The sequence below is a fragment of the Dermacentor albipictus genome, unplaced genomic scaffold, assembly GCF_038994185.2.
Source record: "Dermacentor albipictus isolate Rhodes 1998 colony unplaced genomic scaffold, USDA_Dalb.pri_finalv2 scaffold_12, whole genome shotgun sequence".
NCBI classification, from domain to species: Eukaryota; Metazoa; Arthropoda; class Arachnida; order Ixodida; family Ixodidae; genus Dermacentor; species Dermacentor albipictus.
The window spans coordinates 6,496,782-6,785,139 of NW_027225566.1; the positions used below are offsets into that span (position 1 = coordinate 6,496,782).

The 288,358-nt window shown below is 47.2% G+C and overlaps 1 protein-coding gene, 2 long non-coding RNA genes and 1 other non-coding gene across 4 annotated transcripts; 1 reads left to right on the forward strand and 3 right to left on the reverse strand.

The window, feature by feature from the left end:
- Positions 1 to 6,556: 6,556 nt before the first annotated feature.
- On the reverse strand, positions 6,557 to 6,631 carry TRNAS-GGA (transfer RNA serine (anticodon GGA)). Its single transcript has one exon. It is a non-coding gene; the product is annotated as a tRNA-Ser (tRNA).
- Positions 6,632 to 49,007: 42,376 nt separating this feature from the next.
- Positions 49,008 to 199,462, reverse strand: LOC139051563 (uncharacterized). Its single transcript, XR_011509427.1, has 3 exons — positions 198,667 to 199,462; positions 57,858 to 57,936; positions 49,008 to 49,121 (listed from the first exon to the last, which is right to left on the reverse strand). It is a non-coding gene; the product is annotated as an uncharacterized lncRNA (long non-coding RNA).
- Positions 81,859 to 89,756, forward strand: LOC135914171 (uncharacterized). Its single transcript, XM_065446908.2, has 4 exons — positions 81,859 to 82,798; positions 85,673 to 86,970; positions 88,070 to 88,167; positions 88,944 to 89,756. Exons 1-4 carry the CDS (start codon positions 81,859 to 81,861, stop codon positions 89,470 to 89,472), a joined length of 2,865 nt encoding a protein of 954 aa, XP_065302980.2. The 3' UTR covers positions 89,473 to 89,756.
- A 37,172-nt stretch (positions 199,463 to 236,634) lies between the features above and the next one.
- On the reverse strand, positions 236,635 to 246,935 carry LOC135914170 (uncharacterized). The gene is made up of 3 exons (XR_010568231.2): positions 246,844 to 246,935; positions 245,326 to 245,434; positions 236,635 to 236,675 (listed from the first exon to the last, which is right to left on the reverse strand). It is a non-coding gene; the product is annotated as an uncharacterized lncRNA (long non-coding RNA).
- Positions 246,936 to 288,358: the final 41,423 nt, after the last annotated feature.

Here is a 288,358-nt window from a genome sequence, read left to right on the forward strand (position 1 = left end):
AGTTATTTCATAAGCACCGACTACGTTGGGGTTCCGAGGCCCGAGCCCCCTCCAGAGTTTTCCGGGAGGGAGGGGCTGACCCTCCTCGGCGATGCCGAAGCCTCCGCCCTTTAGGTGTCATTGCCAGACTTTTTGTCACCGACATAATTGGAGTTTTTGTTTTTTTACTTCTCTCGACCTTTTCATTTAAACTTTTGATGTCGCTGCATCGTTGTTGGAGCGGACGTGCACCGATTTTCATTCATGCTTTGTTATATTTCTGCAAATCCTGACAATAGGAGAACAAGCGCATGAGAAGCACCAGCGACGGCTGCGCCATCCGTATTTTCTCACTTCAACATTGTTTTACATTTCCAGTGTATACACCATCCACATACATATTATATATAAAAATATACACTGGACAAAGTTTATTATATCTTTGAAGAGAAGGAGGTAGCCAATTAGCAATTATTTCTAAAAGTCTGGATGCACTCTTAATCTGGTTCCATATAAGTTCCGGTTAAAAGTGTGATCCAAATATTTTTATCTGGATCCGAAGTTATAATAAGTAGAACGAGACATTTAAGTGGATCTTACGTGGAATGTTCGTTCTGTTTTCTTTATGTTTATCGTTCTTATATGGAACTCCGTAAAAAGGGAGATGCGATGTTGTATGGTCAAGTTATCGTTCCACTTAGGTTTCAGTAAAATTTTTAGACAGTGCGTCTGTATATTTTTTCTTGTGTCTTGTTTCACGCAACTGGTGCACTGCAGTGAAGTGTGCATTGTGCCACATAAATTTGGCACTCTTTGAGCGAAGATGCCCTTGACACATACACACATGGCATATAAAATTGCAGAAACTTCGGTTGTATCTGTGAAGCTATCTTACAGCAGTTGGCATTTATAAACTGCTAAAGAGGATATTTAGTGTCGTCAATTTACATAAAACAAAATCCCTGTTCAACAACGCCGTAAGATTAAACGACGCAAGCAAAGAATATATCTTAGCGAATAGTAGAACTTGCAGGAACCTCTTGTCAGGTTGTCTGCGGCGCTCAAACGGCCTTTGTGTACCTGGTCTTGCTGTCACTAATTTCAGACGCGCAGTACACCAAAGCGTTGGTGTCTTTGCCCTCTCTTGTGCGTGTCTCAGTTTGCGCTTATTTTCAATGACGAAGTTTCGACAACTAGCTCGTCTCTACATTTTACTTCAGTGCATCTAAAATGATCAATTACTTGAATTCTGGAAGGCCTGGTGCCTTTCGGTGCCCACTCTGCTGTTTGAACGAAGCCCATAACTGCCTGGGCTCAAGAATGTCTGGTGGACAGCGCGCTTTTCTGGACACCTCGGTTACGAAATAATTGTTGAGGCTATTACGTGTTGTGCATTTGACTAACAAGTAGCACCATAGAAACAAGGGCTTTGGTTCAACGTTCAGCCATTTGCTCGCTGTGGTCTACTAAGTACAGAGTTTTCAACGCCTAAGCAATATGTCAATGACCACAGCCTTCAATTATAATGGGCCCTTGGGTCACGTTGCGGCATATCACGCACGCTTATACGCATTAAAACTTCTTTCTGGGTGAGTTGGTGCATACTTGACATAAAAATTTTAACAGCGCAAGCACATGCAACCACAAAGTACCAAGGACGAGACACAAGTGCTCACTGTCAACGCATGCAAGTGTGGTTGCATTTTCCTGAGCGCGTCGCTCTCTTATTTCCACAAGCAAACAAAAATATCAGTTTGCAGAGAATGGTCGACTCTATACGATTCAGAAGTGGGGAACGAAATTAAACTTTGCGAACTTAAAATACTTCAGAGTATCTGCAGTAAAATATGTGGCCCGTATTCACAAACGGAACTTACCCTTAACTTATGACTTAAGTAGCCGGTCGATGCTTAACGCCTTTCATAGACAAATCTTGTACATAAAGTAAACATTAATCGACACTTGAGTGCCGGAAAGTAAAGTACGGTCATTGGCAACCTTAAGTGTGACTTTCGCTACTCTCGCCAGCGAGCAAGAAGGCCGCCTACTATGGCAGCCTCGACGACTCTGCTGATTTCGCCGGACGTGTGCGCAATATTACGAAGGATGAGGCATACCGATACGTGTCGCCATTACGGCCACGGCTTAAGGATCGACAGAATCTCATGGAAGCATACAACGACGCGGGAGTCTCGTGGCGGTACCATTTTCCAAGCAAGCGGTGCTACGGCTTTTGGAAATGCTGCCACTGGTCCACAAAGACAATGAACGCGGTCACCGCGTACCACCGCTGTTGCAGCTTCTAATCGTGCTGCGATTCTACGGCGCCGGAACACTTGAGGTTGTCACCGGGAACCGCGTTCATGTTTCGCAAGCAACTGTGTCTCGAATCATTGCACGAATGTCAAGAATGATTGCCGATACTTTGTTCCCGCAGCTCGTGAAGTTGCGAAATGGTAATGATTTGGCATCAGTAATGGAGGAGTTCTACGCCATTGCACGGTTTCCTGGTGTGAGCGGGTGCATTGACCGCACTCATGTACCCATCAGTAGTCCCGGAGGAGATGACGCGTAGGTTTTTCACTGTCGAAAGGCTGCGATGGCGCGAAACGAACTCAAGGAGCATGGCGCGTTCTTCCTCGGAAAAGACTGTTTTCCTTTTTTCCTCCGTCCGCGCGGGTTGAAAACACGCAACGCACACAAACTCTCTGCACAAGAACACCGCAAGTTTTCAGCAGCAAAAAAAAAAAAAAAAGTCGGGACGGCGACACGCAGAACAGCAGTGGCTGCGAGAGCCAACGTGAACTTGTGGCCAGACGAGTTTGAGTAAAGCGCTAAAACCAAACCGTTCTCTGTATTTTACTCAGAAGAATGCGCGAGCAAGCATGCAACAGTTATATCCACATTACTCGGCTGCAAAAATTACTTTTTTTGCAATTGAACCTATCGTACACGTCAAATATTTACGTATCCTTGACACCAGACGACATCATCATCATCATCATCAGCCTGGTTACGCCCACTGCAGGGCAAAGGCCTCTCCCGTACTTCTCCAACAACCCCGGTCATGTACTAATTGTGGCCATGCCGTCCCTGCAAACTTCTTAATCTCATCCGCCCACCTAACTTTCTGCCTCCCGCTGCTACGCTTCCCTTCCCTTGGAATCCAGTCCGTAACCCTTAATGACCATCGGTGATCTTCCCTCCTCATTACATGTCCTGCCCATGCCCATTTCTTTTTCTTGATTTCAACTAAGATGTCATTAACTCGCGTTTGTTCCCTCACCCAATCTGCTCTTTTCTTATCCCTTAACGTTACACCTATCATTCTTCTTTCCATAGCTCGTTGTGGCTTCCTCAATTTGAGTAGAACCCTTTTCGTAAGCCTCCAGGTTTCTGCCCCATATGTGAGTACTGGTAAGACGCAGCTATTATACACTTTTCTCTTGAGGGATAATGGCAACCTGTTGTTCATGATCTGAGAATGCCTGCCAAACGCACCCCAGCCCATTCTTATTCTTCCGATTATTTCCGTCTCATGATCCGGATCCGCAGTCACTACCTGCCCTAAGTAGATGTATTCCCTTACGACTTCCAGTGCCTAGCTGCCTATTGTAAATTGCTGCTCTCTTCCGAGACTGTTAAACATTACTTTAGTTTTCTGCAGAATAATTTTAGACCCACTCTTCTGCTTTGCCTCTCCAGGTCAGTGAGCATGCATTGCAGTTGGTCCCCGGGTTACTAAGCAAGGCAATATCATCAGCGAATCGCAAGTTACTAAGGTATTCTCCATTAACTTTTATCCCCATTTTTCCCAATCCAGGTCTCTGAATACCTCCTGTAAACACGCTGTGAATAGCATTGGAGAGATCGTATCTCCCTGCCTGACGCCTTTCTTTATTGGGATTTTGTTGCTTTCTTTATGGAGGACTACGGTGGCTGTGGAGCCGCTATAGATATTTTTCAGTATTTTTACATATGGCTCGTCTACACCCTGATTCCGTAACGCCTCCATGACTGCTGAGGTTTCGACAGAATCAAATGCTTTCTCGTAATCAATGACAGCTATATATAAGGGTTGGTTATATTCCGCACATTTTTCTATCACCTGATTGATAGTGTGAATATGATCTATTGTTGAGTAGCCTTGACGGAATCCTGCCTAGTCCTTTGCTTGACAGAAGTCTAAGGTGTTCCTGATTCTATTTGCAATTACCTTAGTAAATACTTTGTAGGCAGCAGACAGCAAGCTGATCGGTCTATTATTTTTCAAGTCTTTGGCATCCCCTTTCTTATGACAGACGACATACTTGACTCGAAAAGTGTTACTTTCGAAAGTGATACTTAAGTGTCGTTTCTGAAGAACTCGCCTAAAACTTTCCTAACACTTGTACTTTTCCCGCACTTATTGACGCCCAACTTAAGTTCTGTTTCTGAATACGGGCCTGTGTGTTATGACTGATGTCACATAATTTTCCTAAATTATGCACTTCAACAAAGGCAAAATTCGTAGCGTAAACATCGATTTCTTCAGGGTAACTCTAGCTCACTCAATGACCCTTCCGTCTCCTGCTGCTCCCTTGTTTATTATTTTCCTGCAGCGCTGGCGCTTAGGAGGAAAGGAACTGTTACGAAACAGGCCACTGCACTACTTTCTAATAAATTGTGCCACACTTTCAACTGGTTTACGCGAGTAATTTGTCATGTGTATATGAAAGAGCGTCGGAGTATATTTTTCTGGTAATGACCAGTCTTCCTGCACTGTAAACGCAAATGAGCCGAAAAGGGCATATTAAGGGATGTCACCTCCCTTGAGACAACGTGCCTGAAAACCGTGCTCCCTTACAGTGGTGCAGAAATGTTCAGCGTCCTCCATTTCGCTCCCTCGCAAAATGGGGGTGAAAGAAGGAGAAAGAACCTCAATTCTACATCCTTATTAAGAGGGAGTTTCGAAGATAGAGACCTCCCTTTAGCGTAAACGGAGTTCTCTGTTTCTTATTTTATGCGTTATTTTATTTTAGTATACACATGTGTGAGAAGGAGACGAGAAAGGAGAGATATATTGTCCAAGTGGTTGCTTTTCTTTCTCTTAATTCTGCAAATTTATACATTTCCAGAGTGCAAGCCAGCTTATTTAGGGCGATATAAAAGACGATTTGTTCGTCTCGTTGATCACAATGTCCTGTCGCGCTGCCAGAACCACCGGTCGACCTTACGACCTGACTTCGGAAGCGCGACCATGCAAGACTTCGACGGCTTCGGCCGTAGAATGTCGTCGCTTCTGTTTGTTTTCCCATCAACTAAAAGTGATACTGAAGGCAAAGCCCTCGAAGCGCCACTGTCGTCGGCGCCGGTGACGGCACCTGTTTTGCTCTAGCTTCGTAGTTCTGCGCGTGTGTCTATATGCGTTCTTACGAGAGAATTACGGCGGCCGTCGGAGAGTGTTGCGTGTAATATGTGGAACCTCACAAGAATACCTGCCCCCTGCGCAGCACGGCGGTGATCGGCCACCGCGTAGCCATCGCCTTGTGATCTGTGTACTACAATACACTTTTGTGGTTCGCGCGGCCGTGCTCGGGCATTCCCTACTGCGCCACGATATGAAAGCGGCTAGTGAAACCTCGCCCACAGTCCTCACAAAATCGGAGCGCGTACGGTGTGGACTGCTTTGGAAACGGCGCGTTTCGGATTACCGCTTGCCCAGTTGCCTCATGTTTCACGCGGCCTTATATATTCAGCTGCGGTGGTGAGTACGGCGCGGACCCATTGCGTAATGCACATAATGCTCACACCTTTTATGTTGCGGTGTTGAGACCCGTCGGTCCGCTGAAGAAAACTCAAGGAGCTAGTGCCGCACGAAAAAGAGACATTGTTTTGTTTCTTTCAATTTCTCCCGTTTTACGTGCCGGAACCACGATCTGATTACGAGGCACGCCGCATGCAGTTGGGATCGACTTCGGATTAATATTGATCTCCTGGGGTTCTTTACCGTGCACAGCCACGGCACGCGGGCGTTCTTGCACGCCACCGCATCGAAATGCGGCCGCCGTGGCCAGGATTTGATCCTGCGACCTCGTGCTTAATACTAAGCACAACGCCAAGGACACATAGCAACCTCGGCGGGTCAAAGAGTGTTGTATTTTCGTCATGAGGTGTGTTTGATAACCATTCCCTAAGTGTCGATATAGGTTGTGACAGCGATTTGTGCCACAGCAACATTATTTCTAAGGCGGCAAATTACTGTTATGCAGCATGAACAATGCAAACAGCCAGCCTGTTTCTGTGTTAAATGGAGGCATGCAGTGTGTGCACACAATTATGTTCATTTTATCAGTTTTGTGAAATAAGCTTAAAACTGCATGCATGCATTTTCACTGGGAAATCTGTACCAGCACTTTCTTGTACCAAATTGTCTATGCACAGAAGTTTGTGCATTAGAAATAAATTTCAGGCAGTTACAGCATACAATTTCTTTTTCTTAATTAATAAAGGGAAAATTAGACATCCACCCGTTCATAGCAATTGCTACAAAGGAAGCCCATACGGGTTCCTGAAAAGCCTCAGAGTTGAAGAAAATCGTCCTGGTCCGGGACTCGAACCCGGGACCACCGCCTTTCCGGGGCAGCCGCTCTACCATCTGAGCTAACCAGGCGGCTAGCAGATGGCAGGGCGAAGTCGAATTTGTCGACAACACACGAAGCAAAGACAAGTGTTTGACGTAGTAGTTCAGCAGAACTAAAGTCTGCAGAACATGTCTAAAGTGAGCTCCATCATCAGGGCAGCTAGGGCTCCCAAAAACACAAGTGCCAAAAATCTGGAGGCTCTTGGTATTCACAACACATATGAAGAACATGCCACAGCAGTGGTCACGCCTCAGACAGAACGTCTGAATTCGACAAAACAAGGAAAGGCCCTATTGCAAAAGGTGGCCCTGAGAGCGCAGTATGGCTGGGAAAAAACAGTTTCGCTACCCAGACAAACAAGAGAGAAAATTCTAGTTTCACCAATCCCAAAGAATATGAGCACGGAACACCACCAAAGCAGGAAAGCGCAATCAAAGGCTTTACTAAAGAAGTATGAAAGAAATCCAGACATATACTACACAAATGCGTGTAAAGTGGCAGCAGACAAATTCACAATAGTGGCCTTCAATCGGTTCACAGTGATAACAACCTCCATTCGTAACCCTTCAGCCTGTACCATGGATGCAGCAGCCATAGCACTGGCCTTTCGAGGTGCAGACAGACAGACAGACAAAGAACTTTAATGACAAGGTCCTGAGAAGCTTTGCCCTAGGGCAGAGCTGCGGGCTGCTCTCACGTGGGGACTGTTAGGCCGAGCCTAACGGCCGCATCGTGGGCTCTCTGGACAGCCTAAGTTTGACGTGCATATTCTGAACGTTAAGAGACGGGAAGATAGCGGTATGGATTAGAGAGAAAACGAGGACAGCCGATATTCTAATTGTCATTAAGTAAAATAAGTGGAGCTGGGCAGGCCATGTAGTGGGTAGCCTAAGTTTGATGTGCATATTCTGAGCTCTGGATGGCAGAGCTCCCAAAAGAAACCATCTGCATTGGCTATGGTGTACCTCTAAGGCAGCATGCTGTTCGTTAATGACGGGTACCGTCCCACGCAAAACTCACAGAATTGCACCAGGTGGTAATTTGGTGCCCGGCGCATTCTGGACTCGAGGGAAATGAGAGGGCAGACCGACTGCTCGGGCAATAAGCATCCAAGCACTAGTCGGTCCTTTCAAGGAACCCCCCATTGACCCACGTGACACCTTCGAAAACCAGGCAAAAGAGAGACAAAAATACAGGCGTCCGCACCCCAACCTTATGGGAGAACAGGCCAGGGATTAGTGCTGTGTACAGACTAACACATATCTACGCCTACAAATACTCAGTAAGATACACTCTGCATTCTATGAAAGTATGTGTTCTTGGTGCGGGGAGCTGCCAACTCTTGCCCACGTAACATGAATGTATAAACTACAGTCTCCAAATTCCAATTCGCCCCTTACGACGCAAGTGCCAAGTAACAGACAATGGAATGTTTGGCTTGCTAGTGAAGATGCAGAGAGCCAGAGAGCTCTTCTTGATCAAGCCCAGCAAACCACAGAGACCAGTGGAGCCCTGGACTGAGGGACGCACCGACCGCCCAAACGACTAAAAGAAATAAAGTTTATACTACTACTATTTGCCCTTAGTGCTATCAGCCATCAAGTTTACGTGCAATTACATATGAGCCACATGTCACTTGATTCACTCAGTTTCCATCCAGAAAATGCACTCTTTGTTGGAGGGCATGCATGATTGATTGTGCATTATGCTAATAGTCATTGATTGTAATATCATGCTGGCACATTTGATTCTGGAACTGTAATAAATTTCCAGACATTTTATTGCTTTGTCATAATTTTTGCACCTCGTTAGACACAATCTACTAAACACACAAAAAACTCCCTTCAACCTCGTAAAATTCCCAAAAGGTGCATAATAAACTCCCGACCTACCTGTAAAAGCTCTAATAAAGAGCTAAAATGCACTCCCAAAACATCTGTTTAAAACTCCCTTAATAAAACAGCTCCCTAAAGCTGTAAAAATTAACTCCCAAACATTCTCTTATATATTCCCATAAAAAGCAAAAATTCAACTCTCAAAATTAACCATAATTGCTCCCTTAAGCAAAGCTCCCAAAATATGGGAACAGTTGCTCCCATGTTTACACCTAAGCACTCCTACAAGGAGGCAAAATAATTTCCCAAAGGTCTCCTTCAACACTCCCTTAAGAAGCCAAACGTTTCCGAAAATGTACGTAAGGACTCCCATCGTTTCTCCTATAAATTCCCATAAGCAGCAAAATAAAATACCCATGTCAACTTGTAAAAGCTCCCAAAGCTCCTCATAAAAAGTTCCATAGTGCTGGTGTCCAAAAGAGGAATGAAAAACTCCCAACGTTCCCCATAAAGACTCCTGCAACCGCTCAGGGGTTGGTGTTTAAAGGAGAATTCAAAAACTCCCATAATTCCCCATAAAACCACCAAACACAAGGAGGTGAAAAAAAACTCCGTTCGAAGGGAGGATCTTGTCCTCCCTTAAGGGCTTGAGTTATGCAACGAGGCCAAAACTCCCTAAAAGGGTCAAACCTGTTTACAGTGTGTGGCCAAGGAAACGCCGCAAATGAAGCAGCGTACGTTTTGCGCTTACTGTAGAGAGCAACGCTGAAAAGCTTTCTTCAAAAATGACTTACAGATATGTCGCGCGCTCACGGCCAGCAGCGCGAAAGAAATTTAGTAGAAATTAACGTGCTAAGAGGTCATATATATATATATATATATATATATATATATATATATATAACCGCAATTGTACGCATGAACATGTTCATATCCAAACACTGCGCCCTGAGGGCGCAAGGCGCGTTGCCATTGCCGGACACACACACACAAAAAAAAGCGCCGACAGCCGCGGAGTTTTCGCGAGCTGTTCCGTGGGCTGGCCAAGGGCCATATGGCCCATGGAATCGGCCTGTATACCTCCAGGTGCGCATACGCGACGTCTGACGAGCTTTTCTCGCCGGCTTGCCGGAGCCAGCTCATCGCCGGCGCGGTTTGCGTTGTGACACGCAGTACAATGGGGCTGCAACTGCTACAACGCCAAAGTGCGAAAACGAGAATGCGCAAAGACTTGTAACGATCGCAGCGCCCCCATCTCTCAGCATTTCCTTCGCTTGCTGTAAACGTTCTACTTCACCAACGCCACCAGTGGCAGGCACAGTACAGTGGCGCCTGCTGCGGCTGATGCGAACCACTAGAAATCAAGATGGTGTGGTGTCGGCCAGTTTGGCGGCAACCGTTACCTTGTGTGGGCGTACGACTGCGACATTCTTCCAATCCTATGGCTGTATCGCTGTATTCGCTGCTGGACGAAGCGGAGTGGTGAAGTTGCCAGGAGGCGCAAAGAAAGGTCAGTGCTGCATAGTTATGTGCTCGTTAGGGTTGTTGCTCAGTTAAACCAAGAATACCACTGAGTCGTGTAATGTACCGCTACGCTGCCGTATGTATTCAGCTGAATTCAGGCACGCGTGCTAAACTCTCTCTACGATGACATTACTGCTTATATAGTCGGATAGCTTAATTTGAGTGCCATCCCGGTGAATTTGTTTCCAGTGCACGTAATAGAGCAATCTAGATGACGCAATGATGGCAGTTTTTCCACCATATTTCAGATTGCTAGACAAAGTTCGATAAGGCACATCGAATTAATATGCTTCTTCGTCATTTGCGCTGTCTTAAATTCTGCGCGGAATTTTTTATTCGTAGCATGCAACTTTAGTTTAGAGTGTTTTAGTTGAGCGTGTTTACGCTCCGCTAAGCAGCTAAGCGGAGCGAAACGCGAATGCGCATGCGCCGTCCGCTTAGCCGTAAGCGGCATAACGGAGCGAGGAACACGGTCCGCTCAGAAGCTGCTTAAGTCGAGCGCGGAGCGTCGTTCCGCTATCACAGCTAGGGCGCCGCTGTGAAGCCACATCGACATCAACAGCGCCATAGTGACCGCGATTTCAAATGCAAGATGGCTCCCTGCAGTTTGAACGTGGTTTCTGCTCCGCCCAGTTCGGCTTCTTGTGCAGTGCAGCGCAAGCCGCGCAAGCGGTTCCGCATCGACGAAGACTTGTGTTTGCTGCGCGAAGAAGCAGCTGCCGACCCCTACCAAAACCCCGCAGCCTGAGAGGAAGTGCTTCGAAATTTAATGCTCGCCGTGATGAGAGATTTCACTATTGGCGCTATCAAGGAGCGCGTGGATCTCCTCGTGGAGTATTTTCGCCAGCAAGATAACGTCAACCTAAGGAGGTGAGTGCCCTACTTTTCACAGTCATGTTTGCGCACTTTGTTCAGTATATGTGAAACGCACAGTCGCAACGTCACCTGATCTTGTTCTCCGTAGATCTGTCACCAAGGAGCAGTATGGAGAGAGGAAGCAATTATTGCAAGAAATCTCCGATTTGATGATGAACGCCGGCTATGTGCCGAGAACGTTGCCGAGAACGGGCAATGGCACAGGGCCGCGGCGGCATACTACATCGGCGCGGTCGACAACAGTCCGACAGCGCCTGGCACGGCAAATCAGAGACGCGGCCACGGTATTGACGAACGTGTCAGACGGTGGCGAGACACATGGCAAGTGAAATACAGTTTGCATTTGAGCCCTTGTTTCGCCCACTTTGCGCGCCCGGTGTACGAGAGCGTAACGGGTCCCAGTACGCGTTCCTTAAATGTAGACGCGCGCCCGCGCCGTCTGTGATCATAGTGCCAATACTGAGACGTCTACTATTTGTCCATGGCTCCAGCCTCGTTTACTGAGCTAAGTTACGCAACACTTCTTAGACCCTTTCAAATACTGAGCCCGCCTATTGTTCTGTACCATGCAGCCAAAGTGCTGCACCCATCAGTTATTTCCTGTCAACAGAGAGAGCAAGGATACAATTAGATTATCACGAGACACTCATTTTTAGCTGCTACTGTTCCTGCCCTTTTGTCCGGGACCAATTTCAGCATATATGTTAACTTCACTCATGTTTGCAAACACAAGACTGAAAAGCCAAGGTAACTGGCAAGGCCGAGAAGATGAAATTCTACTCCTTCTGAATGTGCATTTGCAATATTAAAACCAATAAAAACGTTTGGTGTCATCCGTGTGCTTTGTTTTTTTCCCCTTGTATGCAGGTGAGGGTTGTGCATCAGACTTGTTGCTGTCAATGTACACCAGCCATGACCAAAATAAAGAAGAGCCTTCATTGGATCGGGTGTGCTATACTCAAGAAGGCATTGGGGATGAAGGCAGCACGACCAGGCCAAGTCAGCAAGTGTCGGCAGCTGACCCGTCACGTAGGTGCAAAGAAAGTGATAGTAAATAGTTTATTCAGTAATTCAGAATTTGTACTGCAGACTCTTTAAAGCACGGCGTTTTTCTTTGTCTGAGCGGGGGTCAAACACACACGGCAGAAGTGCAATCTGAATTCCCTGTTTAATTACACTCATGTAGAAGGGGCGTATTAGTAGAGACATGGCATTAACATATCACTGTTTTTTCATGCGCACAAATAATTACCACAATGTACCACAAATTAAACCATGTCATCATTCCCGTACAATGCCAAGCACTCTGCAACAAGTTCAAATACCAAATAAAAGGAATCAAACAAAATGTAAAATGAAGCACTAACTAATGAAAGTGATACGAAAGTATGCTACAAATTTGATTCCCTTGTAGCACTGGACACCACCCAAGCAGAGCAGGCCACTGAAGAGAGTGAAGTGGATGAACAAGCACAAGGGCCCATTTACACTCACAAAAGACGGCGACTAGCGCGCGCTCCTCAAACAGGTACGGCAAAGCACACTACATTGTTCTAAAACAGATGACAGGTGGCACTGCAGCTGCACAAGACTAATATTGTGTTCATCAAGCCGAAGTACCTGCGGTTAACATTTTCTGAGCCATTAAATTGTTTCTAGTAATAACAGCGGCGTGATTTCGTGGTTCGATTGTTATGCAACTATAACAATTCAAGTCTTATCTAGCCAAAGTCAGTGGCACCTTATGCCAGCAGTGTTATTATTGTTGTAGATTCAGTTAATTCAACTATGTTTCTTAGCACCTTCTGCACTTGTGTATGGCGCACAGCACCTCGGCCTTGATTGTCCTAGGCACCACAGCGCACCCTACATGCCCTGTCGTCGACTGCACGAGGTGCAAGGCAAGCTACTGCCACGGTGCTGACACCCTTTAAAGGGACACTAAAGCGAAACAATAAATCAGTTTAAACTAATGAAGCATTGTTTGAGAATCCTGCAGGCAGTCATTTAAAAAAATTGTTTGATTAATAGATGAGAAAATGAAGGTCAAAGTATCATTATTTGAATTTCGCGCCGAAACCCCAGCGCCGGTACATCAGCGTAACGTAAGGGATTCCAAATTATGTTTTCGCATTTGGGCCACGTTGGCTGAATAAAGGTTCCCGAAACTTGCCATGTTTATGTTCCTTTAGAACACAATATAGTCAATCTGTACCGCTATATATAATTAGTAGGCCCTAGAAGATGCCATCAAAATCCAAGACGTCACAGCCCCCAGGTGCGGGAACATAAGGGGCGTCGCCACCCGTATTTCGTTCTTGCGCTTTTTCTGGTTGACCAAACGTCTTGTCGTTGTAAGTGTTGTGTTTTTGGTGTTCTATAACGGTAATTTACTGATGCAGAAATAAAATTTTTCACGTTAGTGTCCCTTTAACATTCCATAGAATGGGAGCAGCAGAAGTCATGCCATTGCGGAAATGCTATAGAACATTAATAACACTCAAGGGGTACAAGTGTGATTAACAAGAAGGCATTTGCAAGGTAATGTGGACAGACAACCCACAAACCAGTTAAGTCGATGGTGAACACTTCAAATAAATAAAAAGCAATGAAGCACAGAAAAAAGATTTCGCGACATGCGTCTTAAGATGTGAGGCCAGTGGGTACCTGATGGCTAAAAAATAGGCCATGTCAAAAAGAAAGTACAAAATAGGCAGTTCAAGCAAATAACAGTTTAGCAGATAGAGCACAATGTTTTAGCCCATACAGTAATGTAAAAACAAAATAAATGTAAAGAAGTCAACTTAACGACTGCATTTGCATTTGTGATTGATGCGAGTAAAAACAATGGGGATGTCTTGAGATGCACGTACTTTGATATTTCTTCGCTACTTTTCAGGAATTAGAGGCCTGCAAGCTATGGGGCTGGAGGTCCTGACAATGAGAGAGGAGAATAATTTCATCCTTCGTCAAAAGGAAATTGAACTCCAGCATCGGAGGTTGGAGCATCGGAGGTTGGAGCTCCAGCATCGGAGGTTGGAGCATCGGCCTTGGAAGAAAAAAAGGTCGCTCTGTTTGAGGAGAGACTCGTAAAATTGGAAACCCAGTGTAAGAACAATAATCAATGTATGCTTGAAAACATAAAAAATATGCTCGAGCAGCATGAAAACAAAATGCTGAGCCTCCTCCAACAGCACAGCTCATAAGGTTGGCTAGTAGGTTTGCACTCATCTTTCAATAAGGCTCCACAGAGAGACACGCACGAGTGTCTGTGTCATACCATGCCTGTCTTTCTGTGGCACTGCTTTGAAAAATGTATGAAATAAAGTGCTTCTGCTGTGTTGAAGAAACCTGAGTCAGTGTTGTGGCCTCAAATATTCCTCCAGCAGCGGGGGTTCCACTCCAAAATATTCTGCGACCTGCGAACCGTACATGCAGGTGTGACAGTTCGCAAGCATAGCACCAACTTTATACATACGCGAGACATTTTGCTGGCGCAACTTCAGATTTTTTCCAAAATCTAGAAAAGCAAACAACCCTGCTATTTTTCCGAAGCCCCACTCAACTGCCTGCCTCACAGTGCTCATCCTTCTGTTAAAGGCAAGCTCCTGCACGGAAAGGCTAGACCCGCGCCATAAGGTTTTAGTAGAAAAGGTCATAAGGGGTAGGCCGGATCACCGTACAGGCAAAAACTTCGTCCTTTCACAAGCTTCTCAAGTTTCTGGTACGTCTTGCTCCTTCGGAGGATACCTGTAATGATAGCACACAGAAACATTTTACTAGTTGGAATCACATCTGATAGCTTTTAGTAAACTCTTGCAAAGTGTGTGTGTGTGTAGCTTGGTTACCATTAAGTGGACACACATGCTCAGGAATCTGCTTTCTGCATAGTTTTTTAATGAACATTTATTTATGCAACAAGACCAGATTTCAGATATTCCATCTAAATTATTTAACAGAGTTCTACCACAGTATCCGACAATCAGACTTGGATATTTCCACTGTTCCTTAGTGAATGAATGCTTTCATGGGTATTATTACTCATGTAAATGTGCGATTATATGTAAACATGTGCGTTTACAAAGAAAACCAGTTTATGGCACAAGTGTTAATCGTGACACGCCATTATTTTAACATGTTCGCCTTACTAGGATTGAGATAACCACTTTCTTCCAGCCACAATAATTATTTTATTACCATGTGGTTCAATACCTATTTATCTCACTGACCACCTGTACATACAACTCCAAACCATTACCATACTTGCATTCAATTATAATATTATAACAGCAGAAAAGCCTCTACGGTGGGTCATATCATTAGTGTACCATCAATTCCTCACGTGTTGAAATATTACTTTGGAACTATGTTGTTCATATCATTGAATCAGCTTTACACCGCGATGCATATTTTTCATTGTTCTTGACATCACTCCGACTACATTGTCAGAAAATTTTGAATGCTCTACCATCTCAACATAAACAATGGTCATAAGATAGTACACTTGAAAACATTGTTTAAAATTTCCTTTATGATAGGGTTGTTATTGCAATTTTTGCTTATATTGCCCCTGTGATACAAGTTCAGAGCTATTTCACAATTACTCTAAAATTTGACAACAGTTCCCAGACAGCCTTGTGCTCTCAGACCTGTTTTATTATATATATTATACTGTTGTTTCCTGCTTCGAATCTAAAAAAAGGTGCGTTAGGTCTGCACTTAGATGTTACACACAAGCGGATCGCTTGCTGTTTCCTCCAACAACATGGATAGCTTGCACCTTGTCTGGTATACGTGTGACTGTATGCGTGTTAGTCTGAGTCACTTTATGCAGCAATTAGCTGTATATACTGACAATCGTCAGTACCGTGAACTTGCCTGCATCATGACGACTGCCCACCTATGGGCCGTTCAACTGGCCGATGATATCATTGGGGCACATGACGGTCTGATATTTCAAAGCATGAAATCGTTTGTGCCCAGAGAAAAAGAGCTTTTGGTCCGTTGATGGTCGGCAAATGGCCCGTGCAGTACCATCGATGAAGCCCCAACAGTTCTGTAGTGGCGTCCCTTTGGAATACACGGCCGGCAAATAAACTTTGGGTGAATAGACCGCACGCTGACACAGTACCGAGAGCGTACCTGGGAAAAGTCTTCCAATTTGGCGAGATCCAACCAGAAGTGGTTATTTGCATCTTCAAGAAGGTATCCAGAAGTGCTCTCAATGTGGGCCAGCACCGCCTTTGTCGCCGACGAAATCCCAGCGTAATGTCGTCCGAAGAGCGACTCCAATTCGCGCAGACTGTTTGGATATGCCAGATCCCGCAGAGTTAAGCAGAAACTCTCGTCTCCTAGAATTTCGACGCACTGCGGTGTAGACACAACTTCTGGCAGTCGTAGTGCACTCTGCAGCCAGCGCAAATCATGTTGCTCGAAACGAAAATATGTACGGAATTGTCCGCTGTCCATCCTGTCAATGTTCAGGTAGTCGTGGGCTGACAGTCGTTCTCGCCCCGTGTATTGAAGCACTTCGACGCACAGCTAATCTTCTATTTCGGACCACTTCAACGTGGACATGAGGAACATCATGAGGAACATGAGGTACACTCTTCAATGACATTGCTTGTCGTGCGAACGGGAACCACTTAACGAGGCAGCCAGGATTCCACAAAAACTTTGCCACCGCATGTGCACCTGTCAACAAGGCTGTGAACAAGGCTTGGACTGGATTCGGAAAACACTCGATGACCATCACGAAGTCGACGCATTATTTTTCACCCTGAAAACTGCACCAGTAACGCCTTAAAAGCGCATGCACACATGTTTTATAAACAAATAAGTTATATTCATATGTTTTGATTTGTAAAATTCACATAAAGTGATTGCATACTTTTTTCACTTCGCCGTATTTGGTTGGAGGGCGCTGCAAGCGCGAAGGACCCACTCCGCTATGCTAAACGCATCGCTCAAACGTGAAAACCGCCCGCCGCTCCGCTGCGGCTTATCGGGGCAACTTGTAGTGGAGTGGACCGTAAACACGCTCAACTAAAACACTATTTTGCGTTTGCGAAACGTGATCGGTACACGGGAATTCGCGTCAATTTGCATGCTCGTGCGTCGGAATCCACTCGACGTTTGACTTCGACCATGCTGCTGGTTCGCGTATTAGTTTCCCGGTAATCTGTATGCCCCCTTACAGTATGTTGCTTAGTAGGATATTGACGATCGCTTTAGCTGACAGCGGCTGTGAATCTTCGCACCATGCGGCCGCGTGTTTGCCGCTCGCGATCTCCTCGTGCTCACACGCTTAGCAACTTCCAAGCAAGTTTGTAGGAGCTTGCGTCCTTGGAGTTATCGGTATTTTTTTAACGTGTGGGTTATTCCCGCTGTGGTTTTATTCTGCTAGGTAGCATGGATCTACAGTGCTTGCGAAACGTGGATCTTCGTCCCGGGAACCTTCGTCCTTGCACCTTGCGCGCACGTAATGCAGCAAGGAGAGCGCGCGAGTAAAACGCCATTCTGTATAACTGTTAATGAAGGCTCAAGGCATTGGCGGCTGCACTGTCTAGGTTTGGCTGTGTACGTTAGGTAGCTGTTTGTTGTTTCTTCCAATGCCGCCGGCCTTTGCAGATGTTAGGATCACGCTACCCTTAGCTTGCTCTCTGACGTAGTGAAATGGAAGGGACAGTGGTTGTCTTAGCAGTAGCCTGAGCTCACGCTGCTGTCGCTTTATAATATGGCCATTTTGCGGCAGCTTATATTAACAAAAACATTTCATTCATCGAGGGAAGAAAGGGAGGAACACATGCCTGGCCTGGTATGCAGATATTGTGCTGCCATTTCTATGCCGTGGACGTCAGTTCTGGTAGCACGACAGAACATTTGCCTACAACACGTACTTGCTGATTAAGTTCTTACATCGTGATGTGGCCACAAAATTATGCCATTTCTGCGCATCCAAAACTTAATATACTGCAAATATAGCTATCTTCTGTGTTCGACAATAACCTGTGCAGAAACCTAATAAGGCTGTATCCACTTGGGCAGTGTGTGACAAGTATTCTTGTTTTTGTATGCAAAATAAAAATAAATACATTATTTCCAGTCTCTACACGAACCCTTCACGTCATTGCTGTGGCATCCACTGTGGCCGAAGACATCTCGGGCGTACCGAGGGGTCGTTGTGACGAGTGCGACTGCGACAAGTTCCGGCTCACTGTGCAGCTTATAAGCCACGAACGAGTGCCGCTTGGGTGGTGCATATTATGCGGACATTCACCAGTGTGCATGGAGCATTGACAGGTGAGCCTAAAGTATGTTCAAATACTTTTATGTCTCTAAGTGTTTAGCAATGAAACCTTACCAAGGCTTCCGCAGCGGTTGTTTTTTTTTGTTTCTTAAAAACGGTCCTCTCTATTTTTGTTAGTTGGTTTGAACCGCCTGTCCTGAATGATGAGCAAGCCTTCTAAGTAATTTTGGTCTATGGGGTTGTAACAGGGTCAGTTGAGCATTGCAAACGAAAAAGAAAAGCCTTGAAACCACCAGCCATGGAAAGGAGCAACATATCTAGAACTTGTGGGTTATCATTCCTTCGCATTCAGTCTTGTTCTTTTTTTCGAGTTTTTCCTGCGTGCTGAAGTACAATAGAAACAGTACATGTTTCTAAACTAAAACAGATTATATAATTGTAACTACAATCATATTTCTTTTTATTGGTGCACCATCAGTTGCAGCGTCATGTGTTGCGTCGAGGAACACACGAATGTATGCTGTTTCTTATTAGCATGACTCTTTTGGGTCGTTTGTAGAATGCTTGATGGTTATGTGTTTAGCATATTCTTCTACAAGATAGGCTCAGTGCGGCCATACTAAAAACGTTTGTAGCATGCATTGAAGCTGATGCTGTGAAAAAGATGGAGTCGTGCACACGTCATATTTGATCCTCTGATTTACACCCGCTAACGGCATTACCTAAAAAAAATTAAAACCCCTATTAGCGTTTCGAGCGATTGTCTTAGCGACTCGTTGCTGATGATAGAGCGCCTGACGTTGAAGAGCACACTACTATAATTGTGGGAAAATTCAATGCCTTGTCGAGCGAATATTCTTATTTGGCCTGTTATCGAAAGGAAAAATGCGGTAAACGTTTCTCTGTACTCCTAAGCCATTTCTATGATGGAAAAGTCGCAAAAAGTTGATGTGGGCAAGTTCTTCCATGAGTTAACAATGTCGAAAAAAAAATGGGAATGAAAAGGGTCCACGTACAACAACATGGTGCTGAACTTCCAACTATATTTTGGTAGTACGGCAGTTGGAAGTTCTAAGTGCCACGTTTTGTAAGTGTTCCCTTTTCATCCCCATTTTCTTGCGCTGTTCTTCACTACAAAATGAAAAAAATAGCACTTTCGCACCCTTAAACAAGCACCCCCACCTCATTCTTTAGGTTTTCTACAGTGTTATAATTGGTGATGCTTATTAGTGCTTTGTGCGCAGTCTTGCCTTGTGAGGTATGGGTTAGTGAGGTTTCCAAGGTATATCATTTACTGCATTCTCAGCAGCGAACGTACAAATCGTCCAGCCCTCTTACGAAGCAAACTCAAAACTGTAATCTGCTTTGAAATTTTCGTAGAAAGTGAAAATATAAGTACTTGGAATTAAGTAAAATGATTTCCATTTTACTTAATTTTTACTGTAAAGTTTTTGAATGAAAAATGTAAATTTGGTACTTAATTTTATTGTGTATTACCCAAAACCACAATGCACGCATCAGTCCACTGAGAGATGAGTGAGTCACTACAACGATGACCTTTCTTTCACAGCAGGACCTAAAGACCTCACGCTCTTGGAAGCCAGTAAGTTCAGAGCGCTCGCACTTATTTTTATCTCCAAAGATTGCCTGAAAAACGTTTGGGTGGGCAGTTGTACCAATGTATTTCTGTATGTAAAAGAATGTGCTGACAGTCTGAAAAACATTACCGGATAAATTTTATATTTTATCAGTTGAAGCATAAGTGAAAGGCTCTGTGTTTAGTATTTTGCTTTGTTACAAGCACATGTACTGTTTAACGTTGAAAATTGCTGTTGTTTAAATGTGCGTTTCAATTTATACGAAAACGTAATATAGGCCTATAAATCTGGCAGTAACATGCAGTGGTACAATAATTTTTTTTGCCACTTTCCGTAAGTGTAAGGACGTAAAGTGCAAATTTTAAAGGGACACTAAAGTAAATCGTAAACATTGTCGAAAACATTACTGGAGCCCAGAATGCCTAGGCCGTGTTCTTAGTCTCTCATAACGTAACATGCATATTCCAAGTAAAACAGTGCTTAAATGTACCACTTTCCTTGCACCTTCCTTCCCTCCGCTTTTAGGACATTGGCTATGATGACACTCTGAAAAGTCCGCCAGAATACATTTGGCAGATCTATATTATTCTAAAACGACACAACCAATGCGTGAGCGAATGAAAGGTTGATATTACCTGTAATGTGGGTAGATATTTAAATTTTGTTCATTGAGATAGCATGAAACCACACTGCAAACCAGTGGAACGTCGCTACAGTACTTGGTGCAGTGGCTGCTAACTGCGCGTGGTGTTTGCTCTGCATGCATTGCAGCCAGCTAATGCTGCAGACATTCGCTAAATATTCATTCTACTGTGAAATGCAGCCAGCCACAAATCAACCTTCAACAAATTCATTTCAGGGCCCTTATATGCAGCACATAGTTTTTATTATGCATTTTCTAGCTTCCCCTGCAAAGTGGATTATTGTTCAGAGAGATTTGTAATCGTAAAACATTGCCAGTGCACAGGAAACGTTGATGAATATTGTAAATCACGAAACAAAGCTCGCAGCATTGCCTATTAGAATTTTAAATAAACATGTTGATTGCGTTAAGGAGAACTCACTTATTCTGTGTAAATGTGGACAAATGCCACTTTTTGTGGGTACTTTGAATTATAAAGGAAGAAGTTTATGGCTTATGAACACAAAATGGATCATACTTTTTAGAATAAACTTTTAATCGACATGGGAAAAGAAGCATTAACAGAAGTACAATATGAAGTTATTGGCAAAAAAATGTCCTAGTGCCACAGCGCAGCAGGCTTGCTAAAGACTGTTTTAAGTGCGTGCAGAAAATGCTTGAAATCTTTCAAGTTATCATGATCGTCGCTAATTGTTTAGAACATAAAATAGCGCATCTGGGATGTCTTGCAGTTGCTCCTCCCCTGGCGAGAGGAGAAATGTTCCCTGCGGCAGCACAGCCAATGGAAGTGACCGAGCTTGAGCCCCAGACTTCAGCTAACGACTTAGCACCAACACTATCCCCTTCAACGTCGTCCAATCTGCAGCGCACCACGTTGGTGAAAGGCTCTTATTCAACCCCACCCGCTGTAGTAAGTGACCTCTCGCCTTCTGCTTTGGTGCCAGCACCTCCAATGCCCCAACCTCCACTTCATGTGTCAGCTCCAGCCCCTGCAAACCTGCCAGTACAGTTTACTCATATATGCCAGCACTGTAGATTTTCAACTAAGTACTTTATCCGGTTTTCCAACCATATGATTAAAACTTCCCTGGAATTAAGCGGTACACCTGTCTCACCTGCATTGTAACATTGGGTGCTCTTGCACGATACAAGAAGCACTGCAATGGGAACAACGCAGTCTCTTTAAGAATTGCTAGGATGCCTGTGGTGAAGGCCGGTTGTGTGCCATTCAGCTCAGAGCATCTTAGTGGTGACCTTGAGTATGAGTGCCAGATCCCTTCATTGAGTGACAAAGCGCGACTTTCAGACTTGTGTCAGATGCTACAAGGGAAGCACAGGTGTACAAAAACAGTTGTTCACGTTGTTCGTTAAGGCATGTCAGAGATGATTTGCAGGAAATAGTTTGATCTAGATATTTCACAGCTAAAAGATCACAAGGGGAAAAGCTTTTGTATGAGCATAACAACATTTATGTGAGGCCTTGTGAGAAAATACTCCCCAATGGCTCTAAAGCTTATTAGATACCACTGAGGCAACTTTTGGCAAACCTGAGGCAGCCCAGCACCTCTTGCATTCAATCACATCTGGTGATGGATGCCTCAGAGATTTTAAAGATGGCATGAGAATTCGCAGTCATGTACTGTTGAAAGAGAAAAGGAATGCACTCGGGCCACTCGTCTATTGCAATGATGTGGACATGGCTAACCCATTCGGAATGAAGCGAGGGACCTGTGCAAAACTGACAACCTTCTATATCATGTTTGGAAATTTCTCACCTTCGAAGCGTTCACAAACGAACTCAATTTTCTTTTTTGGAGTAGGACAGCCAAACGATCCCGAACCATTGAGTCAAACTGAATTTCTGCAGGACTTTCTTCTAACAGTAAATGAACTTGCAGCTGGAGGTATCGTCTTCAGAGTACAAGCAACAGAAAGAACATTATGGACAGGTTCTGGCCTTTCTTGGTATTTTAAGCATCCTAACAGCACTAGAAGGCACATAATGGAGTAAAGAGGATATTTATCTGTAGTGGAAAGGTGCATGAAGTATGGAGTGCGCAAAGATTAATATATTGTTTGGTTTGTAACTAAAAATCCCTCGAGGTTAGAAAAGCCAATTGATCTTCAGGTCATTCTACTGGAAAATCATAACGCTTTTTTTTTAAATGAAGCAGCAATTCCATTCACACTAAGCAATTGTCACTGCTGCATGCTCATATAATTTTTGTTCCCACTGGCACCTTCTGCAGGGTTGAAAGGAAACCGAGAAATCATAGTGAAATAACTTATTAGTTTCATAAACAGGGTATTATTACGAACACCACAATTTAGAGCCATTGTGTAGGTAAAATTTACTGCTTCTCTTTTCTTTAAAGGCACAAGAACTTGGCAACAGGACTCCACCAGGCCCATGTATATTGAAAGAGAATGTTAACTTCAATATTGCCTGCAAGGAAAACATCGTGGCTTTACCACCTGCATCATCACCTGAGAAGTAGTCATCCTCCTGTTGATTGTACATTTTATATTAAAACTGTTGTACCGATACGCTTTTGGACAGTTTTGGGGACTTGTGCAGACAGTTGTGAAGGGTGCTACATTTGACAGTGGTTTGATGTCGTTTAAGGTAGTCTCTGTTGAAAAACCTGAAGCGGTCAGGCCTAATATTCACGTACGAAATGTTTGGTGGGTAGAAGCGGCATGTCATTGCAAAACTGAAGTCGTGCCTTCTTTTACGATTTTTTTATCGCCAGGGCAAAGCGCCAGCTGCATTTTTTAAGGCTGGCTTGTTTTTTTTTCTTGTTTTTTCTGGGAGATACATCACTTGTATTTTACAAGGTTGAGTTCTTTGTATATTTAAAAATTTCGCACTTGTTTTACAGAATTTCTTACCTTTATATTTCGCTGTTGTTGAATCTTTTAAATGTGTAACATTCTTCCAACTATTTGGTGCAAAACAGTTTGTAAACATTTACACTAGCTTTCATGGTAATGTTTTGGTTGAGTTATCCCAAACTACATAATGCTTGGTTAAGTAATTTGTCTCGAGTGGGAGGCTTTTTCAGGGTGCTTATAAAGTATTTTGGTCACGATTAGCTTTTTATTATACATACATCCGTGATCTGCCAAATGTGCTATTTATAGTGTTCTTGTTTTTGTTGTGATATTTGCCACGTGCTTCTGCCAAGTTTTCGTGTGCAAATGTTCCGTTGTTTATTTTGGCTTGCACTGTCTTTTCCCTTTAATAAATCATACACTACTTTCTTCATTGGTCTTGTGATAATTCAACTGTGCAAGTCCATTGTTTTATGCCTTTTTCGTATAATTTCAGAGTACTGAATTCTTTTGGACAGGGGATGCGTAAACTCGGAAAAATGCCAGGCAGGTACTTGCGCATTTGAGTTACGTTATTTCATGTGATAAGGCAGCATATTTTGCAGTCCCGGCTTAATGTTCATTTTTTTTCCACAGCCGGTGTGCAAAGTTATTTGCATGTGGTGCACTTATGTCTCGGGCCATATTTATTACCCATTTTTTTATTATAGGGGCATACGTGTGAGTGCCACTTAGAGCCTAGTCTCTCCTCTGTTTTGATATTTGTTCCTTGTTTCTATGAAATTTGAGACGAACATGCCTTAAGTGTATGCAGTACTGCCACTCAATAAAGTTTACTCATTTTGAAAAGCAGTGTATTAATTTTTTCATAGGTGTTTTAATTTAGGTACCTTGTCTCTTTTACATGCAGCTAAAGGCCAGAAGAGGATCCGGCAGGCTAAGCCAAAGTTTTCACTGTGCTATTCCAGGTACCTTAAACCTACTTTTATATAGAACTGTGCTCTAATAGACAACTGTTGGGAGCTGTCAGGGACCACACTGCTGCTAAAATTTCTACTTTCCAATTGTTTGTATCACTTCAGGCAACATGCCAAGGCTGTGCTGTCAAAATAATGTTGGCGCTTTCCTTCTGACACAAATGCATCAGCCAGCTTGGCATATGACCTCAGTTTGTACTGACAGGGGAAAGCAGAAATATTGCAGAAGTGGGAACCAATAGGCAGTTTCCTGTCTATTAGAACACCGTTTATACAAAAATCAGGTCTGAGGATACCTGGAACGGCGCACCGGATATAGCCATGACTATGTTATGTGGATCAAGCTTCCAGTAACGGAAAAAACCCTTTTATTTGGAACAGGGTTCTATATACCCTTATGTGGAACGATGATTGGCATAATCGATAAGTAAAAAGTAGTGCACCGTTTTTAAAGTGTGGGGAACGTGGTTCAAAATATATAACTGAAACTTTTTTGCAGAAAAGTTCCAGCTACTAAGTGGATCTTATGGGGATGCCGATTAAGAGTGTATCTTACGCCTAGAGAATGAATATGTTGCTGTATGTGGTGGTGGCGTGGAATTGTAGCAACAGGCGGGTTTAGCCTGGCGATCAAGGCCGGCAATTGCTCCGCCCGAGTGTCTCTTATCTTTCACCATATGTCCATCAAACCAGTCTCTCTTAAGAATTCGATGAGGAGACGTGAAGTTTTATTGCGGGCTGTAACTGATCCCTCGGGAAATATATGGTGGTCCAGGCACGCATGCGGAAGGTCATTTTTTGCATATTCTTCAGGAGGGTGTCCCTTTCATCTTGGAATTTCTGGCAGTACCACGAAAGGTGCTCAATGTCTACAGTCTCGTTGCATGCCGCACAGTTCGGAGAAATCATTCGCCCCATCCTAAATAACCAGGCCGGCGTACTAGCAGATCCTGTCCTTATTCGATATAGACGTAAGGCTTCCTCTCTGAAATTTCTTGGTTACGCAGGGCATATGCGGTGGAAGCGAAAGCGACCCAAAGTGATTTCGAATGTCAGATTATATTGGCACGTGTACTTATCTTTATCGGGCGACCACGTTTCGCCGCCTAAAAATTGTTATCGCTCAGCGCGGGACGCGCCTGCATGTGTCCGAAGTTTCTGAAAAGTTATCGATGCTTCAATCCGCTTTCTGTTGTCGCCGAACCTTATGCTATCTGATTTCATCACCTGACACGAACGGTGTAGAACTTTGTGGAAGGCACGCGGGCCCCAACGATTGGTCTGGAACATTTGACGATTGATGAATAAAAGCCGACGCGCTTGACTCGTTGATCAGATTTTCGACGATCGCCGACCGTGTTCGCCACTATCGTTGTGCTATAAGTGTGGCCTGTTCGTGTTGGCACAGGTTCGCCCAATAAAAGTTAGATTTGTCTTTCACAGTATTGCTGCTGTGTTCTTAACGTCACCACCACGTGACATCTGGTGGAGGTGCTTTTCGTTCATGTACCGGACGCCAACGACAAGCCGTGATCCAAGCCCGGACCGCAAAGACAACACCAACGTAGTCCCGGACCATCGAGCAAGCCGCCGTCTTCAACAACTGCACCCAGAGCACGGACGTTTGCTTGAGATGACCAGGAAGATCGCCACCAAGTCCACCTCAACGGCAGCCCCAGCATCTTCCATCGGCTGCAGCTGCCCAGGGAGCCTCCGACGTTCCGTGGTTCAACGTTCTAGGACCCGGAAAGCTGGCTTGAGATATAGGAGAAAGACGCTGCTTTTAACAACTGGAACAGCGACGACAAACTGCGACATGTCTTTTCCGCATAGGAAGACACTGCCAGGACGTGGCTCAAGAACCGAGAAACCACCTTAATGACTTGGCAGCTGTTCCGAAGCGGCTATCTGCAGACATTCGCAAGCGTCGTGCGCCGAGAATGAGCCCAAGCGCTATTAGAAACCCGGGTGCATCTACCAAACGATACCACCACGATTTTTACGGAAGAAATGAGCCGCCGATTCCGCCACGCCGACCCGGGAATGTCCGAGGAACAGAAAGTCCGCCTACTGATGCGTGATGTAAAGGAATAAATTTTCGCCGGAATGGTATGGAGCCCACTGCAGACCGTCGAGGAGTTTCTTCGCGAGGACACCAGCATCGAGAAGACACTGGAAATGTGGAACCGGCAATTCAACCGCCGCACTTATTCGACAAACTACGCGGGAGTTCAGTCACTGGCCACTGACCACTTGCGCGAGACTATCCGAGCGGTCGTGCGGGAGGAGCTACAAAAGCTGTTCCCGTCTTCACAGCCTCAAGTGGTGTCGATTGACAACGCCGTACGTGATTAGCTCCAACAACAACTCGGAGCGCCCCCTGAAAAGCCGCAACCTCAGCCGCAAGCGATGACATACGCCGCTGTAGCCAGCCGTCACGTTATCCCTCCGTGCCCTCGGCAGGGTCTAGCGACGACACAGTTCCGTCTTCCCCCCCACCACCCCCGCCGCCAGCACGCCAAGCCGTCCCATCCCGCAAAGTTTCAAGGAAGAATGACGTTTGGCGCGCCCCCGACCACCATCTGCTTTCCTACCACTGCGGAGAAGCCGGGCACATCTACCGCTGATGCCCACACCAGGAGATTGGTGAACGACCTCGCCATATCACCGACTACCTAGCCGCCACTCAGTGGAACCCTCGAGGACCATCCCGTTCGCCATCACCAGGCCGCTACCTGTTGCCGCAGCGACGACCATACACCAGCCCAGTACGGCGCCACTCTGCGAGCCCATATCCGGAAAACTAAAAAAACAGCAACCGATGGAGGTGCGGTTCATCATCATCAGCAGCAGCCTGGTTACGCCCACTGCAGGGCAAAGGCCTCTCCCATACTTCTCCAACAACCCCGTTCATGTATTAATTGTGGCCATGCCGCCCCTGCAAACTTCTCTCATACGCCCACCTAACTCTCTGCCGCCCCCTGCTAGGCTTCCCTTCCCTTGGGATCCAGTGCGTAACCCTTAATGACCATCGGTTATCTTCCCTCCTCATTACATGTCCTGCCCATGCCCATTTCTTTTTCTTGATTTCAATTAAGATATCATTAACTCGCGTTTGTTCCTTCACCCAATCTGCTCTTTTCTTATCCCTTAACGTTACACCTACCATTTTTCTTTCCATAGCTCGTTGCGTCGTCCCCAATTTGAGTAGAACGTTTTTCGTAAGCCTCCAGGTTTCTGCCCCGTAGGTGAGTACTGGTAAGACACAGCTATTATATACTTTTCTCTTGAGGAATAATGGCAACCTGCTGTTCATGATCTGAGAATGCCTGCCAAACGCAACCCAGCCCATTCTTAGTCTTCTGATTATTTCCGTCTCAGGATCCGGAGCCGCCGTCACTACCTGCCCTAAGTAGATGTATTCCCTTACGACTTCCAGTGCCTCGCTGCCTATTGTGAATTGCTGTTCTCTTCCGAGGCTGTTAAACATTACTTTAGTTTTCTGTAGACTAATTTTTAGACCAACTCTTCTGCTTTGCCTCTCCAGGTCAGTGAGCATGCATTGCAATTGGTCCCCTGAGTTACTAAGCAAGGCAATATCATCAGCGAATCGCAAGTTACTAAGGTGTTCCCCATTAACTTTTATCCCCACTTCTTTCCAATCCAGGGCTCTGAATACCTCCTGTAAACACGCCGTGAATAGCATTGGAGAAATCGTAACTCCCTGCCTGACGCCTTTCTTTATTGGGATTTTGTTGCTTGCTTTATGGAGGACTACGGTGGCTGTGGAGCCGCTGTAGATATCTTTCAGTATTTTGACATACGCCTTGTCTACACCCTGATTCCGTAATGTCTCCATGCCTGCTGAGGTTTCGACAGAATCAAACGCTTTCTTGTAGTCAATGAAAGCTTTATATAAGGGTTGGTTATATTCCGCACATTTGTCTATCACTTGATTGATAGTGTGAATATGATCTAGTGTTGAGTAGCCGTTACGGAATCCTGCCTGGTCCTTTGCTTGACAGAAGTCTAAGGTGTTCCTGATTCTATTAGCGACTACCTTAGTAAATAGTTTGTAGGCAACGGCAGTAAGCTGATCGGCCTGTAATTTTTCAAGTCTTTGGCGTCCCCTTTCTTATGGATTAGGAATAGTTAGCGTTCTTCCAAGATTCGTGCACGCTCGACGTCATGAGGCATTGCGTATACAGGGTGGCCAGTTTCTCTAGAACAACCTGTCCACCACCCTTCAACAAATCTGCTGTTACCTGATTCTCCCCAGCTGCCTTCCCCCTTTGCCTATCTCCCAAGGCTTTCTTTACTTCTTCCGGCGTTACCTTTGGGATTTCGAATTCCTCTAGACTATTTTCTCTTCCATTATCGTTGTTGGTGCCACTGGTGCTGTATAAGTCTCTATAGAACTCCTCAGCCACTTGAACTATCTCATCCATATTAGTAATGATATTGCCGGCTTTGTCTCTTAGCGCATACATCCGATTCTTGCCAATTCCTAGTTTCTTCTTCGCTGTTTTTAGGCTTCCTCCGTTCCTGAGCGCATGTTCAATTCTATACATTTTGTACTTCATTATGTCAGCTGTCTTACGCTTGTTGATTAACTTCGAAAGTTCTGCCAGTTCTATTCTAGCTGTAGGGTTAGAGGCTTTCATAGACTGGCGTTTTTTGATCAGATTTTTTCGTCTCCTGCGATAGTTTGCTGGTATCCTGCCTAACGGAGTTACCACCGACTTCCATTGCACACTACTTAATGATGCCCACAAGATTGTCGTTCGTTGCTTCAACACTAAGGTCTTCTTCCTGAGTTAAGGCCGAATACCTGTTCTGTAGCTTGATCTGGAATTCCTCTATTTTCCCTCTTACCGCTAACTCATTGATCGGTTTCTTATGTACCAGTTTCTTCCGTTCCCTCCTCAGGTCTAGGCTAATTCGAGTTCTTACCATCCTGTGGTCAATGCAGCGCACCTTGCCTAGCACGTCCACATCTTGTAAGATGCCAGGGTTAGCGCAGAGTATGAAGGCTATTTCATTTCTAGTCTCGCCGTTCGGTCTCCTCCACGTCCAGTTTCGGCTATCCCGCTTGCGGAAGAAGGTATTCATTATCCTCATATTATTCTGCTCCGCAAACTCTACTAATAATTCTCCCCTGATGTTCCTAGTGCCTATGCCATATTCGCCCACTGCCTTGTCTCCAGCCTGCTTCTTGCCTACCTTGGCATTAAAGTCGCCCATTAGTATAGTGTATTTAGTTTTCACTTTAGCCATCACCGATTCCACGTCTTCATAGAAGCTTTCGACTTCCTGGTCATCATGACTGGATGTAGGGGCGTAGACCTGTACAATCTTCATTTTGTACCTCTTATTATGTTTCACAACAAGACCTGCCACCCTCTCGTTAATGTTATAGAATTCCTGTGTGTTACCAGCTATATTCTTATTAATCAGGAATCCGACCCCTAGTTCTCTTCTCTCCGCCAAGCCCCGGTAGCAGAGGACGTGCCCGCTTTTTAGCACTGTATATGTTTCTTTTGGTCTCCTAACTTCACTGCGCCCTATTATATCCCACTTACTGCCCTCTAATTCCTCGAATAGCACTGCAAGACTGGCCTCACTAGATAACGTTCTAGCGTTAAACGTTGCCAGGTTCACATTCCAATGGCGGCTTGTCCGGTGCGGTTGCGGTTCGTTACACCGACGAAGATCTTACGCCGCCGACGAAGACGCCGAAGAGACCATCTCGACGGCATATTAACGACACGCCGCCGTCCCGACGAAGTCAGGAAGCCAACACTACACCGACGAAAGACGACTTGACCACGTGACGTTTCAACTTCAGTTCAACACGACGCAGCCGTGATCCGACACCAAGCCCTAACTGCAACGCCAGACAAAGAACCACCGACCTCGATGTGCTTCTCGACGGCCACGCAGTTACCGCCTTAGTGGACACAGGGGCTGATTACTCCGTAATGAGTGGAAACATCGCCACCCAGTTCAAGAAAGCTAGGACCGCATGGGAAGGCCCTCAAATTCGGACCGCTGGAGGACACCTCATGATGCCGACTGGAATCTTCACGGCAAGAATTATCAATCATATCCGGACTTACCCTGCCGCCTTCGTTGTCCTCCAACAGTGCTCACGAGACGTCATTCTTGGTATGAACTTCCTGAACCAGCACTGCGCAATCATTGACCTGAAGTTGAAGTCAATAACGCTGCCGGAAGATAAAGCGATACCGCCGGAGAGCCCTCATAGTCACCACGCCTTGAGTGAGCTCGAAGATCATGTGAGCATCCCGCCTCACTCCAGTATTGTTATTTCGGTCGGCAGTGAAACACCCGCTGACGTAGAAGGCGTCATCGAAGGCGACCAAAGTCTACTGCTAGACAGTGAAATTTGCGTCGGAAAAGGGGTCGCTCGACTGCATGGAGGGAAAACCGAAGTGTTGCTGACAAACGTCAGCCAGGAGTACAAGCACATCAACAAGGGCACGACGATCGCGTACATCGAGGAAATTCTGGAAACGATTATTGCGTTTGTCCTCTCGGATTCCGCCTTATCTACCCCGACGACCATAGTTCCCGAACCAGACTACGACATTAATCCAAGCCTCCCTGTAAGTAAGCAACAGCAGCTCAGAAGTCTGCTCCAACGATACAAAGGCTGCTTTTCGACGTCATCGAGGATTCTACAAACACCAGTCGCCAAGCATCGCATAATCACCGAGGAGTGCGCTCGACCACTCCGCGAGAGCCCTTACCGTGTTTCGCCGCGAGAACGTGAAGCTATAAGGGAACAAGTCGACGAAATGCTGCGCGACGACATCATCCAGCCGTCGATAAGCCCGTGGGCATCCCCTGTTGTCCTGGTGAAGAAAAAGGACGGAACCCTACGTTTCCGCGTCGATTATCGTCATCTGAACAAGATCACCAAGAAGGACGTATACCCCCTCCCACGGATAGACGACGCATTGGATCGGCTCTGGAACGCTAAATGCTTCTCGTCGATGGACCTCAAGTCTGGCTATTGGCAAATAGAAGTAGATGAAAGAGATCGCGAAAAGACTGCCTTCATCACCCCAGACGGCCTCTACGAGTTCAAGGTTATGCCATTTGCACTGTTCTCGGCGCCTGCAACGTTCCAGCGCGTAATGAACACGGTTTTAGCAGGATTGAAGTGGCAGACCTGTCTCATTTACTTGGATGACGTCGTTGTCTTCGCCGCAAATTTCGACGATCACCTTAGGCGGCTAGCAACAGTACTAGAGGCAATCAAGTCATAAAGGCTCCCTCTGAAGCCAGAAACTGCTGCTTCGCTTACGATGAGCATCTGTTCCTAGGCCACGTCATCAGCAAGTCTGAAGTCCGCCCCAACCCGCAGAAGACAGCTTCCATTGCAAAGTTCCCGCAGCCCATCTACAAGAAGGCAGTGCGTAGATTTCTTGGCATGTGTGCCTACTACAGGCGATTTGTCAAGGACTTTTCACGCATCGCTGAGCCACTAACACAGCTAACTAATTGTGACGTCGAATACAAGTGGGAAACGTCGCAGGCCGACGCATTTCAAGAACTCAAACGACGCATGCAGTCGCCGCCCGTACTTGCGCACTTTGACACGCACGCCGATACCGAAATACACACTGATGCCAGTGGCCTTGGCCTCGGTGGCGTCGTTGTCCAGAAATATATGGACATGAAAACGTGATAGCTTACGCTAGCCGGTCGTTGTCAAAAGAGGAAGGCAATTATTCTACGACTGAAAAGGAATGCCTGGCCATCGTTAGGGCTACTGCGAAATTTCGCCCTTCCCTATATGGCAGGCCATTCAAAGTGATCAGCGATCATTACGCATTGTGTTGGCTAGCTAACTTAAAAGACCCTTCAGGACGGCTGGCACGGTGGAGCCTCAGACTACAAGAATACGACATCACTGTAACATACAAGTCCGGACGAAAACGCTCAGATGCCGATTGCCTATCACGCGCCCCATTGACCCGCCGCCGCAAGATGACAAAGATGACGGCGCCTTCCTTGGAATAATAAGCGCGGAAGACTTCACCGAACAGCAACGAGGAGACCTGCAGCTAGAAGCCCTAGCCGAATATAATAGAACGTTGTCCCTAGGGCATATAAGCGTGGATTGTCTTCGTTCACGTTTCAAAACAACCTACTCGTGATGAAGAACTTCTCACCAGTCCGCGCCAACTACGTTCTTGTTGTTCCGTCGGCGCTGCGTCCAGAAGTACTGCACGCCCTACATGACGATCCCACCGCTGGGCACCTTGGTTTCTCCCGGGTGCTATCGAGGATACAAGGAAGGTATTACTGGCCGCACCTAACCGCGGATGTGGCCCGTTACGTCAAGACATGCGGAGACTGTCGGCGACGCAAGACACCACCAGCGGGATTACTACAGCCGATCAAGCCTCCTTACCGACCTTTTCAGCAGATCGGGATGGACTTGTTGGGACCGTTTCCGAAATCAACTTCTGGAAATATGTGGATCGTCGTGGCGTCGGACTATCTCACCCGCTTCGCTGAAACTAAAGCCCTACCGAAAGGCAGCGAAGCCGAAGTGGCGAAATTTTTTGTCGAGAACAACCTTCTGCGACATGGTGCCCCAGAAGTCCTCATCACCGACAGAGGAACGGCTTTTACAGCAGAGCTCACGCAAGCCATTCTGCAATACAGCCAGACAAGTCACAGGAGGACAACTGCCTACCATCCGCAGACCAATGGTCTCACGGAGCGCCTGAACAAGACCTTCACCGACATGCTAGCAATGTACGTCGACGTCGAGCACAAGACGTGGGATGCGGTCCTGCCGTACGTATCATTCGCTTACAACACGGCGGTGCAAGAAACAACACAGATCACGCCATTTAGGCTGGTTTACGGCAGGAACCCGACGACGACGCTCGATGCCATGCTACCGCACGTCAGTGACGAGGAAAATTTTGACGTCGCTACCTATCTCCAGCGCGCAGAAGAAGCCGGACAGCTCGCCCGCCTGCGGATCAAGAACCAGCAGAGGACCGACAGCCGACACAACCTCCGACGACGCTTCGTCGAGTAGCAGCCCGGCAACCGTGTTTGGGTATGGACCCCTGTACGCCGACGAGTACTTAGTGAGAAGCTACTGCGATGCTGTTTCGGACCCTACAAGGGAATTCGGCGTATTGGCGCTCTGGACTATGAGGTCGCGCCAGACGGCATTTCGCATTCACAGCGGTGCCGCGCACGATTTCAAGTGGTCCACGTGGTGCGCCTTAAACGATTTTACGGACGCTGTCGAAATTCCTTATTTTGTTGTTTTCTCTGGTACGAGTGCTTTTCTTTATTACTTTCGTTTGTTTGTGGCATCGGGTCGATGCTTTTTAAGAGGGGGATAATGACACGTGCACTTATCTTTATTGGGCGACCACGTTTGGCAGCCTAAAAGATGTTATCGCACAGCGCGGGACGCGCCTGCATGTATCCGAAGTTTCTGGAAAGTTATCGATGCTTCTATCCGCTTTCTGTTGTCGCCGAACCTTATGTTGTCTAATTTCATCACCTGACGCGAATGGTGTAGAACTTTGTGGAAGGCACGCGGTTCCCAACGATTAGTCTGGAACATTCGACGATTGATGTATAAAAGCCAACGCGCTTGACCCGTTAATGAGATTTTCAACGATCGCTGACTGTGTTCGCCGCTATCGTTGTGCTATAAGTGTAGCCTGTTCTTGTGGGCACAGGTTCGCCGAATAAAAGTTAGTTTTGTCTTTCACAGTATTACCAAGGTCGATCCAAATCGGTCGTGAAGCTTCGGGCGAAAAGCGGTTCAGTACAGATTGTCACCGACATCAGCAAGGCGGGTTGTGAGAGCAGCGATTGGAGCGCGACTATGTCGCGACTATGTTTGGAGGGAACAAACATTGGAACAATGGGAGGGAACAAAAGCGTTTTTTTTTTAATTCAAGCGTGACTCAGTTAGATTCATGCAACGAAAATAAAATTCATGGTCAATTTTATATATTCGTGACGAGTTAAGAAAATACAAGTTTATTCCATTTTATTATTATTAATAAATGCATTTATTTTCAGCGCCCATCGTTAGATGGGCGTTGACGCCACTATCACTCGCAATGCAATGCACGTCTTGAAATGGGCAGAAAGGCGCACTCGTAAAGTTCACCTGTTGAAATACGCCCCTATCACAGTTTGTGCTTTCTTGCTTGTCGAAGTTTGTCTGAATTTGGTGACGCGGGTAGCTTCGTCGCTTCTTAATCTGTTCAGTCAAAAGTAGTCAGTTACGACCACCAGATAATTGTGTAGTTGTTATCGTGCGACTGCGCCGGCCGACGGGCTTGGCGTCCGACGATAGGATCAGCACTCTACACCTAAAGCTTTCGTCGGCATCCAAAGAAAGTATGTTCTGTGCAGGGGTGCTAGTTCGACAACCGTACGGCTGGCTTTTCCTGCATCGCATTCTGTGCTGAAAGCTCGAAACGCCCATCAAGTCGAATGGCGGGGCATTTGAATATATAGCTCCAAAAGCAGGCCAACAAAACAAATTTCGCGCCTTCAACAACAAAATGACGTCACTTCTGCTTTTAACAGACATGGCGTCACATTATTTTTTGTTCCACCGGAAGTGTTCCCACCACATACAGATCGCGCTAAGCCCCATGAACCGCCGATGGACCGCCATGTTTTGAACGTATGGGCTCCTATGGAAGCTTCGATACCAGGTATATTTACGTTGGTTTTACTACTGCGTTCTTAACGTCACCACCACGTGACAATATCACCTCTTTACACTTTGGAGCCTTGACTTTGGGAGGATGATAGAGCGCTGCGTATGCAAGCGCATCAGCTTTTTTATTGCCAGAAATACCAATGTGGGAGGGAATCCACTGAAACTTTACTGTAAAGCGTTTGTTGTATGTTCACCTCGCTTGAAAGTGCTTTGCGTGCTTTTTTGACACTGAAAAAAACCGGCAGACTTTAGTGAACCCTTCGGCACAGTTTTTTATCAAGAACTTATGAAATGCACGGCGCTTATACTGTTGCGCCAACAAAAGGCGTTACTTTGAAACCGGGTAGAGTTAGATGCGATGGCCTTGATCAGCTGAGTGCTTGTCGAGATTCAGCTAGCCAGCCACACGTCGTCTTCTTCGTTCACCACTCTTCGGTGCCCCCGCATACTCTTTGTTGAGGCGTGAACCAACTATGCACGTAAGAGCGTCACATTTCCCTTCGCGCAGACGAAGCCCGCTGGGCCAGCGAAACAGGCTGTCGAGAAATAAAGGGCTTTAAACGGGCGACATGCGAATGTTCAGTCTTTGCTGACTGTCGGCCATTTGATGTGAGACGTGCTATGCGGTAGATTAATTTGCTGATACGCTCAGTAATAACATAGGGTCCTACATAGTGGGCCAGCAGTCTTTCACATAATGCACGTTTCCTGGTTGGTTTCAAGAGGAACATTAAATCACCAGGGTTATATATCACGTGTCGGCGTCGGCGGTCGCAGCGTGCCTTCGAGCGGTCTTGTGAAACAAGAGTGCGTAAAGAAGCAAGTCGTCGGGCTTCAGCAAGACAGGCGGTCTCTGATATACAAAGATTATCGTGGCTGGAAAACGGGAAGATAGTGTCTAGTGTATAACGAGGCGGAGGAGCGTAAAGAAGCAAGAAGGGTCTGTCGCCCGTAACTTCATGCTTTGAGGTGTTAAATGCGCACGTAATGAAAGGTAGCACGCTGTCCCAGTTCTTAAGATCTGACGCGACATACATGAACAGCATGTTAGTAAGAGTTCTGTTCGTGCGTTCCGTAAGGCGATTTGTTTGGCGATGATACGGGGTGGAATGTCGAAACCTTGAAGTACATAGACGAAGGATCTCTTCGACCACCTCTGCAGTGAACTGCCGCCCACGATCGCTGATGATGACTCTGGGAGGTCCATGTCGGAGAATGACAAAGCGCAGCAGAAAAATGCACACTTCCGTTGCAGTATAGCCGATGGTATTGCAGCTGTCTCACAGTAGTGTGTCAAGTGATCGGCGCACACGATAATCCAGCGATTCCCATCAGATGAACGCGGGAAAGGACATAGAAGGTCGATGACAACTTGCTCAAAGGGAGTGCTGGGGGGTGGCACTGGATGGAGTTGACCAGGAGGAGCACTCGTAGGATGCTTGTGACGCTGACAGTCGCTGCAGCTGGACACATACTGGGCGGTTGTCTGGCGCATTTTAGGCCAGTAGAACCTTTTTGAAGGCGGTAGAGAGTTCGCGCAGAACCCAAATGACCAGATGTTGGATCGCAAGACGGAGCGCGCAAGACGGAGACACGGAGACTCTCCGGGATAACCAGAAGGTATCGTGGGTCTGTAGTAGAATAGTTCTTTTTGTAAAGAACCCCATCACGAACGCAGAAACGAGTCGATAGTGCTGATTGCCTTGCAGTAATGAGCAGTGGTTCTAAAGTTCTGTCTTTTTGTTGCTCGACCTTGAAGGTATTTATATCAGGAAATCCCGGCTCCAGTGACGCGATACAGCAGTCGAAGTTGTCCGCGTCGCACTCCGTCGTTGGAAGCGGCATGCGTGAGAGGCAGTCAGCGTCGGCGTGTCGGCGGCCGCTTTTATAAGAAACGGTAAAGTTATATTCCTGTAAACGAACTGTCCAATGCGCAAGCCGGCCCGACGGATCACGAACATTAACCAGCCAGCAGACAGAATGATGGTCTGTCACCACAGTGAAGGGGCGCCCGTACAGGTACGACCGGAAGCGCTGTACTGCGAAAATAACTGCAAGACATTCTTGCTCTGTAACGGTGTATTTACGCTCGGACTTACTTAAAGAACGACTCGCATAGGCGACGATGTGTTCTTTGGTGTCGACGCGTTGAATAAAGACAGCGCCGATGCCAATACCGCTAGTGTCCGTGTGAACTTCTGTGGGAGCCGCATGGTCGAAGTGTCGGAGAATGCGACGAGACGCCAGACGAGACTTCAGCTCATGAAAACTAGCTTCACACTCCCGAGTCCATTCAAAGGGAACGCCCATCTGGAGGAGGCATGTCAGCAGATACGCGATGTTGGCAAATCCCCGAATAAAACGGCGGAAGTACGAGCAAAGCCCTAGGACACTGCGTACCTCTTTTACATGGCGAGGTTGCTTGAAGGCTTGCATCGTAGCAGTCTTCGCTGGATCAGGTCGTATACCATCCTTATCCACTAGGTGTCCAATAACGAGTGTTTGGCGCTCTCCAAAATAGCACTTCTTCGAGTTGAGCACCAAACTCGCTCTGTCCAATCAGTCTAGCACAAGATCGAGACGTGCGTTGTGCTCACTGAACGTGCGCCCGAAAATCACTACATCATCTAGATAGCACATGCATACTTCCCACTTCAAACCACGCAGGATATTGTCCATGAAGCGCTCGAAAGTTGCAGGCGCATTACAGAGCCCGAACGGCATCACATTAAATTCAAAAAGTTTATCTGGTGTTACAAATGCCGTTTTTTTTTCTTGTCTGCTTTGTGCATAGGAATCTGCCAGTACCCCGACCTCAATTCAACAGACGAAAAGTAAGGCGCTGATGAGAGGCAGTCGATAGAATCATCAATACGCGGAAGAGGATATACGTCCTTTTTAGTGATGGTGTCGAGGCGGTGGCAGTCAACACAAAACCTCCATGTACCATCTTTCTTTCTAATCAGAATCACTGGCGTTGCCCATGGACTACATGATTCTTGGATTACATTCTTATTTAGGATTTCGTGAACTTGGTCATTGATCACCTTGCGTTCCGGTGGTGAGACTCTGTATGGTTTCTGTCGCAACGGTTGGGCAGAACCCGCATCTATGCGATGGTGTATACGAGGAGGAAACAATGATGGCCCCTTTTGCTGGAAAAAGTCAAACAGTCGGGCATGTTTTAGCAAAATATTCGCCCCTTCGTGACGCTGCTTAGTGCTGAGTGACTTGTTTACCATAGTCAGAAATGAGGAGTGCGCCGCAGGGCAGGCATTAACGAAATGGCGCTCATCCGCAGAATCAAGGGCCTCTGTAAGAATGGCGAGCGATAGCACTTGATCTTCATTGTAGGCGGCAAGTTTCAGACCCTGTGGTAGTATTGCAGGTTCACTCGAACAGTTTACGGCCCATGAGTTGGTGCGCCCCTGAATAACTGACAGCGTGCAATACGGCAACAGTACATTCCTCTTGATGCAACTGAGATAAACGGGCTCCACGGTAGCGTCAAACGTTCCGTCGGTGGGGGGGAAACAGGCGACTGAAACACACGTTGCGGATGACAGAGGCACAACTGTATACCGGGATACACAAAGCACACTTTCACAATACGGTGGGCCTTCCATAAACGCAGCAGAAAAGCTCGTACCTACACTGATTTCACCCGTTTTGCAGACGACGGTGGCACCACAGAGTTACAAAAAATCAAGGCCCAGGATTATGTCATGCGTAGAATGAGGTAGAACAGTGAATTCCGCGTTAAATATTTGACCACCCAAGGTAACGCCTACATTACACACGCCCACAGGATACAACAACTCCCCACTCACTCCGCGAAACATATCGGCACGGTCCCAGCAGAACATCACCTTTCGTCCTAGGAGGCTTTTGAACACAAGACTCATCACTGAAACGGTTGCTCCCGTGTCCACTAAGGCCATGGATGAAACGCCGTCAATTAATACAGACACTTTATTCTTAAACATACAAATGGTTGGAGGTATCTCTGTCGACATCGAAGATTGTCCAGCGACCTCACCTCGAACTGCCGCGCTGGCTAGTTTTCCGGAGGTGGCGACGGGTATCGACGCTGCGGAGAGGGCGATCGGCTTACACGAGGAGTGGGTGGTGGTGTCAAGCTGCGATCGGATGCTGGAGAACTGTTCCGCAGCGGCTCCGGGTGCTGGTGAGGCAAGCTTCCTAAATATGTGTGCGAGGGCGAATATGTTTCGCCCAGAGAAGCGTGGTACCGCCTAGACATCGTCGATCTGTCGAACCTCGGTGATTGGCGGCAATTGCAGTACCTGGCAATGTGACCCAAGTCGCCACAGCTATAACACACAGGTAAACGACGATCGATGAACTGCCCTTCGAAGCGCTCAGCCGTGGGGGGTCGTGTAGCAGAGCGAAGCGGCTGAGCCTGCTGCACAGGAGGAATGGTCGGTCTGCGTGCAAACCTGCTGGGGCGAGGGTGTTCTGCAGGTCGGTGTTCGGGCGTAAGTGTGCCATCACGTGGCCATGGAGCTCATCTGTGGTTGACGTCTGTGACACATACCGCCGCTTGCCAGAAAGCGCAGGGTGCGGCAGGCGCCATGTGTTGCAGGTAATAAGCATCAGGTTGTCGTATGACGTCGCGCGCAAGTTCCTGGTACCACAGCAGTTCCTCACGCACGATCTGCCGTATAGTAGACGAAAGATCGGCGGATGAGCTCTCATCGACACTGGCAACGGTTGTCACATTCGCCAGGCGTCCAAATTTTGGCACAATGCGACGTGTTTTCAACGTCTCAAACGTACGGCAATGACGCACGACATCCGAGACGGAATCAACGTGTTCCCGGCTTATGAGGAAATTGTATACATCTGCAATTCCTTTCAGGAGATGCCCGACTCGGTCTTCCTCAGAGATCTGCGAATTTACGATTTTGCACAGCTTGAGAATTTCCTCTATGTATATAGTGCATGTTTCTCCAGGAGCTTGAGCTCTTTGAGCTAGTGTTCTCTCGGCGCGTTTCTGTTTGGCGTAGGAGTCACCAAAACACTTCTTAATTTCCTCGACGAAGCGCTCCCACGTTGTTAGGGAGTCTTCGTCGTTTTCATACCACATCAGTGCTGTTTCACTCAGAAACAGTACGACATATTCAAGCTGAGTGACAGAATCCCAACGGTTGTAGCGGCTCACCCTTGCGTAGTGCGTCAGCCACTCGTCGACGTCTTCGCCCACTTTTTCCCGCGAACGAGCGTGGTTCCATGTAGTGCTGCAAAGGTCCAACTGGCGCTTACCTTTGAGAAGGTGAAACTAGAGCTGACATTTGTCCACCTCCATCCTGAGCCATAGGGAATGTCGTTGGCAAGAGACCGGCAAGACGACGGCTCCGGCGAAATTCTAGATGTTGCGACTCCATGGTACGTTCTGTCTTACCCCGCACCTCCACCGCTCTGTTACGCCCACAAAAGGCGTTACATTGAAGCCGGGTAGAACTAGATGTGATGGCCTTGTTCAGCTGAGCGCCTGTCGAGATTCAGCTAGCCAGCCACACGTCGTCTTCTTCGTTCACCACTCTTCGGTGCCCCCGCATACTGTTTTTTGGGGCGTGAACCCACTATGCACGTAAGAGCGTCACAATAGGTGTCTCAGTATCGCTTCTCTTTCGAGTAAGCAAAGCTAACGACTCATGAAAAAAGAGACTTCTAATAATTTGCAACATTTATTAAGGATGGAAACATCGTCACTTGCATGCAGAGATCATAAATATATAGCGGGTGTCCCAATTCATGCACCAACATTTAAAAAAAGCTATTTGTTACTCCTAGAAAACATAGTGTATATTGTTTCCAGTACAGTGGAGTAGCTGCCAGTAATTTTATTCGTTACTAAATTGTAATTACGTAATTGTAATTAATTATCTTGCTCCAGACTGCACTGCAATACTTTATTATGGTCCTGCAGGACGCGCTTAGCGCGTAGCGGGCGTCTCTCACGTAGCATTCGAGAGGGAATACCTGGCGGCCGCTTCGCGGGCATGCTGGACAGGCCACTACTGGTCGGCCACTTGCCTGAGGTAGAGTATAACTCGAGACGTACTATCATATCTATCAAAGTATCAGTGAGGCATTTGTAGGCATTGCAAAGGGACGTCTAACTTTGGTATTCTCAGTGATGTACTAATTGCGTACAAATTTTTTCGGACTGATAAATAAACCCTGCGAAATACGGTGACTAACACGTGACTGCGCTCCCACCCACATCATAAACCAGCGCCCTCAAACAAGCTCCTTCTGAGTTAGCCAGAACGAAATGAATTAAATATGAACAAAATCACCGCCCAAGCACTCCATACAGATGATTAACCAGCGAAGCTGAAATGTGTGTCCCGGTGTTTATCATTGGGTTAATCCTGACGGTTCATTAATCGACGGCTCGATAGGCTGCCGGATCCTCGGTATGCAGTTGCTGCTTGCGCTCGGCTGCACGAGCCTGTTCTTGTGCCCGGGCTGCAGCATCGTGACGGCGTGGACGAGCTCGTTCCCGGTTATGCTCGAGGCTTCGCTGATTGAAAGCTGCCTGCTCCTCAGGAGTACATATGACGCGTGGTCTAGCCATTTCCGAGCCGGAGAAATACTGCTGCGCGCCCGCTCGGCTGTGACTGAGAGCAACGACAGCACTACTCGCGCAGCCAATCGCTCGCCTCTCTTTGGCTTTTTTTTTCATGCATTCGGCTGGGATTGCGCCGGAGGAGGTTTCAGCGCACAGGCGACAGACGGACGAATGCGCTAGTTATATACAGCTTGGCTGCAAAACATGGTGATCGAGCTAGTGTCCTATCTGCCACGTCCCGGCCAAAGTAACATGTCGCGTTCGGTGTAAGTGGGAAAAAACTCTGAAAGCTGTTTTCTTTGCATAGATAAAGTGCACAGATGGATCTTTTTTCTGCCATAAAACCTCTCGCCACAAAAGTGAATTGACAACGTCTGTCCAAAAATTTTAAGGCGCGTTTTGTTTCGTCCCAGTCGCCTTCTCTCTTTCTAATGTGCACAATTAAGGCAAAAATGAACCTTGCCTTGGGAGCTGCAAGTGACAATACGATGAAAGCCGCAAATATATCTCAGTATCGGAAGCGTGACGGTAGAGCTAATGCGTCGATTATCATCAGAAATTATGAAAACTTGACACAAAGCGGCAGCTTCAAGAAACAGTGGCGCAGAACTCCATGTTTAAGTCCTAGCCTACGCACGAATGTTCTAGAAGCTATGGCCTCAAACCCTCATGCAAGCGTGTGGGACGGGGCCGCCCAGGTACCAATTGCCAAATAATCAGCTTGGAGGATCTAAACGACGTCCTTTCACCGGTACCACCTTAACCAGCACCAATGCTTGGGAGATCGGGACCTCTAGAATCGTCTAGATTTCTCGAATTCCGCCCTCACAAAAGCCTACAAATCACCGGACATGTTGAGCAACATCATTCGCACAAATGAAGCCAAGCTTCACAAAAACGCCCAGGTAACTTTGCATAATGCACACTAATAAAGTGACTACAATGCACACTGGGTAAAGCGCAATCGGTACCAGTACCAGTGGCCCTTCAATGTGGGGTGCAGGAATTTACACCGGTGCTATAATCAGTCCCATGTTCGATCACACACTGACTGGAAAAGCATATGTGGACGAAATCCTTGAAGGAGTGGTGGATGAGTTTCTTAGCGAAGTCTCGCTGTCATTTCTTCCACTTCTGTGGTATCAGCAAGATGGAGCACCAGCACGCAGCAGCAGGTGAGCACAAAACTGGCTGGATGCGACTTTTCATGAGCAACAGACTGGAAGGCACGGGCCTGTAAATTGGCCGGCTAGGTGACCTGATCACTCTCCACTCGATTTCTTTCTTTGGGGTTATGTGAAAGATCATGCTTACATGATCGAGACGGACATCAGATTAGCTCAAGGCAAGGATAACGAACCTCTGCCGTAGAATTCGAGCGTCGGTCATCAAGAAAGCCACTCAAGATGTGATAAACCGAATTCAGTAGTGCGTAGCATGTAGAAGGCCTATTCGAACACGCCCTCTAGCCAGGAGCTGGAGTTCAACGGCACTCAGAAATTCGTAGATAATAAAGGCACACTGAAATCTGATGTCCTCTTTTTATGCAGGCGTCCCAATTGCCAATTCGGCTCATTTAGAAGTCGGTATATATTTTCTTGAACGCATCGGTCTTGCCTTTTCTCAACACATGGGCCGCTTCTGTGTCTGGTTTTGTTTTTATTGTATGCCATAAACCTATTTTTGCAGCACGTATAGTCTCATGAAAAACAAAACCATCACTTTAATTTGGCTTTGGTCCGTAGCAAGTTTCGGGCACGAAATATAGCTGCGTCCACACTCTGTCGATGCGGTGCGAGCAAAGCCGGGATTTTGGAACATGCTATTCGTGTTTCATGCGTGTTCAGAGCGGCGCTTCGGCCACGTTATGAAGGGGCTTTTGTTATCAACGCTATCAGTCGGCCTTGAAAGACGGGTAATAAGTGTGACGTAGAGAGGAAGGAATTGCTGCAAAGCCGTGAAACCTGCCGTTGGTGATACTTCTTTACCATTATCAAGGTGATGCGCTCTCTTGGGGTTTACGGCAGGCAATAAAGTTGCATTCAGTCAGCTTATTTAGGGCGCTCTTTATGATGCGGGTAGGAGCGTAGTCCTTCTTTTGGTATTTTTCATATTTCGTAAGGTTTGTTTGCCAGTAGGAAAAAGATTTCACGCAATTAGTACGTCGCTGAAAACACAGCATTGAGATGTCATTTGGGGATGCCTGGGTGTGGATGGGGGTGCCTACAAATGCCTCATTGAGACTATGATAATTAGGACAGTAGAGATAGAGCATCCGCCTCGCGTGCAAAAGGACCGTGGTTCAAATCCCAGTACCGCGCAATTTTCCGCCGGATTAAAAAAAAATCCGCGTATTGATAAAATTCTATAAACAGGCCTGGAGTGCGGCCTGATGCCGGTGATCAGAAATAGTAACGCACTCCCTCACCAGAGCAGGATTCGTCACCCTGGTGCAGTACTTGGTCACAACCTCCTATATAAATACAATCAAACCCCGGCCCTCAGTCCCCAGCAGCTGCGAAGCAACTGACCACGGCGGCGGCCAGACCTATGACGCATCCGAGGGTGCTAAGGATTTCTGGAATCTCTGGCTCCAGTTTGCAGGAAGGGGCATGCTCTACCGACGAAAGAGGTGGCCTTTCGGCCTTCTTTTGATATAAATTCAACATTGGTCAAGACAAGGCAAAAGTTTTCGGAGTAGCGCTGGAAATTAAATTTCCTCTCGGGTTTTCTCATTTGCGCAAGGCTTCTTTTCCGGAAGACCAAAGATTGCGCAATGCAGCCCTCGCAAGCGTTGGTCCTTTCACATAAACGAATTGGGAAAACATTAGCAGGCTTTGGAGGCGCGGGAATAACAGCGCTTTAGATGCTTGAAGGGACGAATAATGCGGAAGTCGCAGTTTAAGATGCTGCCCCAAGACACGTCGGTATATAATATATCATGTGTCATGTGCAAGATAAGAGTGCACCCCCCAAAGCCTTCCGAATGGAAAATTTGGCACACGTATACACTGCTAAGAGGCAGCCTGCACACTTTTGCTTCGGGTATCTGAATTCAATTCTAACCTTCCTTTTATAGTCCACTTCTCTTTTCGACATAGTGGTTCTATAAATTCAACGGCGCCACAACGTGGAGTCATTACTGCTTTTCTTTTTCTACGCGATGCAAGAGTCGGCGAGAATTTCGAATATCCCTTTCTTTGTTTTCAACCTCCAAATGGAATCTTCAACCTTTATGGAACGAATTCCTTATGTGTATACTCGTTAGCTGTATTTGTTTTTGTTAATAAATAAGCGTTTTAAACAACAACAATGAACTTGGCACCGTGCCTGTAGCCCCACCCGGATGCACGTAACGGTCGTGCGAAACGCAATGTTCTGTCCGCAATCGGCTCCACGAGGTTCCGGAAGTGGCTAGAATGGGACCCCGCCCCTCTCTCAGCACCCCAGTTTTCCGCGTGTCCTTTGATTTTCTGGCACAAGAGAGGTATTAGAGGCGTGTAGGAGGACTCGTTTCGTGGGAAGGAAAGGTGTTTGTCTGTGTGTGTGTGTGGCACCTGGTGCATACATATCGAACGAAATGTCCAACGGTTTCCTCTGGCCTGCGGCTTGGTGTATTGCCGGAAATGCGTGTTCTTTTTGGAAAAAAAAGAAAGGAAAGAAAAGAACCTGCACATGCGCACACCCTCAACCACGCATCTGCGATAGACCACCGCAGCGGCAGCAGCAGCGCAGTCGTCGTGCCGCGTCCCCTCTGCACGCACGCGGGCGGCATTCCCTCCGGCGGCTCAGCAGGACCCGCTGTGGTATTCCGATGTCAACCACTGCCATTGCAGCAGCAGAGGCCTCAGCCCCCACAGCCTCGGGGTCATATTTCTTGGCGCGCACTGGTGACGTCATGTAGGCCCGCTACCACCCCCTCCACGGTGTTTTCTGCCTTGCCTTGCAAGAATACCGACGTTCTCCTATTGTTTCCAGCGACGCGAGGCGTAACACGGCTTTTGTTTCCCTCAATGCAGTTGTTATTTCTTCGACGATCAGTGTCGTATATATATATATTTATATATATATATACGTGTCGTACTTCATATATCACCTCGCGTCATGCATGTCTTTTCATTCCTTCATTGTTTTTTTTTCTTCTTTGCCGCGTGTCTTTGCGTGCTGCATTACACTCGTCTACATATATACATCTTTTGTCTCTTACGATCCCTCCCTCCTGCCGCCCAGAACACCCTCTGCTTCAGCCCACTATGTAATGTCCCACATCGGACGCCATTAGCGTATTTAACCAGAAAGCAAAATAAACGAGCCTGGAGAGCAACAGACAGCGCACGGCACACGAAGTCACGCTGCCGCACGAGGTCCATTTAATTTCCCCACGCTGTCTTTAGCGTCGCGGCGGCGAGACATAAGCTATATGCGAGTGCGGGCAAGGCCGCAAGGAGCTATCGCGTAGGGGCGCAGAAATGATATGCCGCGCTGCGCTGCTGCGCTGCTGCGCCGTCTGCTGGCTGTCTGGTTCGTGGGAAAACGACGCGTCGCATGGTTAGGATGCTGCGGCGAGATCTGCGCCACTGCGACGGCGACTCGGAGCAGTGCGGTTGACGTGGACATATATTATTGTCTCGTGCGATACCCATAGACAAAGAGAGACCCGAGAGAAGACGTCCGCAAAAGCGCGCAATAGATGGCGCGACAGCGCGTGTAGAGGCGGCAAACGCGCGGCAAACCCGACAAACGCGGCAAACCCGACTGTTCGTCGCGAAGTCATGGGAGTGTTTTGTCTCTTCAGCGTTGGACATGGGTGAAGCGAGTAAACATGCCCCGATTTTCTGCATACCACGAAGGCCTGATACGGCACTAACCGCTCCCGCAGTGCAAGGAAACGCGCAGTAATCTGAAAGAAGTTCTTTCTGTGAGCCTGTCAGTACATAGCGAAATCTACATATACAGACGACGAATAAGACAGTTTTTGGTTGAATATGGTATAAAGCTTTTAGCGCGAGATGTCTGCGCAGTACGGATTCGTCTAAGTACATGTATGCAAATAGACTGGGAAAAAATTAATAAAACCAAAAACATGCACGAACCACTGCTTGAACTGGTTCGACACAGAGGTACTACAACAGGCATACAGAACGTTGGGTCATACATGGGAAAACCACACACACACACACACACACACACACACACACACACACACATATATATATATATATATATATATATATATATATATATATATATATATATATATATATATATATATATATATATATGTTCATGTCATAAGAAGCTACCAAACACTGACACCGAGGAAATCATAGGGAAAATTATTTGCGCTTCATAAATGAAAGAAATCATAAATTAATCTAAATTAAATGGATGAAAAGAAAAACTTGCTGCAGGTGGGGAACGATCCCACAACCTTCGCTTTACGCTCGCGATGCTCTACCATTTGACCTACCGCGGCGCCGTTTACCCATCCACCTTTCTGGGGTATTTATGTTTCCTAATAAACTCTGGGAGTGTTAGCCAGCACCAAAACTCACAAACCTTGGCGGTGAATGTGGAACATCCTTTCTGCCATAGGCGTCCCGAGAACGAGGTCTTTTTTGGGTGAAGGCAACCGGTCAATAAACCCACACAGGCTACCTGAAGGCATCAATGTTGCCGCATTCCAGACCCTCGTTTTCTAATGAACGAGAAGAAAGGGCGTTAACCGAGGTGCCCAATTTTTATTAGTCATATCATAAGAAGCCAACAAACACTGACGACACCAAGGACAACATAGGGGAAATTACTTGTGCTTAATAAATGAAATAAGGAAACGATAAATATTGGAAACGAAAGTGGATGACAAAATAACTTGCCGAAGGTGGGGAACGATCGCGCAACCTTCTGATCCCACGTTTAAAGCGAAGGCTACCGTTTGCGAGTCTATTTTGTAGAAGTTTCCATGGAAGCGTTTAGCATGGCTAGTGATAGTCGCCATGCTGTTTTAGATAGAACATGGTTTGCTGTTTCTGTGTCTGGTGAACACTACGTGGATGCAAGATGTGCATTTAGACGACTATGGTCAGCGGCGCGTATATCGTCCCGCCGAGCTTGAAGCTTTGTGCAAGCGCATACACAGTTACTTGAAATATTCGCGTAAACCTATATTCTGTTGGCATATTGGCCAGTTTACTGCCCTTTAGAAATGAAGGGCGCACGGCCTAATCTTTATAAGCACTTCTGTTACGTCTGCATGACAAGTAACAACCTGTGTAATCTGTGTAAGTAACACTGTGTAACCTGAAGCTTGGTGTGACTCAATTAGGAAATTACATAACGAAATATGGGAAAACGTCATAATATTTTCTATCTTAAACACACAACTTTACACGCCTACCCGCAGGAATTTAAATCTCGAAAGCAGCGCCTCCTAACAACCAGAAAGGTGGTGTAGATAGTGTTTTTTAAGCATGAAATGCTTTTGGATCCAGTTTTTGACGACGCTCAAGTGACCTTGAGCCAAAAGCCAGAGCCGTTATCCGGGCACTCAAACGAGAACATTCGTGCAAGTTGTGAGAACACAACGACACAATCCGGGCAACTAATCAGAACTTCAGAAAATGCGGTCTCTCGCCCCGAGCACTTTATACGGGATTGCGTACATACGCTAGTTACTGCCCAATCAACTTAGAAAAAATATTGTTTTCGAGTTCTTCCTAATGTTTGTTAACAATAACACTCAAGGTGTAACTTCTGCTACACTGAAGTTTTATTTGTAATTTCCAATAGCGACGTTCATAAGGCAGACAGAGGGCTCCATACACTTCAGTGTCATCTTTTGGCGCTGAGACAGGGTTGCCTGTGCTCTTTTGAACGCCAGCGGTCTGTGAGTTCGGCGGCGCAGATATTGCGTCGCCTACTTCAGGTGCTTCCCTTAAGAAAATATGAGACGAGTTTCGCATGAAAGTCTTATGAGTTTTGACATCACAGCCATTAGACTTTCTGATGAGTTTCTTAGGAATTTTCTGATGTATTCCTAATGTCATTTTAAAACATATTCGCCACCGTCTTTCTATTGAATTCTTGATGAGTGTGTTTTTTTTGTGAGCATGAAAGGTCTTCCTAATGTGCGCTTCAAAGCAGTTTTCTGGTGACTCTCATGTCTTCCTAATGAATATCTAATGACCTTATACATTAGAGTGCTGGTGCTCATAGCACTGCTATAACGAAATTGGCCACCACGTGTGGTAACATTTTCTAATGTGTCCCAATGGCAGTCAGACCTTATTTAAAGATGTTACCTGTGCGTGGCTGTCTTTGGTGCTGGATAGATGCAGCCTGTATGCATGTATGTATGTCCAGTGTAGATGCAGACCTTTTGACAATATGTACGTGGGCCCGTACATATGCTGCATGTTAGACATTACTCAACGAAAGAAATTTAACAAAAACATTTATTGGGCATATCAATGCTTCCATAGATGCAGAAGGAGGTTAAATGAAAGGAAAACACAGTATCAGTGTGGTTACAGATGTTGTATTTTCCTTTCAATTAATCTCGCTACTTATCATTGAGGAGAGGCTGTTCTTGAGGTGGAGGATTGTCGTCTTGAAGTGAGTGCACGTGTACCCTGCATGGTAGATAGGACAGAAAATTAACAAAACTTGGCAATCAACCACAGAAATATACGCTGTATCACTTGCTGCAGAACGATCCGTAGATGCTATAGCTATGTCATGTCGGTTCACACAAAGTTGTTGAGGAACCAATGTGTGGCCTATGGTCGCAGCAGTAACTACAGTAAGCAGAAAACAATCTTGGCTGTACCAACGTGCAACGTGGATCACGTGTGGCGTGTGTACATGTTGTGAACTACTTTGGCTGTATCGGTTTCTACTTGACAACGGATACCAGTCTGCAGACTGGTAGCGTGAATTGGAAAATCTCACTATCTGATTACTTGGGACGGAAATGAGCATAGGAGTGCTCGTGTACGGGCACTCCAATGCATCCTTGAGACATCCAAGAGCTAGTTGTTATATAATATTTGCATCAGCTACTGGCATAGTTCTCGTACACTTGAAACCTACTGTCATGCCTCTGTTGGCACGCGGTATGATGGCATATACCCCAATTAAGAAATACACCACACCATGGTATGGTATGGTAAAACTTTATTAATTAAAGTCCTGCAGATCGTGAGTCTTCACGAAGCGGGCCGCTCCCACGTGGGAACCGGAAGGCCGAGCCTCTCGGCCGCATCGTGGGCCTGCTGGACAGCCCAGAGTTGGTCAGCCAGAAGAGGGCTGCGGAGAACCGCCTCCCATCTGGCCGAGCTGTTAGCGATGATAGAGCGTGACCGAGCACACCGCCAGAGCATATGGTCTAACGTGGCTATATCTCCACAATCGTGGCAGGTAGCGTTGGTGTAAGTATCCGGATAGATTTTATTTAAGAGCGATGGATTCGGATAGGTATTCGTTTGTAGTAGACGGAGCGTTAATGCTTGAGCTCTATTGAGGCGCGGATGAGGAACAAAGTAGGTTCTACGGCTGAGATAGTAGTGTTTAGTTATCTCGTTGTAGGTGGAGGGCGTGTCCCTGTTCTCTAGTGAGTCGGCTTCCGATTGGTCGAGGGTAGCGCGGTGGGCAAGTTCACGCGCAGCCCCGTGAGCCGACTCATTGAGGTTGGGAGGAGCACCCTTTATCTGACCCTGATGTGCCGGAAACCAATAAATGAAGTGGTGCGTGATTGCCTTGCCCCCAAGAAGTCTGAGGGCCTGTTTGGAAATGGTGCCTTTTTCAAATGCTCTGACTGCAGATCTTGAATCACTATAGATGGCATCCCGTGAGCTATCCAGCAGGGCTAGTGCAATAGCCATTTGTACAGCTATTTCGGAGTCCCTCGTCCGAACCGAGGCAGCATTGGTGATTCCTTGGCGACCATCAACAGTGACGATGGTGAACGCCTGACGTCCCTTACAAGAAGCGGCATCCACAAAGCTGACCTGTCGCTGATCATTGTGTATTTGCCTAAGGAGGTTGGCCGCCCTTGCCCTCCTTCTACCGCGATTATGATCGGGGTGCATGTTCCTAGGTATTGGCGCGACCGTAATGTTCTCACGAATCGACGGAGGAACGTCAGAGAACTCCTCCGCTACTCTATCGGGGTGATATCCGAGTTCCTGCAAGATAGATCTCCCTGCCTTCGTTGTTGTGAGGCGAGATAGCTGTGCGCGCTCCTGGGCCTCTGCGATCTCTTCAAGAGTGTTATGAATGCCAAGCTGCATTAATCGCTCTGTACAAGTGTATACGGGTAACCCGAGAACCCGTTTGGTAATCTTCCTAAGCTGTGCATTCAGTTTATCCCTCTCTGCCCGTTTCCATCGATGCATGGCTGCCACGTATCTAAAGTGGCACAGAACGAAGGCATGCATTAGTCGAATGAGGTTATCCTCCTTGAGTCCATGATGCCGATTTGATACTCTCCGGACTAAACGAACAGCACTTTCAGTTTTAGTAATTAGCTTGCGTATAGTCTTGCCATTTGTACCCCCTGACTCAACGATCATGCCCAAGACCTTGATTGAATCGACTTTGGGTATACGACAACCGGTTTTTGTACATAAGTTAATATCTTTGTCTTCTAACGATGTCCATCCCTTGGGCCTTGGACCGCGTTTCTTGGGACTATACAACAAAAGTTCCGACTTCAAGGGGGAGCATCTGAGACCGGTGGGTTCTAGATAGGTTTCAATAGTGTCTATTGCCTCCTGTAAGGTGCCCTCAACCTGACCGTCATTGCCTCCTGTGCACCATATAGTTATATCGTCAGCATACATAGTGTGTTTGATGCCTTCAATCTCGAGAAGCTTTCTGCTTAGGTCAACCATGGCTATATTGAATAAACAGGGGGAAATGACGGACCCCTGTGGGGTGCCCCTCTCGCCAAGTTCCAGTAATTGGGATTCGAGATCGGCCACCCGGATGGTAGCCTTCCTATCCGAGAGGAACGATCTAACATAGTTATAAAATCTCTCACCCAAATTGAGCCGAGATATCGAGGCTAGGATATGCGAATGTAGAACGCTGTCGAAGGCCTTTTCAAGATCAAGTCCCAAAATGGCTCGAGTGTCGCTAGAGTCGTTGTCTATGATTTGATTCTTAATCAGTTTCATGGTATCTTGTGTGGATAGGCCTTGTCTGAATCCTATCATACTATGGGGGTAAACGTCGTTATTCTCCAGGAACCGGGAGAGTCGATTCAGGACCGCGTGCTCCGCTACCTTGCCCACACAGGATGTAAGCGAGATGGGCCTCAAGTTGTCAACGCTAGGTGTTTTTCCAGGTTTGGGTATGAGTACTGCGAGGGCAGTCTTCCAAGGTAATGGGACGGTTCCACTCCTCCAAATTTCATTAATGTCCTCTGTGAGGTATGCGATTGATTTTTCATCCAGATTTCGCAACGCCTTGTTGGAGATGCCATCCGGCCCTGGTGCGGATCTACCATTGAGTCCATGTAGAACACTTCAAATCTCCTCAACGCCAAACTCTGCATCCAGGTAGGAATTGGCCTGGCCCTGGTAATCGAGATGTACAGGAGACCGCCCTGAGCCGACTGGGAGATATTTGTTGGCAAGCGTGCGGATTAGTTCGTCCTCAGAGGTCATTAGTGCAGCCTCATGTATGGTTCTAGCAATGACATGCCTCTGATTGGACTTAGTATTGGTCTCGTTAAGCAGATGCTTAAGCAAGTTCCAAGTTTTACCATTGCGCATTTGGCCGTCTATCGAATTGCAAACCTCGTCCCACTGCTGTTTAGAGAGGGTTGCACAATGCTCCTCAATGTGTTTGTTTAACTCAGATATCTTTTTGCCTAGCCTACGATTAAGTCGGTGACATTTCCATCTGTTGAGAATGGACTGTTTGGCCTCTAACAGATGGGCTAGCCTGCTGTCCATTTTCTCAACAGGAATGTCGGTGCAGACCTTAGAGGTTGCACGCCGAACGTCATCTTGAACCTGAACCATCCATTGCTCTATAGTAGGTCGGGAATCTGAGGGAGGCCTCTCCTCCCGAAGCTTGCGGAATTTATCCCAGTCCGTGTACGAGAATTCGCGCTGTTTTTTACCCACGATAGGAAGCTGGGCCTCACAAATATAGTGGTCACTACCAAGGTTCTCAGCCAAGTTATTCCATTTGGCCTCAGTCACGTTCTTAACGAAGATGAGATCGGGGGTAGAGTCTCTACACGTGGATGTCCCGATTCGGGTAGGAAAGTTAGGGTCAGTGATCAGCGTCAGGTCCAGATCCATGGAATTCTGCCAGAGATGCTTACCCTTATTGGTATCATAGTTATAACCCCAGGCATGAAACGGGGCATTAAAGTCCCCTGCGACAATAAGAGGGCTTGAGCCTGCCATGTCTATGGCCTTGCGGAGCAGAGTCTTAAATCTTTGCCTTTTTTCGTTGGGACTACTATATATGTTAAGAACATATATGCTGCCTCGGTTGACCCGACCAGGTATGACCTCTACCATAATATACTCAATATTACTACCAGCCAATTTGAGATCATGTGTCACATGAGTGAGTTTCTTACTAACAAGAGTACATAACCCCCTCCCTCCCGACTGCACGGCGACCGAGCAAAACCCAGCCATCGAGATGCCAGGCGAGAGGGTTTCCTGTAATAAGATAACCTGGGGCATCTTTTCACAATTGCGTAGATATTGCTGTAGGGGAGCCTTCTTCCTAGAGAAGCCCCTACTGTTCCATTGCCAAATTCGGAATGTCTCAAGGGGCGGAGCCATCTCTTACGAGCTGAACGCCGACTCTAGGTGGGGCTAGAATCGGGGCTACGTTGCTAGCTGTTGGTTCAGAAAGACGTATCGGCGGGTTCGGTGGCGTTACCGGGCCCACCACAAACTCGAGAAAGGATTCCATTTTGGCCAACCATTGGTTGGTGTTTGCTTCTAAGGTCGTCATCTTGCTTTGCATCTCAGTGATCCTATCACCTAACTGTTTCAGACTTTCGCTGAGAGCGGTTAGCATCTCGCGCACCTCTGATTTAGCTTTACGTGACACGTTCTCCTGATCACAAGCTATTGCCCTCTTCTTCGGTGGTCGTGACCCGTCGCTACCCTCGGCCATCGGGACTTCCAGAATTTCCGCGTTGATGGTAGCGGTGGGTTGCGAGTTCCTAGCGCCCTTAATCTCTGCTATCTCAGCCATTAGCCTATTAATGTTCTCTCTCATGGCCGCGTTCTCGCGCTCTAATCTCGTGATTTTTTCCAAACTTTCATCATGCTCTGGCAGCGACCTCGACATCACCTCTGATGGTCCTCCACGGACCCGATCTGCCCAAGTGGGACGGCCCTCCTTGTGGACCACCTGATGCTGATGAGCATGTCCCCGGGCTCTGGATCTCGACCTGGACCGGCTTCTGGGCTCGAAGCGAACCATGGAAGCAGATCGTCCCCTGGAGCGACCACGGGAATGGCTCCGGGATAAACTCCAGGAACGGTCACGATCCCTAGACCGCGATCTCGAGTGACGGCGACCTCCCTCGGGGGCTGTATGCTGGGACCGATGCTGGTCGAGCTCCGGGAACTGGAGCTCAGCACCGCGGTAATCCGGGGTAGGGCTTCTCATCCGGCTCCTTTCGGCTCTGGCTCGTTCTTTTCGGCGACGTCGAACGACGTATGGGATCTTAAAGCGTTGTCTGCATTCCTTTCCTGCCGTGAGATGGCCCTCACCGCACAACTTGCATTTAGGCGTGCACTGATGCTGCTCGTCTGGATTCGAGGCTCCACATCCTCTGCATACGGCTTCGCTGGGTGTCGGACAGACGTCGGCACGATGGCCAAGCCGTCCGCAAACGTAGCAGATGTCGATCTGCTTACGATATAAAGTACATCTGACCAATGCATTGTCATACCTGACGTAGTTAGGTACCCGGTATCCGTCAAAGGCAACTATGACGGTGCCGGTGTCCTTAATCCTCTTGGCTGCCAGCGCCAGGGGGTTTCTTGCATTAACAATCTTGCGCTGCAACACCTCTGGCCCGTCACAACGGGCAACGTCTCGTATTACACCTTTGCACGTAGCATGTGGTGTGGTGCGGTATGCCGCTACCTCGTGCAGGCGACCCGCCACCAAAATATTCTTGATTCTCACATATTTGGTTGCGTTCCCCTCCTCGGGAGTACTGACCACGACTATATTCTGTTGATAGTTAGGACAGATCGTGTCGGCTTCACGCTTCGAACCTTCGATGCAAGCAGCGGTGTTCATAGCATCAGCCACCACAGTCGGGCCTATCTTGGATATATTCAGGCATCCCCTCACTCTGATCACAATTTTGATGTCCTCCCTGGGAAGCGGCGGCATTCTTCCACGACGAATAATGCGGCTCTTGACACCAGCTCCGGTCCTGCCATGATTGTTGTGCCCGGGAACCGCGTTAGGCCTGGCTCCATTGCTGGGCCTGTCTATCGACGATTTCGTCAAATGGTGTCTTCGGCCAGCTAATTGCCAGCCGGAATCCTCGAGGAAATCGTCGGGTGGTAGCTCCTCCCCTTGCACTGTATATTCCATAAGAGGTCTCGCTGAGCGGCCAAAAGGCCGAGAGCGGTTTCCTGCCACGAACACTTATGGTCCACCGGCGACGCGGTCGAAGGGAAACGAGCCGTAAAATTTGAAAAAGTCCACTCACTGGCAACAGTCTGGTATCCAGTTGGAGCTCACAACTTCACAAATCCGTCGACGATGAAATTAGGCACCCACAAGCAAAAAATCCGGTCAGAAACTTCCCAAAAAACGGGAGCCGATGCGAACAAATCATTGCGTGTTCTCTTCTTCTTCGTCTTCCTACACCACACCATGTCTGGGTTTTTTTATCGTTTACACCCATGCGCTGTTTCAGAGGGAGGGAACAAGTTGAACAACAAACGCATAGAAGCATGACCAACAAACTTGCATAAAAATTAATAATTTAAAATGGCGATTGCTATTCCATGTCATTAGAGGGTATTCCGCTTTGTCATGCGCTCATAATGAGCGTTGACTGACACACGTCCCATTTTTATATGTATTCCTCTCTGATTTGTTGTATCAATCCGTTGCCATAGGTGAACAAAACAGATGAACGATCTAACTCCAGTGCACAGCTTGTCGTGTCAATGCATGGTAAAATGGGACGAGCACACTGGTCTATTGAGTGAATAATGGTGATTTCCTGGGTGCATTGTGAGGAACCGGCTAGTCTGCTTGCCCGATATACAATGGACCAAATATGCACGTGATGAAAAGAATAGACTACACTACTCCTGGCAGATACGAGAGAAACGTTGGGTATCTTTAACTAAGCAAGCCTCCAATGCCTGGGTGCCTTCGTCAATTCACTTGTGGGCTGCCATGCACATATATTTGCAGCAAAAATAAAGTAGGCAGCATATCCACAACAGTTCACAACTGAATTGAGAAAGGCAAGGAGGCAAGCGAGGCTTGCTTGGTTAATGATAGCACCAAATTTGTCCAGTACGTGTCACAGGCAGTGCACTGTATTTCTTTCACATGTGGGGAAATGTACACAGGGCAGACTCGCTGGTGCCTAAATATGTACCTATGACATCACCATATTTCACTCAAAAGACCAGTATGCTCGTCAGACTTGGCCACACATATCCGCAATGGGGCTTCAGGCCGGATTAGGATTGTTTATCTGTTTTCACCCCTGGTTGAAAATTGGCAAGAGAAATCAGTCAGGCACACCACATAAATAACAATGAGTGTGAGCCAGCCCCCATTATCAACGCATGAAGAAAGGCGTCCTTTTTTCATCCACACCGTTAATCGCGATTTTATGCCTTTCTATTACAACTTATGCCTTCCCTCTAAAATTAAATTGTGCACAAAACAAGCGCACATCCAGTGCTATTTTTGTTAATCCTTCCATCAACGTAGTCAGTTATTAGCCGAGGTCATGTTGTATGGTCTCCTTTCCCTCGCTTCGTAAATGTTGTCCTAAAGAGTTACATGAACTGACCGCCAAATTCAAATTGACACTACAAGTTTGCCCGAGTGGACATGGGTGGTTCTAAGAAATGCGCAAGAACAGTGATGGGCATCTGTTGGCACCCTGTAGTGTGTGCAAACTAGCTGCGACAATGCTGCAGGAGACACACTCACAACTGCTACAATGCCTACTAGCATGAACGGGGGAAGCTTGCAAAGAATATGAAGAAACTGAGACAAAATACAGCAAGCTTATCAGGAAACACCCCACTATTTAAGTAACTGCAGCACAATGAATACTGGCCTTCCTATTTCATTTGAAGAAATTCGAGCTGATCGAATGTGTATTATTTGCCAGTGTTAGTTATTCTGAGAACAAGACAGAAATAATTGTAAATATCAATGTTAAACAATGGTATGCACACTGCGTGCTTAGACTTGTGACACCCTATGGCACAATACACTTCCAATTTTCACATGGACAAAAAGTGCACATGTGTAGCATAATCAGAACGGAAAATATGAAAATATATGAAGTTGAAGTTGAAGTTTATTTAAATCACCAAAAAATCAACGATGTGGTTAGGCCCGGGCAAAAAGTGAACACAATCACTTGAGGGACACCCGAGCCGCCCTGTACAAGGCATACAGCGAAAACGCAAAGTGTAAAAGTCATAGCAACACTCTGGCTATTTAACAAGGGCGAAAATATCTCGTATATGCATGAGTTTGGGAACAAAGCATAAACAGAAAAAACACAGCATAATAGTAAAAAAAACACAGAAATGCATAGCATCAAGATAAAATTACACAGGATACACCGCAGCAAGATACGAAAAAAGAAAAAAAATACATGAACGCAGCTTTCAAAAAGAAGATATTAGTGAATTAATGCACTTCTCATGTCAACAAGTGAACATGTTTCAGGAATTATACGCCTTGACAATAATTTATTCATAACAGTGGGCAGGCTATGTCGGAGAATCTGTTGCCCGTGAAATGCTACAGCATAGGAAACAGTTCCAAACAAATAAAACCAAAATAAAAATAAGGTATACTGTGTAATAAGCGACAATAAAATTGAACTTGTAGCCAAGCGATTTATGCGAGAAAAATGCTAAACGTCAGGACATGTGAGGTGTGGTTTTAAAAGAAAAAGATTGTTTGGAAATGTGTGAAAATGTCTACAAACACAAATAAGCAGCGAGTGGAACAAGGTTGCAAAAATATTTAGCCTATTCAGCAAGCTGCATTGAGTAATAAGTTGATAAACTTATCCCCTAATGATACCCCTAATATCCCCTAATACCGAGATCTTAGTTTTGTGAATACGTACACTCAATGCATACCTGGCACGTCCATCCAGATTACACACCGTGCTGCTGCAGCCATGGCCACGGGTTATGTGGACACTGTAGGGGGTCACGGCTTCACCAATAAAAAGAGAATTATGTGGTAACTTATATCAGAGGCACAATAAGACTGTCTCATCGTGAACACATGCAAGGAGCATCTATAAACAGTCACGAAAACAATGCCTGCACTGGTGCAGGAGGGCAACAGAGCACAAAGCTGAAGTCACTGATGAATGTCGCGATAACAGGGACCAATTCAACAAAGCAAACTTTCGTACACACACGCAGCAGCACCAACGCATTACATGAATGTTTGTTTACATGACAATTCTAGATTTTCTTTCATGACTTTAGGCAACTTTCCCCTGCAGCGTTTAGTTACGTCAAAGTTATCGCAACACCCCTTGAAAACAAACCTGTACCAGCAGCACGCTGCGATTGCTTAGATTTTTTTCCCCTAATACTGCTCGTAAACCGAAAACCTTGTAAGCAGAGATTATTTACAACGTCGAATCATTTATAAGCGAGGAAACGTCATTGCAGTAAGAATCGGTCAAGAGGCAGATGAGCCGTTATCATCTGACTTCAGCAGAAAAGCGGGAGCTCACGCACAAGCGCGCCCGATCAACACGATTATTTCCGAATGTAATCTTTCTCATTGAAAGAAAACGCCTATCTAGGGTGCGATCTTGTACGCGTTCCAAAATAGAACGGAGGCGGTCCGTTCCATCGAGCCGCACTCGATTGGTCAATTTGAACCGCGATGAATGCCATGACGTCAATTGTCACGTGAGCCGTGACGTCTTGCTGCTCATAATCATTCCGAGTCGTCTGCTAAAGGTGGATACACACGCGAGGGCAAAATCCTGCCTGCTCCACGGACAAAATAGTGACGTCATCACTTGAATCCGGTGCAGCCGAGTTAGGTTGCATTCCCACAGCCGGAGCACCGTTTGCGGAATCCGCGTGCTTACTCTCGACGCCAACGCCACGCACGTTGCCAAATCGCTGGGTACGAGTGTGCAATCCAAGATAGACAGCTATCGGAGGCGGCGTTTGTCCGCGTTAGCTGTTCTACTCGGAGTGAAGACGGCTAGGTGTAGGCTGTAAAAAGAAAACGATTATGCTGGAAGAAACCACGGATGTCAAAGAATACGCTTTGTGCTCAGAGCTTGCTTTGTGAAGATCTGCTCGAGTGTGATTCGGACGAATACAAGCGCCTACTGCGCGTCAGCAGCACGCAGTTTTTAGAGCTTCTGGCCCGCGTTCAACATACAATCGAGTGGCAAGAAACAATCGTGAGACCATCTGTGCCAGCGAAGACACGGCTTCAAATCACTCTCTGCTTTCTCGCCGCAGGTAAGCACTAGCGTTTGCTTCAATTTGAAGTATCAAGTGCCACTTTTCATGAGGCGCACTGACTTTTAAAGCGAAGGCATCCCCCAGCTTTCTCGACTGTGACTGCTGCCGCTCTCTTGGGAAGTGCGCTCTTCACGTCGCGTGTAATGTGCGCGTGCACTTATTTCCGTTAGCCCGTAAACGGAGGAATGAAACGAAAAAAAAAGAACGAAACCACTCCTTAGTGTCCTATATCTCTGTGCAGTGTGTACAATGACAAACACATCTTCGTTGTGACATGACTGCCCTTACCTCTCGCATTGAACAGTTCGTGTATTTCGGCGTAAATATAGCGAATGATACTGCGCATCAACTTTATAGTACTAAATTGTTTTGACCGGCACGGCGCATGAACATTGTATAAACATGTTGCATAAGAATGTTGGAAATATGGTGAAATAAAGACAACTAGTGTGTATGGAGTTTAGTTTCATAGCATGAAAATAGCCGCGTTATAAGAGATTCGCTTCACACTCCAGTGTGAATATCAGATGCGCACATTTTATTCGAATGCGGAGTATTGTCTTTCTTTGTTAATTTTTAGTCTAACCAACAATTTCTTGTTTTTCGTTCTTTAATAGGAGAAATGCACTACTCCTCAAGCTGACAATTCAGGGACGACACTCAACTGTCAACCAGCTCATAAAAGAGACATGTGCGGCAATCTACCTGGAGCTGAAAGACGAATTCTTGAAGACCACAAAGACTGACGGAGAGTGGTCTAGAGCCATGTAAGACATCAAAGAAAAGTGGCACTTCCCCAATTGTATTGGTGCGATAGATGGAAAGCATGTGTGCATCATCAAGCCAAAGATTCAGGCTCTTTGTATTTCAACTACAATAAAACCTTCAGCATAGTGCTATTTGCGCTTGTTGATGCGAACTACAGGTTTCGCTATTGGGACATTGGCGCCCCTGGTTCACAAGGTGATGGCGGAATTTGGCAGTCAACACCTCTGCGAAAAGCAATTGATTAAATAAAATGCGGGACTGCCCAAAACCGCCTGAACATACAGGGGAAGACTGTGAGCCTATAGATCAAGACTTCACAGAGAGCGAAGTTCGCGCAGCCCTGTACTACCTCAACAGTGGATCTGCTGCCAGTCCAGATGGCATTTCCAATAGGCTGTTGAAAAATTTCAACGATGATTCTATAAACTATTTGACAGAGTATTTCAACGAAGTCTGGGAAAACGGTGATTATCCGAAGGAATGGAGAATTGCTAACACAATTCCTATTCCCAAACCAGGCAAGCAACTCAATCTAGATAACCTAAGACCAATATCGTTAACATCATGTCTGGGCAAAACCATAGAGCATGTCATACTCAATAGACTGACTAAGTATATAGAAAACAGAAATGTTCTTCAGCATAACCTGATCGGTTTCTGTCCTCGAATTTCGACTCAAGATGGAATGTCTTTAATCAAACATCACCTTATTCTTGCTAGCCCGCTAGATACAAGAGCTCTTCTAAGCCTTCATGTAGAAGAGGCCTTTGATCGCATCAAGCACAGGGCCATATTGGATATCCTCTCGGAGATGGGATTGGGTAAACGATTGCACAATATAGTCAAAGCCTTTCTCGGTGGCCGTTCTGCTTGTCTCAGGTTAGGCGAACTCCAATCGACAACTCTGGAACTTGGGAATCGTGGGACACCACAAGGGTCTGTCCTATCTCCCATGTTATTTAATTTGGCAATGTCAAAAGTGGCTCGAGGTCTCGCGCAGATTGAGGGTATCCACTTTGCAATATATGCAGATGATGTAACAATCTGGAGTGCCGAAGGTAATATTGGACAAACAGAGACCAAACTACAGGAAAGTATTTACCTGGTAAGCGGGGGCGCAAGCCGAACGAATATACCCCAGAGAAAGAACCCCGCATTCAGATATACGCCAAGAATGGAGAACCAATCAGGCAGGTGGAGACTATTAGAGTGCTAGGACTTCTCTTGCAAGCGAATGGATCTAATTTCAGGATGATAGAACACATCTCTAACAAGTCAGAAGTCACTAGGCTTCTGCGTAGAGTTACCAACAAGCATAAGGGGCTAGGAGAAGACAGTGCCATGAGATTGGTACATGCATTCGCCTTTTGCAACTTCTCGTACGTGGCTGGCATGCTACATGAACACAGGCTGATAAGAACAAGCTAAACGCTTTAATCACATGACTTATAAAGATTGCACTAGGACTTCCCATCAGCACGGCAGCACGAGGACTTTCTAGCCGTGCTCTTCAAGACCGAGCAACTTACACTTCACCAGGGGGGTACAGGGATCGATTATTGCTTATTGCGCCTAGGGCTGCATAATACACTGGAAGATGTAGCTGAGGCTCAACAGGTCGCCCACCAGGAGAGACTATTGGGGACACGACCTGGGAGGGCGCTACTTGAAGAAATTGGCGTAGAAATTAACAAGCACACCAACGAAGGAGAATTATTAACAGAGTTGCAAGCAGGACTACGAGAAACAATAAAGGTGACCCCGTTCCCTAGGAACATGCACCAGAGACATAGCCTCGAGAGGCCGAAGGCAAGGGCGTAGGCAAGGGCGAAGGCACTCCTTCAAGACATAGATCAACATAAGCAGCAGGCGGTGTTCATTGACGCTGTCTGGGTTAAAAATAAGGATGCGTATACCTCCGTTGTTGTGGGCACTCATGGTAACATACGGGATGCCATCACCGTCTATACCAAGGACCCAACAGTAGCAGAACAAGTAGCAATCGCCTTAGCCATCCGGGCTAATCGGTGGACACATATATACAGCGACTCTAAAACAGCCATACGCAACGTTACCAACGGATATGTGACACGGGTAGGAACAAAATTACTAGAGAAGGCCAGCAGTGAGAGGATTGAAATACGCTGGTTTCCTGCACATCTGGGTGTGGTGGACGGAGCTCGGAGAAACCTCAATGAGGTGGCAAATGAAGCAGCACGACGACTTTCTAGCCGTGCTCTTCAAGACCGAGCAACTTACACTTCACCAGGGGGGCACAGGGATCGATTATTAACAAATAACGAAATCACGAAGCATTATTATTTAAGCAGAAGTGAATACCCATTGCCACACGCTAAGCTTTGCAGAGCGCAAGCGGTCACATTACTTTCGCTACAGACAAGAACATACCCAAGTCCAGATTTTATTAACAGGATCTATCCAGAGAGGGAAACTCAAACAAACTGTAATAAGTGTAATGGCATCATAACTCTTGACCACATGCTTTGGCAGTGCCCCGCGGTCTTCACAGACTGTGACAAGGAACAAGAATGGTGGCGGCAAATGCTACACAGCGAATCACTCTCTGACCAATTACGGGTAGTCCAGAAGGGCCGCGATGTGGCTGAAGGGCTCGGCCTAACAGCCCCAACGTGGGAGCGGCCCGCGTGAACCCAGGGTTCGCCTTTAGGACCCAATAAAGTTCTTTATACCATATCATACTGCCTACAACCGTAAAAGTGGCAAGTTCACCGGATATTCAAATGCCCCCGGTTATTGTAGGAGATGATGCTTTTCCTCTGGGTGAAAATTCCTGAAGATGCGGCGTTTGTTCGCGGAAACCGCTTTTAGAAACTCTGCAGAGGTTCAATCAGATGAAAAAAAACACAATGGTTCAAACCTAGAAGAGCATTCCCAAAAATGAAGTAAATGTTTCGGCTACATGGTTCGTATTGAGCTGGTAACATGCTGCGGACCACAAAAGAAAAAAAGAGAGACAGGGCTGAGCGCAGAAATGACAGGGCGCCCTGCCCTCTCTCTTTCTTTATTTTTTGGTCATGCAGCACGTCATTATCCCAAAAATGAAGCTACAGCAAATAATGCACACCGACAGAGTAGGGCGCTGATTCTGCATGCCGCTGAGCCATTTCGAGAGCGATCTCTTGCCATAGCCTGTTGCGCAGCTGCGCGCTTGCATAATTGGCGTGCTCTATATTCAATAGCGCTTCGAATCCATCAACAAGAGCAAAAAAAGTGCTGGTAGCTTCGTCACTTAGCATTTTCTTGTGCACCTCACTCATGTTGAGGTCCCGCAGGCTGCGCGGTCTAAATAGAAATGCGCGCGCAACCACGACACGCCTTTCCCGCTGCACCACAACAAAAGCACATGCGGTCACTCCTGCACAACAAAAACACACATGGCATCAAGCCACGGATGCATCAACGCCGACAACACGTCATCGTAGCCACGCCAACCCGTCCAATGTTAGCAGATTTGACACTGACTACGTTAAGTTGAGGCCAGACGACCGCCAAAGGGACGGATGGAAATACCAGCGAGCATTTTCAATCCGGACCACGAGCGGAGGAGGGCGGACAAGGCGAGGGCGGCAAGTTTTGATGACGCGCGCGTCATCTAATGCGTCATCCGCTGCGAAAATTCCTCTTCCGTCCGGTCGTGTGAATGCACCTTTAACGGACGAATGCCAGGGAACGGATGGAGAGTCCGTCCGGAGCGATAGAACGAATTACAACGGCTACCAGACGGCTTGCATCTTTCGTATCCGGTTCAATCCAATTCCGCGCTCCCAACAGTTGGAGAACATGCCGTTTGCTTTCTCTGCCTGCCTTTTCGTGTCGCCTGCGCGGCTGCTGCTGTCGCGCAGAGACCACGACCCGAGGTACATGATGCATTTGAAGAGTTGACGGAGGAAGAGTTCCGGCAGTATTTTCGTCTGCCCATACGATCAGTGCGTAGCTTGTGCGACGAGCTTGACCCTATCATTGGATGCCAGCGAGCCAGTGGCCTTTCCACAGAAAGGAAGGTGTTGTGCGCGCTGCGATTCTTCGGCACCGGAAGCTAACAGAGGAGCGTTGGTCGCGAGGAGCACGCAGGCATGGCACAGTCGGCCGTGAGCAGCACCATTCGCGAGCTGACGGATTCCATCATTTCCCTGTCTGCCCGGAGAAAGTTGGACTTTCCATTGACACCGGCTGCCAAGGATGAGGCAAAGGTGGCGTTTGCGCGACGCGGCGCCATTCCAGGCATGTTAGCGTGCATCGATGGCACATTGATCGCCATTATGACGCCAGAGGGACTCAGCCAAAGCCACCTAGAAAAAAATGTAAGGCCACTGCATCACCTCCTCTCCCCTGTCAATACGTCACGAGAGTCGGATGGTAGCGGTGGATGGGGTAGCGCTGCGTTTCTAGAACGCGGCGCCCGTTCTGAAAACAAATTTTCTCCGTGGCTGCAACGCTAGAGCGCCAACGCGTGGAGCATTTACTTGGTGGCTTTGGTGGGGCATGCTGCACCGTAAACGCGATTGCTTTTCTTCGATTGTGCGTGGCTCGTCGCACACGGAAGCAATCGATGCCTGGCTGTTGCTGCGCACCAAACTGAAAGTCCAGTTATGACGGAGGACAAAGTGTCCGAGTGCACAAGTTCCCATCTGACCGAGCCACTCGGGAAGCATGGACGAGAGCAGTTCCTCGGAAGGACTTCTCGCCAACGAAGTATACAGTGGTAAGTATTTATTCTCTCTATTGTTATTCTGGGTTTCCGGACGAATAGGTTTCGTCAGCATAGTGCGCAATGCATTCGTGCACGCGTGCACAATAGATGGGTCTCTGCACCTGTCGACGCGCTTGTAAATTCAACGTTTTCGTCGAGCTTCATACCTGTAACGGCTTTTTTTTTTAATTCAGCTCTGCGAAAAGCATTTCTTGCCATCGGATTACTTGAAGACGACATCTTACACGGACGTCAAGACAGGAAAAGTGGTCGAAGTTGCCATGAAAAGCATCCATCTGAAGAAAACTGCAGTTCCGAGCTTGTTTCCCAATTGCCTTGCCTATTTATCGCGTCCGCAAGTGTGCGTTCGAGAAGCGCCGGCTGCCAAAAGAGCGCGCTTGGAAGCCACATATTTGCAAAAAGCAATAATGCTTTCTCAGCAAACCCAAGCAGAAGAGGACGCCAAAAATCTGGTTGGTAGCTTTGCGGACTTGCTGAAGGCCTTGCCAAGCTTTCAGTGTTCGGACGTCTGGACAGTTTTGAACAAGGGCTCCAAGGTTTTCTTTTTGGACGTGTCACTTCAATCTGCTCCTGCAGTCCGTACTTCGGTGATCGTGTCCACAGACCTGTGTGTCGAAGTATTTTTTCGTGAAACGCGTGTGAGGAAGTGTGGTGATGTGTTAGTTCTTGAAAAGCGGTGCGACTTGAGAGATTTGAAAAGTGTGTTACACATGATCGAACAGACACGTAAGGATATCAGCACTGAGCATTCTGAAAAGGCCCGTGATCTACTGACATTGGTTTCGACATTGCTAGAGGAAGTAAGTGGAAAACATTTTGCATGCGAATTGCAAGAATGGCATTTGGAAGTGCTTAAATTCTTCAAGAGTCAAGTTGATGTTGTTTTGAATGATGCTGGCCGATATCCCCCCGATTTATTGGTTTTTGCTAGCCTTTTGCTCACAATTTCACCTCATGCATATAGATTCCTGAGAAGTTCGATGAAGCTTAAGATGCCGCATCCTGATACGATCAGAAGACTGTTCATCGTACGATGTACGCCCTGAAACGGAGCAGCAAGAATGTAGCTTTCTTTCCTATGCAAAGCGTATTGTAAGCACATATAAAGAGCATGAAAACACTGTAACGTTAATGATTGATGAGATTCACCTTCAATCAATTTTTTATTAGAAGGCTGGGTTGGTTACTGGTGCTGTGGTAAATTCTTCGACTGCAGCAAAAACTGCCCACGTATTTATGATACAGAGCCTGCTTTCTTCAAACAAGGATGTTGTACACATCCTTCCTGTGGCACAAATCGATGCTAAGGTGCTGCACGACTTCCTTCGGAAGATTGTTCTTGATCTAGAGGCATCTGGTTTTAGAATAGTCGCAGTGATCTCGGACAATAACTCCATAAACAGAAAACCCATGTCCTACTTCGCTAAGCCGGCAAGTGTCAGCATTCTTTACCAGCATCCTGCTGACCCATCACGACCCATGTTTTTTGTGGTGGACCCAGTTCACATACTAAAGTGTATAAGAAATAACTGGCTGAATCAAAGAAACATTGGCAAATGCATGTACTTTCCTGAACCGAAGAGTGATGAAGTTGAACCAAAGATACTTAGAGCATCTTTCAAGGTATTATGCCAGCTGCACGAAGCTGAAAACCATGAGCTCATGAAGCTAGCGCCAACGCTCACTTTGAAGGCACTGAACCCCTCGAACATGGAACGGCAGAACGTTAAACTGGCCTTAAAGATTTTTAACTCATCTACTGTTGCTTCTCTCAGTGTTGCAACGTTCCAGCATGCAAAGGAAACCTCTCAATATGTCGACACCATTTTGACTTGGTTGAACATTGTTAACGTCAAGACGCCAAGAAAAGGACAGCGGTTGCGAGATCAATTTCAAGGTCCAATAGTTTCATCGTCATGTCCTCAACTAGAATTCTTAGAGAGAATAGTTCAATAGCTTGATCACTGGAGAAGCCTCGAACATGACAATGGCGGCTTGACACGTGAAACGCACTTAGCTTTCAGCCACACTACCCATGCGTTGCACGAACTTGCCATATACTGTCTCAAAGAGCTTCATTTCGAGAATGTTCTTTTGGGCAAATTTCAAACTGATAGCTTAGAGGATCGCTTTGGAAAGTACCGGCAATTGTCTGGTGCCAATTACCACGTGTCTATAAGGCAGATATACGAATCTGAAAACAAATTGCGTTTGCAGAAAGTTCTGGACCTGCCAGATTTGGACATTCTACTACCACCGAGCGCGAACACGTTGGAGACAAGTGTACATTCAGGAAACGGCCAGTTTCAAGTCACTGTGACCGACTCCGACATTGAGAAAAAACGTCAAGGCTACCGGCACTAACCTATGTTGCGGGCTATTGTGCACATGCAGCTCTAAAAAAGCTGACATGCGCATCTTGCAGTGAAAGCCTTGTGATGCAAGACATCGATATAGATGACCCTGAGAATGCATTAATCACGAAAATGACGAGGGGTGGCCTGAAGTTTCCACGAGCAGTTGTAGTTAATGCTGTATGAAATTATATTGGACAAGCTCAGGACACCAGAATATGCCGTACGATTTTTCTGCCTTCCTAGGCAGAAAGATACTCTTGTTGGCCTTGTGTTTGCTACGCTTCATGACTTTGAGGATGTAGATGTGTGTGATTTCGGTCATCCTGCACAGGAGGTAATGGGCATGTTGTAAGTGCTGCAGCGAAAACACTGCTGAACAACTTGTGCTGCACAGAAAATGACAAATTACGCAACGCCAAGAGCGACCAAAAATTGCAGACCTTGAAGGCCTGAGATATGTTTCTCATTATTTATTTTTTATTCATGAAGCTCTGTTTTGTTGAACATCTACGTATGTTTGTGTTGACATCTACGTTGATTGGTTAAAAAAAAAAAACCTGTGGCGTAGCTAGGACTTATTTGCCTTCATTGTCAAAATTTAAACCCTGCATTTTGGCGAATTCAAATGTTAGCGGTTGAGTGTATTGTGCTACCTGTTTATGATTCGAACTCCCAATGCTACCACAATCCATTAATTTCATGTTTTCCTTCAGGTCTGAGAATAGGCTTCTCGTTTCTGACTTAATTCTTCACCATTATCTCAGCATTCTATGAAGACCAAAAAGGCCTGCAAACAAGGCGGGTGGAAGTAAAAGAAGCACAAGAAATGGTACGACAAAGACGGAAGCTTATTCTATTTGAGAATTAGTTGTGCGTGACCCTATAATAATAAAATTTTCACAATAAAATGAACCTCGATATTCGTGTGTCCAGCGAGGACTGTTTTACGCAATGCAAGAGTGAGAATGATAATTGTATATGGAAGATTTAAAATGTTTGTTTGTGAATGCAGTTCTCATCATTTGCGAATAAAGTATATTCTGTGTGAATATACTTTATAATTCCATAACTGGAATTAGTTGCAGCGGTGGCGTAGAGGTAGAACACCCGCCTCGCGTGCAAGAGGTCCGTGGTTCGAATCCCGGTGCCGGCAATTTTCAACCGGATTAAAAAAATTAAAAAAAAATCCGCGTGTTGATAAAATTGCACAAACAGGCCTGGAGTGTGGCCTAATCCCGGTGACCAGAACCGGTAACGCACTCCCTCACCAGAGAAGGATTGGCCACCCTGGTGCAGTACTTGGCCACAACCTCCTATATGAACAACACAATCAAACCCCGGCCCTCAGTCCCCAGCAGCTGCGAAGCAACTGACCACGGCGGCGGTCAGACCTGCGACGCTGCTGAGGGTGCTAAGAATCACTGGCTCCGGACAGGCCGCCAATGGAAAATGAACCTGGCAACCTTTAACGCTAGAACGCTATCTCGTGAGGCGAGTCTAGCATTGCTATTGGAGGAATTAGAGGGCACTAAATGGGATATAATAGGGCTCAGTGAAGTTAGGAGGCCAAAAGAAGCATATACAGTGCTAAAAAGCGGGCACGTCCTGTGCTACAGGGGCTTAGCGGAGAGAAGAGAACTTGGAGTCGGATTCCTGATTAATAAGAATATAGCTGGTAACATACAGGAATTCTATAGCATTAACGAGAGGGTGGCAAGTCTTGTTGTGAAACTTAATAAGAGGTAGAAAATGAAGATTGTACAAGTCTACGCCCCTACATCCAGTCATGATGACCAGGAAGTCGAAAGCTTCTATGAAAACGTGGAATCGGCGATGGGTAGAGTGAAAACCAAATACACTATACTAATGGGCGACTTTAATGCCAAGGTAGGCAAGAAGCAGGCTGGAGACAAGGCAGTGGGGGGATTATGGAATAGGCGCTAGGAATAGCAGGGGAGAGTTTTTATTAGAGTTTGCGGAACAGGATAATGTGAGGATAATGAATACCTTCTTCCGCAAGCGGGATAGCTGAAAGTGGACGTGGAGGAGCCCGAACGGCGAGACTAGAAATGAAATAGACCTCATACTCTGCGGTAACCCTGGCATCATACAAGATGTGGACGTGCTCGGCAAAGTGCCCTGCAGTGACCACAGGATGGTAAGAACTCGAATTAGCCTAGACCTGAGGAGGGAACGGAAGAAACTAGTACACAAGAATCCGATTAATGAGTTGGCGGTAAGAGGGAAAATAGAAGAATTCCAGATCAAGCTACAGAACAGGTATTCAGCTTTAACTCAGGAAGAGGACCTTAGTCTTGAAACAATGAACGACAATCTTGTGGGCATCATTAAGGAGTGTGCAATGGAAGTCGGTGGTAACTCCATTAGGCAGGGTACCAGCAAACTATCGCAGGAGACGAAAGATCTGATCAAGAAACGCCAATGCATGAAAGCCTCTAACACTACAGCTAGAATAGAACTGGCAGAACTTTCGAAGTTATTCAACAAGCGTAAGACAGCTGACATAAGGAAGTATAATATGGATAGAATTGAACATGCTCTCAGGAACGGAGGAAGCCTAAAAAGAGTGAAGAAGAAACTAGGAATCCGCAAGAATCAGATGTATGCGATGTATAGATGTATGATGAAGCATTACTAATATGGATGAGATAGTTCCAGTGGCTGAGGAGTTCTATAGAGATTTATACAGTACCAGTGGCACCCACGACGATAATGGAAGGGAAAATAGTATAGAGGAATTCGAAGTCCCAAAGGTAACGCCGGAAGAAGTAAAGAAAGCCTTGGGAGATATGCAAAGGGGGAAGGCAGCTGGGGTGGATCAGGTAACAGCAGATTTGTTGAAGGATGGTGGACAGATTGTTCTAGAGAAACTGGCCACCCTGTATACGCAATGCCTCATGACCTCGAGCGTACCGGAATCTTGGAAAAACGCTAACATAATCCTAATTCATAAGAAAGGAGACGCCAAAGACTTGAAAAATTATAGACCGATCAGCTTACTGTCCGTTGCCTACAAACTATTTACTAAGGTAATCGCAAATAGAATAAGGAACACCTTAGACTTCTGTCAAGCAAAGGATCAGGCAGGATTCCGTAAAGGCTACTCAACAATAGATCATATTCACACTATCAATCAGGTAATAGAGAAATGTGCGGAATATAACCAACCCTTATATATAGCCTTCATTGATCACGAGAAAGCGTTTGATTCTGTCGAAACCTCAGCAGTCATGGAGGCATTACGGAATCAGGGTGTAGACGAGCCGTATGTAAAAATACTGAAAGATATCTATAGCGGCTCCACAGCCACCATAGTCCTCCATAAAGCAAGCAACAAAATCCCAATAAAGAAAGGCGTCAGGCAGGGAGATACGATCTCTCCAATGCTATTCACAGCATGTTTACAGGAGGTATTCAGAGACCTGGATTGGGAAGAATTGGGGATAAAAGTTAATGGAGAGTACCTTAGTAACTTGCGATTCGCTGATGATATTGCCTTGCTTAGTAACTCAGGGGACCAATTGCAATGCATGCTCACTGACCTGGAGAGGCAAAGCAGAAGAGTGGGTCTAAAAATTAATCTGCAGAAAACTAAAGTAATGTTTAACAGTCTCGGAAGACAACAGCAATTTACAATAGGCAGCGAGGCACTGGAATTTGTAAGGGAATACACCTACTTGGGGCAGGTAGTTACGGCGGATCCGGATCATGAGACGGAAATAATTAGGAGAATAAGAATGGACTGGGGTGCGTTTGGCAGGCATTCTCAGATCATGAACAGCAGGTTGCCATTATCCCTCAAGAGAAAAGTATATAACAGCTGTGTCTTACCAGTACAAGCCTACGGGGCAGAAACCTGGAGGCTTACGAAAAGAGTTCTACTCAAATTGAGGACGACGCAACGAGCTATGGAAAGAAGAATGATAGGTGTAACGTTAAGGGATAAGAAAAGAGCAGATTGGGTCAGGGAACAAACGCGAGTTAATGACATCTTAGTTGAAATCAAGAAAAAGAAATGGGCATGGGCAGGACATGTAATGAGGAGGGAAGATAACCGATGGTCATTAAGGGTTACGGACTGGATTCCAAGGGAAGGGAAGCGTAGCAGGGGGCGGCACAAAGTTAGGTGCGCGGATGAGATTAAGAAGTTTGCAGGGATGGCGTGGCCACAATTAGTACATGACCGGGGTTGTTGGAGAAATATGGGAGAGGCCTTTGCCCTGCAGTGGGCGTAACCAGGCTGATGATGATGATGATGATGATGTGTGAATATGCAGTTTCCCTCTTTCTTTCTTTCCGCCTAAGGTTAAAGTGACTAAGCAGCATGCGGTTTCTTGTCTTAGTCTCGACCAAACATCACAAGCACAATAAGGCAGGTCGTGTTGCGATACACGCAAAAAAAAAAAATGTCGCCAGTCAAGTAATCTAAGGAAGGCATGAAATACTGTGGCTTTCTATGGTGGTGTTGACTGCAGTGAACCAGCGGCTCCCCCTTATTTTTTGCGTCACCTACAGGCCGTTTTTTCGTAGGCGCCGCCATATTGTGAACGCAGTGGCACCGCCTATGAGCAGCGCCATACTGGCTTGGGTGAAAGCGATGTTTTGCATGGCAGGTATACGCTCCGCGGTAGTTTCTGGCGTTTGTTTTCACGGTCGCGCGGTCTGTTTAGTATGACGTGCGTCTCCTACGTGGTAAACGGTTCTGTGAGACGTGATGAAGTGGTTTAAGGCGTCATGGCCGGAATTTCTGCTGGCGTTGAGGTGGACGGAGCACGCAGCGTGATGTATGCGAGCATATTCGAGCCTACAATCAGCCTCGGAGTTCAATTGTGTATTTCTGTGACCTTATTGTGACCAATGTGACCTTATTGCAGTACTATCCTCTATTTCTAAGCTGCGGTTTAGGAGCCATGAAACATACGCGACGATCGTAACAGCGTAAGCGTGGGTACCGTTCTGCTACGATAGGAGCTGTGATGTTATACTTTGACAAGCGTTTAAACTGCTCGCTGCAGGTTACATTGCGTGACTACTTGGTTCGATGGATGAGGTTTCCGCCCCTGAATAAAATAGTTTTGGCAAGTTATAGCAGCATACCTTACAGGCTGAATTACGCTTGTCCAGCAAAAGGACTCTTTACGAACTGCGAGAGCGCCCTAAGTAGTGGTAGGTGCTGGATTACATATATCTTTGTTCTATATACCGCATGGTCCAAGCATACGGCATCAGCGTTTATATATTTATAAATGTTGTGCGGCGTGACTATGCGAGGCCCTATTGCGGCGTTAGCCCGTTTTCTCTTTCTTTTTCGAGAAAAAGGATGATCACCGAATTTTTTTTCGTTCTCTACGATGCACTCACACATATTACGGAAATTTTGTCCTCAAAAATAGGCATCGCATTCTTTTTATGCGATCTCTCATATATTATGGGTGTATGCAGGCCATAAAGGCAATGCCGAAGCGCACAGCTTATGTACCATGCTGGTTCACCAACCGCAGTGATCTCTGTGTTGTGCAGCGCCATCGCCCTCATGCAGGAAGGCTAGCGTAGACATATCGTAATTTGAAGCCTACCAAACTTGAAATGCGCGAGAACGATACCGGTGCATCACAAATAGTTGATAGCGCCTGCCGCTTAGATGTTTCGAGGTTGCCTTAGGTTGGCCGTAGACGAGCATGCGCTCTTATGCTTTGTTTTACTCCCTACGCCAAGCGATCAGATATTGAGCAGATTTACCATTTCATGCTGCTAATACAGAGACACCGGTTTTCTTTGTTGAATTAAAACCGATATAAGCAAAATAGTTCACAACACATACACACACCGCGACTGATAATGTGCGTACACCGCGGCTGATAAAACGCGTCACATTTTTGCGCCCCCAAGAAATATTTACGCCTACTGTAGTTACCGATGTACCGAAAGGCTTCCCTGACGACCTTATATGAACGGATATGGCGTACATTTCACAAAGTACCATCTAAAACATTTCTAAATCGTTCCGCGGCACGCGACAGCAATACTTTCAAGCAGCGCCGCGCCGGATCGCCCAAGCCAGAGAGGAGGAAAGGCTCTCCGCGTGCCCTATCCTCCTCGCCCGATGAAACGGTCTATACGTGTCTTGCTTTGGAATCGAAGCATATGCATTTATAGGTTGCTGTCGCTTTAAAGACAGCACTAATTTTCCCATGCCATAGTATCCGCGACGTGCAGAGACGCCCTGCAAGCGCAACGAACCTAGGTGCGGAGACGCCGACGGCGCCGACTGTCCGGCCCATCCGACTAGCGTGACGTCACACCGGCGTGCGGAGGCCTTGTTTTTTCTAGGTGGCTTTGACTCAGCCCGGCTGACACGGCGAGCTTCATGTCGAGAAAGGATTATTACGCCCTAAACGTCATTGTCGTAAGTACCGTTGGAATGTTTTACTTCAAACTGTGGTCGCCATTTTTACTCGCCCATAGTTGCAAGTGTTCAGTTTAATGCCCAAGCTGGCATGACTAGTAATGTAGCGATTAAAAGAGGACATGCGGGGCAGTGTTTGCGAGATCGTTGAAGTCTGACATGTCGGGAGTAACGATGAGTGCCATGTGTTTGTGTGCATAATTCGTCTGCCGTTCCGAAATTGTGTTTTAAAGGGGCAGGAGTCGTAGCAGAAATAAATACACTGTAGGGAAGACATGATGGAAGTATTTTGAACACGGAAGTACTTACATCCATTGCATGGGCTGGCTTTGGCTTGTATGGGTGTTCTTGCGCAATATCGGGCCTCAAGTTGTCATTTAGTTATCAATTAGTGCGAACCATAGGCGTCCACACAAGGGGGGGGGGCGCACTGCCCCCCCCCTAGTTGCAAGACCCTGTGGACGCCTATGGCTGAAACAGTCTGCTACTTGTACCAGCGTACATGTATTCTTTCCTGCGTATGAATGGCAAAACGGATTTCGAGTATATCTGCAGCGCTATATTGTATTGCTCCCCATTGCAAGTGTGCAACGCGGAACTTCGCATTCTTGTTGTGGACCCCCGGTTCCCTGCTTCGTGCCACGACTCTTGGGTGTGGCAGCAGAACCCACCGCGTGCACGCCTAGCCGCACGACTGCAGTCTGGCGAGTATCTGCTTGGTTAGTATTCGTAATGCGTACCCCTAACTAGGGCAGAGCACTCAGCTGTCACTTTCTGTAATAGGAGACTCGGGATATCCCCTCGAGCCATGGCTGCTTGTTCCAGTACCTGGCAGCCATGCCGGCACCACCTCTGAGGGCCACTACAAACGGGAGCACGCATCCATGCGCAATGTTGTGGAGAGATGTATCGGGGTGTTGAAAAGCAAGTTCCGCTGCTTCCAGTACTTTCGGACACTGCTATACAGTCCCGATAGAGCAGCGCGAAACATTTATGCATGCGTTGCTCTCCATAACATTACCTTGGACGCGGGCGACTGGACATCGGAGGATTATGGTGCGGAAGTGCCACCAGCTGAGCAGCCAGAGGAGCCAGGATACATCCAGGTGCTGGCACCGCACGACGTGTTCCTCAGAGGAAGGCAGCAGCGCAGCGCCGTTGTCAACCTTTTCAGAAGGACACAGTAATGGTGAATTTTCATAATATATAATTTATTTATACAAATTGCAGTGCCCTTAGGCTATCACAGGGCTGTGTTTGCACAGCGGAAAATACATTAAAAAATTTGTATACACAAGTGCACCTCCATACAGATGTTCAATGTTCCAAATCGACACATCCGACAGATTAGGATGGTTTAAACACTAACGAAGTACACTTATACAAAGAATCCTTTGAGTAGAATGCCACAGCCATGGACTCGGAAACAATTGTACCCTCTTCACTATGCACGAGTCTCCAAGGCTGCCACTTATTAACAGTACTACTCGTGAAGCAGTCGTGAGGCAATACTTCATGCCCTTTCATCTGTGAAGAACTGCATTTGCTGCTGCTCCCAAGCTAGCATTGTTTTGTGCAATATGCACATCGCAAAGTGCTTCTTTCCTCATGTAACATTAAAGATACGACGCTACAACAGCTTGTATGTGTTGTTTGCATCCAGTGATATGCCACTTTCTGTAGATGCAGCAGTTACTTTCTAGTCATGTCCAAACATGTGTTTGTTTTGCCATAGTTGGTGGTTGCAGTAATGGGGAATTGGCACAAAGTACTTCTTTCCTAGTTCAACATGAAACATGGTAGCAACGTGAAACTGCAGCCTTTTCTTTAAATATCACATGAAATATGAAATGGAAACATCCCTTGACCCATCATAGTCATGACAGACTCGATGGAAGCAGTACATATGATTGGCACTCTGTGCTCATGTTCACCATCAGCAAAAGGTGCGAAAACGTTTCATAAAACACACCAGAATGAACGCAACCGCCACATCCTCTGCATTCGGACGCTCAGTCTACATTGGTAGGAGTGAGGCAACATGCTTGCTAGCCATCTCTTGTGCTAGGTGTATAAACACTTCTGTGCAAGCATGAATACGCAGGCGAGGCAAGCAAGTAAAGAGTAATGAATGCGGATTCAAACACAAACAAAATGTAACGCTGAGTGTAGTGACAACATTACACTTGTCACATCATGTCCAAATGGTAGGCGTAAATTAACGTAAAAGCGCAAAAAATAGATAGGTCAACTTTATCACACTCTATGATGACAAGTACATCACAAACCTTGTAGTACAGCATGCTTCAGGCAGCCGAGCATGTGACATCTATGCAACATCAGCATCACACAATTCGTTTTCACCACGGCGCATAAAACTTGCAGTTACATTTACGTGACCTTGCAAGAAAGTATGACATTCACAGGTATGTTCGTTCCCTTGTCAGTGTTATGAGTCACTGACTAGAAGCATTCATTTCTCGGCAGCAATTGTAGTGCGATGCTAAACAACAGGTGAATCATAATTATAAAGAGGATGAGTGCACTTGCCAGCTGTGATGAAACATGTTACATAAAACATTAATAATTGGCTCTACATTCTCACAGCACCCAGAACGTGTCACACATGAAACTTATTCTTGCAATGACTCCCTTGGAACGAAGACTAGAGGAAACCAATCACTGGCGTGGTGCAATGATGATGGTCATTTTCATTTGTGAAACTATGCAACTTAAAGAGTGACTAGTTTGGTGCTCTGAAAAAAAAGAGCGCAGTGTAGTTGTTGCACCTTAGCCTCACTGTGCCGAAATGAAAATATCACAGTGCAAACACTATGCGTTAACGCTTCATACTGAGTGCAGTAAGCTACAACACAGTGAAGCAATATAAATGTCACAGTACAAAACCCATACACAGACATCGACAACTATTTGTAATGATTCCAGTGTGAATGACTAGGCGCCTTCGAAAGGCGTAAATAAAGAAAGTACGCTGGCATTGCAGCTAGATAAGCATAAATAGAAAGAAAAAAATACTACAGAACAAAAAATGAGTGCACGCATTACACCATTCAACCAAAATATCCTCCTGTATTACTTATAGAGGAAACTTAAAACACTAAAACTCAAGCAATAAATAAAACAAACGGAACTGATGAAACAAATGAACAAAATGATATTGAAAGAATGATAAATTAATGTCTGTCTTGTTGCAGGTGCGCAGCGACGTCTTGCGCTATGGCGCGCACCTGCTCCAAGATCCCTTCTTGAGCTGCTGCCGTCCGCTCTGCCGCGACAGCGAGGCGGGTGGTAGAGGTCTCGATTCTACGCAGCACCTGGAATTAATAATCATGGTGGAACTGTTCGCATGAGTCGCCGATCACTCGCAACCAGCTCACGCCTGGAAGCTGCTATTGTCAAAAACTGCAACGTGCACAACGATTCCTTCTCTGTTGAAGAGCCACTGGCCTGATGGCATCCTTTGGCAGGGTCAAGCGTCGCGTACAAGCTATGCCCTCTTTGTTTGGACAGACAAAGACCTGCTGGAACTACTCTTCCGTCATCTACTCAAATGCATCTCTCACCACCAAAAAGCCCTTTTCAGGGCTAACCAAACTTTAGCCCGGCGGCTGATCGTTGGCAAGGCACGATACCGAGCCCTCTATACAACGCATATTTCTTGTTTACATCCCAAGCTGATTTGTTTTTCAGATTCATGATTTACTTATAACAAAGCATAAAGAATAGTTATGTCCTTCATGTAAAATGACACCAAAGGACCAACCAACCTGCAGCATCTCGTTGCCCTGTTCCATGCTGCGGGCGCACTGCGACGACATCGTTGTTAAGGTATCCACCCGTCACGGTCGCTGTCAACGTGGTGGCCGAACAGGGTGCTGCAACATTGAAAGCATGTAGCATTTTCTACAGTTGCACTGCATTTTATGGTACGAATAAAAGTGGCTATGGCCATGTTATGGCTTATTGGGCTAGTTTAAAAAAATACGAGAGCTCATTTTCTTTAACAGCTTGAGGATCAATAACTTACCAGGTGCAGCGGCCACCCTTTCGGTAGGCGACGCACCGCGCGGTGGATCCTCTGCCGCTGTACAGTAAAAACATTAAAAGTTTACAAACTACGCACACATTTGGCGATAATTAAAACACTCATTCCTCTGATCCTTACGTGTCGCTGTGCTCCTTGCGCCCGCAGCCTCGTCTGTAGCTTGGACGACGACTTCGATGGCGCAGGTGGGGACGTCAGCCTGCTGGAAAGTGTCATAAGCGTGGCTATTCGTTACAATGCCTATTTTACAAGTTTTCGTACTACACATTTGCGGATATATTCTGCAATTATTGCGTGCTTAATGATCCCATGTATTAACGTCCTTGTGCACTTCCCTGAAGGCATTTTAATTCTGTGTTGATCACTTAATCCCCCTTTTCCCCAAAGCGCAGCCAACTGAGACTCTAGTTGATTAACCTACCTGCTTTTCCATTCTCCCCTACGCTATTTTCCTGCTCATCAATGGTGTCGCGTTGCGTTCCGCTAAAGGTACCACTTACATATAATGGCAAACTCTAAACCGGCGCCGTTCAGGAACCAATGATATTACGGCGGCAGTGTGCTTGCCTCCTAGTAGGGGAGGTCGGTCACGCCGTGGAGTCGGACCGTCCCGGTCAGTTGTAGGACTTGGCCTCGAAAACCGCGTAGCCGCCCCCCTCCTGTACTTCTGAAAATACACGCCAATGTCGAAGGACAAATCACCCGGACCATTGGACGGTCACTCACCTTTGTTCTTGGGCAATTGCGGCAGCGTCGCGGCGGGCCTAAAAAACCTACTTGCGCCACCACTCTTGCCACTGCTCGGTACTTTTGACAACAGGGCCTTCGCTGTTGAGCGCGTCGGCCAGCTGCTGCCACAGCCGTCGGCGGTCGCCAACAGTGAAGCGCGGCCCCAGCTCGCTGGATCTTATAGCCAACTGGGGATGCTGCTCCATGAAGGCGACCACCGTGTCTCGCTGTGCCTCCGACACACGTGGCCCCTTCGGTGCTGCCACGTTTAGCGCCATGGCCATAGAATAAAGAACTTGGCTCGACAGTGTTCGACCAGAGGAGGCGTTGGCTCGACTGAACGCCTGAACCAACCGCTTCAAAATTCGCGCCGTGCGCTTGAAACGGGGTGGTGGCTAGCGCCATCACTAAACGTTTCGTAAAACTGCGACAGCATCTAGCGCCATTTGAAGACATTACCCGCAATATTTTGTTTCAGTCGTTTTGCATTCCAAATTGAATCTTTGAAAAGCAACCCCAACACATTTTGCTACTCAGTCATAATAGCAAAATATTTCTCAACATGTTGGAAACGCTTCTCAATATATTATACGGTCCTCAAGCAAACGTCAAAAGCGTGACGCAGGCTTCCACTTCGCTCATTGGCGGTTTGCTTCCTCTCGTTCTCGCGACCACTGCAGACGGCCTATTTCGTGACGTGTACAACGGAGGTGGTCCGTTCTATTTTGGAATGCGTACAAGATCGCACCCCAAGATTTTCAATTCGGCATTATGGCAATAATTTTTCGCAACCAAACTCTGACACCCAGCAAGCACCGGCATAGGTTTCACTGTTTTGGTGGGAGTTCTCTTTCGTACGTTGGCAAGGCACTCTTTGCCCACAAAAGAAGCACGCACAACACGTGTGTTGTAGCAAGCACGGTTACTCAACTTTTTAATGGTACGACGCAGTCGAGAAGTGCCCTCCAAGTTGCCACTGCTGCAATGTTACTCCAAGCATACACGCCGGTGCATAGTAGAACGAGCAGTGGCACGCTAACAATACGCAATATTTCTTTGCGACGTTCACCCAACTTTGCACGACAACCGGAGACAAAGGGAACGCACCCCGCGATACGAACACCGCTGGTCCACATTTGGCTGGCGCGCCACTCATACGGCGAGTTTGCAGCGACATACAAGCTGTTTGTGGCACTTATGCGCACACGAACTAAGTCACATTTATTACAGCAAACACAAAACACACGATCAAACAAGCACATCGTTGCAGCTCCCACGCCCGACCTACTCGTAAACACAGCGACAGGCTGATTCGATGAGTACTATGAGCGTCCCTTTTGAAACGGGGCGGTGGGTGGCGCCACCAACAGGTCGCACGGGGCCAGCCAATGCCTCGGCCAGCGTCATCTGAGGACTCTTGCGGCTGCCTAACTGCGCATAGCTGTTGCAAGACAAGCAGAACTACAGATAAGTCAATATTGTAATCTATAGATTAGCATAGAAAGAAATTTTATGACGCATTTTCAATTTTGAGTCGCTTCCGCTATCTGCAGCCAGCAAAAGCATGGCCTTCGAGATCAGAAAATGTTATCCCTATAGAAAGACGTCGCTGTGGCGTTATTCGAACGATTACCACTTCGGTTGCCTCTCTTAAAGCCCGTGAATTACGTATTTTGCTCCTGCCCGTGCTACCTGCGCGGTCACTTCATTTTACATAACTTGCTACTGTCGTTAACATCAACTGTATAGCCTCAGACATCGTTGACGCAATCTCCGAGCGACACATGTGCAGTGCGTGATGTTTCAGTGCCCGTTGCAAAAGTGTCAGACGGAAATCATCAAATCTGCTCATGTGGCGCAGCTTACACCGCTGTCGTCCGTATCTTGTTTTCGTGTTAGTGTGTTTAATGTACTTGGGTTGGACTACTGTCGTGTCGTGCCTTCTGTAATAATCGTCCGACCCACGAAGATTCCGCGAAAAACCCACATGTCTCGGCAGCGTGCATTTGTCCTATGTGGTATGTGCCAGGAATGTGCGCTGGCGTACGATGTGCTTGCAACCAAGTACTACAGTGCGTTCCAGCAAATAGACGCAAATTTTCTTCTTGCAGCGCAGTGCGCTCTGTCTCCCTGGCGTATTTCGCTGCTTGTCGTAGCGTCTAGAGCCAGTTTTCTTCTTCTAGTTGGGTGGCGTATATATGGACCAGTACACCGTCTGACGTGATGTCGTATGGCACGGTGTCGTATGGTGGGCGTGCCGTTGCGAACATGGCCTACACGCGTTTTAAGATGGTGGTTAGTATCATCTAAGACTAATCTGCTTTGTCGGTTGCCATTTCATGCTTAAATTTACTCTCGTTTATGGGAGACCCTGTAATTTTTCCAGAGCGTAATTGTCCTAAACTGATGCAAATACTGCGTACTCCATAACTTGTTGAGGAGAGAATGTACAGACTGTTTTAGGTAACATGTGACAAATATTACAAAAAACAAAAACTAGGTGTAGGCCACGCGAATGCGATCAAATCACTATTATTGACCGTCGTCGCAAGATAACTTTTCCTTTTTGCTTTAATAACTAATTACCAAAATATGTAACCAACTTTTAGGTATTTATTTAAATGAAATACAAATCATTAGCCATTCCAATCTGTGAAGGTGGTTGACCAGTAAAGCTGTTTAGTACACGACACTGAGGAGACACATAATTTTGAACAAATGTACGAACTTGTTTATTATCTTGATGAGTGGTCATCGTGACGAAACGTACGTACACTCATTTGTTCTCTTGATCGGAGGTCATGATTTCACTCGCAACTACGATCACATTCTTCGATAATGTCAAATCGATGCACGCACGCCGCTGCGTGGGCGGTTAGGCCGGATGGATGTGGCATCGCAAGGGATATGTATGCAACACGGAACGCGTAAATCGTTCCCTTTCCAGTACCGACACATCCACATTGAAATCGCCGACAATGACAACAGCGGTAGTAGTGTCATCGCAGCTAATTCGCGCAAAGTGAGTAGCCGTGAACCTTACGGGGGACTATAAATCATTGTATTTTTTGCTTGCTTAGGAGAAGAAGAAGAAGAGCCTAGCGGCGTAGACGTGCTTCGCATGGGCTCTGTCGACTTTCATTATTCTTTTAAGAAATTCACATCGGAGGACCGAAGTCTTTGTCGGACGACCTTCGTGAAGTCATCCGGAACCCCCTTGGGAAGTTTGAAGACCGTGAGTGCATATTATTTTGCGCTTTTCGACTTTGAAGTTCTCTGGGGTGGCGCTGCCGTGTTAAGCCTGACGCCGCCGTACGTAGCAGCGCGTAGGTAGGCGAGGCGCTCCGCCGCCTTTGCCGCCGCTCGCTTGCTACGATTAGTCGACACTCACTATGGCGCACAATGCTGGATCCCAGCCGGCCGCGTCTACTTCTACCGGAGGGAGTGGAGGTGGAGTTGTTGCTACAGGCCCACCCGCCCCCGGTGCTATTGTTCGAGCTGCCGCTGGGCCTTAGTCGCTAGAAACTACAGCCATGGTCTTCCAAGACATTTCGGAAGATCGCCACGACGACCCTGCCACTATGAAAGAGCACGTTTCGCAAGGGACGCCATCGGAATGTCCTTATTCCAATTGGTCATTACACCTCAAGCGAAGAACGAAGAAGACGCTCGCCAGAGGCGAGCAAGTGTGCGTGGCAGGCAGGGTGATCTCTCCGCTATCACCCTCCTCTGCCACCGCGTTATCATCATCATCCTACGCAGCTGCAGGCGCTGGGGCATCAAAGAAGCCTTCTCTTAAGAAGAGGCGACGACTCCCCCCACTGCCACGTAGCGACTTCAAAATAATCATTCGACCCAAGAAAGGCCTTCAGGTGAAGAGTTTCAGCAACCACCAAATATCAAAAGCCGTCTCGGCCGCCTGCGGAGGGAAAGTTGACGATTCGCATTTCATCGTGCGCTTGAGACCCGGTTCCAACATAATTCTTGTTAGTACCCCAGACCAGGAGGTCGCGGATATTGCGCGCAAGATCACGCGGATTGTTCACGCGGACCTTTACGAAGTCAACTCTTACGTTGCGGCACCAGATGGAGTGGCCCGGGTCGTCATTCATGGAATCGACCCGGATACCCCGCCCGAGGAGCTTATGACTCACCTAAGGGTTAGGACCCAAGGCGTGGAAATCGTGCAGGCCCGCATGCTGGGAAAGACCAAGATGGCCTTGATCACGTTCAGCTCTCACCTAGTTCCACGATACGTCTACTACTACGGAGGGGAGACCGAGTGCCACCCCTACAAGCCCACAAAACAAATCTGCTATGTTTGCCAGCGCATGGGACACCGATCGGACGTTTGTCCTACCCCGAACATCAAGATCTGTCTCACTTGCGGGACGCACGACCCGACGGACGACCACGAGTGCTCGCTCAAGTGCGCCATCTGCGGCGAAGCCCACGCCACGGGGTCTCGCGAGTGTAAGCAAAAGCTAAAAAACAACAGTACTACCACCAAGAAGCATCCTCCACCCAGAAGGAGGAAGGAAGACGACAACAATGATGGAGGAAGGCCAAGGCGACGCCGCCTTCGGTGGTTCAGCTCGGAATCCTCGGCGAGCCGCTCAAGGTCCCGGGCCCAGTCCAGGTCAATGTGCCGGTCCCGGTCCCGATCCCGGTCCCAGTCCAGGTCCCGATTCCGCTTGGAGTGGCCAAAGCTAGGAGAGAAGCAAGGGCAGCGGCAGCCTTCTACCTCGACATCCACGTCTAAACAGAAGAACCAATCGGGCAAGAAGAACCAAGCCAACAACGACAAGGTGAGCCGGAATCAGTCTAGTACCTCCTCCGCTCAAAATACCAGGGAAAATAGTAAATGCCCCCCAGAATGTACGCGCATCAGGGATGAAAATAAAAAACTCAAGGCTCAGGTTAACGACCTAAACCAACGCATGCAACGCTTAGAAGCGTTGCTAAGCAAAACCAGCAACAACACACAGGCAGGGTCGCAAAGCGGAACGATAGGCCACGAGCCCGCTATCTCCATTCCTCCCCCCTCAAGAACTACCATGCTCTCATCGCTCCCCGGTGCGGCCTCGGCAGCGGCAGTCCAGTCAAATGTAGTCGCCCTCGAAGGTATTTATGCTACGATACAACAGATGCTTTACCAGATGGGCGAATTAAACAATGAAGCCAAGAGAACACACTAAGCCATGAAGACCTTGAAAGAAGAATACGCAAGGTTGAGTTTGGCTCGCGCAAGCGGGTCGACGACGAGATCAGCAACCCACGCATCAAAGCGTACAGGCGCATAAACAACACGGGTGACGTCAGGGACGCCGACAACTGCGACGGCGGTGGCATGAACGTCAGCAATGGCTAACACCACATGCAGCGCGCCCGAACACCTCGAAATCTGGCAGTGGAATTGTCGCTCTTTCAACAAGAAGGCAAGTTCACTCCAACTCTACATCTAAAATCACCTATACCCCCCCCCCCCCCCCCCCCCCCCGACGTCATCTGCCTTCAGGAGGTCAGGAACCAGCCGATCAGGCTACGGGGTTACTACCTAATTAAACACGCGGGATCACCGAAGGTCGCGGTTTTAGTTCACAAAACGGTGACGGCCGTGGGACAACATTATCAACATCATGAAATTAATCACGTGATAGTGGAAGTCCTCCCGCAAAAGAGGGGTAGACGTAGCACTTTCATCCTGAATTTGTACAGTCCGCCGAGAGCTCAGAAAGACGACTTCCGTAACATTATTTATGACAGCGTGAGAGCCGCTGGCTGCAACCAGCTGGTAGTTGTGGGAGACATGAACGCTAGACACACGACTTGGGGCTACCAATAAGACACGCAAAAGGGAAGGTCGCTCTTCGATGTGGTTGACCAAATGGGCCTCGAATTGATAACCAACCTCCTCCAACCAACCCGAGTAGGCCACAGTGTAAGTCGAGACACGTTTCCGGACCTGTCATTTGTCAAAAACATAAGGGAATACTCATGGACGCACCTGGGCGAAACATTGGGCAGCGATCACTATATCCTCAGCATCTCGGTATCCACGCCGAAACTAAAGAGAACAATTGGCGAAATTAGGCTTACGGAATGGGAGGCATTCAGGCAGTACCCCCCGCCCGAAAATGGTATAACGGACATAGCGGAACGGATGCAGCACCTCCGGGATGTCCATATCCAAACCACTAAAACCATCCAGCGCACGGCCGAGACGCCCGAAGTCGACCGCCGGCTCTTACACCTGTGGGAAGCCCGTAAGGGTCTCCTCAAACCGTGGAAGCGACAGCGGTTAAACCGGAAACTACGTCTACGAATCGGGAAAATAAAAGACGAAGCCAGAAATTACGCAAACGAGTTGACGCAGCAAAATTGGGTACAGTTTTGCACCTCGCTTAAGGGTACCCTGAGTACGGCGCAGGCGTGGGCCATCCTACGTTGCATGATCGAGCGCGACAAGGCGAAATTGACAACCAGTTGGACGCTACTAAAAATCGCCCACAAGTTCCCCGGAAACGACCAGGATCTGATTGATACCCTAAAAACCAGATACCTGGGTAGCGACCCCATACAACCCTGCCTCCTAAAATATGAACGAGAACCAAGACCAGAACTGGACGCTCCCCTCACGGAGGATGAGGTGTATGCCGCGGCACGAGCGTCACAGCGCAACACTGCTCCCGGAGTTGACAACATCACCAATGTCATGATTAGAAACCTGAGCCCGATGCACATCCAGGACTTGACCGAATACCTAAACAAGAAACTCTGGAGCAAGGGCCACGTACCGAACGAGTGGAAACACGCGGAAATCGTGACCATTCCTAAACCCGGCAAGAAGCCCGCGATCGACGCCCTGCATCCCATCTCGCTGACTTTGTGCCTCGGCAAGCTGTATGAGAGGGTCATCGAAACCCGCCTCCAACATTACATAGAGGATGGTGACCTCTTCCCGCACACCATGCTTGGCTTCAGGCCGGGACTTTCTGCTCAAGATGCGTTCCTAATCCTTAGGGAAGAAGTTCTCAAGGGTGTATCGTAATCTGTATCTAATCTGCTCAGCATGCAGCGCGCTCTGTGTTCATGGCACGATACGCCCCCATGTGATAAGGGCGTTACCCGCCTGTTCACAACGTGTATAAAACCAGTGCTGAATAAACGCTGGGGCTCACTTTTGCCCAGCAAGTGACACACGACGTGTCGTCGTCTGCTCCACTCGATGCATGGTGTCAGAAATGGTTAGCATGGCAATGCACTTCCTGCACGACGCGTGAAGACCAGCGATCCTGTGGCGGAAGATGGATTTCCTCAAAGCACCGGAGCCGCTCCTTACAACAGGCGACCTGCGCAAGAACTGGCAGCTCTTCAAACAAAGGTTTGAAATTTTCCTTACGGCGTCAGAGGTCGCAGAAAAGCCTCGGACTGAGTCCAAGAAGACAGCGTTGCTTTTGAGCGTCGCGGGCGCAGAGGCCATTGAAGTCTTTAACACCTTCACGTTTGCAGCAGGCGAGAAGAACGACGACTATGCCACAGTGGTGAAAAAATTTGATGAGTATTGCATTGCACAGACCAATGAGGTTCACGAGCGGTATATGTTCAGGAGAAGAATCCAAGCTGCTGGCGAACCAGTGGAGCATTTCTTACGAGACCTGAAGAATCAAGCACGTGCTTGCAACTTTGGAGCTTTGGCGGAATCGATGGTCAGGGACCAAATTGTGTTCGGGATAAATGACGACACGGTACGTGAAAAGCTCCTCAGGGACAACAACTTGACCCTGCAGAAAGCAGAACAAGCCTGTAAAGCAGCTGAAGCATCAGCAACTCACAAGGAAATGTGGAACCAGGAACACCAAGTGCATCCTATCAGCAGGACTAGCACGAGCCGCGAAAACCGAGAACAGACACGTTATGACTGCCGAAACTGCGGCGGAAAACACTCCCCAAGAAGGTGCCCTGCTTTTGGAAAAACGTGCCGGAGATGTCAGCGGAAAAACCACTTTGCCAGATGTTGTAAAGCGACGGCAGTTGTTGGCGAGTTGCAAAGCGGCCAAGACGATTTCGAGATTCTCGACGTATCCGCAAAGAATGTGTCCAGCAAGCATGACTGGACGGTGGAAGTCCAAATCAAGAACGTGGCAATTCAGTTAAAGGTTGACACGGGATCGCAGGCAAATTTGTTGCCTTATGGATTATACGCCAAAATGAACCCACAGCCGCCCCTGTACCCCAGCAGCGCGATTTTACGCTCCTACGGCGGAGATGTAATCAAACACATTGGCGTCATGCGGGCCGAAGTCTCTTTAAATGGTTGCATTGCCATGCTGAGCTTTTTCGTGGCACGAAAGGGGCGCCAAGCAATCCCAGGACTTGAGGCGAGTGAACGCCTGGGACTGATTTCACGCGTGAACAGCGTGTCGCAAAACAGCTCTGAAGAAGTGGTTGCCAGCTTTCGTCACCTTTTCACTGGCACCGGCTGCGTCAAACGAGTATACCACATGGTGCTTCGCAAGGACGCCACGCCAGTGGTTCAGAGACCTCGTCGAGTGCCACTGGCTTTAGAGGAGCCACTTCGGGAGGAGTTGTCACGTATGGAACAAGCCGGAATAATTGCAAAAGTCACTGAGCCAACAGACTGGGTGAGTCCCCTTGTTATCGTACGAAAGAAAGACGGGAAGCTGCGAGTCTGCATGGACCCCAGGAAAATAAATGAGTGCCTCAAGCGCGAGCACTACGCGATGCCGAGGCGGGAAGACATAGAGGCCGAGCTGGCCGGCGCAAGAGTATTCACTCGCCTAGATGCAAACGCAGGGTTTCACCAAATTCCCTTAGATGACGAGACGTCTAGGATATGCACTTTTGCGACACCCTTCGGCCGCTATCGATTTTTGCGACTGCCTTTCGGAATATCATCAGCGTCCGAAGTATTTCAGCAAACCCTAAGTGAAATTTTTGACGCGCTTCCTGGCGTTAGAGTGTATGTCGATGACATACTCGTGTGGGGCAATTCCCAACAAGAGCACGACCAACGTCTAAGATCAGCGCTAGAAGCGGCAGAACGTGCGGGCCTTACGTTCAATCCAGCAAAGTGCGAGTTTGGCGTTCAACAAATTGAATTCCTGGGCGACGTGATAAACGAAGAAGGAATCCGTCCAAATGCATCCCATGTTGAGTGCATGTTGCAGATGGCACCCCCTAGTGATAAACTAGCAGTTCAACGCATGCTGGGTGTCGTGAACTATTTTGGAAAGTTTTTGCCAACACTAGCAGAAAGGACAACGCTTCTCAGAAGCTTGCTAAAAAAAGACACTGTTTTCGAATGGTCGGCAAATCACGAAAAAGAGTGGAGAGCGCTGTGCGACAGCCTTAGCAAGCAGCCCTTGCTATCAGTTTTTGACCCTGAAAAAGAAACCAGGTTATCATGCGATGCGTCACAAAACGGAATCGGTGCTGCCTTGCTGCAGTATCACAACGGTGCATGGAAACCGGTTGCGTACGCCTCCAGAGTGCTTACTGATACGCAGCAACGCTATTCACAAATTGAAAAGGAAGCAATCGCCATAGTTTTCGGCTGCGAGAAATTTCACCATTTCATGTATGGGCGGAAGGTTGTCGTTGAGACTGACCATCGTCCGTTGATCTCCATATCGCAGAAGGCGATCGGTGACATGCCGCCAAGACTGCAGCGATTTTTTTTGCGTCTGCTACGCTATGACATTTTAATGCATTATGTTCCAGGAAAACAGCTTCTACTGGCGGACATGCTGTCCAGGGCTTCCGTTAAGGGCGCAGCAGATAACGCAGACAACAACAACGACGACGTCGAAGTGCACGCAGTAAGTGTGGTTGATTCTCTTGTCAGTGAAACCACGTGGAAAGAACTGGCTTCCGAGACAAGAAAGGACACGCAGCTCGCCGCTGTGCTAAAGCACCTGGAGAACGGGCAACCAATTGAAGGACCGTTCAAGCCTTTTGCCGCTGAGCTATCGGAAGTAAAAGGGGTTCTCTTGAAAGGCTGTAAGATTGTCATTCCGGCCAGTATGAGGCGCGATATGTTGGCAAGAATTCATCAAGGCCACATGGGAATTAACAAGTGCAAAGAAAGGGCACGGCGCCTGGTGTTCTGGCCAGGAATGAACACTGATATCGAGACGTTTGCACAGGCATGTTCTGTATGTAAAACGTACGCTTACAAGTTGCCGCAAGAGCCTTTGATTATGCGTCCGGTTCCAGACCAACCATGGTACCGCGTCGGCATGGACATTTTTAGCCACGCAGGTCGGTCCTACTTGTGTGTTTATGATGCCCTATCGAATTTTCCCGAAGTCCAACAGCTCGTAGACACTTCAGCAAAAACTACTGTAGATGCAGCAAGTGCCATATTTTCCAGATATGGCATACCTGTAGAGGTATGCACTGATAACGGGCCTCAGTTTTCCAGTAGAGAATTTGCCATGTTCTCAAAAGTGTACGATTTCAAACACGTGACCTCAAGCCCGTATTTTCCCCGCTCCAACGGACTCGCCGAAAAGGGGGTACAAGTAGTCAAGAGAATCTTGAAGAAAACAACTGAAGCTAAACAAGACTTTTGGCTTGGTCTTCTCGCTTACAGGTCAACTCCACTGGAATGCGGCTGGTCACCAGCCGAAATATTACAGGGACGCTCGCTGCGAACAACTCTACCAGCCGTTCAGGTCGGACAAAGCCGGCGGGTTGACAAACGCCAGCAAAAAGACTACTCAAGAGGGCCACTCGCACCGCTCAACAACGGCGAAACGGTCAGAATAAAAGACAGCTCATCATGGAGAAGAAAGGCTCGGGTTCTTCAGTCGTCTGGTCAACCAAGGTCATACGTTGACATGACTGAAGACGGGCAACTCTTGCGACGCAACCGCGAGCATCTGCTGCCAACCAGAGAATCTTTTCGCCTTAGCGGTCCTCCTCACGACGACGAAGGTGTTTTTCAAGAATACGCTGCCCCTGCCAGCACACAACACGACCCAGAGGCGGCGCAAAACCCAAACAGCACAGCGAGCATTGTGCCGACAGTTCCGCAACAAGCAGCTGCTCGAAGGACTACAAGACAACGCAGACCACCTCGGCGCTTAATGTATGACGCGAACTTTCAACAAGTGCCGTGACTGTATTCAGTGCTCTGATCTTTGCTGTAGTTTTGGATGTGCAGTGATTCTTTAACTTTCTTTTTGTTCTCCCGAGCTAAAAGCGCTCCTTGTCCTTAGTTTTTTTTTTTCGTTACGAAGGGGGATGTATCGTAATCTGTATCTAATCTGCTCAGCATGCAGCGCGCTCTGTGTTCATGGCACGATACGCCCCCATGTGATAAGGGCGTTACCCGCCTGTTCACAACGTGTATAAAACCAGTGCTGAATAAACGCTGGGGCTCACTTTTGCCCAGCAAGTGACACACGACGTGTCGTCGTCTGCCCCACTCGATGCAAAGGGCATCCCGAAGGGAGGAGAACACCTCCTGCTCGCACTCGACCTAAAAGGGGCCTTCGATAACATCTCCCACGAGGCCATTCTCAAGGGACTGAGCGACATCTGCTGCGGGGAGCGCATGACCAAAGAGCTGCGGAAGATCCCCGACCTAGGTTACGCCCTGTACGCAGACGACATCACGCTCTGGGCCACCAAGGGCTCCCTAGCGCGAAAAGAGGCGACCCTTCAAGAGGCCACAACGGCCGTGGAGAGATTTGCGGCAGCGAGCGGGATGCGTTGTGCGCCCGAAAGGTCCGAAGTGATCCGCGTGCATGGAAGAGGAATCTACAAGTCCCCCGGCCCTATCAACCTCTATCTTGAAGGCCAGAAGGTAACGGAAGGCAATAAGACCAGGATTCTGGGTTTTTGGATCCAGAGCAACCTGAAAGCCTCCCACACCATCCAAACCCTAAGGTCTGCCACCAACCAGACCTCGCGGATTATAAAACGAGTTACAATTATATTATAAAACGAGGGCATGCGAGGGAATAAAACGAGGGCATGCGAGAAGAGGACACGCTTCGCCTCGCCCAGGCTCTGGTGATCAGCAGAATAACGTATAGCAAGCCGTATCACTATCACTCGCTAAACAAGCGCGACCAAGAACAAGTCGATGCCATCATCAGAGGCGCGTACAAAACGGCCCTGGGTCTCCCTGTCACCACCTCAATCGAGAAGTTAGCGGCCCTCGGGATCCACAACACCTTCGCTGAGCTGTCGGACGTGGTTATGGCTTCGCAAACGGCCAGACTACAGAACACGTTGGTGGGCAGAGCCATCCTCCACCGGACCGGAACGGCAACGGAGCTCCGTGCCCTCGATGGGCAACGATCACTCCCGCCTGAGGTCAGAGGCAAGATCAAAGCGAACCCGATACGGAAGCACATGAGTCATGAACTCCATGAAGGACGACGCAAAGCTCGCGTCGAGAGACAGCGCCGACAATTCAAGGGTGACCCATACGTAACGTACGTGGACGTGGCCGCGTACCCTGTAGGGGGCCTCTTCGCGGTAGCCGCCGTGAACGGGAGAGACAACTCCTTGACCCTCGCGGCCTCCGCAAGGACAGAGACCCCAGCTGCTGCTGAGACCGTAGCCGCGGCGCTGGTTATAAATCTAGAAGACAGGATAGGCAGGGAAGTCCATGTCGTTACCGACTCGCAACAGGCCTGCCGTAACTTTACGAACGGAAGAACACCGCTGCTGGCGGCTGAGATTCTAGGCCCGAGGCTGCAAGAATACCATCAAATCACGTGGACGCCGGGTCACGCGGGTCTGGAGGGAAACGAAAGGGCGAACGCCCTCTCTTGAGCGCTAATCAACCGAGCGGGGCAAGACCAATCGTCTCATCAATCCCCACCCTTTACCTTCACGCCCCTGCCATCCAATTACTGCGACCGACTCGAGATCTAGCGACTCAACCGCAGGATTTATCCTCCACCTCACAAAAAGCTAAGCACTGAAGATGCCGTAGCTCTCCGACTTATACAGACCAACACATTTCCAAACCTACACAGATACAGTAAAATGTTCCCACATACATATCGCGGCATCTGCCCCTGGTGCGGCGACACACGCCCTACACCCTTTCACATCTCGTGGGGGTGCGAGGGCAAACCTCAATACTTGAAGACTCCTAGCACGTCATTTGAGCGGTGGGAGGTACAGCTGACCGGCGATACCCTGGCGGGACAAGAAGCTCTCGTCCAGCAAGTACGTCGAGCAGCCATGGCCAGTGGAGTAATGGAATGAGGACACCACTCACTCGACCTCAAGAGCAACCACCTCGATGGTCCGAATAAATGTTTTTTTCTCTCTCTTGCTTGCTTGCGGGGGGTATGAGCCATTGGCGATGACAGTTTTCGACATGTTGTTTTGTATGTTCTATGTGCGATCCGAAAGAATTTAAGCACTGTTGGCATTACTTTGCTGAGTGCGTGTAGCCTCTGCCTTACGGGGCTACGAGCCATTGCATTTTTTACTTGTTTACGGGATCATGAATGCTCACCGGGGTATGATTCATTGCTGATGATAGTTTCTGTTCACGGAGAACAAAAATGCACGGAACCCCACCCATATACAACTTCGCTGTAAAAAAACCTTCAATACATGTATTGTAGAGTTTTGTGCGATACGCAACTGATTTCTTTCTGCAAGAATAGTTGTGGTTTTATATTTTCGTCGTTCCAATGAAAGCACGTCACATCCGAAAAAGTCACATGTGACTAGGCGCTTGGGCATAGTTGCACTCGTTTCCTCCAACATGCTGAGCGAACATACAATCCGGTTGAGCACACAGACTGTGAGTGTGTATATATATATATATATATATATATATATATATATATATATATATATATATATATATTGTGGAAACACGCGGAAATCGTGGAATATATATATATATATATATATATATATATATATATATATATATATATATATATATATATATACACATATATACAGGGTGTCTTAACGAAGAAGATGAAGGGACGAGGGTGAAGAACAAGGAAGATGGCTGACACCATAGCCTAGCCCTGCTGTGTATTATTGCAAATTGGCGTAGCCACATTTTACTCGGTGTGGACTTTCAAGTCGAGATGTGGCTGGACTTCATCATTGGAGCAAATCAACGCGGTGGCATCCGAATTTCGGCTGCAACGCCTCAAGATGAAGAGGAACAAGCTCTGCCGGAAGCAGTGAGCACTGACGCATTTGTCTCCTATATAAGCGCTAGAACGAAGTTCACGATGATTTAGTTGCGAAAGAAAAAGTGAAGATGTATATGAAACTTCAAGATTATGAGAAGCTCGTGCTGACTCCAATTCGAAACTGCGCGAAGCGTGCTACCGCTGCTTCGTCTGACAGTGACGTCAGCCTGCTCACTAAGTTTCTTGAAGTGCAACAGGAACAAACAGACAGCAAAATGAATTAATGCATTTGCTTATAAACGTGACTGAAAGAGGAATGAACAGGCCGAGTCTCGAATACGTGAAGCCAGACATGTTTGATGGAGATTCCAGTAGTGTCAAGTCCTGGCTAACAAATTATGAATACGCGTGCAATAAAAACTACTGGCACAGTGACGAAGATAAAGTGAAAGACATGCGACTATTCCTATCAGGAATAGCCACGAGTTGGTACGAATTGCGTGTCAACGCTAACAGCAACAAGCAATGGACGGAGTGGAAGGAGAATTTTCTCGGCTCTTTTGGAGAGAACAAGGTATTATTATGGGATAAAGCTATCGCATTCAAGTACAGATCTGGGCCTGCACTCAGGCATTTTTATGAGAAAAGGAGGCTACTTCAGCTGGCTGACTCAGCCTTGCCGGATACGTCTGTGGTTCCGTTTTTCATTCATGGTTTGAGTCCGGACCTTTAAAAGTAAATACAAGTGAGAGGGCCCAAAACGGTTGAAGAACTGCAGGGAATGCGAAACCTCTACCTACAAGACTCGGGACCGAAGCGGCGGTGCCCAACTACCACACGAGCTGATGAAAGACGCCCGCTTGCAAGCTGGAAGTCTACGGCTTCTTTTATGTTCTTTCCGACTGACCAAGGAGGCTGAAACCAACATGAAGAGTCAGATGCTGTGAAAAAGAACTAAATAAAGAGTGCTTCGGCTTCCGCCTGAAGACACCAAGAGATGCTGTTTATTTGTCGCATGCGAACCTCTTGTATATATCTGTTTTTGTTGATGGAAAGGAAAGGAGCGCGTTAATTGACAGTGGAGCAAGCACCACAATTATAGATGCCCGTATTGTTGAGACTAAGAAAGTACATCTGGAACGCGCTGTGGAAGTACATCGATACGACGGAAGGCGAGATATTCACAGTAAACAGACAGGCTAACCATATCCTGTATTGGCAATAGTGTTGCTACGCAGGTGCTAGCACTCGACGGAGTACCCTATGAATTACTCCTATCACATCCAGCCATCAGTGCACTTCACCTTAACATCTTCTGGACTGGAGAAATAACTACGGATAAAAAGCAGCTCAATCTCAGCGTTTCTTCAACTTCTTCTTCGAGGAGCCTGCGGCAGCCATCGTCATGTGAGAATGTTAAATGCTTTACCCGGAATTGCTATGCTTGAAGGGATATCACAAGGCATCTACAAAATTTGAGGTACCATTTAAGTTAGGCGATACTACAGTGGTGAGAGAAAAGGCATATAATATGTCACGGCAGAGGAGAATGTGGCCAAAAACGAGCTTCAAAAGATGTTGGATGCACAGAGAATTCGTCCATCCACGTCTACATTCGCGTCGTCCATCACTATTGCAACTAAGGAACATGGAAGCCTCCGACTTTGCACGGAGAACAGGTAAACTAATGAGCAGAAAGAGCTTTATCCTTTTTCTATGCCACGAATAGACTCTATCATAGGCGAGACGGGTGGCTGCAGAGTGTTTTCGCGTGTTGGTTTATGTAAAGAATTTCGGCAAGTCCCACTTTCGGAAGAATACAAGAAATACCCTGCCTTCATAACGCCTTTTGACATCTACGCGTATAACGGACTCCCGTTTGGATTGAAGAACTCACCCGCTTGGTTCCAGAAGATAATGAATGACGTCTTGCGATCGTTCCTCGGGAAGTTTTGTAACGTGTACATCGACGATATAATAAATTACTCTCGAAATGAGGAGGAGCAATCAGAGCATCTGGCTAGGGTACTTCAAGCACTGAGTGATGCGGAGCTTAAGATTAATGACAAGAAAAGTGAGTTTTTCCAATGAAAAGTTGTGTTTCTAGGTAAAGTATTTGCAAACCAAGACAACAAAGCAGGAATCAGTCGAAATAATCTCAAAAATTCAGGAACTCTATGACCTACACTCTTTGCAGGTATTTCTCGGCGTTGTGGGGCATTTGCGGGCTTTCATTAGAGATTATGCCACGAAAACAAAGTGCCTCAGGGAAATGACCAAGAAGAATGTGGTATTTCGGTGGGCAGCAGAGTGTGATTCCGTTTATCAAAGCCCGGTGAGCATCATTTCGTCTGACCCAATTATGACGCTTCCAGACTTCAAGTTGCCCTTCGAGCTGAACATCGACGCTTCTCATTACGGCAGAGGCGCAGTGCTTTACCAGAGGGATTTAGAAGCTCCACGGAGCCGGCAACAAAAGGTTGTGGGATATTCTTCGTATACATTCTCCAAAGCACAACTGAATTACACGACCATTGAGATCGGATCGGATCGGAAAACATTTATTGGGCTCTACAAAAAGATATCTTCGCGGCTTCAGGCGGCCTCTTCCATCTTCTGATGCATTCTTCGGTCTGGAATCACAGGGTTGGTGCCCTAGTCCAACGCTCCACTGAGTATGGCCAACCCGCGAGCTCGCTCTACTAGCCGCTTTTGGCCGTTCAAGCTTGCGCTGGAAAGCATACTCTCCCACTGTTCCGCACTCGGGTTTTTAATTTTATAGATAGTTGGGGACTCAATATTTTGACAGGCCCATGATATGTGGTATAGATCTGGTTTCTCTGCGCACCATGGGCACTTAGCCTCATACTGTGTAGGGAAAATTTTATTGAGAAGGTTTAGATTCGGGAAAGTACCCGTCTGCAGTTGTTGCCATGCAACAGCATCCTCTCTGCTTAGATCCTTATCTTGGGGTGGGTACTTCAGTCTGACCCCTTTATAATAATTTAGGATATCTGAGTAGCCCATGGGTACTGACTCGGGTTCCTCAAGGCTGGATGTATCGGATGCCCGGTTGGTATGCCCTGGAGCTATACTATCCCCCTCTTGGTTCCCTGTTATGCCAGTGTGCCCTGGTACCCAGATTATGGTATGCTGAACTTTGTTTCCCGGGTCGCATGAGCAGAGTATGTGGCGTGCTCTGCGCCCAATTCTGCCGTTTGTAAAATTACGGCCTGCTGCTTGAAAGTCTGTTATTATTGTTAGGGACCTTCCACATCGATAGCCCTCCAGTGCTGCCAGAGCCACAGCTGCCTCTTATGCCTCGACTACCGTGCAGTCCTGTAGTGATGCGCTGGTGATCTCCTTGAGGTCCGAATTAACCACCGACGCCACTGCTCTGCTGCTTTGTCTTCCGTCTTTGACGAACGTTGCCCCGTCCGTATACCTTGTGTTGTCCTTGTTCGCCAAGGTTCTCTGCACGTACTCCGTTGTTGCTTCTCTACGCGCCTTGTGCAGGTTCCGGTCCATATTCTTGGGTATCGGTGCGACTCGCAGTTTACTGCGATACTTGTCCGGAATGGCCTCGGTACCTTCGATCTCTTGAATCATGTTGCCGCCGCCGTATCTTCGCAGGAGCACCCTTCCCGTGGGGGTCTGCATAAACCTACGTGCCTGAGAGCATAGTAGTGCTTCTCTTAGTTCACTAAAGGTATTGTGCAGTCCCAGGGCTAGCAGTTTCTCGGTCGATGTGCACTGCGGCAGGTGAAGCGCAGTTTTGTACGCCTTTCGCAGTAGGGCGTCCGCTTGTTCTTCTTCTTGCTTGATGCATTTGTGGTAGAGAAAGCTATACACCACTCTGCTAACCACGAGGCTCCTGACTAGCCTGAGTGTGTCGCTCTCCTTCATACCGTGTCTCTTGCTAGATACTCTGTTGATCATACGGGCTACCTGCAAGGTGGCAGTCTTCAGCAGTGTCAGAGTCTGATTGCACCGTTGATTGGCCATAAGCCACATCCCCAGGATCCGAATGGTGGTCTTCTCTGGAATGCTTTGTCCCACGAGGTATACGTTGAGGCTGAGCTCATCGCTTGTAGGGATCGTTCGATTTTGTTTGCCTCGCCACACCCTTAGGAGCTCGAATTTTTCCGTCGAGCAGGCGAGGCCCCTGGCCCTAACGTGAGTTTCTACGCAGGTGGCCGCTTTTTGCAGGCACTCTGCTTTTTCGCTGAGCGATCCCCGGTTCACCCATACCGTGATGTCGTCAGCGTACATGGCGTGCCGTATGCCTTCAAGTTGTTCGAGTTGTCTTGCTAGCCCGATCATTGCGACGTTGAAGAGGATGGGGGAGATGACCGACCCTTGAGGAGTTCCCTTGTTTGGGGTGCGAAACTTCTCTGATCTGACTGCCCCCAGGACGATTGTTGCTGTCCGGTTATAGCGGAACGCCTTGACGTAGCCATGGATCCTTTTGCCACAGTTCAGGCTATCCATTCCTGTGAGGATGGCTGCGTGGCTGACATTGTCAAAGGCTCCTTTAATCTCCAGTGCCATGGTGACGTGTTCGCTGTTCCGTGGGACGTTGCTGAGCACCTCCTCCTTTAGCTGGAGGAGCACGTCTTGCGTCGATAATTTAGCGCGGAATCCAAACATGCTGGGGGGGGGGGGTACAGCTCGTTGTCCTCCATCTAATTTTGCAGCCTCATTGTAACCATCCGCTCGTGCAGCTTGCCTAATCATGACGTGAGAGAGATTGGTCTAAGATTTTCTGCTTGCAGTTTTTTGCCAGGTTTTGGAATTATCACTACCTCCGAATGCTTCCACTCCTCGGGTACTCTCTCCTCCGACCAGTGCTTGTTGAGATAGTCAGTAAGTTCGACTACCAGCTCATCACTGAGGTTGCGAATCAGCGCGTTCTTTGTCTTGTCTGCGCCTGCAGCCGTATTCCTAGTGCTATTTCTTATTGCTGCGTATACTTCCTCTTTGGTTATAGGCCTGTCCAGATCAGAATTTTCTTTCCCCTTGTAGCACTCCATGTAGGCTGCTGGGTCATCGTCCCCGAAGCACTTGTGCCTTACTCTTTCTATGAGCTCATACTCTGAGCCCTCAAACTGGTGAACCAGCCTCTGTATGGCCTTGTTCTCCGACTTGGTTTTAGTCGGGTCCAGGAGTGCTTTGAGTATGCTCCATGTTCGGGCAGTACTCAGGGTTCCGCTTAAGGAATTGCGAAATTGCTGCCAATTTGCTTTCGCCAATTGTTCCGCATGCTCTTCTGTCTTTTGCGTAATTTCCGTAATCTTCAGCTTTAGCTTCCTATTAAACTTCTGCTTCCTCCACCTTTTGGTCAGGCTCTGTCTTGCCTCCCACAGCCGAAGCAGTCTAGAGTCATCCTCCGGTATTTGCTCTGTGCGGTCAATCTCCTTGGTGTACTCGCTTTGCCTTTCCTTAAGCATACTCCCCCATTCCTCTTTTGACAGTATCGCGCACAGTGGATGTCCATCACAGGCTTCTCTAAAGGCTTCCCAATGCGTTATTTTTGCTGTACCTATCCGACGCTTTACGTGAGCGATTCCGATTTGCGTCTTGATGATGTAATGATCACTACCCAGGCTTTCCAGCATATTTTCCCAGACCGCCTGTCTCGCTCTTCTTACGAAGGTGAGGTCAGGGCTGGTGTCCTTCTGGACGCTGTTTCCCATCCTGGTGGGGAGCTCTGGGTCCGCCTCCTTGACTGTCGTACCCTTGTTAGTGGTGGTCTTGTAACCCCAGCTAGGATCTTTGGCGTTGAAGTCTCCAACGATTACGAGAGTGTTGTTTTTAGCCAACCTGCTCACACCGTGGAAGAGGTGCATGAATTTACCCTTCTGCTGCTTTGGAGGACTGTATACGTTTACAATAAAAGTATTTCCTCCGTTCTTCTTTTTCGGTATAATTTCGGTAATCTCATGATCTATGTCTGTGTCAGCAATCTTGTCGTGTGCTATGGTGGCAAGGGTGTTGCTGATCAGAATGACTGTTCGACCAGTGACCTCGTTTGCTTGGCACGTATACCCCTGTTATTTTGGCGTGAAGCCCCAGGTCTCTTGCAGAGCAGTGACGTCGGGCGGAATTAGCTGCTTGTTGAGGTACTGTTGTAATTGTCCTTGTTTTCTTCGGTAGCCTCTGCAATTCCACTGCCACATTTCAAGTTTTTCGTCTTTGCCTTTTCCTTTATTGGGTCTGGCCATGATTAGTTATCTGAATACAGGCATAATGTTGGACGTCGCTGGTCAAATTTGTCTTTGACCCCTTGTGTTCTTTCTTGTTTACGCATGTTGCGTATGTCTGTGTTTTGCATCTCTATTCGTTGCTCTATTTTGTTGAATTTCTCTCTCATCTCTGCCATGAACTTGACAAAGTATTCGGGTGCTTCTGATGCCTGTTCTTGTGGATGCGATGCCCTGTGAGGGGCTCCCGATTGGAGGTCCCTAACTGCTCTCATTAGCTCTTCAATGTTTTTATCCTCCTCCTCTACCTTCTGTCTGGGGACCGTATTTTCTTTGTCTAACTGAGTCTCGTATGTACTGATGTTATTTCGACTATTGTTATCCGAGTGCGGAACAAGCGATTTGGGAGGGCCTGCATCCCAGCTCACCTCGCAGTTGTTATTGTTGTTGTTGGGCTTCTGATTCTTCTGGTGCCGCTGCTGCTGCGGCTGTTGCTTGCCTCCTTTAGTGCCTTCGGACGACTAGGGAGCGTTGGTCCGTGATCGGCTTCGCGAACTGTTCCGTGAACGGCTCCGCGAATTCCCCCTCCGCTCCTGGCTCTCGTTCCGGGATTGGCTCTGGTCGCCCTCTGAGCTGAGCCACCTCTCCCGATGCTGCTGCTGCTGCTGCCCGCTCCTGCTCTATTGACGGCTTTGCCGCGCGCCACAGGCCGGCCCGCGAAGCTCCTTGAACTGCTTCAGGCGCTCCTTGAAGTCCCTGGACCCGGTGGCATGGTCGCCTCCATATACCAGGCACTTTTGCTGGCATTGATGTCCTTCCGGCGGGTTCCGTGTTCCGCACTGCCTGCAGGCCTTGGCATCCGGCGTCGGACATACGTCAGATCTGTGGCCTCGCTGTGGTGATAAACTTTATTGAATGGGGGAAGGGTAAAGAGGGACGTGGCTGAGTGTTAGGGCTCAAGTAAGGCCCTGGGCCTGCTTGGCCTTTTCCGCCCAGTCCACCAGTTCAAGTTGTTGGTCGACGTCCCCGGAACTGAGCCAGGCTGTCCAGTCAGTCTCGCTGCTGACGGGGGGATGAGAGAACGGGAGTGAGGTGCATTCCCACATTATGTGTGTGAGTGTTCCTGTTTCTGAACAGAGCCTCCATTTGTCGCTTTCCCTGCCCCCTGTGCTTTTGTTAATGTATTTTGGGTGTGGGTAAGTATTTGTCTGAAGTCGCCGAAACGCGACCGCTTGCGTTTTGTCGAGTTGCTTGGCCGGTGGTGGGAGCGCGCGACGCCTCAAGCGATACCAATGCGCTATTTCATAAGTCTCGCAGGGTTCCTCGTGTCTCTCCTCCTCATTCACGCCGTCCGCATCCGCGGACGAGGCTCGGCGCGCGAGATCTCAAGCCAAACTGTGAGCCGACGCGTTGCCGGGCACAGCCGCGTGAGCGGGGGTCCACACGAGGGTTTTTAAGCCGCTTAGGGGGCGTCGTGTGAGGACATGGTACGCGTGTTTGCAAATTCTACCACGGACGAAATTGCCGATGGCCTGCTTGCTGTCGCTGATGACGGTATTCGCGTCCGCATGCATGGCCATGGCAATCGCGGTTTCCTCCGCTTCCACCGCTCGGCCAGCCGTGATGGTTGTATGTTCTATCAGTCCTCCGTTGTGATCAGCTACCACCGCAGTCATGAGGTCGCCACGAGGGTGTCTCGCTGCCTCTGTGTAGACCACTCCATCTTGCGAGCCATAGCGTCACCAAATGGCTTCACTACGGGCCTGCCTACGGCCCTGATGGAACTCGGGGTCCATGTTGCGGGGTAGAGGTGGGGCATAAATATGCCCCTTGACCTTTCGCGGAATCGTAACGTACTCTGTAACCTCGGGGATAGCCTCGAGACTGAGCTTCCGGAGGACTGTGTGGCCAGCTGGGGTTAGCGAGAGACGACGGACTTGGGCTGTGTGGTGAGCGTCAAAGAGCTGCTCGATCGTGTTATGCATGCCTAAGGCCTCTAGCCTTGCGGTGGCCGCGTGGTCCGGAAGGCCCAAGGCTGCCTTTGTGCTTCGTCGGATCATGGTGTTTAATTTGGCTAAGTCCGTGGCTGCGAGTATGACATATGGTGTCGAGTACATGGCTCTGCTGGTTATGTATGCCTGCACAAGTCGAAGCAGATCGCCCTCGCCCATGCCGTGGTGCGGATTAGCCACCCGGCGAATGAGCTGTAGTGTGTAGTAGGTCGCCCTCTGGAGTTTCTTTAACATGAGCCCGCAGCGCAGCGTGTTCTGGAAGTCTAGCCCCAATATTTTGATACTGGGGCGCTCCGGGATGGTAAGTTCTCCGACTTTAAGCTCAAGGAAGCGCCTTCTCCGTGGTAATCCCCTGGGACAGCTACTTCTGCCGGGCTTGATCAAGAGGTATTCGGATTTTTCCGGTGAGCACGTCAGGCCCCTTGACTCCGCATAAGCTTGTACGACGTCGATGCCGCGTTGCATGATCTCTTAAAGAGCTTGTGCATCATCCGCCACTGCCCATAACATCACGTCTTCAGCGTAGAGGCTGTGGTAAAGCCCAGGGATAGAGCACAGCAGTTCCGGGAGCCCGCGCATCGCCGCATTAAAGAGAAAAGGGGAGGTGACTGACCTCTGCGGCGCGCCTCGGCTCCCCAGCTCTATAAATTCAGTTTCATGTTCGCCGACTTTGATCCGGCACTTCCGGTCGGTGAGAAAGTTTCGGACGTATTGTTACGCTCGGTTTCCGAGACCCAGTTGGGTCAGGCCCTCGAGCAACGCTGCGTGGGTGACATTGTCGAAGGCCTTCTTCAGGTCCAGGCCCAGGAGGCACCGGAATCGGCGAGCGTCCGCCGGACTTTCGGATTGCATCACCTGCCTTTTTACCTGAAGGAGCACATCTTGGGAGGACAGGTGTGGCCGGAAACTAAACATAGAGTGGGGGAACTCGTCCCCATCTTCTACGTGTTCATTGAGGCGGTCTAGGACCACGTGCTCCATCAGTTTGCCGACGCATGATGTTAGTGAAATCGGCCTGAGGTTGTTCGCATTGAGTGGTTTGCCTGGTTTTGGTATAACGATGATCGCTGACATCTTCCACTCTTCCGGGATGGCGCCCGTCTTCCAGCATTCGTTCATGAACTCTGTGAGCTGCTCCATTGCGGCCTCGTCCAGGTTGCGTAGGATCTTGTTGGTAACGCGGTCCGAACCCGGCGCCGAGTTCGTCCGCAGCTTGTAGGCGGCTGCCGACACCTCAGCGAACGTAATGTCTTCGTCCATGTGCGCGTTCGGCCAGCCCTGGTAGCCGCAGGTAACGGTGTCTTGAGTTGCGAGCTGATGTACTTGTCTCGCATCTCTCAAGCAAGCCTCAAGTATTCATTGTCTTCAAGATGAAGAATCATATATGTAAACTATTGATCAATAAATCCCGCACCAACCCGCTCCCTTGCTGTGGTTTCGCCGACGGTGATGAACATTACTTCTTTCTATCTTCTACTCTCTTCCTTTCCCCTTTCTTTCTTTTCTTATTTTTCTTAAAACAAAAACATTTTGGATATCTTCCCTCATTTTTTATATTAAATTCGGCTTTCTCTTCATACCTGCGATACACTAGTGGTGCAGGTCGAGGCATCTCTCCTTTGTGCCTCTCTCACTTTCTGTCTCGCATCTCTGCTAGGAACGTCCCCGGGTCCTGAGCATGCCTGGGGATTAACTTGGCCATGTGTCTTCTGCCTTCGACCCTGGTGGTATCCGGGTCCATGAGGTGGCGTAGGAGGTGCCACTCCTGGGCTGCGCTGAGGCGTGCCCTAATGCGATCACATGTTTGGTACCATTGCTGCCGGGTGACCTCGGTCGCGTGATCGGAGATCTCTGCGTCGAGTCGAGTGATTCTTTCTTTTAGGGCTTGGTTATCTTTCCCCTGCTGTTGCCAACGCCGGAGCATGCTCGATCTTGCCTGCCACATGTGGAGCAGCCTGCTGTCGACGTTGGTGGTTTCCGGGGCGTCCTCCGGGTCAAGATATTCCGTATGCTCTTCCACGTCGGCCAGGAGTTGGCTCGTCCAGGATGAGATATTGGCGATGGATCCCTCATTGGCTCGCATTCTTCTGGACTCGCGGAATATGTCCCACTTTGTAACCGAGAAGCGATGCTTCCCCCGACGCTTGCCGCGTGCATAGATTTCTGTGTGAAGGGTGCAGTGGTCGCTTCCCAGAGTTTCGCCGGTGTTCGTCCAGGCGTAGTCTTGCGAGTGGACGACGAACGTCAGGTCAGGGTTTGTGTCTACGTGACCTCGGCTGCCGATTCTGGTGTGGGTGGTAGTATCGTTGATTAGCGTGAGGCCCAGCTCTTGCGCGGTTTCTGCTAGATGTCTACCCTTGCGGGTGTCGCCCAGGTATCCCCACAGAGTACGACCGGCGTTGAAGTCCCCAACGATGAGCAGGGGGCAGTCGCTGCTGACTTTAAGGGCCGAGCAAAAATTCGCATCGAGCTTCGGGTCTGCATGCGGGGCGATGTATACGTTGAGGATGAATAGGCTGGGATCTGACGTGCGCGTTGGGATGATCTCCACGAAAACGTGGGGGATGCCCGAGGGGGGAGAAGTTTCGATGTCGTGGATCGCCGTCACCTGTTCTCGCGAACGAGCGTAGTGACTTTCTTGGAGTTGTTACGGCAATGGAAAGCCCGGTAAGAGGAGAGGCCGGCTTCCATGTTAACTTCTTGTAGCGCTATGATATCAGGTTTGTAGGATTCTTGTTGTGCCGTGTTATTAACATGCTTGTGAAGGTTGGCCTTCTATTTGAATCCGCGGCAGTTCCACTGCCAAACGTGATAGGTGCTATTGGTTGTTACAGCCATGTTGATTGTTGGGGAGTGTGTGGACGGCCAGGTCCAGGCGGGAAAGGCGGAGGACCGCCGCTGCGCTGTCGGGTGCCACCTGAGTAACGACCGCGGGGTGAGGGAGAGTCTGCTCCGGCTGGACGGGCGCTAATTTTGGGATGTATTGTGTGATTTGTGCGACCTGTGCGGCTAGCGTGTTGTGGTTCTGTTCGAGCGCCGCGATGCGGTTCTCTAACTGCTGGAAGCGTTCAAAAATCGCAGGAAGGATGGCGTCCATGGCCGCCTTGACCGCGCGTTCAACATGTTGCTCTACGCGTTTCATTAGGTCTGCGTCTCCAATTGGGGCTGTAGTGGGAGTCCTGCGAATGAGGCTGGTTTTTCGTTTGTTCGGTGGACCCTGGGAGTCCATATCGGACTCTTCATTTTCGGTAGTTGTTGGTATGCTAATAGGCACCGAAGTCGGTGAGGGAACTGATAGGGCGCTAGTTGCCGTGCTAGGGTGTCGGTCCCTGTCCATTGGTTGTGGGAAGCAACACCTCTCGTAGGCGCGGATCTTTGTATCCTGTTGTGCGATCTTTGTCTGCATGTTATGGATGGTTTGCTGTAGACTCTTAACTGTGTCAATTGTAAGTATTTCTGGATGCACCTCGCTCCCCCTCCCTGCCACTATGCTGGCCCAGTTTCTTTGGGACGTCACCTGTGACTGGGCTCCTTGTTGGTTTCGTTGCTGATGCTGCTGTTGGCCCCGGCCTCCACGGTTGGCTTGTCTCCCCGGCTGCTGCCTCGGGGGGCTCCGCGATCTCGACCGGCCGCAGCGGCTCCGGCTCCGACCCCGGCTGGTTGACCGACGTCTTCCAGCCGTGGTGCCGCCATCACCGGTCGACTCCCCGTCCGCAAAGGAGACTGACGACGAGCGCCTCTCCCTAGACCGGCTGCGCTGGTCGTCGCCCCGTGGCTGCGGTGATTGAAGCTGCTCTTCCCGCTCTCGAGCCTGCGGTCGCGGCGCTGGCGTCGGTGCTGGTGGATGATGAAAGGGGTCTCAAACTTTTTCCGGCACTCCCGGCTTCCCGTGACGTGGCTCTTGCCGCACAATAGGCAATGTGGCGTGCACTCGTGCCCGTCGGTCGTGTCGGGTGCTCCGCATTCTCTACACTTCTTGGTCGTGCCTCGATTCGGACAGACGTCTTCGCGATGCCCGGTCTGGTAGCAAATCAAGCAGGCTCTTACTCTGCGCCGAAATAAATTGCATCGGTGCCATACCCCGCAGTACATGACGTAATCAGGAACTTCCAGTCTCCTGAAGACCAGCAGGACGGTTTCGGACTCGCCTAGACGGCGGAACCCCACTATGTCAGGATTCATGCCGCTCTCGGACAGATTCTCCGGAATTCGCTGTTGGGTGTGGTGCGGAGGCATTTGTCGAATAATGCCCTTCCCTTGATCTTCAGTTGGGAAGTAAGCATTAATCGGGTAGGTTTGACTTCCCACCTTTAGCGTCGATAGCTTCGCGTAACTGTCGCCTCGGTCTCCATCCTCGGTACCCACGACAACGAAGTTGCCGACGGCGTCCAAACGTACCATGTCCTTGCCGCAAGCTTGCTTTGACAGTCCCGTGGAAACACACAATGCCTCCATGACGGCTGATGGGCGTTGTCCGCAGTTGTAGCACACTTGCCTCGTCTGTCGGTATGGGTGGCATTTGTATTCGCCTCCCCACCAGTTGACCATCCTGGGAATGAAGGGTCCGTCGAAGGTAATGAGGGCTGACTTCGACTTCCCCAGCATTCTGGCCCCCAGTATGGTTACACACTGGGTGCGCAGTGTCAGGTTTTCCATCAATGCTTCTTCCGTGGTCCCGGCGTCTATCCCGTGGATCACGGCACGCTTGCAATCTTCAGATGTCGCTACGTAGGTGTTGACTTGAAAGAAGCGTCCTCCGAAACTCAAGCTGGTGACACCTCGAATTATCTTCGTGGTCTCGTCGCTTGGTGTTCTCGCTATTATGATCTTGGAGCCTAGTCGCAATCTGATGATAAAGTCCTTGCCGCCTCTAATCTTGTTTGCGCAGGCCACACCGACGGCTTTCGCTACACCGGCTCCTTGTAGTGCCTTCACCAGCAATCCATCCTTCGGTCTAATAATAATCTTCGCGTCTTTTTTCGGGAGCGGTGGCGCCCTTTGCCTAGGACGCTGCGTTGCTCTCCCTCCGATTGAGTGTGGCGCGCTCGCGCTTTCCGCGCAGGCAGCTGCGTCGCTCGTTGTGCCGGCATTCGCCGGCGCCATCTTGCCATTGTTTGCCCCTGCATGGGGTTCTGCGTTCTTCAAAATGGCAGCGTTCCGTAAACCGCGTTTTTGGGCCTAATATATGGCGCTTGGTCAGGAAGAGTGTCCAATCGTACTCACTCTTCGGATGATTTCTTGGGTCCGTTGCTTCGTGAAGCGTAAAGGCGCCTTCGCAGTCCTCGGTTTCCGCTGCCTCTAGGTCGGAGGTGGCCTCGAGGTGGTCGGCTTCCATTTCTTGAGCTTCGAGCGGATTTTCGGCGACTCCGCTCAGTGTTGATTCAAAATTCGGCAAACTCGTGTGGCGGAGACCGATTTCAGGCTGCGTCGATGCCATGGTGTCGGTCTTGCTGCCCTCAAGCGCCGTCAAACGCTGGGCCTAACGTTAGGACCAGAGCCTGCGCTCCGCTCGGCCACGTGGGAGGCCTCAAAAGTCCGATAAAAACCCAAAAAACGGGCCTACCGGCTTGAAACCAGTATCCAGGTGGTCGGAAACTTGAGCGGTATCAGACACAACCAGTGGTTTATGGATCGTTGATGAGTAGCGGTCCGAATTGGTCGAAAAATTCGGAGCCCATCGATCATGGAGAAAGAAGCTTTGGCAGTGCTAATGGCCATACGCTATTTAAGACCTTACCTAGATGGAACGAGCTTCACGCTCTTTACCTATCACCAAGCCTTAACGTATATCCTTAACCTCGCAGAGCCTTCAAGAACAATAGCGTAATGGGTGATTAAACTCCAGCAATTTGTGTTCCTGGTCGATCACAGACCTGGAGAAAACCTGAAGGATGCAGACGAATTCTCCAGACTTGCAGTAACCCCATATCAGGAGACTGTCAGCGCAACTCTGCTGTGGAAAGGAACTGAATAACTGGAGTTCCACTATGGAAAGTTCGTAGTCCCGGAAACAATGGTGCCTCGAATCTTGGAACTTTGTCATGACTTCCCGGACTCTGGCGGACACGACGGGTTCTGGCGAAATTATCGCAATATTCTTCAACGGTTCCAGTGGAAACACTTGAAAGATTACGTACAGAGGCACGTCCAGTCTTGCCATCAATGTCAAGTCCATGAAGTAAAGTACCTTCAGAGAACAGACGAGAGGGTTCTACCTCGACATTCTGACATACCGCTTGAAGTCATCCAGGTGGATTTTTCAGAGTTTCCTAGTGGCAATAGACCAGTGCACTTGAATAGTGGCCGCACGACCGGGTAGAGAAGATGCAAATAGGGTGATTGCCCTTTTCAGCCGACAGATGTTTATGAATACCAAATTAGTAATGTTAGACAATGCGGATCCACAAGGCGGATCCACTTGGAACGATATCTGAGGGTGACACCCATTTCAGTGCCAGCCTGAGTACGGGCGAAATACATGGGCATTTTAGGGACTTTTCTGCTTGAATGCATAAGACACCGTTTTCTTGCAAAGGTTAGCGGGAAAACAGTGCATGTTTTACGGCGAGTTCAATGGTGCATATCTCCAAACAGGTGTCATTTCTGAAATTCATAGCGGATACGCCTTGCAATCTCACCGGATACAATTCGTAATGTGCCACACGTGCCGCAAAGTAATGAATTAAAAAGTTACTTAATGAATTTTAATTAGTTTATAGTATGTGTCGATTTTACGTACAAGTAATGTCCGCATCTCTGACTGATCCAGCTCAAGGACTTGAATTGTGTTATCTGCAACGGGGGATTGTTTAAATTCTGGAAAGTTTACAAAGGCTCACCCCGTATAAATAATGTTAGGTGTAGTTTATAAAATTGTAATATTGCTTTTCACTTTTGAATTACAAAGATTAGAACTCAATAATTTCGTTTCATGATATATTGTAATTTTTAACAATTGTTATAAAGGAATGGATGGTATGAATAAGAAAATTCACTCCCAACAGTCACTAGGTTATCCCCCCCCCAACTTTTTATTTTGACTACAACAAACTTTCATGCTGTAGTTACTGAGTAAAATGACGTCTCCGTTCCTGTGTACTTAGATAGGAACCCGTCAACTAAAGCTTCCTCTTAGCAGTAGTCTGTAATATTTTGTCAGGGCTATAACTGGTGAGGCCCTTACTTAGTCGTCCGTGCCGTGGCCCCCTCCACTCTCTCCCCTCGCATGTGATGTGGGAGGTGTGCCACATGAAGTCAGAGCTGATATGGAGCGCGTTCGTCGCGTGTAAGGCTTCGTGGTTCGAGTTTTGTGTTCCTTTATTTTCCTTCTTTTTTGGACGTTATCTGTCTCAAAGACACAAAAACCTCTTCAAGCTCACTTGTAGCTTTGCGAACAGGCAAGACAGGCAGCAGCGAAGGAAAAAGTGGTAATGGGACCCAAGAAATATTTGCCTCGCAAGCCTTCCAGCTACATTTGCCAGCACTGTAAACAAAAAGCAGTTTTTGCCTATTTGAGACCGAAATATTGTATTAAGGGTGCAGGCACGCAATGACGCCTTAACTGATGACGGAGAAATTGCCGCATTCGCTTTCTAACTTGCTCGTACCTCACTTGTCCGCTTTGTAATGGGCAAATAGCCTTCTGAATTGTGCTCGCAGATGACGACCACAGCAGTAACGAATAGCGCGTATCGGCAACCTGCCGTGGTGGCTCTGGCGGTCTGCTACTGAGCACGAGGACGCGGGTTCGCTTCTCGGCCCGTTTAGGTGGAGAGAGAAATTCGAGAACGTTTGTGTCATCATCGTCATCAGCCAGGTTACGCCCACTGCAAGACAAAGTCCTCTCCCATACTTCTCCAACTACCCCGGTCATGTGCGAATGGTGGCCATGTCCCTGAAAACTTCCTAATCTCATCCGCCCACCTAACATTTTGCCGCCCCCTGCTATGCTTCCCTTCGCTTGAAATCCAGTCCGTAACCCTTAATGACCATCAGTTATCTTCCCTCCTCATTACATGTCCTGTCCTCCATGCCCATTTCATTTTATTGATTTAAACTAAGATGTCAATAACTGTCAGACACGCATCGTAGGGCGGTGATAAAGGGAATTCCCCGTTTATTCCGGTGATGTGCAATATATACAGAAGCGCTAGTCACATGACATTTGTGATAAGTGCGGGATGACAGCCAAAGAAGTGTGTTCGTGTTTTATCTGCAGCCTGACGTCACATCTTTCCCTTTTTGCAAGCTAAGTACATTCACAATAACTCAACAACACAGTTCATAGTTAATCATTAACTCCAAGTCGTTTCGGCGTCTTGATTATGCGACCGCAGCGGGTGGTTCTACGATGTCCGGTGGTTTCGCTGGCGTGACCATCCGACTGCTGCTGCACACCGGCATACTTCACTGGCGTTCTAGCCGGTAATTTGGTGGGCAGTTCGGGAACTTGTGGCATCGGTGTTACGTCGATCTCTTCTTGATAGAGATCCCGTTGAACCGCCGATGGAACACTGTCATCGTCTCCCGACTCTGGCAGTAGGAGGAGTTGGCATCTGTTCCGGCGAACGGCGCCTTTGTCGGTCCCCACCCAGTAGGACCGTGGCGTTTGGGACGGCCGCAGGATAGTTCCGGGAGCACCCTTGTCTTTCAGCCACACTCGATTTCCTGCAGAAAGTCTGGGCAAAGACCTGGCAGCATGACGCTTGTCAAAGTATCTTTTCTGCCTGTTTCTGTATTCCTCATCCATTTTCTGCCACGAAGAGCTAACGACAAAGGGTTTTAGCAGAGATTGAACGCAAGGTATTCTTGAGCGCAATCGACGGCTGATCAAAAGTTGTGCTGGACTGTAACCTGTGGGACCCGGCGAGTTCCGGTAGTTCAGCAAAGAAGTGTAGGGGTCCTCTGCGTTCTTCAAAAAGAGCTTTATCGTTCTTACCATGCGCTCAGCTTCGCCGCTGGCTTGCGGGAAGAGCGGGCTAGTTGTGACGTGCTTGAACCCGTACACGCTTGAAAAATGCTTAAAGCAAACGAGACAAATTGTGGTCCGTTATCGGATACCACGGTGTTTGGGATGCCATGCCTGGCGAAGATGCTCTTCAGATGGTTGATAACCGTTTCTGATGACGTATCGCCTTTCAGCAAGGCCAGCTCTGGATATCTGGAATGATAATCCACAACAACAAGATACACGGCGCGTTTTATTTCAAATAAGTCGACGCCGACTTTTTGCCATGGTAGCTCTCGTTTCCAAGGGAATCATTGGTTCCGCGAACTGAACACGTTCACTCACACACACATGGCAATCAGCTAGAGCTTTTGCTATCTTTTTGCTGAGCCCCGGCCACCAAACAGATTCCTTTGCTTTTGCTCTGCAGCGAACGATACCTTGGTGCCCTTCGTGTAGTCGTTCGATCATTTCCTTCCGCAGACTTCGCGGAACAATAATGCGAGCATCTTTCAGCAACAGGTTCTTGCAAACTGAAATGTTAGCACGGACGGGCCAAAATTGCCTCAAAACGTCTGGGAGCCTTTTTCCTGGCCACCCGTGGTGGCAGGCTTTCAGCAATGACAAGCATTCCTGGTCTTTTTGTTGCTCAGCTCGTACGAGATTAAGCATGCTTTCTGTAGCCGGTAGGCCATGAAGGATTCCATCGACGAAAGCAGATACGTCTGAGTCTGTCAAGGCGCCTAGAGTTTGGTTAGTAGCGTTCGCTCGTACTCTTGATAAGGTGTCGGCTGTCGCAATGCTTTTGCCGGGAACGTGCGTTAGTGTGAAGCAGTACCTCATCAAACGCATTTATTTATTTATTTATTTATTATTTATTTACATATACTGCCATCTTGCATAGCAAGATATTGCAGGAGTGAGTGCATACATATGTCAATCAGTTGAAGAATACATTTGAGTGGCAAAAAAGAAAACAAACAATAGAAAAAACAACTTCAGGAATAGCTAGTTGAATAATGAACATGATTAGGTAATAGGTTGGCAAATACATTACTTGGTAACTCGCGCAAGGACCCCTCAAGGCCATTACAAATCACAATTGTATGCGGAAAAAGGAAAACCTAAAACAATCAAACGTTACATTCAAAGGAACAATGTTAAGATGATCACTTCTTCTGGTGGGCCGAGAAGAAGGGTTAGTGAAAACAATAGGTGCATTGACATAAGTTTTCCCATGAGCAATTTTATGTAGCAGAACAACACGGTCACAAGTACGTCTATGGGCCAGTGGCTTTAGTAGTAGCTTGCTCGCATGTGATGTCGGTGAGAAATGGCGGTCATAACGATTATATATAAACCTTAAGGCCTCTTTCTGAATAGACTCAAGCATGTCTATGTCTTTGGAATGATGTGGCGACCACACTACCGACGCGTATTCAAGTAGAGGCCTTATTAGTGATCTGTATGCCGTTAATTTAAATTCTTTAGTTGCATCTCGTAAGGTTCTTTTAAGAAAACCCAGTTTTCTCAACGCCTTGTTGGTTATACAGTTAATGTGAGCATGCCATTTTAGATCAGGGGAGAAAGTAACACCAAGGTATTTAAACGTGAGGACGCTTGCAAGCTTGTGCGCTTCATTAAAATATGTAAATTGTAATGGTTGTTTTTTATTCGAAAAAATTCATTGATACGGTTTTCTTAAAATTAAGTGACATTTGCCATGTTCTGCTCCATTCGCAAAAACGGGTGAAGACTTTATTCAGCTCTAACTGATCATGATTACTACTTATAGTAGAATAAAGGACGCAGTCATCAGCATATAGTCTTATTTTGACAGAAGTGCCCGCAGTTACTTCAACAACATCATTTACATAGACTACAAACAGCAAATGACCCAAGACAGACCCCTGTGGTACACCGGATGTAACATTGACACGAGATGAGTGAACATTGTTAAATGCAAAAAACTGGGTTCTTGTACTTAGGTAGTCCTGTATCCAACCTAGTAATTTATAATCATGAATTATTGCCTTGAGTTTAATGAGAAGCTTTTTATGGCACACTGTGTCAAAAGCTTTACTGTAATCAATAAAAATGGCATCAAGTTGTCATCTAAGGTTAAGTGTGGATGCAATATCATGGGAGAATTCTAGAAGTTGTGTTACCGTGGAGAATCCGGAACGGAAGCCATGTTGATCATGCGAAAGAACATTATGTTCAGATAAGTACTCAATGATATATTTATGAATAATGTGTTCCAATAGTTTACAAGATGTTGATAATAAAGAAATAGGTCTGTAGTTAGATATTTCCTGCTTATTACCGTCTTTGTGAATTGGAACAACTTTATCACATTTCCAGAGTATTGGAACAGTGGATGATTCTACAGATTTCGAAAAAATTAAGGATAAGTACCGAGAGCTCCATTCAGAATATCGCCGTAAAAACATATCTGGTATATTATCTGGCCCAGTAGTTTTCATAGTATCGATCTTGAGTATAAGATTGTGTACACCAGCTGAAGTGATTGCCATACTAGGAAAAGGTGATGACGAAAGAGTAGTGCAAAACGTGGGGGTGTGTCCATCATGACAGGTGAACACTGATTTAAAGTAATTATTGAAAGCTTCAGTAATGCTAAGATTATCTGAGCATGGTTGATTAGCAATGATGAATGAAGGACAGCTCTCACTTGGTGGACTGATGGTTCGCCAGAACTTTGATGGCTTGTTTTTAATGAAGTATGACAAGGTGCTATTAAAATAGAAACTTTTCGCATTTGACATAGCAGATTTTAAGTTGTTTTTAAGTGTGGTCAATACTGAAGCTTTCATTGGATTGTTTGCATAGGGTTGTTTGCGCAGACGCCTGATGCGACGAATTAGGTGTATAATTTCACGTGTGTACCAAGGGTGCTTGGGATTGCGCTTTATACACTTGGTTGGAATGTAATCAGTTATAAATTGATTGACAATTGAGTAAAAACGGTTCACTAACACGTTAACCGAGGAATGGTTTACGCAACTCGAAAATTCATCAAAAGAGCATGCGAACAACTCAGTTATGGAGTTGTCATCAGCACGTTCAAAGTTCAATACTGTCTGATGTGAGAGGCGCTTAGGCATAGTTGTTAAATTCAAATAAACAATGACCCCCTTATGGTCCGAGAGGCCTTCAACGATAGTACTATCGTAACCATTTTGTCTAAGTTGCTCATTTATAAAAACAAGATCTAAATTTGAGCTTTCTCGGGTTGCGGAATTCACAACTTGCGTCAGATCGAAAGAAATAGACATGTTAATCAAGTAATCACAAATGGCTTTGTGACGGCCACCAGCAGATAGCGTTGGCCAATCTATGCCAGGGGTGTTGAAATCACCAGCAAGTAACATTTTACAACAGTTAAGTTCATGTTTGTTTATATAATTGGTAAGATCGGAAAAGACACCGATCTGTGTCAGGGGGTCGATAAACAGCTCCTACAGCCAAAGTGAATCCACGAAGCCTTATTTTTCACCATACTGATTCGCAGTTAGGAACGTCAGGCAATGCTGTAAACTCAATGTCTTGGTTTACGAAGAGTGCCACACCGCCACCGCGCCGGTCACTTCTATCTTTCCTGAGGACGCTGTAACCTGGTGGTAAAATTTCAGTATCTAAGATGTGTTCACGAAGCCACGTTTCAGTCACGCAAATCACAGAGGGATGATAAAATGCCACGAGGTGGTGAAAGTCTTGAATTTTGTTAAGAAGACTGCGGGCATTAACAACTTTCTGAATTTCATTCTGAACTTTCTGAAGATTCTGAATCTCTGGATGCGAGGCGGCTTAGCGTCTATAGGATCACGACCGAGCAAGGGAAGTAGAGGCTTGTGATCTGTTATGAACAAAAATTTCATACCTCTTAAAAATTCGTCGAAACGTTCAGCTGCCCACGTCAGAGCTAACGCCTCCTTTATTTGAGAATATTTTTGTTCCGTCTTTGTCAGCGATCTCGAGGCATAAGCAACCGGTCGTCGTTCCCCGGATGGTAGGATCTGAAATAATACAGCACCAAGACCATACGATGAAGCATCAGCCGAGACTATAGTCTGGTAGAGGGGGTGGTACATGGCAAGGCACCTGTCCGAGCTGATGGTTTCCTTGATTGTGCAAAACGCTTGTTCCTGTAGCGGTCCCCACGACCACTCATTGTCCTTGCACAGAAGGCTGCGTAGAGGCGCGCTCATAGACGCTGCATCTGGAAGAAACCTAGTAAGATGGTTCATCATTCCCAGAAGAGAGCGAACTTCCGTTACGTTCTGCGGCCTCGGAAATTCTGTGATGGCCCGCACTTTTTCAGGATCCGGCCGCATGCCACCAGCGCCAAAGATCATGCCAAGGAAGGATACTTCTTGCACTGAAAAACAGCATTTTTCTTTGTTCAGCTTCACTCCTTCCCGCTGTAGTCTTCCGAGCACCTTGTGTAAACGAGAGTCGTGCTCTGACTTATTTGCGTCAAACACAAGAATATCGTCGATGTAGTTCAAAACACCATCTAATCCTTCCAAGACTTGCGTGAACTTCCTCTGAAAAACTTCTGGTGCCGAGGTTATAGCAAACGGTAGTCTGCGATAGCAGTACCTGCCGTGTGGTGTCATGAAAGTGGTGAGTGTTTGGCACGACTCCGCAAGTTGGATTTGGTAAAATCCTGAGCTTGCGTCTAGTTTCAAGAACACAGAGGCTTCCTGAAAGCTTCCCATGATCTACTCTACGGTTGGCAGTTGGAGGCGCTCTCTTCTTACGAAGTTATTTAGTTGAGTGAGGTCGACGCAAATCCTGACTGAGCCGGATGGCTTCAAAACCGGCACAATTGGCGCACACCATTCCGTCGGATCCTCGACCTTCCTAATCATGCCTTCCCACTCAAGCCTGTCGAGTTCCTCCTTAACCGCTTGCTTCATCGGGATAGGCATCCTGCGCGGGGTTGAGACTGCGTAGGGGATTGCATTTTCTGCCAACCGTATCGTGTGCTCTCCTGCTATAGATGCGATTCCTTGAAATAGCCCTGGTTACTGTCTCGCGACCTCGTCGGACGTTTCTAGTTCGTCTAAAAATCGAACTACCCCAAGGGCATTTATTGCAGGTAGCCCTAGTAAAGGCACGTGCAAGTTTTTTACGACATACACTGTCTGCTCGCAGCGATTGTCCTTCCATGCGATTTCGGCTTGAAACTTTCCGCACGTGTCAATGCTTGCGTCACTTGGTCCCCTTAGATTTCCTGCTTTCTCAAGATAGCTTGGCATTCCTGGGAAATTTTCCCCCACGACCGTGACTTCTGCTCCAGTATCGACTTTCATTTTTACTTCATTGCCGTTTATCTGTACCGCCACGAAGTGCGCAGACAACTTGCTTTGTCGCGGTGTAACTGTGCCGAGGAATTGGCGCTCGTTATCTGGGCAGCCGTTATCTGGGCAGCCCGGTGCCGTTAACCCGTCAAGTTTTCTTGCTCAGTTTTTAATTTGACAAGCATTTTCGAAATGCCCTAGCTTCTGGCAGTAAAAGCATTGTTGTGCTTCGCTGGGCAACTAGTTCGCGGGTGCATCGAACCTGCGCAATAAGTGCAGCTTTTTACAGAAGCGGTCTTCTTGCGACGCGCAAGTGTAGCATTCCATTCTCTCTTCTGTTCTGTTTTCTTGTTCTTTACCGCTGCAACATATGTTTCGGCGCTCGTACCTTCCCGCTGTTTCAAGTCTACTCGCTACGGCTTTATCGTTTCGCTTGTTCGGGCCCTTGCTAGTGCGGTGGCCAATGTTAGCTTAGGGTCCATTTGAAGCTCTTCCGACAGCGCTTCGTCTAGAAGGCCAACTACAAAGCGATCCCTTATTAAACGGTCCTTCATGTTATCGAAGTCGCATCGCTCTGCTAACTTGTGGAGGTCGGTTGCAAATTCGTCTACAGTTTCCCCTGGCTGTTGACGACGTCTCTTAAAACGGGCGCTCTCATACACTGTGTTCTTCGTGTGAACGAAATGGGCTTCAAACTTTGCCTTTAAGACCTTGAAAGTCTTCAGGTCTTCGTCTTTTACCGCTAACAAGCGAAGAATCTCTCTTGCCTTCCGGCCCATTGTGTAAAGAAGGGTTCTTAATACAAAATAGAAGTGAGGCGTGCAGACAGGACACAAGAGTAGAGAAGTGGACAACACGAACACTCGGCGTTCGTGTTGTCCACTTCTCTACTCTTGTGTCCTGTCTGCACGCCTCACTTCTATTTTGCATTATGAATCCTTACCAACTAGCTCAGCTTTCTGTCGTTCAAGGGTTCTTACTTGAATTTCTTCCGTTTTCTCGCTGAGACCGGATGCGAAGCTGTAGTCTTCGAATTCCTCAATCCAAGAGGGCCAGTCTGCTGCGTTGTGGAAATCAAATGGCTGCGGAGGCTTTATCCCAGCCATTGTTGCTCGTTGCTGGACGTTCGTTGCTGGCGTGCCTTCCGTGATGACTTGCACCACTTGCAAGCTACTGCTCCGCTCTGTCGGACTGCATACGCCCCTGACGGTCTATTTCGGGAGCGGCTCATCCCACTTCTGACACCATGTCAGACACGCATCGTAGGGCGGTGATAAAGGGAATCCCCCGTTTATTCCCATGATGTGCAATATATACAGAAGCGCTAGTCACATGACTTTTGTGATAAGTGCTGGATGACAGCCAAAGAAGTGTGCTCGTGTTTTATCTGCAGGCTGACGTCACAATAACTTGCGTTTGTTCCCTCACCCAACCCGCTCTCTTGTTATCCCCCCTTAACGTTACACCCATCATTCTTCTTTCCATAGGTCGTTGCGTCGTCCTCAATTTAAGTAGAGCCCTTTTCGTAAGCCTCTAGCTTTCTGCCCCGTACGTGAGTACTGATGAGGCACAGCTGTTATACACTTTTCTCTTGAGGGATAATGACGACCTGATGTTCATGATGCGAGAATGCCTGTAAAACGAGCCCCAGCCCATTCTGATTCTTCTGATTATTTCAGTGTCATGATCCGGGTCCGCGGTCACTACCTGTCCCAAGGAGATGTATTCTCTTACCACTTCCAGTGCCTCGCTACCTATCGGAAACTGCTGTTCTCTTACGAAACCGTCAAACATTACTTTAGCTTTCTGCAGATATATTTTTAGACCCACCCTTCTGATTAGCCTCTGCAGCTCAGTGAGCATGCATTGCAATTGGTCCCCTGAGTTACTAAGCAAGACAATATCAGCAGCGAATCACAAGTTACTAAGGTATCCACCATTACCTCTTATTTGCAATCCTTCCCAATCCGGGCCTCTGAATACCTCCTGTAAACAGGCTGGGAATAGCATTGGAGAGATCATATCTCCCTGCGTGACGCCTTTCTTTATTGGTATTTTGTTCCTTTCTTCATGGAGGACTACGGTGGCTGTGGAGCGGTATAATATCCTTCAGTATTTTGGCATACGGCTCGTCTACACTTTGATTCCGTAACGCCTCCATGACTGCTGAGGTTTCGACTGAATCAAACACTTTCTCGTAATCAACGAAAGCTATATATACGGCTTGATTATATTCAGCACATTTCCATATCACCTGATTGATACTGTGAATATGGTCTATTCTTGAGTAGCCTTTACGAAATCCTGCCTGGCTGGCCCTTTGGTTGACAGAACTGTAAGGTTCTTGATTCTATTTGCTATTACCTTAGTAAATACTTTGTAGGCAACGACAGTACGCTGATCGGTCTATAGTTTTCAAGTCTTTGGCGTCCCCTCTCTTATGGATTAGGATTATGTTGGAGTTCTTCCAGTATTTCAGTACTCTCGAGTTCATGAGGCTTTGCGTATAGAGAGTGGGCAGTTTTTCTAGAACAATCTGCCCACCATCCTTCAACAAATGTGCTGTTCCCTGATCCTCCCCAGCTGCCTTTCCACTTTGCATAGGTCCGAAGGCTTTTTTAACTTCTTCCGGCGTTACTTGTGGGATGTGAAATTCCTATAGACTATTCTCTCTTGTATTATCGTCGTGGGTACCACTGGTATTGTATAAATTTCTATAGAACTGCTCAGCCATTTGAACTATCTCATCCATATTAGTAATGATATTGGCGACTTTGTCTCGTTTGTGTGCGTTTGTGTAGAGTACCTTAACGGCGTGTTGAAATCTTTATTCTCGACCCCTTCACTACTGCCTCACTCGTAATCCCTCTGCTGTTTTAAGACGTTAAACGCAATCAATCAACCAGCTGACAGTGATCGCAGGCGCGCCATCTGACTCCTCTTTCCCTCCCATTGAAATAATGACGCTCGTCTTCCTTCACACCACTCGACAGTGGGTACTGTCGAGCGGGTGCAGGTCAAGCCGCCTCGTGCTACCATTGCGAGCGCAATTCAAATAGAATGGCATGCGGGGGTTTTTCGCCATATCAATAAATGCCAACTGGACGCATCCTCGTTAGCGATCAACATTAGTCACTGCGTGATCATCTGTACGTTGCACTTGCGCCGTGCAAGAGCCTGAGAAACAACACCCGCCCGCAAAAGCGCATTGCTCAGCCCGCGTGCTTTCACAGTTTCCACGTGTATTCGCAGGTAGCAGCGCAAATATACATGATGAGCGCAAAGCCCACTTTATTCCTGTGCGCGCAGGTATAGTCTATTGCGTTCAGGCACTTTTATTAAGCGGAACATGGTGCGGACTTTTGAAAGTGGAAGCGAAAACCTTATAAACGAGTATCAACGGAAAAAAAGCAAGATCGCACGGCGTCTTTTTTGCCTTTTCCGCGCATCTATCACTGGTTCTCGGCCTATTCGTGCCCCACCGCGCCGGCTTCTTCTGGGCGCGCGCTGCTCTGGCGTTTTCACAGATGCACTGTCTCTTTACCTTTCCGAGCACGCCACGTGTCTCACACCGACTCCCGCTAAGTGGTTGATTTGTAGATTGCCTTCACACGCCCGATCGCGCAAGCAAGCGCGCACGCTCTCAACAGCGCAGCGAAAGAGGTAAGGGGTCTGCTTGGTAGCACAGGGCGAAAATGAAAGAAAGAGAGACCAGGACGACGGAGAAGGAAAGACTAAAGCCCGACAAGTTTTTTTTTTACTCACTAAATCAAATGGAAAGCGCTTCACGTAGGAGGTGGTCCCCTGGCAGGAAAGGAGCAGGGGGTGACCGACGCGGCCCGTAATCGAATACAAATAGTCTGGCTAGAAGACACCTTCTCCAGGGTCCGGTATACCCGCGCGCTTGTCCTCGAAAAAACGAAGGTGGCGGGGTGGTAGCGGTGAGGTGGGTGAGGGCTCGGGGGCACCCTACGGGCTTAGTCAGAGGACGCCAGCTGCCAAAGAGGGCATCGAGCGAAAGAGCAGCGGGGGCGCCAGGATTGAAGACTACTCCCGCATCATGTAGGCACGCATCTTCTTCTTTCTCACTGTGCTTCAGCGGGGCACCCCGCTGAGTGGCCCCGAGGCAGCAAGAGCGATAGGTTCCAAAGCGCCAATATTTGCCGAATGTCTCCGCTCGGTAGGCGTTCATCTCGCTTCGGTCGGCCGCTTAACGCGCCCCGAACGGGCCGCGCCTCCGGAAGCATTACTTCTCGCTTTCGGGTCCGCCGCACGCCAGCTCAGGCGCAGCCGTTGAATTGCGCGCCCCGGGATAGGAGGGGGGGAGGCTGCGCTCAAGCAGCTCCCGCTGGCCGGCGGACGAGACGGAGCGGATCACACCTCGCGAGGGATCGCTCTCATTCTTCCAAGGCTGGCGCCAAGTTTGCTCTCCTTCGCCTGGACGCTGCCCGCGTGTGCATGCCAACGCATGCTTCGCTTAAAATCGTCGGAGTGCGCATCACGCGTTTCATCATTGATCCAATAAGTCGTGCAGCTGAACATGTTTCGTTTCAAGTAATGTCAACTACGGGCTCCATAGGCAGCATATCTTCAAGCCATGTCTGTCGACACTTTCATACCAGCTCAACGGGTAGTGTTGGTTGCATGTGCACAAGTGGCCAACATTACGGTGGGCGGATTACATATCACGCTCAGCGGACAACTGGGCTTCAGTGCTGCGCTGGCTTACGGTTATTTCCCTTAGTGTGCCAATTTTTCAAAATTTTTCGCCCCGAATGTCGTGACACGGGGCGGCAGATGTCGAAGTCAGCCCAACTGTTAATAAGCTCTGATACGATTCATGAATATCGGGCCAGATGTGCAGAGCTACGCTCATTTTAGCTGACTGAGCTGTGACCGCGATCGGTCCAGTGCGCGGCATGTCATCCTCACCACCAAAAGCAGGCGAAAATTGGTATGATATTTTTCTGAAAGCACGCATAGTCCCACGGGCACTGTAGAAAAGTGTCGTTGATATTAGCGAAGTATAGTGTGGCCAAATTACCTGCCTTGCAGTTTTCATTGTATGAGAGCTTGTTTGCTAACAGTGGTTGCTGCGTTGTGGAGTGGATGCCGGCAACACATTGCTTTCGCATAGTATTTGCGTACTTGCTCTTTAAAGTGACTCTACATTTTTGGTTCCCTCACACTGGGGCACGCGAAAAGAGATCAGATGTTAGGGGCCATTGCAGTGGTGCTCGCATAGAATCGAATGGGAGTCAGAATCGCCCCCAGATGTGACACACAAAGCAGAACGGACGAATCGTCTGTTCGCCGTAGAATCGAGCTATAGGTGGCACCACCGACGTCGCCGTGCTAGTGTGGATATGGGGTCGACGGCGCGCATTGAAATTCACGCCGCGACATTCCACTGTGAAAAATTTGGCCCATTTTTCTGGTAATAAAGGCGCTGTCTGCAGTTATCTGGTTATATTTCCCTCAATATACAACTTTTTTTTTTTAAATACGTACGACGGTTCAATATACTTGAAAGATTCGAAGACTGTCATTCGACGGGGTTATAGCACAGTCTCTGTTTTGACACTTTCTCGGGCTTTTTGTGTATGTTTCACTTGCGTTCCGACTACTGTGTTAACATTTGTGCGCCAGTTATTATTACCTCATTTTCCGCCAACCTTCCACTGATTTAAAAGAGTCTGTATTGCTGTACAAAGAAGGTGAAGTTGCAAGCTGCTGTGCACTGTACAACACCAATTGATACGCACTTTACAACATATCTTGTTTCTCTTTTCTTTTATTCACTGTGATATGCAAACAGTAAATGAGGGCAATTAGGCAAGCTAGGCCACTGGGAGTAACAGTATATTAGTGGGATCATGAGGTTGCTACAGACAATTTTATTTTTATCGCCCTTGCATGGTTACACCCTCCGCAGCGATGTGAAAAAGGTGTAATTATTTGAGGAGCTAAAATCATTAGATACTTTCATTTCAACTAATAGTATCCCCTGTCTTGCATCAAGCTAACTACACAACAATGAAGAGGGAATGGAAATTGTAAGAGCCGCTTCTTAACTCAGTGTTATCACTTGCTCCGTCTAGAGACTGCCGTGTCACACCCGATATTCGGTTAATACCTTATTTCGGCTTTCCTTTTGTAGCAGCGAGTCAGAGTACAGAAGTGCACTATTTAATTGTGAGGCAAAATTATTTCATCATAGTGCCACCAGAAAAACACATTAAAAGAACAACTCTGGTCGCGTAACCACAATACGGGAAGCATGTAGTTAATGCATATATCAAAGCGCAGTTATCGTTTTATCAAATGCACGACGCAGTATGATATGAGTGCGTGTTTACGATTCTTTTTTTTTCTATTGTTGTGTTATGTTTACGCCGCCCTGTTCATATTTCGTGGCATTGCGTACAAAGCGGGGTTATCAACACATCGTCACAAGTCGCTAAAGCGTGGCATTCACGTAACGCTGCTGCCACTTCATTTGTTTAAAACGAAGTAAATTGCTTTTCGTGACGTGCTCGAAACACGAAGTGATAATAAAATTAATATGGTTGCGGCGAGCGGAGGGCGCCACAAGCACATATTTACTACAACGCCAAAAATGACAGCGCAAGGCTAAGTGCTTGTGCACACTGTTCTAAAATATAGACCAGCATTTATGACTACGGCCGCGAAAGAAGCGGCCTTTAAAGGTATTCACGTCGTACACGCACCCGGTATCGCGTAACAGACGAATCGTGGCGCAATCCAAACCATCTGTTGTTCAGCAAGTGCCCGCCACACGGCGACTCTATTCAAACTCGCGGCCAACAAATCGCCCCTGATTTCCTTACCACCGCAAATTAGCATGCGAACGCGCTACATATTGCACCTTTTACTCCTTCTCTGACGCACATATGTTGACGCACATATGTGCCCATATGTTGCACATATGACGCAGTGGTTGCTTGGGATGGAAATCTATTCGCTTCCACGCCGCCGTCCACCATGCTGCAATGTCACGTCTTTTGGCACTTTTTGCTATTAGATATCGGTCACCGACGATAGCGCAGTTCCTGTTGTGAGCGACTGAGGGCACTGAGGTTCTGCAGCACACAATAGAAGTCGTGCTCATTACTGCTTCATGTGGCAGCATGCGCTTTCGTGCAGCACTGAGTGTGGTGAGGAGACCTCTACACCCGTATACTGTATCTGGTTTATAGCTGGTACGCTCTTTGAATAAACGAAACGCATTCCAGTCAGTTCAGCACCGTGTTATTTTGCGAATGTATTCCATTAAATACAAAATATTTAGAAAATTAAGGATAGCGAGAACGGAAAGATTACTCCGTCGGTTGTATTATTTCTTTCCCCAGCTCCTTCATGCACAGAGAGAAAAAGAAAGAGCGAAAATAGGACAAAAAAGAAATTGCTACTCGTAGAAGAGGAAAAATAAAACTAGTTACGAACAATAGGGCGAACAGTAAATTCCAAGACGTGCACCTACATTTACAGCGCATCATGTCCACAAGCGGTGCGAAGCTAGTCAACTTCAGGAACTGCAGCACTGACCAGGTTGCTTTCAGTGACATCAACGAATGTCGCGGTGCAAGCACCTCTGTCTTTCACAGGGGTCTTGAGTATCATCATCATCAGCAGTAGCAGTAGCAGCAGCAGCAGCAGCCTGGCTACGCCCAATGCAGCGCAAAGGCCTCTCCCACACTTCTCCAACTACCCCGGTCATGTGCTAATTGTGGCCATGTTGTCCCTGCAAACTTCTTAATCTCCTCCGTCCACCTAACTTTCTGCCGCCCACTGCTACGCTTCCCTTCTCTTGGAATCCCGTCCGTAACCCTTAATGAACATCGGTTATCTTCCCTCCTCATTACATGTCCTGCCCATGCCCATTTCATTTTATTGATTTAAACTAAGATGTCATTAACTTGCGTTTGTTCCCTAACCCAACCCGCTCTCTTCTTATCCCCCTTTAACGTTACACCCATCATTCTTCTTTCCATAGCTCGTTGCGTCGTCCTCAATTTAAGCAGAACCCTTTTCATAAGGCTCCAGGTTTCTGCCCCGTAGGTGAGTACTGGTAAAACACAGCTGTTAAACACTTTTCTCTTGAGGGATAATGGCAACCTGCTGTTCATGCTCTGAGAATGCCTGCCAAACGCACAACAGCCCTTCTTATTGTTCTGATTATTTCAGTCTCATTTTCAGGATCCGCGGTTACTACGTGCCCTAAGTAGATGTGTTCCCTTACCACTTGCAGTGTCTAGCTACCTATCGTAAACTATATACCTATCGTATATAGCAAGCGAAACAAGCTCGGAAAGAGCCACTGGACGTTTTAACGATAACGGAGATGCATGAGGCGTTTGATTATCTTTTCACACCCGCAACAGTCGTAGGCGAGTAAGTCGGCAATTCCAACGAGCAATGAGTAAGAATTCGCACTAGCAGGCCGTAGCAAGAAATGGCACTACAATGCGGTGTCACAGCGGGTAGCGCGTGCTGGCCGTTGCAGTTTTAACGAAGGAGTCGCTGCCTCACGTGTCTGCACGCTTCGTGTTTCATTTAGCCCAACACAATACAAGCCTCAGAAGCGAGCCCAAAAGATCACTGTGGCATTCTAGTTAAAAGGCTTATTTCGGCCTATGGACTGTATATTCTAAGTTCACGTCACTAAAAAGGGAGAGAGAAAAAGAAGGCTCTCGAAACAGCCAACGTTGTGTCGTGCGTCGCAGGATACCTTCCGACATCATTATAAGCAAGAGTTGACGGGATCGCCTCATTCAATTGTAGCTTATTACTCGTGACCTCTATGCAGCGACAGGGCAGTTTAACAGCCAACACGCATCTCCGTTATCTTCAAATGAATGTAATCAGCGAAGTTGCGCGGACCCGCAGATGACTTCCTAGTTCCTTGCTCACGGCTACTGCTTTGCGCAGAAGGAACACTAAAATATTGACATCATTTTTTTTTACGACAACGCTGCTTACCTGACGCAGATGCAAATTCCAACTCGCAACCAAGCTATTCATGCATGGCGAAACCCATATTGCCGCGCAGTAACAATCCTCTTTAATTTGTTGCTTCATCAGTCACCACTGGCAGCTCGGTGACAAGGGCGCCGGGGGCATTTTTCAAAGCCATGTACGTCAAGCATTTGTGTGGAAGAGTGGTGTCAGGGACACGGCGATCGCTGTCGCGCACGTGAAAAACCACGTCTGCCCTGAAAAATGGCATCATTGAACGTTGGAGACGTTGTTGCTTTCGGCGCAGCCTGACGAGGCATACGGCCCGGAAATGAGCTATAACCTTGTGGCCTTGAGAATGTACGCGACAGAGTGTACTGGAATGACGAAAAGGCAAACGCGCAAAGCGCTTCGCCGTTGGGCCGAGGCTGCTGCGGTTTGCGGGCTCCTCGCATACAAATCGGCCTCAGAGCTCAGAGCCCGACGAGCTCCGTAGTGCCGTTAAGTGAGCCCTGTCGGCGTTATACAAATCAGTCCGCATCGGACGAGACCTTCCTGCAGCGTGCCCGTGAGGAAACAACTACACTCGGATTGTGTGGCGTTCCTTTAACGCGAAGCTGTCTTCGTACATTCCGCCCCGCGGTTCCGGCCTGTCTGCGTGGCTGGCACTGTCGCGGTGTATTAGTGTAACTTCCGCAGCGTAGCAACGTTCGCACTAGCTTTGGGGTCGGCCTTGATTGCAACGGAACAAGTTCTATGGTTTGTTCGACAGAACACAATTAAGCACTCGTCATGCCCTCGCCATCATTAGATCCCTGAGGTTAAATTTCGGCTTGCTGAGGATCCATTATGAGTTGTAGAAGCAGCGGGTTCCGGACATCGAAGTGTATCCTGTCATCTTGCTTTTTCTTTTCCTTAAAAAAAAAATGTATGCAATGAGGTGCTCACGCCTTACTGATGTGCTGACTACTCCGGTTTTACGACATGCAATAAAAAAAGAAACAGTCGCAAAGAACGCTTCTGTTGTCCCCGTCCACAAAACGTTATGCCTATTGCTCGTCGTGACATCATCTCATCGTCGCCTTCGTCATGAAGCCGTCGCAGTCGTCGCCTTGCGGTCACATCGCGCCGTCGCAGTGTGGGAGACATAACGCACACGCTCACACGCAATTTCTCGCCATACATGGAGACTTTGCGACATCTGGTGGCACTTTGCGAAACCACAAGTAATACTAAAACACCAGCTACATCGATTCCCACAGTGCGTGGGACCTGCACTTTTGTTTTCGCAAAAAACAAATTGCTTGCTTACTCAGCCGGGCGTTTTGTCCAACTTCCAAGTTAGGTTAAATAGTACAGACAGCCGGTCTACCTGGCCGGTGCCCACTTTGGCGCTCTTTATGTATGTGTAATACAAACAATGTTAGCCATTGAGAAGTCGTAAGCAAGCAGGAATATTTCTGCGAGGGTTCGCTATAAGCTTCGGGAACTTCGAATCGGATATGGAGCGCCACTTCATCTGTATTCCCTGCTCGCCGCTGCACAGGTGGGAGAATGGTGAGGGGCCAAGAGAAAACATCACTAATGAGCCGAAAGATGTCTTGAGATGCAGGAGAGGTTCCCTCTTCACGGGCATGCATGCGCTGTCTTGGCTACCAGCGACGCGTACCTGATTACGCGGGGACAAAAAAAAACTGTGAAAAAAAAGAAAGGAAAAAAAAAACAATAACTTTCTTCTACTGTTGTGTTCGTAGTTGTCACAGTGGCTGTACATGCATAGTCTGCAGTGGCGTAGCCAGAAATTTTCTTCGGGGGGGGGGGGGGGGGGGGCTCACGTTGCAGCTTCGCCTCCTACTCAAGAGGAAGCTTCATCTCGGGTGCTCATATCTAAATACATGGAAAAGGTGAGTTAGCTTTTCTCGGCAACCACTGCACAAAATTTGATCACGTTTGTCGCATTTAAAGGCAAACTTCAGTTCTACTGTCTTCTGGTTTCGAATTTTCTTATTTAGGTTGTCAACTTTTTATTAAATATTGGCACAAATCTCAAATTTTCAGGAAACTAAACTATCATGTTTAAAGCTCTGTAACTCAAACATAAAATATAATATCACAATTCTGTGAATCTCATCTAATAGTACATCTACAGCGGACAAAATTGATATGTTACAACTGAATCTCAAACAATTTAGCACTATCGAAATACGGCTTTTGCAGAACCCTTGCGCACCACGTAACTAATTCACGTAAGATACAAATGGACATACCGAATTTGTCCGCTTTGACTCTTATAATAGATGCCATTTGAAGAACCGCGATATCTGTTTTTGATGAAGAGCTTTTAATTTGTAAACGAAGTGCGTCTAATTTTTCGCACTTTCAAATTTTTAAAAATATTTTAAACAAAATTCAGGCCCTAAATCGAACTTCCGCTTCCAACAGATACTAGAAGTTAACTCTTTCCAATTAAGCAAAGTTCATTAAATGTGATCCAGGGGTTATCTCAGAAAAGCGTTTTTGCGTTTTACATTTATTTGAATAGACCGCATCGGAGGTGGGCCCGAGCTAAAGCTTCCTCTTCAACAATTTGTCGAGAGACCAAATACATGAATAAAAACTGCATTGCCATTGCCAAGGGTGCTGCAAACAAATTCTTGAACGCTAGGCACTTTCAAAACAAGTAATATATGTATTTTTAAAATAAAAAGATGTACTCGTATGTGCCAGAAATTGTGCTCAAAATAACTGATATCAATGCTTCCATGTTTTTTGTCTATTTAATAAGTAAAGGAAATATCACATGAACCTTAGAACTATATTAGTTTGAAACAAGCAAATCAGTTCATGCCACTGATATGAAAAATGTAAAGGCCATGAAATTAACAAGCTGAGGACAAATACGTTAATGAAACTTTGGCATTCAACAGCCTTGTTTACATTTTTGTACATATGCAACGGCCAGTGAAAGATCTCAATGACGCTGTCATTTATTCCAATGTATTACGCAGGAGCAGCATTCACCGGTCGTGTATCGTGAGTAATTGCACCAAAATTATTGTCCAAACAGAGAAGAGAGCACCTATATAAAGCTGTTCTGCAAAATATACGAGGGTGAGCCAAATGAAAGTGAGCCAATGCAAATATATGACAAACGGGGTACTTAATTTAAAACTAGTCTTCATGAGCATTTAGACATTTATCCCATTGAATAACGGGTCGGGTGATTCCCATCTCATAAAACTCCTTAGGTTGCTGCTTCTACAAATCTGCAACTGACTCTTTCACGTCATCGTCCGACGCGAATCTGTTTCCCTTAAGCTGTTTTTTGCATTTGCCCCAAAAGGTGGAAGTCGCAAAGCGACAGATCTTAGCTGTATGGCGTATGTTGCAGCGTTTCCCACTTGAACTTTGCCAGTTTTGTATTAACCACATCAGCGACGTGGGTATGGGCACTGTGGAAAAATTAAAAATTAAATTAGGGGGTTTTACGTTTCAAAACCACTTTCTGATTATGAAGCACGCCGTATTGGAGCACTCCGGAAATATCGACCACCTGCGGTTCTTTAACGTGCACCTGAATCTAAGTACACGGGTGTTTTCGCATTTCTCCCCCATCGAAATGCGGCCGCCGTGGCCGGGATTCGATTCCGCGACCTCGTGCTCAGCAGCCCAACACCATAGCCAGGTCGTGGAACAAGATGACCCCATTCGTCAATTTTCCACGTCGTTTGTTCTTGATTGCCGCACGCAGTCGATCCGGCGTTTCGCAATATCGGAATCGATTTATAGTCTCTCCGGCTTTAGAAAATTCCATCAGTAATAGCCCCTGACGATCGAAAAAAACATAGTAAACAACACCTTCCCGGCGGAAATGGCGGCCTTTGCTTTTTTTGTGGGGGGCGGTGAATTCGAATGTTTCCACTGTAAGCTTTTAAGAGGCTCAATGTGTCCTCACGAATAAAAGACAAAGTAGAAAAAATAAATAAGAACGTAGTTACCCTGGCTGGCTTTAGTGTCTTGACATGGATGCTTTGGCGCACGTGAAAAAAAAATGTCGTGGGATCGAATCCCGGCCATGGCGGCCACATTTCGATGGGGGCGAAATGCGAGAACACCGGTGTATTAATATTTAGGTGCACGTTAAAGAACCCCAGGTGGTCCAAATTTATTTCCAGAGTCCCCCACTACGGCGTGCCTCATAATCAGAAAGTAATTTTGGCACGTAAAACCACATAATCTAATTCTTATTTTCTTATGCGACATGACGGAAAAAATGAACCACCACAATGCTTCGTCTCATCGTATCTCGCTGCGTGTTTTGTCAACTCCTCTGAAAGTGTGTTGATTTGGCTTGTCTTGTTGTATGTTCCGATCTAAAACTTTAGAAAAGGCAATGCACCTTTGGCGTCAAATGTTTATAACAACATTAAGCCCACAATATTCCGGAATTGAAAATCTAAAGTACGACTTCGGAAATATCAATGCACCTTTCGCATTAAAAGTTTATTAGAACTATATACCCATAAAGTGTCAGAATTGAGATCCAAGCGCTCCCGATTCCGCGGCCTCAGCGAGATGCCGCGACAAGCCCGCCCGCCGCGCCTTTGGAACTTTCTGCTCGGATGGAGCTCTTTGCGTTACGATATGTGACTCCCGGTGCATGGGCGTTGCCGCGAAATGCAGCCCGATTTCTTAATGTTCGCGCTAAAATGTTTTTTTCGAGCGTCAAAAGGACATTCTAGAAAAAATCGAGCATGATTTCCGGCGTCGTGGGTTGTTTTGGCTGGCGGCGCATAGATAGCACGAAAAAATTTCGGGGGGGGGGGGGGCTGAAGCCCCATAAGCCCCCCTCCTGGCTACGCCCCTGATAGTCTGGAAGCTGGTGAAAGTGGCATTTTGTCGATTTCCTTGGAAATCTTACGAGGCTGATTGTAGTTGCCGGCACGCCCAAGGTAAACAAACAGGTCTTCGTACGTTTTCTTCTGCTTGCTCTCTAAGATATTAGCTCATAGTCGTAACCCTTGTTTTCGTCTGTTATAACAGCTAGGTTAATATTCGGAGTTTCGAAGAGCAATGGAATATTATACACTCAATTCGTATTTGTATTCGAAAAGTAAATATACGTTATTTTCGAACCAAAGATTTCGGAACTACACGGACTAATTGTTAAAGCCTTGTACTGTTCTCCTTCTGCTAAACAGGGGATCTCAAATTATCAGAAGTGAAGCGAGAACCAAAGTTGTCGAAGGAATGCGGAAAGAAAATTAATAATCGAAGACTTCCTTTCGATTTCTTGGTGGTAGCTTACATGACAAACTGTGAAGATTGTTTGCAGTCTGTCATTTAATGTTTTTGGGAGTCTAGTCAAGGAGCATTTCCATCTTTGAGGCTACGACAAGAGCTTTTTTTTTCTTTTTTACAACTGGCGCTTTTACATTGTTTGAAGCACACAAGTCTTCCAGCTGTTTTTTTTTGTTGTTGTTTACTACAACGTATGACCTTTTTTTTTCAGCTACCATATATTTAGCGTACTTCTGAAGCTTTATTCTATACAGCGGCCAATCATTCTTTTACACCTTGTTCGCAACAGAGCTCTAAAGATGTTGACGCGCTTTTTGTGCAGATTTTAGTGACAACTAGTAATCTTCCTTTTTATGAGATAGTCATTGTCGCTGACGACCTGCTTTTCTTGTTTTCTCTAGTCAGTACTGCCGTGGTCTCTAATGATGAACGCATGAATAAATATTCCTGCTGTAAATACAGATATGCGTGTGCGGTATGTTCGATATTCGATTCAAGATTCGATGTTTGGCCGTTCGTATACGATTATTATACAAAAAATGTGGCATTCAGCCACCTTTATTTATGGTTGTTAGTGAATGTGTAACGTATCAAAACTCAATCTACTTCATGTTGCTGCACCGAGGAAAAAGCGGAGAGCTCAGGTTATTGCATTCGCGTTTCGTTGACGGGCTTATCTGACGGTAGGCGCTCGCTTTCGAGCTGGGTCAGTATTCGCAAAAGATTCTTACGCTAGAATTGCTCGTAAGAGAAAATCACAGCCAATCCTGATGCCTGACATATTATTAGCGACGGTGGCCGGCTGATGTAGAAGAGCACTAACGAAGAAGATTTGTGAATTCGAGCCCAGCTTTTGAGGGGTGCATTCTTGGTTCATCGTTGAGCCGGACGGCCCGATTTCTGCTAGCGTAAAGCCCGGACTGGCCCTTTAAGCGAAATTCGTAGCAAGAAAACATCTTGCTCACGTATAGGCGCACGTCGTACTCAACGATTTTTTTACTTGTACCACACACTTTCCGAAGATTTCCGAGAAACTGATGGCCCTGCTGATTTGTCCGTTCACGCAATACATGATTAGTGGCGTAAAAGTCAGCGCCGCCCGCTAGACTGCCTCGTTTGAAGAACTCGTCAACAATGTCTACCTTCCGTATCCTCAAAACAGCAGGTGCGGCTCGTTCCGCGATGGCATTATCTCGCGGCTACAGCCGCACCAATTCTCAATAAATGGCCATTAGATGCGGCCGGAGTAGCAGAAGCTGAGAATAACTTGCAACGCAAATCGCTTAAGTGGAACATACTCTTACTGGTTGTTTTTCTATTGTCCACTCTTGAAAGAAGTATTTGGTACGATGCTTGGAATACTTATGTCTTTCTTAAGGTCTCTTCTCCCCTACCCATCCCCCAGCGGATAGGGTAACTTCGCCATCTTTCCCCTATCAGATATCTCTCTATCTAGTATACAGCATGTTATCTATAGCGCAGTTCATTGAAATCCATGCACAGCTATAGCTTAGTATGGAAAACTGCGTTTTCACGAAATTGACGGGAGCACTGAACTGCTCAATCTATCGGTAGTTACGCATTATTCCAAACTGTTCTAGGCGTTAGTTCAATGGAACAGAGAAAAAAAAAGAGGCGGAGAAGAACTCTGCCACCTGCGTGCGCGTGCTTTAATACCAGTTTGAACACTCTCAATGGTGATGGAAAGTCATGTTGAATGAGCTGACTAGCATTCAATGTGTGGCCAGATATCGGCAAATTATACTTGCTGGCGTCCGTAATCGCCTATAGGCAGTTTCAGAACCGAGACCTCTAAGAAATAGTGCCACGTCGAGAGCGCATCCGCTTCATGCAGACGTTGAGGCATACGTTGGGCACGCGTATAGGGTCAGCCCCAAATATTCCCCGAGGCCCTCGCGTCAACAAGCATGACAGAACCCATTAAACAGGCACTAAAGACACACAGTAAATTTATTCAGGCCGGTCAAGTATTCTTTGAGAATTTTGTTCTCGTTAATTGTTCGGTAAGATGTTTACTGCTATGAAGAAACTGTAGGCCATATGTCCAATTCTTTAGTTTCGCGCCGAGCGCCGTTACCACATTTTGCCTTCACGGATGTCGTTGTATTTTCTCGCATTTAGGCGTTTGTCGAGCTGTAAATGCAACTGAATCTTCATCAGTTCAGTCTTTGGTTACCTGTGGTACAGTGTTGTCCATCTTTAGCAATAAAAATGTTATTCAGGCTCGAGCAAATGCCGCCAAAATCTGTGACGTCTCGGTGATATGATGCGGAAATTTAAAGAGATGGCGTCGGTCCCCGTCTTTAGTTTTTTGCGTCTTTTCTGGCTCACCAGGGCTACTCTCACAATAAGAATTGATGTGAATGAGAATGACAATAACAATAATAATGAGAATGGCAATGACAATAAGAATGAGAGTTGACCTTTAGAACGGGCAACTTCTTCATTGCTCACATTATTTTCCTCTTTAGTGTCTCTTTAAAGCCACAACTCTCGCCTTAACATCGAGGCTGGCCAGACATTAACAACGGAACTGCGAGTAAGCGCAGCATTAATTTATATGTTTTATTTTCACTTCACCGAAGCACTGCTTTTTAGTGAGAGTAGCGCTTGCAGCACTGCAAGTGCAATTTCTCAGCTACTCGTAAGCAATGAATGACGATGTAGGTTATGACTTTCTCTAAATTGACGTAAATCACAAGTATTCAATAAAAAAAGTACCCCTGCTTTTTTAGTTGTGCTGTCCATTCTGGAGCTCGCACGCTTGAAAAGGAAAGTTTCGCCGAGGGGACAAAGAAGAATGCCGAATCCAAGCTAAGCACTGCGGATCAATTGATATTCCAATTTATTTGTCGTCTGTCAGAGCTGATATCAACGGAAAAACGCAGGTAAACGCATAATTTAATTTGTTGCTTCTATATCTGACTCAGTCGAGATATCGCTTTACAGACGCAGTGGCACTACATGCTAGTGCAAGACGTCACGCGTGACTTTAAAACTCAATTCCGATGGCTCTGCGTGTCCCAATTCCGGCGTGCGCAAAGCTTACTGGGTCCCCCATTCCAAACCTCTATAATGTTTCACTATAACTGTCTCCAGCTGTTGCCGCAAGCTTAGCAACCCATTCTCGAAAACTTGTCTTCGTACACATAAGGGATTTTACACTAGACCGATGCTATTGAGGGGCGGCCGCTATGCCATCTGAAGCAATTAAACCCATACGCTAGAAGACCACAACGATAAAGATTTCACCACGCAGAGACGCGGTTGAATTGCTATTCCTCTAAAAAGCAGCGGTGCCAAGAATGAGTCCAGAACGTCTAGTGCCTTATGTCCCGGTCCTAAAAGTGTGTTGACGAAAGCCTCGAGGCCGTACAGACGCCATCGCTGCGGACAGCATCGTGCACACGAGGTGTTAAACATAAATATGCGTGTTGGCACACAAATCGCAAATCAATGCACAGTCGTTGCAGATAATATAGCAGTGCAGCACCCTGCCTTTCTCTTGACGTCTTAGCAAATGGCGAGCTCAGCTCAGCAGACCCTGTGGAAATTTAAGTACGGCACCAGGCGCCACTGATGCGGAGAAGCACGTAAGGTCCTTTAGCTTGTCCATCTAGGCAACGACAGGCTTTATGCTTGCTGTTTATTATTTTTGGAACGTTGACTTCAGCAACAAGCTTCAGAAACTGATACATATACACATTAGAATTACCAAACGTCATTTTCACGTCACCTTCATTGTGAATGCAACAGACTGCAAACCATTTTACGTAAAGCCAAATACATATTTTTCACACCTTTCTCCTTTCTCCCACCGTCTCTATCTTTCTCCTAGGACTTATCAGTGCCTCAGCCTCTCCCCAATCAGAGCAGTAGTCCTTATACACGCCTACGGAAATATCTGCGTTTCATTAAAAGAGCTTTCTATAACTCCTTCTAAGCACTGCACTCTATGGTGAACCAGACACGCATACAATAATTATGAAACTAGTAAAAAAGGCGCTGCCGGTTATTTCACACGCACAGTATACGCTTCTATCGCAAAGAAAAAAAAAGAAGCTGTCTCTGCAAAAAAAGAAAGAAAAATACATAAGGAGATTCCAACTTCGTCTACCTACATGGAGAATTGCTTTAAGCATCTAACCTCGGTATTGAAACATATATTGCAAGGGGAAATCGGTCCTCCCTCAGACAGTACTATGATGTAAACTCTCGGGGATTTCTCAGAACATCAAGCATCGCAGTCGAAGTATACTTCTTCCTGGGCCAAGGGATCAAACATGAAATATGCTTGTCACGCTCTTCACGTGCCGGTAGCTAATAAGTAACGGCTTCAGAAGCAATTTTATCCCTGAGCTGTCTTTGGGCCTCGTGAGGATAATAGAGCTGCACACGTCGCACCTTCACGACTCCATTTTCCGCCATTTGGCTCCAATCCCGAATGTTGAAATAATAACGAACGAGCCGCAAACAGCACAAATGGATCGGGTGGATACGAAATTAGTGTAAATGCACTTGCTTTCACGACTGCGCTGTGAAGTTGGAGAATGCAATAGCAATACGCGCTTCAATAGTGCGAATTCAGAGACCCACGTGCTCGAACATGGAGTCACGTCTAAGATACTCCTCTTTCCGACGCAATTCCACGCATGAAGCGTGGGACAAAAAAGGTGCCACTGCAACTGTATGCATGGTTAAGGGCTCACTCGATGTCAGGACCGCGTCCACTTCCTTGTCCGAAGGCGTCGATTAACTCTACGAGAGGTGATGTCAAATTACGCGTGAGCTGTATAGATGGCGTGCGTGCACTGCAACGCAGTATCACATTCACTTTCGTTGAGAAAACTATACTGGCTGCCCACATTAGTTTAGCAAAACTTTTAAAAATATGTAAATGCCATGCAGGCGGGCAGAACCAAGGTAATGCTGTTTTGCCGTCGCTAGGATATACTCAGATCATTTTTTTTGCATTCCACCTAACTACACAATTAGTCTCAATTAGGTAATGTCTCAAATATTATAATTAGATGAAAAGTGTCAAGGGGAATATATAGAACGACATGAAAAACTCCCCATACAGCTTTGTTTTGCTCTTCACGTGCTACATAAGAAGTGCTTTTCCGAGGCGTGAAAGAAGCCCGCGAATACATTCAAAATTGGCGCGCGACTGGCCGCTCGAGGTACTTGTGAACTCTTGTGAATCAAAAACACAATAAGTGGTTACCACCCTAAGGGAATGATTAATGTACGCCTTATACTAAAGCCGTTTGTTCACCGTTGAAAATTATCTTGGCAGCTGTAGGAATGTGAGGTTTCAAGCGCAACGAGCGCGTTTACTGCGAGGTGAGATGTGACCTTGTGCAAGATTTCTCATGATATGAAGCAGTTACGTTTCTGGACAATTCGTACAGACAGATACCAATACTTCAATAGCTGACACGTGGCTCCTGTGTTAAGCACTGAATAGGGTGACTTGTTCCTCGTGAAGTTCCTGGGTTCGTGACCACTGCCGCACATCATTTCTGCAAGCTATTTAATGATGAATTGATCGTCCTTGGATTCCACTTACGTACTAATTCTAATAGACAACTCGTAAACAACGTAAAGTATAACGTGTTAAGGCTAGAGTTGACACTCATTTCCCTCCTACTTGAGGCAATCAGTCTTTCATAAGGGTGTTTATATTCGCACCCTAATAATGCTCTACGGTAAAGTGATTTAAACCATTAAGGGCACTGAAATGTTGGTGCAGGTGGTGCAGACGTGGTGATACCTTGTACGGACAGGTTTTTTGAGGAGTCAAGAAGGCGGCAGTTGCGAAGGTCGACGAGGTTTAACTTATACAGAAAACCAGCGCCGATGATCGGCCCACGGGCGTCAGCGACGGCGAATAGCCGCAGAAAAGGGCGTCGCAGACAAGAGTTACGCATTTATGACCGTACACTCTAATGTTGGAAACGTTGATGGCAGTGAGGAAAGACGTGTCACGGCGATGTCTTCTGCGGTCTTGAAAAGTAGGGCGAATGACACAAGTTTCGGCACCAGTGTCTACGAGATAGTGAACTTTCATGACACGGTCGGTAACATAGACGAGACGGCTTGATGCAGAGCCAGTAGCACTAGCCGTCATCAGTGACTCGCCCGACCGTTTCTCGGAAAGTTGCAATGAGGACGGCACTGCCGTTAGCGAGTGATATATCGGGCGTTATACCAACGAATAAATGCAGATGGAGTGTGTGACACGTTTTGACCATGCGAGCAATGCCACTACTGATGTATATTCACTCGAAAGCGCAAGTCAGCCAACTGTTTAGTTAGCTCCTCTGCTTGCGCAGCAAGGTGCTTGCCGGAGCTGTCGGGTTCGTCAATGTGCTGCTGTAACTGGGGTTGTGTGGCAATGTGCGCCTTACAGCTGTCACCAGTGGATCTCACAGGTTGGAAAGATTCCATAATCTCGTCTGCCATTGTCGCTAAGGTCTCAACAGACGTCATAGTAGGCGAGGAACATAATATCATGCGTACCTGCTTCGGTAGACGCTGTAAGAAGAGCTCCCAAAGGATTTTCGAGTCTGTTGATGATGGACCGTCTTATATCTTGCATAGTACTGAGTACGATATCAATGGAGACATTACTTAGTCCCTTGAAGAAGAAGACGGACGCAAGCGCTAGGGTTCCATCTCGGCTTCTGCTCTCTTGAATGATTTCGGCAAGATTTTCGCCTCTAATCTCCATCATGTTGTTACCAACGCAAGTCTAAGGGGAAGAGGATCACATCGATATCGTACTGTCTCCGGTGGGTGGCCTCTTTTCCATTTTATGAACGTTTAAGTGCTCAGACCACGCCGCTGCTTTTCTGGCCCTAACGACAAGCCTAGCCCGGCGTAGTGCCGATCGGCGCCACCAAGTGTGACTGGAGCACCAATTCTGAGAACTCAGTGATTATGCAGATGACGGTTGAAGGGGAGGATCTTCCACATGAAGAATGTTCAGCAGAATTTGGATGGCAGTCGGGAGTTTCGAAGCGTATGTCTGCCAAGGCGGACTCTGCCAACCGCCCTAGCGGCGGCATATGGGGGAATGGACCTAACGCGGGCGCCTCATTCAGAACTCAGGAAAATGGAGATAAGCTCGTGAGCAAGATCATCAGGGCGTCGCGGATGCCTGCCATGCCCAAGGAACATGCCAAAATTATCATACGACCCCACGGAGGGCTGAATATTGCCAAGACATCACCAACCATGATCGGTATGGCGATTGTGGACTCGGCGGGTCTTACCCCTACGCAGAGAAGCTCGAAGATCATTTGTCCTAACATACAACAAAACATTCTGGTGGCCAGCGCGCCAGAATGTTTCAAAACCCTTCACGTGTCAAAGGCTCCAAAATACACAAGAATCAGGGCAATTCATGCGGCTGGAAGGATCTTTGAAGTCAGCGCATACGAGGCCGCCCCCTGCACCACGTATAAAGGGGTATTCAGACACATTGACCTCAACGACAGTCCATCGAACCTGGAACGTAACATCGTCGAGAGAACCCGCTGGCCTTGGCGGTCAAGAGAATCTTATTAAGAACACAGGCACAATCATCATTGCTTTCGACGGACTCAAGGTTCCGAACTTCGTACGCTATGGCCCAGTACTTGTGAAATGCTTTCTTTATCGCAAACAAGTCGATATTTGCTACGCATGCGGCAAACTCGGCCATCGTGCCGACGTTTGCCCGACTCCAGAAGAGTCCACCTGCAGAGGATGTGAGGCTGTCAACCCGGACGATCAACACCAGTGCACGCCAAAGTGTGGGTTGTGCGTGGGCCAACACCCTACGGCGGCCAAAACGTGCAAGGGGAGATTCCCGATCCCGTACGTCGTCAGAAGGAGATGATGGGAGGGTGCGACGGTGGAAGCTTCGACAAATGGGGCTTCGTCAACACCACATAGCAGCGACAGCAAGAATCACTTCGAGCAACCTCCACCGCAAGAGCCTAGGGGGCGCTCCCGATCCAGGGGATGCTCTCGCTCCAGAAGGAGCCCCCGGAGTCGCTCTCGATCCAGAGGATGCTCCTGTTCCAGAACCAGGACTAGATCATGCTTCAGGGGTCGCTCCGGATCCCGGCGCCGAGGCAGTCATGTCCGGTTGAAGTCCTGCTCGACGTCCTGCTCCAGGTATCGCCGACCCGAGTGCTACCCGACCTGGGCGGACTCAGTTCGAGGAACGCCGGAAAAGATAACGCGGGGCTCACCGCCAGAGCACGATAGGGGTCACAACAGACTAGCAAAACTTGAGCGCGAAAACGACATGATGAAGAACACAATAGCTCGACTGATGACAAAAATTGCCGAGATCTAGAAAGGCAGTCAACCCGTCATGGCTGACAAGCAGCCAGCCAATCCCCAGGCAATGGAAATCCCCATGGTTGAGAAGAGAGATGCGCATAAGCAACCGGCCGCTCCCCAGCCAATGGAAGTCCCCATGGTTGATAAGATCGATACAGAGAGGCCCGCTAAAAAGAGGGCAATCGCTAAATAGCAAGAGCCCCAGGCAGGGCCAAATCGGAGATTCGCGAGTTGCTCTCCACTCTCAGTGACAGCATTAAGCAGATAAATGAAAAGTTCTCGCTCTTCCAAAGCAACATGTCTTCCATGGAGGAGCGCACTAATCAGCGGATCAGCAAAAGTGAATTCTTCTTAGAAAACGTTGTAACACCTGTGCTGGTACCTAAAGCTCCTACACCCCCAGCAACAGCATCGACTAGTAACAGCTCGGGGGCGATGGGCCCTCCGAAGGTTAGCACTGCAACTCAAGAGCAATACGATGGCCACTCAAACTAGCTCATTCAAGATGTGGCAATGGAATTGCAGGGGTTTCCTTCCCAAGAGGGCTCCCATGCAACAATATATTCGCTCGCACGCAGAGAAGCCAAATGTTATCATTTTACAAGAAACATCAACATCTAACGTCACGCTATCTGGCTACAGGCCCGTAGCAAAGCACGAAGAAGGGCGGGGGATCGCCGTGCTGGTTAGCAACAAGCTTACCCATATCACTAACGACCTTAATATGACCGCAAAACTAAAGAAAAACTAAATTATGGGGTTTTACGTGCCAAAACCCCTTTCCGATTATAAGGCACGCCATAGTGAAGGTCTCCGAAAATTTTGACCGCCTGGGTTCTTTACCGTGCACCTAAGTCTAAATACACGGATGTTTTCGCATTTCGCCCCCATCGAAATGCGGCCGCCGTGGCCGGGATTCGATCCCGCGACCTCGCGCTGAATTAATATGACCGCAGGTAAGGTCGAATACATAATGATAGAGATCATCCCTAGCCCAACAAACCGCGAAAGTATATTCATCCTGAATGAGTACAGTAGTCCCAAAACTCCAAGACAATGCTTCAAAGCCCTAATCACCAAGGCCACGCAACTACCACGTGACTCCCCTTTGATCATAGCTGGTGTCTTCAACGCGCCGTACCACACCTGGGGCTACCCATATAACACTAAGAAGGGGGAGGACCTCTGGCGTGATGCTACAAACCTAAACTTGATGCTAGTCACGGACCCAGCGTTCCCTACCAGATGTGGAACATTCTCGAACGGTGACACCACACCGGATCTCACCTTTGTCAGGAGCATTGCAACGATCAAGTGGACGAAACTCGGGGTAGACTTTGGTAGCGACCATTATATCTTGGCCACGCACCTCCAAGTTGAACAGAAGAGACAGCGCGTGTACCAGTACATAGACTGGGACAAATTTCGCAAAATTAGGGAAGAGCGAACGGAGAGTGAGGACAAGCCTAGCCTCGAACAATGGGTTGCACAGGTTAGACACAACATCAAAGCTACCACCAAAGAGGTTTGTACCGACCTCCCGGTGGAAAAGATGGACAGCCGTCTGGCTCACCTGTTGGAGGCTAAGCAGTCCCTCCTCGCCAGGTGGAAAGGACAATGGCTCAACCGCAGGCTCAGAAAAAAGATATCGGAAATCACCAGAACTATAAAGGAACACTGCATAGCCCTCTCTAAACAGCTATGGGATGAGGTGTGTAACTCGATCGACGGGCAGATGCTCAACTGGGGCACTTGGAACCTCTTAAAGCATCTCTTGGATGAGACGAACACTAAAACCATTTAACGCAGCACACTGGCGCGCACTCTACACACAGCCAAGCGAGAATATTCGAGCAAGGAAATTTTATCCAAACTCGTGAAGAAGTACCTATTGGTCGCATCGGGCCCTACACCACCTTCCCCTGACTACGAAGGCTCCAAAAACGCTGAGCTCGACGCATAATTCAGCATTGAGGAGATCAGGCAGGCGCTCCACGCCCTCAACAGCAGATCAGCTCCGGGTCCGGACAAGACCACAAACAAAGCTCTACGGAACCTGGACGAGAAGTCCATCGAATATCTAACGCACAAGATTAACCAAGCATGGATCAGTGGCGAACTCCCGGAAATGTGGAAATCGGCCTACAACATTCTCATCCCCAAGCCAGGCAAGCCGCCCAACCTCGATAACCTCCACCCAATTTCGCTCCATACTGCGTGGGGAAAGTTGCTGAGCACGCAATCCTAAACAGGCTTTCACGCTACCTGGAGGACCACGACATTTACTCATACAACATGATCGGCTTTAGCGTCGGACTCTCGACGCAGGACGCGATGGAGCTCATCAAGCATCGCATTATTGACTGTAATAGGCGGGACACGAGAGCCATACTAGGTCTAGATCTGGAAAAAAGCATTTCGTAACATTCTTCACTCGTGCGTTTTAAACACAACCTCGAGCCTTAACCCGGGGGAGCACTTTCATTTCTACACGAGATTTTTCCTGTCAGACAGAGAAGCCACCCTTAAGATCGGGGACCTGACTTCAGACATGATCAAGCTGGGGTCTAAGGGGACGCCACAACGGGCAGTCATATCCCCAACCCTCGTTAACCTCGTCATGATTGGTCTATCCAGGACAATCTCTGCTATCGACGGTATCAGTCATACCATATACGCAGACGACGTTACCATCTGCTGTACGGGAGGTAGTGATGGATAGGTAGAGACGGTCCTGCAGGAGACGATTGATGCTACCGAGAGATACCTTGAGTCCACGGGCCTTCGGTGCTCACCGCACAAGTCAGAACTTCTGCTTTATCGACCCAAGCGCACAGGTCCGAAGCTAAAGGGATGGAAGCCACTTACCGAATGCGTCATAAAACTGCGCACAAACGACGGAGGCTATATTGCGAGGGTGGATGCTATCCGGATTCTCGGCATGATTGTAGAGTCGAGTGGTTCAAATAACCAGACAGCGCTGCGACTCACTAAGCAAACGGACAATGCTATTAGACTAATCAGAAGAGTGGCCAACCGGCAGCAAGGCCTCAGAGAAGATAACCTCGTGAGATTGGTACATGCGTTCGTAATGTATCATTTCACTTACGTTACGGCCATGCACAACTGGCAAAGATTGGAACGGGATAAGCTCAATGCATTAATCAGGAAGGCAATCAAGAGAGCTCTCGGCCTCCCCATATACACTCACACGGAACGCTTACTTCAACTTGGCATGCATAACACGCTAGAGGAAATGGCGGAAACACAGGAGAGGGTCCAGTTTGTCAGGCTATCTACTACGCAAGCTGGAAGACACATCTTACAGGAGCCGGGTGTTCCCCCCACAGTCATAAAAATAAAGTTCCGCAGCAACCCTCCAGAGCAGCGGGATCGCATCACTGTCATCCCGATCCCACGAAACGTCCATCCACAACACAACGTAGGAAGACGTCGGGCGCGCGCGAAGGCTCTCCTGGGAAAGGCTCGTGAAAGGGCTTCCGAGAACAGTTTCGTAGACGCAGTGCGCTACGCCGACGGACAGGCCTTCGCTGTAGTTAGCGTAGATCATGATAGGCAAATAACGAACGCAATTTCGATTCGGAAGACGTCCTCTGAGATCGCAGAGCAGGCTGCAATAGCGTTGGCCTTATTGGACGACAAGAGGACATCAATCTACAGTGACTCGATATCAGCTGTTAGGGCATTTGCCAACGGAACCATATCCGAGCTGGCCCTAGGGATACTAGGAAGCAAGGAGATCAAGCCACACACATTGATCTGGTTTCCATCCCACATGGGACAGATCGAGGGTACCACGCTCAACCTCGATGAGTCGGCACACGGAGCTGCGCGAGAGATCATCAACCGCGTAGCTACCCGGCAGCATGACGCTGGGGGTGCTGACAATCGGGACTCTCCTTTCTCATACACTGAAACTAATAAGCACTTTTACTTGGCTCGGAGGATCTACCCCCTCCCATATTGCAGACTCAATAGACCTCAGGCTTTGACACTAAGGCTTCTGCAGACGGGGGCATACCCAAACCCCCTACTTCTTCGCAAGATGTACCCCGAAATTCAGACAATAAATGCATGTACACTATGCGATGACTTAGTGAACTTACTTCACATGCTCTGGCGATGTCCCGCATTACGCGGCGATGAAAGCAACATTTCTTCACGCTGGGATGCGGTCCTACACAGCCCCAACCTCGAAGAACAGTTATGGGCTGTCCAACGGGCCCGCGACGCGGCGGAGAGGCTCGGCCTCTCTGTCCCGACGTGGGGGCAGTCCGCTGCGAGCTAGTGCGCGCCCTAAAGGACCCTAATAAAGTTTTTCATTTATGCATCCAACCGTACATTACTTAGTCCCTATCCGTTTTATTCCATCCTCTTTTTCTTCTCTGCAGGCAGCTCCAAGCTCGAGCGTTCTAATGGCGCTGTAGTATGCAGCGACGCCTTATATAAGTTTATCCCCTCTTGGAAAAAAAAAACAACTCTCTATTACGGCCTAACGTAGTCCTGCAGCTTCATCGGTGTCCTGCATGGGCTCCGTCGACTACGGCCGCTCGAGCACAAGTTGGATTCGACGGTCTTGGTTTCTCGCTGGAATCAAGGAGAAGAGAGGTCCGAACGCGGATTCACCAAAATTAACAAGGTGGGACCGAATTCTTCAGTTTGCTGAGCTCACGAAGCCGCACCGGGCCGCGAGGGCCGCTAGGCCTAACGAGGCCTAGACGCGCTAGGGAGCAGAAATAGAGGCTAGGCCGAACGGCCGTGCCCAGACGACCTCGTGCAACATGGAGGTTGTAGAAGGTACGGAAATTGATCCCGACGAGCTGAAGATTCCGGGACAGTGGTTTAAAGCGAAGAGGAGCGGAAAAATAGCACCAGCGGAATTGGAAGAAGGCGGCCACGTCGCCGGGAACCGAGGCATACGGGAGCGTGCTGCGGAGCGACGCGAGGGAAGAAGAAAGGCAGAGAAGTCGGTGGAAAGGCAACATACGAGAATTCCACCCGACTACGAGAAGATAATTATGAGACCTCAAGGGGGATTAGAGAAATTACTCCAACTCGGCGGAGCTTTCGTGGCTGACGCAATCAGCGCGGCGGTCGAGACAAGTGACAGAGGTGTGAACGACATCATCACGTTCAACACGAAGCAGCAATCGATCCTCATTGCTACAAAGGACAAAACGACGAGAAATAAGTATGCAGCGATCAGAGAACTGACGATAGGCAAAGAAAAGGTGAACGTCAACGCATACGTGGCGGCGCCAGAGAACGGCGGAAAAGGCGTCACATACGACGTACCTCTATTCTGGACTGAAGACGAAATCAAAGAAAGAACGGAGTACTTCAGTGCGAAGAACCCCCCAATCCTAGGAGTGCGAAGGCTGGGCCAGGGAACGAAGGCCGTACTTATCCTCTTCGAAGAAAGCACAGTTCCGAGGCAAGTGTACCTGTCGCCCACGCCAACGAGATGCGTCCTGTACAAGAAAAATTACGAGGTATGCTATGCGTGCGGTCGATTGGGACACAGATCGGACGTGTGCCCAAACCCGGACAACAAAAAATGCCGAAGATGTGGGGAAGAAAACCCGCAGGAGGACCACCAATGCGAAGCCAAATGCCAGCTCTGCGGGAAAGAGCACCCACTCGGCGACAAGAGATGCAAAGAGCTGTACAGAACACCGTAGGAAATCAAGAAAAAAATCTGGGAGAAGAAGAAAGACAAGCAGGAAGAGCTGAAGACCCAACAACGGAAACCTCCTGCGGACGGAGCTGAGAAACTCCTCAAGGAGGACTTCCCCAAGCTGGAAGGAAACAACCAAGGAAACTTGCTGACCCCCGGTTGCCAGGAGACCAGGGGACGCAGGAGATCGAGATCCAGGGACCCAAAGGACCCATGGGGCAAGGGACGAAGCAGAAGCAGGGATCCAAGCAGAGAGCCCAAACAAGTAAGCTTTGTAGAAGGGTCCTCCCAGGCCAAAGATGATAAGGACAGAGAAATAGAACAGTTAAAGAAAAAAGTACAGGAGCTACAAGGGCTCATAAATAACCTTATGAAAGCGCAAAAAGAAAAAGAGAAGGCAACATCCGCCCCACCCCGCACACAACCCGCACAACCCAAGCAGGTAGCCCAACAAACCACTCCCCCAACACCCAAGCAGCGGGAAATGGAAGGAGAAAAAATGGATGAATCAGAAACAGTCAGGAGACCCCCACTTAAACGGAAGGGAGATAACGAAACAGACATGTGGGCAGAACTAAAGAAGGAATGCGAGGCGAATAGGAACGCAATGAAAACGATACAGAAAGAACAAAGAGACTTCATGGCACAGGTCATGACTGCACTCAGTCAGATACAAAAAAATATAAACCAAAGATTTGAAAGTAGAACAGCAGAACTACAGGCACAGAGAACTGAACTACAAACGCAAAGAACCGAGCTGGTTGCCCTTGCGGAGCGACAGAAAAACTTAGAGGACTCCTTTACCCAAATCCAATATGGCCAGAAACGCACGAATTAAGTCCATCATTTGGCAATGGAACTGCCGAGGGTTCCAACGCAAGCGAGCGCTACTGTAAAACTACATCGACACACTAGAAGAAAAGCCGCTAGCAATAGCGCTGCAAGAAACCGGTAAATTAGCATCCCTCCCAGGATATCAGGCGCTTCACAGTGATAAGGGGGAAAAATCGAGGGTAACAACCCTAGTGAAAAGAAACGTAGCAACAATCGAACACGAGATTCAATCCAGGGACACAGAAGGAGTCTTAGTGGAGATGCTTACGGGTAGAAAAGAAGAGCCCAGCCTATTTCTACAAAACATCTACTCAAGTCCTAGACAGAAAAAAGTCAGGTTTAGGGCGCTCTTCCGCAAAGCCCTGAAAGCAGGAGGAAAAAACCCCCTATTCATAGTAGGAGACCTAAACGCGTTGCATGATGAATGGGGATACAACAGAAGGGATGGCAAGGGAAGGCAGCTGTGGGAGGACATACAGGAACTGAACCTCTCACTACACACCGACCCAGGAAACCCAACTAGAAAAGGAAACAGCGTCACCGCAGATACCACACCCGACCTAACACTCTCCAAAAACACCAAAACAGTAACGTGGGACAATACAGGACAAGACTTAGGCAGCGATCACTATATAATTGCCACAACATTAACGAAGGGAGTAAAGGAAAAACGACTAAAACAGCCAAAATTTACAGAATGGGATAGATTTAGAAAGCGGCGAGAGGAATCTCCAACCACAATCATCACAGATCTAAGAGAATGGACAGACTCACTTAAAAAACACGTCACCGAAGCAACGGTTACTTTAGAAGGCCAAGACGCTCCACTTATAGCAGACAACAAGCTATTGCACATGTGGGAAGCAAAGGGTAGTCTAGAAAGCCGGCTCAAAAAACAGAGATGGAACCGGAATCTAAAAAGAAGAATAGCCAGACTAAATCGAGAGATTGAAAAATACGCACTGCAGCATTGCGAGCAAAACTGGTGTAGCACATGTGATGACATGGAAAAAGGTATGAGTTTAGCTAAAACATGGAACATCCTACGACACCTGCTAGACCCAACCCAATCAAAGTCGCAGACAAACATAAGGCTAGCCAAAACACGACATAAATACGACGGAACAGACGAGAGCTTCATGAAAGAGATCAAACAAACATACATAGGAAACGTGACTCGCACCAACCTACCAGAGTAAGGGGGACCCCTAAATGAGGAGCTAGATGCACCCATAACAGAGGGAGAAGTGAGAGGGGAAATAATCAGACTTAAAACGAAATCGGCCCCAGGCCCAGATGGGATAACAAACAAAATGCTGCGGAACCTAGACGGTGAGTCGATCACAGCTATAACCAAATACATTCTGCAGGTATGGGAGAAAGGCGAACTCCCGAAACAATGGAAAGAGGCTAGCATAATACTAATCCCCAAACCGGGCAAGCCCCCTAAGCTAGAGAATCTCAGGCCGATCTCCCTCACATTATGCGTAGGGAAAAAATGGAACATGTAATCCAGACAAGGTTAACCCGATTCATGGAGGGACATGAACTATGGCCGAATGAGATGGTTGGATTCCGACCGGGCTTAAGTACCCAGGACGTGATGCTGCGGCTTCAGCACGACATCATAAACTCAAGATCGAGAGATATAAAAGCAATCCTTGCTCTAGACATCAAGAAAGCCTTTGACAATGTCAAACACGAGGCAATCCGGACAGAAATGCAAGAAATAGGTGTAGGATGCAGAACCTACAACTATATAAAGAACTTCCTGACAAACAGGACGGCAAAGATTAGATACCAGGATTTGGAATCGAAAGAAATAGAACTGGGAAACAGAGGTACCCCGCAAGGATCTGTACTCTCCCCACTCCTCTTCAATCTGGCTATGAGGGACCTCCCAGCTAAGCTCAGGAAAATAGAAAATTTAAACTTCAGCATGTACGCAGACGATATAAATGTTTGGATACACAAAGGTAACGACGCGAAAATAGAAAACGAACTGCAAACAGCTGCGGACACAGTAATCGAGTATACAGCAACTAGGGGACTTACTTGCTCACCAGAAAAATCGGCACTCTTAATGTACAACCCCAAATCATTAAGGCTGAAAAGAGACAGCGATCTCAACATCACGGTTGGGGGCAAACCAGTACCCAAAGTAGATAAGATAAGAATATTAGGACTTTTCATCCAAAGCAATGGATACAACGACGAAACCATAAGGAAACTGGAAGGTTATGCAGCACAAGTCACCGGGATATTCAGAAGAATAGCTCTCAAGGGGAGAGGGCTAAGAGAAAGAAGCCTAGTTTAACTAGTAAAAGCGTACGTCATCAGCAGACTTAGCTACGCCACACCATACCTTAACATCCGGGCTTCAGAAAGAGACAAATTAGACTCGATAATCAGAAGATGCTATAAACGAGCACTCGGACTACCCATAAGCACCTCTACTGAAAGACTCCTAACAATGGGAATTCACAATACTTGGCAAGAAACAGCCGAAGCAGTTAAAACCGCCCAACAGGAAAGACTCAGCCAAACATATACAGGCAGAGCTATCCTGAACATGGTGGGGCTGCACACGGACAGAGGCATGCAAAAGAAACGTGACATCCCAAGAGAAATCAGAGAACAGCTAAGGATAGACCCACTTCCCAAAAAATGCACCCCACCTTCAACAAAGAAAGGAGAGAAAAGAGAGCTGAAGCACTGGTCAGACGCTTCAGCGAAATAGATAGGGAGATAGTGGCGTACACGGATGCGGCCAGCAGCAAACTGGGTGCGGCAGTAGCCTCAGTGGTAGATGGCCAAGGCGAAGCAGTCTCAGCAGCAACAATACGCAGCCTCAATCCGGAAGCAGCGGAAGAAGTAGCAATCGCGCTTGCCTGTGTCGGGACCAAGGCGAGCTACATAATAAGCGACAACAAAGCAGCCATCCACAATTACGGAAAAGGCAGAATCGCACCAGAAGCGATACGAATACTAACAGGAAAGAAAATTGACAGAAAAATCAGCCTCGTATGGGCACCAGCTCACACGTCGGTCCGAGGCAACGAGGCGGCACACTTCCTAGCCCGAGATCTCTACTTCCGGGCAGGAACAGAGCCGCCCGCTTGCAAGGAGCTAGACGAGAGACTACAGACCTACACAGAAATAATTGAAAACTATAAGCTTCAGCGTAGAACTGTCCCCCCTCCGGACAAGGAGCTCGGAAATAGAGAGGCGAGAGCCTGGCGCAGACTGCAAGCAGGAAACTACATAAATCCAGTATGGGCGTCACACGTACTGAAAGACGAAGATATAGACGATAAATGTAAGAGATGCGGGGAGAGGGGGACCCTCGACCATATAATCTGGCAATGCGTAGACTCCCCAGGTGTCAAGGAAGGAATAAATAGTAGAGAAGCCTGGGACACCCTTCTGCAAAGCGCGGACCCCGCCATGCAGAGGAGAGCCATCCATCTGGCGGTAGAGGCCACGAATAGTCAACTGTTTGCCTGCATCTAGTCGCGGAGACCCCCACCCCTGTCCCTAGGCCTGCGCGCCAGGGGCAGGGTGTAGGGGGTCTCCTTCTCTGATGGAAATAAAAGTTTTTGGAACGGAACGGAACATCGGTGTCCTCTTGTTACGGTCGCTTCTTCTCACGCGCGCTTGTCACGCGTGCTAGCAAATTAAATGAAGCTTGTGTGCGCCCTGCAGCAGGTGGTTCAGGGTTTAGGGGTGCATTTTCGCAGTTATCTACACTTGATGTGTCACGTTATGACGGATCACTTACAGCCGCAATAGCTGAATAATCGGATACCGGTGACCAGCTCATGACAGCAAAGGTACTAAAGTTCATTTTGGTGAGAGCTACGGATGAACGGCCGCTACTTTGAAAGCATTAAACACACGCCGACCTGCCGAGAAGTAGGAGGCGGGTCCGAGCTTTTAAATATTTTGGGGGGGGCGCAGAAGACTGTGGAGATAGCTTCGCATGAACTGCCGGTAATTTAACCCACACATAATCGCCAACGACGAAGCTGGGTTCCTTGGCACCGCGTTTTTTATCGGTGCAGTTCTTTGACTTCATTTGCTTGATCTTGATGCGCTCTCACAACTACTTAAGTGCCATTGAAGTGAAAGGTCAAACGATGTCGATAGGGACTTTTTCCCAGGCCTTCTCGGAAAGAGTGAGGGGTTGCATTGGAGCTGCAGATGTACTACGTGCTGATCTGCCCCGTGACTGGCGGGTTACACATGTGCACACAAGTTCTTCAATGAGTTTATCCATGCATGGCCACCAATACAACTCTCGAAGATGAGCTTTGGTAAGACTAATTCCTGGGTGTGGCTCATGAGCTACATCCATGAGGTGGCGGGTCAAAGTTGTAAGCACGACAATCCTGTCACTCCAAAACAGAATTTCGCTGACAAACAGTTCCGATCGCACGTTAAAGTAAGGTAGCAGCTCTTTTGACAAAGATTTCTTGTCAGGCAAAAAAGTCGCGGTAACTGTCTGACTTGAGAGAGAGCCTCATCGGCGGCACTTGCTTCTTGAAGCTGTTGCATGGTAACTGCAGGGGACAAGATACATATAAATTCTTCTTCGGGTGCGTCATGGATGAAACTCTGTACACGCAGCCGGGAGAGTGCGTCAGCCACGACGTTTTCGCTACCCTTCCTGTATTCCATGATGTAGTTGTAGCACAGCAACCGTGATGACCAGTGCACAATCCTTAACGGGCGGTGACCTGTGCCTTTCGTTGAAAGGAGCGTAGCCAAAGCACTGTGGTCTGTCCGTGAGATGGACAGCGCTCGCAGGCCAAGACGCATGCAAGGGCCTCACGTTCACCGATTGATTACTTCCGTTCATTTGGTTGCAAAGTGAGGCGAACGCGACAGTTTGCAGTGATGTTCCGTTATCCTGCTGCAGTACAGCACCTAATCCATATCCTGAGGCATAAGTTGTAACGTACACAGGTAACTGAGGATCAAAAAGGTGAAGAACTTCGCAAGGTGTTATCAACGTTTTCAACTGCTCCAAGCCGTTTTGTGCTGCCGCAGTCCAAGCGAAAGGCGCATTTCCTGGAAGCAAAGCATGCATTGGCTCTAGAACATCAGAAAAATGCGGGATGAACTTACAGCAGAAACTTGCAAGTCCCAGGAGCGATCGAAGTTCATTGATATATGTAGATGATGGTGCCTTGGTTATCGCCTCGATGTATGAAATCAGTGGGAATAAACCTTTGGCGCTGACAACATGGCCTAGGAAAGTCAACTATGTGACGTAAAAAACACATTTATGGTTGAGCCTGAAGCCAGCATCTGAGAGCCATTTCAAAACAATGCGCAAATTGACAAAGTGATCCTCTCGGGAGCGTCTATAGACGATTATGTCATCAATGTAAAATAAGACGCATCTGCATCCTTCGAGGATCATATGCATCATCTTCTGAAAGCTGACGGTGCTGGTGCCAGTCCGAAGCAAACCCTCTTGAAGCGAAATAGTCCATCGTGCGTTGTAAACCTCGGAAGATCACGCCTCTCTGGACTTAGTGGTAACTTATGAAATGCAGAAGCTAAATCTAGCTTAGAGAATTGTTGTGCAACAGCCAAGCTGTTCAAAAGTTTCTCTGTTTGTGGCAGGGGAAAAGTGTCCACCACTATGGCGTTGTTTGGCTCTCGTAGGTGTACGCACATACGAATCAAGCCATCCTTTTTTCTGGCTGCCATAATTGGTGAGACCCACTCTGAAGAACCGACGCGCTGAATGATGCCCTGAGCTTATTATTTTTGTACTTCTGCCGAGACATGTTCACGAATGACGAGTGGTAGTCGTCCCAGTTCGCTGCCACTGGTTGAATAGACACGAGAACTCTGACCTTGTGAGGGGAATCTTTGACAGTTCCTAGCTGCTTTTCAAAGAAGTGCTCGAACTCGGAACGCAATTCAGGGAATATCACAGGAGTTTCTTGCGTCGTTAGCAGACACCTGAGTGGCGGCCCGTGAACCTTCATATCCAGACCCGTGATACCATGTAAACCAAGAATGGTTGTTCCTCCAGACACAACGTACAGAAGAACAGAAGTGCATTGGCTATGAAATGAAATTGTAGCAATCAAACATCCATTTATAGGAATTTCTGACTTTTACTAATCGAAGAGCTAGATCTGACATCAACATGCGTCCAGCATGTTGATGTCAGAGGAAATATAGTAGCGAAATGACGTCGGTAACGTTCTTCAGCTGGTATCGAAACCGATGATCGCCTGTCAATCAGGAACGACACGGAAATCCCTTCAATTCCCAACGCTGCATAAATTCCCTTCTTAGGGCTCCAGAAGTGACGAACACTTATGAGATCGTCCGCGTCAGCTGCATCTGTGTCGTCTTCGGTGACACGCTGAATTTTATTTTCAGACCTTCAGAGAGACTTGCACACCTTTTCCAAATGGCCAGTCCTTTAACAGCTGCGACGCTTATGTGTGTTAGCTTTGCAGTGAGGCCAGATGTTGCAAAGAACCACAACGATAACATTCTTGCTCTTTATAAGCTCGACGACTTTCAGTTGGCGTTTTATAGCATGTGCACGAGCCACAGTGATTTTCTCTCGTATTTATCTCTCGTATTTTTCTCTCGTATTTTTCTCTCGTATAAGTGTTTGTTTTTAACGTGATGCACTTGCGCATCATGTCGTTCAAGTTCTCTTGCTTCCCTAGTAGCTTGATCATGCTGTCTGGCAATGGTAAGGGCAGAGCCTGAGAGGCTCTTCCAGTACAAGACGTTCACGCAAGTATTCGCTACTAGTTTTTTCTATGAGCTGGTCGCATATAATGTCGGCCGCCAATTCATCGAAATTGCACGCTCCTACGAGACCTCGTAGCGTGGTGACGTAATTGACCGGAGTCTCACCTGGGGCTTGTGCGCGTCGATGGAAACGGTGACGTGCTGCGGTCACATTGGCAAGGCTCTTGTAGTGACATTCAAGCGTCGTACTAGCGCAGTCGAACTCATCTGGGGTAGGAGTTGTCAAAGTCCCTCCAACGGCGCTCGAAGCCAAAAAGCACGGGCCGTCTTCCAACGTGATAGTCTTGAAGGTACATTGTCCTTCCAAGCTGAAGCAGTTGAGCAGAATAGCCTTCCGACGCATGGCAGGTAGGTCGGAGGCGCCCGACGCCACCATGTAGTTCTTGAGCGCTTGTATCCGTTGCTCCCATGGGATGACCGGTTGTCAAGGTGATGACAGGAATGGTGGGGATGGTTGTAGCCCCGAAATGCTCATTGCAGAAGATGATATGCAACAATCGAAGGCACAGATGAAGGGCAAGTCGGAAGCACATGGGTGGTTAAATCCTGGTCACCAATTATATTATATCGTGCATAGTACTCAGTACGATGTCCGTCTCAGTTTATTACATCTTCTTTTTCTTCTTTGCAGCTGGCTACAAGCACTCACTTTCCAATGGCGCTGCAGTAGGCAGCGACATATCATATAGCAGACTGGTTCCCAGGAGTTGTGTCATGCGGCGAAGCAGCTGCGTTGGTTTTTCTGTCACCATGTTCCTCCGATGAGAGAAGCTGCTGAATCAGTCGCGACTCAGAGTCGATGGTGTGCCGTAGTAACTCCCGTTTAAGGTTATCGTACTGATCATCGGGCGGAGGAGCTAGCAAAGTGTCACGGACGAAAGCTGCACTGCTCCGGGTTAAGTACACTCAAGACGTGGTCGTACTTGGCCGCCTGAGATGCGACTCGGTGACGGGGAAAGTGCGCCTCGATGTGGCCAAATCGGAGTTCACCGTCCAAGGACCAGAAATCGGGAAGTTTCAGTGCGGCGAGGAAAGATGTTGCATTTTCTTCGAGACATCGTTGTTCGGCGGCCGCTTCCATGGCCTTTAGAAGAAACTTGGTAGACGCATACCATCGCGATGTGGTACCACGTTCGGTTAACCAACTTGTAGGAACAGAAGGCCTACAACGAATTGTCGATAATTAAACAGATGACTGCGTTGATGTCGCGGCTACCATCGTCCTGCCTATATGCCTGATGGCGCTAGTCCAGTCTCTTCTTCTACTGCGGGGCTCTATGAGTACTGTCCACTAGACTAGTTTACACAGTCGCGCTCAATATGACCTGCAACACGGTGGCAGTGGCCGAAGTGGCCTCAAAACTGCAAAAACAAGACAACGTACAAAAACGTCAGCTAAGCACCGTTACAATTACTGTCATTTATTACCGCTGTTATGATCGACCTGTCAGATGTGAGAGACGTTCAGGCGTACATTCCCATGGTAAGATGATTTGCCTGGTCCCATAAAAGGCTGTTACGGTAAGCCTGGACCTCGACCTGTCAAGTTTGACAAGCATTAAAACGGGCGTCCCCATGTCAACAGAATTGCCCTCTTCTCCGAAAGGGCGTCACCTCGTTCTCCCCGAACTGACAAAAAAGGATGGACGACGAAAGCACTAATACTTCCACGGGCTCCCGAAGAAGACATCGGCAACCACAGGACCGCCAGGGGTAATTTAGGGCGGTGCTGGCCCCCGTGTTAATCAGAACCGCTCGAGACTCAGATGAAAGTCCCATCCATGTACCAGTGAAGTGAATACAAACTTTTCTACTTTTTCTCATCATCACAATGCCCGGCTTCGTCTTCTTTTACTGATTCTTGAGGTTAAGCCCAACGTCAACCGGTTCACATTCCGCCGTGCATTCTTGAAGCCCCTTCGACTACGTGTTGTAGCTCATGATGAACGGAACTGCAACTCTGTGGAACTACAAAAATGTCAGTACCGCGTCTCGTTACGAGCGCCCCGGGGCACCGGCACTTTTTCGCTTCGTGTGAGAGCAAGCCAGCGAGCGTGGTGCCGCCACATCTCTATCCACAGGGCGAAGTAAGCCGTCAAAATTGGCTCCATGCAGCCCGAGCCTTACAGCGACGACTATTGAGCCCTCAATGGGTAGGTATATTTCTTGGGGTGTCCTTCCGTTCTTTCCATTAGGCGCTGACAATGAATGTCGCAGCCACCTTCAGGTCGCCGTCGTTCTCCTATCGCCAGGCCGCAACGTCCGCTTCACTTTCTTCATACAGCGCGAAGAAACAAAAAACTCTGCCGGTCAATGCCTGTGGCTTTCCAACTCGTGTGCTTCTGCGGAAATTTGCAGTGGGAAATTCGACGCGATAAATATTGCACTATATCGCAAAGCTTTGGCGCTTGGAATTAGTGGGCAGCTTTACGGTGCACGTACACTCAATCAGTGATATCTGCGCATGTACATATATCGGAGGCCACATAATTCGGCAGTATTGCAGAGGGCGATGAATACGTTGCGTACATTGAGTAGAAGTAGTTCTTGATGGCTGCCTTAATTTGTCGTTGTGGTTGTTTATATGTAGACATATGGGAAGGCAGCCTACATTATACGCGGATATCCGAAGGCGCAGTTAAGAAATTCGCACCGTCCCTATCGCTATACAACGGACCCGCCTAAAACCACAAATAGAAAAATATAAAAACCTGCAAAATAGCCTAAATATAAAGAGAATTCCGACAGAACCTATCTTAGGATGGTTGTCGACGGTAATGTGATTGGTATTCTAGCTTTGTAGCAATACAACTTATTTCTGAAGGCTCATTTAATTACACTCTGCAATGGTCATTCTGAGAGTTCCATAGCTTCGGGTTTCTTAACAATTGCATCGATCCCACGCTTTTGTGGTAATCGATGTTAAGCGAAGTTTTCTTTAATGTTTGTGGAAATTTTAAAGTAAGTGCTAGGCAAAACGAAAGGCATATGGCAGGATATTTGTACAAAATGAAGCGAATGAAATATACAGTCGCCCACAAAAGGTCACAGACCAAGTTATTTGAAAAAAACTTAGTATCTCAGCAGTCTCACAACGGAGTCAGATGCTCACATTTCCAGCCGCTTTTAGTACATGCGAACATAGGATGTCCGGTTTTAATGGCTTCATTTACAGGCTGCTCGGAAATTCAACGTTTTATGCGAACCCGTGGTTCGCAAACTTTTGTGGTTGACGGCACTTTTGCGCACTTCCCTCTTGCTGACTTTGTGAATTTTCTGCTGCCGACTCTTCGCTTCTTTGTAGCGCAACGCTACTGGCTCAGTGCACGTCGAAGCATGACAAGAGGCAAGAAGAACCAACCTCGCTCAATGCACGCTCAAGTACCAGTGTTCTAACTTCAATTCTTTTTCCACACTCGGCAGCTTCTCCTACTGATTTATTCACTTCTTGCCTGTAGGGGATATTTAAAATGTCAAGCGCCATCTATCGACTTGCAGTAAAGGGGCATCCAATATCCAGCCGAAGGTACGGAAAACGAAACTTTTCATTCGACACCATCGCTACAGGCATAGTTACTGCTTTCACGTTTGTTCTGTAATGTCATCCATCTGCTGTTCACTCGTATTGCGAAGCAAGGAGTTCATGGCAACACCGTCAACAAGCTAGGCTTGTTCTTTTCCCCCAATATACATGATAAAATCAACGTATAAAATAAGATCCGCATGCTAAACAGTGACCAACAGCAACGACGTTTTTGTTCTCGTACCCTCGTGTATTGTTTGTTTGCTGTGACGTCTATAAATCTGCCCCCTCCCCCTTACCGCAGTTAAAACGAGGGGAAAAAATCTCTAATTATAATTCTTTTTGTTTACTTTCTCAGCTCGTCTGTTTCGTCTAAATTTGCGCTAACGGGTACAGCTCGCTTCCGAACGCCAAATTGTTTGGAATCGCAAACGCCTGCTTGGCCTATGCGAACACAACAATTTTTGTCTGATTGCTATGCGAACGTACTGCTGCTTTATACCCAATGCGCTTTATGATTTTTTTTTAGCATTGCAAGCGTTATCACGTCTGAAAAATAATTTCGCAAGCGGAATGTAAAAACATCTGACGGATTCTTGCGGCACACATTTTGTTCTTCATGCTTTCCAGACTAAGTAAAAGGTGAAAGAAAACTCTGAGAACGCACGTGATGTTCACAAAAATTTCATTTTGATTTGTACCAATGAAAATGAGAAAGATAGAAAAAGCTACACAGGCACTTCAGACTCCTTACGGGCATTTAATGCGAAAGCAATATGACTCTTCCGCGAGATACTTTTCACTTGTTCGTGTGCTCGAATTGAACAAGGTCAATTTTGGGGGCGGGCCACCCAAATATTGGGGGTGGGCCAAGTCAATTTGGAGAGTGGGCTAGGTCAGATTTCAACGTGGTTTAATTAAATTTTTAAAGTGGGCAAGGTCAATTTTTTGAGGGTGGCCCACCCTACATTTCGGCGTTGACGAAATCAATTTTGGGAGTTTACCAGGTAGATTTTTAGCGTGGGTCAACTCAATTCGAATTGGGTAAAGTCAATTTTGAGGGTGGGTCCACTCAATTTCGGAAATGGGCTAGGGCGTCTTTGAACGTGGGTCAACTCAATTCGAGTTAAACAAAATAATTTTTTTCAGGTGTGAGCCACGGCGTATACTGTTGCTGTATACCGTGGGATTTCGCAAGGCGAGCCGCAGCAGGTCCAGCGCCCGTAACGTGAGGTCATCACTTGGTCACGGGGGTTTCGGAACCATCGGATGTTAACGCCCAACGCCGGATGTACCGTTTTATGGGGCATATATAATGCTTTCGCATTAAAAGGCGCTTTGACACGTTAGCATGAGCATTCCGGTGGAGCAGTTAGGCCATGTATTAATTGAAAAGTCTTGACAGCTGAGCAAAGTCTATCACAGTAGGTTTTGCCATACAAGTAACACGTGAAAGAGCGGGTACGACATCGATGCACACCACTCTTCACATCTTCCCAAGAGCTCACCAACGGCAAAGAGATAGACATGGCCCGCACGCTTCAACATCATGCTATTGCTGTTTCCCGAAGCGGCGCAATGTTGAATCGCATTGCATGCCTTTTCCATGCTTCCATGTGGCCTCTAAGCACAGTGTTAATGCAAATAGCATTCCTTGCCTACTTGAAATGCAGCACTTTCCTCGTAGGGAAGCCGACGGTTTTCCGAAATAACGTTGCTTGCTGCTGCTACTATCTATCTAGCCTCTTACTCCGACCCACTGGCTCATGTTCTCTACCCACTTTGACCATTGACATTGGTTCTATTGACGTTATTCCATCTTCGTGATCTTACATTCTTGATGCCGTCATCGTGACGCATTCTACCCTGACCCTCTGGCCTCAGTTGGCTAATAGCGTGAACCACTAGCTATGTGCTCGTGGTCATGATGCCATCGTGGCCACGCCATCATCATCATTCATTTGTCATGCATTCTTTGTCACACCACCATATCGACGTCGTCATGGTCGTTTGATTGTCGTCATTCTAACTTCATCATCTGACTCTTGTCATGCTGTCGTCGTCACGCGTTCTACTCCGACCCAGTGGTTGAAGTTTTCTAATAAATTGGGTCAGTAGTGTGTATTCGGGGTCATGATGCCGGTGTGTTATTTGAGTTGCTGACAGTCGAGCTTTGTCATCTGGCTCTTGTCATGCCATAGCCTTCACGCCATCGTCGTCACACAGTCGTCATCATGCCGTCATCGTCACACGGTCGTATTATAATTGTCATCATTTCTGTAACGTCCTCCCGTTGTCGCCATCCCGTCGTCGTCATACCGCCTTCGTCCTTCCATGGAAGTCAATCTTCGTTATGGTGCTGTAATCATACCGTCTTCATTCAATCGTCATTACGCCGCCCTAGTCATGTCACTGTCACACCATCGTCGTAACGCCATTGTGATCCTGCCATAATTGTCGCTTCAACTTCGTTATCCGACATTCGTCATGCCATCATCGTCTTATGTACAGCTTCCTTGATACTATCGTGGTCACGCCGTTGCCATCATACACTCGTCGTCATGCCGTTGTCATGCCATCGTCGTCACACAGTCGTCGTCATGCATTAGTTGTCGTGTACTGCCGTCGGGATGCCATCACGGTCGTTCATCGTCAACACTGCAACTTCGACAACCAATCCTCGACATTCCGTTGTCGTCATACCGTCATCGTCATGCCATTTTGGTCGTCCTATCGTCGTCAGTCCCGCTTCTTTATGCAGTGGTCGTCATCTCATTGTCCTCATGCCGCCGTGGTCACGTTGTCGCCATACGATCGCCATAATTTATTAACATCACACTGTCGCCATGACATCGTTGGTGTGGCCGGGAGGTGTGGCGCTTGCTAGCACTCCCAGGTTTAGTTCTAGTAGATAAACCTAAATGCCCCAAAACGTCGATGGGAAAAATGGCGCCACTGTAGCTCAGCTTGTAGATTGAGCGCAGATTGAGTGTAGATTGAGCGCTTGCAGCGCTCTCATGTAGATTTCCACACCGGCAAACTGTCACAGGTTTTCGGTGTTGTCTATTCCTTTAGATACCTGCCGCAATCCGTTAAATTGCTGATTTACAACTCACTTTTTTTTCAGTCATCTAAATTACGGCTGCCTCGTATATGGGGGAAAACTTCAGCCACAAATATTCAGAAGCTGTTTCTAATCCAGAAGAAATTTCTTCGTGTCATTTGTAATAAGCCACGTGATTCTCATTGCGCTCCACTTTTCAGCGTGCTTCAAACCCTTAAATTGCCTCCCCTAATAAACCTGCGCTTGTTGTGAACCTACAGAAGACATGAGAAAAATATTGGCGCCCTCAGCTCTCTCGCTAATCTCACAAAACGAGAAACCCTCTACACAACTCGAGCTCCTGAGACTTGGTGTGTTCCTCAACTTCGGACTAACTATGGCCAGCAAATGTTGTGCCACTGGCTGCCCAGTTTACTCAATGATGTCACCAGATGCAATATCGGTGTGCTCACTTGTTCCGCAAAAAATCTCCGTGACATGTTCCTGCAATCTTGACTGTGTACCGTTGTACCTAGTCATTTTTTGCCCTTAGTGTTTTGCTCTTCTTTCTTTTCTTTTCTTTTTTTTCTTCTCTTTTCTTTCCCTTACCGTTTCCCGCTTGCCCTGCTGCTGCCATTCTAAACGTAACCTGGGGCCACTCAAGCTGCTTCTCCGCAGCTTTTTTCCCCTTGTTTTTTCCGCCACAACCATGTACCTCCTTGCTTGTGGAAACAAATAAATAAATAAATAAATAAATAAATAAATAAATAAAAATAAATAAAATTGTAAGAGGTGCGCACTCGTAATGCGAAGACGTGGTTTCATGCCCCACTTGCAATCAGTTGTTTTTTTATCCACGTTCATTTCAAATAATTTATCATTGATTTAATCCAAATAATAAGTGCGTGTAATTTATCCTGTGCTGTCCGTGGTGTCGTTGTTATTGGCTGAACATAGCGAGGCCTCGAATCCGGCAGCACTGATGCCATTAGGTAGCACGTGTGGGTTTTTAACCAGTTGCCGTCATCCAAAAAGATCTCGTACACGTGACGCCTGCGACAAAAAGTATGTTCCGCATCTGCTGCCAAGGCTCAGAGGTGCGGCTCTGGCAAACACTCCTAGTTTTAGTTCTAGCAGATAAACATACAAATACCCAAGAAAGTGGATGGGCAAACACCACCGCTGTAGCTCAACTTGTAAGAGTAGCGCCCGCGTGATGCGAAGACGTTTACCTGCGGCTAGTTGTTCCTTTATCCACTTTCATTTCCATTATTTTATCATTTATTTAACTCAATTAGCTAGTACAAATAATTTCCCCTATGCTGTCCTTGCTGTCGTTGTTTGTTGGCTTCTTGTGATATGACTAATAAAAATGGGGACCTTGGTTTCCTTTCTTCTCGCTCATACCGTAAGACAGCGTCTTAAGCAGCTTACGAAGAACATATAAGCGTCAAATGGGGCGTAATACAGATGGACCATCACGCTCAAATAGTGAGCCTGCAGTCTGTCAACTAGGTCATACCATTGTAACAAAGGATGTGTTGGAATTCGATGGTTGGACGACGAAGCTATGGCAAACGTCTTTGCAGCAGCACAACACAACGAGCACCTTATAAAAAATATTGAACTGTTTGGGAGAATTCAAAGCGGTTCCCCTGAAGTGGGTGACGTATTGTTCAACTAACAGTAACTTCTGCGTTCATTGCGCACCAGAACATGCAACGCAGACGTGGAACTATTCTGTGTTGCAGGGCCATGAATAAATAGAAACGTGCTATATACTATTGACACAACTACATTTGGCAGAACCGTAATTCAGTGGGTATGCTGCACAAGGGGACGACGCTGAAGTAGCGCGGGTTTTTAGGTGAAGCGGGGAAAACGAAGAAGACGTTGTTGTTGTTCCCTTGGACGACTGATAAAGTGCGTTTCTCGGCGGTGCTCCTACGCTTACTCGCGATCCCACGTCGTTACAGTGGTGGAGGTGCAGTGGTCATGTTATTTTTAGGAGGCAAACGATTTCTCGAAGTTTCTTGCAGGGGACCGGACTCGGGCGCTAAGCCTAGCATGCGACGACTGAAGCGGTGGACCGGTGTTTCGATGCGCGATGCTGATTCCGGGCTTGATCGTCGGCTCCGCGAAGGGGTGCCAAGCATGAAGAATACCCCGCACCTCCACCAGTGTAACGACGTGGGATCGACGAGCATGCGTAGCAGCACCGCCAAGAAACGCTCTTTATCAGTCGTCCAATGGAACAACAGCAACGTCTTCTTCGTTTCCCCCACTTCACCTAAAAACCCGCGCTACTTCAGAGTCATCCCCACTGGCGCATACCCGCTGAATTATGGTTCTGCCAAATGTAGTTGTGTCACTATCTTGCTACAGACTAGATTGAATAAAAGTCAGAAATTAAGCTGCTGGTGTATGCGTTTATGAACCTCTGTTATTGTTAAAGTCAGAATGCTGCTTTCAATGCCTGCTGCAGCCACAGTAAATTACTTCAGAGCCGCAAGAATTGTTGATTCTTCCGCATTTTTCTTCGTATCGGTTTCCATTGTTTTTAATGAAGTATTTATTATCTGTGCAAAATAATGATGTACGCCATGGTGCTGATTGTACCGGTGTCATGTAAAAAAGAAATGATGGAGGCGTGTAGAATTTTACATTGCCCACTTTTCAGTCTGCTATATATATATGTTCCTGATAGGCAAATTTTTTAATGCCCTCGCTAGATTTTGCCATGGTCTACTTTCGACAGCCTTGCTGTAGGGCTTTATCAAATGCTACAGGCTTCGTACAATTGCCAGCAGGGAATCGGTCGAGCCGATGGTCATTAGAAAACAAAGCAGACTGGTCATTTTAGAAGCCTTCAACTGCTTTTACTGCCAGCAGCAGCTAGAAAACGAGTCATGTTCATTCGACACGTTCTGGTTAAGGCATGGCGCGACATAAAGTAGAAAACAGATATCTGAGCAAACACACATAGGGAACCGAACAAACGATTACTTACTTTGAAGTCGGAATTGGGACCGCTATGTCATGGCTATTTTGCGCAAGACAGCCGATAACACTTGCATTGAGCATCTAAAAACGCCGACGGTTTCCTGTAGAGTTCCTCTCACCACAGCGTTAATCCAGACGCAGTGCGATATACGACGTTAGAGCACTCTCGTGCTCTAGCATTGTGCACTGCGCCGCATATCTATGTATAAAAGTGCGCTATATTTCGGTCGTTGCAACGGTGGCGTTGAAGTAGAACATCCGCCTCACGTGCAAGAGGTCCGTGGTTCGAATCCCGGTGCTGGCAATTTTCCACTGGATTAAAAAAATGTATCTGCATGTTGATACAATTCTATAAACAGGCCTGGAGTGTGGCCTGAGCCCGGTGACCAGAACCGGTAACACACTCCCTCACCAGAGCAGGATTGGCCACCCTGGTGCAGTACTTGGCCACAACCTCCTATATGAACACCACACTCAAACCGCGACCCCTCAGTCCCCAGCAGCTGCGAAGCAACTGACCACGGCGGCGGTCAGATCTGCGACGCTGCAGAGGGTGCTAAGAACCCCTGGTTCCGTACAGGCCGCCATTGGAACATGAACCTGGCAACGTTTAACGCTAGAACGTTATCTAGTGACGCGAATCTAGCAGTGCTATTGGAGAAATTAGAGGGCAGTAAATGGGATATAATAGGGTTCAGTGAAGTTAGGAGGACAAAAGATGCATATACAGCACTAAAAAGCGGGCACATCCTGTGCTACCGGGGCTTAACGGAGAGACGAGAACTAGGAGTCGGATTCTTGATTAATAAGAATATAGCAGGTAACATACAGGAATTCTATAGCAATAACGAGAGGGTGACAGGTATTGTTGTGAAACATAATGCGAGGTACAATATGAAGGTTGTACAGGACTATGCCACTACATCCAGTCATGATGACCGGAAAGTCGAAAGCTTCTATGAAGACACAATATGAAATATGAAAACACTATACTAATGGGCCACTTTAACGCCAAGGTAGGCAAGAACCAGGCCGGAGACAAGGCAGTGGGGGAATATGGCATAGGCACTAGGAATAGCAGGGGCGAGTTATTAGTAGAGTTTGCGAAACAGAATACTATGCGGATAATGAATACCTTCTTCCGCAAGCGGGATAGCCGAAAGTGGACGTGGAGGAGCGCGAACGGCGAGACTACAATTGAAATAGACTTCACACTCTGCGCTAACTCTGGCATCATACAAGATTTGGACGTGCTCGGCAAGGTGCGCTGCAGAGACCACAGGATGGTAAGAACTCGAATTAGCCTAGACAGGAGGAAGGAACGGAAGAAACTGGTACATAAGAAGCCGATCAATGAGTTAGCGGTAAGAGGGAAAATAGAGAAATTCCAGATCAAGCTACAGAAGAGGTATTCGGCTTTAACTCAGGAAGAGGACCTTAGTGTTGAAGCAATGAATTACAATCTGGAAGTCGGTGGTAGTCGGTGGTAACTCGGTGGTTAGCCGTTGGAAGTCGGTGATAACTCCTTTAGGCAGGATACCAGTAAACTATCGCAGGAGACGAAAGATCTGATCAAGCAGCGCCAATGTATGAAAGCCTCTAACCCTACAGCTAGAATAGAACTGGCAGTACTTTCGAAGTTAATGAACAAGCGTAAGACAGCTGACATTAGGAAGTATAATATGAATAGAAATGAACATGCCCTCAGGAACGGAGGAAGCCTAAAAGCAGTGAAGAAAAAACTACGAATTGGCAAGAATCAGATGTATGCGTTAAGAGACAAAGCCGGCAATATCATTACTAATATGGATGAGATAGTTCAAGTGGCTGAGGAGGTCTATAGAGATTTATTCAGTACCGGTGGCACCCTGTGATAGGAGTCTGGACTGTTTGAATGTCGCGGCCGAATGCGCGTGATTGCGGTGCGGCGGCGATGGACGAAGAGGAAGAGAAGGGCCGGTGTCTGGGCGGAGACGGCAGCCACCAACCGCAATCACGCGCATTCGGCCGCGACATTCAAACAGTCCAGACTCCTATCACATTTCCCCCCAAGTTCAAGAAGTCGAGGAGTGTAGCACTACGGAGTATCACAAGTCACACAGTTCAAATTATTGCTCTCATGACAGATTAGTCCGTGTCCGTAGCTATTCTACTTAGATAGTCTGCACCAACGTTATCACATCCACGAATATACTCAACATGAACTTCATAATCCATAAGGAGTAAACTCCAACGTAGCACGCGACGGTTCACGTGCTTCGCCGAATTGAGATATCGCAGTGGTTGGTGGTCGGACTGTAGGATGAACGGTTTACCATAAAGTGCACATGAAATTTCTGTACAGCCCACACTATGGCGAGGCACTCCCTCTCAATTGTGGAGTAGGCAGCTTCACGTTGCAAAAGCTTCCGGCTAGCGTAGGACACGGGATGCAAACGCCCGTCGTGTTCTTGCAAAAGAACTGCTCCGAGACTTCTCGAAGAGGCGTCTGTGCGTAGCACAAAGTGTCTGCTCAAGTCTGGAGCCTTTAATATAGGCTGCTGTGACAACAGCTCCTTTAATCGCATAAATGGCTCTTCGTGTGGTGTCTGCCAATTCAGCCGGTTCGGAGAGCCCTTCTTCGTAAGGTCCGTGAGTGGATGGGCAAGCTCAGCGTAGTTCGGAACAAAGTCCCGGTAATACCCCGTTAGTCCTAAAAAGGCCCTGAGCTCCATTTTCGTTCCAGGTCGTTTGGCAGTGCTGATCTTGTTGGCGGTGTCTTTCAAGGGCTGTAAAACGCCTTGCCCTACCACATGGCCTAAGAAGCATGTTGTTGGGGAGCCGATTTCACTTTTGTTGGGTTTTATGGTTAGTTTGGCTGTGCGCACTCTGTGAAACAAGCAATTTAAAGTCTTTAAATGCTCTTGCCATGTTTCTGTTGCCACAAGAACTTCGTCGAACGAATAGTAGACGTGAGGTATGTCTCCGACAACCTCCCTCATCAATCGGTTGAAGACAGCAGGTGCCGTCTTAATGCCAAAAGGCATGTACTTAAATTGGTATAGTCCAGAGTCGCATGAAAATGCAGTGGCTTCTTTGGACTCAGGGGCCATGGGTACTTGCCAGTACCCATTTGTGAAGTCAAATTTAGAAAATAATGACTTCCAGTGAGACTGGCAAACATCATCTCTGCTCTAGGAATGGGCTCACAGTCGGGAACAAGAATTTGATTAAGTTTTCGAAAGTCTATGCAGAGGCGCACTGTGCCGTCTTTCTTTTTGACCACCACAATGGGTGCCTGATATGCTGACTTTAATTTTTCTATTATACCTAACTTCAGCATGTCCTGGACTTCTTTTTCCACGGCATTTCTGACAGCAAATGGCATGGGGTACTGCCGGACTTGTACGGGTGCAGTAGTAGTCAATTCCAAATGACATTGCAGGGCATCAGTCTTTCCAGGTAGATCGGAGAATATATCGTCGTAGCTTGTAAGGACAGCTTCAACTTGGCGTCGCTGGTCCATAGTCAGTTGGTTCGAAATGACGACGTCTTTTGATGTCTGTGTTCGGATAAGTGACGGGTAAGGCAGCGTCGTCTCTTCAAGCTCTAGCCCTGTTGCGTCATCTGTACCCACCGTTGTCGCTGTTACCTGAAGCAATTCGCTGTTGGGTCGCTCTTCATATTTTTTTAGCATACTTATATGAAATACCGTTGTTCTGCTCCCAAGGTCAACAGCATAGTCCAACGGACTTTTCCTTTCTACAACGTTGAAAGGTCCCTTCCACATAAGTATCAATTTATTCCTTTCACCAGGCAGGAGAACAAGTACTTTGTCTCCAGGATTGAGCTCTCGCATCTTGGCTTTCCTGTCATAATACGTTTTCTGTTGCTGTTTCGCTTTCGTGAGCTCTTGCATGGCGATGGCGCACGTACGCTCTAGCCGTTGACGCAGTTTTATGATGTATTCGGAAGAAGATTTCGTGTCGCTATCCAAACGGGCATTTGTCCACAATTGCTTTAGCACAGCCATCGGACCACGGACATAGCGCCCATACAACAGTTCAAATGGCGAGTAACCGATGCTGCTCTGTGGCACTTCTCGGTACGCGAAGAGTAGCGGGCCGAGGTAGGGGTCCCAACATTTAGGTCGCTCTTGGCACATCCGTCCGAGCGCGCGCTTTGGCGTGCCGTTAAATGGTTCCACTAATCCGTTTGCCATGGGGTGGTACGGCGTGGTAGGCATTTGCTTAATTGACAGGAGACGACTGAACTCCTTCATCACAGCTGACATGAAATAGGATCCGTGGTCGCTGACAATCTCCCGTGGTAAGCCCACTCGGGAAAACATTTCGACGAGTCCTTCCGCAATAGTTCGCGACTCGGTAGACGGCAGTGCGACAGCGTCAGGGTATCTGGTGGCGAAGTCAACCATAGTGAGGATGTAACGGTTGCCTTTATCTGAAGTTGGGGATAAAGGACCGATAATATCGATGCCTACGCGAGCAAAGGGAGTCTCAATTACAGGCATCGTACCCAGTGGAGCGCGTCCGACTAAATGGCGCGGCACCGTTCGTTGACAGACATCGCATAACTTAACAAACCGTTTCGTCTCCGACTGGACCCCTGGCCAGTGAAATTCAGCAACAATTCGATCTACCGTTCTCGTCATACCCTGGTGACCGGCGAGGATCCCTTCATGAGCCAACTTCATCACCATCTCCCTGAGGTCCTTTGGCACCACTAGCTGATCTAGCATTTTCCCACCTGACACTGTGTGCTTTCTGTATAAAATTTCATCCTTTAAGTAATATTCGCTTACGCGGCCATCCGCGACCATCATCTTGCCGACCTTTTCGAAGCATCTCCTCAGAGACCCATCGTTCCTCTGTAAAGCTTTTAATGTGCCTTGCTCTATTCCAGTGACTACAGGTTGCGGGACAGGCAGTGTAGGCAGGGACCGTATCTTCGTTTCCTTTGTCACAGCAACGAGCTCGGTACCAGATTCGTTGTCTTCTGTATGTCTGGAGGAGGCGGCTGCGTTTTTAGCTGTGGACAACGTTTGGCCCTCTACGTCTGGTAGCTCTGCTGGTAACTTGTCTGGTAACTGGCTGGTAACTCGTCGTCTGGTAACTCGTCTTGTCGCTGTTATGTTTCAGCGGAGACCATGAATTGGCCGGGTCATCAGGTGCACGGGCACCTTCAATGTTTCCCAAAACCTCATCATACAGGGGATCTCGGATACATTTAACTCGCGTGACGCTGGTAAAGAACGGACTGTCTAAGTATACTATGGCTTCCGGTAAGTAGTGGATTGTGCGGTCCAGCAGGAACACTGGACTTTTTGTTCCTGTCATTTTGTCCTCAGGTACCAAAGAGAGTCGCATGACCACGGTATTGCAGCCAGTGTCTCGTAAGACTGACACCGGTTGTGATTCGAGAAAGCCTCTTCTCACTGGCAGATTTCAACTGTCACATCTGGGACCTTGTCGCATTAACGTCATGTTAACTATTGGGACCGTTTCGCCACCTTGAAGCACTACGTATCCGCCACTCTCTTCTGTCGGCTTTTCGGCTTGCGATGGAGCCAGAATACACGAAGCTTGTCCTTGATTTTTCCTTCTTGAGGTTTCACCTCCTTGTCCCTTTCTGCCGGACCATCCGCGACCTGTAGAGTTCTCTTTACTCCGGTACCAGCACTCCGAAGCTCGATGTCCCGCTTTATCACAAAGGAAGCACTGATTAGTTGCACGTGGCATTGCTGTTGGAGGTTCATTCTTGCGAGCAGGGTCTAACACGACCTCCTTGGATAAATTTTGTCTACCTAGATTGGTCAGGTTTTGTGCCTCTATAAAACAATCGGCATTCTTTGACAACATAGCGAGGGTCTTTTAGTTTCTTTCTTTCAGGAACACTCGCAGTGACGCAGAACATCTTCTCAAAAACTGTTCAGCAATCATGGCGTCCCTGAGGGAGTCGAAGGCCCTCTCAATATGGGACATTTCAAGCCAGTGGTCAAAGTAGCCCGATATTCTACCTGCATATTGCAGGCCAGTCTCATTGTCTTCGGGCCTTGCGTTTCGAAACTTTTCTCGGTATCCCTCAGCAGTGCACCGAAAGCGCTGAAGGAGAGTAGCCTTCAGCTGGTTGTAGTCTAAGGCTGCATTAGAATCAAGCCGTCCTATGACCGTCAACGCTTCTCCTATCAGGCAGCGGCTGAGGGAGAGCGCCCATTTTGCGCGGGGCCATTCCTGACTTGTTGCCACTCGCTCAAAACGTTGCAAGTAGGCGTCTAAATCATCCCGGGCTTCGTTAAAGGGTGGGATCAACTTATGAGGACTGAATAGCTCAGGAGCCGCCCTGGTAACCGACTGTTTCGTAGTGCTGTCACTCTGTGCGCTTTGTACGCCAGCAGTCTTTTCCTGGAGCTCGATCTTGAGCTTTAGCACTCGTTCTTCCACTTCTAATCGTAGACGCTCTTGTTCTGCCTGCGCTTTCGCGTCTTCCCGATGTTGGGCGCGTTGGTCGTGTTCCCTCACGATTTCTGTATCAACGCAACGCTTTAACTCCGCTCCTGTCATTCCTAGCTCTTTCCCTATGACGTACAACCTCTCGATCTCCATCGCCCCTCCTGTGCGTTTGAAGATCCTGGCAGGCTGCCAAAATTTGTGAAAGGAGGATGTGGGCCCAGGCCTCAAGCACACAGGGATGACACAATGAACACAGAGAGGCTTTAATGACACGGGGACGGGACTAGGATAACGTACACGATAACACACACACAGTTCCTTTCATAAATGTCTGTCGCTTAAGTATAGTCACGCTCAGCTTCAATGTAGGAAGGCGTCCGACAGCGCGTCGGTATCACACACTCACGGCACGAAGAGGCGCAGAGATGAATCTCGAGCGGCGAGTGGCGCAGGTGCTGGAGGCCGGGGCGGGTGCCCGGCATACGACGAGCCACTCGCGCGACAGCTGGGTCGGGACGTCTGCCCGCCACAGGGTAGACCGTTCGGAAGGCTTAGCTGCACCGGAACATGCCGGCATCTGATGCTCGCCCAGCAGTGGAGCAGGACGGTTCAAGACCAAGGACAGCCCGGCCTGTTGTGCCAGCACACCCAGGAACACCTTGGGTAGATGACTGCTCGGCTCGTTCGGAAGGCCAGCCCAGGCAGCTCAGGCAGATCGCATGGCTGCCGTCTCCGCTCAGACACCGGCCCACCTCTTCCTCTTCGTCCGTCACCGCCGCACCGCAATCACGCGCATTCGGCCGCGACATTCAAACAGTCCGGACTCCTATCACACACCAACGAAGATAATGGAAGAGAAAATAGTCTAGAGGTATTCGAAATCCCACAGGTAACGCCGGAAGAAGTAAAGAAAGCCTTTGGAGATATGCAAAGGGGGAAGGCTGCTGGGGAGGATCAGGTAACAGCAGATTTGTTGAACGATGGTGGACAGATTGTTCTAGAGAAACTGGCCACCCTGTATAAGCATTTTCTCATGACCTCGAGCGTACCGGAATGATGGGAGAATGCTAACATAATCCTAATCCATAAGAAAGGGGACGCCAAAGACATGAAAAATTATAGACCGATCAGCTTACTGTCAGTTGCCTACAAACTATTTACTAAGGTAGTCGCAAATAGAATCAGGAACACCTTAGACTTCTGTCAAGCAATGTACCAGGCAGGATTCTGTAAAGGCGACTGAACAACAGACCATATTCACACTATCATCAAGTGATAGAGAAATGTGCGGAATATAACCAACCATTATATATAGCTTTCATTGACTACGAGAAAGCGCTTGCTTCTGTCGAACCCTCAGCAGTCATGGAGGCATTACGGAATCAGGGTGTAGACGAGCCGTATGTAAAATACTGAAAATATCCATAGCGGCTCCACAGCCACCGTAGTCCTCCATAAAGAAAGCAATAAAATCCCAATAAGGAAGCGCGTCAGGCCGGGAAATACGATCTCTCCAATGCTATTCACAGCGTGTTTACAGGAGGTATGCAGAGACCTGGATTGTGAAGAATTGGGGATAAAAGTTAATGGAGAATACCTTAGTAACTTGCGATTCGCTGATGATATTGCCTTGCTTAGTAACTCAGGGGACCAATTGCATTGCATGCTCACTGGCCTGGAGAGGCAAAGCAGAAGAGTGGGTCTAAAAATGAATCTGCAGAAAACTAAAGTAATTTTTAACAGTCTCAGAAGAGAACAGCAAATTATATTAGGTAGAGAGGCGCTGGAAGTGGTAAGGGAATACATCTACTTAGGGCAGGTAGTGACGGCGGATCCAGATCATGAGACGGAAATAATCAGAAGAATAAGGATGGGCTGGGGTGCGTTTGGCAGGCATTTTCAGATCATGAACAGCAGGTTGCCATTATCCCTCAAGAGAAAAGTGTATAATAGCTGTGTCTTACCAGTACTCACCTACGGGGCAGAAACCTGGAGGCTTACGAAAAGGGTTCTACTGAAATTGAGGGCGCCGCAACGACCTATGGAAAGAAGAATGATAGATGTAACGTTAAGGGATAAGAAAAGAGCAGATTGGGTGAGGGAACAAACGCGAGTTAATGACATTTTAGTTGAAATCAAGAAAAAGAAATGGGCATGGGCAGGACGTGTAATGAGGAGGGAAGTTAACCGATGGTCATTAAGGGTTACGGACTCGATTCCCAGGGAAGGGAAGCATAATCAAAAATAACGTACAGCGCAAATGGACAAGGACAGTGGACAAGGTCGCTGTCCTTGTCCTTTGCACTGTACGTTATTTTTTATCATGAATTACCAACTAGCCCAAGCAACCACCCTAGTTCACTTCAAGGGAAGCATAGCAGGGGGCGGTATAAAGTTAGGTGGGCGGATGAGATTAAGAAGATTGCAGGGACGACATGGCCACAATTAGTACATGACCGGGGTTGTTGAAGTATGGGAGAGGTCTTTGCCCTGCAGTGGGCGTAACCAGGCTGATGATGATGATGCATATTTTGGTCTTCCTTGGCTAAACCGGCGTTCGCTTTGCGCTGAAACTGCTGTCCGAGAGTTTCGAGGATTCGCGAATGAAATGGATGGAAAGCGGTGCCATGAGCAAAGGGTAACTCAGTAACGCGTACCTTGCATACAGCTTGCCAACGGGCCATGCCGCGCATGTACAGTTTGGGAATGGATGACTGCGTACAGCACGCGCCTACTGGTACATCCGATCTCTACCAGAGATAGAAATGGAAAGACAGGGAGGCTAACCCGAACGTATCGCTGATTGGCCTTTGCGTCGTAAAGTACTGCCCAGGGATTAGTGTATTACGGGTGAACATAATCAACGGCGCCTTGGAGGGCAAGCTCCGAACCGGCGGATATTGTGAAGTGAGAAAGAAATCTTGTAGCTGATGCTGACCGATCGTGTTGGGATAACCACTGCGCCGGTGGAGCTTGTGTGAGTGGAAGGGCCATCTGTGTTTATGTGGACAATGGTAAAAATATAACGTATGAAAATAATCGCGAGTTGCTTGCTTCAAGGTCAAAGTAGGTTGGTCCCTTTTTCTTATTCATTCAAGCGAAGGAAAGGCGCGCTTTTGGTTGTCGTATATCCCACATGGCTGTCGGTGAACATGTCGAGGGTACGAAGCCCTAGGTAGGACGCCATGATGTGTGTTGACTACGCCGGAGAATGACGCCTGTGGTTGGGCCGTTCTGACAGGCAATCAAGATGGTTCGATTGCATCCATGAAATGTCGTGAATGGGCGCCCTCAGCGTGTCGGTTGTAATATAAGTCGTGATCAGGTGGTCACGAGTCATTAAAACTGTTCCGGCTGTACAGGCGCTAAGCGGGAGGTCGAAGGAAACGGGTGCCTTTGCTTGCACGCTCCTAAGTGCCCGGGGATTGGACTTGCAAGTTGTAGAAAGCATGACAGAGAAGTAGCGTTGAAATTCGATAAACATCTGCTCGGTACAGCTGTAGTACGGAGGCCACTGATTATCCTCATGTTTTACCGGCGACGATTTTCAACAGGTTGCAATAAACGTGAGCTTCTTCTTCAAGTGGGCAGCATGAAGGCTCTAGAGGAGGCCCCGGTCAACAATTACACTTAAAAACGGTCATTTCACTTGTAGGAGACAGGCTGACCATTGATGCATGCTAGAAAATCAGTTATTGCGTTTCGCGTAAAATCGACTTACGCATTCTTTTCTATCCAGATGCTTAGGACTAGTGCGCGAGAATAGCCGGATATCTGTGTTACTGCCTTCTGTAGCCTTTCACGAATCTGCAGGCTAGTCACTGCTGATGTCCTGACCCAGATGTTATCGGTGCATATCGAGACACTGGCTGTTTCTGCCAGGGATACGTCAAACCCACAAAGCACGATGATACAAAGAATAGGGCTCAAAACACCGCCCTGGGGGATGCCATGGCACGTGTAGTGATGGTAGGCCATCTCCATCTTAAATAAGTACAAACAAGGATCATCGTTCCATGGAAATACATGTCGCACTAGTTCAATTGTTAAAAGCGTGTTTAGGATGACTTGATGGGAAACATTGTGGTAGGTACCCTTTACGTCAAGAAAGAGCGCCACTGATAGTCGCTTCCCAGATTTTTGATGCTCTACTTGTATCACTATATCGATGACGTTTTCAATCGGCGAATGGCCTCACTAAAATCCCGCCATGGAGTCACAGTCGCTTTTGTATAGTTCAAAGTGCCATCCAAGGTGCATGAGGATCATTCGTTTTCTGAGCTTTCCGACGCAGCTGACGTGCACTATAGGTTGATATGATTCCAGCTCCAGCCCTGACTTTCGTGCTTTCAGGATCGGTACAAGGCGACTGCCTTTCCATTCCTGAGTGATGACGCCTTCTTTCCATCTCTATTAAAATGGCTTAGCAGTGCTCGTCGTGCTCCTTGACCTAGGTGCCACAAGGTAATGTAGGTTATCAAGTCGGGCCCTGGTGAAGACGAACGACTATAGAGCGTCGCTGCAGTCTCTAGCTCTGCAGTCTCGAGCGTCTGCAGTCTCTAGAACCATGTCGGTAAGTAAAACTGTCCCACTGGCGAATTTACTACAAAAATCATCTGCACCTTCTATGTTAGTGTGGTTTTGATGGAGGGCAAGGATGTTCAAAGGGTGTTGTTGCTGGGGAACATGAGCGAAGGTCTCGTATGGTTCGTCATACACACATAAGCGAAGACCTCGCAAGGTTCTCCATACACTGGACAGTGGATTGTGATGGTCCAGTGACTCATAATAGCATTTCCATCTTTGATCCTCTAGCTTATCTATTCGGCGCTGTATCTTCTTTTGCATACGCCTAGTGCATCCGAGATCGAAAATCGACTTCGTGCGCTTGTATATTGACCCAAAGATGAGAGGCCCCACACCGCAGGACGGCGCGCGCTAACGTCGGCGCCACGAAAGACGATGTAGTGCATAAGCTGCACGCTCTCATTCGGGCCCGCCAATAAAGAGAAGCGGCTATTTTGCAAGACCTCGTCTCCAATCTATGTTACATTTTTCTGGTGGAGGTGCTGGGCACATGCTACCACTCCCAGATCGAACACCATGTACAAGCCCAGTATGAAATCCGGTGGAGCTGACTCCTGTGCACGTACGGACAATCCGCCCACTTCAAGGACTGCCGCCTGAGCACGAACCTCTACACAATCAAGTCAGAAGGATGAGTACATGGGTTCTACCTTCTTCCTCTACCGCGCCGACCGAGGTCGTCCTCAACCAGCCATGTCCTTCCATGGCGACACCTTCGAGGATTTAGAGGACTGGCTCGATCACTTTGAGCGTGTCGCAGAATTCAATGGCTGGACTCCAGAGCGCAAGCTACAAAACGCCTACTTTGCCCTCGAGGACTATGCGCCGACATGGTTTGAGAACCGTGAGAAGGCCCTATCGACATGGGACGAATTCCGACGGCCGCTAATCGGCACATACGCCATACTCGATCGCAAGGAGCTAGCTGAATCTGGACTTCAGGCGAGAGTACAGAGGCCGAACGAAAGCGTCGCAACGCTTGTACAAGATGTGCAGAATTTTCTGACGCGCGGATCCGTCCTTGCCGGAAGAAAAGAAGCTCAGGAACTTGATGCGTGGTGTCAAAAAAGAGTTATTAGGTGCCCTAATACGCCACCCACCAAAGACCATTGTAGAGTTTCTCGCGGAAACCGTATTAATGGAAAAGGCACTGCAGCAGCGAACAAGGCAGTACAAGCATGATGAGTAGACCCTATCGCATGACTCTCTCGCTCTACCCCTGGACAATACCGACGCCTTGCGGGAGCCCATTAGGCTTATCGTTGGAGAATTGCTCCAAAAGCTTCAGGTGGCTCCAGCATTGGTACAGCGACCCGCTCTGGCTGAGGTCGGCCGGGCGGAAATCAGACAGGCAGTCCAAGTCCCAGAGCAAAACGAGACACCACAGCACAAGGTACGGCAGCCACAACCTCGAATGTCGTATGCGGAAGCGGCGAGAAGTTCGTTCTCCCCTATTTGTCGCGATGTGAGTGGCGTCCCGAACTTTCATGGTGTGCGCGCCGTTGAACATGCAACTGGTGACTTCAGGCCTCGCCGCACGCCATTCAAGGCTGAAACACAACCCCCCCCCCCCCCCAAGAGCGACGTATGGGGCCCCCCAGATCGGAGGCCCTTGTGTTTTCATTGCGGTGAAGCCGATCCTCTCTACAGGGTGTGTCCTTACCGCCGAGCTGGGCACCGTCGATTTTCACTGAATGCGCCGTGTTCGCGCAATGGTGAACCCCCCTGGAGATCGAAGCATACCTCGCGGAGGCCAGAACCTCGTTTGCCCCACGATTCCGTGAGCCCTGGTCACCGTCACCCACCCGCAACAAGTCTTCTTGTCCCCTAATCACGCCGAGAGCAACGAGGCGTCGCTTACCCAGCGCAGCCTCCCAGGAAAACTGAGTCCAGCGACCTGCGGAGGTGAGCTCGCTGATGTTGCGAACACTGAAGATCCTCCACTACGATGACCGCGATATGACGTAACTGAGACCCAGAGAAAGCAGTGTAGGTCCGTGTCAGTATCCTGCGATGTACCAGTTACCATAGGTGACCACGCAGTCACGGCGTTAATCGACACGGGTGTGGACACGTCTATTAGGAGCCGGAATCTCGCACGTATATTGAACAAAGATTCGACGTAATGGACCGGAACTCAGATTCGTACGGCAGGAGGGCATCTCATAACTCCAATGGGCAAGTGCACGGCGCGAGTCACCATTCGGGGCTTCACGTACATCGGCGACTCCGTCATTCTTCCTGAATGGAATGGAATGGGAAGCGATTGAGCATTAAGGGAAATACATGCTCCAAGACGACGTGATCCAGCCGTCCACCAGCCCGTGGGCCTCCCCTGTAGCGTTAGTCAGAAAGAAAGACAACACTTACACGCTTCTGTGTAGATTACAGAAAGTTGAACCGGCATGAATTTCCTTCAGGCGAGCGGTGCCATTATCGACCTGGAAGAGTCTGGAGTCAGCTTCACTACTACGCAAGCGATAGCGAACACTAATGACAACGACCGTGACATCGCGCTTCGCATAGCTGACGATCACGTCATGTCGCCACCCAAGAGCAGCGTGCTTACCCTTGTCCCATGCGACATGGAGGACGACGCCGCAGGAATTCCTGAGGCAAACATGCCCCTGTTTCTTGAGCGACACATTTGTATAGCGAGAGGGCTTCTTCAGGTGCGAAACAAATGTTCGGTCGTTTTGCTAACAAATTTTAGCAACGAGTATCGGCATGTACCGCGAGGAATGACAATATACATTTCTTCGCGAAGTCGCGGAGGTTACTGGAATTCCCACATTGGGAACCGCAGCGTCTCAGCAATCTCAGTTACTCAGCCTAAAAGAACGGATTTTCCGTAACGCTGCTCTGCAAGACCATCAGAAAGACCGTCCACTGAGTCACGGGAATGAATTTGTGGACTGTTTTTCAACGTCATCCAAAGTGCGCCGCACGTCCGTCGCAAAACACTGCATTATTACGGACGAGTCCACACGTCCTGTTCGTCATCGTCCTTGCAGAGTGTCTCCAGCGGAAAGGGAAGCGATCAAGCATCAGGTGAAACAGATGCTACAAGACGACGTGATCCAGCCGTCCACCAGCCCGTGGGCCTCCCCTGTAGCGTTAGTCAGAAAGAAAGACCACACACTACGCTTTTTTGTAGATTACAGAAAGTTGAACCATGTCACCAAGCGCGATGTTTATCCATTGCCACGCATCGACGACGCATTCGATCGTCTACAACATGCCAAGTTTTTGTTTTTGTAGGACCCTAAATCAGGTTATTGGCAAATCGAAGTTAATGAACAGGGTCGTAAAAAAACAGCGTTTGTGGCACCTGACGGGGTTTATGAGTTCAAAGTTCTCCCCTTCAGTCTCTGTTACGCACCTGCCAACTTATGGATACCGATGGATACCGTGCTTGCTGAACTCAAATGGCAAACCTGCCTCATATACTTGGACGACGTCGTCATGTTTTCGAGCACGTTTGACGAACGTCTCGCCTGACTCGAAAGTGTCCTCTCTGCGATCCATTCTGCCAGCCTCATCATTAAGCCTGAAAAATGCTACTTCGGGTTCCAAGAGCTCAAATTTCTTGGCCATGTCGTTGGTCCTCAAGGCGTCCGACCAGACCCCGACAAGTTAGCTGCCATCGCCGAGTTTTCACAACCCACAGACAAGAAGGCTGTCCAACACTCCCTTGGTTTGTGCGCATATTATGGGTGCTTCCTCGAGGGATTCTCGAGAATTGCTGAGCCTCTGACACGGCTTAGACGCGACGATGCGCCTTTTATTTGGGCGGATGAGCAGCAGCAGCCGTTCAATGAATTGTGCAAGCGTTTGCAAGAGGCCCCAATACTTGCTCATTTCGACGAAGACGCTGACACGGAAATTCCTACTAACACCAGCAATGCGGGTATAGGCGCAGTTCTTGTGCAGTGGCAAGCTAGTGTGGAACGCCCCGTTACTTATGCAAGCCGTAGCCTCACGAAGGCTGAGAAAAACTACTCAACCACGGAAAAAGAATGCTTAGCGGTTGAATGGGCAATTGGTAAATTCCGACCCTACGTGTACGGTAGACCCTTTAAGGCTGTCAGCCATCAAACCACGCCATGTGCTGGCTTGCAAACCTCAAGGAGCCTTCAGGCAGACTAGCCCGTTGGAGCCTGCGCTTACAAGAGTACGATGTTACAGTTGTCTACCGATCTGGAAAGAAGCACAGTGACGCTGACTGTTTGTCACGCGCACCACTCCCTGCGACGTCATCGGACCCTGATCATGACTTGCCATTTTTCGGCGTTATCGAAGCCATAAAGATGGCTGAGCACCAGCGCGCAGACGCTGAGCCACTGTCGCTGATCGAGCACTTCCAAGGAGCTGAAGGTGTTTTACCCCGCTGGCTCGTGCGCGGCTTATCATCATACGACTTGCACAAGAACGTCCTTTACAGGAAAAACTGCGGAAGCAGTCCCACTACGTACCTCCTTGTCGTGCCGTCGGCGCTACGTCAAGACATTTTGAAAGCCTGCCATGATGAGCCATGCGTGTGACACCTGGGATTCGCTAAGACATTAGCAAGGATACGACAGAAGTATTACTGGCCTCGGCTTTATTGTTCTGTGCAACGGTACGTGAAGACCTGTCGCGATTGTCAGCGCCGCAAGAAACTACCAGTTAAACCGGCTGGCTTTCTCCATCCTGTGAACCCTCCTGAACTACCCTTCCAAGACATAGGAATGGATCTACTTGCGCCATTCCCAGTGACGTCTTAGCGCAACAGATGGATAGTGGTCGCTACCGACTACTTGACCTGGTACGCCGAAACCGAAGCTATTCCGCATACAAATTCATATGAAATGGCCAAGTTTGTTTTTACGCTACATCGTCCTACGACATGGTGCACCGTCTGTTCTCATCACTGACCGCGGTGCAGCATTTACAGTGGAACTTATGCAGGATGTTCTCCAGCTGACGCATAGCTCTCAACGCAAGAGCACTGCGTATCAGCTTCAAAACAATGGATTAACGGAACGTCTGAACAGAACGCTGGCTGATATGCTCTCCATGTATGTCGACGTAAAACACAAGACGTGGGATGAGATCTTACCTTGTGTGACTTTCGCGTATAACACTCCTATACAGGAGACTACGCTGCTTATGCCGTTCGAACTTGTATACCGGCGCCACGTCACGTCAGCACTTGACGCCATGGTACCTCTCCCTGATAATAGCCTGACTAGCGAACATGTGGAAGAGCTCGTACAAAGAGCCGAAGAGGCACGTCAGCTTGCTCGGCATCGTATCCAGAGCCAACAGCATACCGACACCCTTCCATACAACCAGGGTCGACGCGACGTCCATTACAATACCGGCACATGCGTGTGGGTCTGGACGCCCGTCTGTTGCCGTGGACTCTCGGAAAAGTTGATCCGCCGGCATTTTGGTTCCTACAAGGTTACACGCCACCTCAGTGACGTGATCTACGAAGTCGTCCCATGCACTTCTGACCCCGGTTCAATCCGTCGTCATCCTCGCGCTGAAGTTGTTCATGTAGTGCGCATGAAACCATACTACGCTCGTACGTGAACGCCGAGATGCACCTGAGGAGCTCCATTACTTATGTCGCTGAAAGAACTTTTTGACGCGACCCAGATGGTCGCTTTTCTCATGGGGGGCAGTTGACACAAAGATGTGGGGTTCCCGTACCGCAAGAAGGCGCGCGCAAAGGTCGGCGCCACGAAAGACGATGAAGTATGTAAGCTGCACGCTCTCGCTCTGGCGCGCCATTAAAGAGAAGCGGCTACTCTGCGAGACTCCGTCTCCAATCTAAGTTACAATATCTTTTCAGCACACCGACGTACCGCAAAAAGCCTTCCTAAATCAATACCAGACTGCGTGAGCTTTGTTGAATATGTGAAGCAACCCGTACAAACAGGCTTGGCATTTTCAATTATGGTCTCTAATCTGCACGTGATATGTTTTTTGTACGTGTCGCCAACAAGATCTTCAATGACTGACAAGTCAATATTGTGGAGAGACCCCCGGCAAGGACGCCTTAAGCCTGTGGTTCCTGACATAGGTTTGCATATGATCACTTCTTTGGGTTTCAATATAAATGAAACACTACTGCATGGCCGAAATCAGGCTACGTGACACCATTGTCGAATCTAGGCCGCTGCTTAGTTTGTTCCTCGCAGAAATGTAGCGCTAGCATCATTTGTTAGGCGCAGAGTGTAGTCGGAGACAAAGTGACCTGCCTTTTGAATTTATTCTCTTGCTTCGACATATCTAGCGGTGAGCGTTGAAGTCCCCTGTTATTAAGAAAACTTCTTGCTGGGCAAATTGGTATTGATTCATTATATCTATTTTTAAGGCGCCAAAAAACAACACACAGCACAAAGTAGAGAACAACGGGACAAATTTTAAGGCGCTGCGTCCCGTTGTGCTCTCGTGTGTGCTGTGTGTTGCTATTTTTTTTTGGCGCCTTAAAAATAAGTGTGATGAATCGCCTGTTATAATCCAAGGACCCGGTGTCACAGCTATAATATATTTTAGACTTGCAGTTGACGTGCCTTTTTAGGGAACGGTAGACGGCTACAAATGTCAAATAAACCCTCTTCTTTTAGAGCGCAGCTCTTACGCGCCCGTTTCTGCGGCGAGTGTCGCCATCCTTTGTAACCGAGCGAACGAGCACAGCGAAGAATGAAGAGCGAACTCAGAGCGCAGTGGGGGATGAAATGCGGCAATAGCGAAACGAGCGCGAAGAGGAAAGCGAAGTAGAAAGGTGTGGCGTAAGCGTAAAAGAAAAGCGTAGTGCCGCACCAGACGGCTTCTGCGGTGACGATGGCTACGGGATGGCACCAGTGTAGTGTGTGTCGTCTGTTCACTGATGACTTCACTGATACCATATATGGAAACAAAGCACTGCATTAGCGGAGGTCTGTCTGCGGCGATTGCTGTGAATCGCGCCCAAGCGTCACCCACGCGCTGCTTCTTGCAATCTCCCGATCAGCGACGCAGTCGCGCCACAATTCCGTGCCAGCCAATATATAACAAAATGAAAACATACATGGAGCTACGCTCCAATATCGCATTACGGATAATCGTAATTGCCGGTGATTATTTTTTTTCAATGTAAGACACACGCTTTGGTTTCACTCGTGTAACGGTACGAGCGAGACGAAATGAATAACGTTCTTGAGAATATAAACCAGAACCTTCCAAGTCCTGCACACGTAGTTGAAGTGGAAAGTTCACACCCTGATAGTGTGAACTTTCACACCCTGGTAGGTGAGATGTTCCGTTGAGAGATGACCGGTATGATAAAGTGGATTTGAAACACGAATTGTGTGAAATCAGAAATATATGACCGCAGGCCTCTCGTATTCCACTGGAATTTGGCGGTGTTTCGGACTTATCCCGTAACGATAGGCTCTGTTGTCGACTAGCCATGTTTCAGACGTATAGGTTCTCAAGTACTGGCCTTCTGAAGGCTTGCGAGAACTGGAATAATGGCATCCAGCACTTGCAAAGTGCTTCGAGTGGTTGGTGCCTGCAGCTTGTCCAGGAGCACACGAATAGCACTCAGCAGTGAGTTGAGCATGGTAACAATTCGTTGGGGCGCTATAACGTAAATCTATTCCAAACTTTCCTATTCCAATTCTGCAATCAGCCCACCGCGATTGGTCAAAAACTATTTTCGACCACCCCCACTTCACCTGTCTGTCACGCGATGTCACGGAAACCGTCATGGCTCCCCATCTGATATGACGTGTCCACATTGATTATGCATAATTGCAAGGAACAAAAGAAAAATAGTTCTTTCTGATTCGACACCTTTTCGCCATTTTTCCTCAGCTATTGGTCAAATGTTTTTGGGCTGCAGTCATTTCACCTGCCTCTCACTTGACGTTACGAAACCGTGAAAGCTCACCGCCCTGACTGCACTGACTTACTGCACTCCCAGCACTGCAGCGGTTGGGGTATAAAGGGGACAACTGCGTGTTGGAAGGGGCCCACTTTTATATGTGATAGAAGAGATTTTCCCTTAAATATAATGTTCATGCACCGCCGAGACCAAAAGCATTTGCGATGACAATGTTTCATGTAGGCAGCTTGATTAGGATTGACACATCGATGTTTACAATGATCTTGTCAGTACTGTAAATTACACCAGGGCTGGCTTCCTTGCCCAGCAAAATATGAGGGTGGAATTTAATCCCATCAAGTTCCGTGACTCGGCGGAAGGAATCCAATGCAACAGGATGTTATAAGTCAATGGCTAGGACGTTCTTACGGGTGTTCACTGGGATATCTTTGATTTCATCTGAAACCAGTCACCCTAGATGCACAAACACGGCCTGCCCATTGAGGAGTCTGATATTGTCAGCAGCGATAACTGTCGCAAAATAAGGATGGGGAGTACCTCAGGATTCCGCGAAGATCTCATAGTGGACGTGTTCGAATTCGACAATATGCTGAGAAGCCTTCGCTGTGCGGCTCCACACCTGCTCGAAGGTGACACCACAAGGTTCTTCACTGCTGACATAGTAGTGCATGGTATCGCCGCTGTCTGTTAACCTCAGTGCGGTTGCATTTCCTGGAGGCAGCCGCCACGAGCATTGCCAAGTCCGGCGAACACGCTTAAGACTGCAACTAATCAGGGAACAGGGAAAAGCTAGTAACTAAGCAGGAAACAGCGAATAACTGCTTAAGTCAAAGAAACTTACCAAAAAAAGAGTAGCGCTGGAAGTCTAGGCGTTCTGCCAGAAACTCACTTCGTATTCTGGAGGGGCTATACAAATAGTCAAATACACACATAGTACAGTATCTGTAAACTCTCTACAAAATGTGGATTACAGAATACCCGTAAATATTTCGGCTGAGTATTGCAAATCCCCGCCACTATATTTAAATCCCATACGAGTTGAAAATATTCTATTTTTTAACGACCGGTACACACTGTAAACCAACTTGCAACCTTAAGGGTGCTTTCTGTCTACAAATCGCACCATTACTACCTTTCCTGGTGTAAGGGCGTGGGTCATAGATTAATTTGCACCCTTGGCAACCCTCAAGGCTGTAAATCGGTTTACAGTGTGCACGTGGCCTACCCAATTTGGAACCTCACTCCGTAATTTCCGACAATCATAGTGTGAGTGACCAGTCGTTGGACCTGAACAGTGCAGCGTGCGGCGTGCTTCGAGGAATGCAGCTCTCACCCGCAAAGCGAATAAAAGGACAGGCTACGGGATCCACTCCTCCCCTCTCAACTCGGGGCCTGACGAACAGAGACTCCGTAAGAGCAAGCCTGAACGCGCCTCCACAACTACAACCCTGTACGAACCACCTATAGCCGCAATTCGCTGGCTAACTACGCACTGCCTTGTCTCCAACCCTACCAGAGACGAAAGAGCTAGCACCCGAACCGTGCCTCAATGAACCATTTTCGAACTACACAGACCCCCGGTGATGTAACTTGGCCGATCATCACATCCGACGCTGTCGAGAGCGGCAACTACGGGACCGAACAGCAGCGGCGCATTCACAGGCGACGCAGGCTCATCAGGGTTAAACCACCGCGTTCCGCCATTGCCTGCAGAGAAGCGTCGATCTTATCGGTACCAAGCGCCATGCCATTGATGCCACCACAGAGACCATCCAGACGACCCACGTACTGTGTTTCGGAGAATACATGCTGCACGGCTAAAGCTTGAGCCGTCAAAATGCTAGTTTCTTAGTCCTGAAGTAAAATATATCGCACATGTAGTGTCGGCCAAACGTGTACGACGGGACCCTTCTAAAGCACAGTGCCTAAAGTCAATTTCTGAGCCCCAGGCAAAGACGGAAGTGCGGCAATTCCTGGGACTTGTGTCTTACTACACTGTTCGCAAAGAAGTACCATCCTTTAACGCCATTAACAACAAAGAAGTCATTTCACTGATGAGATGAGCAAACCGCGCGTTTAATTACCGTGAAGCGCAGGTTAACGGAGGCTCTGGTGTGGCTGTTTCCAAAATTAAGCAGACGGTTCACCCTGGCAATAGATGCCTTTAAGTTGGCTAGTTGAGCGATGTTACAAATGGAATTCGATTGCAGGGAAGATTCAGCGGCGTACGCGAGTAGGCAGCTGAATTCGGCCAAGCAGAAGTACGGAGCTACCGATCAAGAATGCCTCGCAGTAGTTTGGGCCGTTCTTTGCCTCAGGTGATACTTGTACGGACGACAGTTCCATATAGTCACAGGTTGTCAACCATTAAAATGGCTCATGAATGTGCGTGACCTGAGCTCGAGTAGGTGAAATCTTCTGCTGCAGGAGTACCACTTTCAAATCGTACACTGTGAAAAGCACTGAGAACGCAGACACGTTGAGTATGGATCCAGTTCGGCCGACGTTTTTGTGCCTTCCATCGAAGATGTTTGCCTTAGTTGACAACAGTGCGAGGAGTACCGCTTCCAGCCCGTTATCAAATTGCTAGAGTCAGGTGGCATACCGGGAAATTATTTCCTAGAAGAGGCAGGACTCCTCCAGAGTCGAGATAAGCTAGGTGAAGTACCTGGGGCCGTAAAACGTAAAACTATTCCAATATGTTTTTTTCCAATCTTCTGACGTCAAACTTGCGTAAATGCCGACGCAGGCCTCGGGCGGTCACCCGCAGGGCTGTCTGTAGAATCCAATCAAACGCTCCCCTCGTTCATAGAAGGTCACTTTTGTTTGCTTGAAAAACGAATAACATTGCCGGCACTGAGCTGCTTGTCTTATCTAATTGGCTCACAAGAGGCGAGGTGCTTGCTCAAGTGGAGAGTGATTTGATAAGGCCGAGCCACTCAACTGAATATCGATAACCGCATGAAGAGGGTGGTGCCATCGTCTGCGACTGGTCTGCTTTCTCTTACTTAGCTTGCGGTGGCTCGTCGACAAACGCGGTGGCATGCAACGGAAGCTTAGGAATGACGCTAAAGCGGATCCTCAGCAAAGATGAGTTGGCAGAACGAGGTCGTAAACATGCCGAAAGTTCTCTAAAACGTTACACGACCACACAGAAACCTTTTTTACACGCATATAAGCCCATGCTCTCCGCAAGGGGCAAGTAACCAGTGCCGGAGCGATTGGCGGCAGCCATCTTTTATTCCTTTCGGAATGGGGCAGCTTGCAGCTATTCAGAGGAAAATTCACTTTTGTTCGGCATATTAATGCATCTTTAATGCGTACACGTCACTTTGACGCGGTAAGTTATTGCGGTTGTTTGACGTCGCGTGACAGACAGGTGAAGTGGGGGTGGTCCAAAAACGTTTTCGGCCAATCGCGGTGGGCTGATTGCAGAATTGGAATAGAATAGTTTGGAATAGTTTTACGTTATAGCGCCCCTGCGCGCCTGATTGTGCCTGCATTCACGACGTGGCATTGTTACAGCTTCTGCACGGTGGGCCTTACCCTGACCATCCGTAAGGGTGCAAGACGCGACAGCCAATCTGCAAGCAATACTGCTGCCTAGGTATGCCCCTCGTGTGCGGTTCAGCAAAACCCGAAAAAATATGAAACTCACGTCAATGCAGGTGTTCCAGGATGTCAATCACACATTTCAGCGAGCACCGATTAACATAGCAGGTCTTTCACCCAGAACCACGGCAAGGAAGAAATATGTTCTGGTATTTGTCGACGACTTGACTCATTACGCTGAAGCATGTCCCTTACCTGAGGAGAAAGCAGAAACGGTGGTCGGTGCACTCGTGGAAAATGTATGTAATCTTAAGCCACGCTACACCTGAACAGCTCTGATAGACCTGGGGGCTCATTTCGTGCCTCGGGTCTTGAGGAAGGTGCAAGATTTGTTGGGGATAAAAAAGGTGCAGACCACCTCGTAGCCGCTTGCCTTACCAACCACCATGGCTCCCCTGGATTTGGCGTTCTACTGCTAAGAACGAGGTCGCGAGTTCAATTCCCCCTGCATTACGATGGGGAGGAAATGCATATTCACATTCGCGTTCTTGTAGGGTGATTGTCTGCGCGTTAAGAAAATACACCAGGGGGTCCAAACCCAGAGCCCTCCACCAAAGCTTCTGAAATAGCCCCGATGTTTTTTCAATGCGGTGAACCTCACCAGTCAATTGATCAGCCAACTACGGCGCGTAGCTCAGGTGGAGAAGGGATGATGTGCGATCATCACACTTTCGACGCTATGAACTTGCGTTGTGCTTTGACTGTTGGTGATGCATCGCGAGAGAACGAGGATTGTTTGTCGAGTGGACTATAATCATGTTCTAGCACTCTCCTCTGCGTATTGACCCTTTTGCCTTCCCAGTGACTGCATGCTGAGGCATATGTTTTGCACCGAGTGCTAGACATGGCGCATATAAAAACCGGCACCGGCGCGCGTGCCGTATGGGGTACAAACGAATAGACACCGTGAGAGTCGAACGGAAGACTTGTTTTATTCTTCAGAGTGCTGTTCTGTCGCGTCGACCTTGAAGACCATTACAGATGCTAGCATCGCGCAAGCCTCATCTCATGCTACGCCTTCTTCGTCTCCTTTTACCTGCTGATCGTGTATTACATAATCCCACAAGAGAAAAGTGTAAAACAGCTGTGTCTTACCAGTACGCACGTACGGGGCAGAAAGCTGGAGGCTTACGAAAAGGGTTCTACGTAAATGGAGGACGACGCAACAAGCTATGGAACGAAGAATGATGGGAGTAACGTTAAGGGATAAGAAAAGAGCAGATTGGGTGAAGGAACAAATGCGAGGTAATGACATCTTAGTTGAAATCAAGAAAAAGAAATGGGCATGGGCAGGACATGTAATGTGGAAAGAAGATAACCGATGGTCATTAAGGGTTACGGACTGGATTCGAAGGAAAGGGAAGCGTGGCAGGGGACGGCAGAAAGTTAGATGGGCGGAGGAGATTAGGAAGTTTGCAGGGACAACATGGCCACAATTAGAAAATGACTAGGGTAGCTGAAGTATGGGAGAGGCCTTTGCCCTGCAGTGGGCGTAACCAGGCTGATGATGATGATGAGTATTACATTTCGAGGCTCGAGGTGGAAAGTTCTAGAGGGTATAAGCGCTGTACAGATGACTTCAGAACCTTTCTGCAGCCCTATTTTACACACGCGAACAACAGCATCTTTGCCGTTAATAAGCTAGCTGAGCATCAGTTTTGCTAAACATTCCAGGAACTAATGAATAATTACTACATACTACATCGCATTGTTTGACTGAGTGGTTGTTTTGTACCGTTCATGAATGAATACACAAGGGTAGTAAATATTCACGCAGCCATCACTTCCGGAAATGTTCCATTGCGCGTAGTCAGTGGATCAATAAACGCGCTCCTGACGTACTCCTTCACGTGTGCATAACAAACGACAGCCTAACTAAAAAATAATAAGATGGCCTGAAAATGGCTCACTCATTGCGACTCCAAGACATAAAAGTTATAGGCATGGAATTTATCACAGCTTTAGTTTAAGCTAGCAAAGGTAATGGTTGCTATAAATCCAAAGATCGCATGCCCAATGGTTTCCGAAGACACGCCTTTACCATTCCAATTTGACGCTTCCAAAATCCACTCCACCAAAGAGCGTTTTCTCTCATAAAGTTCCAGGCTATGTTGCGACTCATGCACTAGTCCATCACCTCGCCTCTTCGTAACAGTTGGTGCAGGTGACTTAGTTCGTGTGATGTCTTAAATGTGACGCCGTTAGAGGAGCGCAGAAATCGCACTGTTTTCCGTCTAGCACAGAACCTCTTAAATGTCATTATGAAAGTACCCACCGTAAGACCAAGTACAGGCTCAACGTGAATCGCTAACGTAAATGGGCAAGTAAAAAGCATGATACACAATTTGGCAACACCACTGTCCATGACAAACATTGGCCCGTCAAAATCCACTCCTGTATCTTCGAATGGTCGGGAGTTCACGCGATCTCTAGGAAGTGTGGCCATTGGTGCACTCACCGTCTTGGCGCGAAACTCGGCACATGTGACACACTTTTTGAGCACGCACTTCACAGCTTCTCGACCTCTCACCGCTCGAAAGCTGGCGCGAAGTTCGAATAATGTCACCAACACCACCGTGCAGCACCGCTTGGTGAGCGCGCCTAACGACGTGGTGTCCTACCGGATCATTGTTCGGCAGCAGTACCGTTGTTTTCTCGCTGCGCCTAAGATACGCGTTCTAGAAGCGAGTTAATATGCTCGAGTCACCCAATTGGACCGTCCAAATTTTGGTCGGAACCGACGCCGGAAGCGGAACGGACCACGACGACACCATTTTCGAGCCGGTGGGTCCACTATTTTTGGATTTACACGAGCTTGAAGATTCCCTACGTGGCCGGCAGAAGCTAGGCCCATTAGGCCTAACACGGTAGCGGGGCTCCGTGGCCCTCCCAGCCTCGGCCAGCGGCAGAGGAGCCTGGAGCGATTTCCCGAGTCATCAACCCCAACCTAGCACACCTACCACCCCAAGTTTCGACAAGTTTCATGGCGGAAACACACGAAATTATGGATGAAGATTTCAGCGACGCCGCCGGGGAGACCCTCGCCCACGGAGCAGCGGTAACTACTCAAGCCCTGAAAGGCAGCACCCCAGCGACACCAATGTCACAAGTGAATCAAGGCAAGGACACAGACGCGGATTGGGAAATCGCCATATCCAAGCGGCAAAGAAAACGACAACGTAGCGGACAAGCAGAAATTTTGGTGGGAAAGAAGCTAGGGAATGAAAATCCCCTTCACTCGACGAAGCACACAGATGGCGCACCAGCTGTGACCAAGCAAGGAGAGGGAGAGAGAGCGTCGAGGAGGAGACTGCCTCCGCTCCCCAGAGATGATTTAAAGATAGTCCTCCGGCCGAAGGGACTGGCAGTGAAAAACCTGCAGACACACTAAGTGGCGCGAGCGGTGGTTGCGGCCACCGGACACGGATGCAGGGCTGAAGACCTCATCATCCGGCTCCGCACGGGCTCAAACATCATCATAATTAGTACAGACAACGAAAGTGCTGCTCAGCAAGTCAGGCGCATCACGCAACTGAAGATTGGTGAGCACAGCTACGAAGTCAACGCGCACGTGGCGGCGCCGGAGGGAACGCAGCGCGGGGTCATTCACGGGGTGGACCCGGGGACCGCCGCCGAAGAACTTCAGACAAACTTACGAACACGCACGCAAGAGGTGAAGATTTTAGCGGCGAGAATGCTAGGCCGATCTAGCACAGCTGTTATCACCTTTGATGGCCCCATCCTCCCCAAGCAAGTTTTGTACTACGGGGGGAGATGTGGTGTTATCCATACAGACCAACGCGGCAAGTTTGCTATATTTGCTGCCAGCAAGGTCACCGGTCGGACGTCTGCCCGACCCCCGGAATCAGAGCTTGCAAGCAATGTGGCCAGAAAGATCCGGAAGAGCATCATCAATGTACACCCAAGTGTCTGCTGTGTGGGGGCTCCCACGCGGTGGGCACAAAGGACTGCAAACAACGCCTAAAGTCGACAAACGAACTACGATGGGGACCCCAGGGCCAGCAGCGGCGGGGACGCAGCAGGAGCAGAAGCGGGGCAAGGCGACCGCGCTGGTTCCGGAATGAAGATCAAGAGCGATGGACCGACTACCGGAGTGAATCCAGGAGCCGCAGCCGAGGGCGCAGCCACAGTCAAGGCCAGGGCCGAAGCCGCGAGAGGGACGAGTCCTACCCAGCCCTGGGCGGCGCGGGCCAGCAGACCACGACGAAGCCAAATCAGCAGAAGAAAAGCGGCGGAGTTAAGGCGAGCTGGGGAGCCGGCCCTCCCAAAACGCTTTTTGCTCCGCACAACAACATAACCAATAACACAAGCATGCAGACAGAAAACGAGAAGAGGCTTTGTGCCGAAAACAGTAATCTTAAAAAGGAACTTGAGCTCTGCCGCGAAGAAACCCGGCAGCTCAGCAAAAGAATAGACGACCTAGTTCAGGAAATGCAAGAGATGAGAAAGGCAGGTTTCTCACCAGTTAGGGCGCCACCACCGCCGCAGCAACATATAGAGATCACGCAAACTAGCGAGGGGAACACCTCAATTGAAGACCTCAAAGCTTTCATGCAGCAAATGCAGTAGCAAATCCAGCAGCTAAGTCAAAAGATAGCCCTGCAAGACCAGAGCTTCCGCAACTACGTAAAGAATCAAACTACACAGAGAACAGTAAACGACGCCAGAGACCGCCTCTACAACGAGCGCAGGTTTGGATCAGAATCTCAGGGAACAAATAACAACACCAATACATCAACATGGCAGGACCAAACCAACTAGAGATTTGGCAGTGGAACTGCAGGAGCTATAAGCGCAAGCAAGGGCTCCTGCAACAGTTAATTAAAACTAGAGGAAATCCACCAGATTTAATACTACTACAGGAAACAAATTGCATCCCAACCCTAAAAGGATATACGTGTCAGGAAAATGGACGAACAGCGACTTTAATAAGCAACAAAATAACAACCATAACACATAAGGAACTAGAAGACACACATCTAGAACATATAGTGACCGAAGTGATTCCAAAACGGAAAAAGAAAGCGAAGAGCACTTTCGTAATAAATCTATATAGCCCACCTAAAAACAGAGGAAACTTCATTAAGCTTTTTGCGGAAGCGAAGAAGCTTGCAGGGCAAAACACCCTAATAATAGCAGGAGACTTCAATGCGAAGAGTCCGCAGTGGGGCAGTAGAATCGAAGACAAGAAAGGGCGCAGTATCTGCACAGCTGCGGAAAACATAGGCTGCAAGCTACTCACAGATGAAAGCCAACCCACCAGACAGGGCAATAGCGTGAGCGTGGACACGTGTCCCGACCTAACCTTTGTCAGGGGCGCTAAGCAAGTCGAATGGGAGAACTTGCAAGAAAACCTCGGCAGCGACCACTACATCATCAGGGTCAGCACAGAGGCAGAAATCACCAGGAGGAAGATTGGCAAGGCAAGTCTAACAGACTGGGATGCCTTTAGAGTCCACTGTAAACAGCTAAACGGGGACATAACCTCGGCAGAGGATTGGAGCCATCAACTCAGACAAATAAGAGATCTCTACACAAAAGAAGTGGAACGAACAGAACAAGCACCAGAAGTGGACAAACGACTCCTTAGGTTATGGGAGGCACGACGAGGCCTAACCAAGCGGTGGAAGCGTCAGAAGCTAAATAGAAAGCTTAAGAAGAAAATTGCCGAAATCACTCAGCAAGCAGAGGAGTATGAACGCAGCTGGCAAGGCAGGGGTGGCAGCAGTTTAGTACCTCACTGAATGGCACCCTAAGCACCGCCAGAACATGGCATATTCTCAGAACACTCATGGATCCGAGCAAGAGCAAGGCGGAAAGCAGCAAATCCATTCAGAGGTTAATCCACCAGTATGAAGGAACAGAAGAACAACTGCTCCAAGCAGTACGGGAAAAATGCTACGGAAAGATCTCGATAGAAGGCTACCGAGGCGACTACCAGGGTGACGAAAACTCAACTACGGACCGACCCATCACAAGAGAAGAGGTCGTCGAGGCTGTAAGGGCTACAACAAAGAACACAGCAGCAGGGGCGGACAAAATCCGAAACTCGCTAATTCGGAACCTCAGCGACGAAGCAATTGATCAGCTCACCCTCTACCTCAACAAACTATGGGAGGATGGCAAAGTACCAGCGGAGTGGAAACACGCCGTAGTGGTGATGATTTCCAAACCTGGCAAAAAACTCCAAATATAAAATCTCAGACCAATTTCGCTTACATCATGCCTAGGCAAGCTGTACGAAAGAATAGTGACCCGAAGAATCCAAACGCATCTTGAAGACGGAGGATGGTACCCCAACACCATGTTCGGCTTCAGGGCAAACTTGTCTACCCAAGATATCTTGCTACAGCTAAAAGAAGAGGTACTCGAGACAATGCCGAAACACGGGGAAAACGTGGTCATGGCCATCGACATCAAGGGAGCCTTTGACAACGTCTCCCACGCCGCCATTATGGAGGGGATTAACACCACTAATTGCGGGAAGAAAGTCCATGACTATATCAGAAGCTTCCTAACCGACAGAACAGCGACAGTAGGCCTAGGAGACCTACGGAGTGACGCCTTTCAAACGCCATGCAAGGGCACTCCGCAGGGCTCAGTAATCTCGCCAGTACTCTTCAACATAGCGATGGTCAACCTTACCAAGAAACGTAGCAAGATCCAAGGAATCAGTCACGCAATGTACGCGGACGACATAACGATCTGGACTACTCAGGGCTCACTAGGGGATAAACAAGAGGCACTACAAGAAGCTGCCACCTGCATCGAAGAATACACAAAGCAAAGAGGCCTCAGATGCTCCACGGAGAAATCTTAACTCCTCAGGGTGGGCAGACACCCCACTGATGCCCCGCTCGAAGTAAGCCTAGAAGGACAGAACATCCCGGAACAAAAGATGATTAGAATCCTCGGCATGTGGTTCCAAGGAAGCCGGAAATGCAGCCACACAATCTGCCTGCTAAACAAAGCAGCAGGACAGGTGGGCCGAATGATTAGCAGAGTGGCACACAAGCGATATGGCATGAAAGAGGAGGACACACTCAGGTTGGTCAACAGCCTGATAGTCAGCCGGGTCACATACTCACTGCCGTACCATGCATCACCAAAACCGAAAAAGAGCAAGTGGAGACCATCCTCCGGAAAGCGTATAAAACAGCTCTCCACCTCCCAAGGAACACATCCAACGACAAAGTCATGCAACTTGGAATCAGCAACACTTTTGAAGAACTAAGGGAATGCCAGCTCAACGTACAAGTATGAAGACTCAGCAATACAACGACAGGAAGGGCGCTCCTGACAAAGCTAGGTCGGGAAGTAGAAAAATCACAAAGTAGCAGGGCCACAATACCAGATCCACTAAGAAAAATGGCTGTGGCTTAGGTAAGGTTAAGCCCAGGATGCGAAGCATACTAGCCTTTATTTTAGTTGTTGAACCACTGTTTAGCCTGGTGAACTGCTGTTGCTTGGCTATATTTGGTTCGGCTAGACGAAGAAACAACTCATGCATTACTTCTTCGCCTTCAAGAGTGGAACGCGACAGCCTTCCCGTCGACCCGCCAAGGGGTGTAAGACAATGGGCTACAGGGCAGCGACTACGCGCCCCGCATTGGACGCGGTGAGCGTCGAGCAAAGCAGCGTTCGGCGCGGCAACGAAATGTGCGCCTGAGCAAGAGACGCACGCCTTAGAAACAGCGCGTTTCTAAGGCAACACCGCATTCACTAGAGGCGCTTTTGTACCGCTTTGAAGCGTTGTACTCGTGGCTCAGTGGTAGCGTCTCCGTCCCACACTCCGGAGACCCTGGTTCGATTCCCACCCAGCCCGTCTTGCAAGAGTTGAGCCAAAGCCACTTCTCCTCTGTCGTGACGTCACGGTGTCACGTGATTTCATGGTCACCGCCGCGCCTGAGGAGCTGGGTTGAGCCCTCGTAATATGCTTCGCATAAAAGAAACTACGCATACAACCTATCCCTCGCAACATGGACCCAAACCTCCATGCGAGTAGGAGACAGGCTAGGGCAGAGTTTTACGAAAAGACGATGGGACATCGGGGCAATACAGTCTATACCGATGCGTCCCTATACTCACACGCACACAAAAACAACGCGGCAGCGGTAATAGTAAATAATCAAGGAGAATTAATCACAGGACTCACGGCCGAGGTGGCTAACATAACCGAGGCAGAGGAAATTGCTGTCGCAGTGGCAGCGTAAGAAGGTTATAGAACAGGAATATCGCTCAATATTCTAACAGATTCACAAGAGGCGTGTCGGGGCTATATAAGAGGCAGAATAAGTAACACGGCGCTCAAGATCCTCAGCAGAGTTCCAATCGCTGAGGGACAACCCACACATAACATTATCTGGATACCGAGTCACGCAGGGATCAGGGGTAACGAAGGGGCGGACTGCCTAGCTCGAGGGATGACCAGCCGAGCAGGAACGTCAACCGCCCCAGAGGGGCCACAGATCAACTGCGGGAGCAGCTATTCAGAGCTATTAAACCTCTATAAGGGTCTAAGATATCAATATCCGCCACCCCATAAAGCATTAACAAAGGAGGAGGCCGCAGGTTGGCGGAGACTGCAAACGGGCACCTTTCCAAACTTACACATACTAAGTAGGATGTTCCCCACGCAGTATAGCGCAACCTGTCCGTGGTGTGGAGCTAAGCCAACATTATACCACATTAAATGGGAGTGTACAAGAAATCAGGCATTCCACAAACACAAAACACCAAGTGCAGATCAATGGGAGAGCTGGCTGACCAGCCGCGAGCTAGAGACTCAAAGAGCTCTAATAGCGCACGCGTGTGAGGCGGCCCGGCTCAGTGGAGCCCTGGACTAGGGGCCCATCCATGGCTGAAGAGGACTGAAGCTTCAAGAATGAAGACTTCGGCCTCGACCCGCTAAAACCTTTAAAGAGTGAATAAAGTTTTCCATTCCATTCCATTCTCCAGGTAGTCGCCTGCTGTGATTTGAGTTATCTCCTTTCCGTAAATGCCTTTTTGGGCTTGCCTGAACCAAGTACCCTCGGATTTTTGAAGTACGGATGTAAACAGTGTTCCTTGTGGATGGCAGTTAAGAAAACTAGCGTTGGTCAAGAAGCATTAGATCCGAACTCTGACCCGTATCGTCTTTAATCAGCAGAGGAGCTTCTCTAGGATGAAAGTGTTTTTCGCCATATATATCACAGGGACTCCGAAATAGCTGAACAAATGGCTATTGCACTAGCCCTGCTCACGGGATGTCATTTATAGTGATTCAAGATCTGCAGTCAGAGCATTTGAAAAAGGCACCGTTTCCAAACAGGCCCTTAGACGTATTGGGGGAAAGGCAATCACGCACCACTTCATTTATTGGTTTCCGGCACATCAGGGTCACGCTGTGCGTGAACTTGCCCACCGTGCTACCCTCGCCCAATCGGAAGCCGACTCCCCAGAGAACAGGGACACGCCCTCCACCTACAACGAGATTACTAAGCACTACTATCTCAGCCGTAGAACCTACTTTCTTCTTTATCCGCGCTTCAATAGAGCTCAAACATTACCGCTCCGTCTGCTACAAACGAATACCTATCCGAATTCGTCGCTCTTAAATAAAATCTATCCGGATACTTACACCAACGCTACCTGCCACGAGTGTGGAGATATAGCCACGTTAGACCATATGCTCTGGCAGTGTGCTCGGTCGCGCTCTATCATCGCTAACAGCTCGCCCAGATGGGAGGCAGTTCGCAGCCCTCTTCTGGCTGACCAACTCTGGGCTGTCCAGCAGGCCCACGATGCGGCCGAGAGGCTCGGCCTTCTGGTTCCCACGTGGGAGCGGCCCGCTTCGTGAAGACTTACGATCTGCAGGACTTTATTAAAGTTTTACCGTGACATACCATATATATAACAGCCGGAACACCTGCCTTCAAATCACAAGATACTTGCTCATATAGCGTTACAGGCACTGTAACGCTATTGAACGTAGGCCAGTAATACAATATGTGTGACAGCCATCTGGGTTATAACAGACGGAATGAAACGCTAGTGTGCCGCCTGCGAGTGGGAGTTCCTTTCACAAACCCCTACTCCTTCCTAATTGGAATGACGGGCATTCCCAATTGCTGCACATGCGGTGTCGAAGAAACGACCTAACATATCCTATGTGACTGCCCCACGTACGAAGATGAAAGGAATACCCTTCGGGCAGCTTTTGGGCACTTAGACGGCAGCCCCTTCACAGAGAAGATCTTGAGCCTGTGGCCTCGTGCGTCTGCTATGTGCAATGCATGAGAAGCTAACAAACAGACACCAAGGAAAACACAGTGCAAATTACTTGTACTTACTAACTGAATAAAGGAAGTAATAAATAATGGCAATAAAAGTGGATGAAAAAACAACTTTCTGCAGGTGGGGAACGATCCCATGTCCTCGCATTATGCGCACGATGCTTTAATTAACTGAGCTACTGCTCCGCCGTTTCCCCACCCACTTTCTTGGGTGTTTATGCGTTACTACTAGAACTAACCTTTGGGGTGTTAGCTAGCGCCACCACTCACAAACCTTGGCGGCAGATGTGGAGCACCCTTTCTGCCGCAGGCGTCACGAGTAACGTGATCTTTCTCAGTGTAGGCTACTGGTCAATAAACCCGCACATGCTACCTGAAAACATCAATGTTGCCGGATTCGAGAGCCTCGTTATATAACGAAGGTCTCGAATCCGGCAACCTCGATGCCTTCAGGTATACATAACGAGGGTCTCGAATCCGGCAACACCGTTGCCTTCAGGTAGCATGTGCGGGTTGATTGACTAGTTGCCTTGACCCGGAAAGATGACGTCATTCGCGACGCCTGCGGCAGAAAGGATGCTCCACATTCGCCACGAAGGTTTGTGAGTGGTGGCACTGGCTAACACTCCCAAGGTTAGGTCTTGTAGTAACGCATAAATACGCAAGAAAGTGGACGGGGAAACCACGCCGAGGTAGTTCAATTGGTTAGAGCATCTCACGCGTAATGAGAAGACGTGGGATTGTGCCCCCCTGCGGCAAGCTTTTTTCTCATGCACTTTCATTGCCAATAATTTATCACTTCTTTACACTTAGTAAGTACAATTTCCCCTGTGTTTTCCTTGGTGTATTTCTTTTGAGGCTTCTCACGATATGATTAATAAAATTCGAGCCCCTAGTTAACCTCATTTCTTCTTGCTATGTGCAAGGCCATAAAAGCACTGGGGCGCTTCTTGAAATGTCCCACCCTGTATGACCCCCTTTGAGTGGCACAGCGATGAACGCTTGTTTAAGTAACAGTGCAAACTGTGAACTTCTTTCTTCCTTCTCCTATTTCAATCCCCATTCTTCTTCCTCAGAGCAGGGTAGCCTACCGGGCTGAGCGTGGTGAACTTCCTGCCTTTCCCTTAAGGCTTGTTTCTCTCTCTGTCCCTTCCACTAAGGGCTGTATTCTGTAAAGGTTAGTTCTAGAACCGGTTCGCTCTGGCTGTAGTGACTCAGAGGGAGAGTGAAACGTGGTGGCGCGAAGGAGACCAAACAAATCAATGAACGGTGATACCCTTTGCGGCTCCAATAGGATTCTCTTTCGTCGGAGCATAGCTTCTTAGGTCGGACAATCTCTATAAGAGTTCCTTCCTCACATCCCGCAACATAGGGCATCTTGATGCGGTCAAAAAGCCTTATTTGACTGCGGCTTTCTCTTGCTTTGTGGTGGGAAATCTCACCCGTCCTTTTCCTTTACCTACAACAGTAATGGTCTTGGCGACGGCTGTAATGATGCCACTGACTGTATGCGATAGCCCAATTCATTCTTTATTCACGACGCACTGCTCAAAACTCCGAGTGGCAAAAAAAAAAAGAACCAGGGCGCACAGCAATTTCGTCACAATGTCAAAGAGATGCTGTATAGTCAGAGAGATGCTTCTAGCTCCTCGCAAAGGTATTGATTGCAGTGGGTATCTGGAGAGCCTAAAGTGCCTCCGAAATTCTTCCTCGATCATGTCGGACGCGTCGCATCATAGCTTCTCGTCACGTCGTGCTGGTCTGTCCCTGGCGCTCACCAGCAACACAAGGGAGCCGCCATTTCCACCTCTGTCACATCTCATTGTCTGGTCTCATCGTCGTTGTCTCGTCGGCCACAGCGAGGCTACCTGGCGTCCACGGTTGCCTTAGAAACCCTCGCTACCCCGCTGGCGAGTGCACGTGAACCTCGAGCGAACCACTATCCCGCGCTTCCGCTCGTTGCAGACGACGCGCTCGATTTAGGAATATTGACAACCTGTATAATGACAATAAAATGTGTGGCCGGGCTCACCAGGAATGACGACAGCCAAGCGCCGCTCAACGGCGTTCGTGAAAATGAATCGGTTATCCAAAGCGAACCGTTTCGGAATAAAATCGCTGAGTCGAATATAAAAGGCTAACTCAAGTGGAAGTTCACCAGTCAACAGATCCGCTGAGTTTTTATTTGCGTGACAGTGATTCTAGTGCGATGGGTCAGTTGTTTCTTGGAATACGGCGACTCTGTAAGAAACAAACTGTTTCCACTTCTCTGCGGAGCTACGAATACAGCGAATTGTAACTGTTGAATTTGTCTACATTTACTCCTGTGTTTTCCAGTCACTAGATGAAAAAGCCTCCCGCAAGAACTTGAGCACTCTAACAGCCAAAATTGCCGGGATCAGTTCCTATCCTGGTAGAGGCATCCGGTTAACTTGGGCAACCCTGCATTTTCAAATAAATAGCTGAGTGCCGGTATTGCTGTCTTCTTCCTCGACCCGCATGTACGCCGCTACGCCGTAAGCACATCTACTTGCGTCCGAGAAGATGTAAAGATGATGGCTCGCAGACTGCGTCGATGCCACTTTCAACTCCCACCTGGAAAGTGAAAACGTTTGCAGTCTTTTACATTGTTCACACGAATGTTTCCATATTTTGCGTGATGCTGCAGGTATGGCTTCTTCCTGCGTAGTTTCCGTGTTACCAAATTTTCTGGAAGAGGAATTTTATTAGCACAAGAAATGAAGATAGCCACCTCAAAGGATCAAAAAGCCCGGCTGTTGTATGAAGCACACATCACTTGGTGTCGTCCTTATTTTCAAACAACTTAAGCACCGACTCAATATTAATGTAACTTTTCTGAGTGTGAGTGTCCAATAATGGTCCTAGGACCTTGTTGCAGCTCTCCCGCAGTTTCCTCCAAAACTGGTAAAATTTGTCGCGGAAGTTAGTGGTAATTCATTGCCTATTTCTGAGGCTTCATTTCGGCTCTGATAAGGATAGCGTTTGCTACTTCGAATATGTGAAAGCCTTCTTGTAAAGAAGAAACTTCAGTAACAAGATCGTCGACACAGTAGCTCTCAGCTATTTCGCAGTAGATTGCAAAGTAGGGCCAACATGCTTGAAGTGATGCTGTTAAGTCGCAGTCAGAACAATTGGGCTTGATGTCGTACCAAATGGAACGCCCTTGTCCTTCTATAAGGTTTGATTTTCAGGATAGGTTCAGTTGAAGTCGGTGTGTATTGCAACCACAAATATCGCAAGGCATTGCAGTCCTTCTCGTGAATGCCGATCTGTAGGAATGCCTTGTGAACGTCAACAGTGATTCCCCTCGTGCGAAGCCTAAAGTTCTCAAGCATTTTACTGCGAAGCTGTATATGGCTAGGGTTCCATCAAAAACAACCATCCTTTAATGGCTCATACCCCCGTAAGCATTCATGCTACCGTAAGCAAGCGATAAATGCAATGGCTCATACGGGGCTCATAGCCCCATATGGCAGACGCTTCAAGCACTTAGCAAAGTAAAGCGAACAGCACCTAAATTCTTTCTAATCACGCATACAGCATACAGAATAGCTTGTCGAAAACTTTCATCATCAATGGCTCATACCCCCGTGAGGAATTACTCATACGCATCGTAAGTCAGCAAAAAAATGCAAGGACTCGTAGTCGCTCATCAGGTCTGGCATCAAAAGAATACTCGGTATCCCACAATCCGCTAGCACAGTAAAACTACTTCAACTCGGAATTCACAATACCACAGACGAATTAATTGAAGCGCAGTTTATTGCACAGATCTCCAGGCTTTCATCAACTAAGCCGGGAATCAAAATTCTCGATGAAGCTGGTCAGCTCCCATTACAGGCACCGCTCGACAGACACCCCCTGTCTAAATTAGCCCGTGAAGGTATAAAGGTTCAGCCCGTGCCGAGGAACATCCGCCCAATATATAACGAAGGTCGCAGAAGAGCGCGGGCTAGAACCATCCTTCGACGAATCGATCCTTACGGGGCAGACGCATTCTTCGTCGACGCCGCCAAATATGGCAGCGGAGACAGGTTTGCAATCACGGTCGTTGACGCGCGCGGTACATTTATCAGCGCCGCATCAATTTACGCTAAACACGCGAATGAGGCGGAGGAAACCGCGATAGCCTTGGCTCTTCAAGCCGCAAAAGGCCCAGCGACCATTTTCTGCGACTCGCGCACGGCGGTTAGGGCTTTCTCGTCCGCTATAGTCTGTAAATACGCAGCCGACATCGTCAACAGATCCTTTCGTATTACTATGCGAGAACACATTGGAGGTCATACATTAGCGTGGTTCCCGGCGCACATGAACGATGTAACTAACCAAGCGGGTTGCAACCCTAACGAGCGGGCCAACTGCCTGGCGCGTGAATTCACGAACCGCGCCCGAGATAACGATCCGGCTCTCCCGCAGGATTGCTCCTTCAAAGATAATCTTACGACCTTTCATGAAATTACATCACATTACAGACTAAGCAGAAGAAAATTCCCTCCCCCCAGCCCGAAACTCAACAGGGCTCAGGCTGTTACTTTCAGACTTTTACAGACGAGATCCTACCTCACCCCTAGAGCGCTGAGTTGGATAGACCCGAACTTCCCGCAATCGTGCTCCAAATACGGTCACGCGTGCTGCTCCTTCGACCACATGCTCTGGCTGTGCCCGTACAACGCGGGCTCCGACTTTCATAACAAGTCCAAGTGGGACGCCTTGCTGAAGAGCTCGGATTTCACAAACCAACTACAGGCCGTCCAGAGGGCCCGCGACGTCGCGGAGAGTCACCACCTCCCTGTCCCGTCGTGGGCGGAGCCACCAACTTGATCGGGGAGCCTTCGGTCCCCCCAATCGAGTTCCTCAGGACACTCTTAATAAAGTTCTTGTCACTGTCACTTGTAGTCCCGTAAGGTTCATGGCTACTCACTTTGCGTTACTTAGCTGCGATAACACTAACCATGTTGTCGTCGGTGATTTCAATGTCAATGCGTCGGTACGGAAAAGGGAGCGCTTTACGTACTCCGTGTTGCAGGCATATCCCTTGCGATGCCACACCCATCCGGCCTAACCGTCCACCCAGGGCCGTGCGTGCATCATTTGACATTATTCAAAAATGTGATTGTAGTTGCGAATCTAATAACGGCCACCGATCAAGACAATAAATGAGTGCGCGTACGTTTAGTTACAATCGCCACCCATCAAGAGAATAAATAAGTTCGTAGCTTTGTTCAAAATGTGTCACCTCCGAGTTGTGCGCTAAACAGCTTGACTGGTCAACCATTTTCCCAGAGTGGAATGGCTCATGATTCTTACCTGGTCGTAGTCTTTCTTGGGTCCTTTCTGTAGGCGATCTTTCAGCGATGGTACACTTTGCGTTTTTCATGAGGCGTCGAACACTATGCTTGTTTTCACTATGCTTCAGAGCGCTGTTCTGCAGCGTCCATCTTGAAGAACGTTGCAGATGCCAGCCCCGTGCAAGCCTCCTCGCGTGCCGTGAATTCTCCGTCTTCTTTTACTTGCGGATAATTTAATACCGTACTCCGGGGCCACGATTGAAGGCAATGCAATGATCGTCTCACTGAAAGCTGACCCCACGCTGCCCAAATGTGCCCGTCATTGTACAATGTCTCAACTGCTGTCACTTTCGTGGGAACGCAGAGCGTGAGCTGCCGCCTCACCTTCTCTCCCTTCTTGGCGCTTCGAGTGTTTAATAGCAGTACAGATGAGGCGATATGCTGTGTTCCCTAAAGGGTTGCAGAAGATAGCAAATCTTTCTCTACGTAATCTCTATCTACAGTCACACGCATTAGGGACATAAACACCACTTCCAGTTTCCTTGACGGTCCCAGACTGAACATCTGTTGAGATTCTACTTTAATTTTTTCACTGAGAACATCCGTTTATATGGAAAATAGGAAGCAGAAGAATCTCTTATTCAGTGAGAACTCCAGTTGGAGACATCTTCACTTGAGGCGGCGCATCGCGGCGGGGGAGAAATGCATAGACATGACGTTTTCTTCTGAAGCCTTCGTATCCCTCTTTTTCCTTCTTACCGTTGTCTTAGCTTATATCATTTGACTTCGGCACACGTTTCTGTAAAAATATGCAGAGTTTGTTGTAGCCACTGAAATTAGCGAGCGCTGGAGATCACAGGCACAGTATTGCCCCGTCGCAATTATTTTCTTTGCGGTCGCAGAGGTGGAAGTGACTGAAAGGTAGAATCTTCGACTGGGAATTGGTGGGGCTGTAGTTATAATGCTCGCATACGTGCACATTTGCGAATATTTCTGTCTTTCCGGAATTCTCGCAAATAAATTTTTGGTTCCTGCCGACGCCGGCCATGGGAATCAAAGCTTTTTGGGTAGTGAGCTCATAACACATATCGCTGCAAAAAAGAAATAAATAATAAAATAAGGAAACGCTCTTCTATAAAGGTATGAGACATCAAACAACTTATTGCCGGAATGAATCATGGGGAAATGGTGCATGGTGCAGCATGAAGCTTGTGGACACACGTCGTGTATTCGCTCTTTGTTCAATGTACGTGCGCTAGTAAAAGTATGTGATATTAGATTCACGGGCGTCGTAAAATATTCCCCTCATCCAAAATTCATACTTTCAATAGCAGACCACACTCATTGACGTGACTACTCCAAGGTTATTAATGAATATCAGTATATTTTGTTTATGGTGATTACTTTAGATTGGAGAAGCCTTTGATGGCTTCCCAAACCTTTTCTGCCGCAACGTTGTTGATTGGAGACATCTGAAATGCGTAAAAGTTCCCGAACTTTCTTTCCTCTATTAAGCGAATGTTTGCTACGCACCGCAGTGAGCGCTCTTGCAGTGCACGGGCCACCGCTAGGATGATGGAAGGCAATGGAAGATCTCGCGGCTGCACGCCGCGGTTGTATACTTCATGCACCGACTGACACTGCGATACTTCGAGGAGAAATTCGTATGATTTAACTATGCTCCGAATAGAGTTCCAGTTATCTCGTAACAGAACGACATGAATTCATAGCATCTGGCCGGGGCTTTCTTTTTTTTTTTCGAAATTTGTACCACCCCGAAATTCGTCGACTGTACTATTGCTGTTGCGCTAAGCGCACCTGCAAATCCCGGAATTAGAAGCCACCAAACGCGCCACATGGCCATGCCCTGCACCAACAGAAATACTTCACTGGTAAGTGCTTTTCCTCGTCAGCCGCGCCGTTTCTTTCACTCCTTCGTGGCTTGAGGTAGTTTTGCTTTATTATATATTGGAGAACGAGTGGAGCTATGCTAGTCCCTTTCTGGATAAGGCGCACACTTTTTGCTGGTGGCCTATTTAGAGGCCATAAGTATTGGTCACAAAGATATTTCAAGAGCTGCTGCCCTTTATCTGGTCCATGGGCTTCCTTCATTTGGCGTATGCCTAACGTGAGCATTCCGCACTCAGTAAAAGTAAAGAGTGCTTGGATACTACGTAGAAATGCGCAAATTGTACTGAAAGCAAAATAAGAAAATGCGTACGTTAGCCTTGGGAAGTGAATGTAAATGGCTCCAAAGTTTTTTTTCGTGGCTTCTTTGAAAAGAGCGGATATTTCATTGACGCTAATGGCGCTAGCTAAAATCAGATCGCTCCATGAAAGCATCAAACAGAGAGCCGAAATGACCAGCTTGAACACATGGTACGCGATTTGTGACGAACTCAATCAGAAACACACATCGATTTATTCCAAACAGTCGTGGAATGTCACATACTTATTACAATCTCAGTTTTCTTGTGCATATTGTCATTATAAAACATAATTGTTCAAACGACAATGGTTTACAAGTCCGAGCACTGAGCAGCTACACGCTTCTTAAAGGGCTAGTTATTCTTTAACTTTATGGAAAACCACCCAAATATAGACATATACAGGGCGCTTCAGCGAACACTTTCAAAAATCTTTAAAAGTTGCCTATGGGAGGTAGCTCAATTCTGGATGATGAGCCGATCTACTCGAAGCGGCGCACACTACTTGCACAAAAAATTGGAATGCAAAATTAACAAATTAAGAAGAATTCACTAATTCACATTTTAGCTAATTATCTTATTATCCATATTGCAATTTACAAATTCTAGCAATGGACTTCGCAAGGTGGATCCACTTGCAACGAAGTCTCAGGATGACACCAGTTTCGAGATATAAATTCTCCAACTTTCTGGAGAAATGCATTGGCGTTGCAGTTACTTGTGTGCTTCAGTCCCTCAAACGACGTTGTGAACAAATTAACTAGAACGCCAATGCATTTATCCGCAAAGTTCGAGAATCTCTACCTCGAAACTGTTGTCATCTTGAAAGTTCGTTTACGTAGATCCGCCTTGCGCACTTTCCGGCTATAATTTGTCATTTGCAATATGGGCCAAATGTAATTAGTTAAAACTTAATGAGCGAATTTTTAATAATTAGGCGATCTTGCATTTACATTTTTTGTGCAAGTATTGTCCGCCGCTTTGAATAGACCAGCTCAATTAGAATTGTGATAAGTAAGATTTTTGAGTGTTCGCTGAAACAGTGTATATTTCTATAAAGATGAGGTCACTCCCAATCATTTAAACACCGCAAGTTTTACAAATGTGTCACTTTTTTAATCATATTTTTTTTGAAACGCGAGGATAAATGCCTCAGGGCATACAAGGGTATGGGATGGGGGTGAATAAGGGTGAATAAATGAATGAAAAAAGATTTGCTGACCTAATGAAGTCCAAGAGGAATCGATAATGCGGTCCCGGCGTCCAAGCAGTGTAATGGCTCAGATTATGCGGCGAGAGTCCAGCTGCTGCGAGGTGCCGAAGCCTCGTCGGTTTCAGTGCAGGGCAAACCCACAGCAGGTGGTGGATGTCGGCTTCAACATTTCGCGACTTGCAAAGTGGACACTCAGGACGAGGATATAGCGGGCGAAAGTGTGGCCACTTCCTAGTCACGGCAGGAGTGAGGGCTACCCCAACCCGGATCCTCCGAAGCGCAACCTCCTCTGCAGGGGTAAGACAGCGGGGGAGGTTTACCGCACACGTAGGTATGAGAGCACGTGTGCGGCGCCGGAGGTGCGCCTTTCTTGTTAAAAGGAGGGTGGCATCACCTAGGTGAAAGAGTTGAGGCAGTGACGATGGAGAGGTCGCTAGACGGGTCGCAGAATCCGCACGGCTTTGGAAGCCTAGAAGGTCGCGTGGGATCCACTCGACAGATATTGGCGGCGGTATGCGTGCCGCCAGAAGATGGATCTGTTGGCATATGTCAGGGCTGCGACTGACGTGTCGCAGAAGCAGTGTCGCCTGGAGGGCATCAGTGCGCATGACGATGCGGGCCGTGGGGACCATGGGAAAGGCGGCCACAGAGCACAACGCTTCTCGGAGAGCAAGGAGCTCAGCACAAAAGGAGGAAGGAGGTTCTTGGACTTGAAACCGGGTCGTCTTATTAAGGGCAGGTGCGCGTGGACAATAAATTGCAGTGGTTGTTTCACAGCCCTTAATGCTTGCATCAACCTAAAGGACGATGAAGCCAAGCGGCAGGTGGGCGTCTTGAGCTACAATTCGGTCACGAAGCGATGCCGACGCGTGAGTTGATGTCGGGCGATGTATATCAGTTGGCTTGTTATCACTCAGCTGTACTAAACTCCAGGGAGGAAGAACTGGCGATGGTGGTGGTAGAAGCGAGTTCGAGAAAGCGTAAGCCCTCAGAGCACACGGTGCGTGTGAAAGGCTGGTCTTAAGCTTGCGAGCATCACGTCGCTGCTGCACCAGCTCATCTAGTGTGTTGAGCTGTGCATTTTCTTGGAGAGCCACGATCGGGGTGATGCGGGGAAGGCAAGTGATGACCCTCATTGCCTCGCGATTAACAGCCTCAAGGCGATCCCACTGTGTCCTCGTCAAATGCTGGAATCGGGCTTGATAAATAAGGCGTGGTTGCACTACCACCTTCACCAATTGTCACGCAACATATGAGCGGGCGCCGCCCATTTTAGGAGCAATGCGCCTAATCAGACCCAACGTCTGAATTGCCTGATTTTTAGCGCTGGAGAGCCAAGCAGTTCCGGTTCCCGACTCGTGTACCATCGGACCCAGAATTTTTATAGTTGAACATTTTTGAAGAGGGGTTCCGGATAGATGAAGACGAATGGGTGTTGCAGAGAGTTTACGCCGGCCCCAGCGATTGGCGACTGACATGTAAGCAGATTTGCTGACGGAAAGCCTAAGGCCGACCGAAGAGGCGTAAGTCGCCGTGATATCTAAAGCTCATTGCAGGGCAGCGGCTTTAGATATGAGTGTGCCATACCGTGATGATGAGTGCGCCATACCCTGATGTCATCAGCGTACAACAAGAACTTTATGTCGGGTACATCGTGCAAGCGCCATGCAAGTGGGATGAAAGCACTATTGAATAATGTGGGTGGTAATACAGATCCCTGGGGTATGCCACGAAGAGGGACAAATGAGCCGACGGCGTCACCACTGAGGTGAATTGCAAAATGTCGGTCGTCAAGGAAAGATTTGACAAAATTCCGTACTCTAGGGGGAAAATGCAGCATGTCAATTGAAGCCAAGATGGCAGCATGACTGATGTTATCACACGCCTTTTCGACGTCCATAGCGAGGACAGTACGGACACTGTGGCTACGAGTTGACGATAAAACCGTGGATGCCAAGACAGCCAGCCCATCTTCAGTACCTATGGATGGACGGAAGCCAATTTGAGCAGGGTGGGAGAAACCGTGGTGCTCTAGCCACCACGACATTCGTGTGGCTAGCATTTTCTCAGCAAGCTTGCTCAGCGTTGACGTTTGGGAAATGGGTTGGAAGTTGCCAAGGTCAGTCGGCGGCTTGCTTGGTTTCGGAATCGGGATCACAATAGCTGACTTCCACCCTGGCGGGACAACGCCATCTAGCCATACCTTGTTAATGGTGTCGAGGAGTTGAGGCAGCACAGCGCAACTCAGGTTCTTGTAGACCTCATAAGTAATAGAGTCTGGGCCTGGTGCTGTCTTGCGACTGGTACCATCTATCGCTGCAAGCAACTCAGGCATGGTGAAAGAGCTTGCAATCCCCTCGGAGTCTGCTGTAGATGGTAACCTGTCGATATGTGTCGGAATGCCTGCCTGGGGAGCACCATTGGCTGTTTGAGGCAACAAGTCGTACTGCGGGAAAAACTTCCGGGCTGCTTCTCTGGTGAAATCATCCGGCGACAAGCCAGCAGAGAAGCAGGCTGTGGCTGCCGCGTCTGGACGGCGGCCACCGTGTTCCATGGCACGGAAGGTCCGCCAGAGAGAAGCATTCGATGTCTTGGATGAAAACCGCTCACACCACGTATGTCAGTGTCTCCGCGAGAGGTCGCGTTCATATCTGCAAGCCTTAGCAGTAAGGAAATTCAGTCTTGTACGTGCTTGTGCAGAAGTGGGGTCTCGGGATGCTGCCAGCTAAGCTTGTCTGCGAGCAGCCCAAAAGTTGAGCAGGCCGATATCCGGTGCCGGTCGATCGACGTCTACCCAGCTGATGGTTGTAGTTTCATTGAGCGCGCTTTGTATGCGGTCAACAAGTAGTGGTGACGAGTCCACAGAGGTATCTTGGAGAACGGTGCGAAATTTGTCTCAGTAGACTACAGAACAGTTGCGGCGCAATCGGCGGGCCTGCGACGGATGAAGGCCGATGATGATAGGGTGGTGGTCACTACCCCAGCATTCGGGCTCCAGGTGCCAAGTGGGAGTGCCGGGACCCGACCGCCACATAAGATCCGGTGCGTATGTCGTACGTCGAGCTTCAGGCACAGCTCGCGTTGCTGAATCGGGATGGTTCAGTAGCACAAACAACGCATCCGCTAAAGCGTCCCGCACACGCCTACCTCGAGGGCTAGAAGTAGGGTACCCCCAATCTGGGGGAGGGGCGTTGAAATCACCACCAACTAAAATAGGACACGCTGGGTATTGGCGACGGACATTCACTTACCAGCCCAGATTAATTCTTGAAGTAGAGCCACCGGCTGGTCTTATGTAGTATGAAACTACCACAACAGTTGCCTTTGGCAACTTCACAGCTACTGCCACTACCTCCTGATATGAGTTACACCAGTTTTCAAGAGAAAGGCAGACCTGAGGATAGCGCGTATCAACATACACTGCCGCCTTTCCTGGAGGGGCAGCAGTGTGCACGCGACGGTCACTCATCGAAGGAGACACGTATCCACTGAAGCCCGGAATGGCAGGCAAGGTGTTGGTCCCCTGTAGTAACAGGACCCACACCTGCAGCTTGTTCCTACGTAGACTGGATTTAAGCTCCCCCACTTTCGTGGAGAGCCCTCGACAGTTCCATTGAAGCACGCCACAAACACCTGTGCCCGCCATTTTGATTACGAGTCCAGACGTTGCAAAATCACAGATGTCAGGTTGGATAACTGGCTGACCATGAACCGCATAAGGGATGTTGTAGAGTTATCCGGCAACGGAGCTGAAGATCTGGTAGACTCTGCGACCGATACAGCAGGGCGTGACAGAGACGATGATGCAGCGGAATCGATACTTGTAGTGGTGTGAGATTCCACTGCACGTCGCCGACGCGCAAGTAGTTCACGGTGCTGTCGGAGCTTGGATACCTCCGCTAAAAGGCGGGCAATTTGATTGTCAACTGCTGCCATATCGTCACGCGGATGTTCCGGCCCGCTCTGCTTCTGTATAACCAGAGGGCGACGGCGGTCTTTGCGAACTTTGTCACTGTAAGTCTGTTGGGAAAGGGTGCAGGCGGGTCGGGCTCGGAAAGCTCTGGCCAATCGTCGTCATCCCACTGGAGCGCCGCAAACCTGTTAGATGTCAGCACTGGTTGTGTTGCAGCATGCTGAGGCCATTGCTTAGGAATCCCGCGACGAACCTTCTGAGTGGCCTTTTGCTTTGTGGGACAAGTTGGAGCAGTGATCTCGTGGTCGTCGGTCTTGCAGAGTCCACATCGATAAGACACTGCGCCAGCTAATACAGCTTCATCTGGTGCTGTAAATGGACAGGATCGGCGCATGTGACCCGGTCGGAAACATTTGTAACAATAGACGCCACTGGGTTTATATGGCGGAGGTCGTAGAATGCAGCCATAGTAGTGTACAGGCGGGCTGGGGGAGTTGGTGGGCCTTGCAAGGTGACGATGCAAGAGCGCCCCTTTCCCATGTAACGCGCTTGAATGACACGGTGAGTAGGACAGTAGAGCGAACGCTGGAGAGCAGTCTGGTCCTCGCCAACGTCAACGTTGTAAACGACACAGCGCTGTAGATCCGAGCCCTCTACCAGGTACACCTGGACCAGCACGGTGACCTCGCTGGTTATCGAGAGACGTTGAAGCGTTTGTAAACGCTCCACAGCAGCCAATGTCGGGAGCCACACAGCGATGGTATTTGACTTCTTCCGGGCCATGAAGCCGCGGAAGCGTGTGGTGCCAAGACAAGCGTCTAGGTTCGCCTGAATAATCCTGTTCGGAATCTCCGTGAGGCTTGTGGGGGCCAGAGCTTTAATGGTTGCTTTATAGCAAACCGAGCCCGGTGTCGACACAACTGGGTGGTCAGTCGTTAGACAGGAACACCTGCCTTGGGAGCCGCTGTTGACTGAACATGAATCTGGTGCAGATTGCTCCGACGGACGCTTCTGAGAACCACGGGGGGCCGCGGCACAGATGGTAGCGCAGAAGACAAGTCCATAGGAGTACTCGTTTCGTCATGCACAACAACTAGAGCTCCATTCCCGATCGGTGTCTGGGAAGCCATCGCCGGGCTCCGCCCTGCGGGCAGATCACTCACGGTCTGATGTGCATTTTAGGAAGGCGATGGGTGGGCTGTAGCCGAAGGACTTGGAGCAGGAAGCAGGAGCTGGGATCTAGGCTCAAGTATCAATTGTGCGGCCGGTAACGCCGTCGTGACGAGCGGCGCCGGCGAATCTACCGCCGCCAGCGCATCGCCGGAGGCACTAGGCCTAGTCCCAGTGTACAACTCAGCTGCAGGGCCGATGGAGTGACATTCGCTGAATGTCAAAAACCGGACTGCGCATGAGCGTCCGGGGCGTCCTCAGATGTCTTGGGGTCAAATCTCTTGATGTACGGAACGTATCTACGCGGAAGGCGAGATTTTTCACAGGAGCGGTGAGCAGCCACCTTAGCAGGGAAACTTCGTCGTCGTCGTCTCATAAAAATTATAAAAAATCATAAAAATTAAAACGCATAATGCGGAACTGCGTGACAATATATGGCATGCTTAGACTTCACGAGTTTATAATAGTATGTTTTTAAAGGTTTAGCCGATATTGACTAAGTCATGCACTCGAAGCATCCGTAATCCCAAAACTGCACCGTTATAACTATGCCTAACTCTTTCATTCCCGTTAAAATGGTGCTACCTTTCGGTGCTTTTATGCTTTATCGTTTTCTTTAAATACGTATATAGAAGTCTCGGCGCATACAAAAATACATAAAATAACGGCCTGATCCCAGGTGTTTGAATGGATGTAAAGCAGGAACAATTGCTCACACAGTTTTTGAGAATCCCTATGTGAAACTCCAAGGGATCACCTCAAGGAACACAAATGAAAGCATTATTTAGTCTATTTTAGTACTGATAGCAAAAAACAACGTCTGAAATATAAAAATATGCACCTGGCTCATAAACCCTATCTTTTGTAGATTAGTGTGATTCGTCGGCGGGAAAACTAGTCACAGTGATGCATATGCTATGTGGGAAAGCAGTAGCTTTGCAAATGTGAAAATGAGTAAGTTCCTATTCTACAGAGTGCAAATATTTTTTACTCAGCCACCTGGTTCGTGTGTGTGTGTGTGTGCGTGTGTGTGTGTGGGTATGTGCGTGCGGATATGCGCGCGTGTGTGTGTGTATGTGTGCTTTTTTACTGCAAGCGTTAGGCTCTTGAAGTACTGGATGTCAGGTCAAAGAGTATGCACGATTGTTAAGTGCGGGTTCAACTCGCGGTGGAGCCTCCATGTGCTTTATTCTGTTCCTGTCAAGTGGCATACAGTAATGTGAAGTGCTTACAATATTTACAGTACTCAATAGGGGCGCTTGCACAATCGGTGTTCCCAATATAAGAAATTATTAGACTCCTAGTCATGCTTCCGTCGAAGGTGGATCAGAAATCAACGCCATGCTCTTGTTTGAGTTAAAACTGCCCAGGATGGGAAGGATTGCTCGTAATAATTAGTGCATATGTCGAAACGCTGATAGGTCAAAGCAAACCGCGTTGGCAAAAGTAAAGTTGTGCTTGATATTAGCATAATGCAAGATTTATTCTTCCTACACTCCCCAGTCGGTCAAAAACATGGTAAATATGAAAAATAGTTAAAATTCTGTCATCATTTTATTCAGTGCTAGACATTGCTGGTGGAATAATTCCAATGGAAATGTTTGGCAGCGCGTAGTAAGGCTGTCGATCAAGTTTTATAGGCGGGGTAACGAAAGAGATAACTAGCGCGCTCTATCTCGTCTCCTTCCTTGTTTCTGTGTGTGTTCGCGCCTAGTACCCAAGATGAGCTAACTTGCTAACTGGCATAACTTTTTTGTAAACGATTAGCGCAACCTTGTCAGTGTAAACCACTCTTCTAGCCGCTGGCAGCTTCAATTTGATTGCAAACATGCCACACTGCTTGCCCTCATCGAGTGACGGCCTGGTGCCTCCGACAACCCACTCTGTTTTCGCCGTTAGTGACCGCGAGGCAAGGGGTGAAGAAAGTGCAGGAACCCAGCGGGTGAAATCAGCCGGCTTCGGCGGCACGCACTGCACTCTGCAAGCGCCAGCACTCTCGCAAGAAGAGGCTGCTCGAGCAAGTAGGTAGGAATTGGGATGGGGAGGAGGGAGCCGATACGTGAAGCAGGCAGCAGAGCCAAAAGAGCGAATTGCAAATGGCGCCCCCCGGCAGATCCGGGTGCACACAGCGCCACCCCGCGGCGTGGACCCTAGCTTCCACCGTGTCCAGTCGCTGTCAATGCGAGCGCCCCACTGCGGACGCTCAATGCGAAACGGAGATATGCCCGCTCGTATTTATCTTTAGCGCACGGCTCTCGGGCCTCTGGCGAAAAGAGGGGGGGGGGGTGCGGTGAGGGCGGGGAGACCGAAAGCGTGGGCCACCGCTGCTGGGCGTGCACCCTCGCCTCCAAACCACTCCCCGGGCACGTCACAGAGCACGGATGTCGGGCTTTACATAGAAACAAATAAAAAAAAGTATACGACTTTTACACAATTCATTCTGGCGCACGCTCATTCTCTCTCACTTTCTTGCGCCGTATGTATTAGCCGCAACGACAGTGCAAGTGTGTGCTGCTGCTGGGTGCTGCGAAAAGCTCGAATCAATCGTTCCAGAACATCTTCGTCTTACACAGCTTGGCACTTGAGCCAGTAAGCGTAAAAACGAAAGAAGAAGCTATTAAACTCACACGCGCATGTATCCAGTTTTAAGCCTGTGCATAACAGCCAACTCCGGCGATCTTTCGATGCCCACCGACCGTAATCAAACCCTTGAATATACGTTCTCATATTCACTCTGATTATCGGTGCCCAACGATATGAGCGGAAGTAGTTTAGTTGTCCTGAAAATGAATTTTAAAGATTGATTGCGTCTTCCCGACTCACGCCCACGAATGTATGACTTTTTACTGGCCACCACTTGTTCGTCACGTCAGAGTCTACGCCACCACTTCAACCAGAAACGACGAAGCTGACTGCTTTTTCTAGAAGACAATGCCCGTATTATAAGTTATCGTTTTGACATACGCTTTGACCGCTGCTGCTTCTCTTTGTCTTGCCGCAGCACAATGCGTTGAGCTTGGACTCGTCAGCCGGGTTGCGTGGCGGCGGCGGCGGGTCAACAGCAAATGGCGATCCTTCAGCGCTCATAGCCTCGCTGAAATCGTCGCTGGAGTCGCCACTGAAGACGCCGCTGTCTAGTTCGAAAGAGCTGGAAGAGCGGCCAGTGACCTCAGATGACATCGTCACCTCCTATTTTTTTTTTCGGCATTAGCACCACGTGTACGCGTGTTTAGCACGCTTTCTGCATGTTTACATTACGGTGATGTAGAATATGACGTCAACGACTCATTGTAGACGTCACAAAAAGAAGCTACCAGTTTCGGTACCTCGTTTATTGGTTATTTAAAATTATTGATGAGTTTCTAAGCAAACTGAACTACTTTACCATTGAAAGGACTTTCAGTGCCATTTTAAAATGACAATATCCTAGTACGGTTAACGAAACGCCGGAGTTGCCCTTTAAAGTTGGGCCATTTGAACGCAGTCTCACAGGCCAGGCGGCGCACGTCTACACTGCAGGTGGCTATGACCACTCTTTATGCACCGAAAATGACCTGCAGAAGGAGGTGGCCCCGTCGTCGGCGTGGACGAGCTGTAGGTTCAAGCGAGACCTCGCTGACTTCAGTTGAGTGAGTCGAGCACGAGGGGTTTGAATGGGCATCGGTTTATCTACCAGATAGATTGCGTCAAGCGAACAATTAACGCAAGCCCCGACTCGAATACATATGGCCAAGCCTTGCGCCGCGGACATGGATCTCGGAATGTCAGCACGAAGAAAGGTAGTTATCAATGCGACACTGTGGCAAATAATCGAGTCCTGCAGCTACTGTTGTCTCCTTTAAATGCATTAGCGGCGAGAACAGGTACAGAAATAATGCACTCTATAGGTGATCTCCTGGCTTTGCTGCAGTAGCTTCTACCCATGTACGACAAAATGGATGTGCCATGAAGCGTGCCGGTGCGCATTGTACACTCACAGTACACTATGCAACTATCATCAACAGCTTCTCTATGCCACCCTCCTCAGTTGTCGTACCCTCTCTCTGTCGCTCCTCCAAATCATTTACCAACGCTGAGTAGCATGCCAGCGCTACGTCAGCCGGGGCAGCCTATTGACCTTGCTCCCATTGAAGTTTGTTCCTGCCTCTTTTTCCCGCTTAGTTTTCGTCACTGAAAAAAAGGAAACAAACAGGATCGCAGAATCACAGTTGTCCGTTTTGTAAATTCTCCATGCGATCTTCTATACTTTAGCCACTACGTTGTCATTCCGGTGTTCGTGATTTCATCATAAATAATAAAACGTATGTAGGTACAAAAAAAGCATAGCAACTCGACCACTGCCAGGGCCTAGTTTAAGCCGTTCGTGATTACAGCCCTCACTTCTTCGTAAATACATAACGATGCATATTTTGCACACTTTTCCAAAGCCTTAGGTAACTTAAGTGGCAGGACATTATTAGCAGAATCGGCATACCACGTTTTCCAAGAAATTTCTCCGGCCCATCTGAGGTCTTCTCTTATCCAGTGGAAGCAATGTGTTTTGATAGACACCTCTTCATTATCTATTATTGCTGTTATTCTTCAAAGCTACGTATAAGAATGACTGTTAATAAACATACCGTATTTTGCTGACTTTAAGCCGCACCTTTGTATAAGTTGCAGGCCCCACTTCTCGCGAGTTTCGAAGAAGAAAATAGAATATAAGTCGCACTGGTGTGTAAGATGCGCTTATTTTAACTCGGTTGCCATGATGACACGCGATTATGCGCGCTTGTACTCTCAACGCAAAATGCCGCGTTCATATCTAAGACCATACCCCCCCCCCCCCTTCCGTTTCATGGAACTAAATTTCTGCAAACATTTTTCATTTTTCATAGCTGCAAATTCTAGCTTAACCAAACTAAACCAACACTCGTGCGCGCTCGGGGGAAAACAACGGTGATATTGATCTGGTCAGCGTGCATGGTTTTATGTACACATAAATCGCACTGTCGTATAAGACGCACCGTGGACATTTTCGGAAAAAGAAACGACGACCTATAGTCCGGAAATTGTGGTATAGATGAGCGATATCTTGAAAAGTGCAATTAAACCAGTGTTTACTAAGTATGCAAGAAAAATAGCCTCTTTGTTCCATTTTATAACCCCATAACACTCTGTCACTGCGAACACCACGCTTCGAAGTTCCCGAAAAGAGAATAATTAGAGCTGTACTAGTAAGCTATCCTTCTACAATACCAAAAAAAAGTCACTGTTACCGCGAGAGGAGGCTTGGTACAGTGGAAAACGAGCCAAATCGAAAGACACATGATGCCGCCGCCTTCGAGTTACCGCACAAGGCAGCCGTGACGTCATAGATTTTGACGGTGTTTGCTTCGGCCTGGTTAAGTTTTACTTAGTAAGCATGGAACGCATTGTATCTTACAGGAGCCATAGATTGAACTTGGCATGTTTGGAGAACATTTAGAACGCCCCAACGGCTGCAGTACAAGATAATAATTTGAAATTCGTGACGTCACACTTACGTATTGATGTTCGGGTTACAGCGCAAAATTTAAAACATTTATTTATTTATTTATTTATTTATTTATTTATTTATTTATTTATTTATTCAATTATTTATAAACACTGAAATTCCTGGTCGGGATATTTGTAGGGTCGGAAATGAGTGATACATGATCTGACATAAGAATATTGGCGGAAAAGACAGATATAAAAAAAGAAAAAAGAAAAAGAAAAATGCATACAATGCAATTCATATACTCATACTTATACACACATATACACAGATATATACCGATATGACATATCCATAACCACATACGAACACACATACATACCGGTATACAAGCGCTCATTTCATATAAAGCAATAAATTTATAAAGCAGGTTAGCGAAACACAAAAGCAAAATATGTGTAAAGGACGAGATTTATATGCACAAGCTGGAGACAAACTCAGCCAGGGAGGGCTGTAACACTTGTCCGTTCCTTAACAAGTTCTAATAACGAATCGTTCTTGAGATAAATGAATATTTAAAACAGTAATTATGTGTTTGGTACGGTGTTAATGTTCGATCATGCCGTGTCTGGTGTTATAACCTGAGGAAAATTGAATAACTGTAGATTCATCCACCCTAACATGTCCCGCTGGTACTTGATATAGAAATATTAAACGTGAACGATGGTTTCTCGTGGCTAGAGGTTTTAGATTAGCTCTAGTTAACAGGCCTGTTACAGATGTGCGGTCATAACGATTGTATATAAAGCGAACAGCTCTTTTCTGAATCATTTCCAAATTTTCAATATTAGTTTTTGTGAGCGAATCCCGGATAACGACGGCGTAATCTAACCTAGGCAGAATGACAGATTCATACGCAAGAAGACGGACTGTAGAAGTGGACAGATTGAGAGCCCTGTGAAAGAAAAATAGTTTGCGTTGTGTGTTTGCTACACTGTAAAAAAAATTTCTTCAGTTTACGGTCAAAGTTGCAGGTAAAACGTTGCCGGACACTTTTCCGTTAAATGAAAAACGGTGTTTCGGTAAAACGGACAGGCCGTAAAAATTATTTCCGTTAAATGGAAAATGGTGTTTCCGTAAAACGGACAGGCCGTAAAAATGTTTCCGTTAAATGGAAAACGGTGTTTCCGTAGAACGGACAGGCCGTAAAAATTATTTCCGTTAAATGGAAAACGGTGAGCTCCGCAGTTGTGATCACAGAATTGACCGTATTTTGCAAATAAGAAAAACGGTGAGTTCCGTAAAACGGAAATGCTGTAAATTGAGCCCCGTACTTGTGATTATAGTACATGACCGTACTTTGGTAATGAAGAAACGGGGACTTGAAAGCTTGTGTTCTCGAGCCAAATTGTTTCGTTCATTGGAATAAGTTATTTTCGGCAATGAACCACCCAAGTCGTACATTACAACGTGGACAACTTGCAATATCATTTAAGATATAGCTGGAAATGGGGCAGAAATCATAGCACACAGGAAATACACCACACAGAATGTGCTGTGTTTGCATGTTTCCTCCTAGTGTCATTGTTTTCTACACCGCTTATTCTTCGTGTCAGTGTTGTCATGTTGCACTTGGGTTCTACACCCAACATGTACACAGCATACATACAGATTTGTGTTCGAGAAACAACAAGCCACTTGAATCTGAAAAAACCTGTGTTTATGCTGCTTTACTGAAAAAAGCAGGGTGAGACCGGGCTAGTTGGTATTCTATGCTGAAGTGACCAGCGCAAGAGTGAACGCGGGACACTAAAAAGGTGACAAGAACAGGTGCGAATTTCCAATTGGTGTTTATTACTAAAAGGCATGTATATATACTCTTGTGCACTTGATCATAATCAGTTACAAGAGCGCACTAAGGCCGCCCCACATCCTAAGGCGGCCTCCCACATACAGACCCCAGGTATGCAAATTCTTTAATGTCAACGCTAGGGATAATTTGCTAATGCAGTTGCCTTATGCGTTATCTGCCCCCTCAATGATGGGCCTAGTGCTTTCTTGTGCGTTGCTTGCTATTATTTCTGTTTTTTCCGGGTGCATGACATTTGCATTGGGAGTTGTGGATTCCAAGGAAATCCTCTCTCCCTTATGTACTTTTGTGTAATGTTCCTGTAGTCTCATATTTAGGCACCTTCCCGTTTGTCCCACGTAAAGCTGCCCACAGAAAAGAGGTGTGCTATTCACTGCTCCCCCTGAGCATTTCGACGAAACCTTTTCTGTGAGCAATGTTGCATGAAATTTAATGTCTGCTGACAAGGCTGGTTTTGGCACATAACTGAGATAACTTGTTGGGTGCGGGAAAAACGACCGAAACTCCCGCCCTTTCCCCTATTTTCTTTAGTTTATGCAGGATAACGTGAATGTATGGGATGACTGCTAGATTCCTGCGAACAGTATCACATAGGTGTAACTAAAGAAAATAGGCCAAAGGACTGCAGTCTTGGTCATTTCTTCCGCGCCCCGCAAGCTATCTAAGTTATGTGCCAAAACCAGCCCTGTCAGCAGACAATCAAAATCATGCAACATTGTGCAGAGAAAGGGTTTCATCAAATGCTCAAGAGGAATAGTGTATAGCATACCTCTTTCCTGCGGGCAGCGTTACATGGGACAAATGGGAAGTTCCCTAAACTTGAAACTACAGGAACATAATCGGAAAGTAAAAAAGGGTAAGAAGGTTTCCTTGGAATCCATTGCTCCCAATGCAAATGTCATCGACTGTTTGAAAAAACAGAAATAATAGCAAGCAGTGCGAAAGAAAACCCTAGACTCATCATTGAGGCAGCGGCTATTGCAGAATGCGACTACGTTAGCAAGCCATCCCTATAGCACTGACTGTTATAGAATTTGAATATCTGGGGTCTGTATGCAGGAAGCCGCCTTCGGCCTTGGTGCGCTCGTTTATTTGTGATGGCCATGTTCACCTGCACGATTGTAACAGATTATGATCAAGTGTGCAAGAGTACATATACATACCTTTTTGTAATGAACACCAGTTGGAAGTTTACGTCTGTCCTTGTCGCCTTTTTAGTGTCCCGTGTCCACTCTTGCGCAAGTCCTCTCCGCATAGACACTAGAAATTGGTTGACTAGAGGAAGGATTGGTTGAGACTTGGAATGACTGGCTCCTTGCAGAGGCTTTCGGCTTTGCCTGAAAAGAAAGAAACACTAATCAATTAAGGCTCTTCAATTATTTACTATCATCATCACTATTGTTTTTCAGATAAACAATGATTTCGTATTCACAACTGTCACTACAAGTGCTCTTGTCAAAAGAAATGGTTCAGACTCAGCCATGTTGGTATATATTCATTCGTAGCCTTATAGCATAAAAAGCTTCAGATAGAAAGGACCCAAGTCAATTGATGGTTTGCTTGGATGGTACGTGCACATCATGACATTCGGAGATTACATCTCCCATGTTTAGGTAGAGCTGCCATGGCCACATACTGCAGACCATAGCTTTCAACTTTCACTGCTCCATTGCTCCATTAAACAACCTTGCAGATTTTACTGTTTCCCAAAACAATGAAGTACTCTTGAAGCAAGCGCAAACCATGCATGTTGTTTACTTCCGACCCAGAACAAGCAAGCCAAAGATATTGTCCAGCTGACAGGCTGGTAGAATAGCAACAATAGCAACAATACAAAAAAACCATGCTTGCACCACAACTGTGTCACAACAGCTGTCAGCCCCTTTCGGATATGGTTTGTGTCACGGAAGAAGTATCAATGTGTAATACTCTTTTTACTCAAGCAGTGAAAATTGAAAGTTACGGTCGTGAATGCATCAACATACCCTTCCCATCTTCATAAAAAGTTATAATATTGCACTGTGTTCACCGAAAAATTTGCCTTTTTTGTAAAGAAGCCTGCAATTATGCCTTGACCCCATACATGGCTCTGGCAGGCAGTACTGTTTATTTTGTCCGTTTCTTGACTTGCAATCCCATAACGAAACAAATAATGCAACATATATTTCCAGATTGCATTGCTTCATGTGAATGTGCTTAATTTGGGAAATTTCTGAAATGAATCAAGCCTCTCCTAAAAAATTTTAAAGTAGAGTAATTCATTAACGTGCCTAAACATGAGCACTTCCCGTGGATTTTGAGAGCCAATGAGAACAGAGCTATTTGCTCAAATTTCTACGACTCATGGCAACAGGATGGCCAAATTCCGTGCTATTAGTAAATGCAAAGAAAAAAAACTTTGGTCAATTTATGCAATGTTTCTTTCCCAAATTTTTCTTCTTTATACCATAGTGGGGATACTCTGTGATAATTAGTTGGAATTAATGCTATTGGCCTGCAGTCTGGTACAAAATATTTTTAAAGCCGCAGCGACACTATTTTCTTCGGATCTATTCAAAATGCAGATTCGGTAAAATCCAGGGAAAATGCTTCTAACTAAACAGATAATTCTATATTGCTTTTTGCAGAGACACCTTTTTTTTTCTTGGAAAACTAAGGTTAATTTCATTGTCGCCAGGCTCGGGCAGCAAAATAAAGTTTTAAATCAAAATTAAAAGTGATTGCCAGGCATGTCCAGTTGAATTTATCTGAACATGCCCTACTGTATGCAGTACACATGTTGCCACTTTAAAGGCCCGCAAGAAGGCACCGGTTATATTTTCTAGGGCAAGAAGGCATTGAAGTATGTTACATAAGGCAATTAGTCACAGGAGTCCTGGATCAGTAGAAGAAAATTTAAAGACCATAAATTGTTTAGAAGACTTAAGTCACATAAAGGTACCATCATTGCATTGTGCTAAAACTAACCTAAGAGACTGAAACCTGACATGATAAAAATGGAGCTTGAGAATGAAGGCTTGCTCAACAAGCAACAGAACGACAAAAAATGATATGCATGATAAATTTAAAAAAACGCGCTGATGAGGACGGTAAAGAACTAGGCACCATGACGAAATTTGTAAATATGCAAGCATAGGATGGAGTCAGTTGGCGCAAGCCATATATATTTACAGATTACTAGGAAAGGCCTTCGTCCCGCAGTGGACATAATGTACGTGAGAGCACTGTGCCCCTTTGATCATGCAGTCCCAGACTGTCCGCAAACCACCTGCGGCTTCTGGTCTGGCTTGCATTGACAGAAGGGCACATCACAGTCATGTGATCCCGCTGCCTGGGACTGTCCAAGGTTTTGTTTGAAAGCACCGTGATTGGAACTCGCTCTCCTGGCTGCTGTTGTCTGCTATTAGCTACTTAAATTATGGGGTTTTACGTGCCAAATCCACTTTTTGATTACAAGGCAAGCCGTAGTAGAGGACTCCGGAAATTTCGACCACCTGGGGTTCGTTAACGTGCACCTAGATCTAAGTACATGGGTGTTTTCATATTTTGCCCCCATTGATATGCGGCCACCGTGGACGGGATTCAATCCCGTGACCTCGTGCTTTTAGCTACTTGTAGATAGCGCCCTACCCAGCAAATTCAGTAGCGTGGTCATCAAAATGGTGCAGTCTCAAGTCTCAGAGGCCATGCCGCCGACACAACCATAAAGCTTGCATAATGGAATCGCAGCCTGAGCACATTGAACATGTTAATTTTAACAAAGCTCAGTTTACATCGTACTCTCGCTCTTCAGGCCCCTTAACCGCTGTATTCAAGCCAGCTCATTCATTTCCTGTAAAATTTAAGCGTCACCCTATTGAAAAATTTGTATGAGAAATAGAACGAGATGTATGCATGTCGCACAGATTTGACGAGAAATAGAACGAGATGGATGCATGTCGCACAGATTTGACGAGAAAGGAACGATATGAAATGCATATTGAACGAACTCGCAGAGAAAACGGGCGAGATCTGTATGATGTGCTACGCAGACATTTACGAAGTGCACGAGATTTATGCGATGTGCGATATGAATGCATAGAGCTTGAATGGCATGTGTGCGATGAGTTGTGTAGACCTGACGAGATTATGTATGACGTGTGTGAGGTGGCATGTGATGTGTACGCACTGTAGTCGTATGAGCAACTTGATCTTTGAAGATGACTGAATTGCATAAAAAGTGTGTGCACTTAAGTTGTAGTGCATACAAAAGCTCATTAATGACAGTCAGATTTATGAGCTGTTCGTAGTAAATGCAAGAGTGTGATCAATGTGCTGTATGATCACATTGAATCATTATGACACATATATACCAGCATAAACTACAGAGCAAATAAGACGTTCAGAGCTCAACTTCTGGAATTTCATCCCCATCAAAGCTGGTGTCGGTACTTTTGATGCAATGATTTTCACTTGCGGACATATTCTCGGATGAACACTTATGGCGATACTACTGCCTTTGCATGACGCATTCCTCGACCAGCCAGTAAGCACTGGATAGCACAATGATATTGTCAAAAGCTATCAGCAGAGTTTGAATCCCTAGTACAGACAGAGTAGATCTGCCTAAGATTTTATTGCAATATAGGAGTCAGGTACCATAAAAGTTTCATAATAAAATGTTACATGTTTGTTTGTGCACGCAATAAAATAATCTGGCAATGTGATTATAGCACTTTGGAAATGCTTCAAACAAGGACGAGTTGGCAAATTTTATTGCAAGCAGTTTGATCAGTGATAAATTATGTATGCACTTTGTCACATCCTAATAATATTGCTTGCATCAGATATATCAGTCAGAGCTAGTATAAGGGCGAACTTGAACCTGCATATTTTCCAAATAGCCAAGTGCGTCAATCACAATACTGTCAAATACAAATCTGCTAAGAGCATGTTAGTGCCTGTTTATGTCCAATTGTAGAAGGCAAGCGTGCGATTGGCCATGCATGCCCACATATAAAAATAAAAAGCAGACCCACAAGACAGTATAAATAGGTTGGTGAACAGATAGCCAAAATAGCAGTCAAAATCCATCGCACTTTGTCACAAATAAATTAAAAATATTGTAATTAAATAACAATCCCTAAAAATGTCATGTGATCAATTGTGGTAATGATCACAGTTACTGCTGTGAAAAATTATTTGCACTAAGAGTTTCACAACTTGCTGAGAGGGCTTGACTTAGTAAAAAATCCTCATATGTGCACAGCAGTGGCAAAAAACGAGATGAGCGTCGCATCTTGGTGACCATTATCTCCCTACATACTACACAAAACTGAATTTGAAATTAAAGGAGAAATAACAAAGCAGTTCGTGTGCCAATGATGGTTAAGCGCACTGCAATGCCTTGCCATGGGTTGAAAGCTGACCTCCAAGCAACCAAAATGTAAGTGACCCTACATTGAATCAGCGTCTCTAAATGACGAACGTGTATCACATCCTGGCATTCGCAGACGCAGTCACCAAATGAAAAACACCTTTGCAAATCGCAATAACGACGAATGTCACACGCGTGCGCACACAGACAGAATGCGAGCAGTTTCCGAAAGCACTCGCGAAAGACTGTACGGACGTTCCTACGCGTTCCACGCATATCAGAAGCGCGCGCGCGCGCGCACACATACATACACACACACACACACACACGCACGCACAAAAGGCGAGCACTTTCCGGAAGCACTCGCCAAAGACGGCACGGATATTTTTACAAAAAAACAAATCCCACTGGCGTGGCACCATTTCCCGATGCACAAACAGCACCACTCATTAACAGTACACATCCGTAGAACGGCGCACAAGCCGGAACAAAGCGCACACCACTCGACGCCAAATCCGTCGTCGATTACGCCGCTGAGAAACGAACACCTTCTAACATTCACAAACCAAACGACGATGTGCTGCGAACTTCAAACAGATTTTACGGCCCTGTCCGGTTGATAGGGCTGCTCCACAGGCTGTCCTCACTGTTGAAAGCAATGTCAGCAAAGTTGTTGAAAAAGGTCGCCTAAAACACGCAAGAACATGGAAATAATACGCCTCTACTACCCACGCTACTCATGCGATCACAGTTACCGGAACCACAGACGGCGAAGTAAACAAACGACGTCATTTCCCTTCATTTCGGACCGAAGTGGTTTCTCAGTTGCGCGAGTCTTCCTTTCGAGCAGGGCGCGACTTGTTCCGGGGACTGTGAGGGCGCTGCGGTCGAGCTCTGCACCAAGTGAGCGGCGCTGCTCTGCTGACATGTGCACGTTACTTGCGGGTGTTTGCGCTTCTTGTGCTGTAGCCGATTTTATTTTCTCATTGCGTGTGCCTTGTAACTGTCCTCGGGCACGTGGCTGGCAGTCGAGGTCTTTTGCGTCCGGTCCAAGTTTTGCGCTCATGGAGACGCCAGTACCGGCGACATGTGGGTCAGCAAGCGTTAAAGGGGTTGGGACACCAAATTTCGAGGCTATAAAAAGCATGTTGTAGGCTGCTTGCGTATGCAAGGACACCCAGAACGAGGTATTGGACGCTGCAAACATTTCAAAATAATTTTAATTCAGCTCCAAAAAGTCATTAAAAACTCCTTCTCTTAGTCGAGACCCATCGCTAGCGCAGCAGCTACTACGTCACAGAGGAGGAACGAAAATATTGACGTCATAGCGCACCAGCACAAAAACGTGACGTATGATGAGTAGCGATGAAATGCCGATTACGGAGCCTGCTGAGCCGAGCGACCGAGCATAACCTCCACTATGACCGAGCTACAGGCATATAGAAATCCTTTCTTAATGCAAAGAAGGGGTAAGGCGTGCAGACACGGACACAGGAGGAGAGAAGTGGACAACACGAACGCCGCACGGCGGCCCGCGAATGGCAAACTGCGTGCGGCGAGTTGCCGTGCCGACGGGCCTTTGCACGTTTGAGTGCAAAACAGAAGCCGGCCGACTCCGAAAGGGACCAGGATATGCGGCGTTCGTGTTGTCCGCTTCTCTCCTCGCATAGTCGCATAGTTCGGCAGTTCGGAGCGGTCTCGCCTTCGCTTGGCCTTTCTCAATGTGAAGGCCCGTCCACGTTACCGGCACGGAAACTCGCCGCACGCCATTTGCCGATCGCGGTCCCCCGTGCAACGGCGGTTTTGTTCGCAAACGGCGAGATTTCCTAGCCGTAGAGAGCACGGGCCCGGGACCCATTTGTGCGGCAGCCGTACGGCGAAGCGGCCAATCAGCGTCCGAGGAGTGGTCACTCTGTGCACCGACGGCAGCTTCACCGCCTCTGATCGTTCGGCGCCGCCGATATCGTGGCTAGGCCTTTTCCGGTTCACTTCGAAGCTAAAGCTTACGGTGCTTCGGGATGAATCACCGACTCTCACAAGCCGCAATATTTTCTTACCGTTGCTGTCGCTCTTCGCAATAATTTTAATAATCGCGACATGCACTTCGAATCGCCAGTTGACCTCTGCTGGCAGAGTACGCGTATGCGCGAGCAGACGACGCAGCATAGTTTTACGTCACTATTTTTTGTGGCCCACGTGACCAAGCCATGTTGCGTTTCCTCCTCTGTGACGTCATAGCATCCCCCGGAGCCCAGAAACCGAAACCGAAATCGCTCGGTATAATAATGCTATTAATAAATTATTTATCGGATATATATGAATCCCGCTGTGTGTATCGTGCTCCCTGAAGCATGATGCAACGTTTGAATCAACAAACGCATGAACGAAAATTTTGATGTCTCCACCCCTTTAACATTGCGTGTGCACTTTGGTTTGTAGGCCCACCTTTTTTTCCATCTCACTTTCTTCGGACGTGCACCCTCAGGTATGGTGTCTGTAGAATATTATACTTCAGCTTAAACAACAACAGAAAGAAATAACGGCTGCTTTATTCAGCGAGCACCATGTAAATGCCGAGTGCCGCGACTAACAACCATAACTGAGCCAGGCTATAGCAGACGACGCTCGGATGCTTGGCGCGGAGGTCGATGGCAGTGCTGCGGTGGCGGGAACGGCAGCGGGCTGCATGGTGCGCATAGGCGAGGATTTGGGTTGAGGATCTGTAAGCGTTGTTGCGGCGGGCGGCCGATGTGATGCTGATCGTTTGATCATATTTACGCGGTGCTTAGAGAACATGTGCTCCTTTTTTGTGTGAATTAACGATCACTAAGCCCTGGGGCCTGTGCAACGCTATTAGCTCGCTGTATGTTTCTTGCGGTGCGCCGTTGTTGATTATCGTAGTGCGGTCAATTCGCGCTTCTTTGTCTCGCCGCTCCCGCATCGGGTCACAGTGCACGGAAGAATGTGTTGATAGTTGGGCTATCGCGTGCTGTAGTTCACCGCAATTCAACACTACGCTGGACGGACTGTTGGTGCAGTCGATGCGGCGTGAACGGACACGAAGGAGCGCTCGCCTCGGAAGGTAAGTCCGGCGCCTGGCGCATTCTTATGGTTCATGTAGTGTACAGTGCTCACGGAATGAAACGCGACAGCGAGTATTTGGTAGAACCCAGCATATGTGCAGAGAACTCGAGAGTACCATGTCATGTCGCTATGAATCTGGTCACTAAAGGTGACTGTGACTCCGCTCTAAGTGTACACACCAAAGTTACGTCGATGTGACACCAACTGCAGCCGGTACAAACGAAAGTCTGGGCATTAGTTAGCCCTAAATTGACGCGTTTCATTCCGTGAGCACTGTACCTTGTCATGCGCAGCAGAAGATGATTAGTACAGCTACAAGAACAATAACAGTGATTTCCTAATGTTCGTTCGATATCGGAGTGCACATTTAGCAAAAAGTTTCACGAAAATTACCCCGAGGTTAATGTTGCTAAGGGCTTCATCTATTGTTTATTTTCTTTTTGTTATGAAGTATGCTAGCGCCGGGTCATCGCTTGGTCTGAACGGGCAAAAAAATTCAAGCAGGAAATGTCACTGCTTCTGTACGTAATTTCTCAGCAAGAAATCGTATAGACAATTCTAGAAGTACGTTGATGTGTTGCGCAAATGTTTTCACAGCTAACGTTAACGCGCGACGGCATCCAAATGATCTGACTCGTGAGAAGATTTTAGCTTGGATGCAAACTTTGATGCTTATAGATTGTCGCCAAGGCAACCTGTATTTCTTGTGTTTAGTGTTGTTTGTTTTCGTGCCTTTGACACGTTAAATAACTGCCTGTGATGTAAGAATGAAATATTTAATTTCTCTGAGCGGATGCAGCTTCATGTAGCTGGCTGTACGAGAGCTTTCCCCAATTTGACGCGATGTTGTCAAATCACAAGTTTGCAGTTTCAGCAGTGATTACAATAAACTGAACATTTATTGTTTAGGGATGTCACAATTTCCTGAGACGGAGGCATCTCTGCACCACATAGGCTGCGGCACTATGCAGCTTGAACAGCACGACAAAGCATCTGATCTGCCCGCTTTGACAAGGTACGTACTAAACGGTCACAGCCATTTATGTGCTCTAGGGTCTGTTCGTGTATTTGGTACCTGTCAACTTTTCTGAGTCTCTCATGCAATTTATAAATTCTTGCTATTCTACAATTTTACTAATGTTCCATTAAGTAATGAGAACGAAGTTTTATTAGTGAAGATGTTCTAAAGCTGCTGAGAAATGGGGTGGCATAGGATTGCGAAAATGCACGTAAAAAATAGTCCTGGCGCTTTGCTTTCTTAATTGCTAGCAATGAAAAATCCCTAATAAAATTAGCAAAGGGACACTTGCTTTAGGTAAGTTCATTAAGATACGTTCCACAAGCAGGCTAAGTTTGCAGCAACAAAAGCACTGAGAAAAACTCACTGATCAAAAACCATGTTAGTTTCTGCTTTTCCAAGTGTGCTGCTTGTGTACAGTGTGTCAAGGTAAATAATGGTTAATAATGTATGCATAGAAAAGTGTGGATGCTGAGAGAAAGCTTTAGGAAAGTGCGTGCTGTCTTTCCAACACAGAATTTCTGTCTAGAATTTTTGTAAAATATGAAGTGCAGAGGCTGGCAAACAATGTTCAACACTTTTGCTTTAGATTTTAATGTAGCCAGTTCATTATGTGTCCCTAGTATAGCTTAGCGTCAAGCTTGAAGCTGATCTCTGATGTCACATCAGTTGCAGGATGCAATAACGTGGTATCACAAACTGCTTGTTACGCATGTCAGTCAACCTGGTGCAGTTGTCACAGGTGAGAGTATAACTGAAAGCTGCGCATTCTTTGCCCTTCTGCACATGATGTGGGATAGAGTTTGAACTATGCTATAGTGGCACCATCTCTCTCACCTTCTCTTCCTCATTATTCTGTCAACTTGCAATAATATGCACAACTTCTAGAGGCTTGATTATGGTGTTGTCTGCTGAACTTGGCTGATGTGAATTTCAGTAGTTTGGGGTACCCTCAAAGCTATGCTGTACTTTTCATGCATTTTAAAATGGTCAATTTGACATATGTGATTGGCTGTGGCATTCTGAGAGAAACAAGGCCTCTTGTGAATAATGCATATATGCATTATTAGCATTTTCTAATACTCTTTCAAGATGCAGCCTATAGGCTGCTCCCCGAAGAAGTGACCACCTTTGCTTACGCTACGTGGCAGTCTGGTCCAGTTTACTTAACCTGTCTGCCATCTATGCACGAAAAGGAGGAGAGAAGCGAAAAAAGGGACCTTCGATTTATGTTTTTGCACAGATGGCTCATACATTGCGCTTTTCTTATCTCGCATGCTTTGTTAACTCAAAGCTTTCTATGGGCGAATATCAGCATTTCATTCCTATTTATACCTAATAAGAATTACTTAGTTCACAGTGTCACTTTTTATATTATACTTTTGTGAGACTAAGCTCACTTGTTTTAATGCAAGTGTGGCTGGGCCTGCAGAAAGAGTAAGCAGACTACTGTGTGGCTGATCAGTGCTGATCTCCACGTCCGAGCTGGTCCCACAAGATCCAGGCACCACTGTGCTTTGCTTCATTGACAAGGTAATATGATATAGACACCTTGCACCTCAGTATCAGTTTTGAGAAATATGCTAAGACACAAGGGTTGGCCTTGGTGATAAATACACTCTTGTTCTTTTTTTTAAGCGTTCTTCTTGCAGTGTTCCACATGTACATGTTTTCAGAGGATGCTTAAATGCAAACTGCCATGGAACTTGTTTATGCCTTAAAGTAGCACTCTTTCACCTAGAAAAAAGCCTTATTTAATGCACAATTCATAAGAAAGGTGAGGAGGTGACAGGACATAACAGTCTAACAGCCATCCAATTTTACTGCTTGCAGAGCAATATAAAGTGAGAGGTGAAAGGGCAAGAACAGATAAATCGACAATGTCTGTTGCTCACACAACTGCGAAAAGAAGCATGGCTACTATCACACTTGTTTTACAATGATAAATAAGCAGTCTTGCTATCTGATAATCCACTGGAGGGCGAGCCGACTCGCAGATTCTCTGTCACACATATAAGGAAAGGCTCACAAATCTTGCCAGCCCTATGCTCGTAACACATTGCCACAGTTGCATAGTTTTCAAACAAAATAATGCAAGTGAGCTTTGCACTACCAAGTGACCACCAAATGACCTGAGCATTCAGTTAACATGGTTGCAGATCCAGTCATTTATACATTGGCCTGTTTTGTTGACGTGGTGTCTGCTGCAGGACAGTGGTATTTAATATCCATCAACACCCCTGTGCTCGACGTACTCTTTCTTGCACGCTTTTTTTCACAGGTAGTGGAAGATTACTTGATTCCAGAACAATTTGGTTTGTTCTGCACATGATAGTGAACTTTCCAGTCTTATATTAAACATGGAATTGGGTAGGAAGATGTGGTATTTTTTATAGTGCCCTGGTGCATTCAGATTGTGCAGAGGCTTCAAGCTTGTATTAACAAAAATTGGGATGAAGCCATAAGAGGAGAATTGTAAAAGTGTAACGAAAGCTTCCTGATAGATATGCTGAGTTGTGCTGCTGTGGATACTTATTGGTTATCCCTACTGGGTAACGCTGTTAAAGTTAAGGATGCTTTGACACTGTAGGGCCTACAAGGTGGCTAGCATTACGGAACACATTAAAACAACTGTAGGGATGCATGTCGTGCTATTGTATCATAATTGGCACACAAAGTGACCACCTTTGCTTGCACTATGTGGCAATCTGGTCCAGTTTACTTAACCTGACTGCCATCTATGCATGAGGAGGAGAAGGGACTAAAAAATGAAGCGACCTTTGAATTATGTTCTTGTACAGATGGCCCATACATTGTATTTTTCTTATCTTGCAGGCTTTGTTACCTAAAGCTTTCTACGGGCGAATATCAGCATTTCATACCTAATAAGTATTGCTTTGTTCACAGTGTCACTTTCTATATTTACCGTATTTACTCTCATAATGATCGCAGCCCTAAATTTTGTCGTCCAAATTCGATTTTTTTTATTTCCTGTGTAATGATTGCACCCCTAACTTGCTGCAGCGATATGTCATGTGCCAAGTCTAGCTATTAATGATCGCGCTTACCATCTGTCGAATGCTACGCGAACAACTCTTCAAGATAAACCAAGCGGTCTGCACGCACCAAACATTTTTAAGCAGATGCTCGTTTTCATTCCTTTCATTACTTTCCGCACTTCCATGACAAAAAAGCTACAACCAAAATTGCCTTTATTATGTGTAGGCTTTGTAATGGTTGTGGTCAACAGCAACAAAAAAGATGCCTTTCGATTCTTCTCATCTGCACTCGTGGGCACGCAACAAATCACGAGCGGCAACAATAGCAGCCACGTTTACACTGATACGTTAGAAGTGTACCCTATCTATACGCCGACACTTGTAACACAGCTAAGATATTTGCCCACCCTTAGCAGAAACGTGCTGTATTAGGATAGTAGTGAAGACAAATGCCGCAGTTTCCGCAGCATGCCCGCCGTGTCTTTCTATGTCACTGGCAGCTAAGCGTGCCCATCTGTTTCTGCCCCCTCATAGTGGACATGGCGAGGTTATTGCCACAAACTTACCGATATTAACGATATTATTCATTACTGATATGGAAGAAACTTTCAATGCAAGTAATGTACTCGAGAGAAGAAAAAAATCGCATTCGGCGCATTTGGTGTTTTCAGCTTGCTACGCTGGCCGCCACTTTTGTTTCGGTGTCCCGCACTACATACAGTGGCAGCCACCTATTTGTTGACCTGTTGCCATCCCGCAGCAAACGCGGCATGAAAAAAATTCTTTTTGCGGGAAATTTAACCGGCATAATGATCACACACCTGAATTTGTGACCATTTTTTTACAAGAAAATGCGATCATTATGCGAGTAAATACAGTACTCTTGTGGCACCAAGCTCACTTGTTTTATTGCAGGTGTGGCTGGGCCTGCAGAAAAGCTGTAAGCAGACTGCAGTGTTGCTGATCAGTGCTGATCTCCACGTCCGAGCTGGTCCCACAACATCCAGACACCACTGTGCTTTCACAAGGTAATATGTTGTGGACACCTTGCACCTCAGTACCAATTTTGAGTTTGACTTGATAAATATTTAAGAAGACACAAGGGTTGGCCTTGGTGATAAATACACTCGTGTTCTTTTTTTAAAGTGCTCTTTCTGCAGTGTTCCTCATGTACATGTTTTCAGAGGATGGTTACACTCCTTAAATGCAAACTCCCATGGAGCTTGTTTAGGCCTCAAAATAGAACTCTTTCACCAAGAAAAAATCCTCATTTAATGCACAATTCATAAGGAAGGTAAGGAGGTGACAGCCAGTGTCTAACTATCCAGTTTGACTGCTTGCCCAGCAATATCAAGCGAGAAGCGAAAGGGCAATGCTAACAGATAAATCGGCAATGCATGTTGCTTGCACAACTGCGAATGCGACACATGGCATGGCTACTATGAATGCTGATATGACGATAAAAATATTGTAGTTTTTACATTAGCCGGTAAGCTTATTAATATTTTGCACCAGCAAACAACCAGTTTGGTAGCTGTAGTTGTTGCACTGCTTCAGGAGTAAGATATTCTTTTTAATGAAAATTGAGTAGCGCTGCGGTTAGCGAAGCTATTTCTGCCTGTACAATAAATTAGGCATTTTTAAAGAGGCGGCATATAACAATTGTGTTACTGTGCCACATAATTAGTAAAGTGAGGGGAGGTTTAAGTATGCAAAAGAGGAAGATTAACCTTGTCGTACAAACAGATCCTTGTCTCAGCTGTCGTCACTGTGATGCAACGGCTCCCAGATAACTGGGGTGGGGGGGGGGGGGGGGGCTAAAATTAGCCTTAAAAAGCTGACGCAATAATACAAAAGCCATTGTAGAAAGTGTGGTTGCACCTTTGTTTGACCAGTGCAGTATCGGGAGCAGGGCCAGACAGCAGCTGAAATGTGATGTAATAGAAGCTGTTCATATTGAGTGCTCTAACATGCTAACAAAAACTGTCATTTAGTTTCTATAGTGGTGTTAAAGGTGCATTAATATTTCCTATAAACAATTCTGCACTGGCATCTATGCAGTGTTTTCCATCTGCATATTCCGCAGTGCGGTAGCAAAAAGCTGTGAAACCTGTGTATTCACTTGCATGAGCTGGTTATGCTTCATGAATACTTTGTTTAGCGCAAAACGACACACAAGACGACAGGACAAGGCGCTACTCTCAATTGACATCATTTTATTGCGTCATTCCTTTATAGACCGCTCAAACCAGAGGTACATGCGCAGTGAGCACAATGCGGTGGAGCCACCAACAACATCCGATCCAAAGAGCGCACTCATGTGACAGAATCCAAAAAACCAAATTCAGTGCTTTACTAGGTTAAGGAAGGCACACTAATGCACTGTGACTCCAGTGACTTAATGAAAAATGCTTCCGATAACTCTCGGGCGGTGGTGTCACGGCTCTTTTTCAAAATCGTGGTATCACGAAACATGGGTTTGCATTTGCATGTTTTACAATGCTGAGCCAAATGGGAACCTGTGCCTGTTGGTATGGATCGCTCATGTTCTCTAAGGCGCTCGTTAACACAGCGGCCTGGCTGCCCTACATACACTTTGCCACATGACAAGGGAATCTTATAAACGACACTGACGCTGCATTCTACAAACTTCACGTGGTTCTTTTCACAATCAGGTTTTTTACTTGTTTTAGAAATACGGCTGCACGACATTGACAGTTTCTGAGGAGCGGAAAACACTACCGGAATTTGGTATTTAGTGGCGACATTCTTTAGATTGTGAGCCACTCTGTGGCAATACGGCACAACTTCAGGCCTCTTCTTTTGTGTGATGCAGTTACTTTTGTGCCGCTTCCCTTTCAGTTTCTGAAGCAATACCTCCGAGACTGACGTCACCACCACACTTGGGTAACCAGCAGCCTGCAGCCTATTTAACTGTGCAATGAAACTCATGTTCGCAGAGTGATGACAAGATTGCATTAAGGAAGATTCTAAACACATCAAAGCAATGGCGCGTTTCACAGTCTTTGAGTGCGCAGACGCATAAGGTAAAAGTTCCTTACGTGCGCGTGGCGAGTACATCTAACAGGCGTGGCCTGTTTGTAAGGATAGCTGCAAATCTAAAAACTGGAGTTTACCGTCCCTAGATAGCTCGTGTGAAAGTTAAACCTTTGTCATTGTCATTGAAAAGTGTTAAAATATCAGCTACCGTCACGGAACATTCGTTGTTAGTCTGTTTTATCACAACAAGAAAATCGTCAACATATCTAACAATTTGAACCGAGTCATTGTTTAAGGCACTCTTAAGAGCGCGGTCGACAAAAGATAAAAAAATATTACAAAGAGCAGGCGCCACACATGAACCAATACACACACCATTTTTCTGGATAAACAGGTTATTTTCGAACAGGATAAAAGTTGCACTTAAATAAAATTCAAGAAGGGACATGAAACTTTCCGAAGATAACCCGGTGGCATTGCAAAAATCTACCTCGCCACTTTCTTCGATGCACATCATCACACTGCGAAATAGCTCATCATGCGCTATAGAATAGTAAAGATCTTCGACGTCAACAGAAAAAATGTCGGCTACTGAATGGTTGTCTTCCAGAAAGGAAACAACATCGAAAGAATCCTTTATGCCATAGGGATCGTCAATAGTTAAATGCTTCAACTGTTTTTGCAAAAAGCGGCTAACCAAAACCTGCCAACAGTTGTTTTCACTGACTATTGTACGGAAAGGCACATCCGGTTGGTGCGTTTTTGCAGTGAAAAAACCTCTAAAGCAAGTGCCTTACATTGTTTTACATCTTTCACAATCTTGGTGAGGCCTATGACACAGACACACAAATATCAGGGCCCACTGATATTTGTCTCCTGATCCTGCTGTTCTGGTCAGTCACATAGCTTTTGCTGTGTGCCGTGCAAGGATGCTTACGTTCTGCATGAAGAATGGACATGTTCCTCAAGATGTGGCGAGTCTCTTCGGGAACGTCAGGCCTTCCGTCGGTCACGTGCGGCGAATGTGTCGGATTCTTCGTTCTGAAATTTGGCGGCAGGTACGCCTTCTGTATGACTGGTTGAGAGCTGTGTGCTACTCGCGCGATGCACCTATTGTGGCCGAGAAGAAGTTTCGTTTCTACAGACTTCTATCAACTTGGACTACAGAATTCTGGTGGACACAGCTGCTGCTACTCCTCCGGTCCAGACTACCGTGCAGAAAGGAAAAAACGCAACCGATCACCGCTGGTTTCCAGGTACTCGGTGACGTCAGGCTTCCTGACGAAGTTGCTGCATTGCTAAAGAATGGGCCGAAGTACAGCACGGAACCAAGAATTCCTGCACATGAGCTACTGGCTTTGAACAGGCGCATCGCAAGGAAAGCAGAACTAGAGGACCAGGAACGGTGCCTCCTCGATAGGGTGGACTGCCTTCGTAGGACCGCCACTGGGAGCGCGCCACCTTCGACAGCTGTGATCAAAAGGACAGTATCTTTCTTTAGAGACAATGAACTGCGGCTGTTACTGAGTGACAAAGAGGGCGGGTTTGTGATAGCTCCGTCTGGTGTCTTCAACAAAAAAGCCATTGAGGTTGTCAACAAGCACTTCATTCTGGCAAATGAGAAAGCTCAGAAGGTAAAACGAAAAGCTATTTCTTTGTTGGAAAATATAGGCCTCACCAAGATTGTGAAAGATGTTAAACAATGTAAGGTACCTGCTTTAGATGTTTTTTTTTTCACTGCAACAACACACAAACCGGATGTGCCTTTCCGTACAATAGTCAGTGAAAACAACTATTGGCAGGTTTTGGTTAGCCGGATTTTTGCAAAAACAGTTGAAGCATTTAACTATTGACGATCCTTATGGCATAAAGGATTCTTTCGATGTTGTTTCCTTTCTGGAAGACAACCATTCAGTAGCCGACATTTTTTCTGTTGATGTCGAAGATCTTTACTATTCAATACCGCATGAGAAGCTATTTCGCAGTGTGATGACGTGCATCGAAGAAAGTGGCGAGGTAGATTTTTGCAATGCCACCGGGTTGTCTTCAGAAAGTTTCATGTCCCTTCTTGAATTTTATTTAAGTGCAACTTTTATCCTGTTCGAAAATAACCTTTTTATCCAGAAAAATGGTGTGTCTATTGGTTCATGTGTGGCGCCTGCTCTTTGTAATATTTTTTAATCTTTTGTCGACCGCGCTCTTAAGAGTGCCTTAAACAATGACTCGGTTCAAATTGTTAGATATGTTGACGATTTTCTTGTGATAAAACAGACCAACAACAAATGCTCCGTGACGGTAGCTGATATTTTAACACTTTTCAATGACAATGGCAAAGGTTTAACTTTCACACATGAGCTATCTAGGGACGGTAAACTCCAGTTTTTAGATTTGCAGCTATCCTTACAAACAGGCCACGCCTGTCGGATGTACTCGCGACGCGCACGTAAGGAACTTTTACCTTATGCGTCTGCGCACTCAAAGACTATGAAACGCGCCATTGCATGCTTTGATGTGTTTAGAATCTTCCTTACTGCAATCTTGTCATCAATCTGCGAATATGAGTTTCGTTGCACAGTTAAATAGGCTGCAGACTGCTGGTTACCCAAGTGTGGTGGTAACGTCAGTCTCGGAAGTATTGCTTCAGAAACTGAAAGGGAAGCGGCACAAAAGTAACTGCATCACACAAAAGAAGAGGCCTGAAGTTGTGCCGTATTGCCACAGAGTGGCTCACAATCTAAAGAATGTCGCCACTAAATACCAAATTCCGGTAGTGTTTTCCGCTCCTCAGAAACTGTCAATGTTGTGCGGCCGTATTTCTAAAATAAGTAAAAAACCTGATTGTGAAAAGAACCATGTGAAGTTTGTAGAATGCAGCGTCGGTGTCGTTTATATAAGATTCCCTTGTCATGTGGCAAAGTGTATGTAGGGCAGTCAGGCCGCTGTGTTAACGAGCGCCTTAGAGAACATAAGCCATACATGATCCATACCAACAGGCAAAGGTTCCCATTTGGCTCAGCATTGTAAAACGTCCAAATGCAAACCCATGTTTCGTGATACCACGATCTTGAAAAATAGCCGTGACACCACCGCCCGAGAGTTATCGGAAGCATTTTTCATCAAGTCATTGGAGTCGCAGTGCATTAGTGTGCCTTCCTTAACTTTGTACAGCGCTGAATTTGGTTTTTTTGGATTCTGTCGCATGAGTGCGCTCTTTGGATCGGATGTTGTTGGGGGCTCCACCGCATGGTGCTCACTGCAGATGTTCCTCTGGTTTGAGCGGTCTATAAAGGAGTGACGCAATAAAATGCTGTCAGTTGAGAGTAGCGCCTTGTCCTGTCGTCTTTCTTGTGTGTGTCGTTTTGCGCTAAACAAAGTATTCATGGATTCGCACCAACTAGCCCGCCAACGCATTGTGCTGGTTATACTTGTTCATTTCATGTAAAATACTTGTGGAAAAGTATTAGACTAGTTCAGTGGTCTTGTATTGCAATTCTGCAGCCATTTCTATTCTTTGTGAAACACAAACATTTAACAGAGACGAGAACAAGACAATGCGAGGACGAGCACTTGCTTTCAACTGCTGTGGTTAATCTTGAAATATCAATTTACGTAGGTAGAAAACTCATAAGCCTCCGCGTTCTCTTTTTCCTGTTTCTCTGTGAGATGTTCACGCTTTACACACAATATCAAGCAAGAACCAGCCAAATCAGTTATGCAGTGGAGCTACCTATTGTGCACGTCAGCACTTGCTTTCAACTGCTGTGGTTAATCTTGAAATATCAATTTACGTAGGTAGAAAACTCATAAGCCTCCGTGTTCTCTTTTTCCTGTTTCTCTGTGAGATGTTCACGCTTTACACACAATATCATGCAAGAACCAGCCAAATCAGTTATGCAGTGGAGCTACCTATTGTGCATGTCAGTTCCAATGGCTTGTTGTAATCTAACAGGGCCGGCTGCTTTGTTTACATTTTTGTGCAGATGCATACGAGCACTGTTTCAAAAACGCCGAGCACTGTGGATACGGAGGCAAGGAGGCTGAAGGACCTGAACAAGCACCTGGCCACGATGCTTCGGAATACAAAATAAAGATGGTTTGTGTTAATTGTGGGCCCTAAAAAGTGTCCTCTTTGTCTCTGAGCTGGCACATCGGCCGACTCACGTGATCGAAATTAATCGCTGCAATGTTGGCAGAAGGTGTTACTGTGTGGAACTTCACCAAAAATATTGCATGAACAAAAGAACTCATTCAACACAAATGCGAACACTTGTAGAATGCAGCTAAACAAGAATGGTGTCATTTTGCATAGCTGAATGAGAACATTTTCATGTAGCATACACAAACGAGAACGATATCGTTTCGCATCGCCGTGCGAGAACTATCTCGTCAAGCATAGCTATGCGAGAATAATCTCGTTTAATATATCCACACGAGAACGATCTCGTTCAGTGACGATGTCCACTCGTACACATGTGAGGTACGACGTCGTTGTGTCTACGGAGCAATAATAGCGTACAGAAGTTCTCGTGAAATTCTCATACATATTTTTTCAATAGCGCATTGCCACACAATTATAAGCAAAAACACGATTGTGCCACATCACTGTTCACCCACAAAGCACAGGCCGATATTCTCAAAGCTCGTGAAACCGTCTACTCAAGGCCTGACGTGTGTCTAGGACAAAGCGCGTCTACACTCTCTACTAATCCTGCACATCCAAAAGCAAAATTTCGAATTTGGGTAACGGAAGGAATCGGCACACATGTCAACGGCAATCGGTGAAGCTCTGATTATACAGGTTGTCCCACGTAACTTGAGCCAAACAATAAAAATATGCAAATGTGACGTAGCTCGACAGAACCAAGGTAACATTGTTTGCTGTCACTTGGAGATACTTAGATATTTTTTTCATTCCACCACAATAAATATTTTATCTTCATTAATTCATCAACTTTTCAAATATTATAATTAGATTACAAGTGTCCATGAGAAAATTGAACCAAGGTAACATTGTTTGCTGTCACTTGGAGATACTTAGATATTTTTTCATTCCACCACAATAAATATTTTATCTTCATTAATTCATCAACTTTTCAAATATTATAATTAGATTACAAGTGTCCATGAGAAAATTGTAGAGCAACATGAAAAGCTCCCCACACAGCTTTCTGTTGTTCGAGACATGCTGCGTAGAAGTGTTTTTTCGAGAAAGAAGCTTGCGAATACACGCAAAGTGCTGCGAATGGAAAGTCACGCAACAATTTAGTGTGTATTTGCAGGCTTCTTTCACGCTAGGAAAAACACTTTTATGTAGCATGTATTAATCATAATATTTGAGAAGTTGATTAATTACAGAATACTAATGATTTAACCTGGCAAAATGAAAAAAAAATGAGTATCTCGAAGCGAGGGCAAGCAACATTACCTTGGTTCTGTGCAGTTACGTGGCATTTGCATATTTTCAACGTTTGGCTCAAGTTACGTGAAACACCCTGTATGCGACGCCAGCTACCAGCATTAAATATGTACATGCAATATGATATGTTTCCTCGTCCACCAGTTTCACTCATCTGAACAGCGAAATCTACCTGTTTACTATGCATATAGCAATGAGTATGACAGATTTCACGAAACACATCAAGAAAAGCAAGCATTTGTACCTGATCACTGTGCTTTGCCCTAAAAAAAACACAAGGACTAAGGTTGCAGCAATTAGACCACTCATGAAAACCTCGCATTATGGCACACAAAGCATCGATTTAACGGAAGCAATAGCTGAGTGCATGATATTTTCTGTCTGGAACGTGCAAAGTACACATAAACACACAGCCTCTTTTAAAACATGGCGTCAAGCCCCATGCATCTTTTTAAGACAGCCGCCGTCTGGTAGCTACTTGCATATGTCTGAACAAATATCTGCTGACAGCTCCGAGAGTCCGCAGAGTCTGTGACTTCTGTCTTCTGTGACTTCTGGTAAAACGAATGCGATACTGGCTGCCCTCGGACTTGTGGATGGGGCTTCGGAAGCTGATTGAGATAATCGAATGCGGGACAGCAGTGCTAAGCAGTCCAGGACTGTCAAGGACTGATAATCGAAGAGGCCCACTAATGCTTTGTGTTCCTATCCTATGTAATGTCTTCATACTGATCAGCTCAAGCTGCATGGCAAAGAAGTCTCTTGTTAGTGCTCTGAAGACAAGCCTCTTGCCTAAACATTGGCTATAGAGACGACCATCGTTCGACAACTGTTGATCTGTTCACAGAAGTGAGAATTCCGCGACAAACTTTTCAATGAATTAAGCAATATGATGATGAACTTGTTTCACAAAACTTCATAAGTACACCTGACATTTGACTCACTTTTGCATGTAAGTAAATATTATGAAATTGTCTCTTTGAACAATTGTCCCCGACTGCTGTACACTTGTGATAAAAAAATTAACCGTATTTGAAAGTTTGTATAATTAGCCAGGAGAGTCGCACTTGCTGGATGGCTCATCATTTAATTTGGAAAAACATTCAGCAGTGAGCACCAATTGTATCACTAATGACCTTGAACATCTCTTATAATTATTAATTTGTAAACACCTGTTGTCGAAGAGCCAACCTACTGAAGTTTTGAACACATTGTACACAATTATAGCACATACTACACGAAATATTATCTGTAATAGACCTTACCAAATACAATATTTGTGTGGCGGCAGGTCAAATGGCTCCTTGCAATGCTTGCGTCCTTCCTGGGAGAACAAGAAACGACATTAGGCTTACACTGACAGCAGCAAACCACATAATTTAAGTTGCAAACAAGTGCCCGAGAACATAGGAAGTTCTAATTAGATATGGTCAACCTGCTTAACCATGTCACAGACATTGAATGACAGAATGTACTTTTATGGAGCCTCAACTCCATGAAATACATGCTAATACAAACATGCTAGTACACAGAATCAAATTGGATGCATGAAAATTCTCAGTAAACTTTTCTTTCCTAGCAACCACAAGTTGCTCTTTGTGAAGTGCAACAAGTGAGTGTCTAACCTACACTAAGAAGGTGGAAAATTCGGGATCCTTTCTGGTGAATAACCAACCATATCTCTACGGGTACCCAGCAATATAAAGGTGAATTGTAAGTATTATATTGATTAAAGAAACAGTTCAGTGCTACCAAGCAAGTACAATAAATAAATTATTTCAAATTAATCTTCATGTCAGGCTAATCAAGTTAATTTTCTTTAGATCACATGAGAGAATGGTTCGAAAAAAATATTGGAAGCTGTCAACAATGTTGAAGCAATTTTATGACGGCCTGCAGATAGCAGTTGTTGAAATAAGACCTGGGGCAGGGGGAGAAAAGACAAAGAAGTGTGATAAAACAAAATGGGGCCTGTGCTGTGCAGCTACTAAATGCAGTTTTATTAAGTTATGATGTGCAAAATACCAGATGTAAGAGATGCGAGACCCTCAGGTGGTATTTTGCAATGTTGTTACTGGAAATTGTTTCAAAGAGCATGACTCCTCAACCCTTCGAGGGTCAATGACGTAAATATACCGCACCGCGAAGAATAAAAATGGTCGATGCCGTATATTTACGGCGCTGTTTGTAGGTTTAAAAAGCGCGACAATTTCCTAACCTTTTCTTTTCTGTCATGTGCTGCCACTATGTGGAAATACATGGAATTTCTTTTGCACGCCTCGCTCTCTCAGTATTCGTTGCATGGTTTGTTTTAGCGCTAGTTTGCTCCTGCGCGTCTATGTACTACCGCTAGCGCATTGGCATGCGCGCGGGCGGGTGGGTGGCGGTTTGGGTTTTGTTTTCGCAGGCCGTTTCGGCTTCTTGCGCTTGCAAAACTGATGGCTATCTTGTTACTAATCGCTCAAAAGGCTACTGCTTGTTTCTCGCTCATTTAGTGCTCGCAGGGGTGCGCATAGGAAGGATGCTGCCATGCATGCGCTTCTGTTGCTCCTTTTCTTTTTTTTTAGACTCGCGAAAACTAATTGCATCTGGTTGGCGATAAGATGAAGATTAGTGGAAGTTTGTCACACGTTTTGCTTTTTTGATGGGCACACAACCGCACAGTTTTCTTGAGTGCGTGCACCTACACAGTTCGATTACGCTATGGATATACTATCATAAGCAATATGAAAGGGAACACAAGAACGCATTGCAAACAGCCTTGAAACAGACTCGGAGCGATACACAGATGGCGCTGTGAAAAACGAAGGGGGAAAGGAGGGCGCTCTTCCACTAACTGTTGGCACTCCCACCGCGCTGGCATCTCTACAAAGGAGCAGCTTACGTCATGGATCGTCCAACAGCCGATAAGACGGTGATCGTCGCCAGTGACCTACACCGTTTCGCTTTCTTTTCTTTCATTCTCTTTTTTTGTTCGTGCAACCGCTTCATAGTACCCCGAGAAGAAGTTTGCCCTGTATTTCAAACCAATTCTTTATTTGAATCGACGCACTCGGTTGTCAGTGGCACCTCGAACAATGACAACAGAGGAATAGAATAAAGAAAAATTTTAAAAAGAAGAACATTGACAAACTGTCTCTCATGCAACTGTTGCACGAAGTTCGTTCAGAAAAAATTCACGTCGCACACTGCAGTGGCCCATGCAGAGCAGTAAACTCTGAATTTGTAGCCTCAAGATGCCTCAAGTGCCTCTTAAAGAGCGGGAAGATAAAATAGAAATGTCTAAAAGAGGTTATACGCAGCGCAATATTGCCCTCGTGACAAGCCGCCCATTGAAAGCGGTCAACCGGATTATCCAGGCTTACTGAGACGAAGGACGCATAAACGATGCACCGAACCGCACACGACCTCGATCAACAACGAACGACCAAGACCTTTGCATCGTGGCTGCCATCAGCGACAAGCCATTTCAAAGTGCAAAAGACGTTCGAGGTGCTCTTGGCTTGAACAACTTGAGCGACAGCACGGTATGACAAAGGCTTAGAGAAGCAGGACTGCAAAGTCACATCGCCGCACAGAAACCTCTGCTCACCGCAGCCAACAAAGCGGCTCGCCTGAGGTTCGCTATGAACACCGCAGCTGGAGTGAGAGTAAGTAGAAGTATGTAGTTTTCTCTGATGAGTTCACATTCTCGAGCCCCTGGGACCAACGAAAGAGAGTGTGGTGGACCGCTAACACACGCTTTAGTCCGCAGAATATCCAGGAGGTGACCGCCAGTGGACACGTGTCTGTGAACGTCTGGGGGGCGATTTCCCACGCAGGCCTAGGCCCACTGGTGAGAATTGATGGGAGGTTCACCAGTGCTGCGTATTGCACTCTGCTCGAGCACCAGATGATCCCCTATGTTTCAGAAGAACTTCAGTTTGGCCTAGTTGGTATTTACTGCAAATCATATTGACCGCAAAAAAGACGGGGACATAGGAAGAAAACACGTACACAGCACAGGCGGTAACTTTCAACTGTTTTATTCATAGCAGCCAGTGGGCATATATAGGCAAAAGGAACATGCGCAGATCGCGGCAAACAAGAATGCACATCAGCTTAGCGTGGCAACCAATTATCAAAAAAAAATCTATTTCCGCTTGAAACAACCTAATGGAGGTATCGCTAACACAATCTTCGCCTTTCTTATTTATATGGTAAGCCTCCATCAGTTCACGTGCAGTCTGGTCATGGCTTCTGCCCAGAATCTTTATCTCCTCATAAAGAGGTGCACAGCGACAGGCATTGCAGTGCGCAGGTAAGTGCGCCAACTCATCTTTCTTTAACTTTTGCTCATGCTCCCTGGCTCGATAATAATATCCCCTATGTGTATCCCCTATGTCCCCTATCCCCTATATCCCCTATAATATCCCCTATGTGTTGAACAGGCCGCACCCGGATGGGTGTTATTTTTTCCAGCAGGACTTGTCTCCCGTTCACACATCGAAGGACGTGGCGCGCCTTTTGGAAGAGCGAGGGGTAATGCAACTTCAGTTGTGTGCGAAGGGTGCCGACATGAACATTATAGAGCACGTTTGGGGCCGTATGAAAGTGAACCTTTCGAAGAGCTCACTAGAACTGGCGAACTCCGACCAACTATGGGAAGCAATAGAACATGAGTGGAAGCCCGCCTTCAGCGTGATACCGCATTCATCGAGGCTGTCTACGCGTCTTTGCCTCAAAGAATGGAGGCCGTCGTTAAGTCGACGGCGGCATGACGCGTTATTAGGCCACCAACGAACAAAGCAAAGGACGAGGATAAGCTGCGATAACGCTATTGCCTTATTTCATTTGCTTCAATATCTTTTATTAATTTTTTCCCGGTTTAGAAGATTTACCACAAATCAATATCGAAGTCCGGAACAGTGCTATCTTTTGTAATGATTCGACGAAAAAGGTTACCAGTGACGCAATATCGAACAGTGTTATCACTGTCTGCTGGCAATGTGAAATTCCGCACTTTGCAGACGCATGGCGGGAGTGCGAACAATTGTTACAACAGCGTCCCCCTTTCCACTTTGTTTCTGATGGTGGCTGCTGCGTATCACCCATATAGCTGGGTCTGAGGGTGTTTTCTACGCGTTCCTGTGTTCCCTTAGATATTGCTCATAATAGTACGTATTAGTGTAAGAGCAGGAACATTTGAGTCTTGCAAAGTATTCTCGTGTGCACATTTTCAAAGCCTTGAACTATAACAATGCAACAAATTTTTTACTCTTGTAGGTTTATTTCCTTTTTGATAATTGTTATTCATGAATAAAGAGTACATATAGTATACCAACGCAAAATAATTTTTTTCTGGCGTTACGGACACCCTAGAAAAATTACGGTAAATTTTTTTCGAAATAAGTCCCTAAGAATTGGAATCTGCAATAAAAAAAATCGACCCTGGGCGGTCGAATATGGCGAAAATAATCGACCCTCAAAAGGTTAATTATATTCATGTAATCTTTAGAAACGGATGGCATAAAGGACATACTCGTTGACAGTTTCATGCGAGTCATGAACACGATGCACGCGGGAGTTAGGCATCTTAAAAAATGCTCTAGAAACTTGCAAAAAGCAAGTTTCTACAACCTCTCACAACACCGAGCTTCACCTACAAGTGTTGTAACATTTCCTTGCAACGTGCAGCACTGTTTTCACAGACATAGTTTGAATCACTGTGTCACAAGCTCTGGAAACAAAAGTGCATACATAAGTGCTAAACAAGCACATATGATGCCCTACCCCTACCCCTACTGCACAGACACATTTATCTACACCAACACATGTAGATGGATTATGTCATCCATTTGGCAGCTTCTGATCATGTTCCAAAGCATGAATCTCATAACTGCAAATTCTATAAGAATGTGACACCGACTGATTACTTGGGGACAACATGAAAAGACAGAAGGCCAAACAATACGAGCGCAGGCTAAGACTTTTGGTTAATTGCGCGCGCGCGCACACATACACACACACACACACACACACACACAAACAAACAAATATTAGGCCTATTTGTCCTGCCTAGTTGCAGCTGCAGGACAGCGGGATGTTGTAAACAACCACACAGTTGAACTGCTGCATGTGCCTCTTGCTACTTTGCGTCAAGGCCTGGTCTGATTCACCTTTTTGAACACAGATTTTGAGACTATGGCTGACCTTCTGAATGTGATCTAACAGTGGTCACACCACTGTAGGCCAATGTTAGACCTAGGTATAGAAGTTCTCGACTTGTTGAGGATGCTATTTCGTGCTTCTGTGACAGAGCTTCACAGTCGAACAGTGCGCTGATGTGAAAGGCAGAATTCCCTGTTTAAAAGACGGGGCATAGATGCAGTGCACATGACACTCACCAAAGAAAACAATGAGGTCAAGAAATGGAAGATCACTGTCTAGTGGTAGTTTTCCAGTAGAACACGTTGTGGGGCTACTTGGTGAAGGGCTTTCAGAAGATGAAGCGCCAACAGAGACAACACAGTAAGAAAGAACAAAGACAGGACAAGGTGCTACTTGCAACTGTTTATTGAGTTCAAAAGCAGCTGAATATATAGCCATGGGGAGAAGGGGAAGAAAAAAACAGAAGCATTGCTTGTGTGAAGGTGCACGCGCGAGAACACAGAAGATGAAGGGAATCATAAGATTAGCCAAAATCTAAAACTTATCTAAAAACATGCATTCATTTGTGTAAGCATTCAGACACAGGCATGCTGACACAGGCATCCCCTCTATTCTTAATCTGGTTGGCCTGCAACAGTTAACGTGCCACAGTGTATTTGCTTTTAAGCACTATCGTTGTATCCTGAAGCCTTGCTTCACATACTTGCTTATTCTCATTCCTGCAGGCCTTGCAATGAAGTGGCAAGTTTGAGCCATAACTATTTTTCAGCGAAAGCTTGTGCTCCCACAGGTGTTCGCTGATACATGAGCCAGTTTGTCCGATATACACTTTCCCACACTTCCACGGTATACGACCGCTTCTTCACACTTCACAAAAGGATTTGTATGTTTAATAGAACACTCTACTTTTAGAGTCATGAGATCCAATCAGGCGGCACGAAGTAGCAAGCTTTCGGGGCGCAGCAAAAACTACAGGAATTTTATATTTAGCGGCGACGTGTTTAAGATTACGCGCCACTTCGTGAGAATACGGTACCGCCACTGGATAAGGCAGAAATTCCTTGCGGGCATGAGGTCGGTATACCGACCCTGCAATTAATTGTTGCAGTATAAGTCTATGCACTCCAAGACTGTTAAACGTGCGATTGCCACTATGTGCATTGAATTTACCCTTAAAGAATTGTGCTGTCATAAGGCACACAAAACCTTTGACGAACAGATTTTGAAGTTGAAGAAAGCTGCCTTTCCTTGTTCTGTTTTGAGCAAAGTTTCAGAGGTGTTGTTGAAAAAGGTGCAAAAAGAAAGAAACTGAAGCAGTGAAGAAGGTCAAACATTGGTAAAGAAAGCTAAACCAGTGGTGATACCGTATTCTCACAAAGCAGCGCATAATCTTAAACATGTCATCGCGAAATACAAAATTCCTGTGGTTTCTTCCGAGCCCCAAAACCTTGCTACTTTGTGCCGTCTGATTGGATATGATGACTAAGAAAGTAGAGTGTTCTAGTAAACACACAAAACCTTTTGTGAAGTACGGAGAAGGGGTCGTATACTGCATACCGCTGAAATGTGGGAAGGAGTAAACCGGACAAACTGGCCAATGTATTAATAAACGCCTGCAGGAGCACAAGCTTTCACTCAAAAATGGTTATGGCTCAAACTTGCTGCTTCATTGCAAGGCATGTGAGAATGAGAATAAGCAAGTACGTGAAGCAAGGCTTCCTGATACAACAATCATGTTTAAAAGCAATGACACTGTGGCACGTGAACTTTTGGAGGCCAACCAGACTAAGAAAAGAGGGGACGCCTGTGTCGACACCCCGTCTCCGACTATTTACAGAAATGAGCGCATGTTTTTAGATAAATTTTTGATTTTGGTTAATCTTATGATTCCCTTCATATACATCTTCCATATTTTTGCACATGCGCATTCACATTGTCAGTGCTTATTTTTTTTTCTTCTCCCTCTCCCCATGGCTATATACTCAGTGCTTTTGACCTCAATAAACAGTTGCAAGTAGCACCTTGTCCTGTCTTTGTTCTTTCTGACTGTGCTTTCTCTGTTGGCACTTCATCTATTGAAATGTAGTTTTCCCCCTTCCATGAGCTCATCTAGCACTGTAGAGAAGACAGAAAACAAATCACTCAACCCATTTAGTAGCCTTACTTCACGTCATATAGGGTAGAAAGTTTCCAATGAAGCAGAATACCTTTACTGCGCTGGTTCTTACAGCAGCTAGTGTTTTACGACTAGCTGACAGTGTTCTCGGCAGTGAAAAGTCACAATTAAAGTGGTTGAGCAACTTTTTAACGTCTCCTACAAAGTGCCACGCATGTTCAAGCAAGCAAAACTACTACTGAAAGGCAAGCTTCACTATCTGGGCCTGATGATTTTCTGTGGTGAGCATCGAGCTGGAGCTATTCCTTGCACTCAAAGGTGTTTTTAACTTTTCTATTGGTGCACCTGAACACTGAAGCATGTTGTTGCTACAGGAACACCAGAGAGCACATTTAACCTTTGGTACCACCCCGACGTGGAGGGGAGCTTCCATAACCAAGTACAATGTTTGCTTTTAACAGTGCGTTCGCACTGCCTTTTAGCATGCATTGCCAAGAAGCATTTAATGGAGCTGAACGTAGTTGACGTCTCAGGTCAGACAACTTCGAGAAAGCCAAGGCCTATGACTGTTATGCAATCTGTACACAAAGGCAACCATCAATTCAAGCAAATTGCTCAGAGAGTTGAAACTACCTTTTTATTTTCAGTGCCAAGCAATCTGGGCATGTACAAAATGTTAACCGGACCAGGGCAACACGTGAAGTTTACATCAAAAAGTATGTGCTGGAGTTCATAGGTACTACGGTTGGTGCTGTTTACAATATGCCACTGTCCTGCAGCCGCAATTATGTAGGACAAACCGGCCGACAACTCAAGGATTATCTTACAAAACATGCACAGACCCTTGACACAACATGGGGGAGCAACATAGCTATTGATGCTGCTTTGTGCAGTTGTACACCAAATTTTCATGACACATTTTCATAGCAGACATAACTTTCAGAATAGCTCCCACTATGCTAGCGTGACATCACTTAACGTGCTTGGCAAATTGAAGTATTCAGATCAACCTGCCGAACGTTCTGAAATGGGCTGCTTGGTGCATGTTTAGAAGGGAACCGAACAGGGCTACAGACAGGACAAAGGGAATATGTTGCTGTGTACAACGCTGTCACTTCATACTGGCAGTAGCACTGTTCGTTCCCTTTTAAATATTCATATCTTTTGGTTGCCTGACCACGCAACGCAGCTGTGAGCTCAGGCTATAATTTTACATTGTTACATTGCCTTCTAATGCTGCACATAATTACATCATCGCATACTCACCTGTTATATTTAGCTCAACACTAGCTCACAGTGAGCTTATTCGTGGCTAATCTTAGTTACCATGGAGCCCATGCATGACAGTGCTAACGATCAGTGTGCAGTGTTGTTGCATACTCATTAAGCCAACACCAGACAAACAGTTATTTTATTGGTGCATGTTTTATCTGTTGCCTCAAATCTTGAACTCTGGCACTCTAAGTGTTTTTTAAACACCACTCATATGTGCAACCAAGTCAGGTACGAAACAATATCCCTTTCAAGTCGACGTGCTCATACTGAACCAATTTGTTGCCACAGGAAAACAAATCATCCATTATCCTTTGAATGCATCTGCAAAAATTACTCTACTTGCATAGGCCTCGTTATTCCACCAAAATTTGCAGTCACTGTCTATTAAGACTGCATATGCAAGACAGATATACAATAGAATGGCACAGCTTACCAGAACAAAGAGCACCACTAGACAGACTGCTGTGGCACACTTTCTCAGGCCCACTGGCTGAGAAACTGAGCACAAACCGGCACACAGACATCCTTCAGTGGTGCAATAGCTGCAATTGAAGCAAATATTATCAGGTATTTTCAGACGGTCATCCACAGTAAAGCAAAAACATTTTCATGTACAAATATTCTTGCACATAAGCTTGTCACCGAATTACCGATTGCTGTGGTATTGTTTGGTGTCTTCAATTGTATCGTTCAACTCATTTAAAAAAAGACTTCATGAAGCACCTTCTATTCGGCAAAACAGCAGACATTTTGCTCTACATAACTCACAACATGTATTTTAGAATATTTATTGTATTGATGCCTATATGCTGAAAATTAGTCTACGCAACTACAGACAGTCAGTATTAGAACCAGCCTTTAACATCAGTGTTGACACATCTTTTGATTTTCTTATACCAGTTTGGAACATTTGTAATTTTGGATGTCCATTACACACTTTTGGGCACCGCTATTCTGTGTCAAGGTTACGTTAAAAATTACTTATCACATGCACTTGCTTTACAATTATGGCCGCAGATGGGCAAAATTTACGTGGCAATCCACTCCCAGATTACGTTAAATGCTGACGTAATGCGTCAAAACGTTGGTAGTCAGCCGGGTAGCTGTCTGAAGTAAAATCAAAACAAAAACAAAAATTCGTGAGACATCTGATGCCGATTACCAGCTAGCAAAATAATCAATTTCTTCTCCAGCGACACTTAATGGGTATCCACGCGGACACTTTCAAGTGCGATCGCGCACGATTACTCAGGCTCGATCCCAAAGTGTTCCAAGGCACCGTGTTACACCAGTGTTACGTAACACTGCAGATCGCACGAGGTTACAGCAGCAAGCACGCCACACCGTCCATTCATTGTGATGTAGAAGCATCGCATGCAACATGCTCTATGAGGTCTTCATACACAAGCAGACTTTCGATTCCAGAAGCAGTCTTTCAATTACGCATATGAACACAGCGATTATGCACGCCAAGCACACTGCGTCCTAAGCTTAAGGAAAAATAGAATTCCGCTGTGATGCAATGCGTCGCCGAATACGGCTAACATAGTGTTACACCGCGCCGTGAGAGATTGCTAAGGGGAACAGTAACTGCACTTTATTTTGGAATGCCAAGAACACATCACAACACATTGCAAAATTGGAATGCCAACGTCAGTAAACCAGCTGGCACATACAGCCGATAACGAACTGCTACAGACGACATCGTCGCTGGTGTTGCCTACGCGCCTCAATGTGCTCTATATGCAATCAGCACAACAAACGCTACACCATTTATCACAGTCTCGCAATGCCGCGGGTTTATCAATCCTCATGGCCAAGCGGGAATGTCGTTACAGGCCATTGACAGGACATGCTCACACAACACAGTTGAGCCCGTCACCGGCCATCGCGGTGCATTGCGCACGCGCGACATGCACCAACAACAAAAAAGGACACTTAAATCACTTACTTGCGTAGCAGTCCATCGTCGATTCCTTCTTATTCTCTCAGTGAAATCCCAAATGCAACAGGTATACCACCACCGCACACCGCCATTTCCAGCCGCTGTCCACTCTATACTGTTGAGGCGGAGAAATGCAACCCGTCGTGTAGAAGCGATGATGGGTGGTAAGCAGCGCCACCGCTGAAACCTCTTCCGTTTGTGCGTGCGTACTACGATTCGCCTATGAATAATGTTCAAGCAGCGTTACCTATGGTGATATTATGTAACTGCTGGTAAACGTGGGCGGTGTCTTTTCTTTATATTCGTTGCGTGTTGATTTTTCGCTCTTAACATGCTCAGTTGCCCTCCACATGAAATTACGGACGGTTCTCCGTATTTCAAAAAAACAGAGCTCACGTCCGTTTTTTTTACGTAGAATTCCGCCGTTTTTCATGAAACTGAACGGTCTACGTAATTTTTACGGCAGGTTTGACCGTAAAATTACGGAAGTTTTTTACAGTGTATGACTTGATCGATGTGGTTATTCCATCTAAGATCACTTGTTATGAGGAGGCCCAAGTATTTATACTCTGTGACTTCAGTAAGAAAAGTGTTATTGATGCCGTTTAATAAGTGAGGGGTAGGTTTTTGCGAGTAATTTTTATTGGTACTGTTTTTTTCAAGATTAAGGGACATTTGCGATATTTTGCACCATGATGCAACCCTTTGAAACGCTTCATTTAACTGTTACTGGTAAGATGTGCTTTTACTCTCGGAGTATAAAACACAGTCATCTGCTTACAGTTTAATTTTAACTGGGATGTTGTCAACAATGACGTTTATAAAGATGAGAAAAAAAGAGGGGACCGGACGACACTGAAATTTTACCTGAGCAATGCTGGTCAAAACATAGAAATTGTTGGCGGGCAGTAATGTACGATAAAATCCAGGATGTTAGCTTAGAGTTTCGTAGTACCAAGTTTAATTTATAAAGCAGTTTATTGTAAGAAACCGTATCAAAAGCTTTATGGAAATGTAAAAAAATGCGTCAGTTTGATTTCCATTATTTATAGAAACCGCGAAATCATGTATAGTTTCCATTAATTGAGTTTGTGTAGACAAGCCCCTGCGAAACCCATGTTGTTCTTTGGTGAAGAAGATCTACTCCTCTAGAAATACTGAAATGTACTCATGTAGCATGTGCTCCATCAATCTGCAAGCAGTTGCGATTAACGATAGGGCACGGCAATTTTTTACACAGCATTTGCTGCAATTTTCGTGTAGGAGTATCACCTCAGCCCTTTTCCAATATCTTGCAACCTCTCCCTCCTCTAACGATTTCGAAAACAATGTGTGAAGGTACTTTGCCATCCACTCAGCATACCGCTTTAAAAATTCATTTGGAATGTCATCGGGCCTACACGATTTTTTACGTCATTATTTAGTAGCATATTAATGACCGCTGTTAATGTTCGCTAATGACCATATCAGATGTGGGCGGAAGGAAGGAACTGAAATTGGTCATGAGACCGTTGTCTCTACTGTAAACAAATTGAAAATGATCGTTAAAGGCGTTTGATATTTTTGAGCAGTCTTGGGTAATGCAGCCCTCATTATCAAAAGCGCTGCAATTGAGGGATGAAGGAGAAAGCAGGCGCCAAATTTTTTTTCATGAAAACTATGATGATTATGATCAGAGTTTCTTAAAACTATAATCAAAACATGAAACTATGATCTTCATCTTCTGTGGTGATGTTAAACCTATTACGTTTAAATTAAGTAAAACATTGTTCTTGAAAGAACCCGTCATCAGTTTCAACTGTTTCATTATTTCTATATAGTGTCCCTTTAGGAACCGTGCCAAACCAGTAATTGAAATTATCATCAGATAAATAGCTCGCAAACACTCGAAACATATTCACTAAGTATCTGTTCAAGTCACATCATTATCATCATCAACCTGGTCTTCTCGACCTACCTCGGTCATGTAATAATTGTGGCCATGTCGTCCCTGCAAACGTCTTAATCTCATATGCCCACCTGACTTCCTGCCGCCCCCTGCTACGCTTCCCTTCCCTTGGAATCCAGTCCGTAACCCCTAATGACCATCGGTTATCTTCCTTCCTCATTACATGTCTTGCCCATGCCCATTTATTTTTCTTCATTTCAACTAAGATGTAAACAACTCACGTTTGTACCCTCACCCAATCTGCTCTTTCTTATCCCTTAACGATCAACCCATCATTCTTCTTTTCATAGCTCGTTGCGTCGTCCACAATTTAGGACCCTTTTCGTAAGCCTCTAGGTTTCTGCCCCATACGTGAGCACTGGCAAGACACAGCTGCTATACACTTTTCTCTTGAGGGATAATGGCAACCTGTTCATGATCTGAGAATGCCTGCCAAATGAATCCCAGCCCATGCTTATTCTTCGGATTATTTCAGTCTCATGATCCGAATCCGCGGTCACTACCTGTCCTAGGTAGATGTATTTCCTTACGACTTCTAGTGCCTCGTTACCTATCGTAAACTGCGATTCTCTTCCGAGACTGGTAAACATTAGTTTTCTGCAGATTAATTTTTAGACCCACCCTTCTGCTTTGCCTCTCCAGGTCAGTGAGCATGCATTGCAATTAGTCTCCTGAGTTAATAAGCAAGGCAATATTATCAGCGAATGGCAAGATACTAAGGTATTCTCCATTAACTCTTATCCCCTATTCCACCCAATCCAGGTCTCGGAATACCTTCTCTAAACACGCTGTGAATAGCGTTGGAGAGATCGTATCTCCCTGCCTGACGCCTTTCTTTATTGGGGTTTTGTTCCTTTTTTTATGGAGGACTATGGTGGCTGTGGAGCTGCCATAGATATCTTTCAGTATTTTTACGTACGGCTTATCTACACCCTGATTCCGTAATGCCTCCATGACTGCTGAGGTTTCGACTGAATCAAACGCTTTCTCGTAATCAATGAAAGCTATATTTAACGATTGGTTATATTCCGCACATTTCTCTATCACCTGATTGATAGTGTGAATATGGTCTATTGTGTAGTAGCCTTTACGGGATCCTGCCTGGTGCTTTGATTGACAGAAGTCTACGGTGTCCCTGATTCTATTTGCGATTACCTTAGTAAATACTTTGTAGGCCACGGACAGTGTTGTGTGTTGAAATCACACAACATAATAATTATCTTCTGCCGAACGTGCTTAGCCTGCTCTGTAGCAAGGGTTACGGTGCCCGAACTTTACAACGAAGTGCCTTATATAACGAAAGGGTTTGCAAGACACAAGCCCTTCTTTATAAAGGCGCTTGACTGTATATATGGTGTCCCAGCTAACATGTGCCAAGATATTGCAAGAAAAAAAATATTGAAATATACAGTGCTCGCTATCACTATAAGGCCTGCGGTGTCCGGAAATCGGACTTCTAACGACCGAGTACTGTAAGTCTTATAATTGTATCTTACATTGTATATACTCATTTATTTTTTAAACACTGTGGCTAACGTTAGCTGGGACACACGGTGGGTATTGTTTGCGTACAAATTGTGTATTTCGGGAATTGTAGCATTTGCAGATATTCATGAATTATAGAAGCTAGTGTAAGAAACAATAACACTGCATGAGATACAGCATAAGGAACTCAGCCACGATGGCGGTAAACATTATTTCTAAATAGATAGAAGCTCGACAGTATACAAAATGACTTAACTATAGAAGGAATAAACAAAGAAATGATCGCAAATGCTGTTATTAAGCATCTTTTTAATACCTTGTTATTGAAGTAATAATACCGTTGGAAACTTTTGTTGAACATATCATATATGTCTCATGCATTTTAGCTTCTTGCTCCGTTCGTGATTTCATGCTTAGTGTGCACTATGGAAAGTGAGCGCACGTAACACCCTTTATATTTTTCTTAGGCGACTTTTAAAGCTGAACTTTTTTGACTACACTCCCTGGTTTGGCGCGGCTCTTTGAAGGGTCGCTGCATATCTCGGCGGATTGGTTTGTAGATATACATACGAAGCTGCTGTACCACAGACTGGCATCCCACTTATTGCAAACTGGCACCAGATGTACTGCAAACCAAAGTGGCCTGGGGCAGCAAGTTATGTACAGTCGCAATAAGAAATACGCGACCCACGGCTCTGGGCACAGGAGCAGCTGCGGGGCCACACCGCGGCGCAGCTGTCCTCATTGGGCGCCTGCTTTGAGGGTGCACCGAGTGACGCCAATCTTCGCCCTAACTCTCGTGCGGCGAAGTCGCGCGCTTGATAAATTTCAAGCGTGGCGTTCGGCTGTTTTGCAGCCGATGGTCAGTGCACAGGAGGGCGCTTCCATTTTGCTTCCTTTGCTGTGCAGCCTAGTTCTTTGCACGATGGTGGCGGACGGCTTCCGGGCACGGCTGGCAGGTTCGGACGGTTTCTGCAATGTGAGCCTTCTAACGCTTTAGTGTAAACGAGAATGGAACATTAGTCAGCACGGGCGTTGACACCAATCAGAGGGGTGACTAATTGCTTGCTACTCCTACGCACCAATGCCTTGCCATGGCTTCTTTCGTTGAAAGCCTGCATGCACGTGCGCTGTCCATTCAAATGCCAGGTACGGAAGCGCTGCACACACGGGCGCGAGGCGCACGTAAACATGAAGCATGAAACCAAATAGGACACTGCCAGGCATATATATATATATATATATATATATATATAAATATATATATATATATATATATATATATATATATATATATATATATATATGTTCCGTGCACTTAGCTTAGCAGCCGAACGCGGGCTGGCGCGCGGGGAGGAAGGCAAGCGCGCATTGACAAATCCTCTTGCAAACTGACCGAGAGCTGCGAAACAGCCGAACGCCGCACTTGAAATTTCTCAAGCGCATGACTTGGCCGCACGAGATTGCGGGCGGATATTGCCGTTACTCGGTGCACCCTCAAAGCAGACGCCCAATGGAGACAGCTGCGCCGCGGTGTGGCCCCGCAGCCGCTCCTGCGCCCGGAGCCGTGGGCCGCGTATTTTTGATTCCGACTAAACGTAAACGCGCACGTGAGCTCGTACACGAGCACGTCGTCGGCCCTTCATCATCATGCCGTGGTCGTCTTTTCGTCACCTACATTACACTTGTGATAATTCCTTCGTTGCATGCCGTCGCCATCTTTACATCGTCTTCACTGCGTTGTCATATTATCACACCGTCATCATCATTCTGCCGTCATCGCCGTTCACATAGTTATGCGACCGTTATCGTGCCATGCTCTATTATTACGTCTTCTCTATACAATTATCGTCATACATTCGCATGCGTTCTGTCGTGCTCATCCCGCCGTTGCCATTACAATCTGGGCAACCCGTTATCCTCACTGCGTCGTCGTCATGAAGGCATCGTAGTCGTTATCATCATCATCATCAGCCTGGTTGCGCCCACTGCAGGGCAAAGGCCTCTCCCATATTTCTCCAACAACCCCGGTCATGTACTAATTGTGGCCATGCCGTCCCTGCAAATTTCTTAATCTCATCCGCCCACCTAACTTTCTGCCGTCCCCTGCTACGCTTCCCTTCCCTTAGAATCCAGTCCGTAACCCTTAATGACCATCGGTTATCTTCCCTCCTCATTACATGTCCTGCCCATGCCCATTTCTTTTTCTTGATTTCAACTAAGATGTCATTAACTCGCGTTTGTTCCCTCACCCAATCTGCTCTTTTCTTATCCCTTAACGTTACACCTATCATTCTTCTTTCCATTGCTCGTTGCGTCGTCCTCAATTTGAGTAGAACCCTTTTCGTAAGCCTCCAGGTTTCTGCCCCGTAGGTGAGTACTGGTAAGACACAGCTATTATACACTTTTCTCTTGAGGGATAATGGCAACCTGTTCATGATCTGAGAATGCCTGCCAAATGAATCCCAGCCCATGCTTATTCTTCGGATTATTTCAGTCTCATGATCCGAATCCGCGGTCACTACCTGTCCTAGGTAGATGTATTCCCTTACGATTTCCAGTGCCTCGCTGCCTATTGTGAACTGCTGTTCTCTTCCGAGACTGTTAAGCATTACTTTAGTTTTCTGCAGATTAATTTTTAGACCCACTCTTCTGCTTTGCCTCTCCAGGTCAGTGAGCATGCATCGCAGTTGGTCCCCTGAGTTACTAAGCAAGGCAATATCATCAGCGAATCGCAAGTTACTAAGGTATTCTCCATTAACTTTAATCACCATTTCTTCCCAATCCAGGTCTCTGAATACCTCCTGTAAACACGCTGTGAATAGCATTGGAGAGATCGTATCTCCCTGCCTGACGCCTTTCTTTATTGGGATTTCGTTTGCTTTCTTTATAGAGGACTACGGTGGCTGTGGAGCCGCTATAGATATTTTTCAGTATTTTTACATATGGCTCGTCTACACCATGATTCCGTAATGCCTCCATGACTGCTGGGGCTTCGACAGAATCAAATGCTTTCTCGTAATCAATGAAGGCTATATATAAGGGTTGGTTGTATTCCGCACATTTCTCTATCACCTGATTGATAGTGTGAATATGATCTATTGTTGAGTAGCCTTTACGGAATCCTGCCTGGTCCTTTGCTTTACAGAAGTCTAAGGTGTTCCTGATTCTATTTGCGATTACCTTAGTACATAGTTTGTAGGCAACGGACAGTAAGCTGATCGGTCTATAATTTTTCAAGTCTTTGGCATCCCCTTTCTTATGGATTAGGATTATGTTAGCGTTTTTCCAAGATTCCGGTACGCTCGACGTTATGAGGCATTGCGTATACAGGGTGGCCAGTTTCTCTAGAACAATCTGCCCACCATCCTTCAGTAAATCTGCTGTTATCTGATCCTCCCCAGCTGCCTTCCCCCTTTGCATATCTCCCAAGGCTTTCTTTACTTCTTCCGGCGTTACCTGTGGGATTTCGAATTCCTCTAGACTATTTTCTCTTTCATTATTGTCGTGGGTGGCACTGGTACTGTATAAATCTCTATAGAACTCCTCAGCCACTTGTACTATCTCATCCATATTGGTAATGATATTGCCGGCTTTGTCTCTTAACGCATACATCTGATTCTTGCCAATTCCTAGTTTCTTCTTCACTGTTTTTAGGCTTCCTCCGTTCCTGAGAGCATGTTCAATTCTATCCATATTATACTTCCTTATGTCAGCTGTCTTACGCTTGTTGATTAACTTCGAAAGTTCTGCCAGTTCTATTCTAGCTGTAGGGTCAGAGGCTTTCATACATTGGCGTTTCTTGATGAGATCTTTCGTCTCCTGCGATAGTTTACTGATATCCTGCCTTACGGAGTTACCACCGACTTCCGTTGCACACTCCTTATTGATGTCCACAAGATTGTCGTTCATTGCTTCAACACTAAGGTCCTCTTCCTGAGTTAAAGCCGAATACCTGTTCTGAAGCTTGATCTGGTCGTTATATTGTCGTCGTAATTATACACTCGTATTCCTTCTAATGTCACCGTGCCATCGTCCTCGTGCCCAAATCCTCGTGACATCGTCTTCATTGCGACTTCATACAGTCGTCCACACACGTTCGAGGCCATACCTTCTTCGTCATACCACCATAGTGATGCCATCATGATCTTTCCATTGTCCATGCATTTGTCGTCACGCCAGCGTAGTTATCCCTTTGGCATCACGCGGTCGACGTAACACCGTCATCGTGATATGCTCGCCATTCGAAGGTCGTCATCCCAAAGTCATCATGCTGTGTCGTAGCGCCGTCGTCGTCTTTGAACTATCGTTATCTCATTGTCGCAATGCCATCGTCGTCACACCATCCTCGTCATATTGTCAGCATCACTCTAGTGTCGTCATCCTATTGTCGTCACGCCATCGCCGTTATACCATTGTTGCCATTCCCTCATAATCATGTGCTCATCATTATGTCTATGTAACCAATGACAACGTAACTACGAAGTCCTGAGGACCACGGCATGACCACGACGGAATGACGACGACATAGTAAATAACGAAGACACATCGAGATGGCGAAATGATGGGGATGGAACCAAGACGGGAGTGACGAGAACAGGGTGATGACGTCTGAGAGATCTTGATGTAAGTAAGAAGGCTTAAGGACCACGGCGCGATCGTGACGGTATGACGATAGCAGCACGACGTTGATGGCATGCTGAGGACTGCATAATTACGGCTGGGTGACGACTGAACGACAACGTGAAGTTGACAGAATGATAATGACGTGATGATGATGAAGTGACAAAGACGGCATGTGACCAGTGAAAGATGACAAATGAATGACGAGGATGGAATAAGGGCGACGACGTGACGACGAAAGTGCGTGTTCTAGAGCACATCACCAGTTGGGGACCTATATCCTCTGCCACCTCTGGCCACTTCGCTTTGCATTATATCCGATGCTGATCTGCACAATAAACTGGACGGCAGTAGTGGAAGACCGCACCTAGCCCCCAACTCATAGCCAGTGACACATAACCAGTTGCCTAAATTGTTGTATAAGATCCAACACAGCAGCAGCCAGCACCTGAAAAGTGCGGAGAAGAGTCAAAGAACACTTCGTTGTAAGATAGATAACCAAACGCGAGAGAAAGAGAGAGAGAGACGAACCGAAGATAAGAAAGGCATGGAGGTTAACCAGACGCACGTCAAGATAGCTACCCTGCACTGGAGAAATCAAACAAAACGGAATTTCTCCATTACACCGGCTCTCATTTAAGCGGGAGCTTTAACTTGGGGCCTCCTATCGATAATTTATCTCGGCAACAACTGCACCGAATTTTATTAGGTTCGTTATGATTACAGGCAAAAAGTTAAAATCTGCTGGAAGGGGTGAATTTTTCATTTGGAACGTCCATTTTTTTAAATAAACTTTGTCGTAAAGCAAAATTTTGAAAAACGAAACTGTCATATTTACAGCTCTGTAACAGAACAATGGAAAAGACATAATAATTCTGTAAACTGATTTTTTTCTAACGCATACAAAATTGATACGTAATTTACATCTGCGAAATGTATGAGCAATGTGGTAAAATCACGCTAGCAAAAGCCCTGTATACACATACCAACGTCACTTGAGCCCCAACTTAATACATTATATTGGTCCGCTTTATGTGCTTGATTGGGTGCTGTTAGCAGAACTTGTACATCTGTTTGGTACGGGGTACAGATTTTTTTCAAACTTCACGATTTGCGGCGATTAAAATAAAACCAGGTGCTTAATCTAAATTTCCATTTCTATATAATCACTGTACTTTAACTTCCTCAAATGCAAGAAATTTTATTAATAGCCGTTCCGGGGTTATCTCAGAAAAAAAACGTTTCGGCGTTTTACGTGTACTTGAATAGGCGGCATCAAAGTTGGGCCCCAGGTGAAGGTCTCTCACAAATGCATGTGTGTTTTCTCTGCAACCCGATGCGGTAGCCCTGTAGCTATAGCGTTGGGCTGCTGAGCTCGACGGTAAAATTTGCTGGGAGGATGGACTGCAATAAAAGTCGTGTACCGTGCTTTCCGGGCCCGCTAAAGAACAGGATGTGGTCGAAATTAATCCGGAACGCCCACGAGAGCGTGCCTCATATTCAGATCATGACTTCGTGGGCGTTATATCACAGGATTTTAAAAAATTTTATTACGATTACTTATTTGTGTCAAAGAACCTTGAAAAAAGAAACATCGGAAACATGTCCTGCCACTTTCTGTCCCAATATATTTGCAACTATCACAGTAAAACTGTACATAAATCAAAACTAAATTTTACGCAAACGCGACTGCCCTCTGGGTCGTTCTGTTCTGTTTTCAACTTGTGAAACATGCGTGAAAAACATATCTGCTATTGACTCATTTCAAAAGGCTGCAGCTGGAAATAGCAACCCTTCATAAACCACACCCTCAGTGTTGGAAAGCGGTATCTTGGTCACCTGGCCACGACACCGACAGGAAGCCCAGTTCAAAGAGTCGTCATTTCTGTTTCCAACTGCAAAACTATACATGCCTGGAATATTCTAAGCTACTTACTTGTTACGCTATTGCAATCTAGCATTCGGACTATGCCTGCTTTACCTCGTAAAGTTATACCTACACTTGTGACGATCCCCTTCCTATCTCGTCCTGCTTCTTTTCGTCAATACTACAATCATCTCTCGCTAATGTCAATGAGTGTGCAGTTGACAGTCTTTTCAGCGTTTAACCTCCTGCAGGAAGAGTGCCGTTTCCTAAAAATGCACATGATTCTGTCGCAGACACAGGCCTGACTTTGTTGAGAATATTTGCTCTCATAATGTAACGATGTTAGCAAAACAAGGATATTTATTAAAGGCGAACTTGTGCCCACAAATAAATGTCACTGAGGTCGTGCAGAAATCCGCGTCAGTCACGTTCTCAAGCTCGACTCGAACCGTCTTCCTCTTCTCCTCGCATGACACCTCGTGCGCGTGGCGCATGCGAGCCGGGTCCAACTGGCTGCCCTTGGCACGAAGATCACTGCCTGTTGTTGCCGAACAACGCCACTGTAAGGCGTGCACAGTGCCCAATGCAAAGGGCGCGCAACTTGAATGTCACCAAGATTGACGTGGCATTATCCCCCTCCTTACCGCATCGGCCCTATGCGTGAGAGGAAGTAGGGATTCCTGTGGGCGCTCCCTTTTTTTTTGTTGTTGTTGTTGCGGTGGTTCATGACCTCTCCTGGTAGGGTTTCATGCGGACAACATGCACTACTTCCGTGGAGTTGCGCCGTCTTGTGCTCTCGTGTCCAGCGGATTTCACTTCCTAAGTGACGTTGCTTATACGACGAAGTATTTCGTAAGGGCCGAAGTATCGGCCCAGAAGCTTTTCGGACAGTCCACGGTGTCGCACTGGGGGCCATACCCACACCTTGTCACCGGACTGGTAATGAGCTTCACGACGGCGCTGGTTGTACCGGCTGGAGTCGATGCGTTGTTGGCGGCGTATTCCGTACCTTGCCAGCTGTCGTGCCTCCTCGGCTCGTTGCAAAGAATCATCTAGGTCAGATGAGTTATGGTTTTCTTCATCTAACGGCAGCATAGCATCCAAAGTGGTGGATACTGCTCGGCCGAATACAAGTTCAAACGGGGTGACTCGTGTTGTTTCCTGAACGGCCGTATTATATGCGAAGGTGATGTATGGCAAAATTTAGTTCCACAGCCTATGTTCAACGTCGACATACATCGAAAGCATGTCGGTCAGTGTTCTGTTAAGGCGTTCAGTTAAACCGTTTGTCTGAGGGTGCTACGCCGTAGTTTTCCTATGATCAGTATGTGTCATTTGCAAAAAGCATTTCATAAGGTCCGCAGTAAAGGCCGTCCCACGATCGGTAATAACAACTGTGGGAGCGCCATGCCTGAGTACTATATTGTGGACAAAGAATTTTGCAACTTCAACAGCCGTTGCATTGTACAGGGAATCAGTTTCGGCGTAACGGGTCAGATATTACGTGGCCACAACTATCCACTTTTTGCCTAATGATGATGTTGGGGAGGGTCCAAGGAGGTCCATACCGACTTGTTGGAATGGGGCTTTTGGTGGCTCTATTGGCTGGAGGAGGCCGGCCCGTTTTACGGATGGAGTCTTGCGCCTTTGACACTCGCGACAAGTCTTGACGTAGTGCTGCACTGATGCTAATAACTTGGGCCAGTAGTATTTCAGACGAATCCTGGCGACTGTACGGCTCACGCCCATGTGTCCAGACGTCGGCTCATCGTGACAGGCATGCAAAATTTCTTCTCGCATAGATGTGGGTACGACAAGTAAAAACTTTGTCTCGCTTTTCTCGAAGTTTCTCTTCTAGAGGATACTTCCTCGCAGACAGAACGAAGATAGCCCCCTAGAGAAAATACGCGGCAGTTAAACGTCGACTCCCTCCAGGCGCTGTGTAAGTGGAAGCAATTCTGGGTCATCTCGTTGTTGTTGAGCAATTTGTGACGTGTCAACAATGCCAAGGAACGGGAAATCCTCTTCTTCTGACACAGTTGTCTCGACGGGCGCGCGTGACAAGCAGTCGTCATCGCTGGGTTTCCTCCCGGATCGGTATACGACAGTAATGTCATACTCTTGAAGCCGAAGGCTCCATCTTGCTAGTCGTCCGGATGGATCCTTGAGATTCGCCAGCAGCAAAGCGAATGGTGATGGCTGACTGCTCGGAATGGTCTATCATAGAGGTAGGGCCGAAATTTACATATTGCCCAAATGACTGCAAGGCAATCTTTCTCGGTTGCGGAGTAGTTTGCCTCTGCTTTCGAGAGCTTACGGCTGGCATAAGCAATTACTTTCTCCTGGCCGTTATTCCACTGCACTAGTATGGCACCAAGGCCGACGTTACTCACATGGGTATGAACTTCAGTGTCGGCTGTCTCATCAAAATGGGCAAGGATTGGAGAAGCTTGCAGGCGTTTCCTTAACTCGTCAAAGGCGTCTTGTTGTTCGCTTTTCCACATGAAAGGTTGATCTTCTCTTGCCAGTATTGTAAGGGGCTCAGCAATGTTTGAAAAGTTTTCCACAAATCTTCTGTAGTATGCGCATAAACCCAAGAAACCTCGCACTGACTTTTTGTCTGTGGGTGTCGGGAACCTCGCAACAGCTGCTGTCTTTTCGGGATCTGGCCGAACGCCTTCAGCACTGATGACGTGTCCGAGAAACCGAAGTTCATCGAAGCCGAATTGACATTTTTCCGGCTTATTTGTCAAGTCTGCTGCGCGAATAGCTTCTAATACTAGTCGCAGGCGCTCTAGATGTTGGTCAAATGTGGTGGAAAATACGACCACATCATCCAAATACACTAAGCATGACTGTCATTTCAATCCTGCAAGCGTAGAGTCCATCATTCGCTGGAACGTTGCTGGTGCGGAACAGAGGCCGAATGGAAGTGCTTTAAATTCGTAGAGGCCATCAGGGGTTACGAATGCTGTCTTTTCACGGTCCCGTTCATCCACCTCTATTTGCCAATATCCACTCTTGAGATCCAGGGAGGAGAAAAACTTTGCACATCGGAGCCGATCTAACGTATCGTCGATACGCGGAAGGGGGTACACATCCCGCTTGGTTACGCTGTTCAGTTTACGGTAGTCGACGCAGAATCGAAGCGTGTTATCTTTTTTCTTAACCAGCACTACCGGAGACGCCCATGGACTGCTGGAAGGCTGAATAACGTCATCTGAACGCATCTCCTCTACTTGCTTCTTGATGATCTCCCTTTCTTTTGGTGACACTCGATACGGGTGCTGGCATACCGGTCTTGTGGCGTCCTCTGTTATGATTCTGTGCTTCGAAACAGACGTGCGCCGTACCTTCGAGGACGTGGAGAAGCAGTCAGAAAAATCCTTTAGCAGGGCATATATCTGTTTCTTTTGGGCTTCAGGGTGTCTCGGGTTGACGGTAATTGATCTGTCGACACTGCAGGTTCCTGGCAGGGCAGTTGACGTAGTTAGGCTGCATAATTCGGTCGCTTCACAGAACTCGTGGAAATAGGCAATAGCTGTTCCTTGTGCGATGTGTTGGAATTCATAACCGAAATTTGTAAGTGCGACATTTGCACGGCCATCGCTTAACTGAACAAGGCCCCGAGCCACGCAAATACCTTTGTTGAAAAGGAGCTCTATGTTTCCATCCGCTATGCCTTCGCGGTCAGAAAATCTTTCATTCTCCACAAGAACCATCATACTGCAGCGTGGCTGCACAGTTACGTCATCGTCAACGACGCGCAGTGCAGCGAGACGTCGCTCCTCCAATTTTTCCACAGGTATAGCTTGTTTTGTCGAGAAAGATACACTGGACCTACGTAGGTTAATTATGGCGCCGTTAGCTTGTAGAAAATCCATTCCCAATATAAGTTCCCGTGAACATTCTGGCAGTACAATAAAGTCAGAAGCGTATGTGAAGCCTTTTATCGTAAGTCTTGCGGTGCATCGGCCAAGGGGCGTAATAAGATGGCCGCCTGTCGTGCGTATCTGCGGACCAGTCCACTTCGTCACAACTTTTTTAAGGTGCTTCGGCATCTTGAAGCTTACCACTGAATAATCAGCGCCGGTGTCGACGAAGGCATTCAGCTCGCATCCGTCTATTATCAACCGCAAATCTGACGTAATCGTTTCGTTCCTGCACCTGTAGACTGGAATTATCTCGTCACCGCACTGGAATCGCGTTGGAGGATCTTCGTAACTGTGGTTATCAGCGGCCTCACCTACACAGGTCGCTTGCTCCAGTTTTCCTGGTGTGGGCTTGGTGAACGACGCCTAGGCAATCTTGGAGACGCGCGTGGGCTAGGCGATCGGTAGCGCATGGGCGACGGTGCCCGTGGTTGATGTTGGCGAGGAGTAACGGGGCTTTGGCGCGTTGACAAGTATTCTTTGATCTCCGCTGGCCGTTCACCGTTTCGGGGGCATGGTGCGCTTAAGGGAAAACCCCTTAACCCAACTTGACGGTACGGGCAGAACCTATACAGGTGACCCGCTTCTCCGCAGTGGAAACACAGAGGCCTGCGCTCGTGGTCACGCCAGACGTCACTTTTGCGGGGCCTTTGTTCCACAAAACGAGGTGCACTACGTGCTAAAGGCTGATAGGCAGCCGGTGGTTCCAGTAGACGAGATGCACTGCGTGCTGTCGACGGGTAGGAAACGGTCGTCGCAACTGCTCCACTACTGTGTACCGCGGGTTGCCTGAGTACGTCGGCGTACGTTCGGGTGCGCCGCGTCGGCTGCGGCTCACGCTCTGGATCCCGTATGACGTTCCTGAGTTCGTCCCGGACAACGTCGACGATAGATAGCGCAGCTGGAGCCTGAGGTATCTGCAACTTGTTGAGCTCTTCCCTGATCACTGACCGGACAAGCTCCCGCAGGGCTTCCAGGTCGTTTGGCAGGCCTCGAGGGAAGACATGGACAGGTGCGCAGCTTGCCTCACGGTTGTATTGCCGAGCCCGCTGTTCCAGCGTCTTTTCGATGGTCGTTGCTTCATATCTGAACTCGGCGACCGTGCGCGGTTGGTTGCGCACGAGAACTGCGAAGAGTTCCTGCTTTACTCCACGCATGAGATGCCGCAGCTTCTTATCTTCACTCATGGTGGGATCAGCACGCTTGAACAGGCGGGACATGTCCTCGCTGTACATCGCCGCGTTCTCGTTTGTGAGCTGGTTCCTGGCTTGAAGTGCGATTTCCGCCTTTTCTTTACGATCCGTGCTCGCGTACGTTGCTAGCAGTTGTCGTCGAAATTCCTCCCAAGAGGTCAAAGAGGGTTCGTGGTTTTCATACCACGTTTTCATACGTTACGGAGCTTCTGTCTTTCATTCCATTCATTAAAGCTCGCCACTCTCTCGAACAGTTCCAACCAATCTTCCACGTCTTCGAACGAGTCACCATGGAATGTTGGCGGCTTGCGAGGTTGGCTTACGACTAGCTGCGCCGGTGTTACCTGGGTAGTCATTGTGGCGGCGTCCGTTGTGGGAGTTTCTCTTGGCAAGAAGAGAAGAGGGCCGAATTCGGGCGAGTCAACTCGAAGACGGTGGCTGGTCCACTGGTGTACAGGTGTAAGTTCCACGGGATAGACTCGCGGCTTGTCGGGGCTACGCTGACTTTCGTTCGTGGGGCTTCGACTCATACACCGCACCTCCACCAGAAATGTAACGATGTTAGTAAAACAAGGATAGTTATTAAAGGCGAACTTGTGCCCACAAGTAAAAGTCACTGAGGTCGTGCAGAAATCCGCGGCAGTCGCGTTCTCAAGCTGGGCTCGAACCGTCTTCCTCTTCTCCTCGCGTGACACCTCGTGCGCGTGGCGCATGCGAGCCGGGTCCAACTGGCTGCCCCTGCCACGAAGATCACTGCCTGCTGTTGCCGAACAACGCCACTGTAAGGCGTGCACAGTGCCCAATGCAAAGGGCGCGCAACTTGAATGTCACTAAGTTTGTCGTGGCAATATGTTGCTGTCCTCACGCAGGCAATCTCTGGCCACAAAACACAATGTACTGTCCGTTGTGTCACCCATCAATTTTTTTTTTCTGATGTACTGTTTGATCTCGCTGTCAAACTGCAGATCTTATTTTGTATCCATTGAACGAAAAAAAAATGTTCAGTAACACAAAGCGTTAGAGCAAGAAGTGCAACTAGAAAAGTCCTAATGGTGAAATAGGAAATGATATCGATTGGATACTTTCTGCCGATCGCAGCATAGTGCAGGATGTAGAAGTGTTAGGTAGGGTAAAGTGCAGTGATTATAGGATTGTGAAGGATAGGATTCACCAAAATTTGAACAGAGAAAGAGTAAAATTGGCTAAGAAGAAACAGGCCAACCTAGACGCAGTAAGGGTAAAAGGAGACCATTTCATGCGGCTACTTGCTAACAATTATGCAGCCTTAGAACAGTGAGATGAAGATGACATAGATGTAATGAATGAAACAGTAACTAGGCTGGCTTCAGAGTCAGTAGTTGAGATGGGAGGCAAGGCACCAAGGTAACTAGTAGGCAAACTCGCCCAGGTAATAATTTGAATTGAATAGAATTTATTGACAGAAAAAACAGAGAGGCCGACCTCAGCTAGTGCGCTCTAGTATGCTACTCTGCACTGCGGAAGAGAATGGGGGAGTGAAAGTACTGGGATGGATGATGACAAGAAGAGAAGTGGCGAGTGCTAATGTATCTGAGACAGTTGCTTTGCCAGAGCCGCTCTTCGAGCTTGGTGTCCTGCAGAAACTTCAACAACACTTCAGTTGCAGGCATTGAAGTTGCAGTGTCAGGCCGTGGGCCGAAGATAGCTTCCTCCGACAGTCTTTGCCTGCGAACGCTGGCTAAGAAACTTTCTAATGTCCTTCGCTCCAGCATATATGGTGGGCAATCGCACAGTATGTGTTCTAGTGTTTCAGGAATCTGGCAGTGTTCACAATCAGGCTGTTCGATTGGCCGATGAGGCGCGCGTAGCGACGCGTGAGAGCAACACCCAACCAAATTCTATGTAGCAATGACGTTTTGCTCCGCGTAACCTTCGAGGGCAAACAGGACTTACCGTTTGGGTCGACCACATGTACGCGTCTGTGAATGTTGTCATCGTGGGCTCCGTATGCCTTTGTAAGGTCCTGCGTGAGTAGCTTGATCATGGAATTGGTGCCAGGTCGCGAGTATGCCATCCATACTTCATCAGAGGAAGAGAAGGCTGATCTTCCCTCACTGTCAGTGAGTTCATTGCCAATCACACCAGAATTACTAGGCACCCATTGAAAAGTGATTACGTGGCCACTTAAGTCGGCACTGTGATGAAGTTCGGCGATTTCCAGAACGAGAAGGTAGTATGGTTCTTTCTTTAAAAAGCATTTTAGGGCGTATAGCGCTGATTGGCATCGCAGAATGCCGTCTTCTTATGAGGTGCCTGCGTTCTCATAAAACGGACAGCCTCTCGTATTCCCGCCAGTTGCGCAACCATAGAGGTCGATTTATGGTCTAATTGAAATCTCCGGGTAATTTCAAGTTTTGGGATGACAAATGCGGTCATTGTGCCAGATGGCGTGACCAAACCATCGCTATATACTTGTACAGCCCCACTATATACTGTAAATATATGGGACAGGGTGAGCTGTTTCAAGCCAATGGAGGAAACGTGGGCTTTCTTCATAATTCTGGGTATCTGAAACTTCACTAGTGGCCTTGGAAATGTCCATGGAGGTGTCTCGGGGATGTTGGTGGCCTGGAACCTTGCAGGTATAGTGTTTGCATGACATGAAATCGCTTTAGAAAAACGGCAGTCAAGGTTGGTTCTTGGAAGTGTTGACAGAGGATGGTGTGCGTGTCTGGTCAGCAGGCGAAGATAGGTTCGCACAGGTTCGCGAGACCTGTATATGTCGATTGGACAAGCCCGTGGTTCAGCTATTGTGCCCTTAGTTGACGTGCAGCATGGCAAGCCTAGGCATATCCGCAGTGCTTGTGCCTGAAGGCTCTCCAGCGTGCGTACACAAGATGATATCATGTTAGATAGCACAGGCATGCTGGTACACTTGGAGGAACCTTCGCTCAGAGGGGCCCATCTCAGTCCAGATATTCCACGAAGAACGTGTATGAAGTTGGTCAGTTTAGCCCTAAGTGCAGTAACAGGTTTGGTCCAAGAAAGATTGCGGTCGATTGTCACGCCAAGAAATCTGTGGTGGGTGACTAAAGGGAGCGCCGTTCCGTCGACAAGGATTGGATATTGTGACATTGATTTGCACGTTGTTAGATATGGCGCCATTTCCTGAGGCTACTTCGAGTTCCCCAAACCGCTTCGAGTGGCAGCACAGCTAATTGAGGAATGCAGGAGCAGGAAAGCGCATTCCAGAGAAGCGGCCGAGGCAACAAGTTTACGTGCCAACAAGTTCGCGTCCCGCCGGGATTAGAAGGGGCCCTGGGACAATGGAGCTCATTCGACCCCCTTCGTCTTTGAAGAAGGCTGTTGCCACCGCTGCGGAGCCGAGTCGCCGGGATTTGCAGGTGGGCGTCGGACAATGAAGCAGGTGCAGCCCCCCTCCTTCTCCGGCCTAGAAGTGATTGCCAGTCTGCGTGGCAAGACCGCAGAGAGCCCCGACAGGTGAGCCCCGAGACACGGGCGCCTACCATTGGTTGCAAGTGGCGTCATCGGAGTGGACTCTCCCATTGGTCAAACATGACGTGACTTGCAGTGCTCGAAGGGCTTATAAGAAGCCTTCCAGAGAGACCTGAGCATTCTGGGACATGCCCTGATTCCCTGATTCACCTCTCTCGAACTTCTTGCCGCGGGCCGCAGCGTCCGAGTTGCTGCCGGCCCGTAATGAGTGTACAAATGTTACTTGTCGCTCACCTCCCTGTCTCTAATGTAGAATAAATCACCCCCAAGTTTTGGGCTTTCATCCCGAACTCCGTACTCCAACCCCTACATCTGGTGGCAGCGGTGGGATCGCCTCCGAATGCATCAGCTGGTGGCAGCGCTACGGATCAACCTTCGTCGAGAAAGATCATAAGGAACCGGGAAGAGCGAAGAAGAGAGAGCCTTCGTCGAAAGAGGTCCGAAGAGACTGGGAGTATCGAAGAAGGAGCGAGCCTTCGACCCAGGGAGTCCGGAAGGAACCGGGAACAGCGGACAAATGAACCGGATGGCAGGGTGCTGCAACCGTAAGTGAGCGCGTGGTTTTTTTCCTTGTGATTCGCCAGACTCAAAGGTTGTGTGTTCAATTTTGATAGTTCTGGGAATCGGGAGTTTGTTGCATTGTGTGTTTGCACAAATTAATTAAGGAAAACAGTTTTAACCACCTGTCGGGGCAGCTGCCATGGATCTTAGAAGGTTGACGAGGTTGGACTTGTTGTTGGTGTGCGACGATTTGGGAGTTGAGGCGGACGAACGGATGGAGACGCCAGCTATCATAAAGGCGATTAACGATAGTGGCAATGATCACAAAAGCATTGAGCTTGCTTGGGAAGTGATACAGGAGCCACGGGAGCGAGAGCGTCGTGTACGTTTGCGAGCGCGTCGTGAACTTAGGAGTGAGCTTAAGCGTGAAGAACGCGAGAATGCACGGAAGCAGGAGCTTCAAGAACTTGCTCTTAGGTGTCAGCGTCACGAACGTGAGAATCAACGTAAGCTTGAGCTTGAGCAAAAGTATGAGAGAGAGAAGGCAGCACTGATCAAAGAGCTACAGTATTGTGATCAGTTATTGGCACAGAGACAACGGCTGTCTGAGAATTCTGTAGGTAGTACAGAGCGAAAGGATGAGGAAGCATCGAGCGGATTTTCGCCAGAAGCCGACGAAAAGAGTAGTGCCTGTGAGATTGGCTGCCGATTCATAAGTGAAGGGAAAACGCTAGCTGCTAACGATGCCTTAGTGGCAACAGAGGCCGTTAAAGGCCGCAAGGAGAGCGACGAGGTGCTGTGCCAACAGATGACTGTAGAGACAGCTAGGCCAGCTGCGAACAAATTGGCACAGATACCGAGCGTGTGCGTCGCTGGTAATGTTAGCGAGGTTGCTAGCGAAGAAAAGGGTACTGCTGACCCGTGGGACGCGAGCACCCATGTAGAGCCAGATGTGCGTGCAGAAATGAAGTGCGAGCTGAGCGATGCAGTTGAGGGTAATTCTCAGGATTGCGAGCTGTGTAGCTCAAGAGAATACAACTGCATTGTTCAGGGATCGGTGCGGCTCTCCGCCAGTCTAGATGGCCTAGATAGGGATGATTCAGTTAATCATTCGGACTGTGCGCGTGAGACAGCGATCGATACCGACGGGCTGTGTGCCGATTCACAGCGTGCGCTGGGCAATGTAGTAGAGGGCAGTTCGCAAGAGTGCGAGTTGTCTTACTCGAGTAAAGCCTGCTGCATTGTGCCAGAGTCGGTTGAGCTGTCCGCCAGTCGAGGCAGAGAGAGAGTAGATTTAAATGTAAATCACTCAGACAATGCGGGTAAGAGGCCGATCCGGGCCGACGAAATGTGTACCGGCCAGCACGAGGCACGAGAAGGCTACATGAAAACGAGTGCAAAGAGAAAGCGCCGTAAAAAGAAGCGCAGTAAAAACCGAAAGTCGGTAACTAATGAGGCGCCGCCAAAGATGGCGAGAAACCCAAATGGGCAGGGCGCGAGGAAAAAGGTGCGGTCGTCAAGGACGATGTTGACGCATCCAAAATGGTCGAGCCACCGGTCAAAGGGGGACCGCGAAGAATGTTCTGCGCGGACGCGGACAAAGGGCACGGGGCAGTTAATCTCCTCGTCGTTCCGTAGTTCTTTTCATAGCTCAGCGTGCAGTTCGAAGAAACGCAAGGTGGCAGGACGAGACCAGGTGGGGAGTAGCGACGCGGTCAATCGAGTTTGTGTTGAAAGCGGGGCGCGAGGACGCAAATTGGCAGGAGACCGTAACGTCTTGGGGGAGCTGATAGTGAATCAGCCCTTTTGTTGTCTCTCGGCAGCCAGAGTAGCTTTCAGACCACGTCCACCCCGGGTTAGACTCAAAGTATGAGTCAGACGCAAGCGTTTGGAAAGGGAGGCCAAGAGCCCTTCCGTAGTAATGAAGTGTTTGCTTTTTATTTTTGAGCATCGGAAAATTTCGCGATTTGAGACTAGAGTTTCTTTCAATATGTAAACGTATGAGCTTTGTTTGTGTTTTCGTTTGAGAAGCTCGAGATTTGAAAGATTTGAAGAGTTTGTGTAAACATGTAGTCTCGCGAGATGCTCATTAATAAGTAAATAGGCTTTCTTTTTGTGTGTGTAAGTAACCTGAGGGTCAAGGTTATCGTTCAGAGGCCTATGGTAAAGCGCGTGTGTTATTTAACCTTTTCTTTTTAAGTGTTTTTGAATTTTCTAAGGTTAAGCGCGTAGATTTTCAGTGAGTGCATGATTTGCACGGAGAGGCGTTCTTAGTTCCATTAGCGCGTGTCCTGTGTGGACGGAAGGAAGCAGACTTTATGACTGGGTTGCTAGTGTGTGTGGAGGGCAGCCGTATTCTGACTTCTTTAGTGAGTATGCGTGGAACGAGTTATTAAAAGACGCATTATTTTAAGAGTTCTGCGGAGTGTGTAAGTCCCGCAAGTTTAATTGTTCGTTTATGTCACGTGTCCTGTAGGACTTTCAGGAAAGAAACGTGAGTAAGCGTGAATGAAAAGTTTGCCTACAACGCAAGTACGCGTTCTGTTTAGTGACCACAAGGCTAGTGCGCTTGTGATTACGTACTTGTGAGGTTGACCAGATTGTTGAGTGGCACCATTACGTGCGATAAGTACGCCACTGCGATAGATTGGAAACATGCTGTTCGTGTAGTTAGGCCACTTATGTTATGTTCGGCTGTTTTCATTTGTTGTTTGCATCCTCGACGACCCTTTTGTTTTGCAACAACAATAGTGCTCTGGTCTTGTCGGCAATCGAGGAGAAATGCATGGCTGTTTGGAAAGGTGGTTACAACTGTTTTGTCAAAATTGGGGAACTAAATGATCAGGGTTGATTTTGACTCAGTAATAGCCTGGCGAGTCAGGGGTGAAGAGCCTGCGCTTACACGTGGGGCAGCGCTGTGTTGTTTGGTTTGTTTGACGTATGTTTTCCAGGGTCCAGGATCCCGAGGGTTGTCAAACGAGGCTCGACCCCAGTACCCTGCAGCTTCTTTCAGCGTTCCTCATGGCCAGCGAATTGAGTTCACCGGCCATTCAGAACTACCGGGGCGAGGACGAGCTGTTAGATATGGCGCCATTTCCTGAGGCTACTTCGAGTTCCCCAAACCGCTTCGAGTGGCAGCACAGCTAATTGAGGAATGCAGGAGCAGGAAAGCGCATTCCAGAGAAGCGGCCGAGGCAACAAGTTTACGTGCCAACAAGTTCGCGTCCCGCCGGGATTAGAAGGGGCCCTGGGACAATGGAGCTCATTCGACCCCCTTCGTCTTTGAAGAAGGCTGTTGCCACCGCTGCGGAGCCGAGTCGCCGGGATTTGCAGGTGGGCGTCGGACAATGAAGCAGGTGCAGCCCCCCTCCTTCTCCGGCCTAGAAGTGATTGCCAGTCTGCGTGGCAAGACCGCAGAGAGCCCCGACAGGTGAGCCCCGAGACACGGGCGCCTACCATTGGTTGCAAGTGGCGTCATCGGAGTGGACTCTCCCATTGGTCAAACATGACGTGACTTGCAGTGCTCGAAGGGCTTATAAGAAGCCTTCCAGAGAGACCTGAGCATTCTGGGACATGCCCTGATTCCCTGATTCACCTCTCTCGAACTTCTTGCCGCGGGCCGCAGCGTCCGAGTTGCTGCCGGCCCGTAATGAGTGTACAAATGTTACTTGTCGCTCACCTCCCTGTCTCTAATGTAGAATAAATCACCCCCAAGTTTTGGGCTTTCATCCCGAACTCCGTACTCCAACCCCTACAACGTGAATGCCAACATTGCACATTTAGTTGCTGAGAGTTGGAGGTCTCTACGGCGCAAGTACTTCGCCATGATGGTAGCCGCACGTTGAAGCCTTGCACGCACTTGTGGAAGAGTGACACCACATGCACAGATACAGATGTCATCCGCGCACGTGCTGAAAAGCATTGTTCTAGGTAGCTTGTCTGCAAGGCCTACCAGTATGAAACTGAACAATATAGGGCTAAGGACGTCAGCGCTTGTCTTCGTCGTCCTTTTTTGTCCCTCGTCTATGTATGCGCTGTAAGTGACGATTGATACTAAGGACGTCACCCAGCGGAACACCCCTGCTAACGTCATGTCTGTCAGTCTCACCATCCTTAGTAGACATGAAAATGGTGTGGCCACTGAGGTAACTGTACAGCCATGCATACATCGGGCCACCAGCTCCAATATCCTCAAGCGCCCGAAGAATCGAATGGTGGAAGATGTTGTCGTAGGTACCTTTAATATCCAGCAATATTGCACATACCAGACGCAGGCGCCTCTTTTCCTGTTGAACACAACATACTAGGGGCGCTATAACGTAAAACTATTCCAAACTTTCCTATTCCAATTTTGCAATCAGCCTTCCGCGAGTGGTCAAAAACTTTTTGGAGCACCGCCCTTTCACCTGTCTGTCACGCGACGTCACAAAACCGCGATAACTCTCCATCTGATATAACGTGTACATACGGATTATGTATGATTTGACCGAACAAAAGAAAAATAGTTATTTCTGATTCGACACCTCTTTGCCATTAGCCCTCGGCCATTCGTCAAAAGATTTCGGGCAGCGCCCACTTCACCTGCCTCTCACGCGACGTCACAAAACCGCAAAAACTCACCGCGTCAAAGTGACGTGTACGCGATAAAGATTCATTAATATGCCGACAAAACTGAATTTTCTTCTGAATAGCCGCAGGCTGCGCCGTTCCAAAAGGAATAAAAGATGGCTGCCGCCGATCGCTCAGGCACTGGCTAATCGCACCTGTCGAAGAGCATGGGTTTATTTGCGTGTAATAAAGCTTTATACGTGGCCGTATAACATTTTCGAGCACTTTCGGCCCGTTTATGACCTCGTTCTGCCAACTCTCCTTTGCTGAGGATCCGTGTCATTCTTAAGCTTCATTCGCATGCCGTTGCGATTGTCGACGAGCCACCGCAAGCAAAGTAAGGGAAAGCGGACCAATCGCAGACGCCGGCACCACCCTCTTCATCCGGTTATCGATTTTCAGTACAGTGGCTCAGCCCAATCGAATCCCTCTCCACTTGAGCGTGCTCCTCGACTCTTGTGAGCCAATTAGATAACACAACCCGCTCAGTGTAGGCAATGTTATTTGTTTTTCAAGCAAAAAAAAGTGAGCTCCAATTAACGAGTAGAGCGTTGGATTAGTCTGTTCGGAGAACCAGGCGGGTGACCGCCCGATGCTTGCGTAGGTGGTTACGCACATTTGATGTCAGGAGATTGGAATAAAACACATTGGAATAGTTTTACGTTATAGGGCCCTAGGTCGGTCCCACCGTCTATGAACGACCGGCCTTTTCTGAATCCATTGATAAAACCAGGAAGTTCACTACTTTTTTTCGAGTAGCCATTTCAGTCTCCTCAGTACCATTCGCTCCATTACTTTACCGACACAGCTTGCCAAGGCTATTCGCCGATAATTTGGGAGATCATTTGGGCATTTCCCGGGTTTTAGCAAAGCCACAAGAAGACTGCACTTCCAGTGGCCAGGCATAGTTGCTGTGTCCCACGTAGAGTTGTAGAGCGTCAAGAGAATTACTCGAGGTTCTACTCCAAGATGACAAATCGCGGAGTATGTAATTCTGTCTGGTCCTGGACAAGATGACCGGCGCGAAGTAGATATCCCAGCGTCGAGCTCGTGCATAGCATAAGGTGCATACAGACGGCGATCAATAGATGGTGCAACTGTTAGTCGTGATTGCGTTAGTATACCGTTAGAGAAACTCACAAGTAATTTTCAGAAGTCATCAGCGACCTCAACTTCACGTTGGCGTTGCCGTATGGCCACAGCGCAGAACGGGTGCAGCTGTTGTGGAGGCGATCGGAGGCTTCGCACAATTTTCCAAATTCCAGAGAGCCATGGAATGGTTCCAACGTTGTTTGTCGAGCTTGTCAAGGTGGCGCATGACATGACGCGGAGCCCTGCGTGATGCAGCGACGTTTAATGGAGATTTGACTCTTCTGTATTTCCCTTCTGCTCGACGCCGTATCGCGCGAAGTCGCGTACTGGTCACCAATAGGTGATCTAGGTGAAAGTGCGCGGAGGTACTTTGTTGTTTCGCGTAATGTTGTCGCGATGACATCTTCAATGTTGGAATAGTGATCGGATGGCTTGACATGCGGTGTTCACAGATTCTCGAAATGTTGGCAAATCGATAGAACGCAGAGTGTGCGGAGCTGGGGGATGTAACCATTTCAACTAAATATATGTTGGTAGATGGTCACTTCCATGGGTGTCGAGATCATTACACCATCGTTTAGCAGACAGCTGGCTCTTTGAAACAAATGCAATGTCACGACAAGTGCTGTAGTAAGAGCCTCGAAGGTATGTTGGCGAGCCGTCATTGATCACCATCAAGCCTTGACTACCCATGAAGTCAGCCAAGCCTCTACCGCGGGCGTTCGTCGAAACAGAGCCCCACATGGGATGATGGGCATTATAGTAGCCGATGACTATGTGGGGACCAGGACTAGTTTGCAGCATGGACAGCAAATATGAACAGTCTATGCTCGATGTTGGGGGTTCAGTTACTGAGAATGTGCGCCGCTTGTACTTCAGCGTTATGCAAATGTACTCGTTGGAAGTATGTGGAGAAATGTCTTTACGAAGCACGTTAAATTCCGACAAAAGAAAGCAAGCACTTTGCTTAAATTGCGGTTATTCCTTGACCACAGTGGCACATATCCAGATATGCGTAGTAAGGACGCCATGTTCTGTTCCGTATTACAGCCACGGGAAACTGGTATTTCAATATCCTGTCCGAAAGTCTGCGAGGTGGCCTCGTGGGCCTCTGGCATTCCACTGCAATATTGCAGATCTTCGTAATTGGTTTTTAAAAGATAGCGCCATACTAGGTCATATTGTGGGCCGGATTGTGGAGCCGCAAGGAATGGTTCCAAAGCATCTAGAACATGTAGTGCGGTCTTAGCAACCAGCGTCTGTAGTCCGCAGAGAAGTGAACGCATCGTAGTTATGAGGTTTTTCAGCATACTTCGTACATTTAAATTTTCTTTCTTATCATTATCAACCACCTTTCGAGACACACCACCCGACGCATTGAAGCCTGTTTGTTTGGATGGAAGCGACGGCCATTCAATGTCAGAGTCGGTCGGCGGAAGCGTTGTGTTATGCTACGCAGGTCTTCCACGTACTGCTGCCGAAGAAGGAATATCGGGCTCGCATCTCGATTGTAGAGGCAAACTTGGCAAGCGAGAAGTTTGTTATGCGGCCGATGGTCCATCTTTTCGGGAAATACTCGTGTCTTGCTGTCGCCGGTGTCTTCGATCGGCGCCTGCGGCAGCGTATCGATGTAGCAGCCTCTCTGTGAGTGGAGCTGTGCCGCACTCGAATAACTTTTCGAATCACTGATATTTGGTCCTTGGTTGTCTGGCAGTCTTTTGATGCCGCTTCATGTGGACCGGCGCAATATTGACTTTTGGGTCAGTAGCATCGCAGTTATCATTTTGATGGGTCCCTACACACCGTTGGCATGTTACGCCGTCCTTGCAAGCTGCCCTTACGCACCCTATTTTGAAATACTTCCGGCACTGCACCAGTTTTGGCACGTAAGTGCACCCATGGTGTCTTACGTGTCCAACTTTTACGTAGTCAGGCAACGTTTCAAAGTCAAAGATTACTTTAGTGCACCGGGATTGACGGAATCGGTGAATCTGCACTATTTGTGGGGTAGAATTCAAAAGCCTCTCGAGGTCAGTGTCTGTGATTTCTTTGTCCCCATCAGAGATAACGCCAGTCGAGGTTTCTTTTCCATACGCAAAAACGGAGCGCACTGGGATGTTTGCTAGTAGCGTGGCAGCCTTTAGCGTATCCATAATTGTCTTGTTGTTCACGTCAACCGAAAGGATGTTCCTCCGTGCGTTAATGCTGATCTCGCTGAATTGGTCTGGAGCAATTCGCTCCATATACTGTTAAACTCTGCCTATTCAAGGTATTGAGATCGTCGGTAGCTGTGGTAGCGACGTAAGCAACAGGGAATGATTGCTTACCAGTGTCCTGCCTCGGCAGCGATTCACTGTCTGTTGATGTCCTCCCGAGTTTTCTCTTCAAGCGGCGACCCGCGGCAAGTGTGAAATCGTTATCTGATTCGATTTCTTCAACCGTTGAGCTGTCGGAAGATTCAAAGGCGATAGTGGGAGCGTCAGTGCGGTCCCTTGTCTTCGATGCAGCCAGTGGTGGACGACCAGGATCAAACGCTTGGTTAAGATTCTTGTCCTCCATCCTGGAGGATGACGTTGTGCCCTTTTCACAACCTCTCATGTCGGAAAACGTCCAGGACACAGGAAAATGAAGAGACCAGAGCAATAGGCATTCTTCTTCCGGGCCACTTACCTAGGTAACAAAGGGCCTAATAAAGAAACGACAAAGAATGAAAGTGTCAAGCTCAAGAAATTAGATACAATTAGCGGAACTGTCAAAGCTGATCAACATGGAGAAAATAATAGATATTCGAAATAATAGCGCTAGAAAGACGGTTAGAAGCAGTAAAAAATGCACGAAGCATGAAATCAGTGAGAAGGAAACTTCGCATAGGATAAGCCAATACCTATCCACCGAAAGATAAGCAGGGCAAAACCATCACCAATTTCAAAGATATAGTAAAAGCAGCGGAAGAATTCTATACTGACCTGTACAGAACCCTGAGCAGCCAAGATCGCTCCATTGAGACCCCTGCATAATGAACAGGTTACAGAGGCTCCTTCTATAACTAGCGATGAAGTTAGAAGGGCTTTGCAAGACATGAAACGGGGAAAAGCGGCAGGAGACAATGCTATAATAGTCGATTTAATTAATGATGGAGGAAACATAATGCTCGAGAAACTCGCGGCCATTCATAAGAACTCTCTATCGACTTCAACGGCACAAGAGAACTGGAAGAATGCCAACATTTTACTAATCCACAAAATGGAGACGTTAAATAATTCAAAACGTTAGGCCCATTAGCTTACTTCCAATACTCTATAACATATTCACCAAGATATATAGAATAGTGTAAGGGCAACCCTGGACTTTATTCAACCAAGGGAACAGGCAGGTTTCAGGAAGGGAGACTCTACAATGGATCACATCCATCTCATCAATCAGGTAATTGAGAAATCCGCAGAATACAATCAGCCTCTCTATATGACTTTGAGAGATTACTCAAATGCATTTGATTCAGTTGAGATACTTGCAATCATAACGGCATTACGTAATCAGGGAGTACACGACGCTTACGTAAATACCAAGGAAAATATCTACAGAGGTTCAACAGCTACCTTAATTCTACACAAGAAAAGCAGGAAGATACCTGTAAAGAAAGGGATCACACAGGGAGACACAATCTCTCCAATGCTATTCACTGCGTGCTTGGAAGAAGTATTCAAGTTATTAAACTGGGAAGGCTTAGGAGTAAGGATCAACGGTGAATGTCTCAGCAACCTTTGATTCGCAGAGGACATTGTCCTGTTCATCAATACTGGGGTCGAGTTACAAAAAATGATTGAGGAACTTAACATACAGAGTATAATAATTGGGTTGAAGATTAATATGCCGAATAGAAAGATAATGACCATTAGCCGGGCAAGGGAACAAGAGTTCAGGGTCGCCAGTCAGCCTCTAGATTCTGTGAAGGAGTACGTTTACCTAGGTCACTTACTCACAGTGGCCCTGATCATAAGGAGGAAATTTAAAGAAGAATAAAAATGGGCTAGAGCGCATACGGCAGACATTGTCAGATCCTGACTGGAAGCTTATCATAATAATTGAAAAGAAAGGTGCACAATCAGTGCATTCTACCGGTGCTAACATATGGCGCAGTAAGTATGAGAGTGACAAAGAAGCTCTAAAGCAAGTTAAGGACCACGCAAAGAGCGATGGAACGAAGAATGTTAGGCATAACGTTAAGAGACAAGAAGAGAGTGGTGTGGATCAGAGAGCAAACAGGGATAGTCGATGTTCTAATTGTCATTAAGCGGAAGAAGTAGGGCTGGGCAGGTCATGTAAGGCATAGGTTAGATAATCGGTGTACCATTAGGGTTACACAATGGGTGCCAGGAGAAGGCAAGCGCAGTCGAGAGAGAGAGAGAGAGATGCAAATGAGAGAAAGACAGGGAGGTTAACCAGACCTAAAACGTCTGGTTCGCTACCCTGCACTAGGGGAAGGAAAAGGGGAAGTAAAGATGGAAAGAAAATCGTGACAAAAATAAAAGAGTGAGAAAAAAATTTGACAAGGTACGAAAAGGGGTCATTACAGTCTTTCTAATAGGCCACTCTCATGTAGAAAAGTCAAGAAAGCCTTGACCGACTTTTGCTGCGACGATAGTTGACGTCGGCATTCCAAAAACGCAGTCGAGGACGGCTGAAGACTAGGTGGGGTGATAAATTTAAGAAATTCGCAGGCGCCAGCTGGGATCGGTTGGTGCAGGACTGCGGTAATTGGAGACCGCAGGGAAAGGCCTTCGTCCTGCAGTGGACATAATATAGGCTGATGATGATGTAGATGATTGCTTTCAGTTTACATTCTTTTTTTCTCACTGTATTTGACATGTACTTTCAATTACCCTGCTTGGTTGACCGCTTACTTGAACTTTTCCTCATTTCGCCATCCACGATTCCGAGATACAGATATTTCTGGGCACTCGCTGCCCATTCCTCATCATTCGCTTCCTTTGTCTTTTCCCACGACTAATTTTAGTCTGAGCTTCCCAACTTCAATAGAGGCCCCAGCCGTATCACCCTGCACTGCTTTATTTGTGGATTTGACGTGGTCCCCTAATGCCAATGGACTCAACAACCTTTGGTTAACTTGCAGCCTCGATAAGATGTATGATTTTGAGCACAGACAGCCAATTACAAAAGTTGGCGCTAGCACGATTGCTCCCTTTCAACTTTCCTCGTGCCCCCTCACATTTGTTGCAGCTGCCATTACAAGTCACATCCAATCCTTTGATTATGTTAGGTGTAAACGTAGGCACTTCCTTCGTTTATGTATACACGCCTTCCTATTTCTATTGCTTAACTATGGGTATGACTCGTTGTTAAATTGATGCTACGTCATTAGTGGTCTCTTCATTAAAAAAATATTTCTCGATTTCTTTGCCCTAAATTAAGGCCTAGATACGCCACTTCCTTGTCACACGCAGGCCGAAAACTCTGTGAATACCTAGCAAGTCTCTGCATGTCTCCATATATCATCCCAGGGGGTCCTCTTTTGGAGTACCTGCTGTTAGGTAGGCTAAGTTACCTAATATACTGTATTACAGTCCTTTTTCTACGCCCCTAACATAAAATGCAGACAAAAATGGAAACAGACGAAATGCATGCTTCATTTCTCGGGGAATTTCTGTTAGTTGTTTATTTTTTATTAGGTCAAGAAAAGTATGAACGTTTCTCAATGCTTAAAAGACATCGGTATCTATGCTCTCCCGCTTGAGCATATCCCAAAGCAACTAACTGTCTACTTTGTCATAAGCTCCCTCAGTACGTATAAATTCCCTCCATAATGGTCTATTCCGAACCATAAAAATCTCTGTGCACTGACTTAGTCGCTCTTGCAGTAATGGATCGAACAGTCCGCCATGTTTATATTTAATTTCATTTTGCAACTGTACCCCCTGCCAATGAAAGCGAATAAAGAAAGAACATTGGCATTAACCACAAGCCGAGGCCTGACATGGATATATTCTCTTGTTCCCCTAATCAATTTTTTACGCCCGCTTCAAAGCTCCGTTTTTACGGGTTGCATTACCATTATATCACCGCTGCTTCTGTAACTACTCATTATGAATTCTTCAGATCATATTGGCCGCAAATAGAGACGGGGACAGTGGAAGAGAACACAAAAGCGACACGGGCGCTGTCCCCACCTTTGTTTGCGGTCAGTATGATATGCAGTAAACACCAACTAGGCCAAACTGAAGTTTTCCTGAAGGATTATGAATTCGTGTTACCTTTATCCGTCTTACATTTATTGATCCAGCTTGAACGCGGCCCAATTGGAGTTTTCTTCATATAATCAGTTGTTCGATAGAAACTAGTCCTCTGTAGATTGCTTTTTAGGCCAAGCGTTCGCATCAGTTGTAATGGAACGTCAGCAGGTTCTCATTCCGTACAATTGGGGATATTTTTTCCTGCCCTTTCGCAGATGAAATATACTGGATAACATTTTCTACAGTTTGGGTTCTCTGTTGCTGAATCTGTCCGCGATGGGGCTATTGCCTTCGTTGTTTGCCTAATCTATCGCTAAATGTCCCTCGTGCGTACAGTATATGAAGGGGAAGATCGTCATCCGCCAGAATGTTGCACCAAGCTACAAATGAAACACTTTCATGAATCTTTCTCCACCTTGCGGGAAAACAGATTTGCCACGCGCAGTATTAGCGGCGAGAATTAAGAGTGGCGCCCTCTCGCGAGTGACGTCACGGCCAGGACGCCGCTCGCTCCGGCTCGCTCGACTGCCGCGCGCGCTCGTTCCCTTCGTGTATGCTTGGGGTATGGGTGGCCCGAGCCGTACGTATTGAAGAATACGTCGGCTTCTTTCAGCTGCCATACCTTAACCACAGTTTCTTCTTCAAAAGCGTATGGGTCGAGAAACTTTGCGGCTTGGATATCGCAAGCTATGTAGCGTTAAAGGGGTTTACTAGGTTTTGCAATGCATATATGCGCTGTGTCTATCGCTAAATTTTGACTAAAAAAGTAATATCTGCAAATTCAACGCGCGAAGTTGTTTATGATGCTTCGCTAAACACTTAACATTCCTTTGGTATTTAGCTGTGAGAGGCATTGCATTTAACGTGGAAGAAAAATTTGGTAATTGGCGTCAACATGTTATCCGATGTTAGAAAGACACTGCCCAGCAAAGCTGTCATCATGATTCCTATTACTCTGGTGTGTTGTTCTATTCAAATATGGCCATTCGTTAATGCGTAAAAAAATAGTTAGGCGCACATTTCTTATGAAAAAGTTTGCTGCTACTTTCATCCCCCTCTGAAACAGGCCTCCAAAAAACGAATTGCTCATGGCTGCTAACACGACGGCTCGTCGTGTAGAGTATTTACATAGTTAATTCACAAACACCATAGTAGCAATCACCTGAGAGAAAAGTTTCGTTGTTAAGATCGAGAGCCACTCAATTGAAAGTGATGAAATGTTTCATAGTGGCCGTCAGTAGCCTTTATACAATATGGCACACCCCTGATCACGTAACGGTAGTAATCGACTGTCTGTATGGCGAGGCACGCTATGTTCGCGAAACCCATCAGTTCACTACAACTTCGTAATAAAACCATAAAGCATTTTTTTTTACAGCGCCAACTGGAATTGCTAAAGTATTCTCGAGCTACTACACCGCAGCTTAGATTGCCTACAAAAGGAAAATTCAAGCACCTGCTGTCTCACCATGTATCGATCCAGCGTCATTTAATTATACAAACGGATAACTATTCGCTTCGTCGGTACATAAAAGAGAACCTTGCAGGCTAAATTAAGTTTGCTCCAATCCAATCGCAAACATTCATAAAGAAAGCACCACAAGCCTTGCATATACTTTCACTTGATTTTTGACCCTCCACCGGGGAAATTTCGATATCTTAAATATGTCCCATACTACTAGTCATTGACGCTTCGACTTCTTTCTGGCTGCAGCTATGCGGTCCAGCAGGCATACTTCACTAAAAAAATTGGGCCGAGCAGCCTGTGTCAGTTCGCCAAACAGATTCGTCATGTATATTCCTCAAGCAATAAGCACCAGTAAATTTCTCAAGTGAGTTTGATTTGACCTGATGTATTAATTTCCATTTACACACACACATGTACAGAGGAGTGGTAAATGGAGGTGGATGAAGGAAAAAAGCCGCACAGACGCGGCTTGAGGTAACCGCAACCCCTTTGGTACAATATGGCTGCATGGGGTAACACATCAAGCGCCATATAAATTACATTTATATAGTGGCCATAAAACATTGCAGTTATACAATGTATGAAAGAACAGCGAAATATTTCCACAATAACAATGCAAAACACACTGCGGCATTGAAATAAATAAATAATATACACTTGGTAACATAGACAAAAAAAGAGGAATATAACATACATTAGTAATCATTAACAAACGCGCTCTAAAGAGGTGAGTTGAACGTGTAGCACGGAAAAGGGAATATATATTAGTACATTCTTTTTTGTACTCTGTAAATAGCTGTAAGCCTTCATTGACTTTACTTCCAATTTCCGCCGCTTAAAAAAAATAAACACGTGAAGAACCGCCTAATGTCGACAAGCAGTTAAAGAAGCAAGTGAGGCGTGTAGAATCTAAGCTCCAGTATTAGTTAAGTTCCCGTGCTACTGCCGCGCGTTTCTGTGAGGAAATGCAAAAATTCTATGTTATACCATGAACTACATCTTCGTGAGCAAACCTGTTTTAGCGGAATAAAATCAACGCAACTGCTGTAAAAGTCATATATAGCCAGCTTTGTGACATACTTGTTTCACCGCGGCAGGTATGGTATCATAACTGGATTCCTATAGGCTATGCTTTTGCGATTGTCTATCCGCGTATGAAAAACCCGCAATGGGCTGGTCTGCGTCGCTTCGGCTGGAAATGTAGCGTTGCCTGCGAGAGCTGCATTGTTCTCTAAGAAATTAGCTCTTTGAATAAATGTTCGCAAAGGAAGACGTCGTAAATATAATAATCGTTGTAATATTTCAGACGACCACCATAAGTATACGAGCAGAGAGAACGAGGGCGAACAAACGAAAACACCGCAGAAAGTGCCCGGACAACGCCCGAACTGTAGCAGACGACAGGCGCGAGTCCGTGCCCTGACGTCACGCGAGCGGCGCTCGCAGCGCCGCCCGCGTTCGTTCTCGGGGCTAATAATAGAACGTAGCCCCATTCTAACCTGTGACCATCTCCATCCCGTACGGAGGTTTCTACACGCTATGTTCAGTTGGGGCACCTAGGGTTCTTATATGGCTTCGAAATGTTTTCGGTGCGCCTTTATCTCTATTGTGAATATCATGCAGCCAATTTGTTTTTAATAATTTCCAACAAATTTTATTTTTTCTTGCATTAGTTGAATTCAAGTCAACTTTATTTGACAGAAGTAAAATACACAAAGTATCCAAAACTGGTTGGACCCATAGCCAGAGGCTATAGTCGCGGGTCCAATGGAATAGTAGCATTCCTGTTATATATACTGGTAATAATGTTATACATAATAGTTAACGCATAATTGCATAACCGAACTAAGTATATCACATCTACACACCTATTATTTTCACTTTCCGTCAAAGCTGGCCGAACATACGAAGAAATGCCACAAAAGGTAACTTTTCACATTTCAGAGAATTTGTAGGCACGCGTTTAACAACTAATTGATAATGTTTTATGGCATAAGGGCATCTAGGACAAAAAGCGCCAACGCGTTTAAGAACTAAAGAGAAACACAAGCACTAAATATATCAAGCATGATAATACCGTTATATAAACATTTACAAGCAGTAGTAAGAAAGTTCACACACTACCGCTTTCTTTTGACAATACTGGTTCCATTTCAGCAATACTTTATTTAGAATTATTTTAGGCACATAGATGATCTTGCATGACAAGGCTAAAGGCAGAAATCCTCTGCATAACGTAAGCCCTGGCACCCGTTCCTTGCACAACGGATAACCGGCATATATATAAAGACCAGAAACATGAATCGCATTTGCGATTGACACTACAGCGAATACGTAATAAAATCAGTTATGGAAAACGATTGCTAAAAAACAACATGATTCAGTTTTCTGAACAACATGCACAGGGACTACGAAGTAAAAAAAAAAGCGTTATACAATCTTTAGGAGAGCGGATGTAAAGGAAAACAAGAATAACTAAAACATAGTGTACATTCCGTCCGTGGCAACAGCATTTCCTCAGATATAAATATCAGTATCACATACGCGCGAAACTTTCTCCAATTTCCCATTTACACGAGGCGCTTTGACCTAAGAGCTCGAGCCTAATTAGGGACTATCAGTTGATAGGTGCTTTGATTGCGATGTCTCCTCCGTCCACTAGCGTCCGGCGCCGATCACACTGCGATGCCAAAGAAGCACGTTTCTTTCTTTTTTTTTTCAATAAAACTTTCTTTAAATTTTACCCGAAGACTTCTTTCACTCATCGCATCTCCCCAACAAAATGACGACAATCACTCACGCCCAATGCAAACCTTTGTGAAAACCCCAACCCCCTGTAGAATTATGTAGGCAGGGTTATAATTGCAACCACGCCTGTAGCTTCCTTTGCCTGCAACAAACGAGAATGAAAAAAATATGTTTGTCTAAAGACCACCGTCCACCGTAGAAGCAGTAGCAAGAAGGTATGCAGTAGTAAGGTTAGAGAAAGAGGTGGAGAGAAAACATTTATTTCTCATGAGATTCGGTGACTTCCTCGCAGTGCGGAGCCCCGAGTTCAGGGCCCCATCGGCTCGCGCCACTCCGCGTGCCCGCCGGATCAGCAGTCGCTGCTCTTGCGGGTCGGAGCTGGTCAGCGCAGTCTGCCAGGAGGAAGTTGAAGGTGAAGGAATAGGGGAGTAGCCCGGAGGGTGTGGGCACTCCGATGTGCAATGATATACTTTGGGCTTTTCTCCACAATAGGGACAGTATGAGGAATATTGTGTGCGGTTGAACAGGTGAAGATAAAAGAGGCAGGGGAATGGATCAGCTTGAAGCTGTCGCCACGCGACGGCATCTTTTTGATTAAAGGAATTATGTGGTGGAAGGAAGTGTCTCCTGGTATCTCTGTAATAGTGTAGATTTTCAGTGTAGTTCAGTGGTTCTGTCGGTGCGTCGTCGGGGTAGGACAGCTCTTCCAATAGCGCCCGGTTAGCGAACTCTCAGGCTACCGCATAAGTGCGTTCATTACCATGGAGAGAGGCGTGTCAAGGTGTCCAGGCGATACACACCCTGTTTAACACTGTGGGGTGTAATGATATATGGATCTGGTGTGTATAGGTCGTCACCCTCCCTTGTGCCAAAGCCCTGCAGGCGGTCTGTGAATCAGTGACCACTGTGATGGGTCCATCCGGTGCCGGCATGGTTGAAGCGTGTACGATGGCTAGGGTGATAGCAGGCTCTTCCGCCGTGCCACTGTCCACAGTGTTGAGCGTGGCCGAAGCCCTCATAATGTCTGCACTATCTAGTACGATTAGACATAGGGTGCGTTTCTGTGGGTTACAGGCCACGTCGATGTAGAGGACCAGTGTGTTTGATGTGTAACCTCCAAAGAGTCGAGCCAGGGCTTGTGCTCTTGCATTTCTTCGGCAATTATGACAGTCAAGATACATATTCCGGGGATTTGGGGCCAGGTGAATTTTGTTGGGAATGCTAAGCGGAAGAAGTGTGTGGTTTTCCTGTTGTGGTTTCCTTGGTGTTTGCTATCCTAGCCGGGATAGAATCTGGCAACCTTGCATTGTTGGTTGCAGGCGTTGCAATTGGCTGTTACGATGACCTTCGACTAGCTCGCGGATGGTGTTGTGCACCCCCAATCGTAGTAGGAGCTGCACAGACGCATGTTGGGGTAGTCCCAACGCTGCCTTTAGTGCCGTACGGAGGAGGGTGTCCATGTGGGGCACCTCAGTCTGAGTCAGATTACGATAGGGGAGGTTGTAGGTCAATCAACTAATTGTGAGGGCTTGCACAATTCGGAGTATGTCTTTTTCTCGGAGTCCTTGTCGGCGGTTTCTAATGCGCTTTATCATGTGCGTTAGTTGGGTAAGTTGTTGGAGGAGCACGTGTATGGTATGTGTGGCCTTCCCGTTGTGTTGTATCTGAAGGCCTAGTACACGTAGTCTGTCTACCCTTGGAATAATGTTGCCATTGAGATGAAATGTGATAGCTGGTGGAATATCGGCCTTATTGCGTTTTTTCAATACAAACAGGAGCTCCGACTTCTCAGCGGTGCATGTGAGTCCTCCGGCTGCCGCATACTCTTGTACTGTATTTACGGCTTCCTGCAGTGCGTCTTGAATGACGCCGTCTGAGACTGTGGTCACCCAGATTGTAACATCATCGGCGTACAGGGCGTGCTGCACGTTCGGAAGTTTGTCGAAGAGCGGTGGCAGCTTTGCCATCGCCACGTTGAACAGAATGGGTGAGAGAACCGAACCCTGCGGAGTCCCTCTGCCGGAAAGTTTTATGATTTGCGACCGAATATCACCTAGGTCGATGGTGGCTGTGCGGTCAGATAAAAAGATTGGGACATAGTCATAGATGTGTTTTTTGCATCGGGAGAATGCTAGATTGTTTAGAATGAGGTCACGAGAGACGTTATTGAAGGCCCCTTTGAGGTGCAACGCCAGAATGGCTCTTGTTTGAGCTTTACTTGGACTATCCGCAACATCCTCCTTAAATTGTAGGTGAGGCTGGAGCCGATTTAGAACTGCCTGCTCGAAAAGTTTGCCAATACACGAAGTCAGAGAAATGGGTCTGAGATTTTGGAGGGACAGCGGTTCCCCGGGTTTCGAAATTAAGGTGATATCGGCGTGTTGCCATTGCTGTGGAAGCGTTCCGTTTTTCCAATTGTTGTTGTAGTATGCAGTGACTTCCTATATGGCTTTGTCGTCGAGGTTGCGTAGCAATGCATAGTGAATGCCGTCTGCCCCGGCGCCGCGTTGCGTCTTATGCCGTGTAGGGCGGCACTCACATCTGTCTCTGTAATATCGCCGTCCAATTATGTTTCTTCCTCGTGTGGATAGCCTTTGTACTCCGGTCGGTGACTGTAGCAATGTATCTCTGTTGCAGTGTTTGGAGGAGCGCGTCATCATCCATTTGTTCTTTGTGAATGATAGTGCGGACGGTGTTCGTTGTGTGCATTTTCGTGTGCGTTGGGTTGAGTAGTGCTCTAAGGAGGGATCACGTTTTGGTACTACTTAGTGGCCATAAAGGCGGTCGCAGAGGTTGTGCCAATTGGTATAAGTGAGGCTGGTAGCGTATTTTTCAGCTTCTGCTGTGTACCTGGCGATTCTTTGTTTCAGCCTAAGGTTGTGCCACTGCCTCTTCTATCATTTGGTCAGGCCTCTTCCAGCATCCCAGAGATGAAGCAGATGTCTGTCAACATCCGGTGTCTCCATTGTTGCAGAAAGTTGCTTAGTGGCTGCTTTAAAAAAAATCTTGTTGTAGCTGTTGTGTCCACTCGTGTAGAGATGGCGTGTCGTGTTGTTGAGATTTTGTTCTGTTGCACTGGAAAGCGTCCCAGTTCGTTATTTTAATTGGACGTTCTGGGGTGCGTATGGCCACCAGTTGGACTTCTGTGGCTAGAATGCTGTGGTAACTGCCCAGATTCTCCATTAGGTTGTTCCAGGAGCATTGAGTCAACCCCTTGACCATTGTTAGGTCAGGGCAGGTATCCCTGCTTACGCTGTTGCCCGTTCTCATTGGTGCGTCAGGTTCTGTCAGCAGAGTGAATTGATGAAGGTTCATGGCATGGGCTAGACGGCGGCCTTTCGGAGTTTCTGTTTGGTAACCCCTGGCTGGGTGCGACGCATTGAAATCTCCCAGAATAATCAATTTTTTGGCTTGTTCACTGGTGGCCGAAAAAGTTGTCCGAAGTCGTCTCGTAGCGACTTGGGTGCACTGTAGATATTAAATAAAAACAAGCTGGTTTCATATCGATTCCTAGGTACAATTCCTAAGAGCACATGCGGAATATGGGAGCTGTCGAGTGTGTGCTCGATCACTGGGATTTATTTGGACACAAGGGTGGCAGCTAGAGGTGGTTTGGTGGGGTCATGCTTGTCAGTGTATGCATTATATCCAGTCAGTGTGGGAGGGCAATGTACTTCTTGAAGTGCTGTAACGTGTGGTAGGTGAGGCCGCGTGGATAGGAACTGTGTGAGGGAACCCCTCTTCCTTCGGTACGCCCTACAATTCCATTGCAACACCCTGAAGGTGGTGGTAGTGCGCCTTTTAGGTTTGCTGCCCATGATTGGTTGATACCGTCTCGCTGATAAGATCAGGTGTTGTACGAGTCGAACGGGTATAAGGGTGTGACGTTCTTGGTTCTCGAGTAGCGTTAGTGTCATGTGGAAGTGAGTCATTTTGATGGCTGGAAGTTGAGCTAAAATTTGCACTGATGAATTATTTCATGTCAGTGATGGCTTGTTGTATGACTTGTTGTGGCAATGTGCTTGACATCAGCCATGATCTCTTCCTTCACTTTTTGCATCTCCACTCTCAAAACGTCAATGAGAATAAGGCAGCAACAGGCAACGGGTATTCTTCCTTCAGAGATACCCACGCAGCTCTATCACTACAACACTCTTGGTACTTGCAGAGTTAAAATCGGGAACGCTTCAACCGGATGGTCAGTATCTATCGCGTTCTGTTCAAGGAACGCGTCAACCGAAGTTCAAGCTCATCTAAATCATTCAGGGCCACGGTAGGTCGCCATCCATACGTCGGCGCGGTATTTCTATCCGGCGCCACTGCCGGGACTGGTTCTAGTTGGATAGGAGAATAAATCAGTTATTAAGGTAGGCTCTGCCGAGATGAAACTCTCGGTTCAGTTTCATTTGGAAGCACGGCGTCTTTAGGCGGCGACTCCCCTTGAGCGCCTACCCGTATTGCTCACTCGGAGAGAATTAAAGCCGTCCAAAAAGGCGTAGTCGCTTCCCTGGCGTATCGAGAGTGGACATACGAAGGCGAGGGTGGCCCGGGGAGCGGCGTAATTAAATCTTTGTTCATCAAACAGCACGAAGGATTTGGCCAATGCCGCAGCGTACTGTGGTTTCCACGTGCAGCGCAAATCCAGGCTAAATGCGACGGCTTTTGTCTACCCCGCTTGACGCATTACAACAACCCGCGCCGGGCCGCTCAGAGCACTCGAGCGTGGCCGTGACGCCGTGAGCGTGTAAGTAACCGTTCCGCGTAGGTGGAATTGATCCGGTCGCATAAGTGATGCGAAAACAAGGTGACCCACGAGGAATCTGGACGATAACGTAAAAGTCCGTGTCTGACTATGTTGTATAGGGATTTCATGACCAGGTCTTACGTAGGTATATGCATGCGAGGACTTGTAGAAACTCATGTGGGTGGACGGCGGTGCTGGATCCTCGATGCACGTAAGGTTGCAATACTTCAAATTTATCGATGGATGTGCTGTTGAAGAACATCACCAGGTTTATTTGCAAGACGGTCAGGGTGGTGGCTTGACGTAGAAATTACACGCAGCTGTACAGAAGATTATAAGAATGACGTCGCGTATGCTGGTGGCGTGCGAATAAGTTTCTGCCTCCTGGGCATCATTGGCGTGCACAAAAATTTCCGTACGTGGACGCCTTTTCTTACCTTCTAGCTTTTCTTTTCATATCGATTGCAGCCCGATCAGCGTGATATCCGGTTGACAGCTATATACTATGTTGGAGCACGATCCCTTAGCAACTGATCCATGAAGATCTCACTGTACGTAAAACACGTTGAGTCGAAAGACTAATAACTATCCTGAAATAGCAGTCGGCATGAAGAGAAAGACCAAAATGAGCTACGTAATGCTCGCCTTAGCGCACGACGCCAATGCGTCGCCTCCTTGGTGACAGTTTTATTTTGCATAAAGTTGTCTATCTTCCCCTCTGACGTGAATGCAGTGTTACTCTACAAGCAGTTAAACTGTAGGTGTTACACTAAGAACTGTAGATAATTTATTAGAAAATACCATCTATACATTGTATGTTCTAACAAAAGCAGCAAACAAAAGAAGCAGGAAGAAAACCAATGTAAGGATAAGCAAGAGTCATGATTACCTTGGGCAGGGCCTGGTTGGAGCAAATTGGAGAGAGTTCATGCGGAAACAAATTCGAATGTTAAGCGTTTCCTTACATGCGTGCGGTCACTCAGGCCACTTAGTAAAAAAAAAAGATTCGTAGCAGGGCTCTTGTGGCTTCTTGGAGCTGATATGTCCCTAGATCTTACTCAAAGACAAAGATTGTCCATGTAGCTGGCTAAGTGCAGTGCGGAGGGCAGACATTTATTTCCTGAAAGGAAGCGAGGCTGCATAGCAGGTGATGTATAATATCTTCACAACCACATACGCTCCCGTCAACGCTTTCGACGGTCTACATCAAGCATAAGTAGGCGTTCCACAGTGAACGCAATGTGTAGACGCAAGCGAAAGAGCATAGGCAACTTGATATCGAGAGAGAGAAAGAGATAAACGAGATGCGAAAGGCAGGGAGGTTGACAGGAAGATAGATCCAGTGTGCTACCATGAAATGTGTGTGAATTTTTTTCAGATCGAGGAAGATCAGTTAAGAGTCGCGGTTGCATGAGGGACCGAGGCAATGCGAGCGATGAGGAATCAAATCAGGCTCATGCAGTTGCGCCATTTCGGAAACAAACCTGCTAGAGTGCAATGGTGTGTCAGTTCTGAACTGCGAAACCAAAACATAATGGGATCCTCCACGTGCTGAGCAAGCAGAATTGT

Bases quoted from the DNA above. Each gene is read 5' to 3' on its own strand.
- LOC135914171 (XM_065446908.2), top strand. From the start codon at position 81,859: ATGGTCTTCCAAGACATTTCGGAAGATCGCCACGACGACCCTGCCACT. The intron at 82,799-85,672 runs GTAAGCAAAAGC...TCCTTACAACAG, and splicing joins CGCCACGGGGTCTCGCGAGT to GCGACCTGCGCAAGAACTGG. The intron at 88,168-88,943 runs GTAAGTGTGGTT...TCTCGCTTACAG, and splicing joins ACGACGTCGAAGTGCACGCA to GTCAACTCCACTGGAATGCG.